This window comes from Bombus bifarius, unplaced genomic scaffold (assembly GCF_011952205.1).
Source record: "Bombus bifarius isolate JDL3187 unplaced genomic scaffold, Bbif_JDL3187 scf7180000008050, whole genome shotgun sequence".
NCBI classification, from domain to species: domain Eukaryota; kingdom Metazoa; phylum Arthropoda; class Insecta; order Hymenoptera; family Apidae; genus Bombus; species Bombus bifarius.
This window is the reverse complement of record NW_022884416.1, coordinates 85,882-356,619: the sequence shown is the minus strand read 5'-3', so window position 1 is coordinate 356,619 and position 270,738 is coordinate 85,882. Positions and strand designations below refer to the sequence as shown.

The following is a 270,738-nucleotide window of genomic DNA, read 5'->3' as shown; positions in this document are numbered from 1 at the left end:
AGAAGCAGATTCGAATCTTCTTGATATATATAGTATATATAATAGGTTTAACAACTTTAGAAGTTACTTCATGTTTGTTATAGAAACTAGAAATCAGTTCAACTCTGTATAATACTATCCTATTATCAAAAATATCCAAATGCCTAGAGAAAGAATAAAAAATTATGAAAATTTTCAAAACGAATACGTTTCATTTTTATCATAATTCGAACGAAATGTGATGAGAGAGGGAGAGAGAGAGAGAACAGCCGAGTGTGCATCGCGGTCGGAAGATGATTTCGTTCACGCAGCAACCGAAAACCGCGTTAGAGATGGACAAGGATCGCTGAAATGCGAATTCATGCAAGGTTACACCTCACGAATTAAGGCACGCCATTTTTGTTCACCGATGTATGTCCAGCTTTTGTCTTCAACGCGATTTTTCACCCTTTTTCACCCTCTCCCTTATTCAACCATCGACGAAAATCGTCAACGTACAATAATTGCGCCCGACAGACTAGACGGTATATACGTTCGTTTCTTTGTCTTTCTTTTTTTTATCCTCTAATTAACCAGGAAACAACCAACCACTCGCAATCACGTGGTAAAAATGATCGGTCGATTTTATTCGAATCGAAGTATCGTGGATGTCGGTAGAAATTTTCTTGGTAAATGGAATGAATTAATTGTTTCCAAATCTATCTAAAACTTTGTTTATATCAAATATCATACAAAAACCAGTGTGAACTGTATTTGTGGAAATTAGATTGGACGATACGGCTGACCGAGCATGGACCTATTCTACTTGCTCGGCCATACCGAATCGGACAAATTAAATTTCTAATGAATTTTCTACTGAAAAAAAGAAAAAAAATATGTGTACATATATCGATTTAAATGACATGTTTAATTCCTTTGTCGGTTTCAAATTTTGATAGTTGAAACTCCGCCTTTAGTTTTTATTTTTCATATAAAAATCATTTATACGAGGTAAGAGTGTCGAGTATTTGAAAATTAACTTCCCAAGGTTATTTTTTCACTATGTACATTAAATTTCTTATTTTATCGAAAAACTTTATAAGCCCTTATGGCGTTAAAAGATTATAATAACAATGTGAGATGATTCAAGATTAACTTATCAATCGCTTATAATATTTGTGGTTTTTTCTATCTTTCGCAGTGTTAGGAAAAGCAACGAGACTCACTCGTTGTTAGAGAAATTTCATTTATTAGAAAGCAGTCATTATGCATTTTAACTGTAGCAAATATCATAAAGGATCTTTTAGAAATTTTCATCCTGTTACCAAGAATTCAGCCGACGCAGCTTCACAAAAAATAAATAGAAAATAAAATTTCCACCAAATTTATATTAAATTCGAAAGAATGAAGGAAGCAAGACAAAATCATCCATTCCTGATTCTCGGTTCTCGATTCTCGAGACGCATCAAAAACATGAAACATCTCTTGCTTACCTATTCTCGAATTTAGCGAAAACTGGTGCAGCAATGTTTTCTCGCTGCTACGATCCCTCTGGAAAATCAAATAATCGGAATTACCAGGCAAAAAGCGAGAGGGCACAGAACCATGCTCGTTACATTGGTTGGTTACCTTCGACGCAAAACAGGAAATACTGTAGTCTCGGCGAAATGTCAGCGGGTATCACGGGTAGCCAGCATTTAATTTAACAGAAATTCCTAATAAGGTATGGTTGCATCCCAGTCGGTTAACACCGAAACAATTCGTTTAAAGCTGTTACGCGGGTGTATCTATGTGTAGGAACGTGCACGCTGCCAGAAGCTAATTAATGGTAGACGAAACGCTTTCACGGTGTCGTGAACTTGCTAAAAGAAGAATTTTGTCGACTTTGTATACGTCTGTGTAGCCCGTCTATGTTGCGATGTGACACGATATGTTCCTTTCGGTCATCCTCGACTACATGGAGCATGCGTTTATATATTTCGACAAAGAGATAGCTTTTATATTGTTCTCGACAAATGAAAATGCTCCGTCTAACCTTTGCAATTGATCGAAACCATTTCTGGCCTTAACTTTCATGGCTTTAGATTCGCGGAAACTACATGTATCTAGAGTTTATTGGTGTCGTTTTCGCCTTAGGTCGCCGCAGTCGGCGTGATTTATGTTTACTCTAGATATTTTTTTTTTTTTTTATTTATTTGTTGAAATTACAATCAATTCTCGCGTTGAGAATTTTCAGTAATTTTTCTGGCGTGGCGCAGTGACATGGCTGTTTATTTACAATAAGTTAATACTTATTATAGATAGGTATAATTTATAAGTATTACTCTAGATATGAAATTTATTCTTTTTCGTAGCGTTCCTTCTTTAAAGGAGCCCACAGGTAACGATCCTTCGAAAATTTTACGTTACTCACTCCATTTTCTACTAGAATTGCACTAGATCTGTAATCCAAAAGGTTTATTAGCGTTTATGTTCTTAACTTGTCGTAATTTATGTTTTTATTTAGACGTAAGAATTATCTGCCGAATGGAAAGGTCACTTTTCTTTCCAAGCAATTCTTTTGCGTCGCAATCCTTTCAAGAAAGTATAAAAACCAATCTCTTAAAACATAATCTGTCACTATCTACTGTATCCTACTTCGTTATTAGAATTTTCCTACGTCATCGCATATAAATAAGAATTCGGAAAAACGTATTCCATTGTCTCGCAAAAATTATAGAAAGAAATAAGAAATATATACAAAAGGAAATATTCACCGAACGAGCATCAAAATGTTTTTTCATCATCGGTACTGGTGAAAGGATTAAAGATCGAACGCGTTTCCATAGAATAATCCTTCCTATGCTCTTTTACGCGGATTACGAGTCGGAATCGCGAGTCGAAATCGCGAGTCGATTCACCGGAGTCTCGAAATCACTCGTCCGGAAATAAAAACGAGGCTAAAAAATGTTTCGAAAACTTTCCGGACAGATCGTTATCCATGATTTCATTTCTACTCGTCCAACTTTCGAATGCATTTCTCATCCCCGTGTCGATCGTGACTCGAGGTGAGGCTTGCGGCGACCGAACGTGACCATTCGTTGCTTCGATTTACGGACAAATTTCATGTAATTTCACGGCAAACGGTTATTTCAATTTGCATAACCATTCGCAATTTATTTACGACGCAGTACAAAGTGTTAAAAAGTAAAGTCTAGTATTTTGCAGATTCATAAATTCATAATACACGAGTGCTTGTGAATTTTTTCAACATTTCTTCCTTATAGATTTTTTACGTTCAATTTTCTATACATATTAATATCAACTGCTGGCTATAAGAAACAAAAATCCTAAAGCAATACGTAACCGGCCCTCTTTCTCATTTCTGCGATTTCATATATTTGATTTTAGATTTAAGATTTTACCAATTTGTAAATTTTATATTTTCTATACAAGCAAAATTTTACATTCTTTGTTAGAAAGAAAAATTAAGAAAAATGTTTTTACGACGTTCAATTCTGCAGATAAACAGTATGTATATACCTACCTAAATGATAATTTACATAAATATACCATTTTTTGTATAATAAATTTATATTATAAGCCAACATTTTTTTAAGACTTGTATAAAACAAATTTTAAATAGCAAAGTTAATTCACAATTAATGAACAAGCCTGTTCATAAAAATACTTCCTCCAAAGAATTTGTTTAATTTGTGAACGGACATTTAGAAAATCTATCAAACATCAAATAAAGACTTGAGTATTCTTATTTAATTTACATTACATTAATTATTATCTAATACATTATTAGATATACGATATATCTACGATGTATATGTTTATGTTTATACATAAACGATTAGTACGTAAGTAAGTCATTTCTCAAAATTGCATTATATATTTATAAAATTTTCCAATTTATATTATTTTAAATGTATTTATACATATTTATACGGAAAATATTCCAAATAGGCTGCGAATGTGTTTATGCAATTATAAGAAATTTAAAGTTGTAAAAATGCATAAAATAAATTGCAAATATTATGTAGAAGTATGTAAAAATATAATATCGATCTTTTATTGATAGATCGAATTATTGTACGATGCTTAGAAATCGATGTACGATGTAAACATTGTGCAGGGTATAGATATTGTGCGATGTATGGTTTGTCTGAAATTTCGAAAGATTCATCTAAGCGCTGCGTAAAAGGTGAATTACAAATACGTATTTGCAGATGTATACACTTTTTTTTTGTGTGGATCGTTAGATCTTTCGTACCTGCTTGTGCCACTGGCTCGTGCGACTCCACCCCCACCACTTTAGAAATTGAATAGCGAGACAAAGCCTCGAGAAGTCATTCAGTTGTCTCATTTTGTGCCGATAACATGGATCGCGTTGCGTCAGATTTCTAACGTATTCTAACCTACTGGCGCGTGCTTTCGGTGGCGTCGTTTCTACTTTACTTTTTTACTATCGTTTATATCTCGTTTATTAATATCGTTTAACTAATACACGTCTATTTAACGATTCTTCGAACATTAAGGCAATGAAGTTAAGTGGTTTTAAGAAACTTTTTGTCTGAATGTCTCTTCAGTCGTCTATTTATCAAATGATATTGCTACCGGTAGCTTATCGTAAGCCTTTGTAACAAGATTTCAATTCGATTGTGTTTCATTTAATTATTTTATACATTTGTTTTAATTTTAGGTTATTTTTCGTGCAGGTTATCGACCGATAGCAGGGATAATATTAGAAGTAACAGGAATATTAATATATGGGCGTAACGAAGATTAATGATCAATCCGACGAATTCTCATGGAAATTTTGTAACATTTAATTTATATTAACTAAGACAGTGGTGCATGAACGATTCTATTGTCTTTTTATTCCAACGTGAGTATTTATTTGAAAATATATTTGATACATGTTTTATAATAGATAATTTCTTAATTATTTGGAATACTGAGATGAAAGTAACGACGATTAAATAAATCATTGTTCTATTTCGAATGTATGAAATTATTCTCTTAGTTCAAACGCATTTTTAACGAATTATCTCATCGTTACAATGTAATCCGGGATATAGAATTCTTGATAATTTAACGATAGCTTCGTGTAGACAGAGTTTGAAACATAGAAATAACAATAGCTTCAACTTATTTCGATATATATCGTTCATATATCGAATTCAAATTATTTTGCAATATTATGTGAATTTGCTACAGTTAACGTTATATACTTGCAAATTCGTAGCGTATATTTTTTTCATAGAGGTGGCGCGCAGTTAGGCTCAAATATTTCAAAGTAACGTTTCGCGCGCGTTTGTCCAGTATTCTTTAGAGAATATTTAGTTGTGAATTTTTTAATTCTTGCAAATATTTTCGAATATTTATAATACACGATCATAGTGTGTTAATGGAGTGTATATTCCATACTCTGATAACGAATATTCACGTATAATTCTCGCAAATGATTGCATTACATTCACGACATTCGTAAGCATTTGTTCGATATCGAGAAATATTCTATAACTCTCAATTAATATTTTTCACACTTATGCCAATTTCTTGATAATAATCTTCTAACTGTAGAAGAACAACAGTATGTTCCAAGTAAACGTTCGATAGGGAAAAGAAGAAAAATACCGAAACGATATTTCGCTTCTTTTACACACTACCCCCCTTCCCTTCTAAAATATAGCCAGCCCGCCATTACACAACTTTATTTTCAGAGGATATTTGCGATCGCGCGCAATGCGGTTTGTAGAATCAGTGTTTGTTACGCAAAAGATTTTTTCAATATTTTCAAATCACGATATTTTTGATTAAATTCAATCAAATAATCACGTAACATAGTCTTTTGTTTTTCTTTTTTTATATATGTGTTCTTTTTGAACACTGGTTCGTTTACAAGAACGTAAGTAGTTTTACGTATAGTATCTCAATTTGTTCAATTTTCTATATTTTGTTCGAATTATTGTTAATTAGAAAATAAAAATTTCAACATGGTGTTATAAAACAAACGTCTAACATATTTTAGAAATCATTGAATTCTTAATGCGTAGATTCGAAACTTTTATTTTGGAGTTTCAGTTTATATATTCATTCGATATTTATTAGAATTTCAATCTTTATTATTAGTAAAATTACGAATTTAATGAGCTTCCATTTTTCATTATCTTCAACTTTTCAAATAATCAGCAACCGCTCATCGTGTTTTGTTTTGTAACAGGCTCTTCAGAACCTCTATTTCCACTGTTGGATTTTCAACGGTTCCTGTCTGATGTTAGTCTCCCTGATGATATTCGCTGGGATAGCACAGCATCCATGGTAACGTCCTCTGGTTCTCCGCTTAGAACGGTGAGTGGCATGCATTTCAGTTCCTCCGGTCACTCAATCATGTCGTAGGATGGAAGGTCCGAATCAGCACGAGTGACTGGTTGTATTACGTAGAAATTTTTGCGAGTATAGTGATCGCTGGTATTTTTTATACCCGTGAGTAGTAACATTCCTTTTTCAAATATATTAGTTTAGGATAGGTCTTCTTGCACATCGTGATTATAATAATTAGTTTTTTAATAGTTGATTTAAGCATACACATTTGAGAATAAATTCGTGGTACTTGTAAATATGTATATCAGTATTGAGTGAGAATATTTGCAAAAGGCAAATATCTACACGAATATATCTGTATGACACAAGTATAGTCGATCTTAAGCAGTGAATTTCAGTATAAACAAGAGATATCGAAATGATCTTGTTTGAGCATTTTGTAGTGGAGATATCGGATACCCTCCGATTTCGTTGCTATGAAAGCTGCAATTATCGCTCAATGGTAATGACGATACAGGCAATACACGATACAATAAATAACGTTGAATTTAATTTTCTCTTTCGTGACAATATTAAGTCACATTCGTTTATTCGACTTCAGATAGAGTTTAAAATATGAGTTAAAATTCATTTTTTTTCTTTTATCGTACAAGAATGCGTAAAGTTTTATGCGCAAGAAGAAACTTCGCGGCAGGCAGATTTTTGACTCGAGGCAATAATTTTGAACGCTGCTTCTGCATTTTCGAAAAAATGCTTTGACGAAAAGATCGCCTGAGATTATTTCTATCTTAGTAATACATTTCGATTTAACCATTTAAACATCGAGTCTTAGTCCTTCTTCAATTAATGCTACTTTTTTTGTAATATTAAAATTTCAGTCATTTATTAAATTAATAAAGTAGAGTTATTATAATCTGAAACTAAGTAATAAAATATAAAATCGGGGAATGTTAGTCCGTTAAATACAAATTAGACAAACTAATCATATTTTTAGATCAGGATTTTCGGATTTAACCCTTTCCGTGCCCATTGTCAGGGTCTCGCTCACGTGCCCAGGTGCTACTTGGATGGGAGAAAGACATTGGGCACGATGACCATAATTAATGCAAAAGTTTCTCAGCGATTGACGATGTGTTATTGTATCGTGCACGACGAATATTCCACATTACGTGTGTGTGTGGAGTGTCTGTGTGTGTGTGTGGTTAGGCTGTGGAATTGCGTCGTGTTTTCATTCGTTACAACTTGGAGTATTAAAAATGTTGAGACATATATTAATTCAATGTATGTATCAATAAAATCAGAATTTGTGATAATATCACGTACGCGACTAAGTATAACCGCAGTGTTAACATTTCTGTCAGTTACAATCATAATTCCAAGTCTACTTATATTTATTCTAACGAGATAATTTCTTTAGACGTGTTTTATCGCGTTTTGCGCAATGGTCACTAGCCTTCGTCAGTCGATTTCAGGAAAATGGTACCTTAGAGTGGGCATGCTGTTTGTTAAGCTCGGGTGTCGGAGGCGTCCCAGGACGTCCTCTCTATTGTAGGACCTTTGCGCCCGAGCGTTTGTGTGAGAACAGTGGAGCGAATGTGTTGGTGTGCCTGTTTTGCCATTTTTTAAATATAGGGCTAGGTAGGACAGGTAGTATACTTTCTGGTGTGCCTGTTAATTATAAGTAGGTAGGGTTGGGCAGGTTGGCACAGTCTCTGGTCGGGTAGGCGCGCTTTCGTGTGATCAACCTGTTTCTGGAAATCTGATTTGAAAAATCTACGGTGAAACTGGTACGAGTAGAACATGCCCCCGCCTCTGGTTTTGTCTATTGATTTTTCGAATTTCGCGGACGCAGAAGCGAGTAGGCTCGAAGCGGGCGTTTATTGCTCGAGCTCGCACATGCTCAACAACAACGACAAGTGATCGTTGGTCAGTCCATGTGCATTTGAAACAGCTTCTGCGGTTTACATTTTTAGTTTACCTTTATAAGTTTTTTTTTTTGTTTGCGATTAGAAAGACTCGAGCTTTGATTTAAGTTTCAGCGGGCATCGCGCCCGAAGAAAGAAAAGGCTATAAGTCGAAGAGGCCCGTTAAACTGCCACTCTAGGGGGCAATTACTAATGGCTCCCTATCCTCTGGGTCATCCAGAGCATGGAAAGTCATTCTTGTTCTACTTTGTCACTATGCTCGCTTTTAGTATTTGTAGTAGTAGTAGTAGTAGCTTTTTTTTGCCAATGTATATATAGTCTCATCATCCCACTGGGCCAATCGCGGTTTTTTTTCTTAGTGTCGCGAGAGGATGATTACGGTTTGAATTATAGTTGCGATAAAATGATAATCGTGTTTGCTTAAGTTGCGAATTACGATATTGCGATTGTCTTTTGCAATTTTTATTATGAATTTTTAGAACTTCTTAGAGAATTATACGTATCAAAATTTATCCAGCTTTATACTGTTTACAATTAAATTGTAAAATTGTTAGTTCTTAATTAATTATCTAGTATTATAAGTTGGAATATCAGAATATTTGAAGTAGCTTTTTCATATAATAAATAGTAATTTCCATTGAATTTGCCCAAAAATCCTCCGACTGTATTTGTCGGAAACTGTTCCTGGATCGCTAGATACAGCTACAAGAGCTGTACAAATGCGATCGTTCATCAACCTTTTAAATGGTTGCACTGAGATCTCTCGCTATTAGTGTTGCGTAGTGATTCGATACGAGTGCGTAGATTAATATTTGTTAGCGTTGCGTATCAGATGTCGGGGGTTTTCAGACCTCTTTCTATCTTTTTTCCTATTTTTCTCTTTTTTTTTGTAAATGATAGATTAATTGATATTGCAGATATAATGGAGCACTCCGTGTTTGATTTTGAGAATTTTCTGTTTCACAAATATTAGTATAAAGTAGCGTTGCAAAACAAGAAGAATATTACGTTTCACTCACGGTTTGTTGATCGGATTTATATAGAGTGGAGGACGATTGAATTTCAGTAGCCCTTCTGGCCACTGCGTTGTTTCTTTTCCAGCGCCCCTTATTAGTTCGTTTGTTATTGTAAATACTGCTATAAGACATATTCTTTTGTTAGTGTTAATGTTACCATGACTACTAAAATACGGATCTTTATTACGAATATAATACATATGTATATAAAATATTAGTAACAAAGTATTATAGTGAAATATCTTAATATTTTCTTTCAGAAAGGAAATGAGAAGAAAAACGGATGTGAAAGAGCGAAGATATAAGAGTGATATGAAATCCTTTCTTTCGTCTCGTTTTGCTTCGTGCACCACGAGGAATATATGCAATAATAAACATCACGAAATGAGTTGACAGCAGCATCCTTCGACAGTATTGCTGCGCTGTAAAAGGCCACGAATGTTGAATAATGTTGAATAGGATATTTGTCCAAACGATTCCGTAGAGGAAGTGACGTGATTTTGATGCGGTTATTTCGCAGGAGCGTAGAAATTTCGAATGCGAAAGGAAATAGAGATCGATTCGGCGTTTTGAGATTTGACATTTGGGAAGGAATGACGTTGAGGCTGTTGAAGAAGGTTGAAAAATGTTGAAAAGTTTTGGGGAAATTCTTCTAGCGAATTTTTCAATTTTTCCTGGAACGTAAGACGTGGAATATTTTGAAATATTTGATATTTCGTATCTGGAAAAGAATGGCGTGTTAGGAAGAACTGATAAATTTTCGAGAAATTATTTTATGTTTCTTTAAATGTTTTAGATTAAGGGGAAGATATAGTATTTATCGGAGAGAGTTGAGATTTTTATATTTAGACAAGAATAAAATTTGTCGAGTCATAGGGGAATAGAGAGTTTGTTTGTGTGAAATTTTACAAAAGATAACTTTAAAAATAAATTATACTGCCATGTTAAAAAGAAAGAAGAAGGACGTAGAGAAACTGAAGATGATTTAGGAAAGTTTTAGGTTTCGAATACAATAAGATGTAGATTCGTGGAACAGATGTATGCATTAAATAACTACGAAATTTGTATATATAATAGAATGGAATTTGTTTATCGAACTTTGTATTTAAGAAAGTGAAGACTTTAAAGAATTGTTAATTTAATATATTGTTAATTTAATCTGCTTAGAGAATTCTATAGAAAAGAGAACGATATTTGCGAAAGTATATTACGCATTATTAAAAACAGAAAAATGGAACGATATAAAATGAAGATAAATTTAGCGAAATGAATATGTTGCGTACAAATTCTATTAAAATTATTTCAGGGTTTAGAATAATTAAAGATTAACACGTACGAGTAATTCAGCTTAGATCGATTTTGTTGAAATTTTCAGAGAACAAGTGTCTTTTGACCGCGGTAAATTGGAACAAGAGGATTAAGTCGGCAAAACTGCGCTCGATCATCGAAAACAACGTTGCCTGAAAACAGCTCATCTGCGAATTTTAATATATAATTCACTGATCTGTCAGTACGTTACGATATCTTGTGGAAAGAAAATCTCGCTCTTTTTCATATACATTTTCGTCCGAATTCACAATAACGAGCCGAGAAATTACGAAATTAAAACAACGGGAATATTATATATATCGCATATATTGTAATATGCAAACTCATAAAAGCTGAATAACACGATTTACGCAACACTGAAGTCTAACAAAATGGGGAAAAATAGCAAAGTTAATAGTTTTAGATTGTTTGTTGTTGATAATTCTACTAGTTTAACGAATTTAAATCTATGCAAAACATATATAAGTAATATCAAGGTTAGCTCGATAAGAACAAGGAAGTAAAATAATACGTAAAAGTTGTGTGAACGTAGTATAATTAAAAAATATAAATAAGACGACTTATATATTATTTTATCCAGATAAAAAATTGTATCAAAATGATAAATACATGTATAGTGTAAATTGTCTGAACAAAAAATGCAGCGTTGATCTCTAATGGCTTAACATATTTCTCAACAATGTTAATAATTGAACATTAATCTTTTTCCTCGTATTCGAATCTCTTGGAAAGCCTACGAGAAACTTGGTTCGACTTACGAGCGGACTTCCCCCTCGAAGCTGCTTAATTTAAAACAGAAGTTACTCCAGGAGGCAGCGAGAACGAAGAAGGAAGAAGAAAGAAGAAGAAGAAGAAGAGGAAGAAGCAGGTTCGGAGCTACGAAACAAGCTGCAATTAAACGAGGATCCAGAAAGAGCTTATCAATTTCCAAAGGTGGCTTTAAATTGGCCCCAAAGCTCTGGTGAAACTTGTTCCACCGACGCGACGTCTTAATTTAATATTTGCATCGCGTCGTCCCATGTCGAAAGCTTCTTAGCAGCGTGGAATCTTCGTTTTAACTAGGACACGAATCGTGTAATCGAAGTAACGAATCATCATAGCAGCGTCCTTTTTTACGAAACTAGGATCTCAGGATACTCGAGAGTTTCGCCAGTAGTGTGCATAAATTAAATCTAAGTTAATTGTTTCACTTTTACTCCTTCTTCTTCCTTAAGGAGATTTTAGTTTCGGAATGGTGTAATTTTATTCTTGGAAAATCTAATTTATTCATACTTTGATATATTTATCGTTAAAAGATATGACTACTCCAGTTTCAGATGATGCGTTTCTTTTGCTAGAAATTTTAATTTTCCAACTGTTTGATCGTTCTATTTTAGAATTTCATAGAATAACATTTTATAATAGGATATTAGCTAAAAAGATTATTATATTATTCCCACAATAAAATATAAAATGGAAAGAATTTTTCTTTATAAAGCTTGTACTATTCGTATTTCGCAAGCCACATACTTTTATCGTTTTTTTTTTTTTTTTTTATCAAACTGAATCTATTTTATATTATTCGATTTCTGTTAAACGAAGGACGATTCTATCTTTATCGCGGTCTGATCAAAAACACAGATACTTGGCTTACATTGCTTACTCTATCAACGATCTATTAACGATGAATTAAAACGGAACGAAACAGCCTAGCTTGAAATAGTCAATACATATTTAACCTGTCATACGCGAAAATTATTCCACACACGTCAGATCTCCATTGGGAAAAGAATAATTCTATTTTGATAATCCGAGCTACCTGGCCAGAAACAGTCTTATTCTACTTATAACGTCGCGTCGATTAAATATAAACCCAACGAATCTATAATCTATTATATTACATACTTGGATCTTTCTCGACTTTTGAAATACCATAAGTATAGAAAGACATTATTATTAGTACTATTATTATTTCGGATTTATTTCGAATAGAAACAACTCGATCGAGAATCGAACGACTACGTTTCATGCGACTCGAAAGACAATTACCGCGAAGAAAAATAGTTCTCCAACAGTGTTGTGGTGAAGTTAACTACGAATTAACAGAGAGAGCGAGAGAACGACGCAACACGACGATTTCCTACGGACAGCCGTCGATATTTGCAATCAGCATGCTACATGCTGAGCATTAATTATCATACTCGTTAATTACAGGCACAGTCATAATCGCTGCTCCCATTAAACGGTATCGTCAATTAGCAAGATGCAGCAATACATACCTCGAACGTTTCTGTTTGCCTGGTCGCAATCGTTTGTTCGAGTCGCGTCGTTTCTTGAAGGGGGTGTGACGCGAACGAGATGCAAATAGCAATGTAGAGGGTAAGAAGCCAGGTAGCTCGTTATATCGCGCCTTTGAGCCGTGCGTTGAGGCTATACTCATTGATATCGGCCTGTTAGCACGTTCAAATTATACGTAAATCCCTTTGAATCGAACAACTATTGTTTTAATGGGATCTTATTAATTCACCGAGTATAAATCTTGCTAATTTTGCGTAAGTAATAAAAACACGAAAGGGGTTGGCATGTTTCTTCGAATGGAAGAATGATCGTTCTGCGGAAATCTTGATGGAATTCTGAAGCAGGGATTGTAGATATTTGTCTTAGTTTTATAATAAATAATTAGTGAAAAATTTAACTAATATGCTGCTGAAAAGAAAGAATCGCTATTGTGAATAGTTCTATTGCGGCAACTAAACAGGCAGAAGTGAAAAGACTGATTTTAGGACGGTTCTGTAAGAAACTATAAATTATAATATAATAAGGAAAATATAAGGAATGCCAATAAACATTTACACGTGACACGGAAGACAATTCTGGAACAGTGTATTCAGCATATAGATGTTGTTTATTTTTTTAATAATTGATTTATATTGGAAAAGTATCAGAAATATTTGCAAATGAAACGTTTCTTTCAAAACTTGCTAATTATATCTAAAATATTTCACATGTACGATCAAATTATTACTACTTACTAACGTACAAAATATAGAAATAATATTCCAGTACATGAAATATTGTATACATACACATATGTGTGTGTACCTATAATGAAATTATACTCGGCTTATGAAAATTTACGATAATTCTGTCTTTAAGAAATTTGTATTCTCGTTGAATTATGTATCTGGTTATTTCCTCGTGTCTATATATATCTTATCTGAAAAAATTATATCGATTAAAACATTTTAAATCTCATCAACTATTTGCAGCAGCTCTTGTTCCATTTAACGTTGTAGTAGCCAAAACAGTATCGTACATTTATTATTCAATTAACTTTGTTCTCTTTTTGTCTTTTTCCCTCTTTCTCTTTTTAATACCTTTTTTTTATCATACTGCATTTCATCCGGTTTCCTTCTATTTCTCAACTGCTTCCTCTCTTCCGTTGTTTCTACGTGTTAACATTGCGCTAAGATTTCTTGGTGTTTCGCTGTTATTACTAGTCGCTCTACTGGTAATAATAGCCAAACATCAGGAGGATATGATTACCAGTAGCGTCTGTTAATAATAGCGAAACACCAGGCCCATGTTTAACAAATTGCAACATTTATCGCGAATGTTTCTTCGTTCCGCCTCGCGCAGCAACAGTTGCTTGGATTTTTACGAGCGATCGGCGTAAATAAGTAAACCGACCGGCCGGATAGATTCTTCCCGTGAAACGAGCTTCCACAACGGTTGATCGAGAAATCCCTTTACCGATAAAACCATCGACTCACGTCGATAATAAATTGCAAAGTAATGATCTCGCCTGGCGATGAAAATGAGCGAGTATTTATATATGATTAATAACACTCGTGTTTCAAATTTTCAAATGGTGAAGCTTACGATTAGAATGCAGGACAAAATGAGTTGTAAATAATTAAAATATGCAGCGCAGGGGATTAAGAGGTATCCTTTTTATGTTCTGTACTAATTTCACGATCGCTGTATGATTATTTGTGTGGTTGTTTATTATCTATATTTCATAATGTATCGGTACGTTTCGTACGGAGAAAAGAAAGATTCGTATTGTGACGCGAATGGTGTAACAATGACACGACTGTGTCGAAGTTTTGTAAATTTTAATAATATAATAATATAATAATAATAACGACAAAAAATAGCAAAACAAACGATAACTATAAATAATATAAGATATAAGAGTACGATAATATAAAAATAATATCATAATTACTCAAAGAAAATGTGAGAAAATTTGCGTCGTCCGTTGAGATTCCTTGCGGGAATTCATCTACCTACCTACTTGGGGACATACTCCGTATGTATATACATAAGTGTGTGTATATCATAGTTCGATAAATGTACGGAGAAGTACCGCGAGTAGACGCACGACTAACATAGCTCTATACCTTCAAGCAGAGTTACGTCCATTCTATTTTGCCGGCAAGCCGATTCGCACAAACAGTACTTTTAGGATAGGTTAGCGAAGATGAAGGTTAAATATCGTCTAATCAAGGTATAAATGCGAAGTTTCCTCGGGTAAAGAATAAGAACAAATGGGAGAGAGAGAGACTCGTGGGATTTTCAACAAAGAACCGGAAGGTCGTACGCGTGACTGGAGACCGAAAGACTTGCGAGGCTCGAGGTCATCTTTTAATCTTAATCTAGCCGTCAAGCAAAGTAGGTAAAGGTAGATATATAAGTTAGCGAGTTCTCCGATGCTTGGGGTGGCGGCGGCAGTGCCGAAAGATTTCGCGTGAAATCCACTTTGTTTCCTTTTTTCTTCTTTCTTCTTTCTCGCTCTTCGATCCTTTCCTTTCGTCCTTTTCCTTTTTATTCACACGATCCTCTGTTTCTGGAAGGAACGGTGCGAGCGATTAAGATAGAGTCGCGTCACATCGCAGGGGATAAAGTTGTTCCGGTAGGCGAGAAATTTGAAATTGATGACGGGATTAACGGAAACTTGTTCGCTCGGTGTTCTCCAAGTATGTATTACGACAAGTTTAAGCAGGGTTTAAGGATTTCAAGCGTCGATCGTTTACCCTGTTAACCGAGCTGGACGAATTAACTCGTCATTCTGATTACCCACATCTTTGATAGAACGATTTCTTTACTTAAACATGGAATTTATAGGTTTTTAAATACATCCTACTATTTCTGTTAAAAGTAAATTATATCATATGCATATACGTATGTTTATATATATTTGCAAGCAAAGTGGAATTATCTGCTCTGGTTAACTTCCAACTTTATAGAAATTTCCGGTTAATAAATAACATAAATGGATTTTCACGGTTCAAAGCTCTTAAATGTCTTCTGACAGTAGAATTTTCTAAAAGCCTGGTTTGACCATTTAAAGTTTCCGGTATGTGTAAAGAAAACGTTAGTGGTTGGAAATGTGTCAGAAGATCGTTTAGAATCGTTAATATCACGGCACTGGTTAAAAGACACTTCGCCCGCGACGCGACGCAGGAAAATTGTCTCTGTCTAATTAACAGGTTCAGCAACTTCCTGCAGCTTCGATTTGAGCAAATATTTTTCCAGCCGTAGGTAGCCGTCCGAAACGCGCACTCGCATCCAGTACGAGCAATCTAGCTCGTATCATGGAGAAACATTTCTTTCTCGGAGCGATCTCGCCTGATTCATATTCCATCTTATTTACGTTTCCGTTTTATTTACTGCCAAGATCCGTTCCCTCGGTATACACATTACGCGGCAAATATTTTCCATTCCAGGAAAAATTCTACGGGGATTGCCCGGGTAAACGATGTCGGCGAAAGGAATGCTGCGAACACGTTCAGGCATCGTTCAATTTTTTTATTTCCATTACAGATTCGATATGCCAATGCAATCGACTATTTGATAGTTTCAGAATTTTTAACTACATGCTTTGAGATTTTGCGTCCGGAATAGCTTGAAATTTGGAAAACTCCAATCGAAAAGTAATATTAGTGCCAAACTGCTACTAAATTTGAGACATTCGACGTTTCTAAGCACCGATTATTGTTAATAAACGTGAGTATATCGAACAGTAAGTATGGAATATGAATATTTTCGTCAGGATCTATTACCGTATCGGAACGCCCATAGATTTGACTATTAGTTTCGATTGAATCGAATTATAGATTGAGCTTTTAATATAGAATTTGGTGTCTGATATTCTAGTTGTATATCGAATGTATATTGAAATTCTCAAGATTTCAGTTACAAGGTGAAAATACTAAAGATGAATATGATACACGACTAGTACTAGATATATTCTCACGTTAAAACATCGAGACACGAAGAAACTTAAAATATTCAACATTAATAATCTCATTAAAAATACTTCAGCGTTCGAATTCGAAATCGCAAAGAAAACTCGAGTACTCGAAATTTTTACCACTACAAATTTCCAATACTTGCATACTCTCTGAAACGACCTAAACCTAAAGTCAAAAACCCTTAATAATGCTCGATGTTGAAATTTGTAACCAATAAAAAAAAAAAAAAAAAGAAGAAAGAAAGAAAGGAGAAAAAAGAAAAGAAAAGACAAAAACCAACCACATTATTATTATTTCTTTTTAAGATATCTAGGATAACTGGAGGATAATATCCAGTGATAACTTACTGAAGTCGTCTCGACACAGCGATAAAAGACACAGCTTTGCTTTTAAAAGATATAGATGATCTTGAAATCTCCTCTATGGCTTCACGCACACAAAAAATGTTCGTATCCATCTCCTACCATTGTGCGAGATTCGTATATGTATAACATTTTTTCACAACGGTTTTTTATATCATTATCAGTAACGGAAATATTCTAAATGGACACAGTTATTGCTTCAGTCTATACATAGCATACATATTTGGCGTGTGTCGAGGGATGCAGTCAGATAAAGAAAGTGCTGATACAACCGGCCGATATCATTATGCCGTGGCACTAGGTTAAGGGTTATTTTCGAAGATCTGATCCAGATCGCGATTACTCCTGATTCATCCGTCCAAGACGAAACAACACCGCTAATCACGTGTTCGATCGAACAGCTAATTATATTTAATCGGTAAAACAACTGTCTATACGTATACTATACATACCGTGTGTGATTCAGTTTTTTTACACATACATAAAGCTATGAACTTGCATAAATGTTCGCGATCTACTTGTCATTTTCTTCCCCTGTGGCCTGTGAATAGTAATGGCGTCAAATTTTGTTCTCTTCTAACGCGATCCATCATTCAGTTGGACGTTCCCACTAGGTAAAAGGGACCATTATTTCTGGTACACGTTATAAGAACCAAATCGACAAGTAGTTTTATCATTAAGCCAGTGATAATCGGAGAAGAGGCGCGCCGTTAATTCGAATGTTGATTGGCAGCCCGGGAATGACCGAAATGACGCATTAGCGAAATTAATTTTTAGTCACGGTGCAATTATCGTTTGCCCATTAACGAATCGCTTAAAAATTCAAGCTTGATTTTACAAATGGCCCGATATGTAGATAGGAACACTGGCAATTCGGTCATTTGCCAGATAACCTGATTATTTGCTACCGCTTGCGCAAATGTGCATCGTAATTAACTGAAATCGTTAAATGTTCCTTAATCGAACGATTTTACGTATCTACGTGGAACATCAAATACAGTATCAAATTCTAATTAACATGTCATCTTCTTCGTAAAGGATTGCTTTTTCTTATCTATTTGAAACAGTGATCCGGAAATGAAATATAATACATTATTTTAATGCTGAATTCCGCCAGTGCCCAACCAAAAAGGGGAAAATAGTAAAAAAAAAAAAAAAAGAAAAAGCGAAAAGACATGGAAGGAAAAGCTGCTCAAGTAACCGGTATCGGTTGACAGAAGAGAGAAAACATTTACAGAATGAATAATCGAAGAAGAAAACGCGGCAGCGAAGTAAGCATCGTCGCGTTCGACTACTAATCGCTGGCTTTAATTATACATCTACAGTCTCGAAATTGCGTGTACGATCAACGACGATCATTCCATGATAGCTGTTCGGACAGAAACAAAGTAATAATAACGTGTATACCTTCGATCGAACGTGTGGACACTGATGATCGCGAATCACGCGTCCTTTTCCCCTTTCCCCCTTTTCTTTTTTTCCCCTTTCCATTCTTAAATTATGTTTGTACAATTATTCTCGACAAAGGGGCTTAAGTCATTTCTACGAATAAAATTGAAGAATTCTGCGATTCTCGCTAACGATCGTTCATTTTTCAGAGAAACCATCGGGAAACTGTCAAGAATGAAAGCTATGGACGCTCGATAAACTTTTTTTTATTACTGTTTCTCTATATTCTTTTTCTCCTGAATCGATTGGAATTTCTTCGATTTTGAAACAACGATTCGGTTTAAAATTTGTGATCAATTGCGTGGCATCCTTTGATGTTTCATTTTTGTTTCCTTATTAGAATTTTTTGCTTAATGATTAGCGAATATGAAGATTTGAAGCAGTATTCGTGGGAATGATTGATCCCAGGGTTGACTTTTAAAGGATTTAGGAGATTTTAGGAGATATAACGGATCAAATTGCTCTGCAACTAATGAATTTCACATTAATCCCACTAAATCTAATAATAATTCGAAGCAACAAGTTACCACAATTTAATTATAGGGATATATAAACTGGCAAAAAAAAAAGAAAAGAAAAAAGCAGACAAAAGCAAGAAAAATGAAATTTTCATTTTCGAGTCAATACGAATGGAGAGTATCAGCATGCGTTGTGAAAAACTGGACCGTGTCCATCAGGACACGGCCTGATGGATGATAATGGAGGCGCTGACACGAAGGGTCGCCACAGTGCCGGAAGCGAGCTCTTGAGCTGCACCTTTACGGTGAATAGAGATAAGGAAATTTCACAAATCTACGACACACCATAGCGGGGAAATGGGGAAACGCTGTCAATTGCGATTCGTTAATTAAAATGCAACGCTTCTTCGATGGACGTTTCCTTGGTGAATGTAACAATAAGAGTAAAATCAACTGTAGCTACGCTCGCGCAGGTGTTAGTTAATCTCGTAATGTCAACGCAAAGGAAAGATACATGGATGTCTATGTAATTGCGTGAATTTAATAATTACCTCTATGTAGGTTCGATCGAAAGCAATGATTTTGAAGTTTCAGGCGGTATGAAATTTTTGGACCATTAGAAACAGTTGTAATTTATACTAAAATGACAATTTGTCCTAATTGGACACTGTGATATATTGTACATAGAAATATACGAATTCGATAAATATATGCCACATATGTACATGGAATAATTCTCAAGTGCTAGAGTTAGAACTGGTTAGAAGATGTAAGAGTTTTTCTAATTTAACATTTTCATATAACAGTTTCTTCGCGTCTGTTCAATTATGTTCGTATTCGTGTTCCGCAACTGGCTTGTTCTACAAAATCAGTGCCGATTGAAGAAATTTTGAGAATGGGTGGCGTGGAAATGATAAAATGGAAATGACAACATTCTGAATACTTGAGAACGAGAAATTAAATTAAAACTTGTTTTCCTACTTGTGGCTTTAACTAAATCGTTCTTTCAAAATGTCAAAAAATGATTAAACCATTGCGTACCTACATCGTATTTGTCGACTCATCGATGAAAGAAAGACTTACAACGTTTAAGCTGACAATCCGTTCAAGTTTAATCATCGAATCTCCGTTATGCAGTACACACATTTATTACTACCCTCGAAACATAAGAGTAGAGAGCGTAAGTGTGATAATCCGATTTAATTTCACTTGTCGAATCTATTTTATTTATTACTATTCTCGGTGGAAGAAAACAGCAGAAAGAACAATTGGATCAAAATTTTAAACATTTTAATTTAAAATCCATCTTATCGATGCTAACTGCGGACTACTAAATATCTGGCTACTAAGGAAGAACTTGTAGAAACGAAATTTCATAGCAAAATCTTTTCAGAGAAGAAAGAGAACATTATTCTATATTTGTACGTTCTTTGGAAACCACGTTCTTCGTTACTTTTGAAATCCACTGATTTCAAGATGAAAGCAACGATACGCCTGAAAGCAAATTTGCTCTTGTAGCAAATATTCAACCATCAAAGGAAAGAAATGTTGCATAAATTAACCTTCGTAAAATGATACCAATGGACGTGCGCTAAACTCTTTTCAAGGTGACAGAGAGAAACACAATGAACACAAAATTTTACCTGTCTATGTCCTTTTGCAAACGACCTCGTTTTCAAAATGAAATCAACAAATTGCCACTAAATTCTGTTTAAAAAAGGAAAAGAATACAATTGCACTTTACCGTACCCTCGTTACCCATAAAATCCATCTGTTTTAATTAAACTAAAAGTGAACCGAAGCCAACGTTGATGCACATTTCACAATCCTATGACCAGTTTGATAAAGATTTGATAAATAACTCGTTCGATCGGTCTGAAACATCGATGTCCCTTCGTATAAAATAATGGTAATTATACAAAACAGTTGTTTATATATACCGAGCAGCATAGAGCAACGGTAAGCGAATCTAGTAAAGGATGCCGCGATTATATAACTTTTTTGAAGTAAACGTACGGATAGAATGGCCGGCCACTGCGATAACGTTCATCTGTATTTCCTTTCCTTACCGCCAAATTCATTTGCGATTTTCATGGAATTGCACGTGTTCTTCTTCTATCCCCGTATAAAGATATTCCAGCAAAAGAAAAAGAAAAAAAAGAAGAAGAAGAAGAAACAAATGAGAATCGATTGGTTGCAAGTCGATTTTTCATGGAATCCGCGATAGTTTGGCGCGCGATTGGTTGACAGAGCGGTCGAGGAGGCAGTCGCGATCGCGAGGATACCCAGAGTCCCTCGGGACTCCCGGGAGGGTCGAGAGAATCGTGCTAGACGCGTCGCGGGTGAGGATCGCACTGAGGATCCGGGCACACAGTGCCACTGCAGCCGCATGCGCGCTTCCCCATGCCAACGGAATTCATATCCTCTCTCCCTCTCTCCCTCTCACCCTCTCGTTTCTATCGCCTTAGACCTACGACCGACCACTATATCCGTTCCGTTACGTTCCGTTCCGTTCTGTCCTTCCCTTCGTTCGCCGGATTACCCATTTTCTCCCCTTATTCGAATTTGTTTTCGTATCTGCTTTTAGATCGTGCACCGGTTTTTACATATTGTTAATTACCTAGCAGAACGATATACCTGTCCGCAGAAAGAATTGTCAATTTTGAGATATTTCCAAAGAACTCGGAGTACAATATTTTTTATATTTCTGTTATATCTGTTATGGTAAAAACGACTATGCGAATAATATAAAAGATTAATTAAGAGGGACGATGCTCGGTGTTTCTTTTACGACTCTCTTTTACACTTAATGGATTTACGCTATAGAATGTTTGAATGGAAATAAAATTCCACATCCCGAGTATAAAAATAAGGATGGTATTTTGGAAAATTTGACTAAACGAGGGAACTAGATTGGACAAGCTTGTTGCAGGTACTTTGTTCGAGTTTCACTTTGCTTCGTTACTCGAAAACTTTCGAACTAACGTTGACAGTATCTTAAGAAGATTTACTAGGCGTAGAAAAGTTGAAAGTAATTACACTCGAATTTCTTGCTACAGGTAGTTTGATTTTATTTCCTGCTCGTAAAACTTTTACGACTATACGTTTCCTCTAATAATATGATATATGTTATTACCTTAAGAAATGTTAAGAGGATGGATCAATAGCAGCTGACGATCCTTTCCAATCGTTTCTAATTTATAGAATTCTAGTTTATTTGGGGTGGAAGGTTGAGATTGGAACGATGGCGATGGCATGTGGCGTCTTGAGAATGCTGACCGTGCGGCAGAAGATATGCTTGGAACGAGAGTTTACGAAAGTTTAGGTGACATTCGAGGTGTTTGTAGTTTGCAGATAGACGATTCCTTCGTTGAGTCGATTAGCTTTTTATCATATTACGATACCATATAATATAATAATATAATTTTATCGCTCTTCTATCGATCTCGCAATTCTCGCTAGTAGAAAATGCCATTTTCTCCGAATAGGATCGTTCCTTTATTCGCGTCGTCATTCTCTTTTCCCAAACAAAATTATTAGAAGTAATAAGTGGAAGAGTTTAAGTGTTGTAACTAGCCGAAAAACGAGCCTTATCCCATTTATGATCACCGATGACATTAAAAATCTATGGAGAAATTTAACCCGAATCAAGCCCAACTACACGCACAATTTCTTAGATATACAGTTAAAAGATCGAAAGTTAAAAGAACCGAAAGAATCATACTTATACACCTTAATTAGAAAAGATCGACCTTTGCTAATTTCTTCTTCAAATTTTCCAATATCGCAGGTTACGCCTGCTCGATTCCAACAATTCCGTCGTTACCACATCCCGTCTGTCTATTTATTTCCCCCTACCGGTATTCCATTTCCACTCGCAATTCCCCTATTCCCCGCTTTGTCATCGTTCCGTACTGTACCCCCGCTCTCAATCCCGTTTCCCTCTTTTTCCATCCCTGTCGGTCGAGCCACTGTGTGCTGCAACTCCCCCGCAGTCTCTTCCTACGCGTCCCTGCACGCTCGTGAACGTCAAAATATCGGTCACATCTCTCTTTCGTCTTTCAGCCACATTACGATTCGAGAATGAACAAGCGATCTTTTTATTTCGACAAGTTGGATAATTTTGAAACAAGGGAAACGGTTTTCTTATTTATTTAGTAGCGCGAGCAAAATAGCATTTGCTATATTCCTTTGTTCTCGAAATTTCAAAGATTAGAAAATTTTCAATGCGAAGAAATCGGTCGAATTTTAACAGAGAGTTTAAGAGACGTTTGATCTAATATCGTAGAGCAGTGAGTTTTCTCAAACGATAACGAAAACAATGGTGGAAGAGAGAGGAAAGGGAATACTATGCTGTTATTAAAGAAATCTTGGCATCGTGTATTATTTTCCACCTTCTTCGTCTTTTCGCGAATACAACGAGAATTTAACGAGATATCATCGAGTATTTCGAAATTTTTCAGAAATTTCCGCCTGAAGCCGACAGTTAGCGCCGCGTTGCGTTTCAGCGGTTAGCAACGTTGAAACTTTTTGCCAGATAACGAAAGGCGACTAATTTATGTTCCCATCGCCATTTCAGCCCACGTTTAAAGACCTTTGACATTTCTCCCACTTCTCGCACAGCTTAGTTTCATCCTTCCTTGCAACTTTTTTTACAAAGATTGTTATCCAAGTTTTCGAATGTGTATGTGTCCCTCGCGGAAGGGAGGAGAACAAATTCGCTTCGAACGTGCCAACTTGTAACACGGTTTCCACGGAATTTTGTTTAATTTGGCTGCTTCTTACGCGAACCTGGTTGCCTTAAACAAGAAACGTCGATGAAACTTTTCCCTTCGTTTAACGCTTCTCTATCTTTTTTTCCTCTCTCGTTATATTTATAAACTACTTTCTTTTCTCTCTTCCGACTTACTTTCTCATATTTTTCTTCTTTCCACTTGTTGAATTTACTTTTCATTATTATCCGCGTGTTATTTTACTTGCGTATGATTATTTCGGCCTTTTATTTTCCTTTTCTGTTGTTCTTCCCTTCCTTCGTCTTCATTTTTGTCCGCTATAGGGTCGAAAGTTTGAGCGATTCAACGGAGGAAGGTAAAGTCGATGAAATTAATAGGTTTAAGCTCGCTCTGTTTTCCAACGCCATCCTACGTTCAGTGTTCTAACGCGTGCGTCACACGTTTACAGACTGCACTCTAAATTCTGATTTCTGAATTCGATACGTTTTTACAAAATGGAAAAATTCAAAGGGCAAAGATAGGTATTTTGAAGCGGATGTACGAGGGGGGAAACGGTTTCTCCTATTTATTCCTGTAATATTTCTTTTTATTTGAGAAATTTGTAATTTATCAGTCGTAAGGAGGATGTTGGATGATGTATGTTTTCCACGAAACCAATTATTCCTAGCGATTTATTTAATACGACGTAGTCGTACCTCGGTTCCTTTACTGCTTTCTTTTTAATTATTCTTCAATTTCAAGGGAGCATCGTAGAAATTTTTGTTACGCTCTTGAATGTTTCTACGTTTCTACCCTATAGTCCTCTGTTGTACGTAGCATATATGAAGCGAAGAATTTCGAAAGTATCAAAAGTTAATGACTGTCGAGTTTAACCAGAGAGGGTGATCTAATCGACGGAGAACAATATCGCGATGGCGTTTTCTCGACAAAACGTTGGCGCAATCACGTCATCGGTGGATCGCGTTCGAGCGTGCAACGTAAATATTAACGTAACGCCGTGCCGCGCCGCCAACGAATTTGAGATTGCTTGCTTATCGTCGCCTTTGTTCGTTTACTAGGAACACGGATCGATCTTGCCACCGTTTTCGAGGCGTGCGTCGCGTCGGCGTCGATTCCTTCGATTCTTTAATCAAGTTCGCGTCGCATCGCGTCGACGCTCTCCATAAGGTACTAGCCGCGTCAGAGCCGCGTTAGAGCCGCGTTTCACGCTGACGAGCTTCCTACGTCTCGATTCAATTTCTCTCGATCTTGATCCATGTTGCGCCGAGAGTCGTTGCCAAAGGTTCGCTTCTCGTAGTTGCTCTATTCGCTCGGACGAGTAAAATTTTATTTTAGTTAAGGGCACGAAAAGCTAATACCTGTAACATGATATCGTGTAGACTTAAGAAGATGAGAAATTAAACATTTTTTACGTTATTTGATAGAAGAAAGGGCTCGTTTCTCCAGATTTTTCAGGATTATTTCAGGGTAATTTCGTCAAAATAGCTTGTCAGACATTTAGGATCTCCTTTCAAATGAAAAAACAAAGACTTCTGACTTGAGACAGTTTGGCTATAAAAAAGAGTAAAACAAGCGACACTCGCCCCTTTCTTGCAACGATTCGAAACTTGAGGCCTTTGCCTTCCTTTTAACACCCCCTACGTCCAAACTGGATAGCGACATCGTACCACCTCGAAGCTTCCATTTCTGCCTATCATCGATCGAAAAAGCATCGGCTAACCACCGTTCGATTAGCTAATTGCACGACTTGGTTTGAAACCGAGCGATCGAGCTTTCAAGCAGGCAGTGATTGCGGTTGATCTTTTCAGACCGTCATAATGGATCGGTGAGTACAATGGCGGCGGAAAGAGCGGCACAATGAAGTTGCAAAAGCTCGTCTAGCCTTCCATTAATCGGCTACGATGTTCGTTATTAAGCTGGCCAGTTATTACTGGCTATATTCATCGAAGGATGGCAAATATTTTATTCCTTCGTTCCTTTGGAAACAGCCTGCCTTTCTTCCAAACCGGAAAGCGGAATAAGTTAAGGTTCATTGGATGATAGCTGGTTATAAGGTGAAAACCGAAGGCCGTTTCTATGAGTTTCTGTTGTTGAATAATTGCAAGAGTTTTCGATATCGATTGGTATTGATTTTGATATTACGCGTTTGTTTAGGCTAAGCATTTTCCCCGATTTTCCCGTTTCTCTAAGTTGCCAAACTTTTATTGAAATTATATTATATTACATTTACATATGTATGTATTTGAAGGAGTTAAAATCGACCTATCAGAAAGCGATTTGTTTCTATTAACTCGTCATTTCATGATTATAGAAATTTTTTATCAAAGGACGACAACACGGTTGATACGTTTCACTTGTTTCCAATTTTTCAATAATTTGTTAAAAGCAGGACAAGGGTTAGTTTCTTGCGAAGAAACCACATTTGCGAGATTACACCTTGAACCATACTGGAATATTCACTGGAATATTCACTGCAAACATCGTTGGTATCGTCTCCATCGGATACACGTACACATGTATATGTCGGATGATTGACTTGGTGGACTTTGTGCTAGCTATTGCCCCGAAGGCTGAAAGCCTTTCCGTTCTCCACCAAGTTTCGTTTCCTCGCAAGTCGCTGATTGATCGATGCCTGAATACACTTTGACTGTCAACGCGTAGTTGCATAGCAATTCGTTAACCGACCAATGTCCGATTAATCCTCTATGACACGGTGTCTCTTCTAAGTTACCTAATCGTATGTCTGTATTTTACGTAATGATTTATCTTGTATAAATGTAAACAGGTTAACGATCTATCTAAAAAGGATAGTAAAAGATGTTTGGCTATTCGATTTTAAGGATCTTAAGAATTCTTTACCCAAAGGAAAGAAGAATTAATTTTTATGAAAAATAAAAACACACGAGTGCTTGGTAAAAATACCGCGATTCGTTAAACAGTAAACGAAATGTGTAATAAGTATGTATTTCGCATCTTGTTCTTTAATTTTTATCTATTTTTCTATATCTTACGCTTACGTTATTCCGATCTCATTCTTGCAATCGTATCGTCCAAATATTGGATCCTCGAAGGGATTTCCTCTTTGAAGCAAGGACTCAAGGTCAAGTATATATGTATTGCTTCAAGATTGTCGAGCTGCCGAAAAGAACTCGTCGTATTTTGCCATATTCGACATAGAGAAACGAACAACACCATCTTCTCGCGAAGAATAATTCAAATGTGAACGATCAACGACAAGCAATGGGAGATAAACGAATACCTGCGTACGCATAGCCTTCTTTCGCAACTTAAAGAATGCAATTTAAGGGAAAATTCGTCGTTCGAGACAGATACTACCGTAAATATAATAGAATGTGCGCGAGGATTGAAATCTCAACGACGAGATCGTCGAAATGGACGTTCGTATAGAGAAAATAAGTGGAATCGTGTTTCATTAGAATTATTCTGATAGTTAATCGTTATAAAAGGGAAAAGACAAATTATTATTATTAATTATTACTATGAATTATTACTATGAATTATTAAGTACATTAAAATGTCAAGGATTTCCAAATAATTGCAAAGCTATTGAATTCGGTAAATTTAGAAATTAAAAAATGCAACGACGTGTATGAAATTAGGGAAAAGATGAATGCATGCGACATCTGTATATATATATAAGGTGAATGGAAACAAACAACTAGAAAGCACGATGAACGTTGGACATAAGTAAAATATCAAACGATTTCTTAACAACTGCGCAGAACCATGGTCAACTTGGTTATTGAAACTTGAAACTACCCTCAACCACGCTCAACGACTGAAATGTACGAAAGTTTGCCCTAGAGGAAACAAAACATCCTTTTGAAATTGACCATCTATCTACATAAACGTATGTAGATCAGAGAGATTCCTTTCGGTCCAATTTACATTCTGTTGGGTCGCAAAGCGGGGCGCAACTTTCGTCGAGGCTCGCGTTTCCACGCGCGCGTCCACGATAATATTGACGTAAATCAAGGCGGTAATTTCGAGCCTGTACCTATATTGCACGCTCTTGCATACAGTATGCATGACTTAAGTGCACTGAACAAGGCCGGCCACTTAACAAGGTATTATTAACTACGGAACGTCTGTGGAGAAGTTGGCCGGCATAGGGCCGCACACGGATACTCGGACAAGATTCTCCTCTCTACAACGCTTACTGCGGGTATACTTGTCCTTAATAACGGCGTTTGTTTCATTTCGCCAGACCGCGAATTTGCTCACAAGTTTCGGAAAGAATGGTTACCAACGTATTACAGTCGTATGAAAATGTACTTTGCAGGCTTGTACGTTATTTGAATAAAATATTTAGAAAATGTATACATACATACATACATACATATATACATTCTAAATATTTAGTTAGTAACACGTTAGTTGGTTGGAACAAGTAAATGGCTTTTCTATGGATTCTTTATTATTTCACCATCGAATAAAACAAGAATTAATTTACTTGCGACTTTTTATTCGAGCCTACGGTTTCTTGAAACAATTTGTTGAGTAGTAACTGTTTCTGTTATATCTATACAAAAAATTTGATACAACGCATATCGTTTGACAATCTCACTGTAATTGTAACTTTAACCGTTAACGTTGTAAAATTAATTAACGAAACAACAGTATCTTGAATTACATATCAGAAATTCCGATTTTTACTCAACGATCGTTATTCACTTAGAAGCCAAGAAGGTTTCGATAATATAAATTAATATTTCAGAAATGATAGCCACAAGTTTATTAAAAAGTTTGGCGTTTCAAGTTCTAATCTTACGAAGGTAAGATTGAACGAATATAAACGTTATAAAGGAGTAGAAAACAGAGAAATTAGGCATTTTGTTGAAATGTTTGGATCTGTAGTTGAGTTAGTTTGGCTTGATATAATAAGCCAGTGGTATGCGATAACACGTTGCAGCAACTTTACTGAACGTATACGTATTTGATCTCTGTGAGAGAGGACTGTTTATCGAAATCGCCGCGAATCGCTTGCTATCGTTTCTATGTTCCATCGCTGCGTACATGCATTGACGTACGTCCTTGTACTGACTTAGGTTTTTAGAATTAAAATAAAATGTGTACATTTTTAGAATTATTTGCTTTACGAGTTGATCGTAATAACAATTTGGAAAAATTTGAATGAAATTGGACGATAATTTTTAATAGACCGACCAACCGATTCGATGAATTTGGTAGATGGATGATTTTCGATATGTACGATACGTCGTATCATTGGCTGTATTGGCTGTATATTTCTATATATTTCTAGACTCTAGATTTCGTTAGATTTAGTGTCGTATTATGGTATACGAGTTGCGATCACCGAAGTATTCAACAAATTTGCACCACAATTTATAATAGTATAAAACATAATAGGACACAAGTTATCGAACAGCGCAAATCGGACGAGTTTGTCAAATTTCTTCCAGATAGAAGAGAAAGGAGAAAAATTGCAACGATCTGGATGGCGCGTTCGCGACAATTTGTGGATTGTTCCGGACGCGTTTTCCAATGGCGTCGACCTGCAATTCAATTAACCCAATTGACCGGAGATAGCCGGTACGTGGTCCTAACGCTGGACGTTGTGCTCGAATGTCAATATTTGCGAATGGCCAGACGGCAATAGACGACCCTGTGATTGCGTCGTACACGGGTTTCTCCTACGTGTGCCGCTATAATTACGTGTTTACGCGCTACTCCGCCAGGAGTAGCCCCCCCTCGCAACGCGGCCACCACACTTCGACCCTCCCTAATTTTCTTCGTGTTCCATGTTTGATTCGTCGTATGAATTCTATGAATCGTTTACGTACGATGCAGTCGGTAATCGAACAGACGAACGATCTTTACGATCAAATATCGAAAACTCGATGTTCTTACCATAGCTGTGAAAAAATTTTATCTGCTTTCACCTCAAATTGCCTGATCGATCCAAATCTATAAAAAGGTAAATAGAAATATAACGAGAACGAAAAGAATGTTAAAAGATCACGAACAGTACGTAAAAGAGCCGGTTCGAGCAAGTTTAATTGCTAAATTAATTTGTTAATTTCCACTGGTCAACCGATTACGTTAATTAAATTTAATGGAAGTATGCCGAGTTTGATGGCTACGGAATACATCGAATATTACGCGACAGGTTCGGGCGAATAAATATAGATAAAGAGAGATAACGAGAGAAACGGATATCGGTAGGTGAAAATTGAGCGTTAGTTGGTTTCGTGTGCTTTTGATAGAAGAACGACGAGAAAGGTGACTGAAGGAATGAGAAATAAAATTAGTGAAATGAATTTTCGGGCGAATTTTCGATAGCGTGGCGACACGATTCAGTGTGTTGCTACGCGGCTGATGACTCGCGGCTTAGCAGCTGGTCACAATTGTGGTCACACGTGATTTCGATGGAAACCCGCCACCTCTTCTATTCTTTCGTGAATTTTCTGTTTCCTTTTTGATAAAAAATTCAGCCTTTTCATTTCCACTACGGAAAGATTGCTTTACATCTCTCTTCTTCCAACCAAAAAACCGAATCACACGAAATACAGACGCAAGACTAAATACTCGAAATTATTATTAAATCCGATGGCTGACATCGCGAGAACGATAACAAGAAAGTAACTTGCATACGTTAGTCCGAGATTTTTAGATTTGATTCGTCCTATTTCGCTTGCGCTTCGGCTAATAAACTCGGCCAGCGTGCGCAGGGAAAACTAAAACGTAGAGGTAAAAAGAAAATAACGGAAAAAACAGGTAGGTGCGCGATGAGCGAGCTGGAAATTCTGCGTAACCTAAGCCACGGTCGTTCTCTTCCCATTTAATTAACGAAAATTTCGCGGCTTCCTTTTCTCTCGATTCGGTACACGTATCCACGACCACGTTATGTTGGAGTATACGCGGCAAACGAAAACCGTACACACTCGATATTGACTTTAATAAGCCTCATTGACATTCGCTGCTCGTATTCTCCAATCCTCGCTATTCCTCTGTTCATTCGTTTCCGATGACTCGTGGCCGCTGACCACGTGTCCCATAGTCACGAAGTTACGACGGAGTGAGCGTGTACAACGAGGGCGATCTCTTCTTTCTTTCTTTTTCTTTTTTTTTTTTTTAATCTGTTGTACAATTAAACGTTATAGTTACGGAGAAATTGTTTACGTATGTCCTTAGCTTCAAGTTACGATAAATGGTTGGTATCTTGACGGAATAAGCAACGGAACATACAAACGCTCCCCTTTTATATCATACAGAGCAACCCACAGCGAGATAGTTGTGCATTCAAATATCGATGTGAGCCTGTATTTAGTCTAATTTAATAATTAGCACCAGGTTACCATTAATTTAAAGTATTGTGATTAACGTCGCGGTATTATATCGTACGTACCTGTAACTTGAACACTTTTCTTGTTATCCGGTCGAAACAAACATAATAAAAATTTGCAAATTTCAAGACACCGATATTTTCGATATCCTACACGATATTTCCAGCCATACTCGGGGATTCTGTTATCGGCCTGGTTGGATTTTCATGGAGCCGTGACGCGCGAACAAATTTCCTAGATTGGCCGGTAAAGCCCTGCGAGGGTTAATCGAATCGTGGCCACCATTACGCTTCGTTATCCAGTGGTGGGCATCATAATGCACGCGGCTACGAGCGGAAAAATCACGCGGCGACTTGGTTGACGATGCGACGTTAAACCAACCTCGATAAACCGAGTAAAGGGAACACGACCTATTGCGTCACGACCATTGCCGACCCTTGCTCGCAGGGGTGGAACGGATTAACAGTGGACAGGCGAAACTGGCAGCCGAAAGTAACAAGTACGGATCATCGGTCAAAAGTGCATGACGAAATCGAACTGAATTTTATCGGTGCAACGTGACTCTGTTGGAACAACTTTCTTCAACGAGATACGCGAATAGTTGTGACGCGGTATTTTCGACTGGGAAATTGGCAAATTTGGCGATTAGACGCCAATTTTGAAATTACGTATAAATCGTTAATTACAAATGCAAGTTAGAGGACGAAGATACATCGAATTAAAGTAAACGTAAGTTGAATTAGGAGAGTCATTTTGGAGATAAGCGTACGTGGAATGATTTGAATTAGGAGATAATAAATGTTAAAGAAAGATTGAGATTAGACGATAACGAGATTCGAATATTTCGTATTAGAGAACGTAATTCACATTCCTGATCGCACGTTCTTCGTCTATTTCATCGGCGTCACATCTCCAACAGATTCCATAGTAAGATAAATTGCATTTATCGAGAAGGATTTTTCCAAAATCCTCGATGGAAGCATGTACATACGTGTATAGCGTAAACTTTGTAAAATTACTTTCCTCTAATTGTATTTAGAAAGTAGAAAGTACACGATTATTATAATATACAACTAAAACGCGGAAAGCTGATTTATCGTAGAAAGAAGGAGGAGAAACACGTTAAACATGGAAGCACGATGTTCATCGATGGAAATTGGACGACACGGCTCGCGTTTCGGTTAGTTGATCTTAAACCGCGAGCTTGTAATCACCGGATATTGGTAGAGGGAGGGGGGAGAGGGTGAATCGGGGAAACGTAAAACGGACGAAGCGGCCAGGCTTCGCAAATGTTTCCAGGCTTCGATCAAATGACGTAATTGAACGGAAATAACGCGTACCACCGGCCAAATCTCCCATCTGTTTACAATGAGCCGCCGTTTTGTCATTAGGCTAATTATCGACGCTGCTCGGACGTTCGACGAATCTGTCGAAGACATGGACATCGATTCGAAATTATGTAACCGATGCAACGTAATTATATGAAAATCATGCCTCTATTTTTTATTTTGTACTTCCAAAATTGAAAATACAAGCTCGAGGTTAATGTAAACGGTTCTACTGTTTTTTGAGAAACCAGTCGTATGTCACGTCCCGAGCCGAACCCGACCTTTATCCTTTATCCTTTATTCTTTAACTTAACCTTGGCCTTATAGTTCGTCAAAATAAGAATTGCCAAGCTCCGTCATTATATCTTTATTTGTATTATAATATTTTTGTAAAGTAATCCAGCGACTGGCTAAAATAAAAGATGATAAATCAGCTATAACACGATCGATCCTCGCGATTCTACTTTCCTAATGTTTCACCGATACAACTATCTTTTTCTTGTAATTTCGCTGTGCAACTTTATTCCGAATCATCGAGTCGGAGCAAGTTGCACGATTAGTGCGGAATTCGCGGGTAGCCACAAGTTTCTCGATTGTTCGACAGGAATCGAATTGTTGGGTGTCTCTCGAAGGGATTTTAAGTGAATCAGGACGCGGTGCACGCGAAAAGGGTAAACGAGAAATTGCAACACGACGCGACCAAGGAGGTCTTCTCCCAGTCACGGTATCCATTGTTTCCGGTACAAAGGGGGCCAACGCAATGAACGGGTCGACGGTAAGAGACGCTCGTCGAGAATCGAGAAGTCCATTGTTCCATCTTGGGGCCGCGAAGAGACGTGGCCTCTCAAAAATTTCACCCCTCGAAGCCACTCGGCCATCTCGAGTGACCAAAGCTCACGAAATATTTCCACGCCTCGAGTTTTTCATGCTTTCGCAATACCGAGAAGACGTATCGTTGAAAGATTTGTTTCTTTTCTCTTTTTTCCTTTTTTTCGTCTAAATCATGCTGTGAAACGATCTTTTTTACGCATTTACGCCATCTCTATTTTATCGGATTGTTCCAAATTCAAATTCGATGCCCCTGCGATGAGTCACAAGTCGACGAACGTGTAGATATATATAACGAATAATTACGATTTCGAAAATATTCAAGATGCACGAAGCATCGCTTTAGCAGTATCACTTTTTAAGCCAATTTGTAGTTTCGTTTACAAGTAATTCGTATCACGTAAAAGATTTCGATTGCGTACAATGATGAGACAATATTGTATACGTATATAACGATAACGATTCGATCCACTGTATCGTCGCTGATTTTACGATCTACAGGTCTTGATCCAAATTACATGCGGAAGTTGTTGTGCCGCCATCGGCATGTCAAACTTTTCAGGAGGACTTCCACGCGATATAGCAAGTGTGTTGGCGACTTTTGTTGCTGTTTCTTGAAGTTAATACGAATTTTTTTGTCCTAACTCTTTTCCCTCGTTGGATATCGGAAATGGATTTTGAAGAATCCTTTGAAAGGAACTCGGTAGAGCGTTATCATCGTGAAACATTTTGGAAGATGAATTGTGTCCTTTCGAAATTTGTACATATAGTCTCTTTGGCTTTGTTCGTACCACGAATTTGCGTAAAAATTTGATTATATTATTTTGTTGCATAAAATACAACGATTGTTATATTATAATGTATTATCCCCTCAGCCCCCTTCTAGTCGCGGTCCGTTCGGACCGCGATGAAGCTGCTCTAGGCCGCCTGACCGCCATCCCCCTCCATCGCGTTATGCTACAAGGGTGAGAGTTTCTCTTTCTCTCCCTTTCTGCCCGCTGCTTTGCGAGCATAACTCGCTCGCGGAAGAGGAGGACGCCTCGTATTCCTGCGACCCGCTCAGCATCGCTTCTACGATCGCCGAGATCGCTTCTACAATTTTTCGCCTATGCCGTGACGTAGGGTGTAGCGGAACAGCTGCACCCTACCCTACCAAGCTGGGCAAAACTCCAACGTGCGCCGTGTCCCTGCCCTCCTCGCAGTGGTGACAGATGTCTGTCGTCTCCCGTCCGATTTTTATCAGGTACTCGCCAAACACGCCATGACCCGTGAGCACTTGAGTCATCCTGTAGGCGAGGGGGAGGCCGCGGCGGCTTCTCCATGTCTCCCAATTTGGGAGGACTGCCTCCGCATCTCGATGTTCGCCTTCCTCGTTGATCAGCTGGGATCGCCACTGGTCCCACGCGGCGTTCTCGGCCGTTCCTAGGTCGTTTGGGGCCCTCTGCTCGGTTGAGTCCTCTACCGGGTCCCACACTCTCATGTGGGTGTATCTCCTCTTGAGCGCCAAAGCCCGAAGCTTCCACGGGGGAGACGCGGCCAGAACAGTCACTGACGCGTGGGACATCATTCGGTATCTCCTGACGATTCTGATGACGGTTACTCTGTGCAACCTCCTGAGGAGCAGGATGCTGCGACGACTCGCCATCAGATTGTCCGCCCAAACCGGAGCCCCGTACATCACTCGGGATCGAACGAGGCCCTCGTATAGTCGGCGCGACTCCAGCCTCGCCGATATTCGACAGCAGGTCGCACAAGGCGTTGATGCCGCCGACACCTTCGGAATCGGGGAGTCAAAGTGCGGCTCGAACGTCCACTGGCTGTCAATGACGAGACCCACGTATTTCATCCGCGATCTCACCCCGACGGATTCGCCCGCCATGCTTATGCTCAAATCGGGCGGAGGAGTCCCTCGCCTGTTCTTGTCGTAGAACCAGATGGCCTCCGACTTCGCAGGGGAGACCCTCAGGCCCAGTTAGTGCACAGCACGAATCACGCAGGCCGTTGCGATTTCACCGATGCGCAACGTCTCGTGCCACCCGCGACCCCCGACCAAGACCAGAGTGTCGTCCGCGTAGCATACCATGGCCGCACCCGGAGGCAGCGGGCAACGCAGTATCTCGTCGTACGCGATGATCCACAGGATCGGTCCCAACACCGAGCCCTGCGGAACGCCGCGCTCGACGGGCCGCCTTTTCTCCCCCTCCCTGCTGACGTAGCATACCCACAGTTGTGTCCTTTTTCCACATTGGGTGCGCAAAATGGCCACTTATACGCACTTGTCACTACCACTAGTCACTACCACTTTCAAATGGCTCGCACGATGCGCTTTCGGTGCGCGTGCCAATATGGTTACGTCCGTGTAGTTCCCCGGATAGATCGTGCAGCAGCGCTGTTGTCACTCGTCCCAATGTGGCTTCCTCACCGTCATAACCTCACGCGCGGTTTTATTTCGCCTGTCACATCTTTCCAGACCGAATTCCGCTAGTTCTTATACCCACTTTTTTCCAGAAGCATTAGCTCTTCACTCGGATTAACTTCCTCGTCCGAATTCTCCAGTTTTCCCGGAGATTTCGATCACGCTCACAGCTCCGTCCTCTCTACGACTGCTCCACCATCAACATTTGATCTCTGAACATATCGGTATCTGACCTGGATTCGTCTCAACACGTACAGATCGTTCTGTTTCACTCGACAAAAAAATATGTAGAAGAAAATTTCTGTTTAAACTCTGTTACTTAACCTCCTATCGCTATCCAACAACGACAAACGATTGAACCTAAGCACAGACGATGAGTGTCGCGATGGCGAATGAATTAATAAATGACTCCCGTTTTACGTAATGCGCAGAACGTTCTAGTGGCTATTCCAACGGGATTAAGTGATACGAATCGGGCATTGATCAGACGCGGTGGCCAATCATTTCCGATGAAACCGTAATCGCATTACCGAATGCACGGAGAGAGGAGAGAAGAGAAAGGGCAGAGGACAGAGAAGAGAGAAGAGTTGCGAACAAACGGAAGCACGCTGTGAACGCTGAATGGGAAAATGCATTCTAGGTTGCAGAAACTCACGCAGCTGTAATCGACGATTTCTTTCCGTATCGTGGTTCCAGTTTAAAGCTCCGCGTTCATCATTAGCCGTAAAGAGATCCCCGCTGGATGGCACCAATCCGAATCCAAAGAAGGGGAATTGCACGTTGTTGATCGCACGTGCAAGAAATGCGGCAGATTCTCCTTCCTTTTTTTTTTAAACTCCAGGGTCAATAGAATTTTCTTCTAACTCGTTTGCAAATTGCTCCTTCGATCCTTACGCGTGTTGAATTAATGTACGTGCGTAGTCGAACCTTGAAAAATACTCGTGTAATTTTGCCTCTTTCTTTTCTCTCTTTCTTTTTGCAGAATTCTTGTTCAGGGCATTTTTCATTTTGAGAGCGTGTTTTTAATGAAATGTGAACGTACGTGTGGAAGATTATGGATAGAATGCGAGAAAAGTAGTTTGGCATAGTTTGGTGTGGTTGAGTTGCGAGTAGGAGGGCAAAAATCTTGCTTCCTTTTCTATACGTGTCACACGGAATAAATTACAAGTATATCGATAAATTACCAGAGAAATAGGAGGAAGCATTTGAAAAGCAGTAGTTTTACAAATTTACGTTGGAGTGTGATTGGTTTGTACGATCTCTTGTGATAAATAAGCGAGTGAATGATTTCGTTTCTCGAGAAGTTGAATACAATCACGTTCGCGTGAATATGTTGAAAATTCCCATGAAAATGGAAGCTAGTCTATATACTGTTACTCAAGCAATACTCTCTAACTATAATACATATCCAATGTTACTCTCATACACCTCTAACACGTATATTTTACAAGTATTTCGTGAAATTGTAATCATTGTTTACTCGATCATATACTTCTCACCAATTTCTTCTTTTTATCGAAAATTAGAAATGCGAATTATTATCTCTGAACAGTATGTAAATTTCCGATTCCCGATTCTTGCCCAGCCATGACCATCGGCAAATGAGAAACGAGAAACGGGAAACGGCAAATCTGTGAATCGTAGAGGGACTTATCGAAGAAGCCTTTCATTAGAATCGAATCCCTGAAACGCGACAGGATAATCCAGTGGCGCGGCGATCGGGCAGAACTGCCGGTGTTTGATTTTTTCCTACGATCAGGCATCTGGAAGAAGGTTAAGAGATCTGATTAAATCGAATTCAATTCTACACCGGAATTTCTACGTAATATTTTATCGAAATAAAACAATTCGTTCGAACAATTATTCGATTAAATGCGTCTTCTAATCCTTCGTTTTACAGATTCTAGTTCTCAATTCGTCTAATTGAAATGTAAATTATATTGCAACTTTAGAATACGAATCTAAATTCAGAATTCTATTAAAATCGTTTATACATTATTTCTAATTTACTTCTATATTATTAATTGTACTCGCTGTTACCACATTCTTTTTCCTTGTTCTTTAAGTCATATCAAATCCAAATTGTCGAATTTCAAAAGCTTTTGAAAAGTTTTGTAGTTTCAAAGAGAAAATTATTATATTTTTATATAATATATTTTACTATATTGTCGTTGCTGTTACGTTATTAACATTATATTATTATTAGCGTGTTTGTTAAATAATTATTATTATAAATATTTCAATTTCGCCGTAGCAATTAGAGGGTAATTCTCACGAACGACTGAACAAATAGATAAAAGTTACGTGGCAATTGTTAATTTGCTCCAAAGATGAAGCAAAAAAATAAAAGAGATACGAAAGAATAACCGTGGAACAAAGTCAAACGACGTTAATTAAATCTGACAACTCTCGATCGATAGTCTTTGATGATCAGACGCGATAAATCGTCTGCCATTGTACAACCTCGAGTCGCTTCGTGACTGTCCTACCGCCAAGTCATCACGGGACAATGATTTTCTATTCTGGCCAAGCACTTTGACCAAGTCGAAGGACGTTGGAGTGCTACTTCCGTAGGCAGTTTCTTAAAGAGGGTAACTAATTGGTTATAAAATGGCCTCCCACGACTCGACGCGACGCCACGCGGCCTTGCAAAGTCGCGTGCTAAGCACCCTCGATCCCCAACTCGCTTCGACTCGCACTGTCGTTCGCACGACACACTCTGACAGACTTTTCGTGTCAAAGACGCTTGAAAGCTCGAACCTTTAGAAGCGACACTGCCCCATGTGATGGCGCACTTTCCACACTAAATTTCTAGGCAACTTGGTCGTTAAAAAATCTTTCAACGGATCTTCGTTTCGCTTCGATCGCGATTGACGATGAAATTGCAATAAAACGGGTCGATCGATTTTCTTCTCAAATTACTCGGAAAGCTTCGTTCGCCACTCCGTATACCAAAGGAGGAAAAGATTTCTTGGAACGACTCCGAGGGACGAATTAATTTCAGTCTATCGGCAGCTGCCAACGCTTCCATACAAAAGTATCGTTTTCGGAGAGATTGTTTATGAAACGGGAGATTATTTTACTTGTAATTGAAATTACTGGTGTTTAGTAAGCGAGTATAATAGAATTTTTCATAAACAATTAGTCACTGAGAATATTCAAATGGAAATTTGTAGGTATTTAGGCATATAATGTGGGAATTAGATTAATCGAAACACATTTAGCGAACGATCGATACAGGTAAAAATCTTGTCGAAACGTTCAACTATACCGCATTTATTATTCATAGCTATTTGATAAATTATCCAGGTAATTGAAATCAAATTGCTCGTGAATTAACATCGAGATACTTGTAACAACGATTCGTTCAAATACATGTCAAATACGTTTAATAAATAATCGTTAAAGCAAAGCAACACAAGTTTCTATATGTATAGGTATAATATATAGGTATAAGTTAATGAAAAGAATTATTCAAGATAACGATATGAAGATTCCTATAAACTAATACGTACCTCTAATCACGCTATATATGTGTCGGAGATAAGAGAACACCGGTGCCTTCCCTCTGAAACCTCGGGAAAATCCATAAAAACATTGCAATTAAAACCTACAGTTGTAATTAAACGGTTTGCCGTCATTCTACCCAATTGTATTTGTTTAAGACTTGTGACAATGAGCTTGGGCTCAAGGCGACAATTAGTCGCCGAACGTAGCCGCGGTCAACGGGACGAACTCTCCATCTAACAAAGACATTGAGTAACCCTATAGCTCTCCTTAAAAGAAAGATTTGTAGCGACACGTGACAGTAAACATTCCAACGGTTTCTGTCCCGTAGCTCGCCACACGCAGATCCTATTCTCCGGGCAGGATGTTTACCAGATGCCGACGCGTCTCCGCAGTACGTAATCGGCTAGCCCGAGGACCGTTATAAATACTAATATCTAGTTACCTAAAATCCCTCAACAGATACACAGTCTTTGTCCCAGTTACAGGAAGACAGGAGAGACCTATTTTTCCACGAACGTCTCCCACTAGCAACCCTCCCTCAAGGGCGGCTAGCATCCTTTTCTAACTACCGATATGGAGATTGGCCAATTAGCAGCAACGTCAATTTCCCTTATTTTCCGAACGTAGGATGTCCCTGACGAATCCGGTGATCTCGTGTCCTTAGACACACCCCGTCATAGTTTTCCTCTGGGGTATCACCGGGACGGAAAGTCATTCTCTCTTGCGGTCTCATCGAAAAGAAAAGAGATTAACGCCAGCGACTATTAACACAGAATCCGACTTAGATCTTTGCGAGTGCGTACGGCTACCGTCCCGTTGTCCGCGGATTCGTTATTGAACCTAGGATCATTGTCATTAGTTTCTCGAGTATCTAATTACCGCGGTTACCTGTCCGGTTCTATGGTAATCGTATTTGCACTAGCAAATGTCTTCTCTATTGCATAACGACGACGTGTAATCCAAACGAAGATTCGCTTCACGCCCCTAACACTAATTCTAATGTAAACCCGACATATGTATACTCGATGACAGAAATAATAAAATGGAAACTTGACTATCTGCGAGCAGTATTAAGTATTATTGAATTTTCCAGAATGTTTCATTGGTTTGAAGTTTAATTTTAGGTAACGTTGGACTATCATTTAATAATGTTAGGTTACGTTGGATCATGATTCTAGAATTTTAAATCGATGTTATGAATATTTGTATGTAGGGCGTAGGTTGTGTAGGATGTTAATGACTGTTTGGTTATGGTTATTAAGAGAGGCGTAGGTAATTTCAATAGCAATTCTAATATATCTATCGGGTAATTGAGTACCACGTAACTTACTGTTAGTAATTATCTTATTATAAATTCATTATAGCGTGGGTACTTATTAATAATAAATAAGACGAACTACAAGTACAAGTTTGCATTTGATTCTTTTCCTCGGAAAATGGAGTATTTTCTACGAGAAATCAAATTTATGAATATTTGTAAGTACCAACTAGTACTACTTACACCTGCTCAAGCTGCATAAATTGCATAAATATTCTCCAATCTCCAGTTAATCCGCTTAATTAACGTATTTGTCCAAAGGATATTTTTACGATAATTATAAATTACGTATTTTTTATTCCAACTTCAAAGATTGGTTTAGGTTCTAGAATCGGTTAAAAATTCCACTCGTTATCCGCCAAAAAATTATCATCAAGCTATTAAATGATAAAAATGAAGAATAATTCAAGAATATCACATAATCCTTAAATCTTAAAAATTCATTTTGTCGTTGAAGTTGTTTTATAATTCCCTTTAGCGTCTATCGGAAAATTATTCAAGGTACGAAATAAAAAAGATTTACAGAAGATTGTAAAAATCTTTCCCTAATAAATCTATCACCTACAGAATAGTTTTTAGATAATAATTCCAAGAGGAGCAAACTTCCTGTATCGTATAATTCTTACTCAAACTTTAAAAATTAATTTGCTTTTTAAAAATCCGATCTAGGATTCCTCCTAGCGCCTAGGAAAAAATGATCCAAGACAGCATATAAGCCACACAAAAGCCACCATGTATATTTCCACTTGGAAAGAAAGAAATCCTGTGACGCACAGTATGGTGCGTGGCAGGCGTCGTTTTTCGTGATTTTTAATTCACGTAATTTCCGTGGCTTCAGCCCACGTAGCAGCGTCCTTATAATACACACGGGGAGACATTAGAGTTTATTCGCATACGACGGAAACAGCTTGGCCGATATGAAATTACCCGCGGATGTGTTTCCTACCGCATGTTCTACAAGTGAGCCCCCGTTTTGCCCCGAAATGTCATAGTTCGCGTTAATTCAACGCTCTTTCGAATAGATGCCAACTTTTTATTTGCACCTGTGCTTCCTTCTTTCTTTCTCGTTGTCTCTTGATTTCTTTGGATCTAATCGTCTAGATTATATTATACATACGTTTATTGTCTTTCTTGTCGTCTTTCTCCACGCTTTTCTGTTCGCCCTTTCCTCTTTCAGTTCTTTTCAGTTCTTTTCAGTTTTCAGTTTTCACTTGTTTGACGGTTACACTATTTACGGTTATTTTCCTGCTCCCTTTTACGTACTGTTGATCGTTGGTGTTTCTTCTTTTCGTGGGTTCGTAGTCCGTTGTTACTCTAATTTCTTTTATCTCTCGCTTTTACCTTTCTTGGTTCCTTTCGTCTTTCGTTATTCTCCCCATATATCTAATTTTTAATAGCGTTTTGAAACTTTCAGTCCTACTCTCATTCATTTCATCTTCAGAGAATTTCGGCACTTGCGTTTGTTTTTCTGTTTCTCCAAGAAATTATGTCTTTTTTATGTTATTTATGTAAGATATTTCTAAACGGAGAACGATCGATGTTTCTTCGACGAAGAAACGCGAAGAGTAAAGGCGAGGTGACACCATAACTCGCCGATGATTGTGCTTTACCGCTGCCACATTCATCTTCCGGATGCGTTGCTTTGTTTCCACTCTCGACAGCACCAATTCTGCTTATTGAGAATTCATGGCTTGCCATCGTGTCCTGACCAAATTTCTCTCCCCACATACCACGAGACCGTTCTATCGAAATAGGAGGTACAATAAACTCGAAGAAACGAGAATAACCCAGGCAGTCGTGTTTTCGAAAGCTTGAATAATGGTGCTCGTAAATTTCCTTGTAGTTTTATCACAAGAAATATCAAAGAGGTTGAAATGACCAATTGGCAATTTTTCATAAAAATTGTATAGATTTGAAGTGGTGGTGCGTTTTCAGATATTTGAACGATTCTTTGTAATATACGGATAAAAGTTTGTCTTTCTTCTCGCGTTGGATATTTTTTCGTTTCAATATCCGCGATGGGGGCTTTATAATTTAATAGCTGGTAATTGGTCGCGTCAAACAGGCTGTGTTTGTGTTTACAGTATACGAGTACAATACCGCGTTTTCTACGCTATATTTCGCAATGTTACAATGGATGGTACATATTATAATGGATTTTGTATTAAGGTTTGTTTGAATCATAATCGATTGTGTATTGAACTATCGAAATTCATTTCTGCGTTACACGGTGCTCCATTTTATTCTATTCGTTCTTTTCACTCGTGCATTCATTATTTTCTGTGTTATACCGTTTTTCATGTTATGTTCCATTTTATATTTACCTTTCCAGAATCGAATCTGTTCTTAACCGTGCAAAGTCTTTTGTTTGTCAGTTATTAATAGAAACATATATTTTTCTTATGTTCTTTGTAAGGAAGAAATAACAAAAAGAAAGATACATAGGAAGAAGAATATATTTGTTATTTGATTTAATAACTTGTCAGATTACAGCCAAGTACGATGTTGTAGCTACGCGTTATCGATTATTAAGCTACGTTAAACCCTGTTTCAATTACAAATGATAATAAAAGGTTTTCAAAGTAATACTGCATATCGCAAACATTACAGAAAAACGCACGAGATGCGTTGCGTGTCAGACTGCACACGGTTTCATACTACTTGCCCACAACTACTTTTTACCCCGCCATTGCCCCTTCTCCAAGATAACATTCGTTCCTATACTTCTATATATTTTCCTGTAATTTATCCCACTTGTTGTTGTTATTATTATAAAGAGATGATTATATTTTTTAACTTCGTGGATACATGTGGCAACAAACAATGAACTTTATCGATTGCGAAACTACAGAAACGATCATTCGTAAGTTGAAATGCCTGACTGAACTTGATTCTCAAAATCTTCACCTACACCGCTGATAATCAGTTCGCCACGTATCAGAAATTTTATTTCTTTATGATAAATTTTTAGCTATAACTAACAGTTAAAGATTATAAAATAACTCTTGAAGAAGAAAGACAGATGAAAGGATAAACGCTTCCACGAACGATATCTAATTGTATCTGTAAAATAATACTAATAATAATAATATAAAGCTAAATACAGGAAAAAGAGGAAGCAGAGGAATACGGACACGATCGAAGCAATAAAACCGTGTACCATTCGTAGTCCAACGATTGCATGAACGCACGACCCTCGCTATCCGATCTCGAACGAGACAGAATTCATTCAATCTTACGAAACCGTAAACGTTCTCTTTTACGGGAATAAGGTTTTTCGCGCAGGGATTTTACCACATTTACCATCCCCGTGGCATCTCCGCGACTTTCTGTAAAAAAAAATCTTTTACAATCTTTTAGAATCCGTTAGAAAATGATCGAAGCCACGAGGCAAGGAAACTTAACGAACAGTAAAGATAAAAACTGAATAAACGCTCCATAGAAACAATATCCATGTAAAACTTAGCCAAGTTGTTTCCAATCCCATTCTATTCTAGCATCCCCCTCTGATTCGTTTCGTACGATTAGAAACGTGGTACCAAACGTGATATCAACTCGTAGAGACCAGAAAGAACCGATTGAGAAAGCTAGCTGGAATAGCGGTGATAACCACGAGGACGAGGGTTGATAACGACGAAACGACTTCTTTCGAGAGAATAGCCGTTAAATCGACGTGAAAAGTCGGATGGGATCGCGACGCGACGTCGCGATACGTATTGCCCTGGGGATTGGTCGAGGGGAGATCGAAGGGTTTAGGGGACGTTTCGGGAAGGATTTCAGGTACTTTGTAAGAGATACTGAATGTCGTAGAGGTTTATAATCTTGCGCAAGATGGGTAATTTCAGATGGGAGGAAGATGGTCCTGGTTTGGTGAAATTTAGTAATTTAGTAATTTAGTAAGGAGAAAGTGGAGAATTCGTTGGATATTATAAATGGAGGGAGCATGAACGAGATAAAATTTAAATCTCTTTTTCCTCGATAGCAAAAATTAAGAGAATGTTCTTGTAATAGTATACGACAGGTTACGAGAAAACGTATAGCAAAATAAATGTCGATTTGAAAATAGTATAGCAAAGCGATAGAATTAATTCAAATAGTGTAATAGAATGAATTTTAAAAATAGAATATGCAGTATTTGAATTACGAGAATGAATACAGCTTAATAATTCTGCGTCTGTTCTGTTAAATGTATCATCTACCGATGTAGTATCGTTCGTTTTAGGTTCTAATCTTCCCCTTTTTTGGTCGATCTAAAGAGATGGGGCAGTTTGAGGAGAACCGAGACAGCAGAATTAAACGATTCGCGCGCGATCGAGTGGCTGCAAGTTGCACTGTGTTACTAGACGAAGACGATAAATTTATGTATTTGGAGCGAAACGTAATCTGCTCGAGAAGAGACAAGGAATTTGATTTTTCCAAATTGTAGCGATCGATAATGCCTATCGATTTTCGCTACAATTTTTGAAATTATTCTAAAATTAGAAATTATTCCAAAATTAGAAAACGTTAAAGAAACGATAAAGGAACGGGAAAGAAGAATTTTTGAAGCGAATCGGAAAAGCGAAAAATTGATATCAACGAAATGATTTCTATCGTGAAGCTTTTAGCTCGAAAATGACGCGAGAGTATAGGCAGCTTACTCGAAGTAAGAAATACTAATGCGTGGCATGAAGGTTTCCAGAGGTTCCGGTTGGCCACGTGACAGGATTATTCAACGATATCGCAATTGCTTGGCATTGTAAGAGAAACGTGATCACAAACGATCCTGCCACTGTTCCTCCTGCTAACGGGAACGTGATTCGGAATAAAAATGTCCATTTGCACGCACCACTCCTTAACGTCTACCGCAATCGTTCATACACCCCCGTGAAACTTATTTTTCACGTCCGTTGAATTTTCTTCTTCCGAATTCCTTGAAATTCTTCAATCTGAAATTTTTAAGCTTCCTAAATATCTAAATGTTTCTAGTTTTTTTGTTTTCAGGTTTTACACGTTTAGACGTCTAGATTTTTAAACGCTTGGATTGTTAAATCGCGAAAGACGATTTTTGCGAATATCTCGAAAACTAAGGCCGATCGCCGGTTATGCGTACAGGACCAAGTTGTTCAAAATGTCGAGCTTCGTAACATATTTCATAATCGTCGAAATCGAAGAGAAAGTATTTTTTTCACCAATTGTCTAACGGATCGAACGACCAGTTTTTTTTATTATAAATTATATCTCAAACGAAAGCAATTATTTTTTTCAAGAAAATGTCTCACTTCTGCGTGTTTGACGTGAAATTATCCTATAATTCAGAGTTTGTATACAATACTAATCAAACCGAAACTTTGTGTGGATCGGCTGTATCATCATCCCGAATGAAATAGCTCGATCGATCGTGAATTATCATGCATCTCGATTGTTTGCCGGCTAATATTGACGTTTGTCTTTGTTACGTTGAACGTTGGCGGCTATCGGTGTCGCTCGGTAGACTTTATCGAATAATCGAAACGCGATAGTCCTGGAAGCCGCGTAATGGCGACTACTTGAGCGACCGATGAACCAATCACTGGTAATTTCCGTCGCGTTACACAAATTTCAGTCGAACGTCGAACGATACGATACGATACGATACGATACGCGACGCAACGTGTAGAAGTTGAAACCGATACTTTCGATACCACGAGTATTTAGAACCGACAGATTAATTCGATTCCTGTCGTCTAAAGAGCCCAAAGTATAAATGATGGGTTAGGGCCGAGTCAACAACGGCTATTAATGTCCATCTTTGTTTCAAACACAATGATCATGCGAAATTTGGTCCATCCCTGGAAGGTCCTGTTACCTTTGGTATCGTGTGCATTCTAAATTTGCAGTAGGCTTCGAGGAGTTTTCCCCCAACTACATCCTCACGGAGGACCTGTTTTTTCGACCGCGAGAACAGTCTTCGCCTATCCTCGCAAATGATAAATCATCGTATCTTTATCTACAAAAAAAAAAATTGGAAATAGAATATAGCTACTTATATCCCTTAGGCTATTAAAATTACAAAAAATGTTAATGCACCTTTTAACCAAAGTGCTGACTTTACCCTTTACGGGTCCGATACCCATAGAATTTATCAGGAAAAGTGATAAAACGAACATACGCAATGCGATTTTTCTAATGAACTCGTTTAGAGAAAGGTGCGATATCTCTAAACTCTGTCGATGTTTTCTCCGTTTCAGGCCTCTCGGTGAGTTGTAATCTTGCCTAAAACTTTCGCGAAATTAACCGAGACAGTGTGTGTATGTGTATGCCACGATGTGTATGTGCACGATGTTGCCTTGGAATTTGACGTAATAATTACACAAGCGACTTACTCTTTCATTAGTTACCGACGATACCTTTGTTTAACAAACGCCAGAGCTTAATCGAATCTCGTTCATCTTCCCTCTGCGATGTCCTATACGACGATTAGATCGATTGGTAGTTACTGCTAATACAAGCGGATGCGATCGAACGACTGTAACGTCGCGGAAAAACATTAAAATTGTTGCCGAAATTCAAAATAATCGCGATGTAGCGATTCGATTGAAAAATAGACTAGAGAATTATCAAAGCGTTTTAATTTCCCAAAGTTCTCAAATGCCCGAATTATCGCTAAATACTCGATTGAGTTTATCGATACGATCCGTATTTTTAGAAACAAGCGATTAATCGATCCTGAAACGATTATCAGATGAGAACAACAGAGAGATCGGAGTTTCTCGAGTTCGTTGGACAGATTGATCCATCGAAACAACATACGGGTAGCAATCATTATATCATCGTTCGTATAGCTACCGATTACCATTACCAAGTGGCCAAGTATCCAACGGGCATCTAAATCTGTTTATCTTCGAGATAAGGGAATTAGGTTCAGTAAGGCGAACAGCATCGCCAAGCTACACAGATGGACTGGCAAGCAACTGGAAATCACTTTGACCTGCGATAAGCTCGAACCTCTGGCTAAACGAATCACGGAATGCCGTTTTATAATATTTTTAGAATCTAAGGAAAGGAAGAGCACCGCGGATATTAATCGACTAGAAGTTTATGGCACGATTGTAAAAATACTTGACTGTTGGCTGATCTTTGTTGATTTACTCAAATTACTGAAAGGTGAGCAATTGCAAATTTCTAGTATAGATATACATTGTTATAACGCTTTTATTTATATAATACAAACATAAAATGTAAAATAATAGTTGATAACGGTAACAAAGAACAAAAATTGTAACTAAAATTGTAACTGTGCCTTCGATTCCGCGAGAAAACACGCGTGTATACTTGTTTCGCGCGAACGTTAGTGCCGTTGATTAAGGATTTAATAAATAACGATTTAACGAACGATTCAAAGAATCAAGAGGAATGGCGGCGGGTGAATACGAAAAAGCGGAAGTATTAAAGAGGCGGAATAAGAGATATTTGCCAGGCCTTCTCCCCTGCCCTTCCCGACGATGGTTTCTCCATTTCTATCATCGTGTTCGCAGCTTTTTCAGCTTTTTCACGCTTGTCCCGCATTTTCGAGTTCCTTTCGTTCTCTTCTCACGTGGATTCGTTTCTTGAATTCTTTCGTCAAAGAAAAGTTAATTGCGATAAAGTAAGCTAGTTATTCGAGTTAGCCGAGCTTTAACGTTGTTTGTAACAACGAAAGAATGAAAAAATATCAAAAACGATGAAAATGAATGAAAGAAGCCTATAGTAGAATGATTTGAATCAACAAGAGGATGTCGAGTAGTAGTAAGGTCTAATAAAATTCATAGCAAAGCAATTTTTAGAAATAAAATAACATACGCTATCGAATTACATTATAATTACGACTGAAAATACTAATACTGGATAAACTTCTTTCCTGTTGCTATGTACCAGTTACATACGTACATTCCCGTAGGCCACTGTGGCTGACGATCTGTCGATGTAAGTAAGTACATAATATATTTCGCTGCAAGCAGTGCTTTAACCAGTGTTTGAAAAAGACTACCTCCACTCTGTTAGATCGTGATAAACTGTTGTAAATATTGGATACGCGATCGACATAGGGCGCATTAATTGATATTTCACGGAATGGCGAAACAAAGGCCAGTTGGCCATCGGAGAGCACTCAACATCGGCAACTTTTAGTCTTAGTCCATCGACGACGCGACGACGTAACCGCGATCCTTCGTCGAATTCCAATTAGTCGATCGATCGATTCCTCATCGATGGAAAGGAGGAGCACTCGTTTCAATCTATCCCCAGCTGAAGTCATCTATTAATGGAGAGTAGCATAGGCTGGGTAGATTTGATTTCGATAATGGATGAGCCGCGTAGGTGCGCTGCGTGCATGCAATACTCCTGATTTTGCTAATGGAGGATAATTTGGACGGCAATTAAGAGGTTGATCGAATACACAGAATGTACCGAACCGAAAATGCGTAAATTATTCTGTTGTTCTACGTTTCGTCGTTCGCAGCTTCCCCTTTCCCTCTTTTTCCTTTTCTTGTTTTCTTTTTTTCTTTCAACGGCCACGCCTAGACGTTATCATCAGACGTTTCAAGCTACAAAATCAGATCGATACATGATATAGCGATTATATCTATCCAGTTTGGTTATATAGCCGAAACAGATGCTCGATATGGAGACTCGTTTAAAGAGCATAAAATTCATGAACGGAGCTCTCGCCAAAGGTTCGCCGTTTTGATCTAGCCTAGGGAGTTTTGCGAAGCAGCGGTCGAAACCGGGTGCATTTACCAAACAGGTCGCCAAGGTGGATGGGAAAATAATTACGAGACTGTCCGAGCGTTCCTTGTTTTCGTTCTCTTCGATTTCTTCCAACCGTGGATCTCACTGTGAAGAGGAAAGAGGAAAGGAAGATAAAAAAAAAGAAATATAAAAAGAAAAATACTAATGAAAACAACGGGGTGGGGGTGGGGGAAGCCATTTGTCTCGGGGAAAGCAAGCGAGTGCAATACAAAGTAGCCTATTTAACACTCGCTACGAAACGCGAACGACTAGCTCGCGAAAGATCACTATGCTACGACCCCCTTTCTCCTCCCCCTTCCCCTTCTTTTCCCTCCTTTCTTTTTTTTCCATTGCACAATCAGGGTTCTTGTAATTTGCACGGATCGTCCCCGGGCAACATAGGATTTAGCCCGCATTTACCGACGTACAAAGATACGTGAGAACGTTGCCTGTATTCGTATATGTGTCCTACCGACCATTAAATTCGCGTAAATGTGTTTATTCGAGTTGATAAACAGCGTTAAGAATCGACCGGTGAAATAACTCGCCAATGTTATACAAACGTAGACAAAGCGTTTTACACAGCGTTTTGGCGAAATAAAAACATTTGTTGTTAATTTGTAGAAAGTACTTTACCAAACCAGAGGACGTTTTGCCTTTGAGGCAAATATAAAAGGAACATCGTTAAACTCTGTGATTGTTTGTGTTTCGATATGTGGCGACAAGGACTATGGAACTTTCCAACGGCTCCGTGATACAAAGCGCTACGCTACGCCGTCAAAACGCAATACGACGTACTCAATCTGTCATCGATATTTTCACGCTCCTTCCGCCGAATTTCTCGGAAGGGCATACACGCGCCAGCCACGGCGGCACTTATAACGAACGCACACCAGTGGGGATATCGATGGGCAACGAAGAAAAGAAACAGTTCGGTCGGAAAAATAAGCACATTCGACCACGAGCCGCGAGACGCGAAAGACGAAAGAAAACGGGTACGTTTCTGGAAATACAGTTCGAGGACATGGATCTTACGGACAACAAGCGAAAGTTCGTGACCCTCGCCAGGACGTGAGGAGGAGGATACCAGAGGCGGAACAATACGATAAGTTAAAAAACACGATCATTCGAGAGTTGGCTGATACAGCCAGCACGAAGTTACGCAAACTGCTGACTTACGGAGAGATGGGCGACCAAAAGCCATCCCAATTCCATCAACACCTGAGAGGACTAGCCGGTCCCTCCATGCCGGACGAATTCCTCCTCACACTCTGGAGGGAGCGACTCCCGGAATATATAGACATCGCCCTGGCCGTGGTGGACGAAACGGACGTAGAAAAGTTGACGCGAGCAGCCGATCGAATTTACGAGACACACTCGTTGAGAAGACAGAGGGTCGCCGTTATCGAGACAGAGAAAACGGGAGGCGAACGGCGAGATCGCTCCTCAGAATCGACAGACGACCACAGGCTCTCCAAAATAGAGGCACAAATCGAGGCACTGCGCCTCGACCGGCGCCGCTACCAACGTCCAAACACGAGACGGTACGGACCGCGCCCGAGAGAAGAGCCACAGGACTCCGGTCTTTGTTACTACCACGCGACGTTCCGAGCGCGCGCGAAGAAGTGCCGTTCACCATGTACGTGGAAGCAGGGAAACGAGACCGGCCATCCGTAAACGCGGCAAGCGACGGCGGCCTAACATCCCGCCGCATATTTGTGAGAGATAGGAGCTCAAAAATCTCCTTCCTACTGGCGCCGACGTATGTGTATTTCCGCGCAACAAAATGCACGGGCCCGTGAAAAAAGACACGTACGAATTGTTCGCGGCTAACGGGTCACGCATCGCGACATACGGCACCACTCTAGTGTCTCTCGACCTGGCACTGCGTCGTATGATGAAGTGGCGTTTCATTATAGCGGACGTCGAGACACCCATCATCGGTGTGGATTTCCTCAGTCACTATGAATTGTGGGTGGACGCGAGGAATAAACGTCTTATAGATTCTATTTCGAACCGATCGACGAAAGGATATACGGCCGCGACTCAGTCGATCAAGACGATTATCGGAGAATCGACGTATCACCGACTCCTCGCTGAATTTCCGGATCTAACTCCTCCACCGGCTTTCGGACGAGAGAAAACTCGGCACGGTGTGGTACATCACATCGAAACCACACCAGGCCCGCCTATCCATAGCAAACCCCGCCGACTCGCGCCAGACCGGCTTCAGCAAGTCAAGACGCCATCGAGAAGCCCATGGGCATCACCCTTACACGTCGTTCCAAAAAAGGACGGAGGCATTCGACCGTGCGGCGACTACCGGGCGTTGAACGCCCGCACCATCCCGGACAGATATACACCGCCACATATAGAAGATTCCGCACAGAATTTACATGGTAAGCGCATTTTCTCTAAAATCGACCTCGTTCGCGCTTACCATCAAATTCTGATTGCGCCGGAAGATGTCGAAAAAACAGCCATAATAACACCGTTCGGTCTGTTCGAAGCGACCAACATGATGTTCGGGCTTCGGAACGCTGCGCAAACGTGCCAAAGATTCGTAGACGAAATCGTACGGGGCCTTGATTTCGTCTACGCATACATAGACGATTTCCTCGTAGCTTCCGAGAATGTCGAGCAACATCGCGAACACTTGCGGGTCCTGTTTCAACGCCTCAACGACTACAGGGTTGTCATTAATACCGCGAAGTGCGAATTCGGCGTCCGCGAAATTCAATTGCTCGTTTATACCGTAACCGCCGAAGGGATAAAGCCGCTGGCTGAACGCGTGGACGCTATGGCTAAAGTACCGCTACCTGCAACCGTTAAAGACCTTCGAAGATACCTCGGTATGATTAACTTTTACAGACGTTTCATACCGAGGGCCGCGCACACTCTCCAACCACTCAACGACTTACTGAAAGGCACAGAGAGAACGCTGAGAGAAAGGCTGAGAGAACGCATGGAGAGGGTCAGACCACACCCGGCTACTCGCCACGGCGAAAAGAAAATTTTCGTTTTCAGAGAATCAGAGATTCGTGCACCATGACGCGATTGGAGGACCATTACAGCCACCGTAAGATGGACCGTATAAAGTCATACAGAGAGGTGATAAGACATATACGGTAAAAATAAATAATCGCGACGTAACGGTTTCCATAGATCGCTTGAAGCCTGCGTTTGTCACTCCCGAAGACCTCGAACAAAGGACCGCCGAGACTCGCAACGTGCTAATTCCGGTAGACCAAACGAATGTTCGCGACGAAAGCGGGGCAAACGCCAATAACCAAACGACAAACGGAGAAAATACCCGGAATAGATACGTTACGCGGTCTGGGCGAAGAGTCCGATTTCCCGATCGGTTTCAGGCAGGTTTCGGATAAGTGTTAAGAACCGGCCAACGCACACACTGTTTTGTAATATCCATACATTCTTTTATTTACGTAGCGTTATCACTGGTAAGGGGGTACTGTGGCGACAAGGACTATGGAACTTTCCAACGGCTCCGCGATACAAAGCGCTACGCTACGCCGTCGAAACGCGACACGACGTACTACTCAATCTGTCATCGATATCTTCACGCTCCTTCAGCCGAATTTCTCTGAAGGGCATACAGGCGTCAGCCACGAGGGCACTTATAACGAACGCACGTCAGTGGGGATATCGATGGGCAACGGAAAAAGAATCAGTTCGGTCGGAAAAATAAGCACATTCGACCACGAGCCGCGAGACGCGAAAGACGAAAGAAAACGGGTACGCTATTATCGAGAAATCGACCGAACGACGCTATTATTTATCGGCGTTAAGTATCAACCGATGTTAACTGCTAATTGTCATTTGTTGTTATCTGGATTAATAAACGTACTTGGTTAAATATAACCTAGTGTACTTCAGTACCTATTACACCATTCCACCTCAGATATTATACTAAAATCCCTCTTGAAACGTTAGAAATCTTTTCATCTCTTGACACAGGTCAACGCTTAAATATTTGAAAGCTGTAGAAAAGTGAATAAATCAACGTGAACTCGAAGATTCTCGAAAAAGCTAACTAATTTTTGTAATTTCTTCGTCCGTTTGTATTACGTTAAAAGCGTATCTGACTTGAATTTTCAATGCTGCCCGTTCGAACCTACCTATTTGAGATACTTTGGTACATCGCTAGAACAGGATAAAATTGCTTCTTTTCTCTTTTCATACTCGATAATGATTATGGATATACGTATGTCTATAATATTCTTTTGCGCAACTGTTTTCTCCTAGCAGTACGTTTAATTCCGTAACAGATTTTTTTATCGCCTTTATGGTGCGCTCCGCTTCTTTAATTCCTGCGAATTTTTGCCCGTGAATATTTCAACGGTCGTATATTTGCATAGAAAGAACGCAGGAAAGTTTGAAATAACATAGGAAAAATTCACGAACTGTCAGCGATAAGATTGAAAAAAAGAAAAGCCAAAGACTTGGTCGAACGTGTCGCGTCGCGTGGCCAAATGAATTTCTCGCGGACTAGTTCTATCTTACGGATGTCTTTTCGTTCCTTGAAAAGTTAATGAAACGTCTCTAGGAGATTTAAATCGAAAACACAGCTATTCGAAAATATTCAACGAACACGGAAAGGATAAATTAATTCTCGAAAGCGTAAGCGAATTTCTTCGAAATTAAAGTTGTCGGTATCGTCTATTCTAAATTTCCGAATTTTATTTCCTAAATACGCAATTGATATTGTATACTACATAAATATAAAATAATAAAATTAGAAATTAATATCTTATAAGTTTATTTATCGTAAGAAAAGAGCATAAGAGAGTAATTACGAATTGCAGAATACACGTTACTTTAAAAAATACAATGTCTAAAATCGATTTTCTCCGGCCTCCAGTTTATAAAGTTGATTGGTAAGACGTTTAAGCGACTCGAATATCGATTGAAAATTATTTCAAAATATTTATCGTAAAATAAGAGCAGCAATCGTAAAACGCTTGAGGATACATAAAAAATACTATCGCCATATTTTAGTTAATATACAGGGTGGTTGGTAACTGGTGGTACAAGCGGAAAGGGGATGATTCTACGCGAAAAAAGAAGTCGAAAATATAGAATAAACATTTTTCGTTTGAGGCTTTGTTTTCGAGAAAATCGATTTTGAATATTCGCTCGGTACGCGTACGGTACGTTATAACGGATCTCACTACAGATCGTTGTCTCGATGGAAAAATTAAAAAAAAAAATTTTTTTTTAATTTTTTATTCTATATTTTCGACTTCTTTTTTCGCGTAGAATCACCCCCTTTCCGCTTGTATCAGCAGTTACCAACCACCCTGTATAATTAGCATATAACGTGAAAACTATTACATATAAAATAATGCAAGTAAACAGCATGCAATTAGGTATGTATGTAAATGAATGAAACTCTGTGAGATACTTGCGTATGCACGAATGCATCGTGTGGCCTTTCAAATTTAATTAAAACCTAATAGTCTATAGTTGTGTGCGCGCGTATGTGGGAAAGTATGTGGAAAAATAGAATTTAATTCTTTCTTCCTTCTTTTTTTTCCTTTTTTTGTTTTAAGTCGAGAAATTGATAATAAGTTATACTGTGTATCGTACTGTGTGTATCAAGGGATGTCTGTTCTTTCGCTGAAATTTTGTAGTAATTCTACGATCAGTTCTACTATGTTCAATTTGGTTTGCTACGACCAAGTCTCTCAATTCCGTTATGAACTTTTCAATTATCTTCGTACACCTAGAGCGAATAAAAATTCTAAGCATAAGTCCTTTCGTAAGCCATAAGATTACCAGGTCAAACAAATTCTCTCCGCTATACTATCACGAAGACAGAAAAGATCAAGAAAACCTTAGCGGAAGCAAAATTTAATACATACTCCGAGCAAATACGTGTCTAAAATCAAAAGGATTCGTCAAAAATGTTAAATACTTTGAAAATCGATATTTATCTAAAATGTAAAAGAAATTTTCAAGTAAACATTGACCCGACTGTAATTCCGTGCGAAGTCCAAAACTCCAGTTTTATCAAATAGAAACGTGGCAAAAACGTAACGAAGGAACCGCATCGGCGCTTAATTAAAAGAATCTTTTCTCCTAGAAGAAGCAGATTTCGTAGCAGTTAGAAGTACACGCGTGTTGCTCGATAGTTTCTTTGGATGTAAATGCAAACACGTTTGTTCATCTGATCGTGGTGTAGATAGTTTCCCATGTCTACGATCGACGACCTCTGGAGTCGATCATATTGGACGTTCTAGATCCGTTGGAGCGTATGTCGAGGTTGCAAAACGTTCTATCGGATTAGCCCTGTGGAATCGATTTGTCGAAAACATCACGAGAGCAGATGATCGAAAATGCCAAGTGTTCTTGAAGCGTATACGAACACTTTTATGCGTATCGTCACAGATAAAATACGATACAATTAAAACAAAGGAAAAGGGATGTTCACTCGATTTATTAATAAAAAAATTCAAATTTTCAAATTAAAAATGTTCGTTTAATCGTGTTAGCGTGTTACTACGAGTATATTGCTTGAATAAATATGTATTTCGCGAAATGAATTTAGCAGAGATACTGTTGCGCACAAGTGTTTCGGGAGAAAACATGCATAATGCATGGACAACATTTCCAAACGATGCTTCATCGATGTATTCGGTAAAATATTATTAATTCCACGTGATCCCATGCAAATGCGGAATGACACGATGCGTATCTCGCTGCCCTCTCGATTCATCGACCCGTGTCGAAAAAAAGCGAGGTAAAAAAGAGACGAGAAAGATAAAAAAAAAAAAAAAAAACTGGGAAAATCGGCTCCAAGAGATTCGTTTACATTCAAATGGGCCGTGACGAATGAACAATTGATTCGAAACTACTAGCCTATAAAGGCAGCTTTCGATGGCCCAGCGTGGAGATTCGAATTGTAATCGCACGATGAACGATTTGTTTAATCTTTCAACAGCAAAACAATTTCACCAGAACGCGCTTGAAATATACAAAATATCCCATATACTATGCAAAGTTCCCGCGTTTTATAGAACAAACGTTTAGACGAATTGAAAGTTATGTTATTAATAGATTGTGAATATGTATACTTTTATGAGAATAACCTAACCCCAATCTAGTAACGTCGGCCGACTGCTAATCGAATATACCTCTATTTTCTGAAAAAAAAGCCTTAAACGAAACAGTTGTATTCAACGTGTTCCACTTATTCGTGCTTGTTCGACCCGAAACTAGCTAAATGCTTGCATGCTTGACTCGCGTACACTCAAATTTTCAAATTCGATTTTCTCGAAAACGAAATCTTAAACGAAAAGGTTACTATGTATATATTACTCTATATATGGGATTTATCGGTAGATCTATTTGGCTGGATCTTGCAAACCCGACTTTCTCAGAAACGAAGTTTCCAACGCAATTTCGTTATTCTTACTTTAGGTCGTGGAATTTCACTCGCCTCGTTTACACATGTATAATTAATTTGTCGTGTGTCAACACGAAGAATGAGAAAGCCACGCTATTCTACAAGTTAATCCTTGGCGTCATTCCGTTCGCGAGAATGAAATTCCAACGAGAGAGCGAAGAAAAAGCAGGAGAAGGAGAAGAAGGAGAAGAAGGCGGGAGAGAAACGTTGGCGAGAGTCTCGAACGATACGATGATAAAGCCGGCGGAAAATCCTTTGTCATATACATATGTATGTTTGAGAAATGCTGTGCTCGTAATTCTTGAGTTCTCGAATTCTCGCGTCTCCTCGACAAATTTTCTCGCGTCTCCTCGACAAATTTTCTCGCGCGCTCCGTCTGTGCCTTTCTCTCAATTAAGGAATTCTCGAGAAAGAACGACTTTTCCAGCTATAAAATCCCGAGCAACGAGAATCCTGAGAAAAGAATGGTTTGGGCAGACAAAAATTCGAGATATAGTAATAAGAGAGAAAGACAAATCCCTTTCTATCCCTTTACAGCCTCGCCAACGAACACCGTAGACGAGGCGTCGTTTCGCACTCGGGATACATCACTCTCGCATTTATTTTGGTGCTCTTCTCTTGGCGATGATGATCAATGTTGACAATCGGGGATTTGGTGAAGCTTAGTGACGTGATTTCCAGATGATTTAGAGTAGCTCGCGAAAATATTTTTCGACACTTGCCCAAGGAAACACTCGATGTGTGCGTGTGTGTTATAAATATAAAACGTTCAAATAAAGTCAACTAGTACGCTAGTTTATTCCTAAACCAGCTTAATCTCGTCGTAATGAAACATTTATTTTTCCTTCTACATCCCCTGCTAGCAGGTGTATAGACCTTCGCAGAGCGATCGTAATTGAAATTTTCTTTATTTGAATTTGAAACCTTTTTTCAATTTTCCCTTATTCACCCACGAATATTATATATCCTACTACTTTAATTCTACCAATGAACGAAACTGTATACTGTATACTGTAGGTATAAACTTGCTTAATCTTATCGTAGCAAAACGTTCTCCTTTTCTCCTAAATACTCTCGCCGTTAATTAAATAAAGATTCACGCGACAACCATAATTTAAAACTTTCACCATTCAACCACGAATATTACCGTTGTTCTCTTAATTTTGCTATAGTTTCTGGATCCAATATAAACGACGGATTACGGTTATACGAACAATTTTACTCAAGCACCTGGTACTTGGTTGAAGGACCATGAATTTCGGGACGAAATCGGTCGTATATCCGACTATATTACGACTATATTATATATATTTTTATAAAGCGATATTTCCACATGCTCGAGAAGGAAATCACCTCTTTCACGGACCAAGATATATCCTCGGCTGTAACGCATAACGCTACTGCATTTTATCGATGCCTGTTTCGCGGCTGTCCAATTCTCTGAACACGTTCCGTATCTAGCGGTATCGGCGAACCACTTTTCTAGAATTGTAACGTCAGCATCGGACGAGATCAGGAAATTTGTGTCCGGGCATTTACATGATTCGAAAGGTTTCCGACGATTGCCCGCCATACCGCCACGATCGGTCCTTGCTTCCTGACCAATATTTTTACTCATCGCATATGTACGTTTTTAGTTTGAAAAAACAAGCGTTTCGAAATGTTCAACCGTATCGTTGGAAAATGCAGTTATGGCAGTCGATGGAGCAAAGTTTGAAGAAAATTGTATCGTTACGGAGGATATAATAATTTAGAATTATTTGGTAATTGCTTGGAATCGTACGAACCTCGCCGATTTTTCAATATGTTATCGAGAGTATAAAATAATAATTAAATAGCTATTACGGTATTAAAAATCACGTTATTTCAATTTAACAAGTGCTAATTCGACGTTTGGCAAATGCTCAATTCGCAAAAAATTCAATGGACGACATCGTTTCATCCACGAGTATCATAATTCCAAGCAACTCCATTATGGTAAACGACAACATCCTGATATACATTCGCGATATTCCTACGTAGTCTGCTGCCATATAAAGCCATCTCGATACAAGCAAACGACTGATGCTCGACTCTCAAAAAATTCAACGAACGACGTTACTCTATCTGTAAATATTTCAAGCCGCGTTAAATATCGTTCCATCGCAAATTACCTTCTGATTCTCTGCCCCCTTTAGAAGCACCCACCATCCACACCTGTTCCGTAAAAGCATCGATACCTCGACCCACATTGCACAGCTCGTAACTCACCGTGCAAACCTTTCACATATATATAAAACGAGACTTGTCATTTTTAATGGGATAATGCTGCACGATCTTCCTCGACTTTATGGCTTATCAACTTTTTCCAATTTTTCCCGTTACAACAAAAAATTTAAAAAAGCGATGAACCATTGCCCCTTCTCGGGCAGATAAGAGAGATTGCGATAAGAGAGATTTCCAGTGAAATCCAATCCTGCATAATCGTCTTTAACATTCCCATTTATCCCATTTCTTATTTTTACAAACAAACAAACAAAAGGGAAATAAGAAAAACATGGAATCGAACATTTCTTACCTCTTATTATATATAATGCTCCAAGGTTCTGTGCACGAAAGAATTCGTTCTTTCTCAATTCGAAAATGGAACCACGCGGAGGAACAGGTAGAACGGAAACCAGGGAAACGAAGCGTGCTCGAGAGTCGGCCAAAAGAAGGAATCCGCCGGTCGAGAACGAGGCACGTACACGTCGTCGCGATACTCTGCCCATATAAAGGCGTCGACAACGAGGATGTCGACACTCGGTGGTACGTAGGCGGACGTCGCTTCGCGCGTCGCATCGATGCTGCGTGAAGCCAAGCAAAGCGCCTCTGAACGGGGAAGACAAGGTGAGCGAGACGCGTGGAGAACGGGATTCGCGACCCGTAAAATCGGAACGTTGACAGTTGAGGAGGAACGCGAACGTCGAAGACATCTTTCTCTTCTGCGAGACTTTTCGGTAAGATCTTTTCCGGAAAACGCGCTCTCCTTCGGAACCTTTGAAACGTTTCCAGTGCGATGCGAGAAGATGCTTGACGAATGGCAATACTATGGCTTTTCTCGCTGGTGTGCTTTCTTTTATTCCTCCTTACAAAGAGAAGAAGTAGAATCTTAATATTTAAATTACCAATCTTTAGATGTATATCTTCCGGTATTGAGCTCGAATTATTGTTCGCTATCAAACAACGACTCGGCTTAAATAGTTGTAACTTGACGTTTCGCTTATTCCCACTTCGTAGAAAGCTTTAGAAATAAGCCAATCTAAAGCAGAATAAACCACTTGTGTAGCAGAATAAACCCCCATGTACGACAATTACGAAATGAAAATTATGAATCGTCCGAACATGTAATCGACTACTGCAAACCTGTAGCAAAAATAATCTAATGTAAATTAATTGGCAAGGCGATGACGAAAATAATTTTTACTCGACCATCGACGCTGAAACGATAACAAGAAAATTCTGGGAACAATGCGGCCAGAGCCATCCTATCTTGACAAATCTCCGACAGAGATTACTTACCTTCGTGGCACGTAAAATCAAATTTTGAAAGAAAAATGCCCACCGGATACTAAAGATCTTATTTGGGTAAGATAAATCGTAGAGATGACGATGATGGCATCGTGTTACAAGGGTCGATTATTGCGAACTCTCCTCAAAGCGAATCGACGTTTTCGTTGGCGATGATCGTGGTCGGTTTACAAACGACCAGAGGCGATCGTGTATCGAGTAAATATTATATACATCGTAACGCGGAACCAAAACGATTTCGAGAGTCTTTGAGCGGAGCATATCGATCCAAAAAGGTCGACTGGCTTCGTCGTAGATGCGAACTGTGAAATGAATAGATTCAAAAGGCCAGCTGGACCACGAAAGCGGAAAATAGAGAAATAGAGAGAGAGAGAGAGAGAGAAGGAAAGACGGAAAAGTGAATCGAGAAACAAGTAATTTGCAAGTTTCACCGCTTACTGGTATCTATACGCGTTTCATAAACGAGTGTCTGACAAATAGCAGATACATATCCACGCGAGTGTAATTCGTTCTAACCTCGACACGCGTTAAACACGTTGATTACACTTTGCAAACTACGTTGGAATCTCGCACTACTCGCCACGAGCCTTAAACGCGATTATTTTTCACCTATATAATTCAAAGAGAAAGACACGCGCTATCTTTCACGCCGCATCTATGTCCTAGCAGAGCATATAAATCCAAGGATTTATTACTCTCGTAAAATCGCAGAAAAATGTGAATCCTCTGATTCCACAAACGTGGAACTGATGTATCAAGATAACCAAGAAGTCAGATCATTCTACCATGAACGTTCCATAACGTCGATCCTTTCAAGTCTACCGAATGTTGGTGGCATTTTTACTATAAGCTTGTACCAAATAACGAAACGTTGAAAGAAATACTGTCCGCAGATGGATAATAAAAGGAATCGAAGAGAATTCGTTCAAAATTTGTCAGTGAAATAAATTATTTGACAAAATTCTAATTCGACGAAAACGCATTCTCTTAAAATTTGTTTAAACTCCCGCTGTGGAATTTTCGAACAATCTGTTATGCGCGATACTGCGTCGAGCAAATGGACGAAAATTCCCATTTTTTCTAAACAAATTTTCTAAAGAAATTCCATTTCGTTTATCCGACTTGCACTCTGAATCGGTGGTAGACTCGTTGCGTGAAAATCGAGAATCTTGCTTCATCGGAATTGAAACTTAATTAACTCGATTCAACATTCTCTAGAAATTACTTATTTCGTGACTTGGAGCGTAGATACCGCGACTATTATGCTGAACAGTCGTACGGCGCGTATTAGAATATAACAGAGTACCATAGAACGTATCACGTTGTTCTGTTCTTTTTCATATAACGTTTTGTTCGATCCTGACATCCTAACAACGGTGTACTTTTGCAGTTCCAGATATACCGAATAGTCGAACGTTGCGTTTGCCGCGGCCTCCTTCGTTAGACATACGTTAATTACGTAATTACGCGTTATATTTCTCAAGTTGCGCGTGTAATTCGTCGGAAATTCGAGTGAACGTCGAGTAACAACGCTGGATTTGCTTGCTTAATAGTCGCACAACGTAAAAATTACCCCGGCTACGTAACGATACACAAGTCTATCTGTTCGAGCTAGAAAATCTGTTCGTTTTCATTTGCATTTGCGGACAAGTTCCTGTTTCTTTTCATCAAACATCGAGTTTCGACTAGAACTATATATAGGACGAACCAGCAAATATCGCAAGTATCGTCTAAACTTACAGTCTGAATTAATCATCGAATCAATAACCAAAGAGACCAAGTTTGTATGTATCTCGGTCTTAAATATTCGATCAAGTCTGAACTAATAATACGCTAGAAGTGGAGATCGAGTCGCAGTGATCGCGTGTTTGCTTGGAATTCTTCTGGAATTATACGGTACGATGAAAACTAAATTAAACTAGAGAAACTTTAGCGAAATTGATGCGGTTCGCCTACAATTACACGATTTTCTTATTCCTCGATATTTCCTGCAATTGTTACGATTCTTAATAATCGGCGGAATTTCTTCGCGGGAGAACAATTCCCCTATTGAATGTACCGATCGATCGTAGAAAACTTTCGATGGTGTCGAATTCGACGCAGCTGGATAGATATGCTGATAGAGAAAAGGGAAAATGGCGAATGATGGACGACAGGATCGTCACCTAGTAATTTGTCACCTAGCGGAACGATGTGACCGGAAATGACTTGCAGTTTTGTTGACTGTTGCACTTGGACGCCGAAGAACATGATTGATTTCGTCGAGTTCCTTCAGATGCCTGCAAATGTAAGCCCGGTGATTGTACAAGTCAATGGCGACTGGTCGAAAATGTCACGAGTGCAGTTTCATGATACAAGTATATACAATTACTCGAATTTACGTTGAATGCTGTCTTCAAAAGTTATGATAAAAAAGAAAAAAGAAAAGAGCTAGTAGCGACCGATGTTCAATTCGATAAAGGATAGAAACAGAAATACAACGATCGAATTGCTTACATGGTGAATTTCTGACGTTTATTATCCTTTAGTTTTCACAGCGAAAGTTTCGTTCGGAATGAGAATCAGATGTGAATTTATTTCGAGGCACAATGGGACGTAGGGGATACATTTTTAATTTACTTTGATTTTACTTTAATCTCCAGCATTAGTTCAACGAACGTATCAGATTCTCGCAACGAAGGAAAGAAACGACGCATCCGTCGTCGTTCGTTCCGTTCCATTGAAAAATCGATTGTTTCGATAACGACCTCTTGGTTCCATGTTAACGTTTCGAAAAAAAAGGAAAATATTACACCGACCCTGTCTTCTTTTTCATTTCGCGTTATTCTGTCTTTTCCTTCTTCTCTTTCTTCTTCTTAGCGTTATAAATATAGAAATGGTCTGTGAAGGGGTGCAATTAGTTATTACTCCGCCTCACTGATTTCCATCATTCATCTTCGGATAAATAGATTTTCCGTAAATAATATAATGGATTTTTGTTACAAGTATGTAGAAATAAAGTTAGCTACGATGCCGATGTGTACGCATCTATCCTCGCATATCGATCTTTCAACGTCCTGTTCTATTCCGAAAAATTGTCAAAGAGCGACGTAACGACTGAAAGTTATCGATGCAGTACTACGTAGCTTAGGATTAAAGCGACGGCGACATGGTGTAGTTTGAAAGTTCATTCCCTTGAGAACAAAAAGGAGAAGGGACGTGAAACACGAGCTGGATGAAAGACAAATTGTCTGCTTAACTCGAGTTCGCTAATTTCCACGCGGTCGCCACGCAACCGTCCGTTAATTAATCCGCGTGCGCGTCGGCCTAAAATGGTTGGAACACCTTGAGACGGTATTGTGGTTGCCATGGTGGGGTGACGATGGTGAAACAGATTTAGGGACGAAGAAAGATCGTCGAAGGTTGGTCGAAGCGAGAACGCTCGGTCGCAAGCCGAGTGGATCGAGCTTTAAGCTGGTTGCCGCTAGGAGAAAGCGTTTTCGGGATTCGTGGTGCGAGGATGGAAAGTCCTTGGTATGCCAACGGAATATGCTGAATATTGGTTAGCTACGTGCCTGACCTACCGCAACCCGCCGGATATGTCACCTCTAGAAGCATTATATCAGGAAAATCGGAGTAAGCTCGACGAATCGTTAAGAAACGATCAACCTTTTTCACAAATTACCGTCGAATATGCGTGTATTTAAATAAGACGCGTAACGACATTAATTTGTTACTTTGTTTGCACGTAACAGTTAATAGTCTATCGGATAAAGCATCGGAAGGTTATTTCAATCGAAACAAAATACTTTTAACGGATATGAAAGTTAAAAGCATGGGAGAGAGAGTTTTAAAGTAGTCGGAAAAATAACATTTCAATCTCTCTTTACAAATGCGATAAGCTTGGCAAATTCCACTCGGAATCTTGTAGAGAAAATGAGAGACCCGGCCACAGTTTGAAATTATTTCGTATCGGTATTCATAAACGGAGGCAGGAGGTGTTTAATACACCAAGTTTGTTTCGTAAAGCCAACTACGTGTAATTTTTATCGCAATTTCCTACGCGCAATTCGTAGGTCCTTTTCACAAAGGTTTCCCTATACGATTGTCAAGTGCCGGGAAATTTCATAAATTCGACGATGTCTTTAATTCTAACTGATCGGAGCGCGACCATTCTCATTAATATTCGAAGAGTACAATGTTGGAAGAATTATTGCTATATTTGCCTATCACAGTGTTACTAAATCGCTTTATAATCTATTACGATAAAACGCTTGAGACTCGAACTTACCTAGAATTTCAAATCGCAGGATTCTGAATTACAAATTTAGTTACACGCCATTCTCTCTTATCGCAAATTCTTAATTCGCGATTCTGCGTTTCCAAATTTCGACGATCGCCGAATTTGGACATGATCTCTCGGTAATCTCGGACTTTAATGTGACGGCATCTCTAGTTGGACGTTATTCTTCGAAATGTTAGTCCACGTTGCGTCTGGTCGCGTTAAATCCAAGCTTTCCCTTCGGGTTATCCGATAGAAACACCGATCTTATTATCGTTCAATCACAAACTGGACGTACTTTCGCGGAAAGATCGAATAAAAAGGACAGCTAAAAGCTAAGGGCAATCTCGCGATAAAACTGCTTGGTCGCGAATGATTCGATCGATTAAGCCTTTCAACATTCTGCTACGATATTGAAGGAAAAAAGAAAAGAAAGAAAGAAAGGAAACCAGTTTCTCACGCTTTACTATTACAGAAAAGACGCCTTCGTTTCTCTTCTTTCTTTACCTTTTCTCTTTTCTCGTGTACGTACATGTAGGCATAATGAATACCATAATGGTGCAAAATGTGCTTTTCGCCCTGGTTTTATTATCACGAGGCAAGAAAATCCTACTGGTAAGGAGGATTACAGTCCTAGCTGATTCTACGATTCCATATAAGTAACGTAACTCCAAATCACTAGTTTCGACCTACGAGCAAGAAAAATTCATCGACTTAAAAATGTTCTAATAAATACTTATACATATACACACGCTCGTATAACAGGGTAAGTCCTCCAAAGCTTCTTTTCATTTCGAATCAAACTCGATGCATTTGTTCGGAACAGGATTTCGTTCCATTCGCGTCACGACCGCGTTCGTTTCATTAGCTTCGATTTCTGTCTGTTTCACCGTTCCATGTTTCGCAGTTAGGAAATTTTCTTCCGGCCATCTTTCTCCTTCTTTCAACCTATCCGCCCATGTCCCGATACTCGTTTTTCGCCCTTTCGAAATATCACGCGTAGGTAGCCAGTTCCATTTGTATTCCTCGAGTTAAGCAGCGAGCTTGAAAGCACGGACCGGATGATGCTGTAGCACAGTTGTACCGTGGGCGTTTGTCGATTCTCTGAGCGCCTACGAGGGCGAGTTTCTCGAAGTCTCTCACCCTTTGCATACACATTGAGCTTTCTTTAATCAATCGCCCGGATTCGCTCTGACGCGTTTTTAAGGATTTCCAGGACGGCGTTGATCCGACGATATTCCGCTTTCGAAGATTTATGTGGATAATGCGGATTGCAGCATCTTCTCACGCGGCTGAATCCACGCTACTAGCGAAATTTTAGCGATTATAAGTAACAAATTATTCAGCAGAGGTAAATACTTTGACGTAAAATCGACATTCTCTTATATAAATCAAGTTGAATTCTATTCGGTGTGAAATTGTAAAATTATAAAAAGGGATTGTATAATCTATTAGGGGAAACTCGTCAAGTCGGAAAAAGCTCGAAGCACGCTATCTGTCGCTCGAAGAGGAGACCTGTTTTTGCCCGTGCATTACCTCTGTAAGTTCGTCGAGGAATATTAAGCGAATCGAGCAAACGGCAGAAGATACTTTGCCCATGAAAGGCAAGAAACAAGCGAAAGGTAAAAGAAGAATGAAAAAAAAACCAGCAAATGCCGGTTTCTCGAGGAGTAAAGCATACAAGAGGAAGCTATTAACCGGATACGCGAGAGAGCAAGGACACCGGGTTGGAAACCAGCGAAGGGAGAAGCAAGGTAGACGTTCGAAGGAAAGGAGGAGGAAACATGGCAGAAAGTCGCCAATTAAGATTGGGAAAAGCGAAAGGGGTAATTCTGGAAACTGGGACAGACTGTAGCTCTTTTCTCAACGAACATTGAGGCGAAAAGTGGCAAAGGGAAACAGTTGAACGTCTCGGTGATGCTTATTTTTCTCTTTTTCGATCGTTTTACGTTATTCTTTTCACTTTTTCTCTTTTTTTCCTTTTCCTTTTTCTATTTCAACCGTTCGTAATACGTTTTTTTCTTAAGTGCGACGAGACGCGAGCGCAATATGCACTTCCCTCTTTAATGGAACTAAGCACCTTTCGCGATATTAGTCGGTCTTCGCGTAGCTCGTTAAACGATTTTACTCCCTTCTTCTTTTTCTTTTTTTCTTTTTTCTTCTTTTTTTGCTTGTCGCTTGTCTGTGAGCGCTGGCAAGTTTAACGTGTCGGAATTACGTACTCCTTTCGAGGCAGAAGGAGGATTGGTTTTATTCGAGACCGGCGATGAGAACCAAAAATGAATTTTTAAAACTTTTAGTTTGGAAAATTTCAAAGCTGTTTGAGAGGAATTTTAAAGCGAAAGAAAGAAAGAGTTGGTTCTGTAGCAATTGGAAAATGTTGAAACGAGGATGATAATCGTAACAAATTTGAGACTTAAGGGACGAAGAATCGGTTTATGAAAAAAAAGAGTCTGTTGGATGAGTAGTGTTGCGGCTATACATTGAAAAATACTAAGTCAATATTAGATTAATTTTATGCTACTTGTAAACGATCCTTACGTGTAATCTCTGTAAATCCTTAATCGTCGCGTAACAGATAGGAAAGAGAGACAAGTAAGTGTTCGCGAAATAATTTAGTGATGCAACAGATAAAACCGTTTCACTCTCTTTCTCAGAATTTCCCAAAAATTGAACATAAAATACAATGAAACAAACACGTAAAGATAAACGATAGGATACGAGATAAAAAGAAATAAATAAAATACAAGAGAGGACAATATTTACACAGAATCGAAATTCAGGCCGAAATATTTTGCTTTCTAATGTGTAATAATATTGTAATATCGGAATATATTAAAGGTGTAATTTTCTCCGATTAATTATAATTTATTAATAATGGATTGAAAATACAGATATTAGTTAGACAGAGAAACGATGTTTGATTAACAGGAAAACTAAATGCAACGCTCGTATTTACAACAAATAACTTTTTTTATTTATTTGTTGAAATTACAATCAATCATTCTCGCGTTGAGAATTTTCAGTAATTTTTCTGGCGTGGCGCAGTGACATGGCTGTTTATTTACAATAAGTTAATACTTATTATAGATAGGTATAATTTATAAGTATTATGAGTAAGTGCATATGCTTAATTTGGATAATTAAATGAATCTAACGTTTAGGTCTAGCGGGTAGTGCCTCTTCAGCCTGCGAATCTGGTCCGTCGTATCGAGTAGTCCAGTGATTAGGGGGTTTCGGTGTTTGTTGATTCTTTTGCTATATCTGTCGCTATATTTTGCTATTTCCTCTTTGACGGTGGGTATCTTGAGGTCGCGGTGTATTGTTTCATTGGTTACATACCAAGGTGCGTCAATTAGGGATCTTAGCGTTTTCGATTGAAAGCGTTGGAGTATTTCAATGTTGGAGTTACTTGCTGTTCCCCATAGTTGGATTCCGTAGGTCCAGACAGGTTTTATTACGGTCTTGTAGAGGGTAATTTTATTCTGTATGTTTAGTTTGGAGCGTCGGCCCGTGAGCCAATAGAGTTTTTTTAGTTTACAACAAATAACTTGACAACTATTTGGTAACTCTCTCTCTCTCTCTCTCTCACTAGCAACTCTAACACTCGACAACACTCGCAACTCAATTCTAACGACTCTATGCTTCGACGTCTCGATCGACTCTGACCCTCGCCAATGCATTCCTGCTCGGTCCTGCACACACACACACACACACACACACACACTTTTCGGCTCACATACTCTGGCCTCTCGATTGCCACTCCTTGAAATATGAAACCGTACTTCTGTTTTGACGCTGCTTATCTTTTCTCGCGTCACTGTTACTAGGCGCTCTTGGATGTAAACAAACCACAAAAAGACGGCGTACACGGTGTTTTCTAATTTCAGCCGATCTCCAGTCAAAGCTATTCTACGATATTACAATATTTAAGAAAATAAAAGAACGAATAATTATTAACTAATAAATTGGAAATAGAAAAGGAAAAAGAAAGTCTACAGAAAGGAGAAATAAAAGCTGGAAGAAAATCAGGTTGCCATTAAAGCGCCTGTTTAAAGATTTAAACGCGCGTTCTTTATTGTTATTATCGATTACGTGAAGGATATAGCGAGATCGTGGCTTGTATCTTAAAAATTCACCGACGCTGAAACCTCGCTGGCCGATAGTCATCGGGAACAAAGTAGAAAGACGAAGTTTTCCTCGCGAAACTACCCAGTGCACGTGACTTGATACTGTTCTGGCTCGCGTCAAACATGATTGATAAGAATAACTCATCACCCTTATCCGCCTCAAGAGATAGAAAATGAAATATTTCGTTCTTAACCTTCGTTCGAATTACGTTCTTGCGACGGAGTATAATTTTAATGAACTCGTATTACGACGGAAGCGAACGATCGTTAGACGGAAAGAAAAGAGTTTAACGAAGAATTTTAGTAGATTTTTGACCAGAGGAGAGGTATATTATCGTTGAAAAATTGGTAAGATCATCTATGGGCAATTTTAATTGCACAAAAATTGCAGTCATCGATGTTGCTGAATTTCGAAATTTACGATCAAGAAACAACGACACGTAATTAATATTCTTCGATTAACAGAACAAATAACACAACTAACAACATTTTCCGTCGATTATACCCTCTCGTAGGACCAACGTTCTCATGAAAATTATTCATCAAAGATCTCACCGATCCGATTGATCAAGCAACTCGATTCACAATCTAAAAACTCACTCCGGTAGATCCGTTTCAGCGAAAAGGAAAGAAAGTAAAAAGTGATCCGCATAGAATCCTCTAAAGCACTGCATCAGCGGTGAAACCGTTTTGAACTAACTCGAAAGAAAATAATTTTCCTGCCGACGACAAAGAGACTTCCGGGAAAGCGGAAAGACGTTTTGAAGTAGAGGTATTGGCTGGTGGAAGCCAGCCTGAGCCAACGAAGAAACTGGTAAACTTCGCCGTACTTATCTCGACGAAATAGCCTTTACGGAAGAGGTCGATATTTTTCTCGCCATTGCGAGAACGACCCGGTTCACGGTTTTGCCTTTATCTTCGCTGCTTTTGTCTGCTTCGTCCGGCGCGTTACCTACACATGCGGCGACGTCACGCGATCCGTGGATTTCCGGTTCTTAAGGAGGTGAACTGCTCGAGAGTCGATCTCGAGTCGAGTCGTGACTAATCGTCGAACGATACCGGCAACTGATTTTCTTCCCGTTCGTGCGCTGTTTTTCCAGAAAACAACGAGTCTCCTTTTTCTTCCATCTCTCACTCTGTTTTCTTTCGCGATGTTAGCACAGAGATTGTGTCGTAAGTGGATTTAGCGCAGGGTGAAAGAAGCTCGCAACTCGAACGTCGATTATTTTAGCTCGGGGATCGCGTAAGAGATAGTTGCGCAGATAATTAACGGCGTTGTAAATTATTAACGCTCAACTGACAATATAATACCAGGATTTTCTCCAATTTCTAAATTCTTTAGCTTGCTGCCGCTGTTGCCATAGAAATAATTAAGTAAGTCGTTACGTTAGTAACGTTAAGCCGATATCATTGGGACATTGGCGATCACAACACAGTCTCGGTTACGTTCGATTTCATTAAATTAATTTCTAGATATTTGATTTTGTTTTGTATTCCGAGCGAATTTATGAGACGAAGCCTATCGATTGTTTTTTATGTAACGCTAACGTAAAGGCAAAGCCCAACATTATTCTAGTCTCTCGTGGCATATTTGATTAATTAAACGTATCGATTCGTGGCTTTGACGTCTCTCTCTGCCTCTCTCTGTCTGTCTGTCTGTCTGTCTCTGTCTGTCTCTCTCTCTCTCTCTCTCCCTCCCTCCTATGTTTAACTAAAAATTATAGAAAGTAGTGAATAAGGAAAATATCGAACTATGATAAATAATATCGATGAAAAGTATCTGTATAGTCCGGCAAATATTAATTTTCCCGTAATAAAAGTAGACGAACGAAGCTAATTTTAATAGAGATTAAAAACTTTTCTGCGATTCGACGGTAAAGATCAATTATAAAGACAAAGGAAGAAGGAGAAGGAGCTGGTTGAATGGTTGATCCTCGTTCCGTTCGATTCAGTCTGCTCGACTATTACATGCCTATTGTCTTCCTTTTTGCTGCTGGTGACCGGCGAAGCATCTACTTCGCTTCCGGAACGGAGCGCAGGCTGATTTGAATCTCAAGCGGAACAAGTCTTAAGCGATACAAGAAGCGACGAAGAACGGGGAATGTGACTTAAATCACGAGCGGAAATTTTATGGGATACAAGCGAAAGAAAATGCACAGGGAGCTCGCGATCGGAATACATAATCGCTCCGTTCGAAATGTTTCCGTGGCAAAAATATCGTTCTTCCACTCGCCAGTCTTGTCGAACGTTCAAAGAATTTCATTCGCTTTTCTTTTCGGCTTTTCTTTCTAGAGTCCATTTTTGAAACAACACAAGGATTTCTTCGATCGATTCGCATTTAGCTCTTTCTTTTCTCATTCTTTTCATCAAACTATTTCATTATTTATATATAAGAAGAGAAAATATTAGTTCCTCTTCGTAGACTGGCAAGCGATAGTAATGGCGAATTCTTTAAAAATATACAGCAAGATTTGCATTTAGCCCTGCCCGTTTGTGAACGAAGAAGGTTCCTTCTATTTAAATAGGATACACCGATGATCGAAACGGCGGAGAAACTTGAAAAGCATATTATTTCTTTAAGAAGCCGGATCACATTGTTAAGACAGGTTCGTTTAAGAGGAAAAAATTTGGTTGGTTCGAGATAAAAGAAGGAATTCTGTAGGATAAAAGGATAAAAATAATCGACTTATATTTAGCCTCTGTTTCCTTTTAGTTTTTTCTTTCTTCCTCCTTTTTTTTAAGGATTAGTGCTTTTTTTATATAAAGATGGGGAAGATGGATAGCCCTTAATTAATAAGGTGAAGCGGCATTACTGTAAATATCGAAAAGGACGTTAGTTCAAGGTAAATTGAATCGCGTGACAAATTGCGAATGAATTATTCATGGAACCGTGAAATATCCGGCTGATATCCTACGTGTAATTCCTGGCAGTTCGTAGACTTTTAAGAATTTCATTAAATCGATCATGATCCCTGTGGACAAAGTAAAAATTTCGCCTGCCAACGCCAACGCAACGATTCGATCTCCTCGCCGAACTTATCTCCTATGTCCCATACGTATAATCTAAAAACGAGAGAGAAAATTAGACAACTCTGGCGACGATATAATTATTACGGATAAAGATAAAGCGATAAAAGTACGACGTTATCGGACGGTTGATCGGTATAACGAAGTAAGTAATGCGAATCAAAATATTATAAAATTTTGTTGCATTTACGAACGAAGCATGGAAAACAACAAATTTCCCAGTTGGTAAAAGATATTGTGGAATTTTCATCGTAGAAAGCTATCGATAATAATCGATACGACAACGATGTCTTTCCATCCCTATATGAGAGAGACCGCATGGCACAACACGATCTCGCAGCTTTTTAAGTCGTATCATAAAGGATTTTATCTTTATTCTGTTCCTATTGGGTTTCTACGAAGCTTTCGAAGCTATTTTCGAACAAGGAAGCTTGTTTTCGTCCGATACAGATTGTCCGATACAGACTGTCGTAATTCCTATCGAATCGTTTTTAGAGAATTTTGTTCAGCAAACTCAAGAGAGTGTACAGTTTGATTCTCCTTTGTGAAATCTAGCCTTAGCTGTCCGGCTCTTCTTCCTTTTAGGTAGAAGCGATATTTGTTTGACGGTTGACGGTATTGTAAAAAATGTAGGAATGTAAGTGCAACATCTTTTTTTCTTATTTTTTACTTGTCTTCGTAGATATCTAAGAAACAAACACGAATGTGATGTATGTAATGTAATATCTGTAATAGTTGTTCAATTTCTTCTAAATCATACATTACAAAATCTTTGACTCTCGCGAATCACTATGCTAAAATATTTAATTCTCGGAAACAACGAAGAGGAAGTAAGAGAGTACAGAGAATATCTGGCACAGCTGTCAACGGATCGTTTCTCTTCCTCTCATTTTCTCTGTCTCTCCACTTGTAGCCTCCATTCTGTTTTCATGCCTAGAGCGGAAATAGAAAAACGAAGAAAGGACGTTCGGTGTTTCGAACGTGTCCTAAGGAATCGGATAGAGAATTTTATTTGTTGAAATTACAATCAATTCTCGCGTTGAGAATTTTCAGTAATTTTTCTGGCGCGGCGCAGTGACATGGCTGTTTATTTACAATAAGTTAATACTTATTATAGATAGGTATAATTTATAAGTATTATAAGTAAGTGCAAATGCTTAATTTGGATAATTAAATGAATCTAACGTTTAGGTCTAGCGGGTAGTGCCTCTTCAGCCTGCGAATCTGGTCCGTCGTATCGAGTAGTCCAGTGATTAGGGGGTTTCGGTGTTTGTTGATTCTTTTGCTATATCTGTCGCTATATTTTGCTATTTCCTCTTTGACGGTGGGTATCTTGAGGTCGCGGTGTATTGTTTCATTGGTTACATACCAAGGTGCGTCAATTAGGGATCTTAGCGTTTTCGATTGAAAGCGTTGGAGTATTTCAATGTTGGAGTTACTTGCTGTTCCCCATAGTTGGATTCCGTAGGTCCAGACAGGTTTTATTACGGTCTTGTAGAGGGTAATTTTATTCTGTATGTTTAGTTTGGAGCGTCGGCCCGTGAGCCAATAGAGTTTTTTTAGTTTGTCCTTTAGTTGCTTCCTTTTATCTGAGATGTGTGTCTTCCACGTTAGTCTCCTGTCCAGGGTCATGTCCAGGTATCGGACTGTGTCCCTGCTAGGAACGGATAGAGAATGAAAGGAAAAAATGCATTTTCGATATTGCCAAGCTAGACTCGGATGAAGAGCTGCTCTCTCTCTCTCTCTCGTCTCTGTAACGATGACGAAACGAGACAAAATTCTTTTCGTTGGAGAAAAATGAGCGGCGCAGAGCAACGAATTTTAATTGAAACGAAGGAATTTACGAATCCGACGTTTGCACGATTTAACTTTTGAATCGATTTCTTCCTTGTTCAATTCATCTTTCGATCTATCATTTTTTCCTCGTTGCTAAAACACGGTTTCTTACTAACGCCGATAGAGCGAAAGCAGACGTGGAATTCGCGTACGTCTTCTGAGACAAGCTATGGGTGTACCGTGGACTGTACGAACGATAAAAAGAAGAGAAGCTTTGCCCTTTACATCGCCGCAAAAAGTGCACGAAATTACTGGAAAGGGAGAGTGGAACAGGTTGCCATCGAAGAGACGGAACTTTCAAACTCGAAATTACCGCCTTTCTACCCCAACCGACAATGACAGTTCGACCTCTATATTCGGATTTTATCACGAGAAAACGAACTCCTTTCTTGAGTAAAGTTTCAACCGAATAGATTCAACTGAAAAATTAGTCGTACTGTTTTTCTTTCAACAGACGATTCTATCAATATGAGACCACTTTTACCGAATATTCTCTCAGGTTTATATCGTGTTGTATCTAATATAAAAGGATATATGTATATATGTACACATATATGTGTATACGATACATGAAATATCGTACTTGTTAACATTTACCAAACATTATTCTGCGAAAATTCTATTAGATTATTCGAGCGTAAAGGATTACGGGATCGTTGGCTTATTTCAAATATTCGTGATGCGCGTGCACCTGTACTATACTGTTTTCATAATTCTTCGCTAATATTTCGATTCCCTATAATTCGTTGTACGTGGGATAATAGTTAGTCGACTCTTTAATTATTTCGAACAACGCGTTATTAAGTATCGTAATTGGAATTTAGACGGAGTAAGAAATATGCATAAAATGATCAACTAACGGGAATGATTACGGGAATAATTAGGGGAGTAATTACGGAATGATTAACCGGTATGATTTAATTTTAACTAGCATTCTCTCTCGACGAATGGCCGCGTTACCGATCGCACAATAGAAATTTTCTGCCACGACCAAGCGTCGAGTAATTCTCTAAATATCTGTGTTCGGTTTAATCTTTGTACGGTAGAAATCTCTTAATCATTGCGACCATAATCATGTACGCATGTATATAATTATGATTAAAGGAAACGAGAAACGGGATACTGTCTTGAAAACTGGATGCGTTTAACTTGACGAGGAATATTAATAAAATAAAATGAAATAAAATAACAGGCTACGATGAGAAACAGAAGGCAGTTGTAAGAGATATTTTCGAGAAGATTCGTTAGAATTGAATATTTTCCATTTTATTTAATTTCTCGTATTTCCTATTATAGAGCTGGCATTGAAACGATCTTCGTTTAATATCGGAGTATTTTTGGCAGGGTGCAATTGATGTAGTAGACGAGGCCCATTCGCCACAGATGGTTCGTAAACGAATCGTCGAGAGTGCGGAACGCGCGTGCAAGCTTATCTTTTAACACGACTGGCCAGGTAAATCAATAGAGCCGCTAGAGCTTGAAACAAAAACAAGAAAGAAGAAAAACGTGGACACACACACATGCGCACACGTACTAAACGCTATATCTGAGCCTTCTACTTGGCTGATTCGTATGTAGCTGGTTACGTATAAAGCTGGCTTTCGTGCCATTGAGATGTTTTGAATTATGGCAACCCTCGATTTCTTACACGATTTATTTCACCTCTTCCTCGAAATCGTTGAGAAATCATGGTGAAACGATCTGTTACGAAAAATGTTCCCTTCCATTTCCTAGATCTTGTTAAACGAAAATCTTTCATTTATTTACATTTATGACAGTAACGATTGCAATTTATTAATATCACGCATATAACAGTTATTAATTTGGAATTATTAAATATTGATCGTTGTTATAACTTTATATTATATATTTCACTATATAACTTTATATTATTATAATACGATAATTTTCCAATTATTGCTCTGTATTCTATTATGGTTTTTTTTTTTAAACGATTTGTGAATCAGGAACGTCGCAAACTAGCAAGGCGGTGAAAGAAGCACGTATCTAAACATTCATTTCCGTACAACATTTCCACAATTGTCAAAACTTTCTAATTAAGTTTTAAAATGTATTTATTTATACAGCTATTTCTCGTTGCCAGGCCGGTGAAGCAAATAAGCATATTCTTCTTCGTAGAATAAATTTGTTAACCGAGTGGACTAGCTCGATACGATCAAAGTTGTAAATGCGTGTTACGTAGACTTTTTAATTTGACGTTCAAGATGGAGTTTCGTTGGAATATATTTATGTGTTTTGCCGAACGTCTCGGATGGACTGGAAGAAAAAGCCTCCGCTAACTTTTCATATCCTTTTGTATATAAAGTATCGAACGGTGGCAATGGTAACTGTTAGAAGAACGTGATTGATCTATATGAGAAGAGACTCGAAATAATAAGCAATAAAAAATAATATGTTAATATCTTAAAGAATATCTCTTCGTTCTACGAGATTATTTTCATATATCTGATAATTTTCTATGGAAAAGAAACGGCTAAATTGGCCGGCAATGGAAATTAATAACAATTGGTAGGAACGATATAGAAGATTATACGTCAAGCTTAGAAAACGCTTATTTATATCTTTTAATCATTAAAAAAAAATCCACGTATATAGCATTAAAAAGGTGAAACAACTGCTCGATAGAAAGTTATCACAATTGAAAGTCTTTCTTCGATGAAGAAAAAGAGTTTCTTAAACGAACGCAGAGCGACAAAAATATGGAAAGACGTGGATGCTTTCTGAAGAATTCCATTTTCTGGAGAAAGAGGAAGGAACGTGGAGAAAGCTCGTGAAAGGAAGTCGTTTAACGTGATTCGGCAGCCTCTTTGCGCGAGCTTGGAAAGCGGAAGCGGAAGCGAAAGAGAAAGAGAAGGAGAGCGTTACGTTACTTACGTTACGTTACAGTGTTGCGTTACAGTGTTGGGTTACACAGTGTTGTTGGATAGGAGGCTGCACCGCGTCGGCGTGGTGCTGCGTCTAAACACGTTAATGTGGCGTCGGACGTGGATAATTGCACGGACGTGGTGCTCGAAAGAAAGAAAAAGTATCGGGGGGCCGCGATCTATTATCTCTATTGCGACTTGCTGGTCGTTTCTTCCGCGTTTCTAAAATTTTAGAAACCAGCAGGTTGTCAAAATTTCGTTTTCTTTTCAAGAAAAATTTCGTTCCATTCGTTTCTTTGCAAACTTTCTTCTTGGGGAAGGATTCTTGGACCGATAAATGGAATGCAACGGAAAATTTACATTTGATTTGCGACTGGTTTTCATCAGAAGCTGGCCTTAAAGAGCTACCAGCCTATGGCGTTTTCGTCGCTCGTGCTTGTCACTAAATATTCATGTTTCAAGCAACGAAAGCGGAGAAATACGTTAAATCGACTGTAAATAATATTCGTGCTCGAATTGGTTTCGTGTCGGTCATCGATCAAGCGGCGGCGGCTTTGTCAAGATACAAATTTACCGTGTGACCAGATGTACGTAATAGTTAGCCTAGTGACGAACTCGGAAAATTGAACTATTAACTCGTAGTCGATGGTTCAGGTAAAACTGTAAGCGTTAATACTTTGTGCAAGAGCAAAAGAAGCGATCCTAACGACTTGTTCGAATCAAATATCTTGCAAAATACTGAAAATCCATAAGGAAACGTACGCAGGGATTTAAAAAGTCAGTCTGTATTTTATTTTTATATGTGTATGTTAAAGATTCAAATTAGAATATCGTGCTGATATCGTTCGATTTTATTATTATTACTATTATTATTATTGCTATTATTACTATTATTATTATTATTATTATTGTTTACATAGAAATTGGATAAAAACATGGTCGATTTGCGAAAGGACGTGGAAGACAGGTAGGAAGTAACGATTATGACGAATCGATAACCGTAATTCAGCTACGGATAATCGAAAAAAGTAGGTTAATCCAGTCTTTATCAAGGGCGATTCAGATTCGTTCGATGAGCCTCGTGGCGATAAATTCGCCGCTCTTGGGCCAATGTTAACCCACGAACGATCAGAATATGGCGATGTAGTATACGGTATAAAGCAAAGGAGGAACGTTATCGATCGCGAGATGGAGATTTTCATTTGCCATTTGCCGCGTCACGTGCCGCGAGATCACGTACAGAACGATCCACGTGAAAACGAACGTGCAAGTTAAGATTACAATCGTAAGATTATAATCGGTTCGCTTAACGTCTGCTCACGGCTTCAACGTGAAATCCAATTTCAAAATTACTACGCATCCATCGTACGCAGCATTGCGAGCCGGGTATTGTCAAGTGTCGCGTATCTTACCCTTAAATTGTCGCCGTTCGATCGAAAAAGATGAACAAACTCGTAAAACATGCTTGGATCGGGGGATGCGTGAGAAGGAGTTGCTTGGCGTGTCAGGCTTCAAGGATCAAAGAAAGCACCTCGTTCGATTTCCAATTTTCTCGATCGTCGTCGATTCGTGCAAAGAGAATCGGAAGTTTTCGCAGCCTCGATTCCAGCCTACTACACTCGTCCGACGTTGTATTTCCGGTACAAAGACTAGCCAATTCACTGTCAGAAAGAAACAAATTGGTGAAAGGATCGACGATAAATTATTCTCTGCGATTATATCTTCCTCTGTAACTCTCCGAGCAAAGTTCCTTCGACAACCTCGTACCTTATTGAACATCGTCCGATGAGGTATCGACGGTATCGTAAACGCGGTCGCAAGACGATCGATGAGTCAAGTGACTATAACGATTTATCTTAGATTACCGAAATTTAAATGTATATAACATAATATACACTATATATATGTCGGGTTTACATTAGAATTAGGGTTAGGGGCGTGAAACGAATCTTCGTTTGGATTACACGTCGTCGTTATGCAATAGAGAAGACATTGGCTAGTGCAAATACGATTATCATAGAACCGGACAAGTAACCGTGGTAATTAGATACCCGAGAAACTAATGACAATGATCCTAGGTTCAATAACGAATCCGCGGTCGACGGGATGATAGATGAACGTGCTCACAAAATCCAAGTCGGACGCGTAATATTCACTGGTCGTAAAGGGGTACTCTTTTCATCGATGAGATCGCGAGAGAGAATGCCTTTCCCGTCCCGATGATGCCACAGAGGAAAACTATAATGGGGTGTGTCTAAGAACACGAGATCATCGGATTCGTGGAGAAAAGCCTTCGTTCAGAAAGTAAGGGAAATTGGCGTTGCTGCTAATTGGTCAATCTCCATATCGGTGGTTAGAAAAAGATGCTAGCCGCCCTCGAGGGAAAGTTGCTAGTGGGAGACGCCGCTCGTTGAAAAATGGGTCTCCCCTATTTTCCCGTAGTTGGGACAAAGACCGTTTGTCTGTTTGAAGGACTTTAGTTGGCTAAATCTTAAGATTTATAACAGGCCCTCGGGCTATCTGAACATGTACTGCGGAGACGCATCGACATCTGGCAATCATCTTACTCGAAGAATAGGGTCTGCGTGTGGCGAGCTACGGGACAGAGACCGTTGGAATGTTTACTGTCGAGTGTTACAACTATTTCCTTTTCAAGGAGAGCTATAGAATTATTCCATGCCTTTGTTAGACAAGGCGTTCATCCCGTGACCGCGGCTACGTTCGGCGACTGACTGTCGCCTCGAGCCCAAGCTCATTATCACAACTCTCGAACAATTACAATCGGATTGAATAACTACGATTGTTTAATTACAGCTATAGTAGACTCTAGGTTACAATGTCGCGGGATTAATCAAAATTCCAAAGACTCCGGTTTTCTTTCATCTCCGACATATATATATATAGAGAGAGAGAGAGCTATAAACGTAGGATGTACGAGCGCGCTTTAAAAACTGAACGTGTAATTGTTACGCGAAACGACCACCGATCGAATATCGAAAAATAGATAAAGACGAGACATTTCGCGTAGAATTCCGTGTAACGTTTGGTCCACGAATGTAAAGGAGTTACATATCGCATGGTTCTCACATCGACGACGTGTTTAAACGCGCGCCGCTATCGCGATTGCTTGTTAGCACGAGGTTATTTGCTCGTTAAAAGCTAGCACGTATGAAATTATTTGTTTGCTATCCACGCTGTTTGCGTTAATCGTTTAACCGAACGTTTATTTTAGCTTCATTGGGATCGAAGAGACGGCCTGTCTCGAGAGACACGATCTTTAATCGTTACGTTTGCTGCAATTTAGGATACATGAAATCGAACGGGAGGTGGTTGGAAAGCAAGTTGGAAAGCAGATAGAACGAGATCGAGCTACGAAATATACTATTCGTTCGAAACGCGAAAGCCAAAGAGAGAGCGAAACAGGGAGAGAGATAGAGAGCGAAGGGCTATGGGTTCGCAAACGTTCAACGTAAAAGTTCATTGTCGTTTGATTTCTGTGGCGTACAATGCCGTCCAATTTAACGATGGAGATCTGAAAGCGCAACGGAAGCTTCCTTCTGCCCGTTTCGTATCCCATTGTCGCCAAAAACAATGGACGATAGTCGTCTGGTTCCCCCTGTTTCTCCTTCTTCGTTATTTCCCTCTTTCTCGATCTGCTCGTCGTCTCTGAACTCTCTGCCCCATTCGTAGTGGAAAATATCGGTTATATCGTTGTTTCGTCGATGACTTTTCGCGGTCTATCGAAAATTATCCTGCAAAAAGGTCTGTATTGCTCGTTTGTGGTCCATCGTGAGAGTCGAAGCTCCGTGATTGTGAAAAATCTAAGAAATCTGAGAAACGAACAAACCGTGGGGACGCGCGTCGATGGCGATAAAGCCATAATGGTAAAATGGCACCGACTATGCGTGCACCGTGCGCACGATACTCCAGGCCAAGATTAACCGCACCAAGCTAAGCTAAATAGAATGGCAACGATGGATAGTCCACGATGGCAAAACGTTGATCCATTGGCTGGCTCGCTTGTTAATCGGTGACTACTTGTATTATACGCGTCTGTATATACACGTCGGGGACTTTGATCGTTTATTTGGCGAATCGTGTAACATTGAATCGAACGAGAGTATTTTTTATCGTACTTTCTCTTCTTCCTCGCCTGCTCCCCCCCCCTCCCCCTCCCCCATTTAATTATGTAAAACGCGAGATTTGATGCGAAGTTAGGGAATACGAGTACTCGGGTTGAACGAACTTATCGAGCAAAAATGCAAGAGAACAGAGAGATATCGTCATTTTACTGGGATCTTTTCATCTTTCTTCCAAGCGTATAAACCGAGGGATCTTCTTCGAAATCTACCATGGCTTTTTTCTCTTACTTATTCAAAAATCTGAATCGCGAATGTAAAACTGAAAATTCAAAGAATTTCCAATCTCCGAAGGAAGCTGTCAAAGATCGTTTTTTAGCGTTTTATTGGCGTCGTTTCGTAGTCGTTGGGCCGACTGGGTGGACCAAAAGCGGTGTTCAATGAGGTAATTGCCTCTCGGAGCGAACGTGATCGAGCAGACTGCAGCGAGTGGTCAGTGGTTCTTGACCGGTTCGCGATGATCGTTGCGTCGATGTGATTTTACGGCGCACCTTGAATGTATTTTCAGGCGATTCTCCAAGTTTCAAAATATGTACAATGACACTTGCAAAGAATGTATCAAACTCGAAGGTTCGCGAAAGAGTCGATAAGATTGGAGAATTGAATTTTAGTGCAGCCAAATGGCGTGTAAACTGATTTTTATGAACGACGTGGCGAAACGATAGCATTCGCGATATCCTTTTCCCTCCTCTTTCTTCTCTCTTTAAATGTTCGACACGAAAATCCAGTCCTCTCTTCCACGGACGTTCCTGTTTGCCGTCCGAATCGACGAGCCCGCTTCGCTTCGAAATTAGTTGGAAACGAGCTGTCTCGGAGCGACGATCTCGGAAACGACATTTCGAACGTTCCCGATCGATTGCGACCAATTAAAGACTGGCGAACGCACCAGATCATATTCCATGTTCCATCGACAAAGATACTCCGATATTAGGAATCTCGTCCGATTAAAGTATCTGTAAAATCTGTTTGAGTGGAACAGAAGCCGCTTCGATCCTACCGTTGAAACAGTTTTGCGAAAATCAATGTTTGCGCAACTGCAAATTTCATACGGATATTAAACGGATCCGAGCATCTCGAATCAGATAGGAAGATTAGACGCTATTTGGGACGAGATGCTGGAAAGTTTCAAAGAAAGATGGATCGATTATTTAGCTTGGGGGTTATAGAGAGGTCAGTTTCCCAGCGTGCAAACGGAAGCGAACAGTTCGCTAATCCTAATCGACATAAACGACCCGTCTTCAACGCATCGCGATATCACGAAATCACTACTGCGAATGCTGCTACGTGTTCGTCTATTTGATGGAGCGCGTGATTTGCCGGTGAAAGCTCGGACAATTATCTTGCATCTACGTCGAGTATATCGTTGTTATAGCAACGGTTTCGTCGTTTCTATTTTTACATGCTACATACTCGTACGTTTTTCATTCTGATAACGTGTAAAGCTGCAAGCTGTAAATCCGCGTAAAAAATGCCTTATTGGATAAATCGTCCACATCTCCGCGATCGTCCTCGAATCATCGTCCGAATCGTCATCGAACGATCCTGGAAAGCGAGAAAAGGCAAATTTTTGCCACGCGAATCGCTCGATCGAGTACGGCCGATCCCGTACGATATAAGACAGTGTGTTTGTTTGTTAATGTACGGAAAGGGGATCTGGCAGACTAGACGGGGTCTGATGCACGTCGTAATATCGGCGTTCCTGGCTGTCGCTCGCAGCAGGGATACCGGCCAGCTAGCCAGCCAGAGTCAAGAGGAAGCCGTTCTAACGAGCGCATTTCCCGTCTAACGACGCGTTCGCCGGCTTTATCGCCGCAAAAATAACCACCGGCGGCACCGCTCTTGTTCCACATCCTACGTTCTACGGCCAGGCTTTTCGCCTTTTCCAAACTTGTCGACGCAGCACGGTGCTGCGGCCTAACCGATCCCACGAGATCAACCATCGTCTTCCACCTCCGTTAAGGGACAGGTACAAGAAGCAAGAGAATACGGATGCGTACCCAAAATGCGAATTCAGTTTCCACGACCCTTCGCAGTTCCGTTCCTTCTCTTTTCCGATGCTATCAGCGAACAGAAAATTCGGTGTTTTGCGAATCACGTTGTCAAAATCACGATCCTGAACAATTGTTTGTCTATACGCGTAACCGCCGTTCGATCTTAGCTTTCGAGGTGTTGGTGAAAGACTGTCGGTATCGACATAGCGAATGACAGCCGAGTTTAAAAATCTGCCCCAGACCTGATTCTTATCTCTTCTCTGTACCTAGTATACGCGTATAAAGGAAAGCTGAGGGACGAGCTTGGCCGTGTTGCACGGATCTTTCGCATTACATTTATCACTTTGCGCGTAATATGATGAATACTGCGTATTTAAAAAATGATTGTCATCTATAGCCTGAGTCAGGTTTAGACGAGTCTTTTAAATTCGACCAACGTAAAATCACGACAGTCGCAAACAGACAGATCTTCGTTCGAGTAACATGTCTGAAGACGTTTCTCGCAAACTCGCGTACGTAGTTGCGAGTGATTATTTAGATTCGTAGAGTACGTACGAGTACGCGCGCGTGTGTGTGTGTGTGTGTAGAGAGAGAGAGAGAAAGAGAGAGAGCGGCAAGTGGCGAAATTGGCATTTGCGGGGGCAGTATGGAGCAGCAAAATCATGCCGTTCTGCTTCCTTCCATATTTCGTCCGTCACAGACGTTCGTATTTCTTTAATCTAATAATATAATCTTTAATATAATCTTTAAGATTATCTCGTCGTAAAATCGGCCCACGTTGCACCTCAGAAACGTTATGTGCAAGATTCGATATGAAAATAATGCTTCGTATTCGTCGTTGCTACCTATTCATCCCTTGGATACTTGTTACGACCCTGGCTATACGAACCTGCCTGCGATTAACGTCTTGCTGGTGTCCAGCCTATAGAATGGACAAAGCGCCGGGCAAAGACCGCGTAATATCAGCGAGTTTCGTATAAATCTAACGTATCGTCCGTCGCTTTGTCGTCGTTTGTTTCGTCGCTTGCATGAAAATGTCGGTTGCGCTTGCGACTGTTAAAAATATAGAAATAAAAAAGCAAAAAGTTAAAAAATCGTCGAAACGCAAGATGCCGGACGCTTTCTATATAATTGGCGCGAGTTATTACCAGAAAAATATTACTCGACATACACTGGCTCGCAAAAGTATTCGAAATTCCAATCAAAATACGTATTTATGTAGATTTTGCAACGTTAGTAGCGCGGTTGCAAGAGTTTGTTAGGGGTTGGTCCGAGCGAGAATTCGGTAGAAACGATACTTTTCTGTTGGACGGGTGGAATTTTAAAGCTCGTCGCCCTCGAGAGGAAAGAGCCTGGCAACTCTCCTCGGGGAAAACAGGAACGCGTTACAAGTTACAAGTGTATTTTCGTTTGCTTCTGAGAAAATAAACTGTAATCGAACGTGATTTATTTATTTTTTTCTTCTTTTTTTTCGTGTCGGATCGATGACGGAGACGCTGAAAGTAAGACTGACGCTAGTACATTTTCTTTCTTGGTTAAAAACCGCTGCTACGATTTTATTTCCTTTCCCTTACTTCCTTCGGAAATGAAATAAGAACGGAGAACTGTCGAGTATTTTATTGCGTATGCTCGACGAGTACCGAGCAAATATATCAACGAGTTTGAATATCGTGGAACAGATTTTTTTTTATCAAAGATCGACCACGCTTTTGTCAAATTAGAGGATTTGTGCGAATTGTAGCACTTTTCTTCCGACACCTTCGATTACGTCGTATAGGATGAAACCTAGCAACGATGATAAACCAACTATATACTTGTTAATAGATCAACGTGACGGCTGTAGTTTTCTATTTTTTATTAGGCAGCAATTTAACAAGCGTAAGACTCGATAACTTTGTAAACTTCTAACTCCGCGCACACTGTATCGTATAACTCTTAAGCTTATAGCACTCGATTCCATGATTCTTGACTCGATACGAGTCTGTGTAACTCTCGGCTTTAAAACTCTCGCGTCTATGATTCTCGTTTGCCTAGCCCTCCGTGTCTCACTCTACAGACCACAAATTACGAGCCACGAAAAGGTTAAGACTGTTGATCACGCGAGATTTCAAAGCATTGCTTTCCCTGTTCTTCGACTTTTTGCCTAGAAGCTGGCAAAGCGAATCACAGTGAATCGAACGTAGGCGTGTTATTTTTATAGGGTTTAGAGAATAGAGAATAGAGAGCGTCGATAAAGGATTCGACGTCCGTTGGAAACGAGCCCTTGTTTACGTTACAACGTGGATTTTAACGAGATACATGTCGATGTTAAACGTGGAAAGTAGGAAAACGTCGCGGTGGCCGAGATCGATCGTCGATCGATTTTGAAATTTCAATTCCACGCAACGCGTACGTATTCCTTTTTCTCTAATTATCTCTTTTTCGATCGTTATCTCTTTTGGGTCGTTACGAGTGCAAATGCACGAATTCGCACGCTAAATAATCATTTACGAATTACGATATCGCTCCAATTTATTACCAATTTACTTGACGAAGAATCTCGACGATAGTTAACACGACCCACTCGCTTTTTCCTTCGTGCGTTAAACGACATTTTGTTCGTTCTTTTGTTTCGTTTCGTTTCGTCTCGCTCCTTTATTGCCATTATCGATTCGTTTGGTCTTTAAGTCGTTTTTAACCGGATCGTATTTTCGTAATCTAATTGCCAAATATATGTACATGTACGAAGCGAGGAAGAATGAAATGAAATGAAACGAATTATTGGCGCACCGATCGGAAAAACAGAATATAACGACGTTGTTCTAAAGACTAGAAGAGCTAACGCGCTTTCGACGAAAAGGAACGAACACAGGGAGGGAAGGAGACGAATTAAATTCCGCCAACTCGGTTTGCGTACTTAAAAACTCATTAGCAAGGCCCAACAAAAATTCCAACTCACCGGAAGCTGCAAGAACCTCGACGAGACTCGTAGTTTCCCTGGCGATTCTCGTCGACTCGGCGAAAAATCGAAATTACACCGCTAATTAGCCGGTGAATCCAGCCAGGCTAACTTCACCACTTGTTCTGTATCGGTGAAAACGACCCCTCAAGTACCTGATTCTCGCTTGATACCGTTTGTCTTTCGCGATTCACGAGTATCCCACTCGACGACGAAACAACCTCGAGGATCATGATCACAGGTGAAACGCTTCTCATCGTCCGGTCACATACAAGTGTCCTAACGGATGGATTATTTTTAACGTTTATGGAAGAATTTTTCTGGTTAACGACATTTGCAGAAATTGTCCTTCCATCCGTGTATTTTATTAGCTATGGTTTATTAGCTAGATTGAACAATTCAGCTATCTTTTTTCTTGTTTCTCCTTTTTTTTTTTTTAAATCACTTCTCAATCTTTTCTTTCCAATTTTTGTTTTCAAGTATTTTCAATTTCGATACAATCGGCAAAAATTTCGTTACAATTGGTAGAATCTCTTTCGATTTGATCTATCGGGAATTTTGATTATCGTTGAAGGCAAGATGGCTGGAATTTTCCTTTGGCATATATTTTTAAGTATTTGTAATTTTTCAAATCTTAATTTCGATTGAATTGGATTTATCGATCGAAGGCCCTGCGAATTTCAAAATATTTCGATAAGAGAATCTTTGAACAGTAAAGCTTTTTTCTTCTCATATCTGATTATAACTTTCTATAATTTTCGGAAAATCTTTTCGTTCTAGAGCTGTGAATAAAATTCTAGAGCGCGGTCACCAGAATGTTCCTTTTCAAAGGCACACGCTTGGTTGATAGTTTCACGAGAACTCCGATACAACGCGTCAAAAACGGTCGGAGATGAATTACGCTTCTCCGATTTTCTTCCTTGTCGTTGAATGCTTGCGCACACACACTGTCGCGGTTATTATTAATGGGACCACGTTTGCGTTTCTTAATACTTGGTTACGAAAAGATAAGATACGTCCCGTACTTTATCGGAAAACGAAACGTAAATACATTTCACAAAGAAAATACAATTAACTTGTTCGCAGTAATTGGATAAACGACGCGATCAACGTTTATCTCGAACGATTTCCATAGACGGAAACGTCACTGTGTAGCGGATTCCGTCATCCGGTATGATAAATTCGATAGACCGAATCTATCGAACGTTCGACAGATCCAGTTTCAACGATGGAAAATCGCGACGGTACGATGCGACAACAACGAAAACGAAAATAAAAACACTCGCTCCATTTACTCGGACGTTCGTTTCCATCTAAATGTAAACCGCAACATTCGTCGACATCCCGTTTTTATTTTCACGCTGTCGACAATTCCACGATACAATATATATCTATATATAGTCGGTGAATGTGTATATATATATATACATATATATATACATACATAAACACGCACACACACACATACGCACACGCACGCACATGTACATACGTCGTTTATCGTTTCAACATCGATGTTTTTCCCGTTAATTAAGATGCGTAGGTACGCAATAGGTACGAAAAAAATGACGAGAAAAAAGTTTTTTTCACCATGTAAAATTCTTTCCAAATTTAGTAGCGACTTAAGCTTTGGTTAAAACTTTTCGGTGACTTGGGAATGTTGCATTTAATAGATGCTATTTTCTATCGAAGAAGATATGGATTGACGTTCTTTTAAAATTTATTATTTTATATACCGATAAACAATTGCACTTGAAACAACTTGCTAGTAATTCACAGAAATTCACTCTTCAAACCCTCGAAGAATCGTTTCCAACGTTGCGCTTGATACATACTTTATACGACATTCTACTAGACACTGTTTTCTATTTAAACCGGCACTTTAAATTCTTTGATAATTGCTAATATTCGTAATAGGTTCTCTTTGGATTCTCTGTAATCAAAGAATATTCAAATATCGAGCGATAGACGCGATTCTTTGTACCGAAAGGAACACGGGAAAGAGGAAAAAGAGACGCAAACTTGTTTTCACCTTTGGGATTTCATCGACCGTTAAATCAAGAATCATCGGTTCGCAATAGAAGAGGAAATAGTCGAGCGATGACCGATCGATTCGCGACAAGATCCTCGAGGTTCTTGGAATCGTGTATGCGGTCCCGATGAAGCGGAAGTGTGACGAGTCTCGGCATATCCGCTCGCAACGACGGCCGGCGTCGGACTGCCATCGGCCGCCACTGTTAAGGGGTTTTATCGACGGCGGGACAGATCGGCCGCCGCGGATAAACACGACCTGGGATAACGAGCGAAACGTGTCCTTTTCCATCATTTACGTAACGTACGTTTAAGTACTCGCGTATACGTGTATGTACTTTGGACGACGCGAAGAAAGTTTGTCTCTTTGATATTCAACCATCCCTTCTAGATCAAGGTTAAAGTTCTAAGAACAGTCTGAAAGGGAAAGAAAAAAGGAAAAAGAGGGGAAGAATGGGGAAAAGGATAGAAAACGTTGAAACACCGTATATTTTGGATATTTTAGTCGAGGTAAAGAATACTTGCGTTTTTCGCGTCCGAAGATTTTGAAAGAACGTTGCCTCAAACTTTTATCGAAATTTTTAATCGATACGATAAGTTCGCGCTTGGTTTTATCTTTTCTGGTTTTACCGTTTTTAATCCGATGCTATTTGCAGTTCCGTTCCCTGCGTATAATTTCCCTTCGTTTCTCTTTTGTATTCTCCAAAGATATTTTTCAGCCTCGTAAATGCCGCTAATAACTTAGTCAAGCACGTATATTTCGCGCAACATTTCGTCAAACGTTGGCACAAATCTCCGTCTAGTACGGGGTATTCACTCGTTCGCTGACAAAGAACACTATCAATGGTGGGTGGCTCACCATTGGGTCAGCAAGGCTGACCTTGCCTCGTCACAATACGAGCAATCGTGTTTCGTCGAACGAGCAAGAAGCTTTAGAAAGTAACGCGTTCCGAAAGAGCCATCGACTATCACTATCGGCCGATATGCTTCGCCGACGAAATGGCAAATGTCGCGCTAAAATAACGTTGTTCCACGGGGCAGGATTGCAGGTTGACGGAGGGTCTAAATTTACGCGCAAATGTATCGCTATGGTGTAAGAAAAAGAAAAAACCGAACACTCGCAACATTTTCAAAATCGTAATTGAACGCGTAGCAATTTGAAAAGATCGCAGGTCGACTAAATTCCATGCTAGAAAATTGATTACTTACGCCTTAGGCGTATACGTGCACTTGCCTTGGTCAGAACGTTACGATGGAAAAGGCAGCTCTGTGAAAAAAGAAAAAAGGGACCAAGCGATATGAACGTACCGTCTGCCAACTGTGAGGCGCAACCTGGCACTCCTAAGACCCAAGACCAAGATTAAAACTAGCAGGTTTAAAGATTAAAACGACGAACGAATAATTAAAGAAACCGGTAGATCGTATCGACAAACTGGTCACTCGCAAGCGGGATTAACTGTAATTGCCTTTATCGTCTGTATAGCGATATCATGTTAATCGAATACGTGATTATATGGAGAGTAACAGCGAGACTAAGGTAACCTGTACTCGCTTAAGGGACCCTTCCGGCAACCCGGCTCGCAAGTCTGTTCATGAAACACGCGAGAGGCCGAACAGATACCGGCTAAACGATCTCTTAGAATAAGTCGCTGACCCTTTGCAATCCCTTTTACACGCTTGGCCGCCATTCTCTCGTCCGCAAATATTTGCAAGCGGCGCTTTGTCTCGAGTGTTCCGAAATTAAAATGTTCCCTGTGCGTCGCGTTAGAAAATACATTTCTATTATACTTTTCTATTATATTGACTATTATATTCTGGTTGTTTGTGAGGTTGGTTCGGGTTTCGTTTTATATGGTCGCCGGTAAGAAGGAAATAACATTTCCGAATAATCGAAATGGCGAATCACGCGAGTCACAGAAGTGACATTCTTTAGCATCTACGTCATTCGCTAACGCGAAGATTTTAATTAATAAAAGAAAAAAAATAATCGAGCGGTCTCGTCGACGAATAATTCGATCGGTACTGGTGGTACTAACGAGCCTTGCGACTTATTTGAAAACTCTCTCTGTGGCCGATCTCCACGGAGATTGGCGGCTGGACACCGCGGCGTGGCGTGGTGTGTCGTGTCGCCTCGCGACTTCTCTCGGCTCCCGATTATTTATCGATTCGAGGAACACGGGATGAGAGAAGTGGCCCGAGGCGACTGCTGAGACTTAAATAGCCGTGGTACACCATCTTGGAATGCGGTACAGACGACACCGGGCCAAGCTCTGCCAATATTCGGGTTATTCACCTGTCGTGGTTATCTGGATCGTTCTTTCTGATGAGAAACTTGGCAGATGGATTGGCAGGTGAATTTGTATTTCAATAGGACGCAATGGAAATGCCGTTGCCGCGTCTTGATTCTCCCATCGGCGAGAAACTGTCAAAATTATTGGTTCTTTATTTGGGTTATTTGGCTCGCACAAATACCACCTTCCTACGCCACCCACCCACTCCACAGCCTTCGCCAGCCTTTTCCACGGCGACCCACGAGCCTGGGAAAAAATTTTGAAAAATATCCACACGCTAGATTTCCTGTACTCGTGGCCCATGCCACCTTCGTATTTCGTATGCGCCGTAACGCGCGCGCTCGCGCCAGTCGATATCTCACCGACGTTTTCAGACGCGCTCTTATCGATTCATTAAACGTTTGCGTTTTGTCGTACGGTCTTGGGAAAAAAACGCGCGGCTGTCGAATATTCTCGAGGTGAACCGGCACATCCCAAGGTTGCCATCGCAGGAACCGTTCGAGTCTCGATACTTGAAAAAGGCAAAGAAAAGAGCGTGATCGCAAGTATCTTAACGTTTCTTACGGGTCAGCTTGACAATCGAAGATCGATTCTGTAACTACGAAATACGTATTAGTCGTTACGCGCCAATTTGACATTTTGTAATTTCGTGTTTTTCGATGTCGTGCCTTTTAACCATCCACCTTGATCGTTTTCCCATGCGAAATTTTCCTTTGTCGACTTTAGAGGACAAGCTTTAAAACAACGAATAACAAATCTTGGACCGTTTTTAATCAAAGCGAATTTAAAGGAAAAAATATTATAACGCTCGAGTATGGTGCAGGGGAAGTTGGGATCGAATTCCAAGCAAGTCCGTCCAGCCGTGTGCTCATCACGATCGCGCATACTCCGCGAAATTCTCTCTGATTACCGAAATCATCTTCCGTCGACTCGTAACCTTCCGAGAGTACGAGATCGGACTGGTTCGATCATCGTCTGAAACAATGGCTGTGTCGAAGAAAAAATTCCGAACCGATGAAACAGCTATCGATTTTCTCGTATTCCAGCCTGAGAGAAAAAAGCGACTCTACTTAGGAATCCGGACCATCATCGAGCTTCGTTTCGTCGATCGCTCATACTTTCAATACGATTGTTCAATAAAGAGAGAGAGAAAGAGAAAAGTAAAATCAATCGATCGTAGATATTTTGCTGTGAAACGCTTATCGTTGGCGTGACTGCGACCACCTGCGAATAATTTTAACCGCTGACGAATCAAAATGCAAATGAAAAAATTCTGGCGAGTTGTGTTATAAAAAAAGCATAGAACAATCGTACAACTATAATTTCATTCGTGGTTGCGTGTGAAATCTTTTCTTATACGATATTTTCAGCTTCGTTTTCGAAATTATACAACAAAAGCTACGAGGGAACAAATTTTTTTCTATTCTAATTTTAATAGGCCAAAGTTAAAAAATCGTAGTCTGGGTTATTTCGGAACGATGAAATATTTCATTTATCTATATCTAACTTCTAGATACGTATTTCCTATTTCCTCGTTATTCGGTGGTAGGTGAATTTTTTGGAAAAAATGTCAATTTATCGGAACGAGGTTCGCTATCGCTTCCGTGCAGTGAATTTCACAGGGAATACCAGCAACTATTTATAATAGCGTTTCTGCCGAGCTCGACTGCATGTCAGCACCTAATTACGTTCAATTACCAGGTACCGGTTAATTAAAACTCCTAATTAATAAGTCCCGTAAGCATCGTTGCGACATGGTTCGGATTTTCATATTCCAAGCCGTCTGCCATGAGATTCTTCTCTCTAATCGATCGAATCCCATCTTTGCGATAATGCAACTGTGAAAACTGCGAGAATCGTCCGATTCCTGTAAAAGATGAAATGATCTTTTTATCCGTTATTACGCTGCAGATGTCTACGCGGTAACGACACAATATATAGGGTGGTTGGTAACTGGTGGTACAAGCGGAAAGGGGGTGATTCTACGCGAAAAAAGAAATCGAAAATATAGAATAAAAATTTTTCGTTTGAGACTTTGTTTTCGAGAAAATCGATTTTGAATTTTCGCTCGGTACGCGTACGGTACGTTACAACGGATCTCACTGTAGATCGTTGTCTCGATAGAAAGATCTAAAAAAAAAATTAAAAAAAATTTTTATTCTATATTTTCGACTTCCTTTTTCGCGTAGAATCACCCCCTTTCCGCTTGTACCACCAATTACCAACCACCCTGTATAATCTATATAATCTACGATCTATAATCATCTTGCGTCATAATGGAATAAATACACTTTGAAAATCCAAGTACAATGGTTCGACTCGGGAATCGAAGGAATCCTAGTAACAGAGAGACGTAGAAGGATCTTTCGGTTTTGGCGGCTACAATTTCAAAGTACGAAAAAAGCAACGGAAAAAGCAACCGAATCACTGCGAAAGGTATCTCGCAGTGACTGTGTGCATGCTTGAAACGATGCTTTGTTCGTCGCTGCCGACGTTTGGAAACGCTTGGAAACGCAACAACGGTTCCAGACGTTTAATAACTAAACGTGTCTCTCTTTCTGAGAGGAACAAACTATGCTCCTTCGCTTCCACCGATGAAACAACCAACGCATCTCGCCCCTCGTTTCCTTTTCTCCCTCTGATAGACTTATACGGCCAGAAATTGTTATTTCTCTTTGCCGCCACTGCTACCGCTCAACCTACCGAACGTTTTACGAAAAAGCTCTCTTTGAACTTGTCGTTGGGCGGGGGTCTCGATGTACTTTAAACGCGAGAACGTCTCTTTCCGATCTTTATTTCGTTTCATCCAATTCTCGGCGAGATCTCAAAGTGTTTGTATAATTTTGTTCTGAATCAATTTAGGAACGATATTAAAGCGTCCGAAATTTTTCTGTCGGAAGTAAAAACCGGTGTTTTTGAAAGAAATTTTGTCGCTGATCACGATTCGAAGAAATAGGAAATTCAGGGAAAAGGAGACACAACGGATCAATTTTAACGTTTTTCGAAATTGATCGTAATTTGCAATTTGCAAACTTTCAGCCTTTTCGTTAATGACTGAAATGGAAAAACAACGGATCGTAAGAGAAATGTTGGAAAAAGTTCAGGAACGGTTGAACAAAATGAAATTCATCTTGTTAAGCATTTCTAATTGATTGCAATTCCCAACGATCGAGTAATAAACGTTTGGTTAGAAATTTGAAAATTCCGAATATTTCTTTCGTCGGCACGCAAAAGCCGAAACGAAAATTCTGCTTGTCATAATTTACGTTTTATAAAAGTAGATTTTTTTAATAATCGTCGAATAAGAAATTAAAGTAGAAATCTAACGAGCAAATTTTTCTTACGCGAGAATAAAAGATTTTTATCTGTTATACCTATCTACAATGCCTACTTATAATACGATATAATATAATATAATATAATGTAATATTATAAGATATATCGTTATCATCGCGGTAGAACGGTGTTGGGAATTGGAATGTAACTTTGTTGCCAATGTTCGAGCCCCGCGATCGTACGTCAGGTTAATTTTACACGGAGATGCGTCTGAAAGGTTGCTCGAAACTTTGGCAATGAGTTTCAGCAAGAAAGTTATCGTAGCCGTTGAAACGTGATAAGAAACGAGCATCCCGGATCGAAAGCTGAGCCACTCGAGGAAAGAAGCCTCGTTCGGTTACGCTTACACAGGGTATCGCTCATCCACGCGTGCGTTAAACCTCGTCAAGGGGTGACTCGAACGTTAGCTTCCAACTCGTTTCACCGATTCTAATTATAACAACGAACGAAAAATTCCAAATATGATATTTATGCAAGTTTTTCGCAAGTGTACCGCACCGATCATTATCGTCCCAATTGCACCGAAGTGAAGTAAAATTTTCAAAACGCAGAATTATAAGATTTCTGAATTACGTGAAGTCGAATTTTCATAAGACATTTCTGAAAAGATTTGACGCGTACGCGTGTGTAATATCAGATGTCAATTATCATCGCCTCGCGGTTAATCATAATACAGAAGATTAATTGTACATGTATCTCAAATTTATCTGAAATTTTCAATCGATAATAAGATGATAGGCATACGGTGATACTTACTACGTTATGTTACTTTAGCCTGCAAAAGCTCGATTAACGTTTGTTTCATCGAGAGCAAAACGTTGTGTCAGTTTCGTGGAAAGCGACGGAAATATCGGTTTCGCAAATAGGGAAAATTCGATGAAAAAGAGGTCACGGCGGAGAGGCGGAAGGTTCGTTATGTTCGAAAGTTGGTATTCGGTAACGCGGCAGTGGACGCGTTAACTCAGACCTGCGTTTCTCTGACAATTTTCAAACAAATTTTACAAGCAAAGAATATAAATAGAAAATAAAGCGAAATAGTATATCCTGTCTAGAAATTCGTCTAACGTAAAATAGAAGGAATTCACCACTCGGCAGACGGCGCGCCATCGCGTCGACGTCTTGGGGACAGCTTCCAGTACTCGTTTACGGTGAACCATGATAGAATTATCCGCTTGGTTGGCCATCGCTTTTCTACTCCTCGCTTTCTACCATGGCGAAGGTAATTTTCTTTACAAGTATCCAAAGGGTTGGGGAGAGGGAGGGAAGGTCCGCCCTTGCTCTTTGAAGCACCAAGATGAAAGAACTGAAATACATACATAGTTGCTTGCTTATAAGCTTGTTTATTATCTAGCAATTTATGCGGAAAATTAGTATATCGAATAGAAAATTTGACGTCTTGACAAGACTACGTTATTACGAGTTCATCGGAACGATTAATTTGTGGACTTTTGCGTGCAATAGAATTTCTACGAAATTAAAAGACCACTTAAGATTATCGAATAATTATAATTATCAGAAGAACGATAGAACAGAGATTTTTAAAAGTCGAAAACTTTTCGCGTTGCCTCTTCTATATTGCCTGATTACCTCGGAACAGAATATTACTTTATAAAATCCTGCGTTTCGTCCCTTTTTCGTCCCTTTTTCGTCCCTTTTTCGTCCCTTTTTCGTCCCTTTTTCGTCCCTTTTTCGTCCCTTTTTCGCCCCTTTTTCGTCCCTTTTTCGTCCCTTTTTCGTCCCGCCTTTGCTAAGTGGCAATAAATTATACTTAGTTTCTACACTGCTATAATTTCCCGAGTATAGACAGTAGTAAGCTATAGTTTCCCGATAAAGTAATATCTGGATCACACGACACGGAAGCGAAGCGCGTTTTCTTCGACCAGATGTTTGGTGGAATCGAACAGAAAATGGACCGTCAGAAAGATGAATTTTAAATATTTAACGAATTACGTTAGCGGCGGATACGATAAAACGAGGGGAAGACAGTTTTCAGGAATTAGCGACTGGCAGGCGTGCCAAACGTTGGAATTAGGAGTGGCCGGGGTTCGCGATTCGTTGGAAAGTTCCGCGCAAGTTCCGGCTTTCGAAGGAATTAGTAATATCTCGACGATTCCAGAGATTAGGTAAATAGCTTTGGATTATCCAGGGATAAGATAGAATCTCTCTTTTCTCTGCGATCTGTGTTTCAAAGCAGAGATAATAACGTCTATGTCTTTGCAAAGAGAAATTAATGGTTTCGCCCATAAAGGACAAAAGTAAGAAAAAAGAATGCCAGGGAATTACAATTCAGTCGCTTCAGTTGCTTCTGCTTGAGTGTTTTTAACAAGATGCTGATTTGGCAGAAAAGTTTACCACACTCTGTATCTTTTTCATTTATTATCGCCGATGTTCTCGTCCCTCTGAAAAACTTTCCCAAGTAGATGGCAAACCTACGAAAAGGAGCGTAACTAAAGTCGCAACGTAAACGTGCATCGAGAGGAAGAAAAACGATACGATACACGAGCAGTACGAAAGAAAGATGCGAACGCAAAATAAAAAGCAGCGTCTGGCGGTCGATAAAAAATTCAAACATATACCGAAAAATTTGTTATTATTATTACTATTATTATTATTATTTGCCGAATACGTGGTGCGCGAGCACGCCAATGTGAGAAGAGTTTTCGCGCGGTAATTATGCGAATCCGTTTGTCCGATCCTGAGAACCGAACAGATGCTCACCGACGGTGATCTCGTATTAAAATAATTCGTCTCGCTGTCGGCGCCGGCTGTTCGCTAAACCTTCGGTAATTCGTCTCTCGATATCGATATTTTTTGGCAGCGATCGCGTCCGCAGAAGTTTTAGGTAGCTAGTAACGACAGCTAAATTTAAAGACACGGGCGACGAGCGATACATTTATATCATCGACGACGATAATTCAATCTGTTACTCAGAAACCTCTAATGATACAACAATTACAGGTTTTCAAAGTTGACAATTAATAGCGTAAAAGCGTAGTGTATAGGTATATGCGTAAATGCTGGTATAAAATATCGTAGGTTCGATTCGACGAGATCGCCAGTCAAATTGACTAAACAGATGGAATTAGAATTTTGCCGCGTCGTAGATCGATAACACGACTAAACAGATTTCGTATCCGCATAATTAAATCGTATACATTATTCCCGCTTATTTTCTGGAATTATCTACTGGAATTGTTCTCAAAGCGAATACTTTTACAGATGGTTAACCAAGACAGGAAATACCTATCTATATCCTGGGCTTGCTTCCGTAATAGAATTTCTTCAATTACGCGTTTTAACTGTACCACAAGGTTCGAAAAAAAAAAAAAAAAGAAAGAAAAGAATGGAATTGAGAATTTGCTAGAAGATCGTTTGATATTTTGTAAAAAGGCGATATAAGCCCGATTGTAAATACGAGGATCGCGTCGCTTGCCTGGAATTTCCTTTTTCACCCGTGTCCGATCTACCTCGTTATTCTCGGCTGATTTTCATCCTCGATATTATTCCGGAAACAATGAAAATATTTGCTCGTCTCGTTCTGTTGGCGCGTGTCGATCGAACAAACGGGGTTAAAAAGACCGATTATAACCTCCGTGTGAAACAAAAACGAACACGATCCGAGACGCGACGACAAAAATTTATTCGCTTATTACATGCTACCGTGTTATTATATCGCTCGATACGCGTACAGAGTGCGTTATTCGAGTCTTGCGCGATATTTTATTTCGTAAAGCGAAGATTCTTCGTTTTAGCAATTCCGCCGAGGCAAAGGAATTATCGTGCGCAAAATATCGACCTGCCCGACTAATTACTTGGTGTAACTAAAATCATAATTTGGTATTTGGAATTTGGTAGAAATTTGATATTTTGCATTAGAATCAATTTCATGCATCGCGAATGAAGATGCAATGGATGAAACTGGAGGAAGAGGATAGCAGGATTATAGGATGACGCGGTATGCTATAATATAGTGTCCACAATAGGGTAGGATTTATCTGGAGAATTTGTTTCGTCGATATATATAGGATTTCTTTGTGCGCTGCGTCCGATTAATTCGGTAATCTTGTGCTCGTTCATCGTCCTATTTCTCAATGTCCATTCTGCGTCATCGACAAAGGTGACTAGTTGAATGGACGTAACGTTATCGTGTACACAGCGCAACAGATACCGTTATCTAGGAAAATCTTTCGGCCTGTTGGAAGTCCATTTTCATACACGTATGAATAAAGAAATGGAATATTTATAGACATATTTATTCGTTAGCGTGTAAAGCGGTAATAAAATAGGTGTCAGTCGTTTCACAGCGAAATTTTTGCTAACATTCTACTCGAATAAATTAATATTTATTTTATCCTACGCCGAAAGTAAGTTTAATCGAATTTTAAATTAATAGCCCGTCGTTGGCCGAGCTTGGATAGAAGTTGAATAAATTTCGTAATAGGGTGGATGAAATTTTCTATTCCTGTCGCAACAATCGGACCAAGTATACGCGATAACAGGAATAATTTCTAAATACCTGCCGCTTTAAACTTACCCAGTAATATCGTATGGAAATTCGCTGGAAATTCGACGACTACGAAATTAAACGTAAAGTGTTTTGGCGATAAGCTGACATTCCGTAACGATGAAAATAAAAGGAAAAATACGGCCAATTAATAAACGTGATGTTGTATCGATAACGTTGGCTTTATAAATTTCGGCTTAATTAAGGAAAATTAGGTAATTCGATCGATATATCATTGAATCGACTAATAAAGAACAAAAACGTTGGTTTGTAAAAGAAACTTTTCAACCAATCTTGCTGCACCCTCGAATCAATTTCCCATGCAATTGCATGCGATTGCATGCGATTGCAGCCTTGGAAAATCGACCACCGCTACTCGAGCAACTTATTTGGTTCGCTCGGAAAGACTCGATGTTTACCCCAATTACTAACGGTGCGGTGCGTGGTGGCAGGGTGCAGAGATTCGCAAATTCTAATTACGAGAATTTCGCGAGTTAGCTGGCACCGCTGCAAATCATCCGGGAGTTTACGAGGCGTTCGATAACTAGAAACTGTGGCTTCTTGTTTGCTAGGTAAACGATTGCATCTCGGCTACCTTCTGTTCGAGTTGGCTTGCCGAGGAATCTTCGACTTTGCAACATCTACCACGACCGAGCTGTTTTCACCGCCTACTCCATCGACAATTTACTCGCCAGAGGCACTCGTACTAATATATTTATGTTATAACGCGATTAATATTTTATTAGAAAAACTGGAAACGCATTTAACGGAAACTAGAGACGCGAGCGCCACGGTATTGTTCCGTATTGCTGGAAAAAAACGAACATCGACGAGGCTAACTTTTCTTAAAGGAACCCTCCCGTGGCCGCGATACAGACAGACCAGTTACTGGCGGTAAAGTAATCCAAGAATAAAATAAATTGGAAAAAAAAGAACATAGTCGATTCTATGCTCGACTCCGCGCGGCCACGCACGACGCGAAAAAACGAGTTTCCGGATATCGCTCGTTCAGCGTCTCGCGGTTGCTTTTTCTTTAAGGTCGAGAAAATATTTGAGTTCCGCGCTGAACTCTCGGCTCTCGTTCGTTGGTAATTTTTCGTGTAATCCTTCGGATAACAGAGCCGTTGTATACCAAATTTTTGTTCTTTACTTTTCGCCCCGTTTTTCCTCTCGTTTCAGTATATATCATAGTTGTCGACAAACGGGTTCGCCGAGTAAACCGTCGGGATGAGCAAACTGCCAACAAAAATTGTCGAGTTCTGTTTGACACGGTTGATCGGTTGATTTGAACTATGAACGCGTAAGGAACCTCGATTTCTATAAAATTACAATTTCCTAAATATTTTATCGGATTTATGCAAAGAATTATTTTATCGACAGATATTGTTTCCAATCGCGATCGATAGTGCTTTACCACGAGAAAATTAGTCAAGGTAATTCGTAAGGTAATAACTAAGCTCGCTTATCTTTCGAATTCTCGGTTTCTACAGAAGCTTCCATAGAACGCGTAATTATACCGAATTTTCTAAACTTGGTAATTTTCTAGCATAGATTGACACAACGATCCGACGTACCATATTTGCCATTTCTCTCGCAAAAGGTTCGAATCCGACGCAAAACATCGGGAACGAAACGTTAAATTAGCCAGTTGGTTAGAAATCGATTTTCCCCGTGACGCGGAGTTTCAAAATCCACATAATCCACAGAATCCTATTTTATATCCGGTACTCGTCGATATTCATGACGGAAGGTCTGCCGAGAAACGGACCCCGGTTTCTTTTAATTCGATTCTGTTTGATCTGGATGGCGTGTAGCGGTTTTGATTCTCGTGTCTGAAAAGACGCGCGTGCCACGTCCGTTTGTGGAATGAAAACTGTCGCAAGATGAAAGGAAGAAGATAGGACAGCCAGTATAAGCTATCTCGGCGAGCAACTGCATCCCTTTTTCGCTCATCGTTCTGTCGCGGATGGCTTAATATCCTGTTCCTCCAACTACCGTACCACATACGCGTTTCAAGTCGACATTTTATTAAAACCCTTTGTTCTCGCTCGTTTCGATGCCCTGGTTAACGTCGAATCGTCTCTGCTACTTGTTTTTGCAAAAGAGAGGAGCATAGAGGTGGAAAAGAGGAATTCGCGATACCATGCTAAACTTCTCGATTTAGCTAGCTTTTTCTACGAACCTTACGAGACCAAACAGAGATACGACCACGCTAAAGTATGGAAGAATCATCATATACGCATGTACGTATACGCATATAATCATATACACATAGATAGGATAATACAGCGATGAATAAATTAACGAATTTTAACGAAGAAACTTTATGTATATCAACTTTATTTAAACAATATCTGTCTCGTTTAATATAATACAATACATTTTATTCCACTCCTACATTCACACTCGTACATGTTAACAATCTACAATACAATTTCTCTTTCGCTTTCCCTTTCGCCTATCTTCGTTGAAATTTTCAGCGCAAAAATACGAGCGTGATACGTGCCTTTTCTCTTTCTCGTAGAGTTCCACTGAAAAAAATGACATTTGCCACTGTTTGAAAAAGTATCGTCATCGAACCACATTGGCAATTCTCCTGTTGATCTCCGTAAAAGAAACGTTTTGATCTTTCTTTCCAAGGTTTTGAAAAATTTGATATACGTATAACGTGTTAGGTCACATTCGTATATTTCTGAAAGATAAGCGAAGAAACGGAGTTAAGCTGGTATTTGTTCCTTTCGTCTCTTAATCCGTTGACTCCGTAATAGTAACGTTCTTTCGTCTAGAAGTTTAGTTGCAAAAACGAAAGAAAACGTAACTGCGCCGTTACAGTTTCGCCATGTGTGATACCTCGTTGATGTATGTCTCGAAAAGCAAAGGTGAAAAATCATTTCGTGCTCGTGTTTATGATATTCGAAACGAGAGGCTCGATGAGTTTAAGCGATAAGCGGTAAAAGTATGTACACGTATGAATTTATTATTAGCCGTTTCTTACACAGGCGCGCACATTTTGGACGGTTGAACCGTGCCCATATAAGACAGAGGCTTGATCGTCATCCTTTTTCAATCGAGATGAAAATAGTTTTTTTGTGATATTCTTATTATTCAAGCGATTGCGAGGCAAACATAACGCGCTAAAATCGCAACATGTTTCGTAAAGAATGAACGAACTTTAATTAATTTAATTAAGAAATGGCACCTTTATCGTTTGGTTAGCTAATAATTTGTTACAGCGAATCGAGAGTAAAAGGTTTAAAAGGTTAAATGTCATAGAGAGTACTGTATATCGTTTTTACACTTTTAAATTTCCCATAGATAGGTATGTATATAAAGATAGATGTACGGTGTATACGGTGTATACGTCATTGTTCTTTAGATCCAACGACCGAACGATTTTCAATTTTCTTTGATTATTGTATTTTCCTTGACGTTGCAAAGGGCATGTGACGCGATTAGAGCGATAGAATATTTAGTTGAACAATGAAAAAGAGGGCAAGAACGCGACGACGCACGAATCAGAACGGAAATTTCGATCGAGTCGTTTATCAAGAGATTATTCTTTTATTTGACATATTTTTTTCAGCAAACGAAACGAGTATACAAATTCGTCGAATAACGTGAAATCTGCCGTCGATTCTCCCATAACCGGTAAACGATCGATACGATACGAAGCTTCGTTTTCGTTCTTTACATTTTTCACGAAGAGGAATTGATCCACTTTTTTTTTTTGCATATGCGCACTAGTAAATTAGACGAAGAGGGAATAAAAAAGAAAGAGGGAATTGATCGTAGACTAAATATAGTACACGGAAGCCATTCTTGCCGTCTCGACTGAACGCCGCAAATAGATTTCCATTACTTCTATATGTATGTACATACGAATGACAAGACACGTACATATAAGACAAGAACAATCGTAATCAAGCTCGTGTGATTTTAACAGACGGTTCTCGGAAGACTCCAAATGTCAAAGGAACGATTTCTACAGCCGAATAAAAGAAAACTAACTGTTTGTTCTGAATCATTGATAAACTTTTCTTCTCTTTTCTTTTTTCTTTTTTTGGAAGGGAAGATGAGAGAATCTTTGGTAAATAAAGATTTTTCTGAAAGATACGTCGAATAAAAATTTAAAGCAAAATCGAATAATATAGAGAGTTCAAAGTTTGCAATTTGCTCTCTTTAACGTCACCGTAGAGAGAAAATTCGATAACTTTTGGTAGATTACAATTTTGGGGAAAGAAAATATATAACTTGAAATATAGAGTGTGATAATATATAGCGAATGGAAATGGTGTAATTTTATTTCCTTAACTTTAACCGCTTAATCTCTCTGATACGACGCTGTTGTTGACTTTGATCGAGGCTCGTATCGTTGCAGTCTTAGAGCGGACACGCACGGGTCAACTAAATTGATCGGACAGTTGGTTGCGCAATTGGTCGAGTCGGCTGGTCGACCAAATTTTTCCTATCGCATGGAACGACTTAATCTCGTTTACATTAGGCAACTTTGAAATTATTCAAGACTTGTATAGTCCGCCGACTAAAAATAGCGCATTCTTCTATTTTTGGTTATACGGCTTGATCGTTTCAACCGTGGCTGCCTAACGTAGATGTGGTTTGACTAAAATTTCTCGCCAGTCGATCCGTGTGTAGCCGCACTTGAATTCCCGATCGATGAAAAAGTTAATCATTTATGTTCCCTTTTTGGGATAGAATTTTGAAATAAGAGAAAGTACCTTACCTAGAACTTTGAGACAAAGTTTATCCGAATTTTAGAATAAAAATATACGTGTCTGGAAAACTGGAACTTTGAAATAAAATGTAACAATACGATTTAACAATACAGACGGAAATTCTTCGCGGTTGTTCCGCTTCGCCTTACCAATTTTCCACGAATTAAAATATATCAAAATGCTGGTATACGATAAATAAATTTATTAGCATTTTATCTAACATAAAAAAACAGTATGTAAATACATATGTATATTTTACGACAGTTGTATGTATTTGAAAACGCTATAAAATAATTTCAAAATATTCGATATACGTATGTATGTATATTTTTCGAAACGTATGCAGAGAGAGAGGACGATAGTGTCGGACTAGTGACGGGTCATTTCCACTTACAACGCCAGTAAGACCCTGAACTCTGACAATTGGAGTGCTTCCTCTCTTCCTAACAGATGACGTTAATGAGAACTATGACAACAAGGCAATGATAACATCCTGCACACAATCTGTATCGCCGACTCAATTATCATACGCGCAACATACACGTACATATACAGGAACGCCAAGCACACGTGTTTTAAGAGTAACGATTCTCTTATCCTCTATGTGTTGTCGTAGGTGTGTTCGTTTCTCCGTTCGTTAATTTATGTATGTGTGTACGATGATTTAAACGGAGCTGTACACGCGAAAAATTCTAGAAATAAAATACCCTGCAAAAGTCCTACGCGATCTATTTTAATTTACATATCGAAGAATAACAAGACAGAGAAATGTACATTTTTGAGATATTTGTTACGCGAACAACTATTGCCGCAGAAGATTATTATCTGCTTGACTAATTAACAATGACAACATTTTTTCTTCTTTTACGATTTAATCGAAAAGTCATGGATGTCTGACAGTTTCTAATAAAATATCGCTGAAACATTTTCGTTTAACGGATGGTCTCTAGATTTCTGGACTTTTGCACAGTATTACGTATATACTTTTATTTTAACGTATACTCGCTACCGCATTCTCGCTTTCTCCCTCTTACAATTAATAATGTTTCACCGTTTTTTCTTTCTTTCTTTTATTTCATTTTATTTCGTTTAATTTTTTTTTTTTTTGTCGTTTTATCAAACAGTACCCTTACGCTTACGATTGAATAAAAATAAATATTTTCAATTGTGTCCTAGAAAAATTGTTGTTGCAAGCTATACTCGTTATTGTAATATACCTACCTACCTATCTACCTACCTACCTACCTATCGTACTTACACGTTAAGTTAAGTATTCTTAAACGTTAAACGCCAAACTCGGTTCGAGGCTGGACCGCGAGCTTACGAATAAAAATTCTTGTATCAATCTCGTCGATCATCTTCGAAAGAGAATAAAAAGGGGAGGAAGAAAACATGGAATATGGTAAATGAATATGAATTATTTGTTCTTTATCCTGTTCCTGTAACGGACGAACAATCGTGTTTATAATATATCGATGTCGCGTCGTCTTTTCAATTTTCAAGGATCTAAATGCGCGTATTTACATATAGCTAGGTTCTCTCGACAATGGAAAAATTCTACAGATGTTGGAAAGAAATCCCAGAGATATCTTTATGTTGCTAGAGGACGTTTCAAGGATAATAAGAGCTTTAGCATCGGGTTAAAGATCCTACAAGTTTTAGAAATCCTAGAGATCCTTAATTAACAACGATTATTAGAAAAAGAAAAGTCCTAGAAATCATAGAAATCTCACGAGTTATACAGGTAGTGGAAATCCTTGACGTTCTGTTTAGAACGGAAGCATATTTATCCTAGAAGCATCTTACCAATCTCAGCGATATTCTAGTCCAGAAATTCTAACGATTCTGAAGATTACAAAGATCCTAGAGACTTTGAAAGATGTCAAAGTTTAGCTCTCCCGTAGATCCAAGTATCTTGGATGCCTTAAACGTTCTAGAGACCTCGGCTCGAAAGTCCCGAAGAGCTACTACGAATCCTAGACCGTGCACAGATCCGCCATAACCTAGGCCCTAGATACGGATCTTGTCTCTTGAAAATTTCGCAATCCCTTTAAAATCCCACGACGGACATCAATATAATTCTATTACGTCATTTTTCCCCACTCCATTTCTCCATCCGATATTCCTTTAAAAACGTTGAACACTAAACCGCGCGTTTCTTTCGTCCAAGGATCAATACGAGACACATTGCACGATGACGTTGAACGATGACGATATCTCTGTGTTTTCTACTTTCGAGAGAACTCGAAGGCGTTTGGGAAACATCGTATTTATCCTGCGTACGTCCAACGCTATAATCGGCTGTCCTTACGGACTAACGATCTAAGAGATTTGGTCTAGTTTATTACATACGCTATGACTGAATTATATGAACGCATTAACCGAACAACGTTCTTCGGAATCGTCGCTATTCCGTTCTTTCTCTTTCTTTCCCATGGTCTCTGTCTCTTTAGTATACTACGATTAACCCTTGGCTGCTCCTATCGAGTGCAAACTTCTTTGCATAATACGTAATCGATCAACCGATAATATCGATGAACTGACGAGTCACTTAAAAACCAAACCGAGCAACAGCGTTTCAGAAAATCTTCTAATTTGTTCACGTCTTATTTCATGCATTCGTGTGTCATTCGTTTATGTCCGATTTTCTTTTCTATAAAAACTAAACGTTTAATGTCAATCGCTAAAAAAGAAATATATCTTCGTTTTACAGTAGTAATAAAGGGTTAAGTCTCTAGATGAATTAAAGAAGAGTAGATCACGTGTATGAACAACAACGGTGTGCGATTTTGTCCTAGTTTAGGGTCTACGTAGTTAGCCCTCTTGCTGCTTCAAGTATCGAGAATGTCATCTGTGACATTCGAAGCTATAGCGTGTTTGAAGTCAGTCGTAGCAGCCGAGACCATTTGTAGATCTTCTCTCGCTATCGTTATATTGTCTTTGACTCTCAATTGGTACAGTAGAAGCCACGACACAGCAAAATCCGTAATTATCCGTAATTTCTCCATTATTTTTCAAAGATATTGGCTTTGGAAGAAAAAAAATATTGTTTTCAATTTCGACTTTCAATACATGGACAAAGTTTCGAGACAAAGATTTGCCTGGTAACCACGCGCCGAAGAAAAGTTGCTAGCAGCAATAGGTTCCAACGATTAAACGGGTGAATGAATGATAGGCATTTTGCGTTCGAAGACGGATAGATCGTAGAAGTTAAGTAAGGAATAGACAAAGGTTGGCAGTATCAAGACAGCTCGACAAATGCAGTGAATAAAAAAGGAGAGAACGGGGGCGAAGAATATTCATCGACCAAAGCATCGTCCTCTAGTGATTTTTCACGAATATTTCTCTCGTCTTGTATATTTCTTGGCATTGTATTAAATACTTTCCCCTCGAGTGAACAGAAACTTAACTTTTAAATATAAAAAGAAAAGGGATTGGTAGAAGAGAAAACTATCGTCGAAAGTAATACAGATGGATCTACTCAAAAGTTGAGCAATTTATCCAATATATGTACTCCTATTTTCATTAAATATAATGTAACGTTATTTATACTCGTATTATGTACAACCAAATTCTCGCGCAGAACAAAGAAAGTTCACCGCTTTTATTACTCTGTTAAAAAAGAAAAAAAAAGAGAAAAGAAAGAAAGAGAGAGAGAGAGAGAGAGAGAAAAGAAAGAGAACAAAAATAAAACAGTCGTATAAAAAATTAAATTATCTTTACGGTAATAAAATGTACACTATTCTCTATACGAGTGCAACCAGAGCACGATCAAGAGATAAGAATAAATAGTTCTTATCCTCTATTTCTGATAAGGTAATAGCGATTCTTGAGAACAGTAGGGGTAACTTTGTCACAATTTAAATCATCTACAACGTATTGGCTAGTGTCTGGTTGCACCCTCACAATAAGAGGCTTCGAGTATAGTAGAGAGAATGAAAGATACTCGATGAGTATTACATGGTAAAACGTAATGCATTGCACTTGATCCTGTGCTATACAACGGTTAAAATAAAAAAAAAAAATTAAAAAAAAGGACGAAAAAAATGCCTACATCACTCGTATTCTTTGTGAAAAGTTCGAGGCTAAAACTCGTTTTCGAACACCAAAGATTCTTCACCGGTGTCTATACCTTTTAACGCGATTCAACTCAACAAATCATGATTAAAAGTACTAATTTTGGAGTTGGGCAATTTATTTTTAAGAATTACACGTTGGATCCTTAACACAAGGATGCATTCGCGAAATAATAAATTATAGCGTCGAGGTAGAGTTTGAATAAATCTCGGGAACTTGATAAATTCCACCGATGCGGGAAGAATAATGTAGAAGAAATCATTAGAAACAAAATATCTGGCGAATCTGGTATTAGCCGTAGAGATTTGTATAAAAAAACAGAAAATATATTACTTTTCGATTAAATTTGAAATGTTTCTTAGATTCGCAACTGATACTTTTACGCTGTGTTCGTGATATACTGTCAAAAAATATAGAAATTGGTTAAAAATGTTTGGTGCTCTGAAAGAAAGTTCGACCAAAACTTAAAAATGCTAAATCGACACTCTTGGTGTACTCGAGTCTTATACCATGCACAAAATAATTACAGGATCCTCTGTTTAACCGTAGTAAATTTGAACATTGAAAGCTGATCTCGATTACGCGAATAAAAAGAAAATTAGATAAAAAGTTCTACAGCGGATAATCCTATATTCGGTATTTCTCTCTCGTTTCTGGTACTTATTCCGTGTAACAAGCAGGAGATCCCGTAATTATTACGAACAGTGTGATAAAATAATTGCACGCGCATTAAAAATTCTATTATTGGAGCTGAGATTAAAATAGACGACGCGTATACGCAAATATTCTCTGTGTGTGCTATGCAAGTGCTGGAGCTGGAGTTTTAAGTTATAGGTTAGTTATAAGAAACTGTTTTGCACGGCAGAATGCACAAAATAATTTCTTTCTTTTTTATGGAACACGTGATAGTAAGAGCTGCTTCCTTATTCAGAACAGAAAGTAAGAACGTGAGATCATTCTAAATTTCAGAACGGAAGCAGCTATCGTTTATTGGCCACGCAAAAAATATACGAAATTTGTATATATCGGTAATATAAATGAAAGAACGATAATACATAGTTAAATGAAAAATAAACCACAGCCACGTAACATATACGTTTGTTTGTCTTTTTTCGTTCTCTATCTGTTTTAAACCTATTTAAGGTTAAGGAGGAGCGTTCGCGCGATCGATATTGTAGTCGACACATACGAATATTGATTACAATATCGAGCGTCTGAACGCTGCTTTTTAGGCATGGTACGTGAAACAACCAGCACTGCCATCTTGTAGCGAAACGAAAACCGTTATCGTCGACCGAAGAATAACCGCGATTCTTACAGTTTATTGCAACATCCACATCCTTCTTCTCCTTCCTCCGCCCCTCCCTCTCGCACTTCGTTATTACGTTAAAATTATGTTGGACGTTATACGATCGAAATTACGCTGTCGTATTTGAAAGAAAGAGATCTCGACGCAAAATGGACAACTTTCTTGATTCGTATCTTTCAATCGTATAACGAATCCTTTCTCTATGGAAACGAATAGAGACAAATCAATGAAAGGAATGAATTCTGCCGTGTCATAAAAATCCAAAAATTGGACTTTTATGCTTCTGCTAATGACAATCTTTCGAGATTAAAATTGGTTCGTTAATGAAAATTCTTATCTACATCAATGACGTTCTAATACCTTTTTTTCTCCCAGTTTTTTTTTTTTTTTTTTTTTTAAATAACGATACCAATATAAAAATGCTTTGGCACAATAGATAAATAGGTATACCGAATACGAAGATACGCCTCTATTCATTTCCGTTAATTTAGAATTGATTCTTCACCGCTTACTAGAAAGAGACAAATACACAAAAGATGATATATTCCTTGTCACTCGCTTTCCGCTTCTTTCCTTCTTCCTTCGAATCAATTTTATATCTGTACAGTCCGCGTGTGTCATGATTATGATCTTTCACTTGGGATATACAACATACACGTATTTACACAACTATACAAGAAAAACGAAGAACGAAAATTACACGTCCGTACTACATCCGGCAAATCGAATTTCTCGATACGTATATTATTTCGTTCGCCGATATCTGTGGATAATTTTTTCAGCCACCACTCCCGCGGTTTCACTGAAACTTGTAACTAAAGGACAGCGCTGAATATTAACTTTATTACAAAGTTCGATCTCTATTCTTACAGCCCCTTTTTCGAAGACACGTCGATGATCGCGGGACGAACTCGATTCCGTTCGATCGCAACGTGTAAATGAAGACAAATAAACCGCAGAACAGTTCTATATACAACACTGTACATCGTCACGACAGAAACGAAAGAATTAAAATGACGATGAAAGGAATCTCGAATCCGTCAAGCGTGTTATGCCCACACGCTATGCCGTGGATTTACGATTCATGGACCTAATTTACTTACCAAATATCGGCTGAACGAAACACGGCCGGCCCCCGTTTCACAACGAAAATCCATACACTAGTAGAACCATTTAACTGACCGACCCGTTGAGCATGACGGACGCGATTTTCACATTGAAAAATACGGATCGAAACGAACATTCGTTGCGGAACGAACAAAAATGAAAAGAACAGAAAAAGTGAAAAAAAATTAAGAATAATAATTAATGAATAATTACACACTTCACTCTATCAGAGTTCGAAGAGTTTGAACAGTCCTGCCCGTTCGCTAAGGCAAGATCACAGAAACATGTCTAAGGCTCATATAGTCACCCACTTTAAAAGTCTCTACTTTCATGCCCTTATCGCTAAATGCATGTGGAATCTGGGTGTTGGCTGGCAGACTTTCGTGTTTTTGTCGGTTCCTTCGCCGTCAATTCCTGAGAAGGCCTCCGCGGACTACCCAGCGTAACTAACGCAGATGCTACGGCTAAACCAGCGCTCTGACCAGCCGGCGTGTAAGGTTCACCGCCAGTAGGCAGTCTGACTAGCAACGACAGGACCGCTGCTCTGTTACCGCAACAGGGCTCCAACGCGATCGGACTAGGGGCATCCTGTAAATATTACACCAACAAAACCAAATAACATCGAGTCGCACATACTTTTACTGTAATAATTGGTAAAATTTGCGCTACCGTAAATAAATTTGAGCCGGGGAAACGAGAATCGCGAGCAACGTCATAGAATCGAAAGTATCGAAATCCACGGCGCTAGTGACGAATCGTACATTGACGCCAACGCTATTCTCGTTTATTTTCTATGTTATTTGAAAAATCTTGAAAAGTCTTGCAGAATGGTAGATTCGAACGTGGAGACAGAATGATATCAATGTTTTATTTCATATAATCGTATATAAATATACGACGAAATCCTACTTTCACGAATTTATCTATTTTTTTTTTTTTTTTTCTTAGCAGCTTTGATATCTAGAACTAACCCTATAAATATCCCCTTCTTGTTTGGCAATATCCTGTATATGATTACTATATGTATTTACGTGCAGAATGTTTCGCTTAAATTGGGCATTTGAATTAATTCCACTATTTTTAAGGATAAGAAAAAGTGCATATATGTAGCTGGAAGATACGCGTCTAACGATATTAATAAGAGCAGACACAAAGTCTACTCCCGTCATCGACATTTTTCTTTATCCTCTTCGTCATTTTGTATCATCTTCGATAGTAAGAGTTATTATAAATGTCCAATTTATGCAAAGCAGCCTGTACATTATATAATTACTTTATTCGTGAATATAAATGACTGAGTGAGATATCAACCTTTTTCTTCTTGCGGCAATTGATTAACTCGGACTCGTTTCGCTCGGAGTCAGAATTATCGATGTCCCGCCTCTCGATTTCTACCAAAACCTGGCTAAATGCTCTACTGGCCATTTGCTCCATTTCTACGAACAATCTCTGTCTTCTTCTGTACATATCATATTTTTGTTTAATCTTCCAAAGGATAGCAGCCACCAACAGGAGAGCGAGGAAGCACCTAGGCATGTAATCTCTAGTTTACAAGTAAATACTGCCTGAGGCTTAGGACAACACAAAAGCGTGGGAAATTTTGAAAAAAAAGAAAGAAAGAATAATAAAGAAAATCTCAATGTTCTCGATCTTGATCGTAATTAATTCCTACACGCAACACGTATACACACAGTTGACAGTCTACAGGTTTGGCTAGCTGTGACACGAAGTTTCAAATACTCACGTGCAAAATGTTATGAAGAACTGTTGCAAGTTGAGTTTGGAATATTGCGAGAAGGAAATTTGAATCCACACAGGCGGCTGGAAGTCGTACACGTAAACGTAGAACGTGGTTAATGTATTATTGTTCTCGCTACCGAAACCGTAACCGTCTTTGATAAATCGATGCTTGTACATGCTGGTGGTGCAATTCGCGCCAAGAATCAACGGTATTTCCGGCGTGTTCCCTCTCTTCACGGTGATGTTCATTTTAGCCAATACAGAACACGTGATGGAAAACTCAGCATCGATATCGGGTTTTGGCGGAGAATTCTTAAAATTGATCGCTCGGTATTGACGGTCCTCCTTTTTACTTAAGTTGAACGTAAATTGATAATCGATCGCCAGATCATCTGTAGAAGAAATTTAAATTTCAATATAATCCTTTGCTGAATTATTATTAGTGAAAAAAGAAATTGGTATTACTAAAAGAAATAGTCGTTTAAAAGAAACTTACAAAAACACGATCCTTTATTGGTAGGATCTCCGTGATAAAGGCTAGACACGTCACATCGTTCACAATGATCCCCGATAATGCCTTTCGTTGTACAGAAACATTTACCCGTCTCGCTGGTACACTGCGTGCCTTGATTATTACAAAAACAGGCTGCAACGGGAAAATGTAATTTAGTGAACTACTCGATATTGACGGGTTAACGATATTACTCGGAGTAGAATGAATTTACGTTGACAAGTCGCTCCATTCAGTGGATTGCCGTAATAGCCGGGAATGCATTTATCGCAGTGAGGTCCGTACGTCAAATTTCCACACGGTTGGATACATATGCTGCTATTCGAGAGACACTTGCTATGCCCGTTGCATTGGCAAGCTAAAATTAATGTAATTTGAAGAACATCGATATACATATACATACAATGTATAAATGTTGTTTAATAATTTGTGCACACCCTATACACGGTGACCATTAACAATTTACTTACCAGGGCATTTAGTGAAGTACCATCGTTCGAACGGGCATGCGTCCAAGCTTTTACTGCTTGGACCACGAGCCCCACCTGGCAGGCAGAGTCCCTTCCCTGTCCCTGAACCATCGTCACACCATCCACATCCAGGATCGGAGCGGCACGTCGTACAAGACGAATAAAACGTGCACCATTCTTTCCCCGTTTCCGTCGGCCGACATTTCGCATCGATCGTAGTCCACTCGCGACATTGCCCGTAAGGGAAACTCGCGGGATACGCATTTTTGTCCACGCATTTCTTCTCGTTCTGACACCAGATGCAATCGGACTCTGTGCAATTTTTACAGGAAGTGTAGTCTACGCAAGGACTGCGACAAGAGTCTATGGACAGCCTCTGCGCTTGAATAGTTCCGTTTAAAATCGTCACTTGCTGCAAACATTCGTAAATTGATTTACCGCCTTGTTGTACAATATATTGGTTGTATATTGTTGTAGAGTGTCGTAGAGCATACAGGAAATTTATTATGGCGCTAGCAAATGTATCCGGTTAATCGTTTTATTCGTCGTCACGCGAGCAAAATCTCCAACGTATCGAAAAAATATCATTACACAGCACATACGTATATCCTGGTTACAAAATAAATAACGAAGAGTCGCACTTTGTCTACGAGATTATAAGAGAAACGTGGTTGAGGCAGTAAACGTACCGACAGTTGAACCTTTCGAATGTCATTTTGACTGTAAGAAGTTTAGTGTACAATAACTTTTATTCGTATACTCACGTCTCGAGCCTTCGAGTACGGCTTACACCGATCAGGTCCGTTCGACCAAGACCAGATGCAATGTGGATTACTGGAGCACGCATGGCACGTGTGCAATTGTAAGCACTCTATGCCAGTATGAAGGTCGCATTGTACCAAATCGGTGATCGCCTTAGTCGGAGGTGCGTTAGCGTTGTCTCGGCAAATCTCGTACGAGCAACTCTTGCCGCACCATACGCAATTGTACGAAGTCTGTACGCATGCCACACAGTCTGTGAGCAGTTTGCATAATTCCTTGTGAGACGTCATCCCACGAGGTGGCGTATCGTCTAGGCACCTCATGTAAATTCCGTCGTGCATGTCGTCGTTAAGAAGCACGTGTCGGGGTATCTTGGTAATCTGTATACACCGATTCTCTCTCTTATCCCACACGCACTTCACGCCTGTCCTTGCGTTCAAACACTGATTCTGATTCATCAAGTGCTCACAGTTCCCTGGTGTGTACCTGATGGTCATATACGTATGTTGTATATTAGTAAATGAAGATTCTTGCCTATCCTGTTGAGTAAAATGCTCAGAGAAAAGATAGAAAGAACGTTAACCTCTTGCCTAGTAATTTCTACAGTAGCTATTTACTTGTGAATGTTAGCTCTCCGGTATGCTAGTTATACGTATATTGAGACACCGTATCACGTATCGAAAGCGAAAGTAAAAGCAAAGTGCAAGTCACGTGTTTCCTAAATATTTATAGAACTGATTTATTCCGATAAGCTATATTAATTGTTATAAAAAAAAAGTGGAAGAGTTGAAATTTTTCTGGGTTTTCAGATCGAAATAACGTGAGAAAATCAGTTGGCGCGCTAAATATTTTGCATTCAAATCTATTGAAGATGGCAAGTTATTAAATTTCTATATAACGATCCTTGCTGAAGAATCGAAGCTAAAGTTGTTGGTTAAAATTAAACCTGGTTAAAAAACGACAACCTGCCGTTTGTTGAAAGTAAATCGTAATTTCTATCAGGAACGTAATATACGTGACATATAGAGTACGTAAAATAAACGAAGGAGAGTAAGAAAGGTAGGAAAGATACGAGAAAATGAATAAAAGTTGGAGAGATGACCTTCCTTGATCGTACCTTGACATGTCAGATAACATCTGTCCATCGAATCCGCCATAAATGTACATGGACTTCTCAAATACAGTTGCAGTATGTCCATACCTAGGCAGATCGGTCATCTCTTTCGGCATAGAAAACTGATGCCACGAGTCGCACGTAACGTCGTACGCTATCGTATCCGCTGAATAACATCTCGTTCCGTCCGAATGTTGCGTATCGTTGTGCATATTACCGCCAAAGACGATCATCAAGCCACCAGAAACGAATACAGCCGTATGAAAGAAACGAGCCGATGGCGCTGACGTGAGCAACCTCCATTCACGATTAATAGGATGATAGGAGTATAGTCGACTGGTTAACACCTGTGTGATTTGTGTCTCCGATACGTATCCTCCGTACACGTAGATGAGATTCGTCAACGGATCATAGGCAGATGTATGACCATAACCACCCTTCACAGGGAATCCAGCAGTCTCCACAATTTGCCACTCACGAGTACCCAAATAGCATTCTTGAACTTCGTTCAGATAACCATACTGAGGCGAATAGCCAAATATCACCACCATCTTTTCTTTTTTTCCGTGCACCAAGGTTGCAGAATGTCCGGCTACCTGTGTGAAGTAAGGCATTAAATAAAAGTATTCCGAGTTGAGTGAGAAAGAACTTTTAACCCCTTGATGCTAAACTACATACGTATCTCAGATGGGGATAATAGGTTTGCGCAGAGTAATCGAATTCGTTTCTCGATCGATCGATTGAAAATTGAGATACTTGAAGATTTCGGATATTATTTATACCGAGTAAGAGTCTTTTATTAATCGCGAAAATGAGCAAAATGACAGTGTGCAATAATATCGAAATATTGGAATATTTTAGGTAATATCTAATTCATACTGAGAGGGTTCGCATCCTTTTGTTAATTATGAAATATGGTTTCCCAATCCCAAAGTTTAGCTTTTTATGTACAGTAATCAGCGCGGCAGAGCGTTACTCTGAGAAGAAAGGTACACTGGTATTTTACATTCTATTGCAGAGAATCTTTACCTAACATAAATTATAACGTTTAAAGAATAAAAGGATCGAGTATTGTTGCGATATTTAGAAATATATTAGTTTGCGAAGAGGAATTAAAGAAACGAAAAAGGTACAAGATCAAGAATCGGTAGGAGAACAGCGACTAATAGAGTTGTACGAAAAGGGAAAAAATTCGTCGTTCCGATATAAGTTGTGTATCGCTGCATATTAAATATTCCAATTGTCTACAATGACGCTGTTGTTGTGAAATATTTAAAAATGAAAGAAATGACGTGATATAGGAAAGATATACCACCTTTAAAGGACCACCACGTATGGTTTTGTTGTTATGGAAGTTATCGTGCACCGTTACGTTCTCCCAGACTTTTGCCGACACATCGAACGCCCAGATCTCATTGGTCACCGTAGAATTAGGCAGTACACCACCGTACATGAATATCTTGTCGCCAAAGAGTACGCACGAATGAGCGTACCGAGGCAGAGGAACCTTACCCTCGACGTGAGGGGTCTCCCAGACGTTTCCATTGAAATCATAAACGTTGATCATTTTTGCGCGATGAAAGCTCTCACCGCCGACTACGTATAAGGAATCCTTCCAAACGATGGAGCAATGACTAGCCGAACCTTCCGGTGACAAATTTTTGTAGGATACGCTTTCCCAGAATCCACGATCGCTTCTTTGGCTGCAGTCGGAACCTGAACGTACAGAGAGTCTATTTTAATGGTTTTATGCAAAATTAAGGGATTAATCGTTTCCGAGTTCCCGAGTTTGCGTACAGGCTTGATTCGCTAATAATTGACCGTTGTTGAATTTCTATCGGTCTTAAAGATTCGACCGATTATGGACATTGAATACACGTACTCGTACTTGATTTATTAGTATTAGTACCGAATAATATACGTTGAATTATTACGAAATGTTTAATCATTTTGTAAATATAAAAAGAGTAAATATAAAAAAATATAAATTGTAAATATAAAGAGAGTAAATATAAAGAGAATTTTTCGATAGCTGTTGTAATATTGTATTGCCAATTCAAATATGAGTAATATCGAAAGGTTAAATTGCGCATGGAAGACAAAGATTAGGACATGGTGAAGCAAGATATTTCTTTATTCATAATGGTTCGGTAAATGCTTATGACGAAAACATGTCACCCTTGAAACCGTGCACGCAGTCACAGTGATGGCTCTCGCGGTTACACTCGCCCTGTCCGTGATTATCGGAGCAATTGTTTGGACAAACTTGAATCTCGCAAGCTTCACCGGTCCACGTGGCATCGCACGTACACACACCGTCGATGCAGACTCCGTGGCCGGAACAGTCAGTGTGCGAATATCTACGAATACCGAAAATTATATACACATGAGGAAAGTAGGTTGCGCAAATCTTTAAGAAGCCAAGTTAGCGTATCTCGATGCTAATAGGCACGGTACACACGCTCTTATCGTATTTGTACACGAGGATAGAACAAATATTTGACCGATCGGGCTTGGCCAAATATCGCAAACAGAATGATCAATGATGAGAAAAACACGTGGCAAGATGTTAAATATTTAAAGAATGAAAGAAAGAATTCGGAATAAACGATTTGGAGAATAGTTGTTTCTTTATCGCAGAGATTTCATGCGTTTATGAGACTGAATAAAAGGAATATGTATTTTCAGATTTTACGAGTAATCAAATTGAATAACAGTGCTTTGTGTGTAGCAATATTTGAGATACGGTTCTGGTTCTTGACCAAAGACAATAGCGATAACAAGAGAGCCTTATATCTTTTTGTTCGTCGAATGAATTCATGAATGGGCAACGCTAATAAGATACTGTGCACTAGGATCAATGAACTCTCGCATGATTATTCTCTCGTATGTCAAAGTTCGACGTAAATATACGTAAATAAAAGAGGTTTTGCTATATGTAGACAAAGAAACAGATACGTAAAAGCAGTAAAAAGTACGATTTACGAAATTATAATTACATTTAGATATTAATTTTTTATTATATGGATATTGATTTTTTCAGAAATTTCGTTCGAAACGTTCGGGGATCGTGGAATACGACCTACGAAAATGCCTGAAAATTTGCTCGGTGAACATTTTTCAGTAACATTTCGCAATAAATTCGAAACAAATGCGAACATTGCCGCAGAAAGAAATAAAACGAAGAAGGAAATACAAAGTTGTCGAACAAATTCCTGAAAACATAATAATCCAAATCGTGGAAAGATTAGAGGAGAAAATGAAGGAAGCAAATGGAAGGAAATAATGTAACGAAGATGGAAGTGTGAAAGGATCGGGAAATGGTGATAGAGAAAATGAAGACGGAATTGTTTGTGAAAAAAAAAGAAGAAGAAGAAGAAAAAGAAGAAGAAGAAGATAATTCACCTGCTAGGGCAGGCGTTGATCTTGTAACTGATATTGAAGCCGCTCATGTTGTACGCGACGTCCGAGTAGAAGTGAAGCAGCGCGGTTCCGGAGCGCGCGATCACTTCCGGCACGCGCCGTATGTGGTAGCCATCCTTGTGCATCAATCCGGAGAAGACGGCAACCAACGGCGCCTCGACGCTGTCACCGTCGTAGATGTACATGTGGTCCCAGCCGCATTCTGTCGCGAATTGCTCCACGTGCATCCGTATCGTGGAGTTTGGGTTGCTCTCGATCAACCAGGAACACTTTACGTCCGCCGTGTAGTTGCCGATACCATCGTGAATGTTTCCTGTTGGTTCCGTCAGTCTGCGAACGATAACCAAATCCTTGAATCAATCCGCGGCTATCCTAGATGAAAGCACGATCGATAGTATGTATAATCGACGTAACGTTACGCTACATTCACACCTTTGGTCAATTGTACGTTATATCGTTTTCTTGTTACGATATAATTGTGCGTCATACTATTATAACTTATAACGCACACAGGACTTTCGGCTTGGAAAGTCCGTTGAAACGTTTTTTACGCGGCCTTGGACGATAAATGATTGACCGCGGTATCTGTGGGCAATTCTCGAAAAATAGAGCAGTCGCGCGTCACGATAGTAATACGATAAAACGATAATATTATCATCGTCGGGACAAAGCGGCGAGTAGGCGTTTAGCGGAGAATGCAGCATCCGAACTATCGATCTCCGCGTGCTTCGAGGCATCGCGTCGTGTCATGCGTCATGCGTCATGCGTCGCGCGTCGTCGTGGTCAAGGACGATGGCCACGCGGACAATCCACGCACGCGACAACGATACAACTCGAAGAAGACGGAACAAAGCGAGCGGCGTGTAAAGCCGAGAGAAATAAATAAGGACGAGACCGTGCACAGATAATTATTATACATGTAATATCGGGGAGAAGGGCCTAAGAAACGTCCAGCTAACTACAGACAATGTCGCGAGAGCCGAGGCGTTGTCGGCTCCATAAATGCGTTATCGGGTCCTTCAAATAAATAGCTTAAGATCCCTAATTGACGCACCTTGGTATGTAACCAATGAAACAATACACCGCGACCTCAAGATACCCACCGTCAAAGAGGAAATAGCAAAATATAGCGACAGATATAGCAAAAGAATCAACAAACACCGAAACCCCCTAATCACTGGACTACTCGATACGACGGACCAGATTCGCAGGCTGAAGAGGCACTACCCGCTAGACCTAAACGTTAGATTCATTTAATCATCCAAATTAAGCATTTGCACTTACTTATAATACTTATAAATTATACCTATCTATAATAAGTATTAACTTATTGTAAATAAACAGCCATGTCACTGCGCCACGCCAGAAAAATTACTGAAAATTCTCAACGCGAGAATTGATTGTAATTTCAACAAATAAATAAAAAAAAAAAAATAGCTTCGCCGAAAAGACCTACGTGACCCTGGCTACGAGCGTCTGCGGAACACGTGTGCGGTGGGCCTAGCAAAAGACACAAGAATGCTGCAACGGCCAGAGGGCCAGTCGAGAAGAAGAGTGCGAGTTGAGCGGATACGGAGTGTGAGTCGACGTGCGACGATATTGTAGTCGGTCCTTTTGTTATTGAATATCACTTATTAAAATACATTAAACTTTGAACCTACCATCATTACTTGTCCTTACTCTAAGAATCCATCAGTTACTACATACATGTGTACGCGATTAAAAGATTAGTCGGTGGAGGATTAGGTCGGATAATACGATAATCGAGCATAGCTGCTCGTATACCATCTGGCTTTTTATTATTAATCGTGAACTGAGCGCAATGTCGTGGAAAACTGGAAAGATTTTAATCTCGAATGTTGAAAGAAGAATCGAGACGGGGCGAGATAAGAGTTGTTCATTGTTCAAGGTTAAAAGAAAATAATAAACGCTTCGTTATATATCGATATCATTCTTTACATTGTACATATTCTTAGATAGATAGAATGGATAAATAACGCCTGTTATTTCTGTTTTTATATCAATTGAAATCGCCCTCTTCCGTTTATTGATTATTTCATTTCAAGAATGTTATCCATATATGACGGAAAGTTGCATAATTAGGAAAATATTGAAACTGAACTTTAGTTTAGCACTTTTTATTGAATTAGTAAAATGTACAGTGTACGTATTATATAAACTAGACAACATCTGTTATTACAGTTTTAGTATAATTATCGTAATTGGCAATTATTTGTAGTCACATTTGCTTCTTGTTCTTGCAAGAAAGATAACGTATAGATAGTATGTATGTAGTGATCAGACAAAACGCCTTTACATCTTTCGAAATCGTAGTTGAATTAAGGACAAACTAAACTATACCTAATACCTACTTAGGAATGTGGGTATCGGTTAAGTAATTGAGAAAGTGATCAAGATAAACGACGAAGCTACAAGTAGTAGACAGCGCGCACCAGATGTATTATACTTATATGTATATGATAAATAACGTAAAGTACATGATAATTGTAATAGGTAAATCTTGCGTTGTTTAGATAAACACTAATTCGCGACTGTTTCCATTTCCACGCTAATTCGTTCGAATCAGCGTACAAGTACAAGTGGTCGTTAATGATCGTAATAATCTTACAAATTACTCTACCCACTGCTTATGTGCATATCTCATCCTTGTTGGAACAAAATTTTACCAACGGGTACTATCAACCATACTAATCGATATGTCTTTGGCGCGATAATTTATTTATTTGAATCCTGCGTATTTTAATCCTTGCTAAAGATCAATTTTACAATATGTATGATATGTATATCTGGAAAAATGTAAGCCGGCAACTTTCAAAACTCGCTTGCCTTTATCAACTCATAATTTCAAGAATGTAGATATTTTTGGCTTATCGAAAATTCGATTAGCGATGCGGCACAAGCACCGTGTCAATGTTAACTAATAACGCGCAATATGTATATTGCCTCTACTTTGTCGCTGTTTAAATATCGATAGTTGTTAAATTCTTGCATAAATGCAACGAGAATCGTACTTGTATTTTCTTAATTCGAAGTATGAAAATTATGCTGGAAATTAGCTATTCGTCATAGCGTTAATGAAAAATGATAGGATTGAGCAAACAGGTTTTCAAACAAGTAAGGAAGAATTACGGCAGCAGGGACTGAAAACGCGGGAAATCGGGAGAGGAACCAGCGTACAAACACCGTAGATGAAACATGGAAAAAGAACGATCTACCTCGTCTACGACGCTCGAGGAATAATAATTCCAAGGGACAAAGAACCGTGGCTATGACGATGTACTGTACTTCCTGCTTCCTGCTTCCTGTGTCATAGACTCTTGGTGAACGTATCGCGTCGTTCGATTCATCGAGATCCTCTATATGAATTAAAGATAGAGGTCCCTGTTTCAAATTGTGTATGTAAATGCGTAGTAATACAATCGAGCAAATATAAATTATCAAATCGATCATAGAAATGAAATGGAAAAATAAAAAGCCAGGGAAAATATAAATGTCGCCAATTGGATCCGCAACAAGTAATATTCAGAGAATAAATCGATCGTTGAATCAAAAAATATCTTTCGTTATTCCGATCAATTTGTCTTAATAAAATTGTAATCTGTAAAACCTAATGTGATACAAGTGGCAGCCAAATCAACGAAACCATGAAAATGAAGAAAAGAAAATTAAAACAAAATGAAAGGCAAACATCTCGTTCGTTCTCCAAGCCATATTTTCTCGCCTATGATTATACATGACGGCGGCGATATCGCTTAAACGGCGGAAAGAAGGTGAGAATTATCGATCGCAGTGAAAAATACGCGAACGCAGAAATTGCAGCACCAAAGTGGATGGATCGGATGCTAAAAAAGCCCGGATGCGCATTGTCGTCGAGGATATTCGAGGAATAACAATATGTTAGCTTGGACAGTGCGGAAAAGAAGAGAAAATCAGAAGGCGGAGGAGCAGGGCGAAACGGAACGAGAGGAAAAATGGAGTGTGTGAGAACCGATGCGTAGCGAGCGCACTTGGCTCCGCATAAATTCTGATCGGTGATTTACGAGCGTAACACGTGTCCCGGGCCAGGATGCCGAGTATTTATTTCAACGCGAAACTTTTTTGCATAAAATAGCGGGAAAACGAGCGGAGAAATCGGATCGAAGCCGGAAATGGGAATCGTATTGTCGAAAATGGCTCTTATGCCAGAATACAACAGAATATTATCATTATCGTCGTCGATGTTGTTGATGTTTGTTGCGTATTAAATGTGCAAAGTGCCGGAAGATGATTAATGTAATGAAAAAAATAACGACACAAAAGAAATACTATAAATGGAATAAGAGTAAAATCTATAGAGATATATAGATATAAAAAATAGAAAAAAAATTGGAAAACTGTCTCTGGAACAAGTGAATTACAATGTTCATGAAATTCGTGAAAAGTTAGTTACTATTCTATACTATACAGGCGAATAACGCGAATTACGATCAACCATATCGCAACTAATTGCGATAAAATAATCCCAGGTATATATTAACATTTGCGTTTTCTTAATCATCTTTGACTCGATCCTAATTTTTTATACCCAACAAATTTCTCAAATTCGATGAAAATATGACGTGTGATTTTTCGTCTCAAGTATTTTTTAAAGAACCGCGAAAGATCGATAGATAAAATAAACGCGAGATAAGCAAGGAGAAAGTCGTGTCGTAGCGTCAATGGTTCGAAGTACGATGACATTCGTTTCAAGATATCGTTTTAACAATTGTATCTTATTAATTGCTTTAACGTACGATTATATCGCTGCTCGTTCCGTCGTACGAATCTTTGTTCTCTTAATTTTTTAAACAGAAGAAAACGGTAGAATTACATATTTCGAGCAATACATCTGTCTGATACCACCGACGACGAGTACAAATCACTTAATAATTCTCTCGGGCTACGTAATAACAGCGTATCGCAGTACCTTAACGAACGAGTGTTCAACAATCTGTCCGTAGTGTAATCTCCGGCAAGCATTGTTCGTTTCTCCAACGATTAATTCGTCTCGCGTTAATCGCGCAACGATTTCTCACAGACACGATTGTCCATCTATACACCCGACGATCGTTCTAGAATTTACGTAGGAAAATGAAAAGTAAAAAGTAGCTTTGTATAAGAAACTTGCAAAGATAAGATAAACTTTGCGCGTTTCGATTCATCATTTAGTTAGATAACAAGAGTTCCACGACTTTCTATGTCTATGAAATAAAGAAAAACTAGGTCGTTATAAGGAATCGAAAGAAACGCGATAACGCTTACTTTGATTTCGATTTCGGTGTGCCACAAATTGGTTATGAATCGTCCTAATCCAACTTAGATATTTCGCGAAATCGGAATAAAATTTGAATTGGCCTTCGATTTTTTAGGAATAGGCAGTGGAATATCGTAATCTATTCAAGCGATCTTAACGATCATAACACGATATTTTTTATAGAATTAGAGAAAAAAAACTACGTATTTGTAAAAAGAAAATTTCGGCTTCAACGAGTTTTCACGGGTAGACTATGGAGCGGCGATAGTCCATTCGTACACGTACCAACTATCGTCAATTTCAACACGAAGGAGGAAACCAACGTTTTCACGAAAAATCCACAGGAAAACGAAACCAACGTTTAGTTTGGATTTGCGTTCCAATTTTCCACAAATTGACAACCATCCTAGAATTGATATATCCAACTAGAAAATAAGCCAGATAATGCGTCAAAGCTGTTCCTTAAAATTACCCAATGACACCACCAGTCACAACATAAAAACGCCCAGGTTCGCCGCTATTTCGTTCGCAGGTGTCGACAATATCCGTGCGTGTTCGGTTGGGTAGCTGCTGTATTATGATTCTCATTAGCACAAAATAATATTCTTATTCAATAAGAAGAAGACGCCAGGATGAGTCACGAGGAGTTCGACGACCGACGCGGCGCGGCGTAGCTTGGCACTAACAGTCTTTACGCGAGAAGCCAACCGACGGAGGAAGCAAAGGACAACGGCGGCGGCGGCGGCGGCGGCGGCGGCTATAAAAAGAAACGCGAGTAAATGGGAGTAAGAGAATGTCGAGGAGGGATGCAACGACGAGCTGAACGTATCAACTCTTTCCATTTCATCGTCAGATAGTACCGCGGACGAAGGGAACCTCTCTTATTTCGTTGGACGCGTTATTTATCGCTACCTTCCCTTCGCTTTCATCGGCGATCGAATAGTCACTTGACGATATTGTCGTTTACAACGGAATACGAGGTAAACGGTCGTTTTTATTTCGCTCCACTTGTACTTAATCGTCTCGATACGTACGTTTAAGGTGCAAAGGTGCTCGCTTTTATCCTTCCTTTCCTTCTTTTTTCGGTTTTTATTGCATTCTTAGATATACAATCTTGTCAGTGCTAATTTATTAGGTTGTTACAATACATAGGAAATATGTTGAGCGTTTGTTGTATCAATTTCCCAAATCTTCCTTTCCTTTCCTAATGATATTTTTTAATAATATTTACAAATTTTCACTGGAATTTGACGAATGAAAACCTCGTGACCGAATAAAGTTCCGATAACAGCGGTTTATCGTAATAACAAAAAATTCGCAAATAAGCCTCGCAAATACCGCCTTTCTCGCACTAATCACCAATCGGGCTTAAACGAAAGTAGCGTTAGCTTCGAGCGAAACAAAAGCCAGATGCTAACTCGCGTTAAAAAGCGGGCTCGTCTGCCTGCGTTCTCGTGAATAATTAACGGATATTCCGTGAAATTTCAGGCTCGTTCGGGGTCGGCACAATTTACAGAAACGCCAAGACGACTAAGAAGCGCGGCAAGAATTCGTAATGAACCGTGTCCACGCGCGAAGGAAGATTCTTCGCATAAAGCAGCGTGGAAACAAACTTCAACGTTGACTCGTAGCGCGATGGGAATTAAACGAAGAAAGAGGAGGAGAAACGTGTAAAGAAGAAACGTTAGATAGATACTTGCAATGAAGCACTGCAGCGAACCGTCAAGGGAATATATCTATCGTCTCAAAATATCTATACGAATCTAAGAAAAGATAAGATTTTCAGGACAAAATCGTGGAAACACAGAACAACGTTTAGGTTTTTCTTCTAAATTTTCCACAAATTGTCAAAGAATTCGCAACTAATGAACTAACAAATTAAATACGAATTCGAGTCTTTCCTACGTTAAAATGTCCTGTCCGAAGCGTTTAAATAATCTGTATGTATGAGTATCAATAATAAATAATTATAGGTATAGGCTGTTGTGGAATAATTATAAATAATAACGATACGTGTTTGTAGTTCTCTCGGTTGTTTCAAATAGAACATTCAACTAATCGATGTCTAAAAATTTCTTCGCAAAACATATGATAAAAATTGCAGCAATACAAAACTATTATTGATAGAGAAATATTGTTAATAGAAAAAAGATTTGAACGTTAACTAAATAAACCGGAACAAAGAAGGAAGAAACGATGGATATTTACGATGGAGCATCGGCGTGAACCATAAAGGGAAGCACTCGGAAGAAGAAAGTCTGCTGAAGGGTGCTCGAGATTTACAAGAAAATACAACGTGATTTTGGAACTCTGACTGGCTGGCTGACTGGATTTTTATGAGACCTATGGTGCTACGGAGAAACGTAATCCGCATGATGAACGTTTCTTACTTTTTTCCTTTTTTTAACCATTTCTTTGAGCTATTCCTTTTTTCTTTTTTTAATTGACTTATATTCCACTATATATTGTATTATAACTTATATTCCATTAAAAAAATTAGTTTGTACTTTCTCGTTGCTTGCATCGTTTGCCGCCTATTTTCAATCGCTAGAAAAAGTTTCGTAAATTTGAAAAAACACGAATACATACTAGATCGTTATAGATGATTTTTCGATCCAATCTTACTAAATCTATCGTCATCGATCTATATATATATATATCTATAATAAAAATATTAAAAATTTGATTATTTCGTTGGAAAAAGAGTGAAATTGAGATATAAAAGTTCGAAGTAAGCGTAACTTTCTGCTTCCTCGATATTCGAATAGCCAGTAATAATAAAGTAAAATACGTTTTCTTCTATTACTTTCGTAACTGCAGTATTTTTAGTATCTTGCAGACAAGATAATCCTTGTCCTCGATTCGTGAAATAGAGCGAACGATTGTGGTATTGAAGTAAATAAATAACCCTGATATACGTGACTGTTAGAAAACTGCAATGTAATTTTCTAATTACGGTATTTAATCTATTTTCTTACGCCCTATTTTCTTAATTTTGATTACTAGCACAGCGTGTTAAATTAACAATACCTAACCAAATAGGTAACCGCCATATAAAGTTCCAGCTTCTTTTAATTTTATTAATTTTCTAATTGCAGATTTTCCATTTATTTAAAAAATGATGCCACTTGTAGATAGTTCTGTAATTCACTCTTTCATTTTACTAACCTTCTAATTACACCATTTAATTTAATCCCCAACCACTTCTACGGCAGAATATATTTTTCAGATAAAATATAGAATTAGAGTAAATAACTGAAGGCCAAGTAACCGATCGTAACTAATATGTTCTCATATGCAAATATTACAAATATTCGTATCGACCAGAGAAAGTAAAATAAGCAAGCATAAATTAATAGGTTAATTAACTTGGAACAATTGGGGTTATGATTTCAATGTGTTTACATTTGCACGAGCCACAGAGTGTATCTATTATCTACACGGTTCGATAGCCGGATAATTGTCTATTTAAGTAGCGATCGATCGAATTCAAAAACGTGCCGAGCTTAATTAACATTCTGTTTTATTGATGCACTCGTTAATAACCGAGCGCCATTTTCTTGGACCATTGTCGCCATTGTTGTCATTGTAGCGGTAGCTGGTTAATTTACCGCCAAATAAATACGTATCCATTGTTTCTTCGCATGTACGCGGTATTTCCGATCGATCGATCGTAGAGAATTCCTTCTAATCCTTACAGTTACGTTATTGCATATATTATCGAAAGAAAAGTTCATCTGAAAGGACTTAAATAATTTACTTCAAATAATCACACTGATTAACTTAAACGAACAACTTCACGGTTTTATCGAACATTCGCGATGTTTCCTGATTCTCGGTATATCTGTTATTCCAGCGGGATGAGTATTATATAAAGTTTTAGTCGATTCGTAATACAATGATAAGATAGAAGGGATAAAACCACACCGAGGAAACCGGCACGATGCCATTGATCGCACTCCCGCCATATAGCTGGCAAGCTACGTCAACGCGAAAGGAAGACACAGAAATTCGCCAATTTTCGATCAAGAGGGCATTGGCAAGTTACTTTCTAGATTTGTGTCGTGCCGTATCCACGCGAAACACACCGAGCGTGATCGAATTCTACCGGTTCCCGAGCCGGTTTTTGTCCACGCGCCGCGTCGTCGCGCCCGGTAGCTTCGTGGCGTTTCAACAACATCGAACGAGTGACCCTGTAACGAAAGCTGAAATATCATTCGATGGATCGGGATTCTGCATAAAACGAATGCTCGTTGAAACGTTGAGTCAGGTGTCGCAGGCTGGCTATTCAAATGTTGAGGCGACTTATGAATTTTGGCTATTTTTCACTTGAGTATTTGAAATGAAGGATATTCGTTAAAACATCGAGCGAAATTGGCAATTGATGGTTTAAAGATTTCATGGTTGTATATTTAAATAAACACCAATTCAAATAAATCCTGAATCCTACGGTAAGTTCTAAGCTCAAGTTAAATCGTACATACGTTGAGTTAATATTTCACTCGATTCTGTGTTGAATCGATCGTTGATTAAATTTCAAACTGTTGATTAAACTTTGAATTAGAAATTCCCACCGTACGATATAGAGAATACGATATAGAGATATAGAAAGATATAGATATATCGATTTTATACAATGCTCTTTACGATTAAAAATTTTAGACATTAGAATCTCTGGAATGATTGTCATATTATCATGAACGAAGATGACTATTGGTTTCGCGTATGTAATTATTTTTCATTTAGAATATGTGTGGCGGATCGGCACCAACAGGACGCCAACAGGTCGAGGCATCAACACGGTCGTAACACATCCCGGGCGATCCGCGGGTACCAACCGCCAACACCAGAGGGCTACTACGACAGACAACGAGTCTGTCTGTCTCGCTAGCAGTCGAATATACGGTGTCACGATACAAATAACGCACCTAGCGAGACTCCCTCTACGTCTAAGGCAGGGCACAACCTTACTGACGAGTCCACCGTAGTCCCGGGACTAAAACGCGAATTCCCTTTTCACCTGGCAGCAACTCCTCTACCTACATATGTATATTAGTAGTACGTGTCGTGCAACGAAGTAAACACGCAATCAGGTTGTTGCGTACATCTATCCGTTTTCATACAAAAACTTTGATTTATATAATGAGAAACGGTGCACTGAGAGAGAGAGAGAGAGAGAGAGAGAGAGAGAGAGAAACGCATACGTGTCATGCAAATACGAAAGTTATTATTTGTACACATATTAAATACACGTAGATGGCATTGTACTTTTCAAAGGAGTCAAATTTCTTAATCAGGAAAATATTTGGAAAACATATATGAGAAATACATAGAAAGATATTTCGAATATGAAAAGTTTTCTCGCGATTCCAGGATCGTCGTAAATTTCTTCCAATTCGATTCGGAAGAATCCAGCATCGTGTATGTTCAAGAAGCTTAAGTAGTCTAGGGAAATTGGAAAGCGTTCTAAATGCCACCCAGGCCATAAACTCCTCCCCTTCGTCCTCTAAATACTGCACCATTTGTGCAAGCATTTAAATCTGGTCGAGAATATACAACGATCGACTCGGTATGAGATTCAGCGTTTGACTCAATGTTCGAATTTAATACTAGGATCGAGAATACATTTAATTGTCTAGCACGACATTTATCTTTATAATCTATAATCTTTATAATCTATAATCTATAATCTTAAATACAGAACTTAATATATAAGTCATGTGACTTTGCGTTCATCTCAAAAGCTGCTTCAGTTTCTAATTTAACATTGAATGGTAGCATCGTTAACATCGATAAGTAAGCTATAAATGTTTACGCAAATTTATATTTCAATAAATATATACAATTACAGAATGGAACCTAAGCAAAAATTTACCTCACCCATTAAATATTATACCGAATACTATACTTTGTACATCTTACCTATTATGTATATGCATTTTGTGTTATTTTTACTATTTTGACCAAGTCGAAATTTGACTCAACTGCACTTTCTAGTACTAATCGCTGCTACCAATTTGATCGTTATTATAAAATAACGGGTTAAATAGTCTGAACATGTTGCAAAATAACCGTAAACAAGCAAGTTCGGTTGGTTCTGATCGAGGAACTATCATCTCGCAACATCTAGATGGTGGAACGAAACAGTCATAGAACGCAGAGCCAGTTTAGGTAGCCGGAGATACACGTGTTACAACAACGCGAAACAACGCCGGCGAACGGGCCAACATGGGACAAATTCTTCGAGCGGAAACGGGAAGAGCAGGCTGGAAGGGCCGAGGTGAGAACCAAAGTTCCTCGTCGTCTCTCAACAATGGCGAACGTACACGTGTAATTGTAGATAACATTAGAACACTTACGCGACAATAATGTCCTCTCAAGATTCGTAGAAATAATTTCATTCGCCGAAACTTTGCTCGAACAAAATAACGAAATACGAATAATGAAACTAACGAAATATCGAACGAATAACGAAGACCTCAAAAGAGGATAAAACAACCGTTTGTAAACCATTCTGGGCGCATCTGTAAACTTAAATAATATTCATCGGAGCTCTACGAGTAAGCGTTTCAAACTTATACCGAATGTTCATTAATCTGGGACTCGGAAGAGATCGAATTCACTTCGAACAGCAATTAACACTTAATGACAATAATTAATGCCGCGATAAGGTATGCGACAGAGAGTAGTACAATCTTATGCATTTATCGGTTATCGATTCGGTTGATCCAGTAAATGATATTAAGTTACAGAGAGACAGAGAGACGGTATAAACGAAACCTTGTCATAAGGTAAATCGCTGATAAATGCCGTCGATGGTAATTAATAAACAGAGTACAGTTTCCTAGCTAGGATTATGATACGCTTGATAATCGTCGGTCATTAATGGTCGAATGCGCTCATCTAGAAACCATAAAGTCTTTGACTAACTAGATCGACTAGATTGACTAACAGATCTAGGTATTACATAGAGTTAGCCAACTAATATTATGATTATCTTAAAATTTGCGACTATAATAGTGGTACCCTCGTAACAAATACATTTGTAAAGCTGTATAACATAGTGAAATACCGGTCTTGTATTTCACGCTAATATGACATGAATTAGTAGTATTATTAATAATATATATTAATAATATGTATTAACATATGAATATAATATGGATCAACCTTCAAGTTTCCACATACCGCGACTCGAGACAGTCAACAAAGCTAGCATAAACCACGAGCAGTAGTTTGACAGACCGTTTAAATAATGCGGTCGACCAGTTGCATAGGTGCGAAACGCGGCCAAACGGAAACACGCATGTCCCCGACAATTAGCGCGCGCGCACTTCAAATTAGAGCGAGTCGTAGCAAAGACGCGAACAGAGGTAGAACTGATTAACGAACCATCGTAGTCGCGTCACCGCTCATTCACCATCGCACTGACAACTGGATTCTGTTTACATTTCAGATGAGCAACATTATACGAAGTGCGTTTAAACAACATCGATTTTTTTCCACACAGCGCGTATATACTTTGTCACACGCACGCATAAACGTTCGATGATTCGATAGATACTTCGTTCGATGAATTCCTCGAGGCACGTGTCGCGATCACGTACATGAGAAAATAAAAACGATAAATAAACCACTCTGCACTCAGCGCCATGTGGTATATCGCGAAGCATTTTCCTCTCGTTAATCCCCGTGACAAGCATAGAATAATAGGTGCACACGATGCGTCAAGCGCGTGTACGGTTGTTTTCCTGGTTAAGAAACGCCCTCTTTTCTTTCTCACTCTTTTCTTTCCTTTTGCGTTCTAATTGAACGTAGGTTTGTGTTTATGCCGCCCCAAAGGCGCGATTATTTCCAACACCAATTATTCGCAAGTGCACGATGAAATTTTGAAACAACATACAATTTCCACTACCACAAGATTTTTACGCGGATCAATCGGTGTCGTTAAATTCGCGGATCGCGAACCATAATGACTAGGTCGTTTACGATCCACTTGCCTTATTACACAATATCGTTTTACCAAAACTTTCGTTTCATTTTTATTACATATCAAATAAAGAAGTATTAAACTATATCTCTTTATATGAACTTTAATCGTTTAAATGGATTTTCAGACCTATTTAAATTGCTAGATGTACGATTTTAAGTAACGATTGCTGTATATAAAATTTCATTTTATAACATTTTCACAAACGGTAGGAATTATACTCGCTAACAAAAATCGTGCATAATGCCAGTGCGAAAATAAATTCTTAGTTATATGTATTATATGTACGTGTATTTAACATGTATAAATCATATAACAGGCACACATACATACGCGTGCGTAGAAAACAATATTAAAAATGTATTCTTCGGTTTTGTTCAAGGATAAAATTCAAATTTCAAATAACCCAATTACAGTCGGCCAAGTGTCATAACTCCGTTCACGAGCCAGATATGACTTCGAACTTTTCAGGAGTATACTACATATATACTACGTATTATCGCGAAGCACGCGAGCGTAACGTACAATGTATAATGTATAGTGTTCATTGGTGAAATACGATCGGGCACACGTAGGCGAATCTTTAGGAATTCTTTGCCGAAACTGTTCCTTTGTCGAGTCCAGACAATATTTATAGAACTTAGAGAAAACGGTATGTACGTATTCGTGATACATTTCATAAAAACGTAACCTGTCCACAGTGGGGTGTTTACGTTGAAAACTAGATCGAAAGTCAATTTTTTTTTAATTTTATTTTTACATAAAAAAGTTGCACCATCTGCTTACTGTGCATCTAAACGATATAGATAACAGATTATCTCGATGATCGCTAAGGTTATCAGCGACTAAAGTAGAAAACGTGTGGAATTCAAATGAAAGGTATACGGATAATTATATAACGTAAAGAGAAACACTAACATTCATTCGCATATTATACAACAATTAAACTGTGTAAAACTGCTTCGTCGTGAATCTATAAAAATTACTAATCGGTCACATTGAAAACTCTGACGAGATAATTGAGATATAAAAACAATATTGTTTAGTAGCTTTTCAATGCAGATACCCCAACGTGTTCGGACTCGAGCGACCGTTATCAACTTCTCTGTATCCCGATACAACGAAGCAAAGTACAAAATGCGACAAAGAGAGAGTAGTTCCCAAGCGACGTTCGCGTCAGATTTCACCGCAATTGCTCAACGCATGACAGAGACGTCGAGTGTTCTCGAGTGCCTACGTACGATTTTACAATAAACATTGCACAAGTACGCTGAAGCGCAGGACTCGATCCTATCCAATATGATTATCGTCGGTGTTCGTTTACGATGGGATTATTACGTTAAGCGCGCGTAAAAATCAAACCAGCCTTGACAGTGGCGGAAACCGTAGTTTCCCTGTCAAGTTTAAACCCGTCGCGATCGATCCACGCAAAATCTAATCTCCCGACTCGAGTTAAGTCTTAAAATACGACGGGTCGTGTATTTCCGCGGTCACTGTCGCCGTCACCGTCACCGTTACCGTTAGATTCGCTAATGTCCCGATTACTTCCTAACTCCTCATTGTCAACCACGGCCGCAGACAATGACCGAACACCCCCTCTTCTATCCCTCTTCTGAACGAAGGACCATGAGACGCGCACACACGGCACAGCAATTAAATCCGGGGAAGTCGCGCGTACTCACGTTCCGCGCTCTCTTGCACTATTTATTTACGTATCTCCTCGGTAAAAGGGTTTATAGGAAGACGATCAAAGCCTCTGAAGAGACCGAGTCGACCTAAAAACCCGTCAATACCGTTGCACAGGCACCACGGAATGTACAGTTAGCCTGTTTGTTTCTCCAGTCGTATCTTGGCACGTATAATTTCGTATAAACTTCTTCTATCGATGTATTTGTTAGAAACACCTATGTGTAATATTTCACATAATAACGAGATTAGTAATGAGATGGGCCTCAAATGAGAAAAGCGAGAGAGACATGCTCGCGCATTCGATCTTACCTTCCTGTTTATTTCTCCCGTCGTATCTCCAGATATACATATAATTTCATAGTTTTCCCTATGAGTTCCTTCGTAGAAAATCAAATGTACGATAGTCTATACAATAATCGTATTCGTATTGGAAAGCTGGCATACTATAGGGCACGAGACGTGTAATCTATACTCGCACATTCTTTCGTCACTTACCTGACTTTTCCGCCGCAGAATTGGCACGCCAGGCCCTGCCAACCCTCGTGGCACACGCAGGTGCCATTGACACATTCCCCGTTGACGCAACTGTCCGTGTCGCAGGTCGTTTCCGTCGTCAGCGACGACGAGGAGGAGGAGGCGGCCGCAGTTACGTGCACCACCCAACAGATCAGCGCCGCCCACAGTATCGGCCACGGCACTGCAATTACACCGCACTGATCCCGTACCACCTCACGGCACTGCCCTTTCCGACGGTATTTCGATTTATATAGGAACAAAAACATCTGCACGACCTCTGCCATTTTGATAGGCTTCCATGTCAGAGACAATGGCCGACGGCGACGCACCGGACGAGATACATATGGGGCACCTTTCTCGCTCGCGTTTTCGATGCAACTCGCTTTATTCTCTGCGCGACTGCCGAAGTCGAGAGTCGAGAGTGTGCGGTCTCCACCGCGCGGCTCTCACGGTGTCGCGACCACGGAATACGACACTTGCCGGACTTTTCACGTAGATGGTATAGTCTAGTGACTTTTCTGAAAGTGATCATTTCGGCGGCTGCCATCAGGTGGCGCCCGTGATTTGCGCGCTGTAGCGACACCTGTATATAGTACCTAAGACTCCTCACCGATGTCCGGAGAGTGTTAGGAACACGTTGTCGACAAACTGTCAGCTTTTCAGGTTGATATTAAGTCGAAAATCCCCTCCCTTTCCTAGATATTTCACAGAACACAGAATTTACAATTAGTTGAAGTGAACGCAACATCTAAATGCAATGAATGAACATGAAAAACGCAACGGCAGCGAACGAAAGCAAACTTCACTTAGTAAAGCGATTCTCTAGTGATTCGCAGACTGATCCAGCGAGCACCAGTCATCGTGGCAGTCACGGTACACGTCGTATCTCTCCCGCCTCTGTTGCTACTCGATACAACTACTGTTACTACTCTACAAGTCTAATATTTGCCCGACATATGCTCGTTTAATCGTACCTCAAGAGTCGTTGAATCTTTATACATAGTAAGTTGACACAGCACGAAAATGCTAAACGTATATTGTACATATGCGTATACATGTCGATATCGTTAGTCGATTAATGTACGTCTCATTTTATAAGTGAAATTTAAATATTTAAAATTTGTATGACAAGACAAGAAATATGTATTTCAATATTATACTAGATTATATAGAGTTCTTATTATATTTCTATATGTTTTCTATTGATCTATTTTATTCGTAATACAGAATAATTGGCAATGTTTAAATTATTTTTCCCAACTCGTGCGTTATCAGATAAGCATGTTCGTTTAAATCCCGCCCTCAAATTGCTGGATCCCTTTGTCAACGAAAGAAATCACAAGCGAAAGAAATTTTAAATTGTCTGATTAAAAAAATGGTAGGAAGGAGAAGGGGACGAAAGAAAGAAAAACAGAAACGTATCGATGAATTTGAGCTTCGTAGGGAGTTGAGAAGACAAAGACGACCAACAGAATTATCCGACAAAGAGAGTATGTCTAAGATAGAGCTACCAGAACATCCGGAAGAAATTAGAATTGGCGGCATCGATGGGTGAGTAATCTCTTTTTGTCCTTTTCCTATTTTTGTTCTTTTCTCGAAATTTGTATTACATACTGAAAATACTAAGAAGTTTTTAGCGCTGCTTATCTAATATTAAATAACGGCATCGTGGAGTAGCAGTTGCGATTAATAAATGTATTTCTCATTAATGTTCACCGATAAGATCCAATTAGAATTCATCCATCATCCTTGTTTACGAAAATATATTATCATATCGTATTCTGTGCTTACGTACATAAATGTACCGCATGATTTTAATTCTGGCGCATTCAGATAAAATCGTCGTTTTATAATATTGTAGGAAATACATTTAACTATCTCGTATTTGCAATCATGTTAAGAATTAATTTCCACAAGAAAAGGTTTGTTAATAGTATAAATGATAGTAAACATGAGAACGAAGTATTTCGAAGTAGATTTTTTCAATTTTTCTGTATGATTATCGGCAAATGTATATTTGCCAGTAAATCTTTATACTGCAATCGCAAACTCGGTTTATTCAAAATATAAAATCAAATCAGAATTCAAAGAATTATTCAAATTACACGTTATTTTATTCATTAAAATTAACGTGAAAACATGACATTTTTTTGCAAACTTAAGAAACTCAATATTACGACGTATGTAATTTTATTCTACAAATTTCTCGGTATAATTCAAACGTAAATGAAATGAAACCAAGTCACCTATTTCGATCATGGTTACGTTAAGTAATTCTAACAGGGCGTACATGCTTTCTGCTTTAACTTGTATCTAGTTTTTCATGCACGATCCTATTGTCACTACAAATAACCATATGATCGAAAACGGTTCAGAGACTTCGCCAGCTATCAAAAAATAACGGATTAACACATTGACGTAAATTTAATAATTCTCAGCGGCGGGACGCAGTCGACGCTGGTCATCATCGATGGCAAAGGGACACCATTGACGGAAGTCAAGGGGCCGAGCACCAATCATTGGGTAATTGACTGACCCAACTTTTTAACAATTATTATTCATCCCGTTTCTACTAATTTCTCATTTTTATTGTTATTACTTTTTTTAATGATTTTATTTATTCATTTTTTGATTATGATCATATATGGTAGGCTGAAAATCATTATAGCAAATCAAGATTTTGAGAATCTGAATTTAATCGAATATTTCAATTTTTATAATTACCGTCCCTTTGATTTACATAGAAAAAGGTAGCGACGAATTAACTTACGCCACTATGATTCTCAACCAGCCATATATAAAATATAAAATTTATGTATAATTATAAAATACTATTATTCTTATGGTAGCTTAAGCTTCTTAAGTAAGCTTACGTAATATGCAGATTACATATATAAGTAAGAAAGTAATAAGTTACAGAAGTTTTATAATTAGTTTAAAAATTCTTTTACAATTATTTTATTTCGCTTTTTACTATTTGATTTATTTCTCTACTCAGTTACTCGGAATAGCGGAAGCGACTGCAAGAATCAACGCTATGGTCGAAAGAGGGAAACAGAATATAGGAATATCTGAATTGATTCCTTTAGATTGTTTGGTAAATATAAAATAATTATCACGATTCCTGAGAACTATGTATACCTATGACTAGTTCGAAGATAAGTCTCTAGAGGATCATATGATAAGCGATCGTTCTTATCGTTTGATGGATTAAATGAATTGTTTATTTTTAAAAAAATTCTAATCGATTAAACAATCAGGGTCTTACCCTAAGCGGATGTGGAGAGGAAAGCACCGATCGTCAACTTACGGCAATGATGAAAGAGAAGTATCCAAATGTCGCTAAAGCTTATTATGTCAATTCAGATGCCATTGGTAGTCTCAGAACTGGTTTGCCAAACGGTGGGATAGTTCTAATCGCTGGCACCGGTAGCAACGCATTGCTGATGAATTTAGATGGAACAATCATAAGGTGCGGCGGATGGGGACATTTCATGGGGGACGAAGGCAGTGGTACGTGATGGGAATTGTTTATGTATAACTTATAAAGATGGAGAGATATGACCTTGAACAGTTTGCATATTTCATTGAGGCTCTAACATAGAAGAATTCTTTATTTTTGATCGTCCATTTATTTTCTTGTATAATTATTACTAGATCCATGTGTTTATATATTTATGAGAAGTTTAATGACGCAAAAGTGCACAAAATGCATATAACGTGTAAAGATATATAAATTATCCAAAGTATAGTATTCGTTATCATATTTCAAGAACGTATAAGAAAAACACGGAAGATTGATTTTTGTTGATTTTTTATTTTGTCATTTGGTGATTAATATATGTATATATATAGTTGGAAAGAGGATAATTTGAAACGTATCTATGAAATTTTGTAAACCGTCATCTTTGAAATATTCAATAAGATATCAAAACACGTAATGTAGAATTGACTAGTGATTCTACAATTGTTTATCGTGTTCTCTTTCTATGGTCATTTACTAGATGAAGCAAATCTACGCTTAAATACTACTTTTTAAGTTATGTCCACAAAAATATGAATTTGCATAATAAACATCAGCGGTGTAATTACAAAAAAGATGGATTTTCAGCTTTCTGGATCGCCCATAGAGCTTGTAAATACGTATTCGACGATATTGATGGCTTAGCTCCAGCTCCTAAACCCATAAGTTACGTATGGCCAGCTATGAGACATTATTTCAACGTAACTGATAGGAAAGAGATATTGCCGCATTTTTATAAAGATTTCGATAAAAGCATTTTTGCTATGTTTGCCAAGGAGATTGTGACAGGTTGTGAGAAAAAAGATCCACTCTGTTTATATATTATTTCGGAAAATGGCAGATACCTCGCGAAACATGTTATAGCTCTTTCGAGAAAAGCCCATAATGTGAGTCGCTTATTCTGGTTTGCAAATTCATATAAAAATTTGAAGAATTTGGAGAATTTTGAGAAGCATCTTGTTTGATTGTGTTATGTACGAGAAATATGGTTCTTTAGGATCTCAAGTTAGCTAAGGGTGGATTAAAGGTTGTCTGCGTGGGATCGGTTTGGAAATCATGGGATGTTATGAAGGACGCTTTCATCGATGAAATCCATGAATCTCGCGCACTGGACGAATTAACTATGATCCGCTTAACAGCAACAGCTGCATTGGGTGCGTGTTACCTTGCTGCGGAGGAAATCGATTGGTTCTTTACGAAACCCTACGAAGATAACATCGAAGTATTTCATCAATATAAGCGGAAGAATTATGTAAAACCGAGAGCAACGAATGATTCGAGTGAGTCAAAAGGAGACTAAGTTGGGAGACTTGGCCCAATGTAACCAGTAATCACAGATAGAAACACAAATAGAAACAAAAAGATTATATTTTATACGCGGTTTTTATATTTACACATCTTTAAAATATATAAAATATTTTCAACAGCAACAGATACATAGAGATGGGGAAGAATAAACCTATTGTTAATTATATAACAATTGACATTTTCATTTGTTAAATTTGTCGATAAAGATTTCGTCGTCCGTATGGCACATCGTATATAATATATCGATCACGTCCAGTCTTCCTTTTTTTTGTTTTTGATAAATTTTTAAGTATTACAAACAATGATACTGAAAACAATTTGGGATTGGTTATTCTGCACCTTTCTGTTCATTCTTAAGACAATAGGATACATGTTTCTTTTCCTCGTCAGCTTGACTTTTTTGGTTACATCTTCCTGCCTATTGATAATCATAATCCTACAGATGCTTGGTTATAGATTTCCATCTGAATACGACGACTGAGATAAAAAAAGGTACTTATTTTTCAATCGTTTATAATTTATAAAATAAAAAAACTAATTAATGATATAATAGTAAAAGGAATGAAATGACATATCTTTAAAGTCAAATGTAACAAGTATCTGAAAAATATATTTTGACTCGATATCACAATTTAATATGTACATACTAGCATTCGTAATGCGAATGAACATTATGCAGATCGTATGCTGCGTTCATTTGCTTGGATCGATTTTTTCATATCTTTTCACCAAGCACTGAATTCATGTTTATCATTATGTGATTTTAAGTGATCTCCGCATAGAGAAATATTTTTCCGTTTATATATTTCAATCCGTTAAACATGAACGTATAGAACTTGGCTTTAGTATAACAAATATCTTCTCTAAATTTAACAATTTAAGGTACGTTTGTCGAAATATACATAACGTTTTTAAGAATTATTATTATGCTAACGCGTTACCTGTACACATTTATCCCCGACAAAATGATGTGATACGACGAGATACTTTCACGATTGTTCGAACTATAATCTCTGCTTGTCACAAAATGCAGTATATAAACGGTTAGTAGTGGTACTAATATTTTACAAGCAAAATGCTTCTTTATATAATTACGATAATCCATTTACACTCCAATGGAAATTAATTAAAATAATGTTCCGTTAATACCGAGTCCCTAATTTTTATTTAGTTCAAACTAGTTCGATTAAATCCTTTTCATCGAAACAAGGTAAACAATTCTTTAAATTTCAGTTTTCGTCGACCGAATTAATGACTTATATAGTTCATCAGATTTAAGCATCTTGTACTCTGACATTTGGTTTGTTGAGATGAACACAAGAAATCAAAAGGAATCAAAACCTTCCGCGGATTTGTTAATATCAATTTTGTGGATCCAACATTTTAACGGGGCATTGTTGTATACCGGTATACATACATAGATATCTTAATATACTCTGTGATATAACATAGATATAAATTCTGATACGATTAAACTTTTGGCGACAGTATCATTCATATAATGTTACACAATAATATTACAGTTTATGTACATTAACGTGTGTGTGTGTGTGTGTGCGCGTGCGTGCGCGCGCGCGCGCTTGTGTGTACATACATATCTATACATCGATTCAAATTCTGATAATTCATAATGTTCCTTTCTTCAATATTATTGCTATATATTATTTATATAAACATGCGACTATTAATGCAAACCCATAACGATTTTACGTTACTTCTACTATTTGAAGGGATAGTAATCGAAAATGTTACACAATTAATATCTATTCGTTATGTTGAACACGTTCGATCAATGTTTCAGGTCGAATATCTCTATAAGAAGTGGTTCTACGCTCGACGGATTTAAATTAAGATATACTCCAACAACTTCATTGTTTAATCTATGAAGATCTGAAATTTTCTGAATTAATTTTAGAAACATAGATTTGGCTTCGCATCCGGGATATACACTTTCTAGATAACGTCTCAGCAAATAGTAATAAGAATTCTATAAACAAAATTATATTATTAATATTTATTTAACGAGTTATAATCACATGCAGAAAATCATATTAGACTTACTTGTTCCAATTTAATTACATCATTATGCACTACCTTCGGTCTGTCTGGTGTAAATAAAGCAATTGCGCTTAAAATCAAAATAATATTCTCATCTCTCCACCTAGGATCGAAACTTCTAATAAATCTTGAATGCTCTGTATAAAGATTCCCTTTTGCTTCTTTTAACACGTCCACCTTTATATTGGACATACTTTCTTGACTATGCGGTATCCACCACATATCTTTCTCAACATCGTAATTGAGTGCTGATCTTAAAATCATCATTTCCGTGGAACCACCCTTCAAAAGAGCTATTTGGTCCTCCTGACACATATTTTTGAAGGCATTTATCTTTTTCGCCATCTTTATCAAGCGTCTAATAGCAATGGCAGTAAGATTTATAACGTCTAATAGTGCTGGGTCAGATCGGCCGAAATTGTTCTGAAACCGAATACACAATTTAATAAATGTCAACGTATAAGTCTGTTTCTTAAGCTATAGTAACTATTACCTTAAATTTACAGTCTTCTCCGATTAAATTCGTTATATCCTCGTCTAGAGGAGCTAATAACGCCTTGTTGGCTACTATTAATTCATTTAACTTTGCTCTTTCAGCATCGTTCAATACCCTTCTGGTCTCCATACCGCCGAGAGCAGAATATGTTGAAAACTCTAATTTAATCGCTTCACAAAGTATAGATTCAATGGAATTTACAGCAATTGGTACTCTGAAATATAATTCATAGATAGAGTATGTGGTATAATTATTTTTCAGACATTAAGCAAACGTGAATCTCGATTATACCTTTGCACATCTTGAAGTACGTCTCTTGTGACGTCCGATAGATTTCTGTTCCAATCACTACTATTATCCCGTTGCTTTATACATTCCTCTTGACTCGAATTCGTAATTAAATCGGTCAAAATAGGATTTTCTACTTGTTTCTGTTTAACTTTTAATATTGGTTTAAACGTGTGACTGGAATTATTGTTACCTGGTTTTACATCATCTTTATACTGAGTACTTGCTTCTTTCTCAGATGGTGCTTCTTTATCTGTGACGACACCGGTTTTTTTGAAAAAGTGCGAAATCTGGGGATCTGCTTCTAACTTGCTAATAACAACAGGGTCTGACATAATCTTTATAAGTAATTCTTCGTTTTGAAATATTTTCGTGATAAAATTTGAATTATTAACAAGTTTTGTGATCAGAGTGGAGTCTTGTGAGAATTTATTACTAATAAAATTGTCTTCTTCTGAACACGTTTCCTTACTCTGTTTTTGATTAAGCACTACTTCTTCTGAATTTTGCACGCTCGTGTGCATTCCTGAATTCATATCTATGCTCATTTTCCTATAATGTGATGTGTGCTCAATATATTGGGAACTCTGTACAGGGCTACAATCAAACTTGTTGTAGCAAGATGCATTTTCAAATTCAGGAGAATATTTCATAGATTCATTATTAGTAGAAGCAAACTCAGAATTCAGGTCTGATATATTTTGGTCAGATTTTCTCAAACCTATTACTGACTTCTTACTTTTTTCTAAATTATGAGATGGAGATTTAACTTTGTCTAACCTTTGTTGATTTTCAGAAGGAGAATTGAAATCCATTCTCAACCTTTCAGCATCAACATCATTCTCTTCGCCACGAGGTGAAGAAGTATGATCATAATTTTCAAAGTTTGAGTTTGAGTTGTGGGTAGAGTCTTTCATCATATCTAGTGTCTTTGACCCACTTATGGCTCCATTTTCCGGTGGACTAGAAGGACTTGGTACGCTTGCAGCTGTTACAGGACTTAAGCTTTCGGTTACATTCTGTCTATTTGCATCTAAATCTGTATATTTTCTATCAGACTCCCAAAAGTATGTGTCTGATGCAGTTGACACAACTGAATTAACTGACATAGAAGTGTCATCAAAATTACACTCATCCAAGTAACCTTTTTTTATTTTTGATGGTTTTGCACTCTCCAAAGTTGGTCTTTTCTTTGCACGATTCTGTTCTATTTTTTGTCTCTTCAGTACTTTGTCCTCCTCAGACATAATATATTCCTTCCTCATGCCTATGCTGAAGCACTTATCTAGGCGACATTTTTGACAAAAGCGTCTAGTGACTGGTGTTATATTACAATTTTCAGTAAATGGACACCTAAAATCCTGTAAAAATACAACAATAATTCTAAATGAATAAATTAAGCAAACGTATCTTTTATTATCTATTGAGTAGTTCAAGAACATTATAATATAAATATTGATTACACTTTTATCTTCTAATCACTGTATTACAATTACTTATACTACATTTGATATCTACAATTATGTCACCTCCTTTATGAAATATCTAATACGAAAATCATTTGTCAAAATAGAAATGTTGAATTAGATCAGCGACCATGAAAGATGAAATATCAGATTATTAGATATGATATGTAATCTTCCCAAAGTTTGAACTTGATGGAGCAACACTAACTAAGAAGAAAATTCATAATAAAAATACCACTCACTTAACCGAACAACAAGAATATTCATGTAATTTTATTTTATGACTTTACAGTTGGCAAATATGCTATGAAACACGAGGAATGAATGTAGCATTTGGGGAAGACTAAAGATATCATCTACTCTAGCTAAACAATATTTCTGACAGATTTTGAATTCTAGAGCTGGTCATTCAGAAAAATCTAAAATAACAAAAGTCATTGGAAAAGTGTATTGAATCATATGGAAATTGTTTTGATGAAATATGTATACCATATTTTGAAGGGTCTACGTGCGGCTTAAATTTTATTTGAAGAAATATTTTCTATAAATCTTTTAAATTAATCACCTTATTTTTCAAAGCATTTCGTCGGAAGAAAGCTTTACAACTTTCGCACGAAACCGCGTTGAAATTGTAACCGAGCGCACGATCGCCACACACACCGCAAATCTTATTCGTCTCTCTCGCTGGTTGTTCATCTTCCATTGCTCCCCAGACCGATTTCTCCAGCGATTGACACTCTTATCTTTAACGCACCATTCGGTATTCCCGCTCGGAATTACGCTTCTTCGATGACTGACTCATGTCAGTGTTGTTTTTATCGCATCGTCCGCGAAAATTGACGGAACGAAATCAAACGATCTCGAGCCGTGATTTTTCACGATTTCGAAACGATTAGCATTTTTTATACAACGTCCCGGATCCGTGAGAGATATCGCTTGAAAAGCTTTAAGTGACAAGCTAAATGGACCGCTCAATTGACATTCAGTTACAAGTACTTAACCGAGTGGTGCGCACAAACCTGTCGTATATGTTTCACTACTCACTACTATATAAATATAACTATATTATACACCCTCCCACTACGTCATTGTCCGCAAGCGACGTGACGTCACAAAAGTAACCAGACCTGCAGCGGCTAGGGAATTTTTCAAATACATCGTTCTTTGTCTATGAAAAGAGATTTCTGACCACAGATTCCCGCGCAAAATACATTCAAATTGCGTTCTTTTCCCGATCTTTCATGATTCAGCCCAATCTATCACTGTTTCAGCAATATATGGTGGAATTTAAATGATCCGTACATTAAAAATATTACGAAGCGTACCGTATCATTGCTTAAGTGAATCGTAGTTTATTTTTCGTTAGAAAATTATTATCGTCGTAGTATGTAGAGATAACGCATCAAACGCTTTATGATACACAATTTGCTTCTCACGTGTGTTATCAAATTATATAATTACAGGATATTGAACGAACAACATGTATGTATGAATCGAGGTTCATGTCTTGCGCCGAGCGCATGTCTTATCAAGGAATATCAGATACACGAGTTGTCTAGCATTGTGCTCTTCTTAATTGTGTTGCAGTTGTTAAGTAACTGGTTCAAAGTTCACGCGCACACATTTACTGCATGGAACCACCGTCCACCCAAGGTTGATTTCAGAATGTGACTTCGAATTACGTTATGTACATATGTATAATGCATCGATTCGTTTTCTCCACGATTGAAAGCCAATTCACACAATAAGAGATCTCGTGTAATCGTCTAAAACTCAACTAGAAAGCTGGCAACTTGATTACACGAGTGTTTACTTAATTGATGTTATCGTTATCAATCGCCGAACGTAGTTTCGAGATAAACACGACTGAGTAATAAACTGTCGGCTGATCAATTCGAATCTAATTTTTGATTAGTTTCAATCGTGTTAGCATCGATAAACGAAGAACATAGGTATCCGTAAAAGGCATTCGCATATAATTGTACTTCATTAAAACACTTACATAATAATTAATTAAGCCCCAGTATATTAAATTTCGTTTCATTTAATAATACTTTCATGTTACTACAAAAATTTAATACTATCAACATGAAATATAGAATTTAATAGAAAAACGCTTCATTGAAAAAGTACGTAATCATACTTTTTATGAGTACCGTAGATCGCATAGAAACAGCTAATTGATTGCACGCATTCACGATTCCACGTTTAATTTTCATCTGATGTAGAAACGTCTACAGAATAAAGATTTTATTAAATATTTATAATAAATCAGGAAAAGAATTCCAATAGAAAACTTTTTCGTCTTTTTTGAAAAATTATCTTTTATTCTCACAATGACATGGCAAAATATAAATGCATAGATTACAATCTATTGGTTGATCCGTTAATCTGTATACCGATATATATAATATCGAAAAGTATGTACGTCGGGTTCAACAAATTTAGATATAAAAAGAAGAAAGGTTTCAAGGTCGTTTTTTGTGTTCATTTAAATATGGCACTTAACAGTCTAGTAAGTAATTGGTATCAATTCAGTCTAATTAAGTTTCGTTATTATAATAAAACTGATTACTGTAAAATACTGAATTTGTCTTTAACCCTGTGTAGCTTTTGATCTTTGTTTGTGATATTTTTAGACCTCCACATATGGCAATTAATGAAAAAGGTAATCTTAAAACGACCTTGATGTTCTTTTCTATTAACCTTTCTTGATTACGATATATTTTCTTTCATCGTTTATAAATTTAACATACCTCTTGAAATATATCTACAATTGTCAATTTATCTCGAGTTACCTTATGAATTGTGGTACAGATCACATTATTCTTAAAGTATTTCTTATGTACATAATCACTTTTTATAATCAAACATGTTTCTTTTTACGCAACCAATAGCAATAAAGAGTAGTTACTTCTTCTTCGATCTAGATTTATTTCCTTAAGTTAAAATTATAATAAACCAAACAAGACACGATACGAAACTTTTTCGGCAGTATCTCGAAATACTACTGTTTAAAAGAAAAGTCTTATTTACAAATCTATAGCATATATATATATATATATATATCACTGCTTAACTTCTGAAATTTCATTTTCTCAAATTATCTTATAAAAACAAACCTACAGCAGCAAGTATACAAAAATGATAATATCGATATGTGTACAAAGTGATTGTTCTTTCTGTTACAAAAATAACAACTACCATACATCGATGCTCCTCAAATCTCATTGCCAATTTGCAAATTCAACATTAAAGTACTGCTTGTAAATGTTAGTATTAAAAATATATGCAATTCATATCGTCGAGAGATCTATTTCTTTTCTTTCTTCCTTGTAGATATCAAACGTTTCTCCATATGCGTGTCACAGTTCATATAAATGCATTCGAATCTTATCAAAAATATACAAAGTTGATTTTCGACGGATGACGAGTACAAAAGGCACTTGTTGAATAAATATTATACACGCAAAACCATCGTGTCTGATCTTTAATTCCTTTTAAAATTCGTATTTGGGCAGTGTTTGTATTGCATAAGCTGGTATGTGAGAGCATTCAAAGGCTTATTTAGGCGGAGTATCTGTTAATTTCGTGCTCCCCATTTCCACGCCACCGCTATGAAGCACAAGTTCCTCTCGCGTGTAAAACATTACGATTTCCTCGACATTCGAAAACGATTTCTCATTTACTTTTGCTGATCCTAATGCGTACCTATTCGACAGATATATGATATTCACTTTTATTCAATTCCTTATCAACTCTTTCTTACTTTCTGCTAAAACAAATATTATAAAAATTCTTTTAATCCTTAGAGACACTGTCATGTGTGAAGTTTCACCCTATACGAGCTTTATTTTAATATCATCATTATATTATCAATATCACTGGTATTTAATATTATCAATATTATCATCGCAATGTTATTGAAGTAATTATTGCAAACAATATCATTTCTATTCTTCATCTAATATTGAATAATGATAAATTCCCTTGTTTAATTGCTTGACTTTTAAAACTTTTTCAAAATACTAGAGTGAACTTTCACCCAAGGTAGTCTTTAAGTTAATAATATTTATTTAATATTTTTGGAGAGATTTTCTTATTGAATTGTTAGTTATAACTATAGATTTAATCATTTCTTTCTAATTATTTGTTTATTTATTATTATTAGAACAAGTCCGGTACTCAGCGAAGATATTTATACGGACAAGGAATACCTTACCTATTGTCAGGTCTCTTCCTGACTGGAACGTTATACACCCTATCCTTGTACCAGAGCACCAAAGCCAAAGGATTATTCACTTTTGTCGTAGACGGTCTCAGGAGAAAGTATCCGTCTTGAGGATTACTGTAAGTACTTTCTAAACATAGCAAATTCATTCATAATTAGTGTATAATCTAATGAAAAAACGCAAACTAAGTGAAGTTGAAGCACTTGATTATTTTTATAAAATGTTAATGATGGTTATTATTCTTGCTTTGAGTTTACTTGACTTGCGACAAGGACTCACGTTCTTTGATAAGACTTGTTGCTTGTTCTCTGGTAACATTGTGGAACCAAGGCTTATCAACGTATGATTGTCTCTCAGGCGGTGGAGGTAGTGGTCTCGTAGCCCTTTCTGATGACAAAGAAGTATTGCTATGAGAATGAGGCAATGTGGCCGATTTCTTCTCAGGAGATCTCTCTGAAAGCAACACAGAATACGTTAGGTACACTAAAATCTCACGCAACATAATAATTTTTTGGATCTATTAAATATTCAATGGGAGATTCATATAATTTATTAATTTATTATTTTGAAGATACAGTCAAATTTACTATAGTTTGAGGCCAATGTTTCACTAACTTGATAGATTCAGGCGGGCTTGAGTGAGGGCTGCCTGAGTTAAACATTCTGAGAGACTCGCCTGACGACGAATCGCGGTGTTTAAGGACACGTTTCGTTTTGGGTCTCCAATTAAGGCTGCCATTTTCGTAAAACCTTCACGTTCACTCAGGGAGTGAACAAACTATTTGCAATTTTATCGGAAAAATTTTAATCACATTTACCAGAAGAATGTGCACCGACATATCATCGTCGAATCTCATTCTATTCATTACCTGGCCATATAACTATACACAAATTTCACGTTTATTGAGTACGCTCAGTGTCGTCCAATCTTGAATTCGAAGAAAGAATTAAAGGAAAACAGTGTTTTCTTAGTCGGTTTCGCTTGTAAATTATCCTAAACACCGTAAGCAGAATCAGGAATAAATGTCAGCTAGAATCTTTTTGTATGCAATGTATCTAAATTGTAATATCGAATACAGAATTCTAAACAATTTATAACAAACACTGTTAGTCGATAGATTTGAAATTTTAGTCCATCCGTACAAAATTGAAATCTTCTACTACAAACCAATAAATAATCAATCGCTGGGAAAAAGCTACTGAAGAAATCTCTCGCGATATTTAAAAATTGCTACAGAGAGAAGTTGCTAGAGAGTTGCGACAGAAGAACTACAAACGACCGAACTCTTCGAAATTAATACACGGACTGACGTTTAATCCAAGGCTCGGCCGAATAAACAACGAAGCTCGGCCATCCGTTGGTCTCTCAGTATGGGGCACCCCGTCTCTTCAAAGTTTAAAAATATATCGCTTACTTCGTACTTATTTTCAGGTTGCTCTAAGGTCTTGAGGTATTTCCAATTTTGTAAGAAAAAGTCGAGCGTTTCTACTGAGAAATTTGATGATCCTATCTTTCAAGTATGCATAGTCAATGTGTATACAAGTATACGAAAGAATGCGCAAACAATGTGGCACGCGAAGAATTTGCTTCGCAAGAGGTTGTTGTACCTGGTGGATCAGGTGGTTGGGAGTAACAACACCGTGAAAGCCCCCGTTTGATCCTCACTATCATATCGGAAACCTCATCCGCCAGACGAGCGCCCAAACCTCCCAAAAGCTGTTTGCTCAATCTCAGATAAAAGCACATTCCATCCCACTGTTTCCTCTTCCGTTTACAGTGATAAGATTTGAATGTCAAGCTTTTGTATAATTAGCTTTTAGGAAATCGTAATCTCTTCGAAGCATTGCTCTTCTGTTTAAACAACAGCTTTGAAACACTGCACTTGTCCCTGTTGCTATTCATATTATTAGTATTATAGTATGGTTTGCATACAGTATACTTGATAATTCACACGCGTTCTTGTTTATCTTAACGAATTGTTACCACTGAAAATTTGAATTTTTTGGTAATTCGAATTGTCAAATTTGATTTGAAATGTCTAAATATATCGGCAGAGAACGACTCGAGATAATGGGAACGATAGTTCATCCATGACTGGCTGCAATTGCAATGCGCATCAGGTTGCAGAGATATTGGGGGCCAGCCAGTTGCCACGCACATGTTTATGAGAAGTTCAGACACCGAGAGTTTTTTATTATTTTAATATAATGCAGCCTGCACTTTTTGCTTCGTTCCTCGTAACACGTTGCATTTTCTATCTTCAACGATTTCAGTCTAATTACTTTCTTTATTTTGGTATTCACAGTGGCATGAGACGTAATTTTATCGTATCATGGAAACAACTTTCTTAATATTTACCAGTATCATTTTGTACACATACAGGACAATTAAACAATATTGCTATAAGGGGTTAAAAAATTATATGTATATATATATGTATATATATATATTATGTTAACTAATTATAAATATTATACAAACCCTTTAGTTTGTCCAGATCTGTTCGACTTGGAGTTGGAGTTGGAGAGGGGGTAGTTGATGACTGGGGAGGTTTTGCTGGTAATGGCGGGGGTGATTTTGTATTTATCGGCCTCTGAATGGGATTTAAATAGTACCCATTATCATCTGACTGGAAAAGTAACTTCCGTTCAATTTTTCATCGAATTAATTATCATAAAAGGAAGATAGAATTTATATGCTTACTGTTTCCGTAATCGATTCATAAATCTCGTAATGTTCTTCTTCTTCCTCGTAGCTCGTAATACTTGGTGGTTGATAAACACTCTCCGCGGAACTTTGATGACCGCTGCTCAACGATTGCTTACTGTCCACCTTCAACATGTTCTTCTTTTGATTTTGTTCGATTATTTGTTCATCAAACGCTTCATACTCGTCTTCGCTCTCTTCCGTTCTTGTAGGCAAATTCGCAACCAGATCGAGGTTCCTAAGCGTTGCAGGAGGCTTTGTTTGATCTTTGCTCGATTTTTCAACGATCGTTTGGTCTTTGTTCTTTTTTGGCTGTGGTGGCGGTGGGACTGTCATTCTTTCTGAAACCATTGGTTAAGAAAGGAATTATTTGTTAAATTATTCGACTTTTTTTTTTTTTTTTAGATCACCTCTCACATCTTGGATAAAATAACATCATAGAGAGATACGAGTCAATGATCTTGAGCCTTCGATTAATTTTAAAAAACGATAGAACGCCAGAATCATTTCACGACTATAATCTTTTCTTTCTTTTTCACTGTTTAAAAAAACGCTAATCAGTGATGCTAAATATACAATTAAAGATTGAAAGCTTCGTGATCTTTTTCTTTTCTTACTAATATAATCCTTACTAACTCTGATTAGAGTTGTTCGTCCTGGTTTTCGACGCATTATGCAGAAACGATTTCCGGGGTTGAGTAACATTCAGAACCGAGACCTCCACGTTTTTTCCTTTCAATGCTTCAGACTTCGGTACCGCCATTGGTTTTTTGGTATTTCTAAATTCTAATTGTTCTTTAAGTTGCTCGGCCAGAGACTTCTCCATTTGGCTATGCAATCTGGACGTATTCTTTAATGGCACAGTGCTTGTCTCCTGACAATTTGCATACGTGCTCTCGTCATTCTGCATGGGACCACAATTGGCGTAAGTTCCTTCTTCCCCTTGCCTAGACCTTGCTTCCTTTGCTCGGACATCTTCTTGTTTAAGGTCCGCGTTATTTTCTTTATGGTTGTTACTTTTGGCTCCATAATTTGATCGAGAAACTTTCTGAGTTTCTGCTAAGGTATTTTCCTCGTTTGCTTCGTCTTCGAAATCGGTTCCCCAGGATCCGGTGTCGCTTAAGGGGTCCTCGTTCGATTGAATCTCGAGTATCTTTTCTTCTACGAATTTTTCAGGTGTCTTCTTTACTTCCTCCACGAATGTCCAGAGACTCCTAAACAATTAATAAATATTTCGAATGATACAATCTGTTATTGATATACTGTTTGGAGTAATCGAAGGATCGTATAACTGAAGTCTTTAATAGACAAGTAGATAGAACGACCTTCTTTAATTTTACAAGTTTTTGTCTAAGAGGAGAGATCAGAGAGCAGAGAAATTTTAACTAACATCGGACATAAGTACATCTTACTCGTATTATGCGATAAAGATTGACTTTGAGGAAATTGTTGGAAAAAAGATATGTAAACAACAAATAATGAATATAAAAATCAAAATGACACGGAGAAGAATCTTCCAATTGTTCCGAACAATCCATAAATTATATATTACACCGCATGGAAACGTGTTATATTAAACGTAGAAATAATGGCTAAGTCAATGCATTTAAAATTAGCCAGAAATATTTGACCAGACTCTTTCGCACGAGCGATATCAAATGCTGTTGCAATAATATTAAATATCGTAGCTTTTAACGTCTCTGTTCTACGCCATTCGAATTTTTTAGAAACGTTATCTTCTAATTATTATTAGGAGTGGTGCATGGTAATGTCGCTGCGTTAACAGTCGTGTTGTTGTCAAGTGGAATTTCCTTAATAAAAGAAGATAATAAATTTTGTGGCGTCAGTGACGATATTGGATGATCGAGGGCGTCCCACACGATAGAATTACGCACTTATGGCACCGGTTTGTATAATCGGAGCCATACTGTCTTGTTAGCATGGCCTTCGGAAGTGCTAGCCGTGCCATATGTATTACGATTTTCGTCGAGCCGTTGAACCTTCCTCTCAGTATGCATACTGTGTCCCGCGACGCTTTCTATAGCATCGTCGCTCGCCAAATTTTTCACCGACTCAAGCCTCCGCGATGCTTAGAATTGCTCACTCGAGTAGCTATACTAATATCGACAGAATGCAAACACATCAACCTCAGCGTATATGTAGTTATAACCTGTTAAATACAGTATCTAATGACGATACAACTCTTTTGTTCATACGAAATTCAATAATAGAATGGAAGTAGAACGCACGTCTTAACACCTGCATCGTTTTTTCGATTTCAAGTTTCACATTCTCTTTTTACCAGAATTAACGATTCATCGATCAACGTTGCGTCAACGCAATAACATTTCACTTTCAATTCTTTTCTTTTTTCATCGACCTATGTCGTCAAATTCTATTGTTTTTCTCTATAAATTATTGCTTGGTACCTAATAGTCCTTATATCCGTAATGCTGATTCAGAAACATGTGAATTTTTCTGCATGCTGACTCATAATATTGCTGCCCTCGTTATGCAGTTAAAATATTCTATCTACCATATCGAAACATTCGAGAAAACTAAAGTTTTATTACTTTTTTCTACAGTTTTTGTATTTCTTTCTTCAATTTAAAATATTTAGCCATTATTTCGTAACAACCTGTATAATATATCTATACTCAAAAGCAAAAAAAAAAAGAAAAAGAAACGCAGAAAACGCAGAATATTTTAAGATATATTGAGAAATAAGCAAAATGTTAGACAAAGCGTTTTAACTAATTGTAAGGTGAAGCAGAATGGTCAGAGGAGCTTTTCTGTTTTCAGTTTTCAATTTTCAAGTAAAATTGCAACTTATTGCAGTTGTCGAATAAGAAATTCTAATGAAAATAATTGGTGAGAGAGTACAATTATTCGTGAATTTTATCCGCTATCGTATTTGTTTGCGTTTCACGTTACACTTATACTTTTGATAATAAAAAATAGACTCGAGTATTTCAAATTATGGAAATACAATAGATACGTTAATTTGATTACGTTCTATCGTAAATAAATTAATATTTATGAATGTTAAATATAACATTGACTTTACTATTTTCTAAGTATTAAAAGATATAGAAAGTCCAGGATGGAAGTATTTGCATTTCCAATTTCGATTACATGCAATAAGTAAGCTAAGTAAGCAGAGTGATTTTATTTTATAGATTTCACGAATCAATAAAATCACTGGTCCAGGAGATCTTCGAGTTATCCAGAATAGAGTCCTCTGAGAAATCGTGGATCACGACTGGATCGGATCACGATTCGAAGGTGTGTCTCGGGAAGATGATTTGTAGAGAAGAACCGTTAGACCGTGACACGGAGCTTCGGGATTCTACTTGGTCACGGGAACAAGTTCACGCTGTTCCACCATTTTTCACGAAGAAGTAAGACACGTCTGATATTTCGTTCTCTTACCATATCAATGGACGCGTGAGATCACTCTTCCACAACGCCAGCTTCCCTTCCGTCAAGTGCTGGAATAATTACAATTAATTAAGAAGAGTATAAGAGAGCACGCGCCGGTTGGAAACGAAATAACGACACGAATTATGAATGAAACAGCTCGACGCTCGCTGCATTCTACGCGCATTTTCTCTTTATTCAACGGGCTAGATATTTCTTTTTCTTTGCATTGTACGATTTAAGAAAAAAATGTAAACTAATATTCGAGTTTCTATTAATTGGAGTATTAACTGGCGAAACGCGAAACACCTATAATATCCGATAAAAAATTAATATACAGCCTGAATAATCATCTTAAGCATACGGTAACTAGTATTACAGATGATCTTTTGATATCGAGATATCGAGACTTGTTGATGTAGCGAATAATTTGAAATTTAAATATCTATATGTATCTGTATCTATATAATATGTATATACCTGTGTCAGATATCTTGCAATTTCTAAATATATACATATACATCCAGATTTATTTCAAACTTTGGTAATATGATCATGACAGACGTGATGGAGTTTCAAAATGTTTAAAAAACGTACATGTACGATATATTCCTAAAATATTTTTACAAGTCAACCACTACAAATGTCTTTCGCTTATTTTTTTCAACAATTGTCTCTATGAAAAAAAGTTTTGGTGATTTCTTTTTTATTTGCATTCTACTGAGACGCGATAATCTTAATCGATTAAAAGTTAATTTGATTTGAGGATTGAAAAGTTCGCGATAAACGAACTCATTATGTTTATAAACGTTTCGTCATCAATCCGTATAAGTAGTTATCGATGTATCATTGTATCAACGTAGCTATAGATGGCACAGATGTTAATCAACGAGACGTGAATGAAAAGGGAAAAAAAGAAACTGTGTAGGAAGACCTTCCTTACCAGCAGCTCGTCGCCATCGACCTGCCGTTTTGTGATGGCTTTACAGCACTCCTGCAGCCCATTCTGCAAAAGCAAGGATAACTCGTTCTATCAAACAGAACGTGCATCGCTGATAAAACGATAAGGAGCACACATGTATCTTGTGCAAATATTTACATTACGACGATAAAGCAAACCAGTTAAATATACAGAGCGTATCCTCTTTTTTCATTTTCTCATATTCATTTCTCATTTTCATTTTCACATATTTCCGATAATATATCAAGGAAATGTTTTCAAAATGTTTGCAAAAATTAGTCAGTTTTCCGTCTGTCACACATTTTCAAAATTTCTTTTTTCGAGAAAAAGTCAAGGCCACCTTTCATCAAATCTAAAATATATGATGCCATTTTAAAAGGGTCAAGGTGACTGACCTTGATTTTTTATCGAAACAAACATTTTTGGAGAATTGTTAATATCCAAATGTGTAGCAGACCGGAAACTGACTAACTTTTCTTCAAAACATTTCTTTACGAATGAACAGAAATAGCTGAAAAATGATGGCTAATTTTATAATCAGAGGATGCACCCTGTATGCAAACTATCTTTACTTTATTGTTTGTGCGTTATTGTACTGCTGTTTGAATTGACTAGAATCGATACGACATATTTCTCAGAATTTTACCAAGTTTAGTCTTGTACACGTGTATATGACAGCCTAAATTCTTCGATCATGTTAGTTCTATCGTTGCATCTATTGAATCTTCTATTGAATTAAACGCGTGTCGTACGTTGTCTGACTTCAGCTTTTGAATTTGTCGCGCGAAGTTCAATGAAATATAATGGATACGTGTACGCGATGTTCGTTCTATTGATTTCCTTCGTTTTCCTCGTAAGTGATACATTTTTGAGAAAGTTAGAGGAAGCAAGTTTCACTACTTTTTGTACGTGATACGACGAATAGATTTTTTAATATCCTATTATTTTCATGCAATAGAAAAACCATAAATATTTTAAAATTGACAATTATAATATTTTTTATATTTCCTTATACATTAGAACGAGTACAACGACTTATAACACGATACAGTTCAAAGTTACTAAAATAAAATATCACAAATTTAACATTTACGATGAAAATGTTGACAACTAATAACGTGAATACTCTTATATGTCCTCATTGAAAAGTTACATTACATAATTAATAACGCGAATACTCTATGTGTTCTCATTGAAAATTACATTATCGTCTTATTTTGTGATTACATTACCGTGTTTGATATTTTATCCGTGTTTGATATTTTTATATGTTAGTTTACAATCGAAGTGTTTGCTTTTGAACGGTATACTCGGTCGGTATACTTTCGTTGCTCGATCATGTTCACACGAGTTCAGTGGCTTTTTGTATTCTAGTCGCATGATTTTATGAAAATAAAAAGAGAGTACGTATAACGTTGAACGTAAAGCTCATATACACATTCCGTATTAGTTAAAAATACGCACGTGAACCACTGTTTGTACACATGAGTTTCATATGCGAACTTTGATATTCTTAATGTGTCATGCAGTGTGACAGGCAGTGTAAGGTGAACTAACTCGTTCTGAGACGTCACGAAGGGAAAAAAACACATGTTTATTGATCGTTTGCCTATCTACCGATTTACGCAAATAATTCAACGTACATTAACGCTTTGCTTTTGCTATATATTTATCGTTTACGAAACGTAGCAACAAATTATACACGCAGGATCTTATCGAATCATTTATTGTAAACATTGGATAAAACATACTGAGACGAAACTCGTTATTAATAGAAAATATTTAAGTTTTTAAATTATAAATATTATAATTATTCCAATCCTTCTTATGATTATATTCTACGAATTCGTCTGAGATTTCGGTATCGAGTTCGTGTCAATCAATTCGCCACTGACAATTTCAAAGGTGACTTTTCACTGAATCAGAGTTTACTTACCTTTCGAAGTAGGCACAACACATCATTGGTGCTCCAATTCGATATGTCCTCAAGAGCGTCGCTTCGCGACAACTTTTTGAACATTGCACCGCGTGTTCACGCGACCGTGACAAAAAAGCGTCGCACGTGTTCACCGCCCAGTCGCATCTGCATCTGGCATCTGGTTTTTGTGGGCGAGGTGTCTTGAGTCTTGAGTCTTGACTCTTAACAACCCTCGCTGCTTCGTATTTTCCTCCCCTGCCCCACTCGTTCAACTGACGTCCATTGACGACTATCTCATACATCCGTATGACGAGCTAGGCATCGCCATTCCGATTGGTCACTTTCTTATGGTGCACCTGTTTTAACCGATACGATCTGGTACCAGTGGTTCTCAGTTTGCAGAATTCCTCCCTTACGATATTTCGAGAGTTACTGAACGAAAATCGGTAATATCTAATGACAAATTAACTGGCTTCTTGTTCCTTTAAGTGGCCATCGTTATACTTACTAGTTTTTTAAATTCCTTTTGTGGAGCGAATTTTTACTATCTAAATAAAGGGAGAAATACTTGGGATTTCTTAGAAATGTATTTCTTTCCATAACTGCACATATAAGGTTCCATTCACTTGAACAATTAACGGAACATTACTGTACTGCTTGACCAAGTAAAAATCAAGTTATACTACGATTTATCATAGTACGTTCTTCAATATCGTTGCATAGCTTCTTTGCAGGTTATTACAGTTAACATCTCAGAGAGATATATACATTGGGGAATTAATGTTTGGTAAAATAGCTTTCCATTTTATATGTGTTACAAACTATGAATTGAATTTTGGTTTCCCCTAGATTTTGAGATTTTATGTACCTCTTCCGACTCGTCCCATTGGATAAACCATGATTATATAAACAGATCTGCACACTCATTAGGGAAAACCGCCCGAAAACTGAGTCGTATTTAGCCGTGAAAAATCAACATTGAAAGATCAACAAAGTCCGTGTTCTTGCGAGAATGACAGAGATAAGTAGAACGTCTTTGTCTCCATTTAAGGCATTCATAGCATGTCACGCATGCACAGAACTTCTTGTTTTCCACATTGATTTTTTATAACTAGTCGAGACTCAATTTCCAGATTTTCCCTAGGCTTCGGTATATGAGTGTCGAGATCTTATATGACCGTGGAATAAATTATAGAATAAATTCTTGTTTACGTTACCTTTCGGTTGAGAATCAGTGGCTTAAAGTCAAGTTCACAATGTGTAATACATTTGTCTTTTCGTTCCATTTTCACTAAAAAAATGTTATATCTTTTATATTGAATTAAATGTTTTCTAAATTGTTTAAATTTAAATATTATGTGCTTTTTTTATTGAAGATTCAAACAAAAATTGGTGTACATACATATAATTTCCTTAACAACATTTCAATTTATTTTATTCGTTAAATAACAGAGAAATAGTAACGATAATTAAGCCATGAATTAGTATTGTTCACAAATTATTAAAAAAATTTAATGAAGTTTGTTGTAGAATACCATGTGTAGTAGAACTATTCTACTATAGAATGTAGGGGATTGGCGAACTACTGCACAGCCGCGGTAGTTTCGCATTTGTGAATATAAAACGTTTATAAGTGCGATGTTAAAAGTTGCGTAGAAGCTGTCGTAGTGAATAAACGAATTTGCAGAATATTTCTTGATAATATTATCGCGTGTTTATCAATTACACAAAGTAAAGTGACAGGATGTCTACCACTAATCTTAATTCTGAACAAGAATACAAGAATTACGTCAAGTGAGTAATTCTAAATAATAAGTAATTCAGTTTCTAGAAACAATATAACCTAGTCGATGAATATCATTCATTTTTTACCATATTATTGTATAAAAGATTCAGTTAATCTCAATTCAATTTGACTCGAAATATTGTTCAAAGTAGCGAAAGAAAATATTTTCTATTTTTACTTTTATGATGAAATAGATTAAATATTGCAATATAACAAAAGATAACTACGACTTTATATTATTTTCGTTCGATGTGAAAAAGTTCACAATTCACAATTTTTTATCGATGTAATTCTGTGATAAACTAGGGAAATTGCTAAGTCGGTGATTTTCAAGGTCATGTTCGTTTGTCGTGTCAGGTCACAAGATCTTTCTGTCATTCATTTCTACGCATCCTGGGCCGATCAGTGTTCGCAAATAAATGATGTGATCGAAGAAATGAGCAAACTGGCCGAGTATCAGGGGGTTAGGTTCGCCAAGATTGAAGCTGAGAAAATACCTGATGTATCCTTGAAAGCTGGTATCAGTGCAGTACCAACAGTTGTTCTCACAAGAAATAACACCATAGTCGATAGAATCGATGGAGCTAATCCTGCAGCTATAACGGAGAAAATTAAGCGCCAATTATTGACCAATAAAGATTCTATTTCGTTTGATACATGTAAACCTAAAGAAAAACTCGAAGAAAGACTAAAGAAATTAATAAATCAAGCGCCCTGTATGCTTTTCATGAAAGGATCTCCTACCACTCCACGTTGCGGATTTTCTAGAACAATAGTCTCTATTTTAGATTCTTGTAAGACAGATTACCAGACGTTTGATATTTTACAAGATAATGATGTTAGAGAAGGACTTAAAAAATTTAGTGATTGGCCAACATATCCTCAATTATATGTGAATGGAGAACTCATTGGAGGATTGGATATTGTAAAAGAAATGAACGAATCTGGAGAGCTGGAAAGAATGTTGCCTAAGAAGAGCTAATGCAAAAGAAACGTGAGTTTCTGTTTACATAAATATTTAAATACTTTTAGCTTAATAGAACTGCTTAATTATAGGATCTAATTGATTCTAGGATATAATTAAGAATCATATAATTAATTTCTTTCAAAAAAAAAGACCGGTCCCTATATTAATATAATTATTTGTAAGTTATTTTGTATCAGTTGTAAGGATTTCAATATTTGTTCTATGGAAATATGCAATAAATTAAACCATCTGTGTAAAAGGATCTTTTTGTAAGCGCTAATTTGTAGTCAACAGATTGCACAAGACAAATAAATAGTAATATAGGAATTCTTTTACTCTATAACGAAGTCACTTTGTTTTCAAACAATATGTCAATTTCTCAAGTGTTTCTGTTAATATTAATCCACACATGTTATAAATCGTCACAGATTTTTAATTCAGTGTCATTTCTTGTACATCTTTATATCATGCATTTTATGTATCTACAAATTTATAGCCAGTGAAACCTACTCATAATTAGAGACTCATACCACAAAAGCATAGTTTTTGAAAATTTTTTTATGGTATATTATACTTTAGCTTTTCCTTTGCTTCATTCCAATTTTCGCACCTTTCTTCGCTCCTCTAATAATGTTCTGAAATTTACTTGCATTTTTCTTCTTTTTTCTGAAGATAAAAATGAATCAATTCAATGCGTATCTTCAACTTAAATCAAAATTCATGGTATCATCATTTACCTTTTGTTTAATGCTGCTCTTGACAGAGGTACATAAGCATATGGATCTGGTTTTCCTTTCCTTTTAACATCACCTCCAGCCTTTGATGCTTTATATTCTGCTCCTGGTACATATTCTGTTCTTGATCTTTTCAATGGTCGATGTATTCCAGATCCTCCTGCTATGGATACCAAAATTGTTATTAAACAACAGACCAAAATTTACTATAGATTATATATTACTATTATACCTTGATACTTCAATGTGGATCCACTCCTTACGCTAATGTTATCATAACTATCGCTATATTTACGTTTTTTATCCATTGCTTGCGACATGGCTACAGACTGAACATCATCTTCTGATCATGTAACATAAAAATTCATTGACTTCGTTCACTTGTTTCTTTGAATTACTTTACATTTTTCTACAATTCCTAACATCAAATCTAACCCCAATTCTTACCATAATCGTCTTCTGAATCACTGTGCAACAAAAGTGCAGATTTCTTCTTTCTCTTGGGTTCTGGTTCGTTATCTTTCTCATTGTCTACTGTGATAATAAGACGGCCATCAGACGTAGTCTTAAATTCACGATGTTTCCGTTTTATAGCCGCTATTTTTGAATTTATAGCGACTGTAGGTTGTGTTGCTACAAAAATTATTTTGTAAATTTAATTCCAACTTCGACTAATCGAATTTTGAAAAATATCTAGACTTACTTGATATATTTCGAGCAGCCGCAGGATCAACGAGATCAACAATCTCTTCATTCTCATGAATCCAGGCTTCCTTTCGCGATGTTCTTTTCTTCCTTTTCCTTGACTCTTCATTGTCCATATCTTCATCGAACTCATCATCGCTATCCGCCAGTATTTCTTCTATACTGAATTTTAATAAAGATTATAGAGTTGTTTCTGTTTAAGAAAAATTTCGTTTAAAGTAAAATACGAAGTTACCTTTTAGGTTTTCTCTTTGCATTGAATTCGGTATCCTCGTCATTTTCTTGTTTTTTCAATTTCCTCAATTCTTTTTTCTTTTTCTTCGCTTCTTCTGCCTTATTCATATTTTTTAATCTCTTATGTAACATCGCATTAGAAGCTGGAATCATGCCAGAAATTGTTTCCATTCCGTATTTTCTTATTAACTTTACGAGAATATCTCGTACTTTTTGTCTGAAATGCCTATGGCAGTCATCGTTCATTGCACATAAAGCGTCTATCTGCAAATTCATTAATTCGTTTTTTTATTGAGCTATATGGGATTTTGTTACTAACCTTTTATTGTTATTAATTAAACGCCTTTGTTACTAACCAACAATTTTAAATTCGAAGCAGCAATATGAGATGGCATCACGGTAATATATACTTTGATATATGCCAATGCAGCTTCTGCAATTTCTCTTGTCGGACTTGTAACAAAAATACAAGCTTGTCCCAAGATTTCTTTAACTGTCTCTATACCTAAAGATCCTGTTGTAATATTTTTAATATGCTATTATTTATTTTTATACGAAATATTTATTTTAACTTTAGTTTGAAATATACTGTACCATTGTAATGATATGTAACGGATGAAAGCGCCAGCAAGGATGCGGTACAATACTTTTCTATCGCACCACTCAAACCAACCATGAGCATATTAACAAAGTCATTAAAATGTGTAGGATTTCCCACAAATTTCTCCGCAATAATATTTAAAAGTTGGTATGCAGAAGTTCGACATTTCTCATTTAACTCTTTTAAACACATTATTGCTTCGGGCACAATGGCTTCTAAGAACTTAGTTTTCTCAAGTTGTGGATGAATTTTTATGAGATGAATTAAGCATCTTAATCGTGCCTAATTAAAAAAATGAGTAAGGCTTATTTGTTAAAATTTTCATAAGAAACTGATATTATAGAACAATGTATGTAAGTTAGCACTTACTCCTCTGCTTGGTTTTGCGACTTCAGTAGCCGAGGATATTAATAATTTTTGTATCTCGCGTCTGTATTGGACTACAAACTCCTTACACGTTTCCTTCTCACTGCCACATATCTCTTCAAAAAACCTGAAAGAACACACAAGTAAAAACTAATTTTTGTTTTTGCAGAAAAGATAATTAAAATATTTAATTCCAAATATATTAAAAAGTTACCTATATGCTTTCTTCTGTTCCTTGGTTTTAGAAATTTCTTTAAGAAGTGGTACACACATATCGTAAAACGTCTTTAATCTATTAATGTCAGTATAATTAATAAATAATCTTATTATATCGTGAATACTTTCTTTGAAAAAGTCGTCGATATCAGGTTCTTTCAACTTAAATAACGCACGATCGAATAATTCGTGTACCAATTCCTTATCCGCAATTGTAAGATACACCTGTAATTGTACAAAATATTAGTTAATCTCTTTAAAGAAAATTACTCCTTCTATGCACAAATTACTCTTATTGTATCATATGTAGCAAAGCGTTGTCCTTCTTCGTCAGTTCCAAGTGGCTTAGTAGTGTATAGATTTAAAAACAATGGTAAATAATTCTTTGCAAATCTAGCTAGTTCGTGTATATCTTCTTTTTTGTCGTCTTCAAGTGCTTTCGTTATTAATCTTCGTAAGGCAGACATTATCGACATCCTTAAATTTTTTCTCTCATTTAAATTTGTCCCTAACAGTTTAGCTATATTCTAAACAAGATAAAAGTTATCTCATGGATACTTGATACTATATCTTTTATATTTATCTCTGATATATACCTTGAAATTATCTTTCACATCAATAGCGTTGTTGCATATACTTGGTAAAATAGCCCAGACTTGGCAAACGAGAAATTCGTAAGTTTTCCCGCCTACAGGTTCGGTTGCTTTTTTTCTAAAATTGAGTATAATTATCATTAAAAATATCAATGTAAGATAATTTATACTCTTATAATAAAGATAGATTAAAATACTTACTCGCACAATGCAGCGATAGGTAGCAATGTTTCCATGAAGAAAGTAAGTGACCCACCTAGCACACAATCTTTCAATAATGGTAGTAACCAAGTTCTTTTTAAATTAATCGCATTGTCCGATACCTATAGAATAGAGATTTATATTACTGTAGTTATAAAATAAAGTTTTTGTTTCTAAGCATAATCCGGTTCATATAGAATTACTTGCTTTCAATGGAATCAAATTTAAAACTGTCTCCAGTCCGAGTACTCTTATCGCAGCGCCAATAGCGTACTCTGCGTCATTTATCAAAGAAAAATTATAGGAATCACGTAACTCCGCTAGACTTCTCAATATTTCTACTAATTGCGGACTTCTCGCTTTACCAGTTACCTGTAATAAAAGGGAACGTTGAATTGTACAACATTGACAAAAGGATAAGAAGCAGAAAATCGATATTACCTGAAACAGTAGGGCTGTTAAATCAAGAATATAACACCAAGCTTCCAAATATTGATAACCTAATGCTTGATGGATCATAAAAGTTATCTGATTGATAGTGTCCTTATATCTAAAAGTATGATATAAATGATGAGATATAAATTATAGATACGAAGAATAATAATTAAATCTAATCTTACGTTTTCATTGATTCTTCGGTTTCACACATTTTACCGACACAATCTTGTAATAAAATTTTTATCGTGTGCGAAGAACCAGATATAACTTCCGATTTGCCCGAAAGCCACAATTGACTACATGTGTTCAAAATTCTTGGTAAAAGAACTGCGCATAAATTTAATGAATTGCTATAAAGGAAAAATACATTCAGCAATTACTATCTCTTCAATAAAATTGGATATAAGGAGTTTAAATATAAAAGTTTGTTTACTGCGCTAAATTTAAATACGCTTCTTGCATTACAGTTAGCCATGCTAAGGTTGGTTGTGTATCAGTTGCTGGAGGTTGATAATCATATAAGGCAGTAATGATTTGCCCATTTCTTTGTACTGGTAGAATAGCTTCTGATGGTCGAGAAACGAACAAACCATGAAAGGTTTGTAGACAACATGAAGTTACTAACACATTTTTCATAGTCATAAGCTTCAATAAAGATTCACTGATAGTCTGGAAAACAAAAGTTCGTAATTGTATAATATAAATATATGTATTTCCTTAACAAATGTTGACAAATACCTTCACATGAATCTTTGGTAAATGATGGAAAATGTCTTTTAGTAGTGTAAGGACACGAAGAACATTTGTAATACCATCGGACTCGGAGTCAAGTTGACCAATACAGAATTTTGCAACGTATGGAGTAGCTGGATGATATTGCGGTGGGTTTTCACCTTTCATGATATCACCTCCTATAATTATTAACATTGTAATATTAAAGTTTATCAAAAATTGTCCAATTTATTTGAATAATTTCTTTATTCAAATTCGTGCTACCGTTTAATATGGTACATATTCCATGTTGTGCCGATTGTCGTAATTTGTGTTTATAGTGTATACTAAACGATAAAATGACATCCAACACTTGCATCGTAGATGAACTAGACCATGTGGCTGCTTCTTGTGCTCGAAGGAGCAAAGATAAACAATGAATACACTGTGAAAAATGAAAAATATAGATAGTATGCCTTGGTGTAATATCTAAAATCATATAAAGAAATAGAATGAAAAACGATTTACATGTCGAAGTATTAAGTGCTCTTCCGACGATGCATATTTAACAAGGATACGTAAGAAAATTCCACTTGCAGATCCAAATTGGATATTTAAAACATTTTTTGGGACAGTTTTTAGGGCCATGCCTAATAACGAGAGCGTGGCTGCGATTGACATATCCGATTCAATCGCTTCCAAAGTGCTCATCTAAGATATTAATATTTATAATTAGTTTGTCCATACCTTCCTTAACCCTTTGCGAACGAGTATCGGCATATAGCCGCCAGAGTCTGTTCACAGTTCCGGGTACTTATTTTGAGATGTCTGACGTACGTCTATTTTTCTGAGCGATAATCTCATGCGTACTTACGCATGGATATAGTAAACTAAACAGTGCTATGTTTTTGATGGGAGAAAACTATAGATCTTTAGAAATCTTATGTTCCGTTTAACATAAACTCGCGATGCAGGATGATGGCCGAGTGAGAACGAATTTCAGTCTTTCAATGGCATTACCAGACGAATCGACAAGCTTTTTATAAATTTTATATATTTTTTATAATACCTTATATGTACACAATGCCTAAAAGATTCAGAAGAGGTTCGATAGTGACAGTAGTGATGACGAATATTATTTTGAACCTGACAAGATAGAAGACAACAACAGTGCTTCAGACAGTGGAAATAAACTCTGTCCAATAGGGACATAGCTCAGACATTTCAATATTTCTAGCGATAGTCACGGCGATGATGAACCCTCAACAACGCAATCGTTCAATGTGTATATTTTCTCAATTGTGTGTGCCAATACCTCTTGTCCACAGCGACACCCGCTCGTCGTGCAGCCCCGTTCGCAAAGGGTTAAAAAGTGTTTTGTAATACATACCAATGCAGCAAAATATTCTGTGCTAGATTCATTACCACCATGCTGTTTTATAATCTCCGTTACAGCGGACAACACAGCTAACATTTCCTTATGCAACAGTGATTTCGATTGAAAATGATGTAAGAACCTGTAAAATCATTATACAATAATATTTAATTAATCGCTCAATAATTTAATAATTTAATCATTTAATAATATCTTCGAATACATATTGCTGATATTTAAAACTAAGTTTGATTTAAGTACGATTATGCACTAACCTACTAAATGATATATTTGAACAATTGGTAGCAAAGGTATCAGCAGTGTTTTCTGTACATGTTTCCCAAGAGTTACCTTTGCTATCAGGTGTTTCTACCTGTGATTCAATCCCTTGAATAGCATTGTGTTTTTTTAAACTTTCCTCTGTTATACCAGGCTTCGCAGAGGCTAAGGGAATTACAAAATTTAATATAATATCAAAGACAAAAGAAAATTCATAAAAAATTCTAATCATTGATATTTGTAAGTTTATACCTGTTGAATCTTTGAAGAACATCCAGGATGCCTGTTCCCGATGCTTTTTAGTTTGTGGATTAGAGCTGGAGCTCTGACCCTTCGGCCAACGTTTCGCCTTTTTCCGGCTATTTAACCGCAATCCCAATTTACCCATCTTCTCCTACCTAATTTTTGAGTAATATATACTTGAAAGGTACGAAATTTATCAAGACAGATATTTCTTTCTTTTATCCTTAACGATAGAGAGAGGTTAAATCTATACCGCACGTGCTGTAAGTATTGTTACGACGTTATTGATGACGTCGTATGGGAAAATGCTACGATATTCTAATGACTGTCGAAAGATGGCAGCATGTATCCAGCATTGTGTAGCTTAAATATAAGTGGGAGCCATCATATTCCAAATAAGAGACATCCAAGTTTCAAATTTCCAAGACCGTAAGCTTTTAAGTTTTATTTTCTCATAATTGAAAATTTTCAAATTCTCAAGTTCCGGAATTTGTTAAGTTTCAAATCTATCTATCTAAGTTTGTTAAGTTTGTAGATCTATCAATAATAAAAATAACTTTATCCACAAATTAAAGCAGACTCGATCTTGGAAAGCAAATCGAGAATCAGGAATCTAAACGTCCGTTACCCGGAATGATTATTCACGTTATGATCTTTATTGTAACTATCGATGATTAAGCGTGTAATTAGGCGACGCGAAAATTTTCAAATTTATTGTAAACCGTATATGACTTATGAGTCCAGATGAATCAACAGTCACGTTCTCGTTTGATGGAGATACATATGTTATTCGATCGTGAAGGAAACGTTCGCCAGATGGAATCATTAACAGGTAGTAAAGAATAGATCCTCCTTGCACGAGGCCATGACCATCGTGGATGAATTGTCCGTTTCAAGAAGCGTTTGGTATAATATGTATTATTGTATTATCATTAATTATATTAAATATATTGCAATTATTGTATATTGTATATAGTATATTGTGCGTGATGGAAGAATAGAATGTGAATAATGCTGTGTACCGATTTATATCCTGGAACGTGTTAGATTGATTAGACCGCTGATTTTTATGCAAATTCATATTCTTGACTTCATCTACCATATTTTGGATTTCGTATAGTTGCTTTGCTTTTATGGCGGGGCAACTCAAAAACTTTCGCATTTGCTTTTATTGCATACAAAGTTTACAGAATTTTTTACCAGCATGTTCTATCATGTAAAGCAGCATATTTATAATGCTTCACGTCAGAGGGCAAAATTATTTCATATATCGTTATCAATTTGGCCTTACAACTATACGATAACATACGATAGTACGGTTATGGCTCAGGAAAATGTCTTTATAAATTTCAAAACACTTCTTCTTTAAAGTTTATATTTCTTGAATTGTGGCATTATTAAAACAAAGCAGAGATACGAGGAATACAGGCGAAAGATACACAGCGTAAAATACAAAAAAAAAAAAAAAACTCTACTTTCTTAAAGAGCGTAAAAATAACGTAGACCTGTTGCTCGTTATGCTATATCTCGGTTTCACGTGTCGAGTGATCAAAAATCCTCTCGATCTCTTTTCCAACATCCAGACCATCGATCTTCCAAACAGTCCGATCGATCGAACGATCTACTAGTGACAAATGCTCCAAACTGGGAAATTTTTCCAAAGAAGAATTTCCTGAAAGAATCACATTTCCTTTTCAACTGCGATCCGAAAACTACGTTTGCGATTTAAGAAACCTTTCTCACCAGATATCCACGAATGAATAGAGTGAAATTAAGGAAGAAGGGTACGATCTTGCTTGCCGTGGTAATTGAACGCGTTTTGCCAGTTGCAAACGACGCCGTGCACTTGGCAAATTGCATTAGAAGAACAAGTTCGACCCACGACGACATGGTACCCTCGTTTCCAGTAATTGAACACAGACAAGAAGCGATGGTGTCATTGGTGACGTAGGTGGTGGGCTGAGACTGGATGGCGTATTGATTCCGTGACGTCACGAAAACACGTCCCACGCCGAATTCATGAGATTCCTCCTCGTTCCTAGCTAGCTTCCGGTTATCCAACCTTATCCAGGAATTTACGTTACTCGTAATTAAGGAATGGCTTTTTCGAACATTTTCGATCAATATTTGGTGGACGGGTCAGTTATTTTTTCGTGTCCCTTGTTTTTGAGATGTGGATTTTCGAAAGTGTATATCATCTCCTAGAGTTAAGATACCAAGATGGCTATGCTAATATTCAGAATACTTTGAAGATCGTTGTGATAAAAATACAACGATACAAGTTGATAGAATAATTAAACAATTTATAGTGTTACAAAAATTCCCCTTAGCGAAGAACATGAAATTTTTTAAATAACTTTTAATTTGGATCTGTGATCTTAAAATATTTCGTAGGTCACGAGTTTCAAGTTAGAACTGATACTAGTGCTGACTGTTTAATAATACATAAATAATAATAAATTAATAATAAATAAAAGAATCTTTCTTTTTCTAAGCAAGCGGGCAACATTTTTACTTAGCAACGCAAACCAACAAGCTAAAAACAAGTTTCACATAATCACATCGAGGACAGTGATAAAATGCATGTTGCGTCGATCTTTCAATCATGTGCTGTAATGATCCGAGCGGCTATCGTAGAAGTATTGCGTTATCGTTTATTACACCTTCAGATGCAAATCCTTCTTAATGCCAGAGGATTCTGTTGAACGAGGCCCCTTCCTTATGTTGCTACCAATTCGTACAATTAACATACCATAAATGCCAATTACATTTTTGCATCGTTAAGTCCACGTCTGCGGTGCGGAATTTCCAAATTCGGAAGTAAACTTGAAAAATTAATCGATCGATATTTTAGGGCGAAAGTTGCGTCACGCGGTATAGTTAATTCACGGTTTTACCAAGGGGACACGGTGACAGGACTACAAAAAATGCACCTGGCCTGACCTGGAACGGAGTTTCTATTCCAGACGATCTTGCGCCCCTTTAAGCGAGGTTCTACCCCTTTGTCTAGTCTCTGAAGTCTTTAGAACAGATCCAGCTGCTAGATCTTTTATGCCTCGACGAGTTTTCGCGTTCTAACTGGACACGTGCAACCTCGGGTTTCGTTTCCTTTTTTGTTTTTTTCATTGCTTCGTCGGAACTTGCGCGTTTTGAGGCGTTGCCTATAGTACTGGGCTTCTTTGAAGACTTTTTCGAGGATTAGTCTTTTTAGACATAGATTTAATTTTTTTTAAATTGCCGAATCTTTTTATAGGAATTTTATAAGAATTGAAGTTGAAAGTTTTATATGGAAGTATTTAGATTGTCAAGTGCGCTATTGTATAATTGGTACATTCTATTATCATGATTGCAGCGCCATTATTATTCTATTGATTTGCGCTTGTCAGAAATCATAATTTTTATCTTTTATTCTTTTTTCAAGAATTAATACCTACTAATTTGTGTTTAGTTATAAACAAACAGTGTTCGTCGTTGCCGCACAGAGGCAAGATACATTTTTACGGGCGTTTATGATTTTATAGAGGAAACATAACGTAAATTGAAAATTTCATATACTAGCACGCATAAATAAGTAATTATTGTGCATAAATATCATGAAATCCGTGTTTAACGTTTGTGTTAATAAATCTTAGGTGCTTTATATTTTTATTTAGGATTGAATTATCTCTTCCGAAAAAAATCTCAAATTTATAAAAATTTAGAAAAAATTGGTTAACTGTATATTTTTATCGCTTTCCTTACGAAATTACGATACTCCGATTCCACATACGCATATCACACACAATACTCAATCGAATATAACAAAATACAGTGAAATCATCTTAAATAAATAAATAAGTATATAGTATGTGCAAAGTTAACTATATTTCGCTATATATCATTCCTGAAAAATTCAAGTCATATTTTTCTCATAATTAGAGAAATTTTCGGTCTGTTTATTCCCAAGCTAAGTTCAACAATTTGTTGTGTCAATTACGTTATCTATGTTTGTTGGAAAAAGAATACTTGAAATATTATGAAACTATAGTTACGCAAGACCCGAACTATATGGCGGTATAATGTATTATAATTAATTACTACGAAAGCTTTGGACACTGTTCTCAATTACCGCTGCTTTGGTAAACACGCGATTTCATTAACGGTAAGCATGAGAGGGTTAGCAAGAGTAATTGAAGAAATAAGATTATGCAACTTGCAAATAGTTTATCGTGCCTTTGCATCGTATAAGGACTGAACGATCATCGATCGTATTTCCCTCATTGCACCAGAAGATCGTTATTTATTTGCGCAGTCTTAATTATTATCTAGCTGTTTTGAGAATGTATCGACAGACATCCTTTAAATGAATACTGGTTTCGTCGCTATCATTTCCTAATTTTTGTATATCTCGTTATAAAATATCTTATATATATTAAATGAATTATATAAATGTGTAATTTTAGGACATTTAACGATGGGACTGTAGGAACGTCGCCTACCCTCCGATTTCTATGATTTTTTGCATAAGTTGTAGAAATGTATGGGTATTTTCTACAACTTTCTTCTCCTTCTCCTGTAATGGGTGGACTCGCTTAGCTGGCGAGATATTCGCGAAAAACGGCCGGTACAGTGTATTTTTGCCCATAGTTGCGCGTCCGTGGCAGCGTATGCGTCAGTATTGGTTGCCGGCCGCTTATCTTCCGTTTATAAACGAGGATTGGGCGAGCTTAAACTCCCCGTGCACAACGTGCATATGCATGTGCGAGGCTGCGTCTGAGCTGCGAGAATGCAATTTGTTGTAACTTTACAACTTATATCACTATTGCTTTGTTCAGCTTTGGGTCAGATTTTTCAATTCTGCCGCCACGAGGCGGTCGTCAACGTCCGCGTGAAGTAACAACAAATTAATTATAAAAATTACGGACGAACGAATAAGTAATGTTATTTTATGAAATAAAATTATAGTTGTCATTTCGTGCAAGCGTTGCCAGGGTGTCACCTTGCTACGGTTGCATTGAAAAGTCTGAGCCAAACCTAAACCCAATACATTGATGATACTCGCTCTTAATCGAGTTATAACAGATACTTTTCGCAGCCTCGTATATGCAGTTGCGCTCGGGCTGCTTCGAGTTTTCTCATAGTTATAAAGTTATAAACCCAAAGTTTATTCCTTTCCATTTCCCAAAGTTATAAACTACCGTTTATAAACAGAAGATAAGCGGCCGGTGGTGGGCAACCAATAGTGACGCATACTCCGTGAAATACGCCGTGTCGTACCAGCAGTTTTTCGCGAATATCTCGTAAACTAAGCGAGCGCGTTTCTTACGTGCATAGGAAAAAGTTGTTTAAAATATCGATTTCTATAATATATCCAACGATCAGCGAAATCGGAGAGCACGCAGCGTTTCTACAGTTTCGTCGATTTCAGTTTAACATGTATCCTATGTTTTACGTGATAAGATGTACAGATAGTTAAGGGTTATTATATACATCGATAAAAATTGTAGTTATCCGATTGTTAGTAATTTGTATATTAAACATCATTTGCACGATAATGGATTATACATATAATATCATGCTTTAAATCATATAACGTGGAAAACTATTTTGATATAAGCTATCTTGATATTTCTTTCATATCTAAGTCATTTTGTACAATTTTATTTGCACGGAGGATTCAATTTAAAATTAGCAATTAATGATACTGAAATTTCTGCGATTAACGTTAATCGAGCGAGATTCCCAGGAATAATGGAGGAAAATTCAGGAACAGAAGGAATCCGAGTTCGTAAGAAAAGTCTTGGGAAAGCACGTACCGTTCCATAATGACGTCGCATCGGGTATTCCCCTCTCTTTATCAAGAAACTACATGCTATCGTTATCCTAGATTGCGTTCATTCCGTTTCTACTACTACTACTATTTCTCGTAGCTGTAAGCTCTGTGTCTCGCTACCTGAATACCGAGTAATGAATTTTTATTTTTTCGAATTTTCGAATCTTTAAATATCGAAATATTCGAAATATTCGAAATTTTCAAACATCTAAATTATCAAAGTTTGAAATTTTGCCAGACATTTGAGTTTTCAAATTCTCAATTTTATACATCCTCAAATTTGAAAATTTTGATCAAACAAAATATTTCCATTGCGTTAATACCGCTTCGGTAACTGCCTCCTCTCTCCATCTTACGTTCTAGGTAAACGAAGTCGACGTCATGAATCGTCATGATTTTGAAAATATCGCGTGCTCGTAAAGCCATTCATAAAAGTCGTGGCAAGATCTTGTTTCGTCATTTTCATTATTTCATGCCACGCGTGCAAGGAATAGCTCGGTCAGGATCTTGATCAAGAAACTACAGATCATGATGAAAACACGATGAAATCCTGATCATAGACGCGGTTCTTAATGACGGACGTTGGAAGTTGATTACCGAAATTTTATCAAACCGACGTGACGCGTCCAGCGACGCAGTTTAATTATACGACAAGCGAAAACAGGATTGCTCGGCCACGACAAAGCGTAATACGATTACTCCGTTGCTGGACGGAACGTTGATGGCGTTGGTCGATGCAATTTGCAGCGAAGCGATTCAGCTTCGATTTTTCATCCCAAAAACAATAGAATTTTTCAAAATCTGTTATCAATCAATTACTGTTTATAAGATTTGACACATCGAAGAGAATAAAATGGGACATTGTTAGTCTTTATATCAAAATCCACTATACCGGAAATAGGCTCAATTTACAATAATTTATCAAATTAATCCGCCATTACTTATAAAATCTAAAGAACCGCGAAGATCATACACGAAAGAATTAAATAAGAATTCGAACATTATCAGAACGATCATTTATTCGCTATCAATATATTCAGTATCAATCTAAGGAATCGAGAATAAAAGACAAACAGCGTTAACCAAGAATTGTTGTCGGATCAAAGGAAATATCGTATGAAAATGGTAATTAATTACAATAGGCGCATTAATAGGCTGGGTTATTACTTCTAAGTTATTGCATATACTCGACGTATCATGATGTAAACATACTTTACGAGCGGTTGAGAATGTAAATTTGCTACCTGTTAGTATGCGAGCGTGCACCGCGGCTGATAGTCGATAAAGCGGTCGATATGGATTGACTGACATGGATCGTGCAGGTGCACCACTCTATATAGGATATCGCGCGATTGACGTGTGAAGCATTAAATTTCGTCTGGTAGACTCGCGTAGCTCGTAATTCTGTGTTCTAAGTGTCTTTTTTATTTTACCAATGTACGGACGTACGTATCGACGGCACGCGATGTTATTATAATTGTTCCGTGAAGATAGATCTTTTTTATCAGTCGTTTTCTTATGCAGGTAGTAGCCAAGTATATTATCGGCGAAAAACTCGAAATCGAATTGTTAAATTCTTCCGTAGTGTCAGTCGTTAATTTGGAACCATCGTTGTTTCATAGGAAATTTACAATTACTACTATTCCATAAGATTCAAGAATTTCAAGAAGTTCGTGTCAAAAGATTGTCCTTGTGTAAATGAAATTTAAATGAGTAATATTTAAAAATGACTTTTAGCATATTATGATAACCAATATCGTTTGGATGTTAGTTTACATATGTAAACGAAATTTGCTGCATGCATATTGCAGTGGACCTTGAACTCGTAATCGTAATTGTTATAAATTCTTATCATTATCCTTATCAGGAAAGAAGTTATGTTAATTTGTTAACATTGAAGTTTACTGAAAGTAAATGACTTATGAACTGTTTGATACCAGCGCAGTCGAGCATGTAGACGCTCGATTCTTTTATTCGAGTGTGCTGTAAGTACTTAAGTGTTGTCTTAATATAAGTCTCCACAAATCTCAAGACTGGCATCAAGATTTAGGTATATTTCGGTGTTCTTCATAGTTTTCCAATAAACGAAGAACATACATAATATGCCTCTCTACACATTTTTAACTCGATGACTCGTACAATTTTGTTTCTTGTTATTTTAATTTATTTGCCTATGGTTGCCAACAAGTTATTTCATCTTTTCTCTGCTTCGCTTCTTCCATGCTCATGAAGTTTTCGATATAAGCCATATTTTAAGATTGCAGCCAAGAATACATTTCAATAATTTTCAATAAGTTTCTCACGAAATCAACGATTATTTCTACGCGCCTCTAATCCAAGAAACTTACACAATTTTCCTTTTCTGGAACTTTAATCGTACTAACTCGAAAATACTAACTCAACTAACTGAATTTTACGTAGTTACATAACGTTTGCTCTACACCTCCAGCGAAGGATCCAGCGAAAGCAGTATCTCATTTGCAAACGTACAGCCAGCGACCCCTAAATTCCAGCCTGAGGTACCGTTCAATCACACTTCAATGTCCATACATCGTGCATCTAAAACATAAAAGAAGACAACTAACTTAATGCAAAATCGCTACTGAGAACGGTCGAGATAATAATAATTGGTAGAAAGGAACGACCGATAGACTGGTCGATAAAGCTCTAGGGTGGCATAACGTGGTTCGTACTCCGCGGCCATATACACGCACCGTGATGCACGCGCGCACAAAGGCTTCATAGGCCCGCCAGTGAAAAGACAGAGAGAAAGAGACAGAAAATGTGGGGAGAGAAAGGGCGAGGAGAGGGACGACATGCGCCGGCACTCGTTGCCGCACGTTATAATGCTCGAAGCCCACGAACGGAACGAACGTTCGACGACAGTCATTCAGAGCTCGACCAGTGTGCCACACGTTTCGTGGCTTCTCTAATCCTCGTGCTACGTCGTGCTGGATCACATCCGCCCTCAGCAGTTGCCGGTGTCGACGATCGGACCACCCGAACCAACCGGAACAGGAACTAAGGATACGGAGAGGAAGAACGATGCTTTGAGTACGTCGCGTGTATACCGGACATCATATCCCGGTGAATTTTCTCTGTGACGCGTCGATCGTCGATAGAGGCTATCCTTTGTCTATATGCAACAGTGACCAGTGATATTCGACAAGAGAACTACACAGAATCTCTAAAGGTTGAGCATCGCGTTTCCTCCGAATATTGATTATTCGGTGAGTAATTTTTAATGGACCTGTCATTTTGGTGTTTGTTTGGTGTTTGATGAACGTGGAGGGTTGTATAAGCGAGGGAAACATTGAATGAAAGTTTGGTGGATATTCGTGCGAATTACTGTAAATAGCTAAAGGATGAGACATTGAGTAATCTCGTAAGATCGTGTCGGTAATGTTATTATGCAAGTTACGTTATGAATAACGACGCCAGTCGTATGAGAGGGCTAAGTAAATTATCACTCTCTTAAGAGAACTAGAGAAATTAGAAACGAGAAATTGATCGACTTTAAACATTATTAGCGAATATTCGAAGAATCATATCTATTGATATTTCTTCGACTGAATATTATTGTGACACCTATGATTGAGATACGAGAACCACGATGCACATTTGGATACGGTGGTTGATGAAATCAACCCTTTTCATAGAGATGTCGCCAGCTTCCTTTGGCAATCATCTTTACTTTTTTCCGCCGAATTGCGAAATTCTTTGTCTGACGTCAGATTATCCGGCATGATAACGTAGGACGAAAACTAGGTTCGGAAAACCCGGTCGGCGACCCACGTGGTCTATTGATTTTTTCGCCCGCCATGCCGCTACGTTCACGCTGGTGGAAACTAGCCTTTTCTTTCATCGGTTAGCGAAGCGGGTTAGCACACCCTGTGAATATCGCGTTAAGCACGTCTGCCTTTCCACTCCGAAATATTACATGCGAATCTTTTATGAACACGGAACGTTCGATGTGCCAAGTCGTGAATTGATCTTAGTAAAAGCAGCTAGATGTTAAAGTTGTAACTCTGTTGAGATTCAGCCGTGCTTCAGTCGTGATTCAGTCGAATTTGTAACGAAATTCTGACACTCTATGAGAGTTTCTTTTCGTACTATCCGATATTCTGTCTATAAGTACACACACCACGTACACGAGTGTCGACTAGACACTCTATTTAATTATGAAACTATCCTTCTGCTTCTTGATGTACCTGTAAAATTGACCCTTTACCAAAGTAACTTTTAATAATGATGTGACTTCAACTCCTTTACATTTAGCCATCCTTCGGCTTCCAATATTAGCCATGTACTTCCGATTTTGTATTCAAACTTCTACCTAACCGTAAACCAAGGGTACACGGAAGTCATTGATCCCCGTTTCGACCCCCTTTTCGACCCTCGTTTCGACTCTCGTTTCGACCCTCATTTCGACCCTCCTCAGAATGGAAAAAAGATCAGAAAAAAAGTCAATAATGACAGAAATACAAATTTCTACCTCAATTCAGCCGTCCTGTTTCAAAGAACGTTTTAAATCTATAGTACAAATTTCTAAATCATTCTAGTTCTGTACTAAAAGTAGTACCTACTATTCTGAATACACATAGTTTTCGTTTCATTTTGATAGTAACCTAATAATACACGTAAAACGTAGTAGTACGCATAATGTACTAATACATTATACATGATATATATATATATATATAATATGTAGAACGACATAGCAGGTAGCCATACAAAAATATATTAACATAGTATATAGCAATATAGTAATTGATATTATATGTAATTATTGTGATAACTGGTCACTACACTCTGTCAGTAGTACAACTTATTGGGGTGTGTACGCTCTATTTTATTTTCGTAATAGTATCGTTCCAAATATATTGGCCTTTTATTTGGAGCTTTCTGTTCACAATCTTAAATAACGATATAGCACACGTGATTGCGATAAACGCTTGTTAATATTGTTAACGAATTATAGAAAATTAGATGTTCCAATTGGATTTGTTATCGTGCGATCGTGCGGTGGTGCTGCATTACAAAATACACTTCGTCCCTTATCACAACAATCGACTGCAAACGGATCGATAACATATCCCCAGCATGATTTGAACACGTTTAGTTACCATTTCTGACAGGTATTTAGGGTCGCTAGCGCATCTCTGGTAAACATACCGTGTGATACCTACGGACAAGTATCTCTTAAGCATTTAGGAATATCGTCTAAAAAAATTTGGAATATTATAAATCATTGAACATTTTTAATAACAATACTAAAATTTAGGTTATTTAGTTATTAAAGGAAAGAAGAAATTTTCTAAATATGTCGAATTATTCGATAAATTGATCGATATGAAAATTATCTAAGAAAAGAAAACAAATATGAAATTGGTGTAATTATTGAAAGAAATAATAAATTGTAAAGTTGATAAATTAGCGAAATTTGTAATTCGTACCAGCGTTTGAAGTTTGACATTTCGTGAACTTTTTATAACGTTTAGAAGTTCCAAGTTGACGTTGGTCATGATCGTCGAGCGACACGAAGGGGACAAGATTTTTTAAAATAATAATTTCCGTTAATCCGTGTCGCATGAAGGGTCCGATGTCGCGTGGTTATCTTTTACGGGTGTCTTAAGTACAGGTTACGTTCCCGTTATACGGCGAACAAACCGACGTTGGCGGCGTAAGATCAATGAAAACTGACGTAATGTTCCACGAAAATTTCGGGATCCTCCATACCCATCGGAATTCCTGTTTAGTTTTCAGTGCACATGTATAAAACCAGATTTAACTATCATATTTTTAATTCCTTAGTTTAAAAACCACTTTCGCAGTTCTCGGTATATACATATATGTTGATCCACAAATAATTACATGGATAGAAGAGATAGGATATTTTTTACCAATCTTTAAATTCAATCTTAAGGTAAACACGGAAGTAACGATAAGATGCATATTACACAATGGCAACCTTTCAGAAATTGTTACTCTCATCATGATTCGAAGTAGAAAATACATTGTTGTGTTGTGTCATCCAAGATGAAAGTGTCCGCAGAGATGAAACCCATAGACTAGAATTCTTAGATCGACTATATGCAAGTTCAGAACAAAGTTTTTCACAAAGCTCGTACAAATGACTAGATGGAAGGAATAGTACAATAGCTCATTTGTATATGTTTTTCGATACGTGTGCATACTGTACGTGTAGTTCGAGGAACAGGCTTGAAGCAGTACGACTGCCAGACTTGACGTATTAGCAGATCGCATTAAAGGGGGTTACTTGTTAAACGTTTCTTCTTGTTGGGAGATTGCTAATAAAATTCTTCTCTTGGTGCAATTTTCTACGACCAATACTTTATTGCATGCAGAAACGATGGATTACGTTTTCTGACAAAAAGAAAAAGAAAAAGATTCTTCGTTTTCATATTTAATTAGATTGATTATCATCACTTTCTACTTTAAAGGATAAGATCGAGGTAACATACAATTACATAATTATTTCGAGATTTTCGAAACATCGTGCGATAATGCTCTCTCTCTTTCTCAATCCCAATTTTATAAGCATCCTTCCTTGTTTTACTTCTTATCGCTATACGCGGAGGAAATTTACAATTGTGAAAGCAATCACCAGATGATTGAAACAATATGCTATCTCTGAACGCAAGATGCAAAGATATTCGATAATGCACGACTATAGGACACGCGAGATGAAATATGGCACCGTGCGATTATCAACGCCAGTTGTAAGCTTCACGTGGCGTTGTTTGTTAAAGCGACTTGTTTCTCGAGTGTAGATTCTAACTGTGTGTAGATTTTATAACTTTACAATTTAACAAGTAGTTATCCGCACAAACTGTCTGTCAGTATTTACGGTATACAGGTTGACAGATAAACCAGTAAAAATAGGGAGGAGAGGAGTAAATACGGGGAGAAAGTTCAGGGTTTGATGGTATTCTCGAGTTTTTTCTAAATTTTGTGTAACGCTCTAAGTGACATTAATCATTAAAATGAAATTGTATGCTATATTTTTAAAGCGGTAGACTCGATCATAAAAACAGGGTTTTATACCTATGTATACCATATTACAGTTGACTATTTGACAACATTGCCTACATAAACAAGGTTATTGTTCTCCATTATTACGTTTCAGATCGCTACTAATCGAAATTTAATCGTACAGGATACAAGTTACGTGTAATTTACAAGCAACGTTCGCTTACTTGTTTAATGGTATGTAACTTAATATTTGGTTCAAGTTGTTACTAATGCAATATCGTCGTAGTAAAAGTCTTTAGTCGGTTTAAACACATTATAGACGAAATGAACATGTCAGGACAAAGAATAAGATCGATGAATGTAGTAAATACGATATATGTACTCACATACTTGCTTAAACTATGTCCTTTCTGTCTTTCTTCTTCGATAGTTCCTTTGGATTTAGGAAAAATGTAAAAAGCATAGATTTACCAGCATTCTCTGTATTGTAGTCATTCTTAACTATACAAATATATCGGTGTATACGGATGAACACACGTTCACTGATCACAGTATCCAAACAAATTTTCATACTTTTCATCTTTTTACTGACACATTATTTCTTCAAGATTAAAACTGGACAAAATGGCGTTGATTACACTGAATATATACTGCTTTCATCTCTGACACGGAATTTGTACGCGCTTTAATATCGACGATTAGCCTGATTATTTCCAAAACGGCGCCTCAAACTTATCGATTACGCAACAAGCAGTTACGCAAGCAGATATGAACGATATCGATGTGACAGGCTTGGGTTGAAAAAACGACAATGAAAAAATTAAGTGACAGAAGCGTGCGACGAGTTAGCGAATTTTGATTCTTCTAAAAGATTAATAAATATATTACGACGAATCGATATAAGGAAATTCGACGGAAACTCACACTTTGTGCCAGGTAGCGAATTACGTCTTGCGGTTGGATGCAATTACACCTTATTCTTCAATCAACTGTGCAAATGCACGACAAGATCGACCATCGATCGTTATCGTTTCCCTTTCGATAGTACCTATGGTGGTTTCGCGTGGACGTCGTCGTTTTATTCCTCGTTTCTTTTAGTTCGCGTTCTAACAACGATTTACGTTGATCCTACTCGTTTCGTACATCCCTTGTTTATCGACACATCGCGCCGTTTAAGCATAAAGGACGGCTTCCATCGGCTTGATGATCTACATATCCAATAAGCAAGGATTTTGTGGCTCAACGAAATGCGACACACGTATGGAACCTTTGGTATGTAGGGAAAGAATAAAGTTTATCCATACTTTTCGTTTCTTACCGGTAATATAGAAACTTGGTAAATAAAATAGGTGGACTGTCAGAGGTTATGTTTGAATAGTCGTTAGTATAATCCTAGAACGATATCGTGGGTCGAGTTTACGAAATTTTAAACTTATATATATACAGAGATATAAATGAACTTTAGATTATGTATCATAACTTCGTTTACCTTCCTAATTTCTGTGTGTGCGTGTTTAGTTTATGGAATAAATTTTTACTAATTTTATAAAGATTGTCGGTTACTTTGCGGTGTCTTTAATGTAACGCAAATAAATTGTATATTAGTTTCTTTAAATTTATGAATAGTTACTTTAAAAACATTGCTATGTAAAAATATTAAACGATAATGATGATAAAATAATTACGTTATAATGTATAAGAAAATACATAATTATAATAAATCTAGGATTAGAAATTGCAAAGTGATGATATTCTTCTGGGCTTTCCTAATATGTACTAGAAAAGAAAAGGAATTAAACGTACACCAGAGAATTAATAAAAATATATTACCATCTGTTACTTTCTACGCTAATGGTTGAAAGTTTGCGTGCCATTTTCCATAGCTGCTCGTTGATAGTGGAAAGATGAATGACTTTGTTGTGATCGACGCACCGAATTGCGCCGCTGTCAACCAAAGAATTAACATGAAATATACGCCGGTGAAGCTGCATTAGAGTGCAGATATTACGATTATTTATGTAAAACGACTGGCTTTCGAGGTTTGAGGTTTTCCTCCTTCGTCCTTATTCCTTTTTTTTTTTTAGTAATTTTCATATAAACAAGAGTATATATATATATATATATATATATATAAAATTAATGTTATGTACACAAGTAGTTCGTGTTCGTTTTAATATATAAATAATATATCGTGCTTTAAAATATATCAAATCGGTTTAGAATCGCTAAATTTGTCATACATATACCATACCAAAATTTCGAGTATCTAAGGGAAAGTCGCGGGAAGGTTATTCGAATACCACTATTTCTGAAGTGTGTGCTTGCAATAAATATCTTGTAATTTCTATACAGATATGTTTTAATATTTCTATCGAACATCACGGTATACCAATCGTATAAAGCTTCCTGTGTAACGATATATTGAAAAGAAGTTTCTATAAGCGTTCAAATATAATAAATAAATATTTTCATGAGTCACTACATACGTAAGTAGATATATCTGTTAGCACTGCGACATAGTTTGACGTGTATAGGCACTAAGGAATAACATTTTTTCGGAGAAAAGTTCTGTTACGGTCCTTTTAAAGTTTTTTTTTTTTACAATTCGATGCACTTACAGCTAAAAATTAACATGAATCGCTTTGAAAAATCGGTCCGAATCGATTGTCAAGTGCATTATGTCAAACATATGTATGTATGTAGGTATAATGGAAGAATGGAAAGGCGAAGTAAAGGTTAGGTAAAGGCCACTTGCTTTCCATCTGACACAGTAGCTCTGAGTCTCGATTGGTTATGAATTTATGAAGCAAGTAGGGAATTCGAGGTACGATTAAATTGCCACTTTAAAAACGTAGCGGAACGGATTAAGAACTGGTTTTGCACCTTCGAATGTATTCGTCGTACAGGTGGTAGAAAGGCGTGTATCGTCGTTCGTGGATGTGATTGGTCGATCGGTACCGATTCGAGAATAAAATCGGTACAAGAGATGACAGTCTTTGCAGATTAGTCTGGATACGCGTGTGGTCGAATGAAACTGTTGACCGAAAAATGTGTTTTCCTCGATGCTTAAGACGATCTTGGATATGGATATGACTTTGTTTCAGGAAATTTTCGTTCCTTAGTTTATCGATTATCTAAAGGGGTAATGTTCGGTTTCAGTGGATTCATTTCGTTATCGTTTGGCAAACAATGTGCAAGGTTAAACTTGACGTAAATATCTTAAGCGTTCGTTGAGTAGGAGGATTTTAATTTTCTCCGTGAGAAACGAGGAAATTATTGATGTTCAAATATAGTGCGTTCGACTCTGAAATAAGTTTATATAATAGTTTGATAAATTTATGGTACTCTGGTGCAAATTATTTACAGCTAGGGCAGATTAAGTTGTAATTTCGTAGCTTCGCAGACAGTAGCACTTGATTTGATTCAGTGGTATGAAAATCATTGTAGTGACGTACGCGACTGAGTTTGCCTTGGGTTTTAAATATAATGGAGGAAGGAATTGATATCCTTAGCAAAGGGTGTAAGAAAATTTTTATGAAGACACGCTACGGTAATCCTACGATTAATGATTATAATTAAAATTGTGAAACTAAATTATAAAGTATGTCCTTGTATTATGTTTGTAAATAAAGCAGTATTAGATCAAGGAGAAAAATACATCTTTACCATCGATTCATTGCTACTGAATCATTAGAGTGTGCAGACAAATTCATAAAACGTAATATTCGCTGTAATTCTAGAAAAGTTTAATTAGAATACTTATCCTCGATTACTTACGATCTGTGATAAAAATTAGTATGATAAAAAGCTTTACTTTACAATAAAAATTACGTCTAAAAAAAATGTTCATTTGCTACAAAAATTATTTACGAAAAATCAAGTATTTGTTAGCTTTTATTTTCATCTTGTTTTACGCAGTATCTCTTCAATTCTCTCATTTTACAGAAGAAAGATTCTTCTCTTTTGCTTGTAGAACAACTTTAAACGATAAAATACACTAAAATACCTATTGATAAAACTCTACAACCGTATTTCGAAAATTTCTGGAATCCAGTAGATAAACGACGTTATAAAGGCCGACCAGGCGGTAGAAAGGTGTGTATCGACGTTTGTGCACACCATTGGATAATTCCGCGGCTGCGAAGGAGGGTATTTCCACTCGAAAAAAATCACAATGACGCGATCAGCTTGCAAAAGTTACGTTTCAGATGTTGCTCGTGCAGAAAACAATCTCGTCTGACAGCATTCGGTACTTGGCGGATAATAATCGACTTACTATGCAAACTACACGCCAATTTTAATAGATTCTATCTAAAAGCACAATTTTTTATGGAAATTCTGTTTGTTTCGAAACTCGAAGAGGATTGGAAATTTTTTGGTAGATTTTACTTGAGATTGCTATTAGTATTTTGAGATGGAAATTTTTAAACGTTTTCACTTTTTACGTTAATTTGCATTGATCGCCAATTTTACAGTATGTGTAACAATAGAGGAGACATAACAAATCGAAGGATTATCGTTTCTTTTTCTTAGTAAAAACGTGTTTGGTGATTATATTCCTTATTTCAATATTTATAATACCTGGAAAGTTATTTACCGATTCGATAATTTTCAGGGACAAGACAAAGAAGACGACGACACTTTCGTAGAAAAAACTTTATCGCGCGCGAATGACTTTACATTAATTTGATTATCAGCTGAATGTCAAAGGCGGATCATTTAAATTCGCCATGCAGGGTATAATATTTGACGATAGTATATACATATATCCATTGGATATTTTCCAAATAATCACAAAAGTAAAAATTACTAAAATTTCATGGACTTGACTTATTCAATGTATCGATTAAGGTTAAGATATTTATTTAATTCCTTAAGAAATTCTTTCTCAATTTGGCAATGAAAGTGATGAAATTTTGTTATATTAAAAAACCATTAACACGCAGGTATTTTAGATAGTATAAGATATCGTAGTTTTCGGACTCATAAAGATCAACGATTAAAATAGTTCTCTGAAACAAAGTGTTTTAAGCGGTTAAAGGTTCAAAGCTGCATTTCATTTGTTCAGAGATAAAAAGAAAACATTCGGCTCATTTATACGTTTCTCACTAACCAGTTTGTATCTTCTTAGGTGAAAAGTCGAGAGATGAATTGGCACATTCTGGCTACGAAGTAAAAGTTACACCGTATTGTTTCTTACTGAGATGAATTATTCAGAGACAAGAAACGAAACGATGGAAATTTCATTGGTAAAAGTGGAGCAGACTGGCTGCGATAAGCTGATTTACTGACTGTATTCTTCAGAATGGCGCTTTTTGTCTAATGAATCGAACGTACGAGGATAAAAAATTGCGCGGTGGTTTCGATGTTCCTTACGACGCTTATTTCATGCCGTTCTTGATCGAGCTCGATCAACAGGTGGTGTTTTCTATTTTTCTTTCTAGATATTTGATGGAAAATGGAAAAGCTACCGCTTTTCTTTAAAAGTATTCACAAGAATTGAGAGGAATTTTTATTCCGATCGTATGGGATTTAAATCGAATGTGTTAAATCCCAAAGAATCTGTATCCTAGTAACCATAATAGATATTTACGTCCAGCTTATTATAGAGCAATATTAGAAATAATATATCAAATATTAAAAATATGAATAAAAAGGGTCGAATGCATATTTTATGAACAAAGTGGTAAATCTGAGTGCGTCAATTCTGATAGAAATAAAAGAAACTCACCTTTATTTGTTCGGCTACAGGAAGGATGTCGAAGTCGGGAAGCATCAAGGATGACGAGAAGGGGCCGTATGACCCGGTTCCAATCGCCGACAAAGCCAACGACGAGATCAAACTAGAGGCGAAGATGTCCCTATTGAATGGAATTACCGTGATCGTTGGCTCCATTATTGGTTCTGGCATATTCGTTAGCCCGACCGGCGTTCTCAAGTATACAGGAAGCGTGAACGCGAGTCTTCTGGTATGGACAGCTTCTGGTATCTTCTCCACGGTGCGTACGCCATTATTTCTTTTTTTCCTTCTTAGAGCCAGAGGCAGCTCTGTTCTTTAAAATCGTTCATTCCATAAACGGAGTATGTATTCGCAAAATTAAGATTTCCTTAACAACAACATACACGTATAAGAAAGTTTTAATCTATTAGAGAAGTTGGAGATTTTGAAATGTGAAGTAGAATTGGAAGAATATTGGTAGAATTTGATATTTAGAATTTAGACGGCTTATTCGCTCAAGTTTCTGACATTATACGGTATGCCGAAGTGTGTCTCGCGTGATCGATCGATCACTTGGGATCGCTGACTACGTTCTCTCATCTATGTGATTTGCGAAGAAATTAGCCTGGTACGCTAACGAGTTCGATCACTGTCTCGTGGATAAAGTATGCGTGTACAGTATACGCATGGCAATTTTTTCAAAGCGCCATTAGAAATATATAAAACGGCGAAAGGAGAAAGTTGATCGCTCGTAATTACGAACATTGAATTACATCGATGTTATACGTACAATCTCACGTGAATATGTATTTTATCCGTTTAACGAACTCGAATAAAAAATTAATTACAGCCGCGAGAAAGTTAAAAACTTGATTAAATCCTTTTGCTACTAACTAAAAAACAAGATCATAATATTTTCTATCGTCGAATACACTTCAATACATTACACTTAATTTTATTTTACACTTCAATTTATTCAAATTAAAATCGATCCAACTAAAAGCAATTGGTTTTTACACGCTTTTAACGATAACATTCTTTGGACAGATCCATCTAAGACTCCAAGAAATATATCAACTGCTAAAATATCTGAGATATTATTATTAATGATCTGTATTTTAAGTGGTTTGTTGGTTTTGTTGAACGACAGGTAGGTGCGTACTGTTACGCGGAACTAGGTTGCATGATCAGAAAGTCGGGTGCCGATTACGCGTATATCATGGAGACCTTCGGACCCTTTCTGGCGTTCATCAGGCTCTGGGTTGAGTGCATGATAGTCCGACCTTGCAGCCAGGCCATCGTTGCCTTGACTTTTAGCGTTTACGTGTTGAAGCCAGTGTTTCCGGATTGTGCACCGCCGGACGATGCCACGAGGATATTGGCAGCGTGCTGCATCTGTGAGTTAATCGATCTTTTATACAACTATGTTTGCTTTCTGGAAACAATAACGCATGAAACCAGCAATTTTTACTGTTAATTATTTTCTTCTCTGTTACTTATCTTTTTATTTTCTTTTATATATATTAATCTTTGGTTATACGACACAATGAAAGACGATCGAGCGTTAGAATCAAAGGATTTGTTTAATTTTTATTAATCGTTAGATTAAGAAAGTGACTTACGGATTAAGACAGATTTTGACTTAAAGCTCCAGTTTTTGGTTGTTTCATCGAAGTAGATGTAGATATACATATACGAGCCGTTTCAATGCCACGTAATATCTATTTCGAGGCGTAACGCCCATTAAAAATTGACAACTTCTTAAACACTTCCTTGAATCATATGTCAAAGCAGCGACTTGACCGTTTAACAAATTTTCTTCGACAATTTAAACGTAGAACGATGATCGTTAATTTAAAAGAAATTCCATTACTAATCTCTATAAAAAAGAGATAGAATGTCAGTGAGTAACGTCATCACTGAAATACCACTCTTAGAAGAAACGAAGGAAGTTAAATCTGGTGGAAGAAATTAGGTTTGTTTATTCTCACGGAAATTAAGCTCTCGAACGAGCGTCGTTTAATCGATGCGACGACGTGATTTGTTCTATCGGAGGACCCCTCTTCGGCATAGTTGTTAATTGAACCGCCGGATTTTCTGGTCGTTCCAAGAACACTGTAGCACTGCCCCTCGCAATTGGATGCTTGTTCCACTGTCATTCACTAGTACCAATCTCGACTAATCGAATTACTTTCTCCGCTTCATCGTTATTCATCTTTCTAGCCGGCTTTTCATAGCGGCTCCTCTTTACCGGACTATACCGTCGTTACGATCGTAAATATTAATTTCAATGGTTCGACCGTTGACTTGCCGCAAAACATCATACACCGAATTTATTTTTGAGAAATATTCTTATAATCTCGCCTATTTTATCGACAATTATACTAATACTGATAATACTGATACTAACGCTATCAAAGATATTTCGAAAATATTTTAATCCCTAGAAAATACTTAGCAAGTACGACAAGAAGCTTGGTCGTTAAAAAATATTCCAAACTAATTGCTCGTCTCAGGGATGTTCTCCGGAGATCCTCTTAGAATCCCTTTATTTAGAAAGATCGGCGATATTCTAATGGTCCGTGGAATTACATCCCCGGCTTGTTCTTGGTCATTTTTTTCTCGAGAGAAAAGCGGACGACTCGTTTTCCATTGTCCTTGCGTCCTTCGGGGAGCTTTCGAAGCTAATGCTGCTCCTCATTACGCGAACAATTTGTAATTCCTCGAATAATCTTAGTCTTTGAGTCGCCTGGCTCTATGTTTTTCTCTGAAATAATCGAGGATGTTCCTTGGAGACCTGGTAAACGCTGTTCTCCCGATTTAACGAATACTCGGGGGGAATCATGGCTTTGTTCCTCGATCTCAAACCGATGAAAAATCAAATCCGATTGTTTCGAATTGAAGCTATGACCTTTCTTATACATTCTTCTTGGAGCAAAAGTTTCCTTCGATTGGCAACTTAATTATAACGTTCTTTCTTCGGAATTGGAATTTTTCAAAATCGTTTCAATATGAAAATATCAAGTTATCTACACACGCGGTACAAAATATACTACTCGTCTCTCAAATGTCCGTCATAACATTGAAGCTGTAACTAACTTGGTCGAATACATGTAAGTACCAATAGGGAATCATAAAAGGAGGAGTCAATAGATGATAAATTTTTATGCACCATCTCTTATTTTCTCTATTAATCTTTCATTTTGTTGGAAATCTGCCATATTTTTTATCTTATCATTAGCAAAGGGTAGATAATTTACTAAGAAACATTTCTTCACTAAAGAACTAAAGAGCTAAAGAACATTTACTAAGAAAATGATATAAAAATTAATTCGTAAATTTAATCACGATGAAATTCTGTTGCAAAAATCAGTCGGGATAAATCTAACGTTCATCGCGAGAGGGTTGACTGTTCATGATCGATTGGTCATGTTGTGAAAAGACGCCGCTCTGCGCCGCGCCGGTTCTAGAAATTCGCGACGATCGTAATCGTAGCCTTCGACTTATTTCCTTTGTAATAACGAGTAGCCATAGCGTGAGTAATAACGAAATAAAAGGTTGCATGCCGATATCGACGACCGTGCAAGAGCATTCCGCAAACACCTCACCTAGTTTTTCTCGAATCACGTTCACGTAGGAATCATTTCGAGGATCTTCAGAACAGATCGCTTCCTAGAATCATGGTAGACGGAATATCCAATGTCGTAACGTTCCGTGATTTCCGGTGATCCGTTGTAGGAAATAATTTTATGCTTCGTGTAGTCAAATTTTATGAATCATGTAACGAAATTGTGTCTCATACTTTTATGTATATATATATATATATTTTTTGTTTTTCTTTTTTGGGTAAAGAACTTTTGTGATTGATAAAATACGTTTTGAAACTGTATACTATCTATGTTTTAAATATAATTAGACAATATCTATAGGATATTAGTTGATTAAATTTGTATCGTTCGTTTACCATTTTCCGTTCGTATAATAAAATAACCAACTACCAATCAACATTCATCCATTTTTTGTACTACGAACAAACTAAAGAAACAGCGTTTCTCCTCGACGAATCCCGCAGGAATACCAATATCACAGAGAAGATATCGAGTTCCTGTGGTCGCTGGTATCGTTCTGCACCTACCGTACCGCGTATATCGTTTTATGAAACGGCGAACGCAACGCGTACCCGCAGAAATATCCTGTTCTTTTTCTCATCTTTTATTCTCTTTCTTCGTTTCTGTGGACAAAGCAAGATTCGAAAAAATTGTATCGAGTTGCAGTTAAGGAGAAAATATACGTAGTTTTGTTGGCGTAACGCGCTTTGTACTTCTCGCAGAGCGAAAGGCATGCGGATCGAGATTGTTTCGATCGTTGACGTTTCGTAATATTTCCTTATCTTCTGGAATAAGTAGTCGTTGGGTTTTTGTGTTTTGTGTAATACGATCGTTCGCGAGGTTCGTTTAATTATGGTGAAATTTTAATTGATAGAATAGTTTTGATTTTGCAGGAGGCTTTCGACTCTGGTATTTAAGCTTTTCGCTTGGTTTTCGCGTTTCGTAGATGGAATTATTTTTTATATTAATAATCGTAGTACGTTACAGAACATATTCGTCGTATTTTGCTACATAGATATTTATATATAGAATATTTATATATACATATACATATACACATATATTTTATTAATTTTTTATCTGCCAACTACAAAATGAGATTAAAATACGTGATAAAATATTTACATATGTTATTTTGTCCAGTATAGTACTAAATCTAAATCTATCTTAACGCTATTGAGACGAATGAACATTTTTAAAAGAATGAATAGGGTGCTCAGTGTGTTAACCAGAAAAAGTTACTCATTAGTATGTATAGAATATACACGTTGCAGTTTGATATCGCTATTCATACCACATAAATGGTATTTTGTACCATCATATTTAACTAACCTGAAATTACGCTAGCTTTGAAATTCTTTTATCGACACCGATATTTCTAGATACAATAACGCTTTATAGCTGTGTCTTTGAAACGATCAACATGAAATCACACGATCGCCAGCTATCAGCTGGTTGACGATACAATAGCTTAGTCCTATTCGGAACGCAATCTTCTTACGCTTTACCCTGCGGAGCGATCGACAAGTATCGTTAATTAGAAAATGCAAGAGCGAACGATAATTTCCTGACGACCGCAAGAGGCTTACTCCGGAACCGCGTCTGTCCTACGATGGACGTAATAACCCGTTAAATGTCGTAGAACTGGAACGGCGAGCAGGATTTTCCGATAGCGCGAGAAAGCTTCAGGTACGTTTGCGAAGGAAATGAGTTGCGTTCAATTTCCGAGAACAGAATAAAAACGAAAATGGCGACTTCTGATGCAAGGTTCGCGATGGACGGAGCCTGAAACGCAATTTATGGTTCTTGAGCGTTTGTTCTGTTCTTTTCTAAAGATTTTTTCCTTCGAAATTGATTTTTACCCTTTTCGCGTCCTTTCTTTGTACTTTTTACTTTTCTTTCCTGTTTCTCTGGCGCAAATCTCGCGATTATAGCAATTTTATCTCGATAATGAAAAAAACTTTCGTTCTTTCTTTCTGTCGATTTTCTTTTCGTCTCAATTTTCCGAACGTGATAGCTCGTATAACCGTAAGGAAAAAATTTAAAATTTAGATAACGGAAAAGTATAAATATATAGATTTATTTATTTATTTATATGTATAATATAACCGCGATTCTAATTGTAATGTAAATTTCCTTTATAAATATATGTTTATAAAGAAAGCTCGTTCGAGTGGTCAAAATATTTTATCGCGATAATCAGATTCGTTTTCATTAATGTTTCATCGAGGTTACACCAGATCGTATGTTAATTATCAGTGGCCTATGTACCAGTGCAGGGAAAAATTAGTTCCTAGAACGAGCCGGCAGTGATGAAGATCAATAATTAAGTCCAAGGGAAATCTAACCGGCCTGACGTACAATTACCCGTACGAACATTTCCTCGTACGTTGCGCGCTTCATCGACACTCTTCGAACGAACGAAATTCCGCTACTCTTAATCGTACATTCGCTCGAGTGTTTAAAGTTGGAAACGATAAAGTAAAGTTGTAACGTATCGAACAATTATCGTACAAACGATTACACACTTGTAGTAAGAAAAAGTCGTTTCTTCCACAATTGTGATCATTAGAATTTTTACGACTAGTGGTAGGTCTATATCGTAGAAAAGAACGGAACAGAAAGAATAATCGTTGACTTTTTCCATTCGTAACTTCTCTTTACTCCTAGATCTCGTTCTTTCCTCGACACGTACATCTCTTCCGCTACTCGATGATTTAAAGTAGACAAAATGAAAATAAAAGCGAGAAAATTCTTTACGACCAGCGCAAGCAATTACTTGAGAGAACAAGATATTTCTACCAAGGCTGCTGTCATTAAAGTCTGCCTTGGTTGCTTATTTCTGCGATCTATAAAATTGCAACAAATTAGTATTCTCCGTTTTCAATTCTTTTCGCTCTTGGAACTCAATTTTCTCTGACGTGCGTAATATTCGGCAAAATAGAAAATGCAACGCGAAGAAGTTAACGGCGCCGTGAAACGGAGGCATTGACACCAGCCTCGAGAAGGATCGATATGTCGGCCAGTGGATTCGATCGAGCTGGCGTCGTCCTCAAGACGAGACGATGGCGATATCGAGTGAAAAGGCTGCGCCAGCAATCACGTCTCGTTGCGACTAAACGTAATCTTCTAATAACGTGTCAACTGGCAGCCGCAACAGTATAATTCGCCGAAAGGGGTTCCCGGGAGGAACGAAGAAGAACCTCCAGGCGGAGAAACGAAGAGGAGGGACAGACGAAACAACAAGTGGAAGCCAGTGATGTCTACAGAGAATAAGATTCCAGGATATGTCTATATCTAAGACGAGATATGTCTATATCAAGATCGAAATACGATAGTTTAAGAATCTAAGTAGAAGAGGATCGACGCTCTTTGGACAAATTGGGTTGTTGATAAGTCGAGCGTTATGTTACATTTAATAAGTGGAGAGGAATTCGTGATAAATATCACACAAGGGTCTGAAATGACGGAGGACAGCACTGGCGAAGACGCTAGAAAGAAGGAAGAGTGGTGGGAAGGGAAAGAGGGCGGAAAGTCTCGCGATATTCTTCGAGATGTTGCGTCAGTCGACACTTCTTACTTTTCTTCGCTAACGAATCCGCCAAGGACGAGGGAACCAGTCGCACGTTCGCTAGGTAGAATATTTTTCACGGTCGTACATACACGTCGTTGCACGTGCGTTCCCATTACGATCGGTGAACCTCCCTCCCACACCATTTTCAGTGATACTGCCTGTATCCTAGTCCACTGACTCAGCTCGAAATCGAAAGTCTACATGACCTTGATCCTACCTATGCAAAAAGAATTCTCGCTCGAAATCGGTGAAATTGAACGCTCGCTGGAGAGTCATTCGATCATTTCTTTTACTCATTGGCGATTTAATACTGCTAGTTTGCAATTAGGATAGCGAAACTTCAAAGAATAATAGGATGACGTTTAACGATCGTTAGAAGAAAAATATCTATAATCAGGTATCTGCCAAGTTACATTATTTGCTACTAGCTAGTTAGATTATAACATATACTATAACTATACACGTTGAAAATGCAAAATCTCCAATTGATTGCGTCAGAATTTCGACCATGACATTGCAAATGCATCCACTATTACATAACAATACGTATCGTCGCATTATCGTGTCCCTTTGATCTGTATTATTAAATCAACAACAATTTCCATCAATTATCGTATTATCTTGCATATTATCGTATATTTTCTATCTTTGAATCTTTCGAGCGCAAAGTTAAAGTCGGATAAATTTATAATATATCGTATATTACAATAAACGAATCGATTTCCCGGAAGAACACGATTTTCCAATTCCCACGTTTTAAAGGAGATGTACTTTCCAAGAGGACTGAATCTTTTCATTTTCGTAAATTTGATATATATTTTCTGAAATAGAATTTAGATTTATCTTCCGAAAAGATGCAGTTTGCTCAAAATCTAGAAACCTGGATTTTAATAGAAACGTAACTGGTTTGAAAAATGGCACATCCTGATAATGTATCTGGTCGGTTGAACTGACATCGAGTGAACTCGTTTTCTTATTCATCTAGGGAGTAGGTCGATAACCATCCACGGTCGATTCTACCCCTGACGTCGTCATGGTCGGTTGGACTGGTGCCAGTTAGTCTGCAGCGTTAGGCTCGCGTACGCAACCGGTTCCATAAAATAAAATACCTCTCTATCCTATTGTCCATTGACCTGACGTAGTTTCAACTAAACAAACGAACGATTCACCAGCCGCGTAATTACGCCGCAGAGGCAATGATCGAACAGACGTGAAAGAAGCGTCGTTTGCGAATCTTGAGTACCATAAAGTTGCGCTATCCTTTCTATTCGATAGGCTGGAATAAGTAGCAGCGCTACGTTATTATCGACGTATTTGTTCCTTTTCCTCGAGGAACGGAAAATTATTTTAAATTATCGAGGAATGATTTAAAGAACAAGGATAGGTATATCGAGGAGAGAATTTACAGAACAAGGTATATCGAGGAAAGAGGCGATAAAAAGATGAAATTGCGACATTACGGGCTTCGTAACATAGAACACGCAATTGTTATAACGACAAGATTTTACTCGTAAAAATGTTATTTCTTTTTATGGCGAAAATATTTTAATTAGGATCGTATGAGAGCAGCCAGTGTTACTGCATGCAAGAAAATGTTACTACGCAGTTCGGTCGTAGAGGGTGCGACCCAATAACCTGTAAAAGCGGGTACTACGTGATTTCTTTCCGATCCGAGAATAAAAAATTTTACTCTACTTTTTTCTTATTTTTACACGAGGAATCGCGTCGTACTGCTTTTACACGTCGTTCTTGGACGAAAAAAGCTTTACCGATCAATTCCATCGAGATTGAACGTTTTCTTTTTGAAGAAAAACGAGTTGAGTATCAACATGTGCGTATAAACTGATACTAAGATTCGGAAATTTTCAAAAGCAAAGTAAAGTTGATCGGTTCGAGTTCTGCTGTACTCCAAATATACCTCGTAACATGCTCGGGACTAACGCTATTGCGAACGTTTGCACGCTAAGGTAATAAATATTCCATTGCGATAGTACGATCACGATCTCGATATTCCCGATCACCGAGAAACGGAACCAACTACACGCGTTTCTCGCGTAATCACGCGTTCATTAACATTAAGTCACCTTTCCGCTCGTATCACGGTGAATGTGAAAAGTTTCACCGGTACGATAGTTGGATAGACACGTGTTCATCGTCGCGTGTCCTTGTGTCTAAGAATCCAATCGCGTTGACAGGCTTCTTCCGTTAGTTCCATCCACCGATAAATCTAATTAACCAACGTACAAGCAGAAACCGATGGCAAGATTCGCGGATTCGCGTTGTCACCGTGCTACGACGAGATTTTCTTTAATGTTCATCGATCTACCTATCCGCTAAAATTAAAAAATTCCAGATTTTTGTAGTAACTTATGGATCTTAGAGTAAGGACAAGTAATGATGTTTCATTTAGAGTTTAGTGTTGTTTAATAAGCGATACTCAATAACAAAAGGGCCGATTACAATATCGTCGTACGTCTTATTATCATACCATCCCGCTCCTCCACTCGCACTCTCTGACTTCTCGATTCACACTCTGTGACCTGTCAACTCACTCACTGCGCTTCTCAATTAACATTCTGGCCGTTTTAACATCTCTTTGTCTTTTCCTAGGCCCACCACGCGCGTGTTCCGCAGACGCTCGTGGCCATGGTCACGTAGGCCCTTTCTACGAAACTATGCATTTCTTTTCAAGTGATGATTACCGATGATACATTGTTCATGGTTTTTTTTTTTTATTATTATTTATCAAAATTACAATCAATTCTCGCGTTGAGAATTTTCAGTAATATTGTTCATGGTTAACTCGATGTTTCTTAGGCCCTTTTCCCCGATACTACATTTCGATATTCGATTGCTAGTCCTAACGTAATATACATTTATGTACATATTGAATTATGTATAACTACATACAATACTTACGTAGGTATGTATGTACATGCTATGATATCGATATTAATCCTTGGTGAATCGTTCATTTTCCAGGCATCTTGGCGTTCATTAACTGCTGGGACGTAAAATGGGCGACGAGGGTGCAAGACATTTTCACATACGCAAAATTACTCGCTCTTTTCATCATCATCTTCGCAGGAGCTTATCAACTCTTCACTGGTAAGTTTCGTATAAACTGAATTTCTATGGTACGAGGCAGCTTCATTTGAGCAAAGTTGAACGACAACCATAGTTTTCTACAAGGATGTACAGTACGTACATAATAAATTGCACTCGTCAAAAGGAAAGAAGTTCGTCGAATGTTAATATTCTCAGTTGTAATTATCATATTAAACAGCATGTGTATATTTATTTTTAAAAGTTACTTTGTTATTTATTTTATTAATTCTTGTATAATAACATCTCGCTGATTCAGATGACCATCTCGTTGAACGTTCTTTCGTTATTATATTAAAAACTAATGGTGTTTCGTAATATACATGTAACAAGTTTGGTTGTTCTGGGCGATGTTCAAGATGGAATTTCAAGACGTTGAAGCTACTGCAATTGGTGACTCGAATAACCCTACATTGCCCTAAATAATTAACAAACCACTTTTCATGATTTTATCTACGATTTGAAATCCACTTTCGTATTTTAAAGGCATTATGCGGTTATAAGAAAATCGAAGGTCGTTCTTCTTTTTGCAACACGTGGTTGTTGCCCAATCCTCTGTTTCGGGTATGAATAGACGGCGCAGGAAATAATCGACGCCATTGCCCCACTTTCTCCGCGTAAATTAAGTTTCTTTTGTGGTCTGTCGATCGTAGGAATCTATGTTCGATTTTTGTTCCGTCATTCCTCATAATCTCGACAAGAAAGCATTCCTACGGGCGATCTGTTCGAAAGTAGACTCGATTTTTCGCGGACTCTCGGCGTTCGGAACGTTATTTAGGAAAAAAGTGGATTAGCGCGAGGTTTCGTGCATGATCGATAGGATTTTCTTCGAAACAATTTTCCACGGTTCGACTTTACCGAGATTAGTTAATGTAAAAAGGAATTGCTGGATTTTTATGCAACAATTTTTTCCTATGGAGAAATCGATGAATAGAGAGTCTTGTGTGTACGGTTAGGAAGCAATAAACATCGCGATCGTAGGAAAGTGTTCGAATGAAAAGAAGTTGGAATAGAATCAAGAAAAATATGTTTGACCCTTTCGGGACCAATAAAACGGTCGAGCGTGAAAATAATTTTTCGAAAGATTCTCTTGGATCGTTATAATTTTTCTAACGCTTCCTCGATTTTAAATCTACGTTTTAAAATTACGTTCGATCGTTTTTCGCTTTTTTCATTCAAATTTCAGTCTATCGCAGTCTTCGTTGTTATATCATCGTATTCTATCTAAAGCGTTCTCTCGATCTCGAAAATTTCGAAAACAGAAAGCTTATGAATATCTCGAAATTTGTTTATTCTACGACCTCCTCTCTTCTTTAATTTTCAACCCAGTGAAAAGTGTTTAGTCTAGAAAATTTAGGTAGAATGACAAATGAAAAATATTAGAAAAAAGGAAGTTAGAAGGCAATTTCTGTATCGTGTATCCAATTGTTTGCTCGGTGTTGAATTCAATAACGCGCTGGCAATTTCTTGGGCAAGAACGAGGAAGCTCGCGTTAATGTTACACCACCCACGCCTCCCTTCAGACTCGGTGTATAAGACTGTTAGGCGTCCTTTCACTTACCGGACGAGACAATTTGCCCAATCAAAAAGGTGGGTTAAAGACGCGGACGATTCGAGGTGCACGTATGTGCGTGCAAGGATTCGCTTAAATTGATCTATTCACTGCGTTCAAATGGGCCCCCGTAGCATTGAGTTATCGACGTGAGAACTTTTCTTTCTCAATTTTAACGAGTCGTGCCGAACAACCGAATGGAAAAGTTTATCGTTCAACGGCGAGAAACAGAGATGCATAAAAAAACGTAAAAATCTGTCGTTATTATCGTTAATACTTGTACCATTCTTCTGTGTAAGGGAGGAGAGACTACGCGAAAAGAGCTAGGGGATATATCGTTCCTTAGTGCATACTGATCGATGATACGCGTAGTTGATCGATGAATGTTATCTATATTTCACAGGACACACGCAGTATTTCACGTTCGACAATACAAACACAGAAGTGACGTCGATAGCACTCAGCTTTTATTCGGGACTGTTCGCTTACAACGGCTGGAACTACTTGAATTTCATCATCGAGGAACTGAAGGACCCTGTCAAGTAAGCGACGATAAGTCATTTTGCTAAACACTTGGAAAAAAAGCGACTAACGTTGGTTTATTTGTATGTAGATCGGAAAGGTGAAAAAAATGATTAATTCGATTAAAGTTACCTTTTTAAATGGTTTTTCTAAATATCTTAATTGCCTCTTGCCAAGCTGCTTGTCAAGAGAACAGAGAAACATTTCGTAAGAGAGAGTTTAAAAGGAAAATGGAGGCACTAGCTTGGAAATTTTCAAAATCGTCATTACTCTCTTTTTCTTGGATCCCTGCGATTGGTCGACGTGAATATTTTTCATTTTCCGTTTCGAATCGTTTATTTTCAAAGGGAATCCCAGTTCACTTTGGCGATTTAAAACTGTTTGGGCATATTCATTCGAGCACGAGTGAAATCGTTGAAACAATCGTTCCGAGCAGAACATTTAAGAGGCTCGCAGTAGCCTCATGCAACGATTAATAGCGATTGCAACAGCCGGTCTCGTGTATCTATTAATTAAAACAGGGAGCCGTAAAGCCCGCCTTCGTCAACTTGGACACGAGGTTAAGCGAGGGCTTTTACTTCGTATCCTATACTATTCAAGGTCGAATATTTTCGACTCGCAAGATCCTTTTTATTCGCTCCTGCGCCTTGGAAATATTTTTCCTAAATTGCTTTTAATCGTAGTAAAAATTATATTTTCAGCTGTATATGTCTATCGAATATGATCCTTTTCATCTTTTTCACCCTCTTTTCTGCTTAGGAATTTGCCAAAGGCTATTGCTATCTCGTGCGTCCTTGTTACAACAGTCTACGTTTTCGCAAACATGGCATTTTACACAACGCTGAGTCCAGTGGAAGTTCTCGGCAGTGAGGCTGTAGCAGTCGTAAGTTAATTTTTATAATTAAAAGAATCGGATTTCTACGTTTCTTTGGTATTGAAAATTCTGTGCTTTTTTCTTTTATAAATCCGAGTCCACGATCTTCCATTGCATTGTAAAAAAAGAAAAAAGGATAGCTTTATCTTATACGCTTCACCTATGCATTCGTACTTAATACACGTATTTCCTCTTAAAGCTTCTGTTACTTTATAATTTAATAATTGCAAGGAATTTTTGCATTTTACTTGAAACTTGTTGCCGTTTATTCCACGTCTATCGTATTTGTAAGATATTAATGTACAAGTATTACAAATTAAAGCTGGAACAAAAATGTAGAAAAGAGAACGATAACTGTACTCGTTATCACTTTGACAAAGAGTGTGTTTGATATATTTACGCTAGTAATTAACTTTGTATCGGATAAAGAACTTGTCATCAAAAAAATATTCTTTATTGCAAATCAACAAAGGGTAGAAAACTAAAATTTCTTTTTACAAAGAAGCTAATGCTTTGATTTTCTGCTTTATTTCTTTTTTCAGACGTTTGCGAATCGTTTGTTCGGCATGTTCGCTTGGATGATACCAGTATTCGTCGCCCTTTCCACATTCGGCGCTGTAAATGGAATTCTTCTGACATCCTCCAGACTCTTCTACGCTGGTGCCTGTGAGGGTCAAATGCCTGAAATATTAACGATGATCCAAATTTCGAGGCTCACCCCTACGCCAGCTGTCCTTTGCATGGTACGTTACCATTTCCATCATTTTACAACTATAAACAATATTATCGGGTATAATTTTTAACGTTCCTAATTTTTTAATACCTCCAGAGATGGTAAAAGTCAATAGTAATGACTTGTACCTTGCTTGAAAAGTCATTTGTCCAACTTTCTGATTGAATCGCATTTATTTGCTGAGAGAAACGAGGTTTCCTTAGAAATGTTAGGTTGTTCGGAATAATCGATGGAGATCGAAGAAAGTGACTATTGTGCAGGATGATTGAAAACTTGTTTAATCTGTTGCAGACCATGTTGTCCATGTTGTATCTCTGCTCTTCCGACATCTTCGCCCTCATCAATTACGTTGGTTTTGCTACTTGGGTACGTAGCAGTTAGTTTAAGAAATTAAAAAACATTCATATCACAGTCACTGAGAAATAAATCTTTTTACTGTTTTATTTATTATTTTAATTTTTATCCAAAAATTACAGAAATTAGAAACAAATTTATCGTAAAAGCTACAATTTTTTTCTTTTACTAGATTCTACTAGAAATATTTGCTTGTAATACACATATATTCTTTTCGGTTTCTCCATTCATACGATAAATATAAAAACAAAGAACGAATTAATATTTTCCAAACGTTTATCTAAAATTCTTCTTTGCCCCTCGCTTTGTACACTACTAACCACAGAATCTAACTCATACGGGTAAAGAAAAAAAAGAGAAACGCCATTGCATCAAGGGAAAATCGTTAGAATATTTCCAAGAAACTTATAACGTTGATTATTCGGTCAGCCATTGGAACAATAATACGGAGCCGTTTGCACAGTTCGGCACAATGCGAATGAAATCGTGTAATTGCTCCTCGTTATGTTCCAAGAGACGACGCATTGAACGTCGTTGTACGTACGCACACGTCACATTTAGAACATTAGCGGTTATACCTGGCTCGCCACGAATTATTAGCACAATCGGACGAGTGACAATTTTCTAATTGTGGCTCATGCTGGTTCGTATAATTGACGGTATTGTCCGACTTTATAACCGGGCATAAACGTGTCCACCTTCGCCTGACTCGTTTGCAATCATAAACACGCATATTTTTCTTCTTCTTTTTTTTTTTTACACCTGTTTATTTTAATTTCTGTTGTTTCTTTATCCACACTAAAGAATAAAATACAGAAAAATGGATGGATAAACGAGGCTCGAAACAGTCGAAAAGAACAAAGTAGAAAGAGAAAACTAGTAACAAGAAAGTAAGAGAGTAAATAGTCGATTCGACGAATTCTAACGTTACAAGAAATATACAGTTATAAGAGCGTACAATTTTTTCTATCCTTTGTTGTAGTTGAGCATAGGAGTTTCTGTCCTCTGTCTACCATGGCTCAGATGGACACAACCAAAGCTGCTGAGGCCCATCAAAGTGAACCTCTTCTTCCCCATAATCTATATTCTTGCCACGCTCTTTGTAACTATTGTGCCCATGTATGCCAGTCCTGTGGAAACAGGTATATATCTTCGTTGATTAGTATAATAGACAACTTCTTTTATATGATTAACAGATCTCCTACACTCTATCATTAATAAATGATAATTTCTAGTTTAATAAAAAATAAATCCAATTTTTCCAGGATATGGTTGCCTGATGATCCTCTCATCCATACCCGTATATTTTGTGTTTGTCGCGTGGAAAAGCAAGCCCAAGTTTTTCCAGAATGGAGTCGGTAAGTATAAACCACAAACACTTCTCAGGAAGAACAGTTCTATCAACAGGAAAAAGATATTTAATTGGTTATTTGGAGGGACTATTTGAGTTTGAGAGAATAGTTAAGTTTTCATGATTCTCCTTCGGTTATCCTTATTTTATCGACGAAGATAGGATCTTTTTGTTCCGTTTCTCTTTAATTGGCTAAATCTGTTCCCGCAGGCGCCGTTACCAAAACATTGCAGAAGATGATGGTAGTCGTCGGACCAAAGACTAAGGTTCAAAGAAGAAAAGATACACTCTGATATAATCTTACTCTCTTCATGTCACGCATGTTTAGCATCTGTTGATTTCTATTATTGATTCGTCTAAGCTTATTGCTTTTCGATCATAGTGCATGCTAATCATTTTGACAAATCTGAATCTTCACGAGCATTGTATTATTTGTATATTTTTCATTATCTATTCCGTCACCTTGGGTAGTTTTTACTGTATTATAATTCTTATATTCACGTTACTAGTCAGAATTTAATCATTTAAATATTTTATCAATTTTTGACATATTATCGTTCATATATTTTGGTTAATTTTATCGTGATATACAGTTTCGTAATATTATTTCTACATATACTAGTCATGTAGTTTTATATCAATTTAGAGAGTTTCATAAGTATTGGTTGATTCGTCTTTAAGTTTGCTCAAACATTATTCAAATTTACGTTTGCATGTTGCACTCACATAATCAGCACCACGCTGACACTAACTCGTACATGCTCTACATGGTGCACCAGTACAAATTACGATTAATGTACTAATATGTAATTCCGAAATTGAAGTCCGACTGCTGATTTTTCTAATTTTTATTCCTCGATCGTGGTGTCGTCTGTTAATAATTAATTAAATCATGCTTTCGAATAGACGCTACTTATAATTTTTCTAATATTTGAGAATTTAGAAAGATGTGGTACAATTTAAAAAAAATATAAATTATCATTAAATAGTTATAGGTGTTACTATAACTATAAATATAAATATTATAATAATTATAAATATACATATAACTTTAAATATAATTCAATTATTGGATTAAGCAGACGAAAAATTAAACATAGAGATAGAACGAAGATTAAAATCTAGGGCTGCTTTTTGAAAAATTATCTTACATAGTGAAATAATTAAACTATAAGTGTTGTTTCATTTTATAGAAAAAGATAATTTCTATTTTAGAGTTTGACGACTTTACATCGAGGTTGAAACTCTAGCTAATCATCTCTCTCTCTCTCTCTCCCCAACAACCTCCCTCCCTCCCTCTCTCTCTCTCTCTCTCTGTCTCTCTCTCCAACACGCTATATAAAATAAATCAAGTTACTAAATCTTTTCAATCGTTGTTTGCAGTAAGTGTTACGAAGTTCCTGCAGAAGATAATGCTGGTCGTCGGCAAGTCGAAACCCGCTCAGGTTTAACCGCAGTCACAATGGATCCTTTCGACAACGATGACTTCCGGTTCCAAGAGAACTAGACACTATTCAGAATGCTCAGAGGAAATTCCGTTTTCTTTAAGAAATTTTATTTCATATTTATCTACGTGGCAAATTTGAAAAGTCTGTGCAAACTTCAAAATATCGGATTTAAAAATCTAATTCAATTGGAACAATATTCGTTCTCTGAGCATAAAGGGCGTCCTTATTAGAGGCAGCCATATCAAATGAGGACGCCTACCAGTAGACAACAATAAAAATCTGGTTCTCTTGTCTAGTCGCCATCCGTGTTAAACTGGTTTCGGGATTTTTGCGGTAATTTATCATTCGCACGTTTCATCCAACGGAGGTGTAACATCATAGACAACCAATGACCACAAAGAACTGCTGTATTTTAACATAAAGAACCATCGGCATGTAACTACTGTCAAAAGGAAACATGATTTGCCCCTCCACTGGATACGTGAATACGACTTGAAAGAGACATTCTATCGTTATTACACCGTTTCATTGCACATTGTATCATTTCCATTCCCGTGATTCGACCCTTCGTTTCAAACTTTGTATTACTAGATCTTGCGTGGAAATGATAGTTCGTAGATTCTTTGACAGTAATTAATTTATTATTCCTTCTTCTTATAATCTTCGAATGAAATTAATCCTTCGTGATCCAAGTAATATTTAACAAATAATTGCAAATGGTTGTTACTTAATTTTTTATTGTAGTCGCTTTCAAGAGCGGTATACGATTTATAAATTAATACAATCTTCATGCAATATGTATTAAGAATTAAAAACTATGGTTTTAAATATTAAAAGTGGAAAAGTAAAATAAAATAAGGTGAAAATAACGATTCTAAGTAGGATTACAAAGGATTAATTGTATAGTTTTATATGGTTACAGCCGTAGATAGTTTTCCGATTAGTTATTAAGATAAAAAGAGAAAGAAAAGAATAAAAAGTGAAGAAACGAAGGGTGAGAATATTATAACGCGCTGACACCCGATCGCATAATATGTACAACAATCGCGTTTTACTGCCACTGTTGTTGGCGCGTGCACCATGTAGGTACACTATAAGTACAGCATAGAATCATGAAGCTCCAGATTGCGAGCAAAACTTCGTAAGAGGACGGACAGCCACTCGAGTAACTCTGGCTATTCATATATACCTTGTTCCTCTCTTTTTACTTTCTTTTTATTAGAACGCGCGTTTAACAGGAAAATTTAATTTCATGTCTGTGTAACACAGAGCAAGCTTACGAGCGTACGAATTTTTATAGTTTTTATACCTTTTTAAGCGTAATCTAAGATTTTAAAAACGATTTTAGTCGATTTTTTAGCGTTTGTATCACTTTTAATCATTCCTTCTCTCGGCCTTATTTTCTTTCGTGAAGAATGGTGCGTGCATCCAGCGTGAATGTAAATATAGAAGATGTGAAGACTTAGTGACAAAATTGTACCGAGCATGGCGTGAGTTTAAACTTCAAGAAAATTTCCAAAAAAGAAGTAGTAAATTAAATTGTTATGAAAAACTAAAGAAACCTTTTGTGTGTACCAGTTGACGATTGTGAATCCTGCTTTATGTTTATCGTTAATGGAAGGGAAAAATCGCAGAATCCAAATGTTGCGAGGCTTTCCTTTATTCTTCATGAAATATCAGAGGAAAATGAAAGAAGAAAAATATGATGCAGCTCGTAAGATTGTCCTGTTCATTTGACGAATTTAATTTAGTCGAACTATAATACATACTGCGAACCTCTTAAGACTTAACCCATTATCTCATCTCCTATCACTCACGGATACCATAGTTTACACGCTGTGATTCTTACTTTATCTTAGAGATGCATTTTTTTTTGTAAATATCGATTTTTGCAAACGATTGCCAACGCACGGACCTTTTTGGACGGAAATTTTGAAAGATTTTCCTTTCCTCACGGGTGCGATACAATTGGTAGACTGTGAGATTTAAGACGATGGACATTTTTTGGTAGCGATCGTGAGACTTGTTTGAACGTTTTAACATATCTAAAAAGTATCACCTGTTTTGATACAAATTGTTTATAAACTGACATTTTTACCAGCCAGAAAAAGTTTCAAGTCGCAGCAACGTCTTTATTCTTTAAATGTTTCGCGTCACAATTTGCAATCTTTTCTTCAAGTATAACGAAGAAAAAACAAAATACGTGATTTTATTTGAAATTATTTAGGTAAAGCGAAAAACTTCTAAAAGCATTCGTGTTTCGAGATTTTTTAACAGACAAGAAACTATCAAAATTTCTAATCTGAATGAAGGTGAAAAAGTTATTCTACCACAGAGAATAGAAAAGAAACTAGAAAATTCGAGCATATCTGTAGCAAAATTATTCTAGGACCAAGATTTTTCTAAAGAGTGTTCTCTCGGTGTTAAGTCTTGTCTAATTAAAGAAACGTCCTGATGCGTCCACGCGTAAGATCCCAAAGTAATTGAATTACTTTTACCGAAACTCGCCAGCCTGGATAATTCGCATGATCCAAATTTGTTTTGGAACAAAATATGTTTGGTGGTCGGAAAATTGAAATAAGAATGAATAGTAATATAATTTTTTAATATGTCGAGAAATGAATCTATGAAGCGGAACGTTCTTTTTATATCAAAAAATTGAAATGAATCAGTTAGATATTAATCAAGTATTTTGAAAATTCCTTCAGAACCATTTGTTTCGAAATTTGCAGATTTTTTAACTCTCTATCTTCTTTTATGCGTTCAATAGTTGAAACACAATTTTAGAAACAGGGGTTTTTCACAAATTTTCTTTAATATTATTTTTAATGTAAGAAATCTCACCTCACAGTAATTTGCACTTCTTTCATTTTAGTCGATATTTTAATCGATGCTAATTGCAATCACCGATCAAAAATTAAAACCAAACAATAAGACCAAACAAATTAGGAATTTAAGAAGTCGCTAGATGCTCAATGTGTATGTATTTCTTTCCAACTAGCGATTTATAAAGTCAGACAATATCTTTTTCCTAATTTATATACAACTTTCCCATTGGAGAGTATTAAGTGTTAAATAGGAAAGGGAGGAAGACGAATCGTCGATGTTTGCAATTACGATTAATATCTAAGTTTTCCGTGGTTTGGCTGTTTTTGAGGGATACGTTTCGACGATCGTCGTCAACTCCCATGGAAAACAACTGACTCGACAGAGTGTCCATCGATGCACGGCCTAGTCGATCATTGACGATTCATTACTTCGTCCAGATAATTATACAAGCGTCAGGTTGATCTCTTTCAAAAGAAAAAATACATCTAAATGATGCGAAATATTAATCCTGATTTATTATCGATAATGTCATTGATATTAATATTGACCGATAATCATGCTTTAAGCGTTTACAAACGTTTACGAAATGTATCCATAACCTCAAATGAATTCCATAATTTAATTACTGCAATACTAATTGCACGCACAAGTACTAATTGAATAATACGAATTCTATAGCGTTTGGAAAAAGATAGAAAGAGTAAACCAACGCCGAATGGACCGACGCTAGCGATAGCGATTCTATAAATAAATTGTAGCAAAACGAGGAGGAATTGCATATTTTTGACAATGAAAGTGTCGATGGCCACTCTGACACATGTGACAATAAACATCTGTTAATTAATTAGTCAGGTGTAAGTAAGATAAAAAATAACAAAGAAAAATCTATGAACAGTTGGAATGTTTGTCAGAATTCGATTTTTGTATTATTTTTTTATGTTACGAAATACCAGCGTGTACTTGAAATGGCTTGCGAGGGAAAGAAGAAACGTTTGTCTCGACGCATTACTCTATGGTGGTTGCATCATTTTTATTTCAACTTCTGCAGTTTCGATGAATCGTAAGTAGCAAGAGAAGGTTGTATTATTTTTATATTGTACATATAATGATAATATAACAGGCGAATGTCGTTATGAAGAATCAAAGAATTTACAAAAAGATTTCTTGCCAATGTCATTGAAATTGTATTCGTGAGTGTTCAAACGAATTTTCAGAGTTAATAGATGGAAAAAGGCGACGTTAAAGGATAAAAGTGCTGCAACCACGTTTGCGAGCATTTGAAAGCACATAAAATGTACGAATTCATGTTGAAACGCATAATAATTAAGAGGAAACGGTGCGAAAGCAGGCAGTAGCTTAGAATCTAGACGAAGAAAAGAAGGAAATTGGGGTCGAGCAAACTGTGACAATATATTGTATTATATAACACACATGTTACTTCCACCAATCCCTGTAAAGCCTGTAACGCAACCCCTTGCCTGACTGAATATCAGCTTTCGTGGAAAGAAAAGGGAGAAGAGGGAATGTCGTTGATAATACAATTGGCGTGGAAGAATTGTTCGAACAATTGGTAAATGCAAATATAATATAAAAGCATTGAAAAAGATATTGATCATTGTTTTTGAAAATGTGAAAAAGATCTTTCGGCTCGTATCTATATGATGCAGCGAGGAGGTACACGGATGTGTATGTTGTTGAAATATTGCTTTTAACAGGTTGTGTTTAAGAGCAATAGCAATTAAATGGAAAAATTCTTGGCTATACGCGCGTCTATATTTATATGTGTAAACGTACAAGTTATAAATACATAACGCTCACATATTTATAACTTATACATAGAGAAAAAAATATATATTTATAATTTTTAAACATTGTCCACAGCATCGTGTACAACATACAGAGATTACAAAAGGAAAAAAAATTTCACTCGACTTGGTCAGCGCGTCAGGAACTGATTCGTCTCTTCTTGTTCCGATAGATCATCTCTAATATATTTATCGAAGATGACGAAACGAGAAGAGAAAAGTATCGACGGAATAAAAAGTAAACGTTGCAGGACCATCTTGTTTAATACTTTTAGCGTAATATGTTTATTAAAACAGACTCGCGATTCCTTTGTATCGCTTTTATCGTAATTAGTCGCGTAAAAGGACGCAAAAGTTGCATAAGAATTGTGACTAAAATTTTGATAAACTCGGTAGAAAAATTACAATAATGTTAAACGTAAGATAGTTTCAAGAAGGTAGTGCCATTATTTTAAGTAGTGCCGTTTTAATATTTTATTCGTTAGAAATGCCATCAAACATCGAATTTAGTCTTGGAGACTAAGGAGATCCGTACAGTTCTACGAACTCGCATCCAATCGATAAAACCACGATCTGTTTCTTTTTTCAAATAATTTCAGTGGCTTCATAGTAAAAGACGGTTCATAGTAAAAGAAACGATATTTTTGAGCGACATATGGTTCGTTCGAAAATAAAAAAAAATGAAATTCGTGAAATTAGGCCGAGAATATCGTGGCTGGGACGCAGACTAAAAGTACGGGAAATTCAATCGGTGATTACCGCACGATCCATCTTAGAGCTAAGTTGCCTTTTAGAATTGGCCTCGATCCATCCAGGATTCGCGTAATTCTCGGCATAAATAGTATTTGTAATAAAGTATAAATTCGTTAAATTATCCTTTTAAACAAACCACATTCTGCGATAACGATTCTTTCCGTATCTGGTAAATAAACAAATTATTATATTTAAAACTAATTCGTAATCGTTGCTGTAAAAATAATATTAAAAGACAATTCTAAATTCATTTATTTCAAATACTATTTGATCGCTCGTCAAACGTGCTTACATTTACACGCATCGTTCCATGGCATTTTAGTCTTTTGTTTTACGCAGTTGCACGTGGTAGCGGGTAAAAAGAAGCGTGGAAGAAGGTATACGATATAAATACAGTGATAATCTCACGCGGGTATTCCTGCTGTCTCGCGAAAAAGTTCTTTTTTTTTTTTTTGCTACCGTTTGTATCCTTCCTTGCACCTATACAAACACGCATATCTACGCTTAATTTATTCATTTATTCGCTTGCTGTTCGTATAGAATTATATAGCTATCGTTTAATATCATCGTTATCATCGTAAATATTATGTACAAAGGAGAACTTTCACGTGCTTGCTTGGAGATTCTGCTCTGCCGATGGTTTTCTCGCGATTATCGAGATTCCTCCTCGGGGAAATACCAATTAGTTGCAGAGGAATAACAATCGACAATTTGCATATTAGTAATTTTTATTCTTAATAACGTAAGAAACGATTAGTCTAATATTCGAAAGAAATACACCGAGAGACATATTTTCATCGATGGAAAAAATTTCAACACAAGTAAGAAGGAACATTGATTTCGTCGATAAATCGTTGTACGGAAAAAGAAACATAACGATAACGAAAGGAATAGAGAGCTATAAAACGATGAAGTATTAGTTATTCCAATGCAATTTGGTAACCACAAACGCCCCTTGGCGTTTCCAACTTGGACATTGCGCATAAATTATCGCGAACAGAAAGTGAAACAGTTGCACACGAATACTTGCACGAAAAAGTGGAATGATTTAGTATTCGCGCCAGCCCACGGCGATTTATCTCGCTCTTCGAGTCGTAAAAAAAAAAAACACTCGTTCCTTGTTCTACATGAAACGACATACTGTACAAAAATGTTCGATAAAAAAAAGGGAAAGAGGAAGAACGTTAAAGCCCTATATAATTTATACATGATGTAAAAAAAGAAAATAAACTAGCGAATGAACGAAGACACGATTCGTATAAAGGAAAAGTAAGAGCAATGAAACGCGATCCGTAGTGATGAGCTCTGAAACGTTTCGAATCGCATCGAATATGTACATCTAACGAAAAGCTCAAACCGTTTCGATATGGTTCGATACTCAAAAGTTTTGATAGATTCGATAAATTCTGAATCTTTGATATATCGGAGAATCTTAAGAAGATTCACAGACTTACCGAGACTACCTTAAGCCTTAATAGATATTGAATCTTTAAAGCTTCAAAGAGTCTCGAAGAGGTTAAAAGATCCTAAATAGCGATTCATATTCAAAGTGATCCGAATTTTCACGCTATCGTAAGATTTCGAATCGCTCCGAAATTGAGATTCAAATGTCCATCACTACTGACAGGCTACTGAACGAGATTCCAGAACACTTGTCCGCCAGAATTTGAGGTACTTATATACGAGAATACATATTTCTTTGTCTCTTTTGAGCAAAAGACACGCATCAACATTGTCGTCTTTCCGGGTCGGACACGATCCGCTACGTTCGATAGATATTTTTCTCCAACATGCTCGGTAGCTCGCAGAAAAGTGTGAATAAATTAAATAAACGGAGCTGCAACTCGTCAGACAAAATCACAGTTGAAAGCACTGAGAGATTTCTTTCGTAATCGGAAATATCGATTACGCTGACTCGGTGACGCCGCACGGACGTACAACGAACTACCGGCATTTCCACTTACGCGATGATATCGTTTCTCCCCCGTCGGTAATTACTTGCTTACACGCTAACTTATGATATTAGGAGTAATACAAAATTGCGTCACTGATTTAAAACCGTCTTAACGACTCGAGAATTAATCCAAAATAATTTATCGCTATAATTGCTGCATTCTTGGGAAATTTCGAATTCCAAAAATTTACAGAATGCCTGTAATATGTAAAATATGTATAAAATATTTAAACTAGAATACTTATTATGATATTTAAGGTAGCATTCCTTCATCTACGTTCAGAAAAATATAAAAATGCGTAATCGTAGTCTGGGGATCTTGCTATTTTCGTTAATTTTTGGACGTCGACATTTTCCTTAATTAATTTGAACGAACAATAGACGATATATCAACTTTCCCACCGACTGGAGAATTCATTAAAGATATCTTTCTTTCGATCGACTAATCGAATAAATTTCAAAACTGATATTCTAAGATTAATAATTCCTCGAGATCGTCGTCGATGGTTGAACAATGAGAATTCTACCGCAATTTGTACGAATGGCAAGGACTTGTACCGTGAGCGATTAAAAACCCGAGATTCAATCGATAAACCTTTGAAATAATGTTTCTCGAAACGTGAAATTCTTCCGAAAGATCGTTTATCGTTTGAATCGAGTTTAATGATAGATATGATCAATAGGAGGTCGCACCGTTATTCGTAGATTAATTAATAATACGTTTTCCTTCGTTTTAAATTACTAGATCGATACCGCTTATTGAGACACACACGTCCGTTTACTTTAAATACGCGATAGTACATAAATATTACTACCGAATGGGCTGCCAAGCGAATACGCCTTTGAATAAAGACAATTTATTCGGACAAATCGTGTACAATCTATAATTATCTAAAATAATCGTATCAAATTGAAATTGGGATTAATCGCTTGCCAACCCATTCTATAATGTACGATTCAATTTTCCGCGGCATGACGCGTAATACAATCTTGGAAAAAGGATAAAAAGAGAAAAAAGTGGCGAGAAGTAAAGACTAATAAAACGAGCCATGTAACGGCGACGATTCATCGATATTAAAAAGAGATTACTACTTTCGGTTTCGCTATCGGTATTCTGATCTACTTGTCGCCAATCCTTTATCGATTTCTCGATAGCGTAAAAAATTCCTCTCAACGTTATCGTATAAATAAATTTCAGTGTGTATTTATGCCTGATGATACTTGTACGCTTCGTCACCTGTGCGATTCATCGAGTTCTTTTTTATTTTCCTTTTTCTTCTCGAAATAGCCTCACGAAAACGTTCGATCAAATATACTATATTCAAACTAAATCATTCGGTAGAGAAAAGAATGAATCGTATACCGATTTGTGCGTATCTCAGGACGGGTTTCTCTTCGTATTCGTACTTAAGAGGAAGAATTATGTATATATACACGCAAACATCCGTCAAAAAGTAAAAGTATTATCAAAACACAGACTTTCAACGCTTCCTAAATGCATCTATTCCGCTCGAGTCCCATTTGAGAAGAAACTTGAACAAATTAGGCAGACGATGACTAATTACACTGCTCAAAATAATTAGGAGACCGCGTTCCTTAACGTAATCGTATAATTTATATAATTTATATCGTTGAGTTTTCGAGATGTAAATTTGAGTTTAGAATTCATCGACCACTTTGAGCAATGCTATATATATTCCAAAACGAAATTGGAAGATTGTCACTAAACAAAGAACACATTGACTGCAAATAAACTTCGACTCGATCTTACACCTTATTTTTTCACATTGCCCGAAACAACCAGAGGATTATATACGTGGAAAACAAACGAATCGAGTATCAAGGATGAAAGATATTGAGAGTATCTTTCAAAATATTAATCAGGTTGTACGAACATAAATAACCCTGTGATTATTTTGAGCGTATCGAATTAATTCGGGTTAGAAGACTGATTGAAAAACTTGAATGCCTCCGAAATTTGCTGCAAGAAACGAAAGAGAAATGCTCGATTCCATCGGAGCAACGTTCCTTTCCCAACGAATCTTCGTTATGTCGGAATTTCTCCGCGTACATTTTCCTTACTTAATAATGCTCTTACTTTCATTATCGCGTGTGCACGCGCCCGTTAACTGCTCTAAGTACACATACAAAATTACGTGCACGCGACCCCAATTACCGACGTGAAATTGCACCGTTTACAAATGTATCTACGCGTACGAGCATTGCATATATACTAACGCGTGAACGCTGAAAAAAATCGTGCCTTGCATTCGTGTACGTCGATGGTGTAAGTGTACTTAAACACACAGACGCACCAATTGAACAAGGAACAGCGTTCGATAATGGTTATAAGAGAAAATGAGGATTCTACATGCGAACAAACTTTTCTCGATACACATTTACTATTATACTTTTTGCATTAGATGAAAAGGCAATACGAGGCGCTGCACACGTAACAATGACTATGTTTTATAATGAATTTCGTATGCAGAGGATCGCATATTTCGATGTATAACTACATTTAATGGTTGCACTTCTTTTCATTTGCAACAAGAGCATTTGCAAAGTTTCTCTTGCATATTGAAGGTTAGGATACGCGAGTATCAACGGTTCGTCTCTCTCTACTCCGAGAAACCTGAGAAAACATACGTCAGTGTGCTTTTAGCGCTGAAAGTCAGCGCCTCCTCTCGGCGTAGCACTCTTACAAACGAGGGCGAATCTTACGGGATTTGCAGACGAAAAATCGGCGTCAAAATCACGGAGCAGTTTCTTTCTTGCTCTGTTTCCTGTTTTAAAGCAGCTTCGGGCAGCACCTGAGCGCCCGTCGGCGTCGTCCGCAACGACGACGGCGCACGGACGACGACGTCGATTGATTCACACTACTCGAGTTCATTTTGGATCAGCTGGCTGGCATCTCCGAGTTTTGGCTCTGCGACAGCTCCAGCAGATGGCACTCTGATAACGGTATCTGTCTTGTGCGGGCACTCTGCTTTTTCTATAGTTAAAAGGAGAAGACGTTATGATAAAAATTGTAGACTGTATTATACGATCTTGTCAAATAGAAAAGAATTAACTCGTAGAATAGCGAAGAAGCAGTTTTATGTTATTTGGAAGCAAACTCGGTCCTGAGAGCTGTTTGTGTGGAGACTAACTCCGCCATTTTTACTATGTATCTTAAAAATGGTGGTTAAGATTAGCGATAGAAAGGAGCAGTATCGTTAAGTTGATCGAATATCTAGAATTCCAAATCGCGAATATCGCTTTATAGAATGAACTATCTCGGTTATTAACGAATCCTTTTTCCATAATTTCTCTCTATAGTCTATATTTAACATATGTAATTTAAACACGGGTAGAAATAGAAGAAAAAGATCCACCTGTCTTCGGAATGGGAAACAGCCTCTGTTCTCGTTATTCGGTGGCGGATGGTTGATCAACAGATCAGGAGTAGGTGTGTTGTTAGGACCTAGCACGTTCAGTTCCTTAAAACACTCAGTCTCTATCATCTGGAATAAAGAGGGCCTGTTTCACTGTGCAGAAAATAGAATCTCTTTGATCGAACGGAGCATAAATCTTTATGATAAACGAAACTGCAGTCGATCAGCATGTAAATCGCTTTGAATGCTAAAATGGGTTCGTTGGGACGATAGCAGACTGTCTATGACGTGCCAAGGAATGCTTTTGGAACGCCATATTTTTCGATGTAAGTGGTGGAACGGTACGCGTTTTACTTGTTCACAGCGTAGCGTCAAGACGCTCGCTATCTCTCTGTAGTGTTGGATATAAACACCGAAGGAACGTTAAAAGGCTTACCTCGTTCTGCCACGGGATGGACACGCTGCCAGTATTGAATTTACTGTAAAAGGTGTCGTCGGTCGCGTCCAAGTTCACACCTTTTACCGTGGAAAATTGTTCGATATCCAACACGTCCTTAGCGTACACCGCGTGAGGCTGTAAGCAGAATCGATCAACGATAAGGATTTCCATAAAAAAAACACGCGATAATAGTCATCTTTAATATATATATATATAGTAATCTCGGTAGAATACTAAATCTTTGAACACAACCATATACAAAGTATCATATAGTATTTTGATATTTTATTTAATCTATAACTACTCGTGTTAACGATTATATATGATAAAAGAAGGGTTTAACAGACTTTTGTAAATAATTAGCACAGAGGAAAATAACGAAGAATAATTTACGCTAGCCAAGCTAAGCTTTGAAGGATCTGGAGGATTTTTCTTAGCACAGGAATATAAAAGAAATGCCAGTTTTCTCAAACGAAGGAAGACTATATATATAAAAGGCAACGGCGACAAAGTAAAATCGGTTTGAACGACACCTACTCACATCCGGCACAAACGGCGGTTCCCACATACCGACCTCGACCCTTTTCCAGTTCAAGCACTGAAAGAAGCTATGCAACTTTACTTCCTTAGCACCGTGTCTGCCGCACTTGCAGCCTAACCTGTTCTTCGGACTCTTCTTCAGTAATTGCTGACACAGGCTCTTTGCTTCTTCGGTAAACTTTGTGGAATATCTTTCTTGATCTTCTTTCACCCTCCTATCCACCTCTTCTCTCTTCACCTTCTCCTTCCTGGCACGAAAGGGAGCTTGACCTTCGATCATCTCGTATAAAAGACATCCAAAACTGAACCAGTCCGGTGAAAAGGTATATTTCTCATTGTCGATCACCTCTGGCGCCATATATCCGACCGTTCCAACTCTTCCTGTGACCATGTCGCCTTCTGTGATTTCCACAGCCAGACCAAGATCAGATATCCTTACATGACCATGATCGTCTAACAAAATGTTTTCTGGCTTACAATCTCTGTAGACGATTCCTTGCAAATGCAAGTGTTCCAGGCCACAGACTACTTCAGCTGCGTAAAACCTAGCGCGGTTAATGTCGAAACCAGGTTCTCCGCCCATGTTGTAAATATGAAATTTCAAATCTCCTCCATTCATAATCGTCAGGACTAGACACAATGCATCCTTGGTTTCGTAGGCATAGGCTAGGGAAACGACGAATTTGGAGTTAATTTTTTGCAAGATGTTCTTCTCTATGAGTACCATGGCTTCACCCTTGCGCTTTTTAATTCGTTTCTTCTCCAGTTTCTTGCAGGCGTACATTTTGCCTGTTGCTCGTACCTGACAAGCGCATACTTCGCCAAATCCACCCTTTCCTAGCACCCTGTACATACGAAACGTCTTGTACGTGACTGGCTGCGCCTCTAGCCACTTCCATTGAAGATACCTGGCAGAGGAGAGCTATCGTTAGAATCGATATGAAATATGTACCGATAAGAGGTTAGATGGTGCTGTCGTAGACAAATATTTGACGATTAGTGGGCTCTTAATGGGACGCTTTGTCGGGAAGATGCAGATAAGAAAGATTGACAGGTTTCGTTGGAAATTCATTGAAAAGGATGAAACGGTTATTTTCGGTGATAAATATTTCACACCTTATTAAATCCAAAACGTTCGCAACTAATTACAGCTATTCGCTAGCAACCAACTATTATATTTCACCATAATTTTTGCCTCCACTAAGATTTATCAGATATGAAAAATACATTTTCCGTGCTAAGTATGTAGCCTTCAAACAAATATGCTATGCTACATTTTGTTAAATTCAGAACCATCAGAATACGTGACAGAGTACTGTCATCCTTCGCCATGTAAAATCCATCGAATATCAAAAATACCTTTGCTCTATCGTTTAATCTCCAAACAGAAATATCGTTTAAAATTTTACTAAATTCGAAATCATCGGAATTTATTCGTGATTGCGAGAGTGTGACAAAGATAAATAGGTGTAACATCCCGAGGAAAAGATTGCAACGTCGAATTGACTAGGTGGAAAAAAATGAACTTTAAATAAATTACCTATAGAAATAAAAGCTGGTTTGGAAAGCTGAAAAAGGTTCGCCGGCCAGAAAGTTTTTCACGGTCTGCGCGATTTCAACAAAGAGCTCCTTGCCGCCAGTGCCGAGTCTCTCCTCACACTGGGCGATCAAAGAATCGTTTAGGATGTCGACGACCTCTGAGCCCTCCCTCTTCAGGTATTGCTCGAACAGGTCCTTGGCCAGCTCGGTCCGATTCTCATCCATCTCGATCTCGTACTTCTCGATGGCGTCCAGGAAAAGATTGTACCGATGGTAAGATGGCTTCTTGTCCTGGCAAAATTGCCTGAACAACAGCCTACCGATCGGTTGTTGATCCACCACATAGCTGTACCTGATGTCTGTACCAGTCAAACGGGCGAATGAATAACAAATGGTTGTTACGACTTCTCCTACATAAACGATAGTAATTAAAAATATATTTATTTTTTTGTTGCATAAAAGTTTATCGGGCATTCAACTACCATCGTCCTCGCGTTCGAATTCTATCATTACGAAATGCTAATGATTTTTAACGTTCTTTTCTATCTGTTTGTTGACACGTTTAATATAAAATGTACTTGACAGTCTTCTCTTCTACATTGTATCTTTATTCGCGTATTCCCCCTGCAGTTTCCCAGCAAAGAATTTGATAGCTCTGTATTTAAATTTCTATTTAACTCTAGAACACGTCGTTGCGAACAACTTAATAACGTAAAATTCGGAATATTCTACACGTATTGTTAAAAAATAAAAATAAGATAAAAACTATTTAAAGTTCTTGCTTGAAATCTTTCGCATTTTTTATCTACGCGAGCATCTATCGTCGAAACGCTGTGCATAATAAAATCGGAAGCACACGTTTTAACGCAGTCTAGTCGGTTTCTCAGGCATTAATCAGTCAATTGTACGTCGTGTTAATTTCTTTACGAACGATCGATGGGCTCCCATCGGTTCTCAATTATTATGAAACGTCGCGTCGCATCGCGTCGAGAATCGCGTGGGATTAATCGAGTTGCACGAGGAATATTCTTGGCTCGTGTTTGCTAGGGAAACTCTGATAATCTGCGGCCATTTTCGACGTGATTTCACGATTATCGGCAGCCCTGAAATCCATGCTTGCTTGAAATCGGTTGCTCCCAATGGATTCAACCTGCCGACCGAGGAATTAATTTCGCGAAACTCGGCGACGCGACGCCACGTATCGATTCGCCTTTCCATCGTTGCATTTTATTATTCAGTTTCACGGCGTTTCACGTTTCAATAAATATTTCATTCCGTACAACGATTGATTAATAGAACATTCGAATCCGCAACGCAAAATTTAATCGTAAAAATAAGTTTCAGTCAACGAGTACGTATTGAACTACGTATTCGATCGATCAACAAATATCGTTGTTATTCTTTTTGAGGAAAAACTGAATTGTTTTAAATCGCACTCGATCGAGCGATCTTCGTAACTTAGACATCGGTCTTTTCAATCGTTCGAGGCGGTAAATAACGGATGCTAGAACGAACGAACGATGAAATGAAACGAGCAGAAAACCAACAGCACATGGGAATACCGAGCCAAAGATGCTCGCCACTAACTAATTAAGATCAACTAATTAACGTCAATATCTTGTAACGTGCAATTGAAAAACAAGATTTCCCATGTAAAATTGTAAAAAGAAGAAATGTCTACATTACTGAAGCTTTAAGTTAAACCACTATCCAGAGGATTACAATGGAATCCAACAAATCCTCTGGTTCGATGAACAGGAATCTTTCTCCCTGAGATATCTGCCCCTTCCAGCGACTATCCATCCAATTTCAATCACAAAACATCCCACGAAATTGCTTGTTCGACGATCAATCAACCGTGATTCATCGATCAGGCGTAACATTTGATCCCTAACGGGAGAATTCGAAGCGGAAGGTGGTCTAAAAACCTAGCGAAAGGAGACACTTTCCTCTCATCACGGCTTAATTAACCGAGACAAAGAAGCTCCAACAGCTTCTTATCTTAATGTAGCTTTTCACGTTTTTTTCGTGGCCGCGTGACGTTCGTTAATCCGACACAAGGTGGTCGAACGGTGACGCGTTGATTAGCCGCGAGATTCACGGGGAAAGCGCGACTACGCGAGACAGCCGTCACAGCAGATATCGTGTACCACAATTTACCGATTATGAAAATTGTTGATGTAAATATAGAAATGATCTAGTGGTATGATACAATATATTTCGATAAATCGCCAATTTACGTAGAGCGCAGGATATGGCGGTCTAGGGATAGTAAATACGCGGGATATAGGAAAGAACACAGGAAACACGAAGCGTTACGTGAATGTGGGATACAGAATATGAGGAACGAAATATGAAACATGGCATGTGGAATGGAAAGATGAACTATGGCAAGTGAGATGAAAGATATGGAATAACGGTATAGTTGTGGGATATAGGATATAAGATAAGCTATAGGAAGTACGAAATGTGGGGTGGAAATGTGAACTGTGCAACGGGCTTGGCAGGATAGATATAGGATAGTGGATATTAAATGCTGGATATAGGATATATGTACATAAAATATGCGAATAATGTGAAAAGTGGGACAGAGAATGTAAAATGAAATATGCGACTTTCGATGTACGAAGTACGGAAAATGGACAATTTGTTGTGGTATAGGTGATAATAGGATGTGAGACGCGAGACGTGAAATGTGGATTATAAGATGTTTATAGGGTTTCAGATGTGCGATCTAAGTAACGACGAATAGAGGGCGAATTTATTACTGGATCAAATTTCATTTCAATGAGCGGAATTCGAGCAAATACAATTCTACTGCACAGCGCGCGTGCGAAAACTTACCCAGCTTATCTTTTAGGCCGATGCATTGGGAAATGTGTGGAAACTGGAGTATCTTTCGCCATTTTTTACTCTTACCCTTGTTGCTGTCACCACCGCCTGCAAAACAACGATAATACGATTAAGATCAATAAATTGGAATTAAAACAAAAACCATCGAAACACGTTTTATAAATATCGAACAATTGGTAGTCTGTTAATTTATCAACGATACTAACGTTATATAGAGGAAAATAAATTGACGAGGGAACGGCGATTTCCCTGGCTCGAAGCGTTTCGATTACGCAACAATTCTCGTCTTGCAAGACTCACGCCAATTAAAACTGCAATAGAGGAGTCGTTCCTGCGATTTCGACGTTGCAAAGCGGCACGTTCGTAATTGAAATTGTATGGTAGTTGATAATTTGTGTAAGGTAAAAACATATTTGATTCGAGATCGTGATACTTCATACAGATACATTTAAAAGTAAGGCTAAATTGTGAGAAACGCAATATTTATTTTTCATATAATTTCCTTCTTCTTCTTACATGGGAAATTAATCTGTTTCTCTTCTCTTCCTTTTTCAAATAATTCGTTACGTTCGTAAAAGGATTCGACGAAATATTCTCAAATTCTGCCCTAGGAAAATATTGCAAGTAATAACTTGCATGGTCCATCGACCTTTTTTCCCTGTCGCGTCCACCTTATTTCGAGCAGTTTCTTTTTTCCGCCGATATATTCGATCATACGTGTCTACCATAACGTCGGATTGAATTTGCTGTTATATATAATGAATACGGGAGAGCGCAGCTACGGAATTCGAGGTAGTTTTCGACTCGCAGGAAACCGCGATCGAAGAAGCGCGATTCCGGTTGAGGCAGCCGATAATTAATAGTTTCCAAAGTATCGACAGGACGAAGAGGTTTTATCTTTTCGCTACAAAAGCCAACACGAGTGACCAATGAATCATTCGGTACGCTTTGTATCTTTTCAATTGACTATGTGATAAAACTAATGCGAAATTGATGACTCGTCAGCTTTCTCTGGAATCAACGGCTGCATATATTCATTTAGTAAGAAACTTGCAAGTAACGATTATCGATCTTACACGTTACTACGTTGAATTAGTATCATTATCAGGTTTATTATCGGTTTAAAAGAATCGTTTTTATCTAACTCGAAGGTTTGAAGCTATTCTAAATTATCCCACTAATTGACAGTGAAACTAGGAAAATTATTCGGCGCGATTAAAAGCTTGTCAAAGGAAAAGAAAAGTAATAAGAGGAGAAGAGGGAGAAAAATATAATTTTATCGTAGAAGATCAAGCGAATATGATGGAGTAAGAACTGTAAAACCAACAGCAACGCAAGTTGAAGATTATTCTTTAACGAAAGAAAGACAAAAGAATTCTGATATTACGAAGCTCGGCTGTCGTCGAGTATACGATGATCCAAAAAGTTAATAAATCAATTTTTGTTGACAATGCGAATTGAAAATTGTCCAAGCCACTTTCTTCCTTCATTGACAAAAATATCGTTTAACTTTATCGTTTAACTTTAAATATCGTTTAACGATTTAAACCGTTTCTACGATAAAACAACGATCGAAGAAAGGAAGGAAAGACGATTTTACCATTAACAAAACCAAAGAAATATCGAATATTTCATAAACTGAAAGAATTTCCAAAACGCGATTTATAAAAGAAAGGAGTAGAAAATTAAACCTAAAAATTAAGCTTTCTCGGCTTACAATTCGAGCGTGGTATCTTCCAATCGGCTTTCGAGTTTCAAAAGGGATCTGTCCTATTTCGGTGCAGATAGGAACGTATAGTACGAGAAGAAAGGGCAATGGTGGAAATTCAGTCGGGGCGACATCGATCGTTGCGGAAAAGACGAGATGGAACTGACGATGAGGTAGATCGATAGACATCCAGGGTAGATTTTGCGCGAACAACCGATCGCGTTTCCGCGAGCGTGCACTCGAATCTTGCGGAGGCGGAAAAGAGGAGTCGAATCGCGTGGTTAGATCAGAGAACGTTGTACGTGGTAGGTCCTCGTGATAAATCAGCGACGACCATTACCTACTCGACGGAGGACTTCCCTGCTCTTTTTTCTTTCGCTTCCGTCTGTTTTTCCTCTAATCGTTTTCGTTGATCGAGCATCAAGATTAAAGACAGTTTGACTTTTGGCTTTTTAGATTCTTGGTTTTTCGAATTTTTTAATTAAAGACATAACGATCCGAGAACAGTGAATTTATATTTAAAACATACTGACTAAACATTTCGAATTATAAATTTCAAATACATATACGTATTAGATATACATGTATTTTCAATTACACCTATACCAATCTGATCTATACTAATTAATTATATGAATTAATTCATTATTGCAATATATTAATATATCGTCGCTATTTTCTGGCCTTTTACAGATGGAACAGCTTCGATCGATTTCCGAGATTCTTTTGTCATATTTTTTTCATTACTACTTCCTATTTATAACACAAGAATATGTATATATGTGTAGTAATATAAGAATATAATTCTTATTCTTAATTATGACGGATTAATCTTATTTTTTATTAATTAATTTCATTTATAGACTCGTTACATGGTTGTTAATGTAATCGTGTACAATATACTCTATCACGTTAGTCAGCAAACAAACAAACTGACAATATGAAATATTAACTGGTTTCGTCTTCGTTTTGCTCCAGTCACTATCTCTATATGTATTATCATTGCCACAGAATTGTTATTGTATTTGCCCCGTTATGGACTTTAAATAAAACAGCGATAAGCGAGTCTTCCTTCTATGCACGCTTCAAAGAGCTTCGATCAACACGCTATTGTTGTTGAATATATTCAGCAGAGAAACCGAAAAATTCCATCCACGAAACCATTAAAAACGAAACCATCGACATACGATGAAAATAGACTGAGAGAAATAAAAGCGAACAATTGAAAGGCACAAATGAGCAACTGGAAAAAATAAACAACTAATTCGAGAATGAAAGCGAACGATCTAAAAATGTAAAAAAGCAATTGCAGAAAGTAAGCAGACAAATCCAGAACATAAATAAACAAACCTAGAATGTAAATAAATGGTAAAAAAATTTTCCAAAAAAATATACCCGTAACAATACCTGTAACAAATTTTTACTCTTGCGCTTTTATTCGCCCAATTATTTTTTATTTCTATCTTTACCGCTATGTTTTCTTTATTGCGGTTATTTTCTGTCTTCTCTTTTTTACTTTTACATTTTCTTTACTTCGATTATTATATCTTCCTTCTCTTATTCGTTGACATCGACATTTCGTGTTAATTATACTACACCACCATCTAGATTTCTTAGATTAATATCATTAGTTAAACTAATTTTAACAAGAACGATGCAACCAATTATGAAAAAATAATGCACATAACGCAAGATGCGATGGTTCGTTCGTCTCGCAACTGACAAAAATGCGTTACAGTATTTGCACTTAATAACGTACGATACAAGCGGAATAAATTTGCAAATTAATGGAACGGGGGTAAATTCTGAGTGTACGTGCGAATAGAAAGCGAGGAATTCGTGGCTCGAGTGCTCGATGAAATCGTTTTGTAGACCATCGTTATGATTAACGACCGTAATGATTTTAAAGTCTCTAAGAAATGTTTGTACGACGAATTTCAGTAACAAAAACCAGTGAATGCAAATATCGAAGGTTCCAAACGTATAACGATGGTAATTAGAGGAAAAACATTCTATCGTATAAGTTTCCCCTTCGTTAGGATTTTTACTATTGTGTAATATTTCTGCTACGATGAATTTCAGAATATCAAGTTTTGTATTTCGAATTCGACAATTGATAAAACTAATAATTGTAATAGTACTGTACGGTATCGTAGCGGTATTGTAGCTAGAAATATATTGTAAATGGATAAAGAAGACACAACGGTACCGAATAGTAGCGAACAGTAAGCGTAGATTTTTCGATTTAATATTTCTTGTACGACCCGATGTGCGTCAAGAGAAACGTGACGTTTCAAAATAGTCGCTGCCTCTTTCCGGAATTGCAAATGCAACCAGATCACGTTTGCAACTACCGGTACACAGAAATTTATTATATCCATTTCTGATGGTTTTAGTAAAAAAAAAAATTAAAAAAAAGAGAAGAAAGGAAGCTAAATAATATCGTAGAATAAAGAAGCCGCAACGACAAACTCGTTAAACCTTCTAGGAAATTTATTTTTCAGCTGTGAGAATAATTTTATTCTGATATATATCAAAATATTATCTTACAGACCGTGGATGTTTATGCACATTCGTGTCTTTATAAATACAGTGAAAGAGGTGTAATTTAGGAATGAAACGCTTTTAACTACTAAATATTATAAAGAATAATATACCTTTATAAATATAACAAATGCCAAATTAATCTTCGTCTACTCGTTAAATTTTCCACTTATAAAATCTTTAGAAAGCATTTCTCAAAGATTAAGATAACGCTCCTGTTAAAATATCATTGCTCGCCGAATGTAACAATCTGCTCCAGTTTCTATTCTTCTTTTCCAATCTTCCTCCACGAGCAATTATTCCCAAATTCTACGTTTATCGATATTACTCGATATAATTAATCGAGCAACTATGTAATCGATTTCGGTTCTGATAATATAAAGATTCTGCCGTATATATACATTTATAAAGTTCAACGAGACGCGGACGATGCGATTATAAACTCATTGACGTCGTTGGCGCATCACGCGAGCCCATTTACCTACTTCTGCCTTTGCCACGCAACACGCTCTCTCTTTTTCTTTCTTTCGATCTCTCTGTTCGTCGATGCTTTCGCCATAGAATACGAAGAGAATGGCTTGCCACTACGCTAATTAAAATTCGCTACTTCTTCGAGCCAAACAGCCGCGCAACACGCCCATTCCTCGCGAACGAATCGATGGAATCTTCGCTATTCCTTGCCTATGGTTTATCGCATTTCAATCGGTTGAAAGGTGGACCACTTCCCCTTCGCGAGGATTCCTTCACGCTAGAAGAGCTTCGATAAGATTGGATCCAGGTTCCACGAGTTTATCGGAGATTCTGATGGGGGTTTTTACGGGGATCGTGGTCCGAAGAGGTTGTTTCGTTGAATCTGGAGAATGTAATCCTTTCTGTTCAGGAATTCTCTCTTTTATGCAACGTTTCTTTCTTTCTTTCTTTCTTTCTGTTTATCAGAACTTTCTTTATTCTTGCCTGTTTGTGGTGGCGATTTAAGAAAATCAGAAGAGTATGTTTATTTCTATACAGGTACCTGCGAAGTATCAGATACAATACGAGAATATCGGATTAAGAGTATATAAAACAGAATAAACTTATTGAGAATGGAGGAGTCCTACGTATTATTAAGTTATTATTACAATATCATCTTATTGTTTCCTGCGTGTAATTGAATATTCTACTGTTGCACCGGCCATTCCATCGTGCAGATACGAAACGAAAGATATAACTAGTTTTCTAGCCAGTGATATCGTTTTACACGCTTACAAATCACTCACTTTTTTTATATAATAAGCATGTCAAGATGTAAGTTTATGTTTATAAGGTTCTACATTAATTTCTAAACTTGCTTCAATAAAATTCTCCGGTAATTTATTTCTTCGCCTATTAAAAACTGCCCGGCACGCACGTTAGCAACTCGATAAATATTATTTATTATAAATTTCTAGCACGCGCATATAAAAAGGCTCGCCACCATTGAATCAAAACCATTCTCGTCGCCATGTTTCATTGATAACCATCAGAAACGTATCTACCCTTGTTTAATGCCTCCCCCGATTCAACACGGACGTAGAATCGACTCGAAACGGTTTCACAGAACATGCATATAAATACATATAAATATATATATGTATATATGAGAGGGAGAGAGAGAGAGAGAGAGAAGAGTTCTGTAATCAGTTCGTACGGCCGTGTTAGAAGTTAGTCTAATTAGTATTCCGCTTGGCGCGGCGGTACCGCGGGACGCTTTAGGTAAAGCAAAGTTTAGCTTCCTTAACGACGCCGCCTTTGGACTTCGCATGAAATCTGCAATTACCGGCGGTGCGCGGGCGCGAGCACGCTTGTGAGCGCGTGTCAATCCTCGCTGCACTTTATTGCACGCGATACAAAGAGCAAGAACGTAACGTAAAGTATGCAGTTTAATTAGGATCCTGTGCCGGCGCAGGTTCCCATTAAGCCATTTGCATGTAAACCGTTGGCGCAGAGTGGCCTGGACCAGGGGCCGTTACTGCAGCCTCTCTAATGGCAACGTAATTTCGTATACGGTGAATAAATATTCGTGGGAATATCGAGCCGACTGTTGGTCACGAGTAGAACGAGTATCGTGCAAAGTTTTACTATATTTTTCCTTCGTTTCCCCACGTTTGTATATTTCCACGCCCGAGATTTGAGAGATTTAAAATATTCTTTCGCAAGTTGGACTGAAAATGGAACGATTCGTAATTTGTATTAAATTTTTTTAAATCAACGAATTATTTGAACGAATTATTTGACGAGTCAAATTTGAAATAAAGATTTTTTAAACATACAATTTTAAAAGATCTTATGAACATTATGTAATATCAAAAAAAGGGGGAGGGGCATACGCTTGGTCCATCATATATTTAAGTTCGAGTTTCTCGGGATAGTATAATGCAGTGCCGCAGACAGATTGTCGTATAGGACCGGCGAAATGCATACAATGTAGCGACCAGCGTATAGTTCCAGAAACGTCGATTCGCCTTCGGTCCACTTTTTTTCACATACACAAGGAAGGTGCATACGCATCACAGGCGCGAACGGTGGCGTGACCCAAGCGTAGTGGGGGGTCGCCTCCGAGAGAAGACAAAAAAGATCGAAGGGCGAGCAGTACCATTTTGAGGAGTCGGAGAGTGAAAATCAAGAAGTGAGAGTGTTGCCAGCGTTGTGAGAGTGTGGTTCACGTGAAAGAGAGAGCGTTAGATCCGTTGTGAGGAGAGTTACAAATTAACTATTGCGTTGTCTAGACCATAATACGTTATTGTGATTAATTAACATCTGTACAATCCATTCATTGTAAATAAATCATCATTATAATATTATATTTACGATATTACAATTATGAAAACGAAGGTGCAGCAACTGATATTCTTATTAACTTTTTTTTTTATGAAAAATTGGAGATTGATCCGGTATTAAATTTTGAATCTCCTATCGATTAAATTTGAAATAAAAAGGTCCTAAATATAAGAAATGTTTCGAAAAAAATATATACAAGAGAATTTTGTAATTTTAATGATTGAAATTTTTATGTATGAATCAACATTTATATGAATAAGTTTACAATTAATTGACAATTTAAATCTGGATTTTATATAAATTGCCGAATATTCCTAATCGATTACCAATGTAACATCATTAATTTTGGAATTTGGATAATGAAACGCGTGATTAGCCGCGCTCGGGAACTTGCAAAACAGTTCGGAAAGTCGGCAGGATACCACGAAGCCATTTAATTATCCTAAAAACATTTCTGCCGCAAAGACAATTTAGAACGTGCTTTATGAAAACTTGCGAGCTGTCCGCGCGTGAAATTTACCGATGGATGAGACCGGCGCGTTTCAACGGTGTAATAGTAAACGTTTCGTGGAATTCACTTCGATCGGAACGAAATATCGTTTCAGTAATTACCGTATATCGTCTACCATTGAATTTCTACAATTTCTACATTGGCAAGACTTTATATGACTCCAGTGAAGAAATGTTCAAAATGTCTCTCCAACACTGTTATACGCATAAGCTCTTCGATATTTCGTTAATAGTTTGCGTTAAAAAAATATTTCTGTTTGAACAACTACTATCTACTTTGTGTTCACATATGATAGTTGTTCGCTATCTCAATAATGGACAGAATACGTATTACGGTGTTTAGTATAACTAGGAACACGTGGTGTGCGAGGGAACAGCGTTGTATCGCAACAACGTAACAAAACAATTACATAAGATGGTATGGAACGAGTTACATACGGAGCAAGAACCGGAAATTTAATGTCAGTGCTGATGATACGGAACGTGGGCTTCGTATCATGAAACTGTATCTACATATATGTATATATATATATATATAAAACTCTCGATACTTGGCATAACATTTTTCCTCTCTTTTACATAGCTGTGCAGAGATTCTCAGTCTAGGATTTAGCGATTTCCTAGATATCTATGATCGATAAATCGATAAAAATCGATACGACAATAAGCAACGTTTCAGTTGAACAAATATTATGACTCTGCCTTTATGTCTAGCAAAAAGGAAACACACGAGACTTCGCTTTTATTGACTCGCATCCACAAAAGCTAACCTCTAAGAGGAACCGAAGATTAGATATTGAGAATAATAGAAGCCTCGTATGAATCGCTTTCTGAAAACACCAGACGGCTATAAATAAATATAAGCTCGTCTACGAGCAAATAAATATGCCTAACTCGACGAAAGAATCTCGACTCAAAAGATAGCACGCAAATACGTAGTAGTTCCGGTGGCAACAAAGCTGTTGGTCAAATGATACAGGTGTCATCCACTTAGCGTAAAGGTAGGTTAGTATTCGCTCCATGGCAAAAGAGAAACACGTGCAAAGGACAGAGACGAATGACATTTCTACAGATACACAATCGTCTACACAGCAAATAATTGAGCAATGTAAATGGCGGACTATATACATGAAAAAAGAACAATAAAAAATGACGTTGATGATGATTCAGCGAAGAAGAATATAAATCGCGTGCTAAGAAAAGAAGAAGAACGTAAGTGTTAGAATAATTAATTTTAGATCTTGGAGCTATCTCAAGATAGAAGCAAAAGCTATAAATGCAAACCAATATTTCTCTATGTTAAAGATATCCATTCCAAATTGCAAGAAACAACTTCGAATCGGTACTTCTAAGTACTAGTAGTAGTAGTAGGTAAGAACTAAGAATCATGTACATGAAATTAAAAACCTACTTCTCTGGGTCATTTATTTTATTTAAGCCTTTAGATAATAACTCGTCACTCACCTTCTCTCGCTTTGAGGTACACAGTGTTTGCTACGATGTTCTCCAACTCCATCAATTCCAGCTTGATCGAGTTTACGCGGCCGAATCGATGGAGAGAAGCCTGGTGGGCGACAAACGAGAGGAAGAGCGTAGGCCTCGAGCGGAAGTCCGGTCGGCTGGTATAGTTTTCCGGGGTTGATCACCCTGTCGGGCTCCAGCAGACCAGCTCCCATCTGCGGCCCCAGGACACCACCAGGGCCGAGAAGTCCCCCTTCACCGAGGACCAAGGACAACAGGAAGGACGTCGACAAGCTGTTGGACGGCTTGGTCGAGTCAAGTCGAATTCGAGGTTCGAGGTCGTCCGGCGTAGGTCCCGCCGTTTCTGGTGCTGACACCGCGGGGAAACCACCTATCGAGTCGACTCGAGTTCGTTGGCCCCCTCTGCCGGTCAAAAACCGACGTTTCCCGCCACAAAGTATGCGTATACGTATATCGAGCAAAGCATGCACGACGTCAAACGGGTTACACGAAACCGGACTTTTCACTTGTCACACTGTATCGTGTTGGTTTCCTTGATTCACGGTGTACGATCCCAGGGTCAAGGAGCGGCTTTCTTGCGTAACGTTTGTACCAGCGAGTTTCTTCCGTATCGATCGTGGATTTAGGCATTTACAGCGACGCGTGTCCGCATCGTGACCTTCTCCTATTTGCGAAAAACAGACACGCCGGATGAAGCTTCATGGGGATGAGGCGCGATCGGTAAGCCGTCACGGAATCAAGCATTCAGAATGCGCAGGATTCTTCTTCCACACGCTGTGTAACCCCTCTTTATCGCTCTTCCACCCCGTGACTGAGGACGAAGCTCGATCGCAGCGCGCGTTCACATTACAAAGAAACTATAGTGTCGTGTAATCACGTGCGACGATGCGTCGTTGCCTCTCTTTCTCTCTTTGGTATAGTTCGTGTCGCTTGCGTCTCCTTTAAATATCAGCAGAGATTGTGCACGAGACACACCGCTAACGATCCCCTCGAATAATCGTTACAACAGCAAATCCTAGTGGCGCGTTAGCATGCCATCGTAAAAATGTCACGTGTGTTCTGCGGATTCGCGTACGGACACGACACTCGTAGGCATGTAGCAGCAGTGCCTTTCACTTTAACGACGGTGCGAGAGATGCCTCCGCATGTGCTAGATGCTAGATCCTTCTTCAACTTCGGATCGGGGCTTCGATCGTCGATTCGTGAATGTCGAGAGACTCAACACCCACAGAGATTCGTTTCTTCCTTTCCCTCGATATTAGAGCTGCAACAGGCAGTTAGAGAACCATTGTAACCTCGCGTACTGGAAACACGAATTTGATCTTCGGCCTATGCGACGAAGATTCTTTCTATTTGTAAATTTCCGATCTCCTTACGTGCGGATGTCGCTTCGTCGAGCGTTTAATGTATTCCTCTTTGCGTCGATCTCTGATGTACGTTCTGGAATAAGATTTCAGATTGTTCGTGTTATTAGTGTGAAAGGATTCGCGAACGTCCACAGTGGCGTAGCCAATCGTTTCATCCGAAATCTCTACCGACACCACTTCGCTGAACATCGTGTACGAGAATTTTCGTCACTTTGATCGCACGAATATCAAAGTCAAAAATGTCGGATGCAATTTTTTTATGACGTTTTGCTTTCGAGAAAATTAAGTTTCAAACTTTGTCACGTATACTTAAACTTAATTAATTACGAACTAGGTATACGTAAACGACTACTTGCTTTACACGCGAAAATAAGTAAAAACCGTGAAATAAAATTTTTCCGTTTCTGGCCCCATTTTCTACAAGAACGTGTTTAGTTAGGAGTTGATCCGGTACACGCACGAGATACATTTTTAAATTCATTTTCCCCGATAAATCTGTACATTTTTTATTTATTTCCAAACGTAGAACAACTTGCTATCGATTATTTACTATTGTTTAGTTTAGAATAAACCAAGTCCAAGAATACTTGGCAAATTTTCAAACTTGATTTTTTCGAAAACGGAGCGTCATATAAAAACATTTTATTCCACGTTTTTGACTTGTTTGCCCGTGTACATTCCTCTCCATTTCGCTTATACCGTCAGTTCGGCGATGTATGCGTATGTACGTGCGTCTCAAAGGGATACGACTGACAGTAAGTATGCAAGTACACAGTCAGAGGACCATTGCCATATAAAGTGTTCGCTACGCCACTGGTCGTTTGGGACGGGAACGAGAGGATATCTCGATCGTCTGCGCCGGTCGTTCGTTTCTCCGTGTGGCGTGAGTGAATTTTAAAAATCATCATGCTCCTCGCACCTCCGCCGTACTGGTTTATCTGCCGCGCGCAACAGACGCACGCACTTATCGTCGCGCGTTCTGCATGCGAAACTACAACCGCGCACATGTGCGTGAACACTGGACGCAGCAGGTGCGCTACGGGGATAAAGATAACGACGCGACTAAGCGCACCGTCGGCGTAATATCCGACGTGGTAATCTAATAACTTTTTCCAGAACTCGATTCCCACCGATCGTCTCTCTTATTTTCTCTCTCTCTCTCTCTCTCTCTCCCTCCCCTCTCTTTTCAGGTATTTCTTTTACATGTACAACGTGGTGGCGGAAATCACTCTATGCGATATAGAACGCGAAAATTTTATCTGCGAATATAAATCGAGAACATGATATATTTACATTTTTCTTGCGAGATAGATAACGTGGATAGTTGAGTATTTAACTATAGTGCAACGCTATTCCATTTCCCGAGCGCTTCTAATTACAAAATTAGGCGGGTAATTTAAAATATTATCAAATTTCCGAAACATTTATTTCTAATTTTGGATACAGTTAGTAATTATAGCATACTTTTTCTTTAAAGAGTGGAAATCCGAATTTACAAATTATTCTGTGATGTACGCTAAAGAGGTGCAATTTGTTTAATATACTTAATGTCTTTGTAATTCTTTTATGGATATTCTAATCGGCAGAAATACTCAAGATTTCATCACTATACCCTCTATATCCCCATACCTCTATCACGGCCCAATCATGAACATAGCCGTCGAATCGACTTCCAACGGAATTAGATTCAAACTAGATGGATTCTCGTCAAAGTGGCTCTTACGACTTGCTGCATTACACCGGTAAATCCTATTAAACTGCGACGGCTAACGAATGGGTAACCCGACACGGGCTCTAAATTAAGTAACAGGCGAAAAAAGGAGGAAGTGGGGGGTTAGGCAGGAGGTTGGCAGGCGGAAGAGGAACGACGAAGATCGTTAAAGGTTTTAAATGCTTTTTCTCGATGACGCAATTCCAGTACCGTGGAACCGGATTAGGAAGCGGTGAGCAACGATGATAACGAAGAGGAAAAAAACCAATGACAATAAAAACGCTACCGCAAAGGAAATAACGATAGCCGGTATTTTCCCCTGACTGATTAAAATTGTTTCTTAAAAAATCACCTGTGTCCTATTGGATATTTGAAACATGTCTTCTGTAACCACGATCGTTTTCGATCCACCTTGTGTTTCATTTTTAAGCGTCGAATGGATAATTCGATTACTTGGGCCAGAGGTAATATAATATCCCTTTCCACGTAAGCGATTCTGTACTACACAACCATTTCACTGCAGGTGACTAGAGTAAAACGTCGATCATATTAATCACCGGGCAGACTGAATGGCTGCGTTCTGTTCGTTTAAACGAGAGAAAATGGAAACGTTACCGATACACTGATATCAGGTTAACCGGTTAAGATTTTGCTTCGTTATCAATGAATATCGCTCCAAAAAATTAGTTCCATGAATTGTTGGGACGAAAACAAGGGTTACTTAACGAAGTGTTCAAATGCTTTTTGATTTGTGGAGTTGATGAATGAGTTGATCAATGTAGCTTCTAGATGGTACAAATGTGAAAGTTCTTTCTATCTCGTTTAATCCCCTCTCTTCTTTACCAACCGATGAAACAATCGTATTGAGAGGAAATAAAATGCTCAGTGTCACGTACGATTAGAAGAACGATTTCGAATACATACACAATACGGGAAACAGTGCTACCGAGGAATATTTGCTTCCTATCGACTGACTCGCGGCGGATTATGAACGGAAATAGAACCAATAATCGATCGATCGTGGTGGTGGTCGTTGCAGGTATATCCAGGTATATATGTACATAACATTATATACGTGAAAACATTGATATCCGTTGAAAGTATCTACGATATATCAGCCGATAATGTGTTCCATACATAATAAACGGTATATACAGTCTAGTTCAGAAGTATTAGAATACTTGTTAGCTTCGTACAAAATATGATGATTCGTTTAAATGTTGCATTCGTACAAGGCAACGACGCAAAAATTTGTACGAAATATTATTTTACACAGTCAGAAGAGAAATATGATGAATATAAATTAAGAAGCATACATATTATACACATACATACATACATACATAATTTCCTGACCTTGTTTGTTAGAAAATTGTTACACGAATTAGATGTGAAACTGAAAAATGTTTATATTTAAAATCTCAATTGAAATTCGGAACTGAAAATTAAATAACGTAAGTGTCAGGATTGATCGAAGCAATGATTTGTAAGTCATAGTGAATGTAAATGAAAACCCATTTAGTTATTATACACGAGTTATTACACACAGAAATAAGATTTTTCTTGTAACGTTGAATATGTCTACGTATTGTTTGTTTATTTTAAGATTGCACAATCTGTTTTTGCATAAATTTCAAAGTAGATAATGACTGTTAAATGGTATCATATATAGCTGGTGTAGCAGGCAAAGAGAGACAGAGAAAGGCAGAAAATTAAGAAAGGGTAGATGACAAGAGATCATAAAATATTAAGGGAAATAGTGAATAAGAAATTTATTGAGAAGAATTATATATATATATCTTTCTATATATCTCTTCTCTCTCTGTATATATATATAATATATTATATATAATAATTTATATATAATTAATTATTATAATTTAAATATTTATATATATTATATACATATTTAATATAAATATAATTTATTTTTTATATTATTATATATTTTTATATTATAATTTAAATATTTATATATATATATATACATACAGAGAGAGAGAGAGAGAGAAGAGAGATATGTAGAAAGCGAGAGAAATTAATTCTTCCGTATCAACGTGAATAGCTCTCTGTCGGACAGGAAGAAGCTATCAACAACGCGACAAGAACCGACAATAAAAGTACCGACGGCACGCGCGCAGGAAATACGCAACTCGGTAATACGGAAACGAAGATCCTTTCAAATGTAAATCTAAGCTTCTATCGTGGATACATCTCTAATGGAATACTTAAAAGTGGTCGAACAGCAGGAAGTACGCAAGAATGTTACGCTGATCAGAAAATCAGAACGTCCGTATTTAATTGTATTGTATTATAGAAAGTAATTTTTAACTTGCTTCTAAATACATATATAACTGTAGAAACATCCATGTATCTAAATCGGAATGTTAATACTCGTTAAACTAGTCATATGAATATAAATTAATTCGGATTATTTGCTAAACAAGAAGATTGTATTTTAGACTCGGCACGAAACAGAAACTCATATTTTCACACTAATACATCAATAGAATATGATCAGTCGTAAAATGCTTAAATGCAGTTCTAGTTATATTAGGTAAATTAAACATTTCTATGCTTAATAGGTTAAATTCAAAGATTGCCACATGATTAGCATGTAATTACAATAACACTACTTCTGCCTTGGTGTACTTTTATTAAATTAAATTTTGATACAAAACAATTGATGTCATCTATATACTAAAAACGAAAGAAATACTATATCGAGTTTGTATGCATGTTTAACGTAGAGTCGGAAAGAAATGCGGGAAATTCTAATCATGTAAATAATTTAAAAAAGGAAATTGATTCCTGACTGTCGTAAAGATCTGTCAACGATCCATCGTAAATCTCATAAACGTTATAAACACTGCTTAATTCTACTATGTATTTATATATGAATTGCTATGCATACGTACTACCACTCGCATTTACATTTACAGTGATTCACACTATTTTAATCTTCTCCTCTTACGCTCAGATTGATGGAAAATTTCAACCATGAATTATCAAGATGTAAATTGTTTACGTATATTTGCCGGCTGTATTTGAACGTCAGAGAATTTGTAGAAATAAATATCGAATAATGTAACACCATTGATGCAGCGCTGCCTTCCAAGATAAGAATTGTATACCTGGTTGTCGAAGAAAGCGCGTAAAACGACGATAAGTTATGACTACGTTTTCTCCAGGAGCAAAGGCAAATTTTCAAGGTAATGTTACGTACCCCTCCATTAGAAAATAGGAATCGGTATCCCCGGGAGCAAACCACAGCGAAAAAGCACGCCGCCTGTCGATTAGATGCGATACTCATAAATATCGATTATCGTTAAGTTAGATAACAACGAACTATCGACGATTATCGATTATTTCCGATATTTTATCGTATGATAATATTACAGACTTTTTTTATTCACAATAAAATTGTTAATTAAAGATTGTAAAAGCTTGTAAAGTTCTATTCCAGTTACCTGATCATTTTACCATGAAGTTGTCGTACTACTATAACTCTGGATTTCGTTTTTAAGAAACGATATTCATTTCATAAATTTAAAACTAAAGTACAGAGCGAGTTATTATATCGAATACAGTAGAGCGAATAAGAATAAAGAAATTGGTACGATGAATACCAAAAACTATTCTGTAGTACAATAAGGTCCTAAAGAAAAATTGTAACTTTTTAAAAATGAAAATAAACAATTAAGATAAAAGTTACCAAAAATAATCGATATGCCATTGATATTTTTCCATCTCTATCCTCGGCGCAATGTACGTTTTTATTTTATTATATTCCGCTATATTGTTTTCATAGAAATTTACTTATTCGATCGATTATATAATTCCCATTACTCTCTATTACTTTCTCCGTTTCTTTCAACATTTTTCAAGCTTTTCAATCGCGTTTTTACGATGAGAATTTTTATGATTTTGGCGAGAAATAATCTTGGAGAACATTTGCTAAGCTCTTTATATGTATATCATATTTTTGGAATTCCCCTCACCCACCCACCATTAAAATAATATTACGACAATCTGAATATATTATGTTTCATAGTTTGTCAATTAATACCTATCAAATAATTTCTTTCTTAATTACATTACTCACATAGAGCGTAGAGTGTTATCTTGATGATAAGGTCTTTCTAATTTGACTTCTTCAAACGTTGAAAGGAAATAATATAGACTAACAAAAGTTATATCATTGGTTAAATAACTAGTTAAATAATTTTATAAAAATGGAATATAAGAATACATGGATACTTTGCGTCGAGCAGAATATAACAACGCGAGCAGACGCGGAAACCGCACCAATGAAAGGGGCGATTGAATGAGAGACAATGAACGCCGATGCGATGGCAGCGCGGGCGAGTTCATTGAGAGGGAGAAGAAACTTTTGCCCGCGAATCGAGACGCATTGTGGAATGGCAGACGTGTATTTCCCTGGTGTACAAGATGCCTCTTGTACACGTGAGTCAAATTAAAGAATCAAATAAGGGGAAACAGTGGGGTCTGTTTTACCATTTTTATCAATGCGGATTGGAAACGCTTTCCATCGCCGCATTTTGAGCGAACAACTTAATTTGACACTGTCGGTCTGTATTGCCGCTGTATATATTCTCCATTCCCCTCCTTCTCTACTTCCCTCTCTTTATGTCATTGCACTAGCGAGAATAGCAATGACAGAACTGTAAAAATTTGATAATATCAATGAACTGAATCATATTTTTATTTTGATATAATTAGAGAAATTGAAGCCAATTATGAGTACTTGGATCTTTCATATTTTGTTTATGCGTTATAAGCATTATGTACGATTTTGCATCTTTAATACGTTTTGTGCTCCGTAGGCAGTGAAAGTGGCGATAGATCGACAATAAAAATGGAAGAAAGAATTTCCATTCCATGAGGCGAAGGAAGATAAGTTTCAATCCGATATTTCAATAAAATGTTATGAATTAGATGCATTTTTATTTTTCTATAGTTAAATATTCTAAGAGAGTCCTTAACCATCGAACCTTCGTTGATAATCTTAATTATCTCGTGGCATGGAGCGCGTTAATTTCCCACACACGCGCAAACGTCCGTAATTTAGTAGTCTCCGAGGAAATAAAAAACATCTATCTTCCATGAACATAGAAACATTTAAACAATACGAAATATCCTTAGAGGTGACACCCGAAAGAAGCCCGCCTAAATATTCTCGTGATGGAAACGTGACTTTGCGACAACCGATCACGAGACGCCGCACCGCGCCGGCTCTTGAAATCTGTCACACAAGCAACACGCACAACCCATTATACGCGACACTAAAATAACCACCAAACCCATAACAAGAATATCATAAAATGTGAATATAGCTTATCTAAGCTATATGATTCTAAGCTTGGAAGGAAAAGGGAGGAAGTAAAGGACTCGAAAGATGAAAAGTGGAGAAAGACGCCGCGTTACCGACGGAGCGTGTCGTGTCTCGCACGTCATGGGCACGAGTCAGTACGACATCGTTTTGTGAAACACGAGACGGGCGTAAACGATCTCAGGATGATCTCCATGGGGGTACAGACCGGTCGAATTGGAGAAGGGAGGACATGTTATGGCGTTCGGTACATCTAGTATAATGTAACACACACCGATAGCAGAGCACCGCGCGGTCGTAACGGCGACACGAAGAAAGCGCAATGGCCGACCACTGCACCTCCGCTGATTGCTTCGATCCTTCCTAGCCACGAGGATATTTCACACACTTGCTCTATCTCGTTCGAGGATCGGCACACGCGCATGACACGCCTTGTCCGAGACTTTCAGATAAATAGGAGCCCCGGATGTTTTTATTCCGTGTAACGAATGCAGCTAGGGACGGTTCGTACTGTCCGATCGTATGAACCCGCTGCCACTCGCACCAGACCGTCACGCACCGTCCCGTCCGCTGGATAGAAACCGACTGACTGACATGCTTCTTCTCGAGCCGCGATGCACCGCCACGGATGAGGAGGTTAGGTGGAGGGGACATGTTGGGATCCGAGGACGACGCGACGCCTCCACCCGATCAACGTACGACAGAGACACAGATAGACGCGCGGACGACTCCGATTGGGCGTGGTAGAGTCCCTAGACTCGTCTTCGGATACCGACCGAGGGTGCGATCTTCTTTAATCGACCGTTTGCGCGCCATTTATGAACGCGCTATTTCAGTTTTGGATGTATCGGATAATTAAAGAAAAAATATTAATACTACTTGACAAATGTTGCTTTTAAATAAACATCGAAAACATTTCTTAAACAGAGGAATGTGAAAGTGGACGGTAGGAAGTGCTATTTTCCGATGAGAAATGGATAAAAATTATTCGATATTCGTCAAGAATTGATTTAAAGCGATTATAAAGCAACACAACAAATAGCAAAAAGTTGTCGGAAGTACTGTACGGCGTACACATATGGATCTAAAAAATGGTAATTCTATAAAGATACAATACCTCCAAATTTTTCCCACGTTTAATTTCACCGATTTCAACTTTTCCAATATGTCGACGTTAATGAAATTTTAAAACATTTTATATAAAACACACGATATACGCATAAAGATATTCTATCGTAAGAGTTCAAATACTTTCATGAGATACTACATGAATATCGAAATTATCAATAGAGTTCATAAAGGAATATTATCACATAGAAGGTACTATCCAGTAACAAAGACTGTATAAGGAAGCTATCGACACGTGCAAATCAACAAAGATAATAGAGAAGATGTAACATTGCACCTATATCATCAAACTCTATGAGAATGTATAAATAATCAACGAATAACTTTCGTAACTGACACGGTAAAAATTTAACTTTTAAATTTAAAAATTCAAAAGTATATAATGAGAAAAGAAGGTTATTTTAATAATTCCTGTAGCAATATATTTGTTACATTGAATATTATTCTATAGTGGATAAAAATAGAAAATTGGAATGGCAGAATGGAGGACGGTAAAGCAATCTTGCGTGGAAAGTATCGAGTCATTATAATTTCCTAGCACTATTCTAGTCTCCTCAGAAGCGATTTCTCGAGAGAACAACACGATCAAGACACGATTCGAAAAAGAAATGACAAGGATGATCAAGGGGTAATGCGCCAGCGTAATGCATTGGGTTTCCGTTGAAATCTCCAACGTGCGATGACAAGGCGCGTACTGGGTTCGAAAGATGTCTGGTACAGTCGAATCTTGGTAACTCGAATGTTAAAGGGATTTACTTATCAAACTTTTTCAAGCGAAGGAAGTTTAATAAAACGAATGATTTAAAAAGTCTTTTAATAACGATTTACAACATTATGATAAATGATTGCTTGGTCCTTAATGGGTTAAGATACGATTTTTTTGGCAGCGGTAATCAAAGTTACTTGTAAAATTTTTTCGAGAAAAATCGTTGAGAAAGAATTAATTTTTATTTAGGTCGAAGACGGTAATCGCGAAAGCTTAAGAAAAAATCTTCTAAACAATTAAATGAGTAAAAAATTTTTATATGTTCTGTCTACGAATAATCGTCATAAACGTTCCCAATTTCTTTGGTATTATTTTTTCGGATATTACGACTTATAGAGACTTTTACAGGGAAACGAAGAGCATGGACGAAATTGCAGAGTCTTGCGAATAGTTCTCGAGTTATAGAGGTTCGACTGTATTTTTCACGCCTTTACGGGCCGACTCTAATTTCGATTCTTTCAGACCCTCGAAAATTACTCCTTTGCCAGGCCAACAGAGAAAAAAGAAAAAATACCGAAACGAACAACCTGACTGGGACGACGCTTCCAACAATGTATCTAGAGTATCAATCACGTGTGTCATTAATGGTTGCGGTTGCGGTTACAAGCCATCGTGGACTATAATTCAGTTGGGTCGCTGTATCCGCGACACAGCGCATTACGCTGTGCAACGCGATTTACGATGTCCATTGTCGCGATGTCTATACAATCAAAAAGCCGGATCCATTTTTGTACCAACGGAATACGTAGGTTTTCGTTCTTCTGTAATTTTAGACTATATCACAGCGGTAAGAAAATGTTTGGTTGAATATTGATAAAATAGCGTCCCTAGGATTCTCTTACGTAATTGAAGCATGAATCTACGTGACATCATTAATTTTGTAGAGTTATAGATTGCAAGTTATCGAGCTGTTATTGATTGTTAGCGTTATTAATCATTATCGATTTTTGTTTAAAGATTTTTGTATGTGTCGTTTCATGTCTGTTGAGAATAAATCGTATCGTATTTACATCTGTAAGGACCGAAATCGAACTAGACGAGGTTGATCTGATTTCTTTAAGCTTATTTTGTAATTATAGAAAAGAAACGACGATATTAATCCATCGATAGAAAATCTCAAGATGAAATAATTTTGGAATGAAAATGTAATTAACGGGTAGTTTCAGCGTATTACCATAGTTAGCTGTAATTAAAGGTTAATTACAAGTTAATTCCTAAGTAGGAAATTTCTTCGTGAGACGCGTAGCTCGAAGCGAAAAGTTTCGGAGTGTGTCGAATTTTCGTCAGTCTCCACACCCCAAAACGGATGGTAGTTCATATCGGAAGTATGTCAAGAATTTAGCCATGGGCTGTTTTCACTAATAGCTCGCGATAATTGCTCAGCCGCGTTTGCCACGGTTACGCCACGAAATGAACCGTGTCAAAAGCGGCCTGTTATTCGAATTATGCCATTTTTTGCTCGAGTCCTCGCATCAGCAGCAGTCAGGTCACGATCAAGTGGAGAACAGCGAGAAACAGCCGCGATAGAGATGTTCAGAGATGTTTCTGTCTTAACGTTTCTCGTTTCTTCGTCGTGCATGACAATTTCTGAATTTGTTTTTACCATTTATTAAGATTCGTATGGTTCGAGGCGTTTGAGGCTGCCTGCGTTCATCCATCTCCCAGCCCGATTAAATTCAAAATATTCAAGATGATTTTTACATAAAAATCATACAAATAAAATTTCTAATATATTACTTGTTCGGTTCTTTGTGCTCTATTATACCATCTATCTACAATATTTATTACAACATTGATAAAAAAAGTATTCAAATTTTCTGACGTTAGGAAATACTGCTCTAGACTTTTTATCTTTCACAGTATCGTATAAGCAATGGAATCGAAACTCCGATATCTGCCATTAAGCAGCATCTTACGAAGCAACGATCGTTAAATCGCCTCGTGTACAATTTCTGCCGAGATTTTTCGGTCGTGGGATATAAACGATCAGATTTAGATTATTGTGCAACTGGTAACGATACAAGACCGGTGTATCGAGTAACGAGAGCCACGTTTCGCTAGCCGCAGAGGCTTTCTAAGCTAAAGATCTTTTTCTCTTCGGATCGAATTGCCACTGGTTCGAGACTGAGACTGACGACAAACGAACTCTCTTCGCATTTATTCTTCGTAGAAGGCTCGTGCATACTTGTAACCATTTTTCAAACTGATAACAAATCCCCAGAGTTACGTTCTATCGATGGAATTTGAAAAATCCTGCGAAAATGATCGAAATGCCGCCACTATATCGTCATTACAAGAATTATGCTTATAAATTGATTTAGTATACTTGAGACGCTTTCTCGTTTAACTTGTAAGAATTATAAGTATGAATTTTCAATTATGTATTTTAGATAATTAATTTCATCCTAGCCCGAATTAATAGAAATTGTGGGAAAAGTTGGAAAGAAACTTTTTCCATTTTCTTAACTGTAACAGTAGCTGAGATGGGATTCGATACGATCGTTGGATGAAAGGAATTCTAATCGTAATTAAATTTTGTTTTAAATATTCCGTAATTTTGTTTCGAAACTCAGAGATCTAGCAACAGGACAAAGTAGCGTTTTTCAAGGATATACATATTTATAAGAGGGGGAGGGCGAATATCTGAATATTAAGAATAAGAACGATACTGGCTATCGATTGAATACTATTTGAAACACGTTGCTTCTAATTTTTTAAATTGCTCGCGTATCTATTTGAAAAAAGAGAAAAACGACGTTTGACTAGTGAGGAACGATTCCTATCTTGCCCATATACATATAAATATACAAAAACCAGCAAATACGTACGAACATATATGTATATTTTTGTTTTTCATCTTTTATTATACCTATCGAATATATTAACAATCGGACGTACCGAGACTTTTATTAGCGACCACACAGATTTTGTTAAGAATTCCTCAGAAAAGCTTCGGAAGGTTAACCGAAACACGAAGAACGGCTCCGTGTCAGGGTCGCCATTGACCGGAGGAAATCTGGTAGTTTCATCGCTAACAGCTTGCATAGTTATCGGATGATCCAGCCGTCGGATCATGGATTCACGAAGCGTGGAACGAAAAGAAATAGGAGGGAGGCTAGAAAAAGCGATCTGCCATATGCAGCACTGCTTCACTGCGTAACACTCGAGAGATTGCGACGCTTGTCTTACAACTGGAGCAAATATATTACATCGCGCGATCATAGGCATGTATCAGTAGTCTGTGGTACGGTAAACGAAATACACGTGCGGTGATTTTACTGCGAACATAGTTATTCCCGCAGAAAGATTCAGTTGCAAAGATCTGTGTTCATTTTCTTGGTTGTGATAGAAAAGAATGCCATATTATATAAATAGCTATATTTCCTTCTTAAATTCACTTTGGCACTTAAACAAGTGAACCTGAATGAAGCTTATTTAAATTAATCTAAACAATTCTAATGATCCTAAACGATCCTAGATAATTCTAAATTCACCTAGATTAACCTAAATTAATTTCAATTCGTATAAAAAATATTTAGATATTTTGAAGAAATGGGACGATAAATTTGTGGTTTCGTTGTAATAACACGAATAAAAGTCTAACGTGATTTGAGTATGGTTAAAGAGAGAAATTGATAGTAAAAGTTGAAGAATGAAATCGAAAATGAATTGGAAGGTATTAGTGGTTGGATTCTTGATGACGTTAGCGTTGGTGGACGTCTGTGTAGGGAACAACGGTACCTGGGATAAAGTTCGCGAGAAGAAGGCGCGGATAGTGAAGAAACTGAAGAAGGATATCCGGAAGTTGAAAAAGCAAGAGGGAGCGGTTAAGTTGGTGGGTGGAGAGAACGGCGGACACGAAGGTAACGAGTGTTTCGAATTCCAAAGTTTCGTCTGGCATTCCCCTGTTTGCGAGTAAATTAGAAATAAAGTGGTACTCTTTCGAGGGTAATAGAACACTTTTCAATTAAACGCGGTTTTCCGTTTAAAAAAGAGAGATGGAAATTAAGAGATATACATTTGAAAATGTCGATATTTGAATGTATTAAAATGTAATAAAATATACCGACGTGTAATACGTATGACAAAGATTTAGACTCGAATTTTTAGTAACTCGATGTAAATATAACAGCGATTGAAATAATCTGTAGAAATCTCAAAGAACTACGATCGTGAACTGGAAGATGAACTTTGTAGTTACATTCGATTCGGTTCCAAATACGAGTACACGTATATCGACGAAAAGATTAACCGTTTTCCACGAAAAATAGAGAGAGAACGTTCGACATGGGAGCAAAATCGACGTAACAGAGAAGAAGGAATATAGTAGGTTGGAGTGTAATATCCAATGGAGGGTAATAAAAATTGACACGCCAATGTCTGGGACGGATTCTATCCTGTTTTATGGTCCAATTTGACGATGGCTATCCTATCTTGTAGCTCGCGATTCTGTGCCTATGCGACGTTTACCACGCTGACACATAGTCGTTGACATAAATCATCCTCGAGTTGACCCCTTTTTAATCGCCATTGCGTAACTTACACGAGAAAAGGCTGATAAAACCGCGACGTTTCACGTAAGATCCGTTTTTGCACCAAACGTTCTTGTCAATCTGTCTCCTTCTGATTAGCAAGCTGTTATTTTAATCCAGAAATGTCGATGATGAATACGACGGAGTGTCGAGGAATCGCAAATTTTTTATTTCGTAGCGAATCTTGGATTCTCTGTTTGAGAAGGAATAAGCAAAAAACTAAAATTATCGGAGTTTCAAATTTCGACAGAGACTGTTTCTATCGTAAATCGATTGGCAAATATTATAAAAATCGAGGCTTCCTACTCCTGAAATTCCTAATTCGTAAGAATCTTGCAAATTATCTTCGAAAAGTTCCTACGCTTCACTATTCTTGCACGATTTAACTAACATTATCGATGACATTTTTCCAAATTACAAGTTACGAGTTATCGATATCAACGGACACCCTTTTACGCAAACAGTAACAAGTTTGTCGATAAAACAAACGAAAGTTTGAGTTACTTGAACGTCTTATTTAACAACAAATTAGAAAACTATCGTATAAAGAGAGAAGCCTGTAACCTAGGCTTTGTAATTTATTAATTTACCAATATCGCTAATTGGTAAATTAGCGTACAAGGGAGCGCGTACGTTACGAGGGAAACTTACATTTTCGCTAATGAAATGTCGCGAACAAACTGTAGAAATTGTAAAATTACAGTAGCAAAGTAGAAAACCTGCAACGTATGGATGATTGCGTGAAAGCCGTAAGTATCTAAAAACAAATTGTCACGCGCAAAAGAATCTTCCCTTTGCGCACGCTTATACCGTGCGGAATGATTTCAAAGCAAAAAACAGAACGAAGCTAACGAGCAATTGACATTCGAGAAGAGACGAACCGTTTAATCGAGCAATTATCGCGGCAACCCCATAAACTCTGTCATTAACCAGACACGCGGTGGAACCGGAAAACCAGCAAGTACAAGCTCTGTAATTCGATTGGTTACGCAGGAAACGTGGAAATACTTCACGATGGGAAATGGGGCAGCGTATGCGACGACGAATGGGATTACTTGGAGGCCAATGTGGTTTGCAGGCAATTAGGCTTCGACGGTGCAATTAAACCGACGTCGAACGGTCACTTTGGTCAGGCCAGAAGTGAGATAATATTGTCTCTTCGTTTCAAGTCAATACTTCTTTCCCTCCTCTCTCAGAATCCACGCGAACGCGAAATTTTGAATCGTAACGTATGCAACGTCCGTCTCTTTGTATATTCGGGAAACAAAATTGAAAATTCTGTTTTTACTTGCGTCTTTCGTAATATGGAATTTTAATTTCTTGCAGTGCGAGTTTTTGGTGAAAAGCGAAAGCATATTTACGGTAATCGAAGAAAACGAGAATTTCGTATGTTACTATTTCGTAAATAGGATCTTTGTTGAAAGGACCGAGTTGATCAAGTAGGATTATTTTGGAATTGTATAAAGCATCGAAAGGACGTCGCTGTCGATCCTCGTCGGGCTATCCTCGTTCGCGTTTGCGATGGAAAGAGATTAATCTTTTGCGGTCCCATGTACGTACACGATTAACCAACTCTCTTTTCGTCGTATTTACGTACTTCTTTTGTACTCTTTACGTTCGATTAATTAACAAGACACCAGGTTGATTCGCTCGTGGGTCATGTTTTCGCATAGTTTACGTACGAAACGTTGCACCGAGACGCAAAACACTCGAAATAACGTGTTAGTCGATAAGCCAATTAAGTGTTAACGCAGTGCACTCGTATATATCCATCCAGATAAGGCGTATCTCTCACCTGTTCCTTTTAGTCGAGGTCAAATCGACCCCATCTTGCCGATTACGCGAAAACCGTTCCACCCTGGTGATCAGGGCACTACAACGGCGAACGCTTCTTCCACTCTTTCCCCGCATTTTCTCGATTCAGTGAATATCTTAAAAACTATAAAAAAGCTAAATTATCTGCTAAAAAAAGTCACATAATAATAAAGTTACTATCAAGCTGATTCAATATGATTTTTCTTTCTAAATAAAAGAAAACAATCTACCATCGGTATCTGCCATTTACCACGCTGTATCCCCCGATCGATTCTACCAGAAACTCCTTGCACCACGCTATTCCCCCATAGATTTCTCTCAGATGAAAGTAACGTTTCGTTTCGGGCATTCATCGCTGGTAGACCAGAGCAAAAAGAACCAGCTTGCATCCCGAGGAACTCGTAGTTTTTCCAATAGCTCGTGCTTGGGACCGCAAAAGATTGCAGAGGATTACCGATAGAAGGCTTAAAAAACTGTATAGGACGAAAAACAAAACATTCCAGGAAGATATTGGATGGACAACGTGTATTGCGACGGGAGCGAGAACGAACTGTCGAAATGCCGCTTCGACGGATGGGGTGCTTCCGACTGCGAGGGCGGCGAAGCAGCCGGTGTAATTTGCGCCCGCGAGCAGCAGGACGAGGAGGATGAAGGGACGGCGAAGGGAAAGCTGAAAAGGAAGTCAGGGAAACGGAGAATCAAGGATATCCATCAGCAGGGAGTGGCGATAAGGTTGGCCGGCGGCCGTGTCCATAACGAAGGCAGAGTGGAGATCAAACTAGGAAATTCAGGTATCGTTAAATCCGTCGCGCAGCGTGGCCTTTACGTTAAAAGCCGTTACTGGTTTTACTCGAGTATTCTTATCTTCTTTTTTGTTTAATTTTAACGTTGGAAGATCGATAAAAGTCGACTTATTCTTCTCCCGTAATCTCTGATTGAAATGAAAAATTGGAGAAAAAACTGAAATGTAAAGACGAAAATTCGAGAAAATTCCATTTTTATCTTCGTTACTTTATCGTTCGATCGAAAAAGGAAGAGATAATAACGACGTATAACATGCTGATAACAAAGAAAAGATAAAAACACAGACGACTCAAGATTGTCAGAAAAGGAAGAAGATACAAGGTAAAGGGAGACTACCGAAGCAATTTCATTTCAGATTGGGGTGTAGTCTGTGGTGATAGTTGGTCCCTATTCGAAGCGGCGGTGGTTTGTCGGCAATTGGGCCTAGGTTACGCCTCCGACGCCATCCAGACCAACTTTTTCGGCGGCGAGAAGATACCTATGACCATCAGTGGCGTACAGTGTCACGGAGACGAGAACAATCTGATCGACTGTCTGCACGACGAGCTTCTCGATTGTCCAGGTAATAAAAACGCTGCTGAAACAAACCTGGATTTCCTTGTTCCCCTTGTTTCGTTGAAAAGGGAATAATAATAATATTTATAACGATAAATATTCTAAACGTTGAGATTTTCGCTTTTCTTAGTATTTTAAGTCGCTTGTTTCGTGGAGATGCTCGTGCTTTTTAAAAAACTTCCCATTAATCGTTTCAAACGTTCAATATTATGAAAAATATTTGATTCCGGGGATGTCAATTACTCCGTAACTGCGTCGTACGCGTTACAGGTTCGATACAGAACGTGGCCAGCGTAGTATGTCTTCGAGAGATGCCAGATCTGGTATTCGATCACATAGAACTCATGCGAACGGCGCATCTCGAGGATAGACAACTATACTGGTTACAATGTGCTATGGAGGAGAATTGTGTTGCTTCTCAGGCTTATAAGATACAAAAGGAATCGGAGAATTGGCACCTAGAGACGAGGAGACTTTTAAGATTCACTGCGAGGATTTTAAACGCTGGAATCGCGGATTTTCGACCATCAGTACCGAAACATCTTTGGGAATGGCATATGTGTCATATGTGAGTAATTAGATCGACAAAATTCTAGAAAGATAAAGCAACGAAAGTTGGTTAAGGTAAAATCTATCGATTGTAATAATTGATTACAATTGGTAAAAATTAAGATCGATTATTATAATCGATAAATTGTATTTAAAGTGAATTCATCATAGTCGGTCTTCGGATTATCAATCGGAACGATGGGTTCCTATTGGCCACTCGAAGGCATCGCTTTGACCGTAAAAAGAGTTAACAGAACCCGAAACACTCAGTTTTAGGCTAGCCCCGAACAGATGAACTGCAACGTTCATGAGACGTCGGAATAATAAACTGAAAACTATTACGAATTCAGAAAACTATCGGTGATACGTTAAATCGTACTTACGAATCGAATGAAGAATGAAAGTGTCAATTTTTAGTGGCTATAAAATTTCACTAATGATATTAATACAATGAAATTGAAAACGCCGCAAACACTTTTAGTCTGAAAGGAATTTTGAAGCTCTAGCTTAGAAACAAAGCGAACAAATTGAACAACGATACATGATCCGACATACGAGATACATGATATCTTCAGAAAGTTCAAAAGCTCCAAACCATTTATTTTCGACAAATCCCATTGCTCGACCTATTTTAGTCGATTGAAAACCATTTCGACTATACGAATAATATATTAGAAGTTCGATAAGAACTTACGGTTCGTTCTGGATTCATCGAGAAATATCCAAATCGCGTTTCACCAACAAAACCTCTTTTCGTCGATTGCAATCGATCTCGATTACTCGAATAATATTGTATATATATTACGAGCTCGTAATACATTAGAAATCGTTTATGCCAGAGAAATTTCGTCTGATCGAAATTGGTTTCAAGCACTCGAACGACGTATTAAAAGCTAGATTATACCATCGATCCATTCTGGATTAATAAATTTCTTTCGATCGACCGATATCGATACGAGACATTTGTATAACTTTTACCGAAGAACCTTCCATCGGACCTCTTTCGATGGACTGAAATTCCATCGAGGAATACGATAAAATCTCATAAGCCATCGACGTGCAGACGAAAAGCTGGAAAATGCATCTCTCTAACGCTAACAACCTGTACCACAGAAACCTGTTTCACTCTCCTAAAATCGATTCGTAATCGCTGGACGTGGCCCGAAGCTCGTTTTCACCGAACAGCCACTCGTCTTATCTGCGATCAGTGATTTCGATACGGCCGATCAAAGTGGCTCGTTGCTCGATCATTAATTCCGCGTTATTCGGTTGTTAACGACAGGCATTACCACTCGATGGAGGTGTTCGCGACGTTCGACGTGTTGGACTTGAACGGGACACGGTTGGCAGAGGGTCACAAAGCATCCTTTTGCTTGGAGGACAATCAATGCTTGCCTGGAGTGGAGCCGAGGTAAACGCAATTAGCAGACTCGTTAGCGAAAACGATCGGTTCCTAGCAGGGCCACGCAGTTGCTCGACGAACGAAAAATTATTTTTCGTGTTGATGGCGACGATGGACGACGTCTAATTGGCGAGCCAATTAACCAGCGACGCCTGCATGATTTCAGATACAAATGCGCCAATTACGGTGACCAAGGTATTTCCGTGAATTGTAGCGATATTTACAAGCACAACATCGATTGCCAGTGGGTGGATATAACGGAACTTCCAACCGGAGAGTATATTTTCAAGGTAATTCTAATTTGGAGCGTGATTTGCTTAATTTAATCCGCTTGGTTAATTTAATTCGCGTAGAATTTTCATCTCTGTGTTGTTGTTTGTCGCGATACAGGTACCGACTATTGGATATTAAAAATTGACAAGCACGATCTATTTTACGAAAATAGGTAGTCGTATGAAAATACCACTGCTACTATCTCTATGTACACTTCCATTTAAATCTATCTCTGCGTATATTTCCAAAACTATTCATAACGTCGGAAAATGTTTCCAGCCAAAGTTAAATGGTCTCGAGGGGGGGGGGGCATAATTTAACGTTAATGGTTATTTCTCTAGGTAGAACCGTAGAAGAAATACGAAGGTTTACTTCAACTTTATCGTTTTTAACGAGACTATTGAACGAACGTTTTACAAAATAAATGTTCAAATATTTCCTATAATCTAACGGGGTCTCGACGTAAATAGCTTTCAGCTTGATGATCTTTTACAGGGAATGCCAAGACGATTCACATCGATCAATGTATTAAAACATACATGATTCTATCGAAAAGAAATAACGTCCCACATGCCAAAAAAATACAACGAAGAATCCATGACTTACAATCCTCGAAATAATATTACGAAAATAGGGATCGAAATATCGATTACGTAACGTAAACGTCCACGAGTGACTGCCGAAGTAACCAGCCTAACATCAAACGTATAACGTCCTGTCTGTCCTCTTCTTGCGCGAATCAAATAGCCTGTAGAGAGAATCTGGTCCATAAAGGCCGGTGGAGAAGCCGGACAATCGCGATACCGTAGGAGAGAGAACCGATAGATAATCGAACCGATATTTACGTTTTCAGGTGGCGGTAAATCCGGAGTTCAAAGTGGGCGAGATGTCGTTCGACAATAACGCGGCAATTTGTCGTTTACTCTACACGGAATCGTTCGCCACTGTGCATAGTTGCGTCATGGGTCGGCCTTCATCCACGAACCTTTAGAATCACGATTCCACCATCTGCGCAAGGGACTTACGAGACTTGCGAGAATCACGATTCCACGATACGTGCAGAGAAGGTTACGATAATCGTTAGATCGCTCGTGTTTATGTGTTCGTAGGAAATTCAAAGGTGTAAAACCGCAGGAAATTATAGAAAATATCTAAACTATAGCGCTTGTTAATTAATGGCTGAAACTTTGAATCTTCGCTTGGACTTCATTCCTGTAGATCGTATTCGTCAAATTCCGAATTTACATAAATATTCGAATTCAATAGAAGAGAACGAACATGGTGGAAATTGAAGCTACCACGGCAGTTGTGTTAATTACGATGCTATTAAATAATAAAGAGAGTCTTTTGCTGGTAATAGTCTTTAATCGAATCTTTTCGTTTATCTTTATTACGAATGGTTTCGCAGGTAAACGGGATTTGGGAAATGGACCAAGCAAAGTCTTATATTGTAGCTCCACGACGACGACTGTTTCATCTTCTTTCGGCAGAGGGGATTTCTATAGAGAGAAAAGTACTTGGGACTTCGAAATAGGCTTACGCGAAAATATGACACACTCGAGGAGTAAACTAGTTAATATGGGAATAAAAATTCTTAATCGTGAATTATTTGTACAAATTATGGAAATTATTTGATACAAAAGTCATTTTTGGAACAATTGTTTCTCACGAGAATGTCGAAGCTTGGTAGATCAACGTCGAGATTATTGCCTTATTATTTAAACGTGACATATATTTAAATATGTACACTCTATACTGATCTAATGGTAGTAAACAATTTTTCTATTCTCGAAGAAATAATTCGTCAAAAATATGTAATGAGTATATCAAATATCATTTTACATTTTATTAAAATTGGAAATATTGAAAATGCCGTTCGACAGAATAAAGCCTGTATTATTGCCTGGAGGATTTGATTTAAAGAAAGAAACGGAGAACAAGTTAGTTACAGAGTGCTTTAAAAGAAACGGGAAGTCGGAGATTTTTAAAGTAGGTCGTAGTTCTTTTTTCAGGTGAAGAACCTTGTACCCTGTCACCTTCGATTACGATTGCTCGTAATCGGATAATTAGCAACGGATTAGACCATGTCGTTTCACCTACTTTTTCTCGCACGGAACAGGGACCTTGGTTGTCGATTAAGATACTTGTTTGTTCACGAATTTTAAATAGACGCGCTGTTCCATTTCTTCGTGCCAAATAGAATTCCTTCTAAAGTTCTGACAGAAATCTAGATCAATTCCGATATTACGGATATACGGTTAATAGGTATTACGGATATTTACGATATATCTGTACTGCTGAAAAGGAGATATGAAAAAATAGGACGTAAAAAGAATATTAAAAATAACAAATTTTGCGTTTCTTTTCTCCAGAACCTCGTCTCTCGTAATTCTAAGATCGAATCCACGTTTAACGCAAAGAATTCTATTCCCCGCCCAAAACATGAGAATAAAAATTCGCACTCTTCGGAATACTGAAATTCCACTCCTCAAAAACATTGTATTCCTTGCAAATCCCATTTTCATCTCAATCGAATCCTTGAGGCAAAAAAATTGCTGTTCTTCGCGCCAAAGTTAAAGCAAAAATTCGTACCCTAAAGAGCAGCTTAATACAATATTATTCATCGAAACCAGATTACAATCGGATACACCAAGCGGTCACGCGATAAGAACAACCCGTACCTCGAGAACAAGAAAGTATGACTCAAGAACGCGTAATCGTCAACGAGGACGTCGACACGGATTTCCGGAACTGGGTTACCTTTTCGTCCGGCTAAAGAATCATTCGCTGTCGTTTTCGATCATCTACGAAAAGAGACACCTCGCCTTGTCTCTATTTCTCTCTCTCTCTCTCCATCTATCTATCTATCTATCTATCTATCTCTCGTCGAGAAACAAGAGACCCCGGACTGTCAATTAAACCATACGTGCGCCGCTTAAATGGCTGCAGACCTGAACGCGACTGAACGTGTAATACGTTTAGAAGGGGGAGGGTCCGAAGTATGGCTTCCGTGGTGGTCACTGTCGTGTGCAGTGCGCGTCAGCTGCTCCCCAAAGCGCACCGGTCACGAAACTCCCATAGCCACCGAAAATAAGCGGCTCAGTCAGCCTTTTCGACTTCGCTTAAAAACTTTCTACGGATATGCGTTTGCCTTTCGTAGCGAATACGTGAATTAGCAGTGGTGGAGATAGTTTGGTGAGAGATGAGTCGAGGGTAAGTTGCTTGGGGAGATTCGATAGGTTGATTTTTGACAAGTGAAAGAGGAGGGCCCCACCAAGCGCAAGAACGATCGATGGTAAGATTTTAAAGAATTGAAAATGAGCTTGATGTCAAGAAGATTGGGAAAACTGAATGTGCTTTGGCTAAGTCTGTGCTTATTTTTTTAGATTTGTTTATTATGATCGTATACTGGAAAAAAGAACCACTGAGAGTACTGTGAGTAAATTCAACACAACAAACGGGTATTCCAACTAAAGTCCAGTGAATCTTTCTGGTTGTAAGTAGTAAGTAAAAAATCTTACGAGAAATTTGCAATCGTAACAAAGATTTTGTTAAATTTAGAGCGATGGCGTAACCTTACAAGTAACGATAAACCGACAGTAGATAGATCGCTATCGGACCTATCACGAGAAAAAGCATTATTTTCACTCGGAAATCTCCTTTTTAAAATCTCAAGTTTGAACTCCAAGGGACAAGGAAGAAACGAAAAGCGCTGTAATTACAAAGGACATAATTACAGAAGTAAACATACATTTTCAAGGACAAGGAAGAAACGAAAAGCGCTGTAATTACAAAGGACATAATTACAGAAGTAAACAGACATTTTCAAGATAGGAGATCCGTATAGAAGTTTTCATGGATCTGATAAATGTCATCCTTATGGCAGAAACCGATAAACCGTCCAATGTGTATATGAATTTCGAGAAAACCAAAAAGAAGCGAGGCAGACTATAATTAAATTAAATTCCAAAGATCAAAGGGAAAAAAAGAACATCCATAATTTATTCCGATAAGAACTTTAATCGACATTAAATTCTTCAAACTTTAGGGACCAACAAATCTCCAAGTTTCAACTTCAAGCTATAAGAATTGAAAAACCAGGAAGAAACACCCAAGAAATATTCTATCGACAATGTTTTATCACTACAGCAAAAAGCGATTCACCTCCTGGACTCGTTGAAATAGAAAAAGAAACGTCGAGTGGTTCGCGAAATAGGAAACAATATCAATCTATATCGGACGAGAAGGTGTACGAAGCCGAGTTATTCCGAAATGCTGATGACGATAATCGTAAAGAAACGTGTTCCACAGCGATTGTTATCCTCGGAGTGGCGCTTATCACGCGATTTGATGGATCCGATCATGGAAAGGCCTCATCGCGATAAGTAACACGTGCTGCGTGTCCCGTTGCCATTTTCATCGGGGATCCCCCTGTTGGATACTTTTCGAAGACTCCTCGGGGAATCCAAGCGAAATTATGAGTGAAACATCTCGATAATCGTAAAAAAAAAAAGAAAAAAAAAAGAAAAAAGGCAAAAGAAAGGGAAAGACTACAAAGCGATCGAACGATTCTAGTCATCGATGGTATTTCTTGTTTGTAGAAGCGACTGAAAGGATCTCGACTTCTCTTTCGACTCCGAAATCCGACTTCCTGTGAGCAAATTTTCGACCTTTTAAAAAAATTCTTTCGAAGAGAAAAGCGTAATTACGTGACTCAGTTTATCGTCGCTAGAATCGGAAGAAAAGAATTCGACTGACCCTTTGAGCGACGAGTAGACTACGATAACGGAATACTGTTCCCTTTACAAAATTTTCCGAATATTCCCTTTCACAGGGATATCGATTCTACTAACGACTTTACGAATGTTCTGAAAAGTTCGCTCGAAGAAAGAAGCGTAATTCGATAATTTAATTTATCATGGTAGAATCGAGCGAAGAGAACGGAACATCCCCTCTGAATGAACTATCGATTAAACAGGTTACGATGACGGAAACCTGTTCCCTTTGGAATCTTTATTTCACGATATTGTTTTAAAAAAAGGAAGAGCGATCGAATGGCTTCACCTAGTTTGGTATTTTTAAGAAGAAAGATGTTGTCCAACGTTCTGATAATTTTTTTGAGTATTGCGCAGACGATTTTAGGGATGAAGGATCAAAATATATGTCCGAAGAATAAAAGTTTGTTCGAGATTCCTGGCGATGCCGTATTGTCTGGTAAGCGAAGTTTGTACCGCGCGCTTTGTATTTGTGTTACAGTTGTGTTGTGTCGTGTCGTGTTTGAGTTCGTTGATGAAAACTGGTCTCTCCTGGTTTGTTTAGTGTTCTTGAATATTAATCACGGACCATACTGTAACGCTACGAGTAGCACCGGTCTCCAGGAAGTCTTCACCGCTTCGTACGTAGTGCATCTTTTGAATAAATACGAGTCTATTCCTGGGCTTTCCTTAGGTAAGTAAAGTATCAGTAATTTGTTCGAATTGTAGATTAAAATTTTATTCGCCTTGTTCCAGATCAGTTTCAAATAAAAATTTGTCGATTCGATTTTACAAAAGTCCTCTTTATCATATTCTAGGTCTAAAAATCTTCGACACCTGCAACGATGAAACGACAGTGTACAAACAAGCGCTGCAAACAACCGTGGATATAGAGTGCACGAACCATTACGAAATGGGAATACTATTACCATCGGAATACGCGACGACGTTAGAACCACTTCGTAATTACAGCGTGTTGCCTATCAGCACGTACAACGAGCAGAATTTGACAAGGCCTTTGATCAATCTAATGGTCCATTACCTTAGCACTAGATTCGAAACGATCGACGCGCTTCTCGCTAATCACGATTTCGCGTTAAATTTATTTCTCGATACAACGAAGGAGGCTGGAATTTGCGTGGAAAGTTATGGAGACACTTTGGAGTTGGACGAAAGTGAAAGAGAAGCTGTGATCGCTGTGATCGGGCAGAGAAACGATATTCGACAATGGATCGAAAGAGGAGAAAAGATGCAAGAATCCAGAAAAACGTGGATCGCGTTGCCGCTTGATGGATCGAACGTCGATGGTGAGAATGTTATTTATCTTCTATGAAAAGTATTCCAATTTATCATTTTCCGTTTTGTAATTTGTGGGACAGTTTGTTCGAAGAATTCAAGAGAGACAGATCAAGAGATAGAATATATTACTACTATCACCTACTACTATCATTGCTGCTATTGTTACAAACCATCCTCGTTATCGTACTGTAATTTACCCTTATTATTCAACGAAAATCTGGCTCGCTTCTCCAAATTTCTAATAACACAGAATTTGAAATAATACAATTTACCAAATACGTTTTTCAGACCTAATCCCTTCAGGTTCGTACGTCTTACGAACTTCACCCTTTAACCTGGACTTACTGCAGGAAATCTCCTCGCCGGATTTATTTGTCGAAACAGCGAGCAATCCTGTAATTCATTCGCCACATTTGCTTGGTATCGGTAAAGCTATTGCCGAGCTGGCTCAATTACTGCAAGATCTTCAGAAACGAAATTGTCCTCGAGGGATAGAGTCGTGCGCGATGCCACGTTTCAATCCGAATTCGAAACAGGAAATGCGAAACGTGGATGTGTACAACGCTCTCCGCATAGTGCCGAAATCGCACTCAATCAAGTATATCGTGGCAATGAAGAGCCAGCAAGAGATGGTCGATATGGCTGCTTATAGGATAGAGCCAGCGAATTCGAAATTCAGAATCGCACCAGAGTCGAGGGTGCCGAAGATGCCGAAGCTTTGTTTGAAGAAGTACGCGAAGAATTGCGCGAGTTGTGCAAATTTCAAGATGAAATTTGGTCCTCGTGGTGTGGCCAAAGGTTTGTTGATCAGGATTTTCAATACCGTTAACTCGTTCACTCTTACGCTGACTATCAACCACGAAATCTTTTTAAACGATTAAAAAGAGAAAGAATTTTATCGAACAAAAGACGTTCGACAATGTGATTGAGTTGGATATAACATTGCCAGATAAAGAGTGTGCGAATACGATATAATATTCTGCAACAATTAAATTTAATGTATATTTCGATGTATCGCGGCTACCAGAGCGAAACATAAAAAATAGTTTAAAAACTATCGATTCTAAAGATTTCTAATCGAAGATTTACAGAAGCGCAATCATGGAAACGTGTCCTTGCAAAAATTTTGAATTAAATCACTCCGATTCACCAACGTTCCCGATTCTCGTCCAACACCCTTAACGTATAAAACTTCTAATAAAACTTCGCTAGCACTGGAACACAATGGTGCAGCTAACGTTACTGGTTTGTTACAGATACACTCGACAGGGGTTTATTAAAGACAGGCAACTGGATACCAATTTTCCTGACGGTGGTTGTGTGTGGTACGTTCGCCTGCGGCGTGATTGCCGTCTTCATTATCTACCGCTTCATCGTCGAGGACGTTCTCGATGGCAATCCAGCATTAACGATCGTTCTAATACTGGCTAACGTGTTCACGCTGCAAACGGTGCTTCTGTTCTGCATCAACGACGATTATTTAGGCGCTGAGCACCTTAACTCTAGGAAAATCCTAGTAACCAGCCTCGCATTTGGATTGGATTTCTCCGTTATGCTTACCAGAGCATTTTTCTTACTTTTTTCCAAGGGTGGCGTATTTACCGCTCATATTAATGGATATCTTCAAGGACTGATGGTGTTCTTTATGTTCTGCGTGCAACTCGCGATATCCATTATGTTCTTCGCTTTTAGCACCGATGATCCGGCCGTCGTTATGAGAAGCTTGTTCTTCGTCGCTCTTTTAGGTAAATTACCATCGTTTTACCTTTCTTCATTTTAGTTTTTATCTTTTAGCTCTTTTGCTAGTTAGCAACAGTTATCGTTTAATTTTAGAAAAGAAGATTCGTAGATATTGCTTTCTGAAAGGGAGTACGATTATATTTTGTTTCCAGCGATGGAAAATTTGTATTGTACGCTCTGTTTCAAGTAGAAATGGAACCCGAAATGCAACTTTGTTTCAATTAATAGATATTACAACGAGTATCGTGAAATAAATAATATAGTGTGTAAATAATAAGAAAGAGACCACCCTTCGCTTCGCGTTCTCAATGAAACCCACACCAACACCACGTATTTATGTATGTGTATCTATACCTATCCTTCCAGAAACGTGCAATTTCCACAAAGTGTTCCTAGAGTGTCTCCTGTAACGCTCCAGGAGTAATTATATAAAATCCAACTAATAAAAACCGATTCCAGGCTACGATATATTTTTGCTGATCATCCTGTTCATGGTGTGCTTCTTCATCTTCCAACTGCCTCGTAATTATCGCGAAGGAAAGTGTTTCTTCGGCACTTCTATCGGGCTTTTGATCGCCTGGGCCATTTGGCTCACCTGTTTCATCCTCGTCGAACCAGAATGTCGTGACACTGTCGTGTCATTTGGAATTATTTCGACGGCGTACCTGATCATTATCGGTATTCTGATACCGAGGACCTATTACATGGTCACGCATTTGGCCAGAGGGAAGAAATTCGGACAGAGATTTGGATCGACCGATCTAGCACCCGATCCCAGGATCAATACGATCGTCAAGCAGGTCAGGACAATGAAACATGATGTTATTATGTATGATGGATTGCTTGTCGGTATTATGTTCGACACTCGCGTAGTTTGAATATCACTTTTATTTTCTATTAGACTTTGCGTATTTTTTACATCTTTAAGGCATTAAGAAGCTAAAATTTGTATCAAATGTTTCGAAAAAATTATATTCTTTGTAAATTTTTAGTTTTAATTTTTTAAAAGTAACCTAAACCTTAATCAAAATCATTTAATACGCGTTTCTAAAAGTAAACGTTATTCTTTGTAAATCTGTTGTTCTATTTTCTCTGATAATTTCTATCGTTTCCTGCTATTAAAAAGTTAAAAAGTTGAAAATGTTAAATATCTCTAAAAATAGGCGTTTTTACCTTTTTACATACTGTATCGAATAAAGAATTCGTTGTTTGCAATCGTCGTTCCTTTTTCTTTTTCTTTGACATTCCTCTTACAATAAAATCATTCTATACAGCAAAAAATCCACATGAAAAAACATTTTATTCACGCAGAGTCGACCATTTTACGATTACGTGCACTCTGGCGGAGGAAGTATGACGAATTTGCAGGTGACATCCGCGTATCCAAACTATTATGGAAGTTCAAGTCCAAATCAGAAGTATCTAGGCCAGAGCAGAAGTCCCGATACTCAAAGAATTCCCGGATACAACAATTATGGCTACCATTCGGAGATGCGAGAAGTGAATAATTCTTACACAGTACCCCAAGTCTGCATCGAGGATGCGGACGTGAGATTTTTTCTATTTTCTGTAGATATTTTTCGTTGCATCTTTCGTCTAGACCAGCCAATCTCCCGACGCAAAAATTTTTCTTTTGCTTGTAACGTGATATTATGTATCTTGTATGAGATACGCGTTTTGCTATGCAATATCGTATCGTAGACAAAGTTTGCAAAGATTTACAATTAAGATGATTATATAAACACCTGAGTGGAACGCCGTGTAGATTATCGAAAATGATAGAGTATAGAGTATAGAGATACAGATGTAGTATTTATAATAAGCATGTACGAAAAAAGAAATAGAGTTTCCGAAGAATCGAAAACTAACAAATTACGTATCCTCGTACTAAGACCTAGAAATTGTCCGAAAGAAGCTTCTGAATTTCGTTCCTAGAAATAGATTCAATGAAATTAGATTTAGTTTCGCTTGTCAATGGCTCGTACGATATTTCTATTACTTATAGTAGAATAATTATTTGAAATAACGATGTAATACTTTTTCGATGTAGGATAATGCAGTAACTTATTTATATAGTTACAGCGGAATTATCAAATTAAAATATTTCTAGTAGTCTTCTTGTACGAGATGCTTTTCGATAGAATCGTAAACATAATTCGTTAAGAATTAAGGAAATTACATTTGCAGTCAAGGATGAGCCCCGTGGATCGGTGCAACGCGAATACGACATACGCGCGGCCAAAATGTCAGCGGAAGCGGAAGCCCAAGGACGACAAAGACTGCATCGAGACCGACGTGTACGTCGAGGGTAGCGTTTCCACCAGCCGTAAATCCCACGATGAGATCTATCCTGCGCGACCCAGCAGTCCTAGGTTAACTCAAACCGAAGCAACCATTTGTGAAGAAAATGAACACGACGAAATAACCAGAATCACACGATTTTAATACAATAATCGCATTATAAATAATTTAATCCTCAACCGACCTTTAATTTCGTTTAGTGTCGTTCGTTTTACGATAAAAAGCGATAAAGATAGTCCTTTCGACTATCTTAGAATTCCAATTAAGGGTTAAATATCGTACAGACGATCGTATTTCCAGTGAATTAAATTGTTTCCATTCGATTGGTCGATTTTTGTGGCTGCAGACTTCTTGAACGAGAAGATAAATTTTTTGATCAACGAGTGCATTTTATCGTCGTACGGAAATATAAAAATAATAAAATAAGTTTGCGTTGATCTACTACAATATATGTATAGAGATGCGCATCATCGTGTGTCTGTAGCTTAGAATTTACAATAAATTCTGTGGTTAATTACTTTATTATAATCTAGTCCCGAGTTATGTACCTTAATTATTACTTATTATTGCCACTATTTGTAGTAAATCAGCAAAGAATACTTTGTATAGTTTTTAATCGCTATATGTATTAACTTTACGTTGTACGTCTGAATTGCTCGTCAATCGTCAAGAAACGAGAAGAAGAATAAGAAAGTTGTAACGACGACGTTCTGCGACTATAGCACGAATACATAACAGTGTTTCGTTTATGACAACAACGGATACCGTGATTCAATCCTACATCAATTATGCGTCCACTCCAACGATACTAATCATTAATTAATAATCATTATTCGTTTTAAAGAATATTTTACGCAGATCCCCGTTCATTGAAGATAATTTACGTTGTTTTTATGTTTTCTTCCCTTTCTTTTTCCTTTTCAAATAACAGTTTAATCGATATAATTTACTAAACATTGTTGGCAAGCGTTCGATTGACTTTCAAAGTGAAGCGAAAGCCGCTCCGTCTGCCAATATCGTTATAATTAAAGTAGAAAACGAGATGAGAACGAACGGAGCCTCTTTCGCACGTAGAAAAGGGTTGCGCGTGCAAGTGAAGCAATTTCGCGTGTTCCCTGCCGAAATTGCGTTATGATCGAACGTAATTCCGCAATCGGGGCACAGGTGTACGTGCCGAAGGAATATCGATGACAGTGCCGTAACCGGAAACCGGTGGCACGTCGCGGACGTCCGCTATAACTCACGGCAAGTGTACAGACTACTCGAAACGAGTGGAAAATTAACTAACGTATAAAACAGTTCCTCTGGTTATTTAATTTTCCTTTAAATTGGAAAAAATTCTCAAAATTAATCAAATACGAATCCACTGTCTTTAGAAATGACTCGTCCACCCTCTGATCAATCTTTAAATCCAAAATCTGGCAAACTCTTAAATCAAATGCCTAAGCTGCAAAGTTAATGGTACGAATTTACGATCCTTTGATATTAAACCGAACCGAGCCGAACCGAACTCAACTGAACTCAACTGAACAAAACCTCGCAAACAAGAAAAAGAAGTCAACTAAATTCTCAAGCCAAACGAAATCTCGTAAAAGTGTTCGATCTTCTTGACGGTTTAGTTCCACGCCATGTGACGATCGGGTGAAAACTAATGAAAAGCAGGGTGGCTGGCGGTGTTCGATAAGGCGGCCGTAACAACTATAAATCGAAAAGTGCATCGGTTCGTGAAAGTCGTGTATAGGGGCCCGCGACACTCGCGTTCCAACTCGCGTATTCTGAAAAAGCTTCTGCGCAAGGACACAGCCAGGATACCTATAAAAGCATGATCGGGACTGGTTCGCTTTCCAGTCACGTATAAAACCCTGTTTCTGGTATCGAAGGAAGCGAATTCGAAGAGAAGTTGCTCCAAGTCGACGGCTAACTGGATCTCAACTTGTGTGATCTCGCGCAAAAGAGGAAAAAATTTGCCGATCGATGGGAAGGGTATGGGGTAGAATCGATTTTACTAAGAGACTATGTCCTTGGAAGCTTCGAGTGATCGTAATCGAGTGCTTCAAGGGTTTGGTTCGTTGAGAATTCGGTTCAATGTGGGCGAAGACAACGATGGAGACAGGAAGAAACTCCAGGGCAATCGTCGTTGCTGTCGTCTACCTCAGCCTATTTCTGGACAACGTGTTGCTCACGGTTGTTGGTAAAGTGTTGTTCGAATATTAGTAATCGGTCTTCTTAAGGGGATAAAACGTGGAACAAAATTTTAGAGATCCTTGGTGTATTATTAATTTGGTTCAAATATATTCGTAACTGTTCTTTTTAAATAATATAAGATAAAATAAGAGAGGAACTTTAGAAACCGTTAGTAAAATATTAATGATTTTTTGAAGAGATTTTGAAGATTTTTTTATACAAATATCGACTTTATTTGCGTGGATCGTCGAAAGGATAAAAAATATTTCAGTGCCGATTATTCCTGACTATCTTTGCACCTTGGACGGAAACTCGACGATAAACAATGAAGGCGACGAGAATGGTCGAGTGGGATTGTTGTTAAGCTCAAAGGCGCTGATGCAATTAATACTAAATCCAGCAGTGGGCATCTTTACCGCTACTTTTGGATACACCAAACCATTGCTCCTTGGAAATCTAAGTCTCCTACTAGCAGCGATGCGTAAGCTCATTTTACTTTTCTAATTGTTTAAACCGGTTGTACAATACGATGCTATTTGCCTTGCCTATTAAAAGCCGCCAGTTTTCCCAGAAACGTGCGAAACAATTTTTTAGCTATCACAAATATCACAGATAATAACGCTTCGTTAATCCTCGTCGAAACAAGATCAAACGAAGCTAAAAATTATATTTCTTAAATTTTCGACTACTTTCAAAATCTTCATCGAAAATAGTTAATAAGAAGCGCGACCAAATCTTTTTCTTAATTCCTCGACAAGTTAAAAGCTATTGTAATTTAACTACTGAAAGGGAAATAAACGCTTAATATCGTAGTTATAAAAATTTCTATAATGGATAATTTTATTTGAGGAAATATATATTATCAATAAATTAATATCACTATATTTCATCGGTGATATTCTTTAAGATATGTATTAATAACCTTGAAAGAAACATTCAAATTTCTGCATAGTATTCTTTAACACAAAACTATTATTTCACTTGAATGCAACAAGTTTTCTCTTCTCCAAAACACTGCTTCACTTTATATTTAACCTGGTATTTCGCATTTTACAATACTACCAAAAGCTCGACGGAGTAAGAACAAAGACATCCTCTGAGTGCGACAACTATTACAGTGTTCGCGTTTGGCCAAACTTACGAAGTGCTGTTTCTGGCTCGAAGCATCCAGGGTATTTCCTCCGCGTGTATCGGCGTTTCCGGTATGTCGTTGGTCGCTTCACAGTACCCTGAAGAGGACAAGAGGTCCAAGATTATGGGCTTCGTTCTTGGAAGCATAGCGTTGGGTGTTCTTGTTGGATATCCGATTGGTTCTGTCCTTTACGATCTCGAAGGAAAAATGGCACCTTTTCTATTGGTCTCTTGTTTCATCGTCGTTACTATTTGTACGAACCTTTTTTACTTTTTTTCAATTTTTTCAATACCTACTTAATATTTCAGGATTCTTTTTAGAAAATTGAAGATTAGAATTTATAAATCTTATAAGAGATTGCAGAGTTTCATGATTCACGGTAGAAATGATTCCTTGATAAAGCATTTACACGTTAGATTTCAACGATCTCAATGGTAATTTCCTTTCAGGTCTGCAGATTTTTACATTGGACGTCAAAATGAACACCGAGGTATATAATATGTGCTATATATACACTGTAATATAGAATATCTTCTTCCAAATCAAACTTGCGACGATCCTCCTACACTTGACAAATACAGAACGGTAAAAAATTAGTTCAACGAAATTCTTCGTTGACAATTTGTCACGCACGAATACAGTAGGACAGCGTTTATTACAACGGAATGTTATTCAGTGTTCTATTATTTACTCAGTTTTACTGATTTTTATCTCATTTACAAACACGATAAACGACATTTTTAGTCGAGCGATCGAGAAACGTCTTGGACACATCTGCTATGCGATCCGTACGTACTAATAATTGTTGGAGCTATATGGTGTTCAACATCACCAATGGCTATCTTAGAGCCCTGCCTACCAATCTGGTTACGAACTCACATAAAACCTAAGGTTACCAAAAGTATCAACTTTATTCTTATAATATTTATCTTCCAATGATTTCGAGTCACAAATTTGATCGATTAACGCTAGAATTATCAGAATAGCCAAAAAGATCAATTGATACGTGCCTGTCTTCCTTTTCCTATTATATCTGTTATTTCGATACACATTTCTAGTTGTTGGTAGTTCTAGTATTAAGAATGTATATATAATTACGACAAAATGTAAAAAATACAGAAGTATAGAAAAATTTCTTTTAGAAATGGCAACTGGGAACAGTGTTCATTCCAGATAGCGTGGGCTATCTAATTGGGACCAACTTTTTCGGCATGATAGCTTACCGCTACGGACGAAGTAAAACTGCTGTTCTAGCCATGCTCTTAGTTGGTATAAGTGTCATTTTGATACCATCCTCGCAGACAATGTCGCAACTGGCAGTTCCACACTTAGGAATGGGTTTAGGTATTGGGGTAGCGGACGCTGCTCTAGTGCCATTGTTAGCTAGCTTTGTGGACCAAAATGGTAATTATGGTCCGGTTTACTCGATTCAACAAGTGGCTGTTAGTCTGGCCTATTCTCTTGGTAAGCTATTTTATTTTGCTCTGTAAAAGTATTTTCAATCAAAATATTTTTAATAGTTGAGGCGGTTGTTCGCAAACAAATTCAATTCAGAAAATTCAATTTGACAGAAATACAGTGGTGAATAAAGCAACTTTTAGATAATATATAATATAACGAATATTCGTTCAAGGTCCCATCGTGGGAGGAGAAATGGTGAAGACGATCGGTTTCCAATGGGTTATGCGAATTATCGGCTTAATGAACGTCGGCTACTGTCCTTTGCTGATATACCTCACCTTAGAAAGAAGAAAATTATTAACTCAGCAAGATGAAAAGAAGGATTACGAGACCTTTCAGAAATCAATGGCGAAGTACGAGCGTTTTCGAGACTCTGACGACGATCTCTGATATAATTTAACGGCTTCTACCAATTATCAAGATTAACTTCTCTTTTATACATATATTGTAATTCTATACGGATAAGTCGTAATATCTGGTTTTTGTTAAATTAAACCAATTTAAGAAGTGACAAAAAATAAAGGTAAAAACATTAAACGATCCTTAAATATTTTTCCCAATGAATAAATAAAATACTAAACATTAAATAGGTACATATCCTACGACATAATACTTGTAATATCCTGTACCTATCAGTGCCGATGATCGACCCAAGTATCTTTTTCTTATTCGTTAGCGAAGCAAAGAAATAGTTATATTTAGCTACGTGCATCTTATATAAAAGTTACTGAATTAATTTAAAAATAGAAATAAAATATTGTATTTTGTCAACATATTTTTACGAACGGTATTGCACTTATTTGCTTACAAAAAATTAAATATTATGTCATTTACCGTTACAGAGAAGTTTAATCGGTTAATATTAACTATTATTAACAAAGTAGTTTTCATGGACACTGTTACGAATTTATGTCTCAGAAACGCTCGGAAACAACATTAGCAACATCATTGTATTCCAACTCAACTATACTACGGAGAGTAGCTCAACGTCGTAAGTTATAACGAAGTAAATTAGCATCCTGGAAATTGCTAAGTAACGTCCCGCGGACATTACGCGACGACGTTCACAATTGTTTCCTAAATTTCAAGAAATTGGACTGTTCTTTATCGAAATTATATATACACATTTTCTATCTACGCATTTAAAATTAATTGAATAACAGTGATAACTGAATAGTTATTTCGTCGGAGAACGAGTAATGAAATGTACACATAGAATATTTAATTTGGTTCTTTTCTGAAGAATGGTGGTAATGTACAACGAATGCCAGAAATTTGTTGGGAAATTGTAGTTCCTCCGATATTCAAAACTTATTAAATTAAATAAAATATTTAAAAAATTACCACACCTCCCTGTTGTGCCGTTGGCACGTCGTATTTTTTATTTTCACTGGCAAAAATGCTACAAAAGGACGTTTTCACGTGGAACGGAAACCGCGTCGTGTCACACAAACAAGAAACTGACTGCACGCGGTTCATACGCGGTTCTCTCAATAAACGGAACCGTTGCTCGACGCTCGGTCGGCTAGTCGAACGACTAATTGCTAATTCCTAATTATTCGCTAAATTGCTCACAAGTAAATTAGCAGCGTAATTAGGTCGACGTGTCGGTAATACAATAGCATCGAGACATTGATATTTGATAACAATCATCTCGTATTTATAGTCAAAAGAAACAAAGAAATTATCAAGAAAAATAACAAATTCGTCGATATTTCACTGTGATTAAATACTAATTAGGTATCTAGATAATTGTTTCCGATTAGTAGGTTATGTTAAATGTCAGAAGGTAATTTCGCGAGAAATTATTATTTAGAAATAGGAATACTCTTAATAGGAATATGCTAATATTAGTACATCGTCAAATAGAAATTAGCAATCTAAAAATCATAAGTTTCTTAATGTTCGCTTTAACAAATGTGGATTAAAATATACTTCTACGACAATGTATTCTACAATAACTACCCACGCTGAAATATTTAACGAGTGAAAAACGCCTTTGCGTTGAACCTGCGGGATGAAAAATAAATAGGATATCCTATTTCATATCACTATGTTTTGGTCCCTAAAATGAAGATACCGAACTAAAGAGAACTCTATTAACACACTTTCAGCGAACTGTCCGTCCAATTATTTTTATTTCCTTGCTTTTCGTGTTCCACAATGTCCGAATCTCGATCTCTTTTACTACCCTCAAGGAAGGTTTTATGAGCTATTACATTTTTACGTTGCTTACGTTTTTTATGTTGTGCTTTCACGAAAAAAGCCACAACATCGAATTTATCCTTGTACTGGTACCGAATGACGGAACAAAATGAAACACTGTTTATGTTACACCTGGGAGAAGAAGTACACGAAAATCTGCTTCGAATTATACAGTATATTTACGAAATTAAAGTCGCGTAAACTACCGATAGTTTCGTATACACGCTCGATACAACCAATTAAACGCTTCCATGAATCGTAGCAAACAGAGAACGACCATCCCGCCTCGTAACCTAAAGAATATTAAATCCTCTCTTAAAGGTGGTGGGTTGGTGGTGGGATGACGTTAACGTCGCCGTAATCCTACAATAACGTTGGTTAAATTATATTCCATAAATAGAAAATCGATGTTCGCACGGTTGCAATCCGGCTCGAAATAAAGACCATGAACAGAGGGTGAGAGTTTGGTTCGGAACGGCTATTGCCGAGGAGTTGGTCAGGTAAAGGAGTCATGAACCGGCAGAGGGGCGAGGGGTGTGTGTGAAAATGACCGTCGTATACTGGCACAAATTTAGTAGACGCTGGAAATCAGTATTGCAGCTAGAACCATTCCACGTGGAATCCAGAAGCCTCTGGGAAATCCTACATCGCCCTTTGTTTTCCTCCGCGTTCGCACCCCCTGTTGAGATACGCTTAATCGTTCGAAGAAATAACATCGTCCAGCTATTCGTTACTTGGTTGCTTAACTGATGTACGATGTATGGAAATTTTGTTTGACGCTGGTAATTGCTCCGGGATAGGGAGTTTGATAAACGTTGAACGAAAATTGACAAAATTGGAATTTTGATATTACAAGGAATAGAATGCGATACATATTGAAAAGGAGATTGTTTCTTTAATTCATTAGCCGTTTTATTTTAGTTTGGCAATTGCTTCGAGGAGAATAAGATTAATGAATATCGAATTTTCAGATTAAATTTAAGAAATTGAAATTTAAAACGTAAGTTTCACGTGTGGTGATTAGATGTTGGAAAAGGATATTGATTCTTTCATTTGTTAGCAGACTAAATATTACATAAGTAGATTCAGATATTTATACATTTATAAGAAATTTAAAAGTACAAAAATGTACAGAATGCGCGTAATGTGCAAAAATACGTAAAATGATCCAAAGTAAAACACATTATATATAATAACTATTTAATTAGAATTAATTAAAGACGAAACAAATTATGAACGTATGAATTTGAATAAACACTCGCTATCTGTTTAACGTTGTATTTTGCTTCATTAATATTATCGTAAGAATCGGATGAAAAATTGAAATAACCCAAGAACGGTCTCGGAAGTCATAAGTAAGATAAGTTTATCCAGTTTTCTTATCGTACGTAGGAAAGATTTGAGCACGAACTACGTTAGTAACGAGGGAAACATCGGAAAGGTCGGATAAAATCAGCGGACATTTAGGATTTCGATCAGAATTTAAAACGGGTGAGCCAGCACTTATATCCGTCCTTTGTCCTCTTTTCTCTTACGATTCTACGTTTTTCCTTCTTCGTAGCTAACGAGCCACATTACGCTCTTACTAACGCCTCTTTCTCCAGCGATCGAGATCATCCTCTTAAAACATGCCCTTTATCCTTGTAGATGATATAGGAATAGAAAGAAATAATCATGAATGTAAGAGACCAGAAAGATAGTTTTGGATGAATCTCAAATGACGTTCAACTATTCTTAAAAAATCACAAAATAATCTTTGATGACCTCTAAGTAATCTCAAATAAATTTAAGCGTCTTTCTCTGTCGTAATTGTCAAATAACTTCTAAATGGCTTCGGTACGATCCACCCGAAGGATTTCCATAAAAATATTTCAATAATATCTTTTCAATAAATTTCTACTTATATCGCATACTTGTAGTACACTTTAAACAACGAAGATCCTCTAACAAGAATTCTATAACACGTGCACCGTAAGATTACTTAAATTCAGGTTCTATAGGGGTCAAAAGTCAAGATATCGGCTTGCAAATCGATTCTGCATTGAATATTCCATTTTAATTCTACTTTCATCGAGGTTGACCTTCTCGCATAAACCAATCGTCTATCGACAGAAACGCCTATTTATGTTAATACCTCGACCACTGTACGTACACTTAATACAGTTCGTGTTTTTAAATATTCACAGCATCCATCGGTGCCCTTTAAAACGATACTAATTTGGACAACCTTTAAAAAAGCACACGAAACACTTATACCAATTGAAATGTTCGAGCTCAACAGTCACGTTTCTCTTTGTCGACTAATTTGATTTAACAATTTGTCTTTCTTCAACTTTGATTACCACTTGGGAATCTGTATATTTAATACAAAAATCAACAATAATACCTTAAATCACGACATAGCGATCATCTACGAACCAATGATATCAGTCGATGAATAATATGTATTTCTTTCTTTGAACTGTTCACCGATATCGTTTATTTATAAATAGAAGAGAACGAAAAAATTGTCAAGAAACAACTGAAAATTAAATAGTGCGTCAGGGTGGTTCTATGCATACTTGAAAAGGTCAACTCAAAGAAAGCTATCTAACCACCCTCAACCTATAGGAAACTTATTAAACTCCACAAATGGTACGCACCATTTTCAATCCTCCAAGGTGAAACAATTTACAACGATGAAATAAACTCATCGGGCCCTATACCTATACTACAATATTCGCTACACCCTACAACGGGCGAAGCAATAACAATTTCCAAACCCCGAAATCTTCTATCTGTAATTTCGTGGTTCAAACTTTCGCGTACCTAACCAATGAAACCCCTAATCAATTTTCGAATCTAAAACGAAAAAGTCATAACCTTCTATTAATAAATTGCAATGTAAAAGTTTGGAACGCCATCCAGAAGATTTATACTCTTTGTCTACACAAATATTGTACTCCATTTTAGTATGTACTCTTTTATACCAATACGGAGAGCTTACGATAAAAATAAGCCTTGTCCACGTTTGTCATCTTCTAGAGAAACAGGAAAATCTTTCATTTCTGTTCGATACTTTTCAATTTTTTTTTTTAAGAAAAAGTCGAAAATTTGGAAAGATCTATTTTCCTTACGAACCCTTACGAAAACTTGCATAGTGTTTCAAGTGTTTGAATAAAATACTTGAATAAAAAACAGAAAAAAGAAGAAAGCACGGTTTTAGGGAACACGTATCAAATGATCGAGATTTACGAGGCGCGAACCTTTGCAACGGTGACATCGATTTTTAATTCACGAGCACGCTGAGGGAACGTAAACTTGCGGTGAGACAAACGGCCGTCGAACGGGAGAAAAAGAACGATGGCGCAAGTAGCGTGGTCGGAATCGATAGCTTACCTGTGTGTCCTCGAGATATAATTTGTAGCTCGCCTTATGGGGCGAGATACGAAACACCCGAAGCGCTTAAACGACACAGCATGAGCCAGACACGCATGCGGGCGAATAATTTATTGAAAAACGATACGCCACGCCACCTCCTGCACTATTTTTCCTTCTTTTTCCTTATTTTTGTTTAATTGTATTAGAATTTTTAATTATACTATTTAATATTAGAAATATTGACGGTCCTCGAATTTATTCGTTTTGAAGAAGACACGGAGAATCCTCTTAGAGGGTCGGTAAAGATGTTTGTATGTTTCGTTAAAGAAATTGATAAGCAGTTTTATAGAATTTTGAAGTGGGTACTACGCGTTGATAAAAATTTATCTCTCGCTAGATATGTATGAGAAAGAAAGAGGATAAAGTTAGACGCATTTGCGTACCCTAGCACGTTGAATTTCGAAACTCTGATCGACCACGTTTCCAGAACATGTTATACATACGAAGTGAACCTTAATCACGTGTCTCGTACCTACAATAGAATATATAATACCGAAGGAAAAGAAGGTTCAAGTAACATTCATGTAAAACTTATACCCTCACGTAACAAACAATCTTTGTGTGTGTGTGTGTGTTTGTCGTGCGTCGTCAAATTTTTCAGCGTTCCTTAAGGTTTAAACAAAATTTATAAGACCTTCGTCTCCTATTTTTTCCTTTCCTTCTATCCATCCTTCCTCTTATTTTTATTTGTTTCTTCTATTCGCTTCCAATCTTTTCATCCCTCTCTTCCTTACCTTCCTCCCAAGAAAAACTCTCCTCTTAGCTTTCCCCCGTTCCATTTTCCTTTTTTTCCCGCCCCGTTTTTCGTTACTTCGCTTCCTTGCTACACTGCTTCCTTCCCTTTACCCATTTTGTTATCCCAGTTTCTTCCCTTCCTTCCTTTGCTATTTTACTACCCTTTCTCCCTTTTTTTATGTTCTACCTCCCTTCCTTTCTCCCCTTCTTTCTTATTTCACTTTGCTTTCCTTTCTTTCCAATCTATGCTCTTATAACGCAACCCGTCCCTCTCTATTTCCTTAATTTACTCCACTCTGTCATTGATTGTATAATAAGGAAAAAATCGCAGATAAATATTCGCAACTATTAAGCAACTTAAAAACAATGTTTCGTATAAATATTGTTCGTTAACATATACAATTTACTAACTGCGAACTGCGACAATTTCGCCAAACGAACTTCTATCCTCTACAGCCCGCCAACCTCTAAATCAACCGCCGCCCACGACATGCCTCAATAACCTTGCTCAAAGTATGAAAATCAACCTACCAAATCTCTATAACTAAGTATCATGGTAAAAAGAACCGAAGAAACACGAACGTGATGGAAAAGTGTCTAAACAAAACGTCTGGGAACGGTTAGCCGACGGAGAACGGCGTCAAATCGATGGAGCACGCCGGCTATCGGCGGCCCTCTGAGAAATTTTCGGTGGAAAATCGCGCGAGCAGACACGGGAGATGCTGCGTCCGGGACTCGTACTCCGTTATCGATCTTCCAGCTATTCCCGAGGCGGACACACAGACGATGTATGTGTCTGTGTGCCTTGGCTATGGGCGCACGCATAACCCCCGTGGAAAGTTCGCGCCTAACCTGGTCCATTGCAATTCGCGCGAGCGCGACCACATTGCTTTCTGAATTTGGTGATGTGTGTGTATAGTTGGAAGAAGAAATATGGCGAAGTCGTACATCAAGGAATTAAGGTTTTCGAGAAGCTAATAATATAAGAAAGAATTTAAAACGGATGAATTGGAAGATATATATTAGATATATCTTAAACTTGCTGTTATAATTTACTAACAATGTATTGTAATAGATGTTAGCTTTCTCTGTTAGTGTAATAAAATAATAAGCGAACGATTGGGAGGATAATTATCACTGCATCCTCGAGATGTCCTACATTTCTACTACCAATTAATGCATAAATATGTCTTTTCTACTTTTCATAAAAGATAAGTATAGGTAACTGCACTAGGTATAATAATTAAGATGTGAAATTCATAATATTATATGGACTGTTCGGACACATCAATCAACTGAATAAATTCAAACGTACAGAAAAATGATGATGTTACAAACACTTTACAAACTTTACTTATGGAAGTCATTTGTTTCTTGAGAATTGAATATTAGTCGCGTATTTACATACGTAAGTATTTGACTACGCACTTTTCTGAATCTCTCTCGAGCTACATTGTAAAAAGCTTAATATCGGATCAATTTTATGACTTCGCTATATCGATTCCAGCAGCTATACGTGAATTTTGATGTGTATACGCGGGACAGACCGTGACCGTGTGGACGTGTACACGTGGATGGGAAACACGAGGATGCGCTTATGGGGCGATGCTCGGAGTGATTTGTGTTTGGCCCGTTTGGGTGGGAATTCTCTACTGACTGGAGTGTTTGGGTTAAGGGATTAGAAGTTGGGGACGAACACGGATGACTTAGATCTCGTTGATATTGGTTTCTTCGATGTTCCTGGTATCATTGGTGATTGGAAAGTGGATGAGGAAGGTAAATTTCCAGGGGATACATCACAGAAGGTTTTCATGTGTTTTTATTGTATTAAGAAACAAGCGTAGGCTTTGATGTTGACGATAATATTGCACCAATTGAAAGCAGAAAAATCGAGGGGGAAGTTAAATTTAGGGACCGTGTAGGATTACGAGGGGAGTGAACCTGCTTTTTATTGAAAAATATATGACGACATCGAGTCTAAAAATTGTAACCTTCCTCAACGTTGTAATGTACGTTCCTAAGTATTTCAGAATTTTTAAATATTTATTTTACGAAACTAATAAAAATTCTTACCAATATTTATGTAATCTCACTTAACTGAAAGAAGGATAAACTACCGTGAAATATCGTTCAGATTTTTAACTGTTTGAAATAGTAGTTGGTCCGATTCGAAGAATTTGTTAAGTCCTTACGTTCGATCTTGTTAATTGAATTCTTTTACTTTTTCCGACTTTTTGTGTCATGAATTTTATATTAATTATGAAGTATGAATTCTTCGTCCGGTCTTGTTTGAATAGGAGAAAGATATTTATAAATACCTAGGGATAAAATTAATATTAACTTTATTGAAATAAAAACACGATCGCACGTATATACTTATTTATTTTTATTACACCATTTTAACCATGACATACTCAATCCTTTTATATTACTCAAAATAATTTAATTTTTTCTTTATTTGGAATCTAAATTAAATATATCGAACAAATTCATGGATTACTATTAGCTAATTGCAAAAGACAGGTAAACTACGATTATCCATACATAGTATAGTCATCCTAACATATTCCAGACCAGTGTTTCTACTCTTAAATACAATATCAAGTAACCAAGCTCTCGCCCCGCGTCTGACCCAAGCCGGGTACATTCTACTTAGCCGAGCAGACCCAATGATGTAACTCTCTTCGATACGTGGCTCCACGCAAAGACAACTAAAACTATACGTAGATTTCCAATTGTCACCTCTCACACACGATATATCCTACCCCGTGCATATTCATTCCCATTCCTTTCCTCAGAATCAAGCAAAAGACGTCACTGTATCATCCCCATACAAACACACGCAAACACAATAATTCCTACTCTATCTATACACGCATCATCGCAAACAAACTCGTACACATAACGCTTCTACAAAAAGAAAATACACAGCTATAGACGTAACATCCATGACACGAGACCTACATACTCTCACACAATGACAGGAGCTAACGTTTCCCAGCTTGATACACGATTACACTCGGAAGCCAGTGAAAAGGCGATCACCGACGAATCTATACGCACGTACACACTCAACAACGTACATACTCACTGACACATCGCTAATACAGAAACAACGATTGATGTGTGAGTTATTCAAACACAAAGGCAGAGAGAAACGCGACTCGTCATGGACAGAGACTTCCACGGTGGAAGATCGGAGTTGGCGCACCAGTTTCCGCGTTCCAGCGGCGCACAAGCGCACATACGAGCACACAGACACCGCAGAAGATACACGCCCACACGTACATCCACCACGAACACAAAGAAAGGCTCGTGTTTCACCAACACCTCGTCGGCTAGCCTGGCTTCAGTAAGCTCGGAGCTTTCGACCGGTCCAGTCGCCTTTCCCTTCGATATTCACGGTTATCTCCTGCGTTATCTAGTCGATCGTACATACTATCGACGACATGTGCGTGACCAGCCCATGATTCACCGTATATCGTACGATTATCGTCGATAAGAGTGGAAAAATACGGGGCTATTTTCTACCGAGATTCTTCGCCATGTGAAAAGCCACCGATAAGAGACGATTACAGAGAATTCTAGGGATGGACTAGCCTGACACCTTCTTTAAAAGCCACGTATCTCTCCTCACCTTTGTTATATTTGTATTTGGGATGCTTCCTTCGTAAGACATTAACGAGAAACGACTAATTTTATTGTCCAGTCTGTTTTAACTCTTAGATGTATTTATAGGTGACACAGTGTGTGCTTTCGATTAAGAAGCTGCATTGAAAAATTGGGTGAATAAATATATTATCGATCGATGAGAGTAAATGATTGGTTTAGAACATCAGCGATCTCGATTTGACTAACGTGAAAATGTATAAATTGATCGCTAGTGAAACGAAGATTGAATGAAAATTATAGATTATTAAGGAGATTATTCGAAGGAAATTGTTTTGAAAGGATTACATCGAAAGGTGGTTCGAGCGTCGGTTACATGAGGTTAGATAAGTTTAGGTGAAGGATCGGTTGACGCAGTGCACGAACGTAGTCGAGGCTGGTGACACTGTTCCGGGAGCACCGGCAGCGGGATCATGAAGAGCAGGACGGACAGCATGCACGATGCAACGAGGACCGCCTCGAGATCGATTCGAAGACCGTGGGATCAGCTTGATTACTATAACGGAAAGCGGATAGTGACGTGGATGCCTGTCGCGCGATTTGCTCGGGCTTGATTTCTATCTGGCTTTAGTTTCAATCGGAAAACAATTGTCTATCGAAGTTGATTGTCGCTCAATTAGAAACGCTACTATTTAGAAGCTTGGAAACGAAGATTCGAAG

General features: G+C 37.7%; 12 protein-coding genes across 25 annotated transcripts; 6 read left to right on the top strand and 6 right to left on the bottom strand.

Moving 5' to 3' along the window:
- Positions 1-34,412: 34,412 nt before the first annotated feature.
- On the bottom strand, positions 34,413-35,147 carry LOC117208051. The gene has a single exon (XM_033448879.1). It carries the CDS (start codon positions 35,145-35,147, stop codon positions 34,413-34,415), a length of 735 nt encoding a protein of 244 aa, XP_033304770.1.
- A 72,935-nt stretch (positions 35,148-108,082) lies between these two features.
- LOC117208059 (attractin-like protein 1) lies at positions 108,083-132,918 on the bottom strand. Of its 2 annotated transcripts, none has more exons than XM_033448886.1 (12): positions 132,300-132,918; positions 116,815-117,162; positions 115,588-115,769; positions 114,725-115,125; positions 113,413-114,005; positions 112,298-112,781; positions 111,534-111,945; positions 111,278-111,421; positions 111,049-111,198; positions 110,557-110,944; positions 110,124-110,355; positions 108,083-109,400 (listed from the first exon to the last, which is right to left on the bottom strand). In XM_033448886.1, the coding sequence occupies exons 1-12, from the start codon at positions 132,602-132,604 to the stop codon at positions 109,155-109,157; spliced, it is 3,885 nt and encodes a 1,294-aa protein (XP_033304777.1). In that variant the 5' UTR covers positions 132,605-132,918; the 3' UTR covers positions 108,083-109,154. The 2 variants fall into 2 exon arrangements, with proteins under 2 accessions (XP_033304777.1, XP_033304778.1); XM_033448887.1 differs by having other exon boundaries at positions 109,155-109,400; positions 110,124-110,340.
- A 55-nt stretch (positions 132,919-132,973) lies between these two features.
- On the top strand, positions 132,974-137,468 carry LOC117208063 (N-acetyl-D-glucosamine kinase). 2 transcript variants are annotated; one of them, XM_033448892.1, is made up of 7 exons: positions 132,974-133,322; positions 133,703-133,871; positions 134,759-134,843; positions 135,319-135,417; positions 135,581-135,833; positions 136,432-136,730; positions 136,841-137,468. In XM_033448892.1, the coding sequence occupies exons 2-7, from the start codon at positions 133,813-133,815 to the stop codon at positions 137,141-137,143; spliced, it is 1,098 nt and encodes a 365-aa protein (XP_033304783.1). In that variant the 5' UTR covers positions 132,974-133,322; positions 133,703-133,812; the 3' UTR covers positions 137,144-137,468. The 2 variants fall into 2 exon arrangements, with proteins under 2 accessions (XP_033304783.1, XP_033304782.1); XM_033448891.1 differs by lacking the exon at positions 132,974-133,322 and having other exon boundaries at positions 133,696-133,871.
- A 271-nt stretch (positions 137,469-137,739) lies between these two features.
- Positions 137,740-142,558, bottom strand: LOC117208060 (nuclear hormone receptor HR96). Its single transcript, XM_033448888.1, has 5 exons — positions 142,025-142,558; positions 139,997-141,354; positions 139,703-139,919; positions 139,213-139,632; positions 137,740-139,138 (listed from the first exon to the last, which is right to left on the bottom strand). The coding sequence occupies exons 1-5, from the start codon at positions 142,160-142,162 to the stop codon at positions 138,941-138,943; spliced, it is 2,331 nt and encodes a 776-aa protein (XP_033304779.1). The 5' UTR covers positions 142,163-142,558; the 3' UTR covers positions 137,740-138,940.
- Positions 142,559-143,765: 1,207 nt separating this feature from the next.
- LOC117208061 (lymphocyte cytosolic protein 2-like) lies at positions 143,766-154,971 on the bottom strand. 2 transcript variants are annotated; one of them, XM_033448890.1, is made up of 11 exons: positions 154,716-154,971; positions 152,762-152,824; positions 151,831-151,889; positions 149,035-149,612; positions 148,396-148,739; positions 148,170-148,321; positions 147,300-147,454; positions 146,307-146,441; positions 145,971-146,144; positions 145,682-145,820; positions 143,766-145,170 (listed from the first exon to the last, which is right to left on the bottom strand). In XM_033448890.1, the coding sequence occupies exons 1-11, from the start codon at positions 154,797-154,799 to the stop codon at positions 145,023-145,025; spliced, it is 2,031 nt and encodes a 676-aa protein (XP_033304781.1). In that variant the 5' UTR covers positions 154,800-154,971; the 3' UTR covers positions 143,766-145,022. The 2 variants fall into 2 exon arrangements, with proteins under 2 accessions (XP_033304781.1, XP_033304780.1); XM_033448889.1 differs by lacking the exons at positions 146,307-146,441; positions 147,300-147,454 and having other exon boundaries at positions 143,920-145,170; positions 148,174-148,321; positions 154,716-154,969.
- A 1,333-nt stretch (positions 154,972-156,304) lies between these two features.
- LOC117208044 (glutaredoxin-3) lies at positions 156,305-162,123 on the top strand. Of its 2 annotated transcripts, none has more exons than XM_033448871.1 (3): positions 156,305-156,491; positions 156,841-157,477; positions 162,006-162,123. In XM_033448871.1, the coding sequence occupies exons 1-2, from the start codon at positions 156,442-156,444 to the stop codon at positions 157,463-157,465; spliced, it is 675 nt and encodes a 224-aa protein (XP_033304762.1). In that variant the 5' UTR covers positions 156,305-156,441; the 3' UTR covers positions 157,466-157,477; positions 162,006-162,123. The 2 variants fall into 2 exon arrangements, with proteins under 2 accessions (XP_033304762.1, XP_033304761.1); XM_033448870.1 differs by lacking the exon at positions 162,006-162,123 and adding an exon at positions 157,557-157,777.
- On the bottom strand, positions 157,861-164,424 carry LOC117208043 (RRP12-like protein). Of its 2 annotated transcripts, none has more exons than XM_033448868.1 (23): positions 164,156-164,424; positions 163,900-164,068; positions 163,640-163,766; positions 162,778-162,960; positions 162,535-162,694; positions 162,277-162,449; positions 161,972-162,207; positions 161,721-161,888; positions 161,542-161,650; positions 161,308-161,472; positions 161,101-161,222; positions 160,903-161,017; positions 160,597-160,833; positions 160,305-160,531; positions 160,094-160,217; positions 159,718-160,006; positions 159,480-159,637; positions 159,125-159,387; positions 158,888-159,051; positions 158,632-158,817; positions 158,417-158,527; positions 158,188-158,347; positions 157,861-158,116 (listed from the first exon to the last, which is right to left on the bottom strand). In XM_033448868.1, the coding sequence occupies exons 1-23, from the start codon at positions 164,289-164,291 to the stop codon at positions 158,026-158,028; spliced, it is 3,873 nt and encodes a 1,290-aa protein (XP_033304759.1). In that variant the 5' UTR covers positions 164,292-164,424; the 3' UTR covers positions 157,861-158,025. The 2 variants fall into 2 exon arrangements, with proteins under 2 accessions (XP_033304759.1, XP_033304760.1); XM_033448869.1 differs by having other exon boundaries at positions 158,188-158,344; positions 164,156-164,291.
- An 8,366-nt stretch (positions 164,425-172,790) lies between these two features.
- Positions 172,791-200,233, top strand: LOC117208081 (large neutral amino acids transporter small subunit 1). Of its 4 annotated transcripts, XM_033448933.1 has the most exons (12): positions 178,187-178,226; positions 182,706-182,953; positions 183,824-184,070; positions 192,838-192,963; positions 194,916-195,054; positions 195,794-195,917; positions 196,451-196,651; positions 196,933-197,007; positions 197,978-198,137; positions 198,261-198,353; positions 198,557-198,612; positions 199,730-200,233. In XM_033448933.1, exons 1-12 carry the CDS (start codon positions 178,202-178,204, stop codon positions 199,730-199,732), a joined length of 1,497 nt encoding a protein of 498 aa, XP_033304824.1. In that variant the 5' UTR covers positions 178,187-178,201; the 3' UTR covers positions 199,733-200,233. The 4 variants fall into 4 exon arrangements, with proteins under 4 accessions (XP_033304825.1, XP_033304824.1, XP_033304823.1 ...); XM_033448934.1 differs by lacking the exons at positions 178,187-178,226; positions 199,730-200,233 and adding an exon at positions 172,791-173,188 and having other exon boundaries at positions 198,557-198,843; XM_033448932.1 differs by lacking the exon at positions 198,557-198,612.
- Positions 200,234-204,676: 4,443 nt separating this feature from the next.
- LOC117208080 (G protein-coupled receptor kinase 5) lies at positions 204,677-233,990 on the bottom strand. 2 transcript variants are annotated; one of them, XM_033448929.1, is made up of 9 exons: positions 233,629-233,955; positions 224,906-226,187; positions 215,875-215,970; positions 213,032-213,389; positions 211,493-212,399; positions 210,949-211,086; positions 210,513-210,641; positions 206,632-210,130; positions 204,677-206,587 (listed from the first exon to the last, which is right to left on the bottom strand). In XM_033448929.1, the coding sequence occupies exons 2-8, from the start codon at positions 224,955-224,957 to the stop codon at positions 210,035-210,037; spliced, it is 1,776 nt and encodes a 591-aa protein (XP_033304820.1). In that variant the 5' UTR covers positions 224,958-226,187; positions 233,629-233,955; the 3' UTR covers positions 204,677-206,587; positions 206,632-210,034. The 2 variants fall into 2 exon arrangements, with proteins under 2 accessions (XP_033304820.1, XP_033304821.1); XM_033448930.1 differs by lacking the exons at positions 204,677-206,587; positions 206,632-210,130 and having other exon boundaries at positions 211,489-212,399; positions 233,629-233,990.
- A 4,839-nt stretch (positions 233,991-238,829) lies between these two features.
- On the top strand, positions 238,830-246,537 carry LOC117208039 (lysyl oxidase homolog 2). 2 transcript variants are annotated; one of them, XM_033448864.1, is made up of 8 exons: positions 238,830-239,111; positions 240,774-240,920; positions 242,099-242,386; positions 242,755-242,961; positions 243,225-243,522; positions 244,786-244,914; positions 245,072-245,195; positions 246,032-246,537. In XM_033448864.1, exons 1-8 carry the CDS (start codon positions 238,901-238,903, stop codon positions 246,167-246,169), a joined length of 1,542 nt encoding a protein of 513 aa, XP_033304755.1. In that variant the 5' UTR covers positions 238,830-238,900; the 3' UTR covers positions 246,170-246,537. The 2 variants fall into 2 exon arrangements, with proteins under 2 accessions (XP_033304755.1, XP_033304756.1); XM_033448865.1 differs by lacking the exon at positions 240,774-240,920.
- A 2,318-nt stretch (positions 246,538-248,855) lies between these two features.
- LOC117208038 (protein bride of sevenless) lies at positions 248,856-256,030 on the top strand. 4 transcript variants are annotated; one of them, XM_033448861.1, is made up of 8 exons: positions 248,856-250,392; positions 250,498-250,626; positions 250,751-251,239; positions 251,520-252,029; positions 252,488-252,976; positions 253,431-253,771; positions 254,283-254,471; positions 255,159-256,030. In XM_033448861.1, the coding sequence occupies exons 1-8, from the start codon at positions 250,233-250,235 to the stop codon at positions 255,414-255,416; spliced, it is 2,565 nt and encodes an 854-aa protein (XP_033304752.1). In that variant the 5' UTR covers positions 248,856-250,232; the 3' UTR covers positions 255,417-256,030. The 4 variants fall into 4 exon arrangements, with proteins under 4 accessions (XP_033304752.1, XP_033304754.1, XP_033304753.1 ...); XM_033448863.1 differs by having other exon boundaries at positions 248,858-250,392; positions 255,164-255,431; XM_033448862.1 differs by having other exon boundaries at positions 248,858-250,392; positions 254,283-254,519; positions 255,164-255,431.
- Positions 256,031-256,961: 931 nt separating this feature from the next.
- Positions 256,962-260,723, top strand: LOC117208058 (chromaffin granule amine transporter-like). The gene is made up of 7 exons (XM_033448885.1): positions 256,962-257,463; positions 257,728-257,937; positions 258,575-258,841; positions 259,038-259,078; positions 259,333-259,479; positions 259,731-260,052; positions 260,222-260,723. The coding sequence occupies exons 1-7, from the start codon at positions 257,358-257,360 to the stop codon at positions 260,437-260,439; spliced, it is 1,311 nt and encodes a 436-aa protein (XP_033304776.1). The 5' UTR covers positions 256,962-257,357; the 3' UTR covers positions 260,440-260,723.
- Positions 260,724-270,738: the final 10,015 nt, after the last annotated feature.

Excerpts from the sequence above, each read along its gene's own strand:
- LOC117208051 (XM_033448879.1), bottom strand. The coding sequence starts at position 35,147 with ATGGCGGGCGAATCCGTCGGGGTGAGATCGCGGATGAAATACGTGGGT.
- LOC117208059 (XM_033448886.1), bottom strand. The coding sequence starts at position 132,604 with ATGGCAGAGGTCGTGCAGATGTTTTTGTTCCTATATAAATCGAAATAC. Across the intron at positions 117,163-132,299 it reads TTCTGCGGCGGAAAAGTCAG|ACTGACGGAACCAACAGGAA; the intron begins GTAAGTGACGAA and ends TATCGTTCGCAG. Across the intron at positions 112,782-113,412 it reads ATGTTATCTGACATGTCAAG|GTACACACCAGGGAACTGTG; the intron begins GTACGATCAAGG and ends TATGACCATCAG.
- LOC117208063 (XM_033448891.1), top strand. The coding sequence starts at position 133,696 with ATGGTAGGAAGGAGAAGGGGACGAAAGAAAGAAAAACAGAAACGTATC. Across the intron at positions 133,872-134,758 it reads AGAATTGGCGGCATCGATGG|CGGCGGGACGCAGTCGACGC; the intron begins GTGAGTAATCTC and ends AATAATTCTCAG. Across the intron at positions 135,418-135,580 it reads TGATTCCTTTAGATTGTTTG|GGTCTTACCCTAAGCGGATG; the intron begins GTAAATATAAAA and ends TTAAACAATCAG.
- LOC117208060 (XM_033448888.1), bottom strand. The coding sequence starts at position 142,162 with ATGGAAGATGAACAACCAGCGAGAGAGACGAATAAGATTTGCGGTGTG. Across the intron at positions 141,355-142,024 it reads GAAATGCTTTGAAAAATAAG|GATTTTAGGTGTCCATTTAC; the intron begins GTGATTAATTTA and ends GTATTTTTACAG. Across the intron at positions 139,633-139,702 it reads GAGAAGACTGTAAATTTAAG|AACAATTTCGGCCGATCTGA; the intron begins GTAATAGTTACT and ends ATTCGGTTTCAG.
- LOC117208061 (XM_033448890.1), bottom strand. The coding sequence starts at position 154,799 with ATGTTCAAAAAGTTGTCGCGAAGCGACGCTCTTGAGGACATATCGAAT. Across the intron at positions 149,613-151,830 it reads CTCACGCGTCCATTGATATG|GAGTCTCTGGACATTCGTGG; the intron begins GTAAGAGAACGA and ends TTAATTGTTTAG. Across the intron at positions 145,171-145,681 it reads AGGAAGAGACCTGACAATAG|GTACGCATTAGGATCAGCAA; the intron begins GTAAGGTATTCC and ends TCTGTCGAATAG.
- LOC117208044 (XM_033448871.1), top strand. The coding sequence starts at position 156,442 with ATGTCTACCACTAATCTTAATTCTGAACAAGAATACAAGAATTACGTC. Across the intron at positions 156,492-156,840 it reads GAATACAAGAATTACGTCAA|GTCACAAGATCTTTCTGTCA; the intron begins GTGAGTAATTCT and ends TTGTCGTGTCAG.
- LOC117208043 (XM_033448868.1), bottom strand. The coding sequence starts at position 164,291 with ATGGGTAAATTGGGATTGCGGTTAAATAGCCGGAAAAAGGCGAAACGT. Across the intron at positions 162,961-163,639 it reads CAGAATATTTTGCTGCATTG|ATGAGCACTTTGGAAGCGAT; the intron begins GTATGTATTACA and ends TTAATATCTTAG. Across the intron at positions 162,695-162,777 it reads AGCACTTAATACTTCGACAT|TGTATTCATTGTTTATCTTT; the intron begins GTAAATCGTTTT and ends CATTTTTCACAG.
- LOC117208081 (XM_033448931.1), top strand. The coding sequence starts at position 178,202 with ATGCGACACACGTATGGAACCTTTG. Across the intron at positions 184,071-192,837 it reads ATTGGCAGCGTGCTGCATCT|GCATCTTGGCGTTCATTAAC; the intron begins GTGAGTTAATCG and ends TTCATTTTCCAG. Across the intron at positions 195,055-195,793 it reads GAACTGAAGGACCCTGTCAA|GAATTTGCCAAAGGCTATTG; the intron begins GTAAGCGACGAT and ends TTTTCTGCTTAG.
- LOC117208080 (XM_033448929.1), bottom strand. The coding sequence starts at position 224,957 with ATGGAGTTGGAGAACATCGTAGCAAACACTGTGTACCTCAAAGCGAGA. Across the intron at positions 213,390-215,874 it reads CGGCCTAAAAGATAAGCTGG|ACATCAGGTACAGCTATGTG; the intron begins GTAAGTTTTCGC and ends TGACTGGTACAG. Across the intron at positions 211,087-211,492 it reads AACCGCCGTTTGTGCCGGAT|CCTCACGCGGTGTACGCTAA; the intron begins GTGAGTAGGTGT and ends TTCTGCTTACAG.
- LOC117208039 (XM_033448864.1), top strand. The coding sequence starts at position 238,901 with ATGAAATCGAAAATGAATTGGAAGGTATTAGTGGTTGGATTCTTGATG. Across the intron at positions 243,523-244,785 it reads GAATGGCATATGTGTCATAT|GCATTACCACTCGATGGAGG; the intron begins GTGAGTAATTAG and ends TGTTAACGACAG. Across the intron at positions 244,915-245,071 it reads TTGCCTGGAGTGGAGCCGAG|ATACAAATGCGCCAATTACG; the intron begins GTAAACGCAATT and ends GCATGATTTCAG.
- LOC117208038 (XM_033448859.1), top strand. The coding sequence starts at position 250,233 with ATGGCTTCACCTAGTTTGGTATTTTTAAGAAGAAAGATGTTGTCCAAC. Across the intron at positions 250,393-250,497 it reads TGGCGATGCCGTATTGTCTG|TGTTCTTGAATATTAATCAC; the intron begins GTAAGCGAAGTT and ends TGGTTTGTTTAG. Across the intron at positions 252,977-253,430 it reads GTTCTTCGTCGCTCTTTTAG|GCTACGATATATTTTTGCTG; the intron begins GTAAATTACCAT and ends AACCGATTCCAG.
- LOC117208058 (XM_033448885.1), top strand. The coding sequence starts at position 257,358 with ATGTGGGCGAAGACAACGATGGAGACAGGAAGAAACTCCAGGGCAATC. Across the intron at positions 258,842-259,037 it reads TTTCATCGTCGTTACTATTT|GTCTGCAGATTTTTACATTG; the intron begins GTACGAACCTTT and ends ATTTCCTTTCAG. Across the intron at positions 260,053-260,221 it reads TAGTCTGGCCTATTCTCTTG|GTCCCATCGTGGGAGGAGAA; the intron begins GTAAGCTATTTT and ends TATTCGTTCAAG.